The sequence below is a fragment of the Manis javanica genome, chromosome 6 (genome assembly GCF_040802235.1).
Source record: "Manis javanica isolate MJ-LG chromosome 6, MJ_LKY, whole genome shotgun sequence".
In the NCBI taxonomy this organism is placed as follows: Eukaryota; Metazoa; Chordata; class Mammalia; order Pholidota; family Manidae; genus Manis; species Manis javanica.
In genome coordinates, this window is record NC_133161.1 from 108,284,226 (window position 1) to 108,555,297 (window position 271,072).

Sequence of the window (271,072 nt, forward strand, 5' to 3'; positions counted from 1 at the left end):
GTGTAGGAAGGTTCCCCTTCCTCGCATCCTTGCCAGCATTTGTTGTTCCTTGTCTTTTGGATGTTGGCCATCCCAGGTGTCTTTTTTTTTTTTTTTTTTTTTTTTTTTTTGAGAGGGCATCTCTCATATTTATTGATCAAATGGTTGTTAACAACAATAAAATTCAGTATAGGGGGGTCAATGCTCAATGTACAATCATTAATCCATCTCAAGCCTAATTCTCGTCAGTCTCCAATCTTCTGAAGCATAACGAACAAGTTCTTACATGGTGAACGAATTCTTACAGAGTGAATAAATTCTTACATGGTGAACAGTACAAGGGCAGTCATCACAGAAACTTTCGGTTTTGATCATGCAATATGACCTATAAACCATCAGGTCAAATATGAATATTCATTTGATTTTTGTACTTGATTTATATGTTGATCCCACATTTCTCCTATTATTATTATTATTTTTATTTTTAATAAAATGCTGAAGTGGTAGGTAGATGCAAGATAAAGGTAGAAAACATAGTTTAGTGCTGTAAGAAGGCAAATGTAGATGATCAGATGATCAGGTGTGTGCCTATGGACTAAGTATTAATCCAGGCTAGACAAGGGCAGCAAGACATCCACGGATGCAGAAGATTTCTCTCAAAGCAGGGGGGGTGAGGTTCTGAGCCTCACCTCTGTTGATCCCCAAATTCTCACCTGATGGCCCCCCTGCGACTGTGCCTGTCTTAGGTTGTTCCTCCCTTGAGGAATCTTACCCGTCTCTGGCTAACCAGTCATCTTCCGGGGCCATACAGGGAAATGTAAAGTTGGTAAGTGAGAGAGAAGCCATATTGTTTGCAAAGGTTAGCTTTTTACTTCTTTGCAGATTTATGCCCTGTGGCTTCTATGCCCAGCACTTGTCTCGAGGTATCTTTACCACCTGGAGGAATTATGATACTCGGTAAATTCGATATGAGGCACGAATTCTATTTAAAGTTTGTAATTAGGAAGGAAGAAGAAAAGCTATAGATGTAGCATATGAAGGAAACTTGGGAGGATTGATTATTTCTTTGACATATCTTCTTGTATAGTACCTTAAGTATGTATAGGTTTTAAACTACTAACTAATTTGCACACACATATTAACATAATAGGAATACGGTGACATAAACAAAGCAAATCTATAATTACCAGCCATCTCCAGTGAAGCCAAGAAAACCATTTAGGCACCCTAGGCATTTGTGAAAATTTATCTATGATATGATGGATATTTTCCAACTGTACTTGAACCATCAGACAAATTAAAGCAGCCCATTTCTGGGATCTGTTCACATCCCATATGTTCTTTTAACCATAGATAGTCTATAGTCATGAGATTTTGGGGTGCTACAACTTGCACCCCTCCCAACTCCTGGTTGAGTTCCAACAGTACAGATCCAGTCAAATTCGTTGTCTCACTGTATGCACATGCCAGCCTAGACATCTCCCTCCTCCTTCTTATGGCAAGTCCAGGAGATGGTGGGCTGGATGCAGCCACAACCGCAGCATCGTCCGGATCCCTGTGGAGGCTTTTTGATGATCATCCCCCGGCACGAGTCCTCCAGAGAGTGCTGATGCTGGAAGCTCCTCCTCATATCGTATCTTAGTTCATTTTCTGGGTATCCAAGCTAGGCCTTGATCTTCTGCGTAGAAACAAACAGACCCTTTGCCCACACTTTGACATGCCCTCTATACCACTGTGCAGAACTCATTGGAGGTCAGCACACAGTAACTGCTTTTTTTTTTTTTTTTTTAATTAAGAGAAAGGAATATTATCAGAAAAGAGTACCTCCATAGCTGATCATCTGACACCCTTTAAGTGATCAACATTAAGGATATTTAAAGCATGCGTTGATCCTTGATTTACCAATAGTTTTATCCTGTTAAGGAGTAATCCCCCTTTTCTTTCTTTCTTTCTTTTTTTTTTTTTAAATTTTTAATCTACACTTACCTGAAGAATACTATGTTTACTATGCTCTCCCCTATATCAGGTCCCCCCTAACAACCACATTACGGTTACTGTCCATCAGCTTAGCAAAATGTTGTAGAGTCACTACTTGTCCTCTCTGTGTTGTGCAGCCCACCCTCCCCTATCTCCCTCCCCCCAATGCATGCTAATCTTAATACCCCCCTTCTTCTTCCCCCCCCTTATCCCTCCCTGCCCACCCATCCTCCCCAGTTCCTTTCCCTTTGGTACCTGTTAGTCCATTTTTGGGTTCTGTAATTCTGCTGCTGTTTTGTTCCTTCAGTTTTTCCTTTGTTCCTATACTCCTCAGATGAGTGAAATCATTTGGTATTTCTCTTTCTCCGCTTGGCTTATTTCACTGAGCATAATACTCTCCAGCTCCATCCATGTTGCTGCAAATGGTTGGATTTTTCCACTTCTTATGGCTGAGTAGTATTCCATTGTGTATATGTACCACATCTTCTTTATCCATTCATCTACAGATGGACATTTAGGTTGCTTCCAATTCTTGGCTATTGTAAATAGTGCTGCGATAAACATAGGAGTGCATCTGTCTTTCTCAAACTTGATTGCTGCGTTCTTAGGGTAAATTCCTAGGAGTGGAATTCCTGGGTCAAATGGTAGGTCTGTTTTGAGCATTTTGATGCACCTCCATACTGCTTTCCACAATGGTTGAACTAATTTACATTCCCACCAGCAGTGTAGGAGGGTTCCCCTTTCTCCACAGCCTCGCCAACATTTGTTGTTGTTTGTCTTTTGGATGGCAGCTATCCTTACTGGTGTGAGGTGATACCTCATTGTAGTTTTAATTTGCATTTCTCTGATAATTAGCGATGTGGAGCATCTTTTCATGTGTCTCTTGGCCATCTGTATTTCTTTTTTGGAGAACTGTCTGTTCAGTTCCTCTGCCCATTTTTTAATTGGGTTATTTGTTTTTTGTTTGTTGAGGCGTGTGAGCTCTTTATATATTCTGGACGTCAAGCCTTTATCAGATCTGTCATTTTCAAATATATTCTCCCATACTGTAGGGTTCCTTTTTGTTCTATTGATGGTGTCTTTCGCTGTACAGAAGCTTTTCAGCTTAATGTAGTCCCACTTGCTCATTTTTGCTGTTGTTTTCCTTGCCCGGGGAGATATGTTCAAGAAGAGATCACTCATGTTTATGTCTAAGAGGTTTTTGCCTATGTTTTTTTCCAAGAGTTTAATGGTTTCGTGACTTACATTCAGGTCTTTGATCCATTTTGAGTTTACCTTTGTATATGGGGTTAGACAATGGTCCAGTTTCATTCTCCTACATGTAGCTGTCCAGTTTTGCCAGCACCATCTGTTGAAGAGACTGTCATTTTGCCATTGTATGTCCATGGCTCCTTTATCAAATATTAATTGACCATATATGTTTGGGTTAATTTCTGGGGTCTCTAATCTGTTCCACTGGTCTGTGGCTCTGTTCTTGTGCCAGTACCAAATTGTCTTGATTACTATGGCTTTGTAGTAGAGCTTGAAGTTGGGGAGTGAGATCCCCCCTACTTTATTCTTCTTTTTCAGGATTGCTTTGGCTATTCGGGGTCTTTGGTGTTTCCATATGAATTTTTGAATTATTTGTTCCAATTCATTGAAGAATGTTGCTGGTAATTTGAGAGGGATTGCATCAAATTTGTATATTGCTTTCGGCAGGATGGCCATTTTGACGATATTAATTCTTCCTAGCCATGAGCATGGGATGAGTTTCCATTTATTAGTGTCCCCTTTAATTTCTCTTAAGAGTGACTTGTAGTTTTCAGAGTATAAGTCTTTCACTTCCTTGGTTAGGTTTATTCCTAGGTATTTTATTCTTTTTGATGCAATGGTGAATGGAATTGTTTTCCTGATTTCTCTTTCTATTGATTCGTTGTTAGTGTATAGGAAAGCTACAGATTTCTGTGTGTTGATTTTGTATCCTGCAACTTTGCTGTATTCCGATATCAGTTCTAGTAGTTTTGGAGTGGAGTCTTTAGGGTTTTTTATGTACAGTATCATATCATCTGCAAATAGTGACAGTTTAACTTCTTCTTTACCAATCTGGATTCCTTGTATTTCTTTGTTTTGTCTGATTGCCGTGGCTAGGACCTCCAGTACTATGTTAAATAACAGTGGGGAGAGTGGGCATCCCTGTCTGGTTCCCGATCTCAGTGGAAATGCTTTCAGCTTCTCGCTGTTCAGTATAATGCTGGCTGTGGGTTTATCATATATGGCCTTTATTATGTTGAGGTACTTGCCCTCTATTCCCATTTTGCTGAGAGTTTTTATCATGAATGGATGTTGAATTTTGTCAAATGCTTTTTCAGCATCTATGGAGATGATCATGTGGTTTTTGTCTTTCTTTTTGTTGATGTGGTGGATGATGTTGATGGATTTTCGAATGTTGTACCATCCTTGCATCCCTGGGATGAACCCCACTTGGTCATGGTGTATGATCCTTTTGATATACTGTTGAATTCTGTTTGCTAATATTTTATTGAGTATTTTTGCATCTACGTTCATCAGGGATATTGGTCTGTAATTTTCTTTTTTGGTGGGGTCTTTGCCTGGTTTTGGTATTAGGGTGATGTTGGCTTCATAGAATGAGTTTGGGAGTATTCCCTCTTCTTCTATTTTGTGGAACACTTTAAGGAGAATGGGTATTATGTCTTCTCTGTGTGTCTGATAAAATTCCGAGGTAAATCCGTCCGGCCCCGGGGTTTTGTTCTTGGGTAGTTTTTTGATTACTGTTTCAATTTCTTTGCTTGTAATTGGTTTGTTTAACTTTTGTGTTTCTTCCTTGGTCAGTCTTGGGAGGTTGTATTTTTCTAGGAAGTTGTCCATTTCTTCTAGGTTTTCCAGCTTGTTGGCATATAGGTTTTCATAGTAGTCTTTAATAATTCTTTGTATTTCTGTGGAGTCTGTCGTGATTTTTCCATTCTCATTTCTGATTATGTTGATTTGTGTTGACTCTCTTTTTCTCTTAATAAGTTGGGCTAGAGGCTTATCTATTTTGTTTATTTTCTCAAAGAACCAGCTCTTGGTTTCGTTGATTTTTGCTATTGTTTTATTCTTCTCAATTTTGTTTATTTCTTCTCTGATCTTTATTATGTCCCTCCTTCTGCTGACTTTAGGCCTCATTTGTTCTTCTTTTTCCAGTTTTAATAATTGTGATGTTAGACTATTCATTTGGGATTGTTCTTCCTTCTTCAAGTGTGCCTGGATTGCTATATACTTTCCTCTTAAGACTGCTTTCGCTGCATCCCACAGAAGTTGGGGCTTAGTGTTGTTGTTGTCATTTGTTTCTATATATTCCTTGATCTCTATTTTGATTTGTTCATTGATCCATTGATTATTTAGTAGCATGTTGTTAAGCCTCCATGTGTTTGTGAGCCTTTTTGTTTTCTTTGTAGAATTTATTTCTACTTTCATACCTTTGTGGTCTGAAAAATTGGTTGGTAGAATTTCAATATTGTGGAATTTACTGAGGCTCTTTTTGTGAGCTAGTATGTGGTCTATTCTGGAGAATGTTCCATGTGCACTTGAGAAGAATGTATATCCTGTTGCTTTTGGATGTAAAGTTCTATAGATGTCTATTAGGTCCATCTGTTCTAGTGTGTTGTTCAGTGCCTGTGTGTCTTTACTTATTTTCTGCCCGGTGGATCTATCCTTTGGGGTGAGTGGTGTGTTGAAGTCTCCTACAATGAATGCATTGCAGTCTATTTCCCTCTTTAGTTCTGTTAGTATTTGCTTCACATATGCTGGTGCTCCTGTATTGGGTGCATATATATTTAGAATGGTTATATCCTCTTGTTGGACTGAGCCCTTTATCATTATGTAGTGGCCTTCTTTATCTCTTGTTACTTTCTTTGTTTTGAAGTCTATTTTGTCTGATATTAGTACTGCAACCCCTGCTTTCTTCTCACTGTTGTTTGCCTGAAATATGTTTTTCCATCCCTTGACTTTTAGTCTATGCTTATCTTTGGGTTTAAGGTGAGTTTCTTGTAAGCAGCATATAGATGGGTCTTGCTTTTTTATCCATTCTATTACTCTATGTCTTTTGATTGGTGCATTAAGTCCATTTACATTTAGGGTGACTATTGAAAGATATGTACTTATTGCCATTGCAGGCTTTAGATTCGTGGTTAACAAAGGTTCAAGGTTAGCTTCTTTAGTATCTTACTGCCTAACTTAGCTCGCTTATTGAGCTGTTATATACACTGTCTGGAGAGTCTTTTCTTCTCTCCCTTCTTATTCCTCCTCCTCCATTCTTCATATGTTGTGTGTTTTGTTCTGTGCTCTTTTTAGGGGTGCTCCCATCTAGAGCAGTCCCTGTAGGATGCCCTGTAGAGGTGGTTTGTGGGAAGCAAATTCCCTCAGCTTTTGCTTGTCTGGGAATTGTTTGATCCCACCATCATATTTAAATGATAGTCGTGCTGGATACAGTATCCTTGGTTCAAGGCCCTTCTGTTTCATTGCATTAAGTATATCATGCCATTCTCTTCTGGCCTGTAGGGTTTCTGTTGAGAAGTCTGATGTTAGCCTGATTGGTTTTCCTTTATAGGTGACCTTTTTCTCTCTAGCTGCCTTTAAAACTCTTTCCTTGTCCTTGATCCTTGCCATTTTAATTATTATGTGTCTTGGTGTTGTCCTCCTTGGATCCTTTCTGTTGGGGGTTCTGTATAATTCCATGGTCTGTTCGATTATTTCCTCCCCCAGTTTGGGGAAGTTTTCAGCAATTATTTCTTCAAAGACACTTTCTATCCCTTTTCCTCTTTCTTCCTCTTCTGGTATCCCTATAATACGAATGTTTTTCCTTTTGTATTGGTCACATATTTCTCTTAGTGTTGTTTCATTCCTGGAGATCCTTTTATCTCTCTCTATGTCAGCTTCTATACGTTCCTGTTCTCTGGCTTCTATTCCTTCAATGGCCTCTTGCATCTTATCCATTCTGCTTATAAATCCTTCCAGGGATTGTTTCACTTCTGTGATCTCTTTCCTGACATCTGTGATCTCCTTCCGGACTTCATCCCACTGCTCTTGCATTTTTCTCTGCATCTCATCCCACTGCTCTTGCATTTTTCTCTGCATCTCATCCCATTGCTCTTGCATTTTTTTCTGCATCTCTGTCAGCATGTTCATGATTTTTATTTTGAATTCTTTTTCAGGAGGACTAGTTAGGTCTGTCTCCTTCTCAGGTGTTGTCTCTGTGATCTTTGTCTGCCTGTAGTTTTGCCTTTTCATGGTGATAGAGATAGTCTGCAGAGCTGGTACAAGTGACCGCTGGAAGAGCTTCCCTTCTTGTTGGTTTGTAGCCTTTTCCTGGGAGAATAGCGACCTCTAGTGGCTTGTGCTGGGCAGCTGTGCGCAGACAGGGCTTCTGCTTCCTGCCCAGTTGCTTTGGGGTTTATCTCCACTGTTGCTGTGGGCTTGGCCTGGCTGGGGCTGTTCCTCCAAAATGGTGGAGCCCCGTTGGAGGGGGAGCAGCCAGGAGACTATTTATCTCCGTAAGGGGCCTCTGTGCTCCCTGCTGCCCAGGGGGTTAGAGTGCCCAGAGATCCCCAGATTCCCTGCTTCTGGTCTAAGTGACCTGTCCTGCCCCTTTAAGATTTCCAAAAAGCACTCTCCAAACCAAAACAACAACAGCAACAATGAGAGAGGGAACAGAAAGGAAAAAAAAAAGAAAAAACACGCGATTTTTTTTTTTTTTTTCCTCAGGTGCCGGTCCCAGGCACCCGCGCACTGGTCCTGCTGCCCTGTCTCCCTAGCACCAGGGTCCCTGTCCTTTCAAGGCTTCCAAAAAGCACCCACCCACCGGTCCCGCAGGGAAGGAACGCTCAATATTCTTGGTCCTCAGGCACTGGTCCCACGCACCCGCTCACCAGTCCCGCCGCCCTGCCTCCCTAGCACCGGGGTCCCTGTCCCTTCAAGGCTTCCAAAAAGCACTTGGCAAAAAGAGAGAAAAAAAAGGGGGAAAACGCGCGATTTCTTCCGTCCTCAGGTGCTGGTCTCAGGCACCCACCCACCGGTCCCACAGGGAAAAATGCGGGATATTCTTTGTCCTCAGGTGCCGGTCCCAGGCACCCGCTCACCAGTCCCGCCGCCCTGCCTCCCTAGCACCGGGGTCCCTGTCCCTTTTAGGCTTCCAAAAAGCACTCGCAGAAAAGAGAAAAAAAAAGGGGAAAAACGCGCGATTTCCTCTGTCCTCAAGTGCCGGTCTCAGGCACCCGCCCACCGGTCCCGCAGGGAAAAATGGGGGATATTCTTTGTCCTCAGGCGCCGGTCCCAGCCACCCGCTCACCAGTCCCGCCACCGTGCCTCCCTAGCACTGGGGTCCCCGTCCCTTCAAGGCTTCCAAAAAGCGCTTGCCAAAAAGAGAAAAAAAAAAAAGGGGAAAAACGCGCGACCTCCTCCGTCCTCAGGCACCGGTCTCAGGCACCTGCCCCCAGGTCTCGCAGGGAGAAACGCGGGATATTCTTTGTCCTCCGGCGCCGTTCCCAGGCACCTCCTCACCGGTCCCGCCACCCTGCCTCCCCAGCAACGGGGGCCCGTCCCTCTAAGGCTTCCAAAAAGCGCTCGCCAAAAAAAAAAACTGCTCCGGTTTCTCTCCACCCGCCGGGAGCCGGGGGGAGGGGCGCTCGGGTCCCGCCGGGCTGGGGCTTGTATCTTACCCCCTTCACAAGGCGCTGGGTTCTTGCAGGTGTGGATGTGGTCTGGATGTTGTCCTGTGTCCTGTGGTCTCTATTTTAGGAAGATTTTTCTTTGTTATATTTTCATAGCTCTATGTGTTTTTGGGAGGAGATTTCCACTGCTCTACTCACGCCGCCATCTTGGCTCCCGCCCCCCCAGGTGTCTTTTATGAGCAGTGGCTGCTGCTTTGCCCACCTGAATTCCACATAGGTGAAAGAGAGGTGAATGCTTCTCATTGATCCTTGAGGACTCCCCCAGACAGGTTAGGACATATATACACAATAATTTACAAATAGTGCTGGCTCTGCTGCCTCTTCTTTGGGGGAGGGAATTAGGAACTGTACTGCCATCATTTCAAGACCAAGACCTCCACTGTGCAAAGGAGGGGTGGAGTAAGGGAGGGTAAAAACATCACTAATTTCCTACAGTTTTGAAGGTGTCTTTCACTTGGTTGCACATTTGCGTGGTTGCTGATGACCTTTGACTATTTTTCCAGGGCTCCTACCGGGTTGGCTCTGACAGTTCTGCTTGTTTTCTGAATGTTTCTGTGGGGAAATGAGCCTGGAGCTTCCTAGTCCACATTTTGCTGACGTTACTCCCTCTGCAATCTTACGCATCTTGCCTTTTGCCTCACGTTTGATGGTTGACAGCCCAGACATCCCATATATATATATATCTAGAGCGGTGAAAATGGAGGAAGGCTAGAGTATCATGATAGCTCATACAACCCCTTGAATGAGGAAAACAAAAGTCTTCACAGTGGGGAAAGAGGATTCTGGGAAAATGGTAGAGTAGGATGCACTAGGAATCTACATCTTCCTACAGAGACAAAAATTGTACTGGCAGAATCTGATGTAACTTTGGGAATTCTGGAGTCTGTTGAAAGCTTACAGGGAAAGGCATGGAGGGTAAACTGCAGTTAATTTTGGTCAGTTTCAGCTTCAACACAGTAACAGCTCTCATCTCCCACTCTCAGCCAAGTGGCAGGCAGCTGTGCACATGATCCTGGAGCAGCTTGCGTACAACTTTTGTAGCCAGGGTGGGCCAAAAGGACCCTGTCCTCCAAATATTGGAGATCTCTGCTCTGATTGCAGATTGCTGCTTCTGGTCACAGAGGTGCTGACAAAGGGGTAGGCAGCCTCCCTGGACTGTTGCAAGCCCCTCCCCTTCTGGCTGAAGCAACTTCCAGGAGATTTAAATAGCCAGCACCATTTTTACCACCTTCATATTTTGCTTTTTCCCCTTTCTGGAGCCAGGCATTTAAGACTAGGACATTAAAAAATAACTGAAAATAAGATGAAAAGTAAAAAGTGCTGTGCATGCCCAAAGAAAGGCTCTGAAGAGACCTGAGAAGACCTAAAGCTTACACTTCAGGCTGATCCTCAGCATAGAGACAGCCTACCACAATTAAGAAACAAAGAACCGCAAACCCTGGTGAAGAGGGAAGAATCTGATTTCCAGAATTATCACCTTATTAGATTCGAATGTCCAGTGTTCAACAACAAAAAAATCACAAGGCATACAAAGAAACAGGAAAGTGTGGACCACTCGAAAATATAAGTAAAGAAAATCCCTGAACAGATCTAATGGCAGGTGTATTAGACAAAGAATTTAAAACAGCAGTCCAAAGATGCTTGAATAACTAAAAGAAGTTGAGGAGAAAGTCAAGAAAATGATGTCTGAACAAAATGGAAATATAATAGAGATAAAAAACCTAAAAAGGAGCCAAAAGAAAGTTCTGGAGCTGAACAGTACAAGAACTGAAATGAAAAGTTCACTAGTGGGATTCAAAGGCAGATTTGAGTAGGCAGAAGAATGAGTTAGTGAACTTTATGAAAGGACAATGGAAATTATCAAGTCTGTAGGAAGAGAATGAAAAAAGATTTAAGAAAAGAAAATGGAGCCTAAAGGGCCTGAAGAACAGTACCAATCACACCCACATATGCGTCTTGGGAGTCCCAGAAGAAGAGACAGAAATGGCAGAGAGAATATTTAAGAAATAATGGCTGAAAGCTTTCCAAATTTTTTTTTTTCACAATTACTTGGATGAATTTTATTTTATTTTATTTTATTTTTTGAGAGGGCATCTCTCATATTTATTGATCAAATGGTTGTTAACAACAATAAAGTTCTGTATAGGGGGGTCAATGCTCAATGCACAATCATTAATCAATCTCAAGCCTAATTCTCGTCAGTCTCCAATCTTCTGAAGCAACAAACAAGTTCTTACATGGTGAACGAATTCTTACATAGTGAATAAGTTCTTACATGGTGAACAGTACAAGGGCATTCATCACAGAAACCTTCGGTTTTGATCACGCATTATGAATTATAAACAATCAGGTCAAATATGAATATTCGTTTGATTTTTATACTTGATTTATATGTGGACCCCACATTTCTCCCTTTATTATTATTATTATTTTTATTTTTAATAAAATGCTGCAGTGGTAGGCAGATGCAAGATAAAGGTAGAAAACATAGTTTAGTGTTGTAAGAGCGCAAATGTAGATGATCAGGTGTGTGCCTGTAGACTATGTGTTAATCCACGCTAGACAAGGGCCTTAAAACATCCACGGATGCAGAAGATTTCTCTCAAAACGGGGGAGGGTGAGGTTCTAAGCCTCACCACTGTTGATCCCCAATTTCTCACCTGATGGCCCCCCTGTGACTGTGCCTGTCTTAGGTTGTTCCTCCCTTGAGGAATCTTACCCGTCTCTGGCTAACCAGCCATCTTCCGGGGCCATACAGGGAGATGTAAAGTTGGTAAGTGAGAGAGAAGCCATATTGTTTGAAAAGGTTAGCTTTTTACTTCTTTGCAGGTTTATGCCCTGTGGCTTCTATGCCCAGCACTTGTCTCGAGGTATCTTTACCACCTGGAGGAATTATGATACTCGGTAAATCGATATGAGGCATGAATTCTATTTAAGGGTTGTAATTAGGAAGGAAGAAGAAAAGCTATAGAGGTAGCATATGGAAGAAAACATGGGAGGATTGATTATTTCTTTGACATATCTTCTTGTAGAGTACCTCAAGCATGTATAGGTTTTAAACTACTAACTAACTTGCGCACACATATTAACATAATAGGAATACGGTGACATAAACTAAGCAAATCTATAATTACCAGCCATCTCCAGTGAAGCCAAGAAAACCAGTTAGGCACCCTAGGCATTTGTGAGAATTTGTCCATGATATGCTGGAGAAAGCTTTCCAAATTTGATGAAAGACATGAATATAAACATACAAGAAGCTCAGTGAACTCCAAGTAAGATGAACTCAAAGAGTCCCTCACAAGATACATTATAATCAGACTTTCAAAAGACAAAGAATGAAAGTGGTACAAGACAAGCAATTTGTCACGAATGATCCTCAAAAATATCATTAGCAAATTTCTTACCAGAAAACTTGGACTAAAGATAGTGGGCTGACAGGTTTTTTTTCTTTTAGCACTTTGATTATATCAAGAAGAGTCTTACATCTGATAACACTGCCCTTTTGAAGTGAAGGGGAAGTTAAGGCATTCCCAGGTAAACAAGAGCTGGGGGAGTCCGTGAGCACCAGGCCCGCCCTGCAGGGGGGTGAGGGCACCAGTCAGTGACTCACCGTGTGGAGAAACACGGGCCTCAGCAAAGATGAGTACATGGGCAGTTATAGAAGCTCTGTTGCTGTAACGGCAGTTTGCAAATGTACTTTTTGTTTTCTACATGATTTAAGAAACTCACATTTAAAGAAAAAAAACAATTAGTGTAAAAGTATTACTATATCTTGGTTTGTCACTCAAATCTTGTTTTCTACATAACTTAAGGAACTAAAGAATGATTATGCTTAGGGGCTCACAACTATAAAGATGTAATATTTGACATTAACAATTGAAAGGGGTGGAGATGGCTGTAAAGGAGCAGACTGTTGTTGGAATTAAGATGGTAAAAGTTCAAATCACAGTGTTATGGTTTAGGATATTAATAATCCCCTTTGTAATCTCAAAGAAAATAGCTATAGGATATACACAAAAGGAGCTGAGCAGTATGAGTACCATGGCTGGTGCCATCTGGAGGCATCTTCCAAATGAACGTTCTGCACTGGAATCCCCGTCTCAGGGTTGGCTTCTGGGGGAAGACACCCCAGAGAGAGGACAGAGACCCTAAGTGGAGGCTGGAGTCTCAGCACCTGCCAGCCAGGGTGTATGGGGGCAGGGCCTGGAAGGTGCCAGATGGACATCACTGCACACAGGCCCACGGCTGCTGACTCTTCACTCCACCCATGGCTGACTCAGGGCTTAGGGGTCAGCTGGAGCCTGCCCTGGCATCCCCCTCAGCGACCTGGTTTTACGTCTTCCCTGGCATGCATTGGGTGGCTCCCTCTGAGTCAGGCCAGGGTCCATGACACACAAGACTGGGAGACAGCAGGTTCCTTCCTGAAGCTGCATCTGCAGGCGGCCACTCAGTTGTTCCCACAGGCCACCCTTATCAACTGGGCCTTGGCCTGGGGGCCAAGGTCTGGCCATCTTGGTGATAGGAAGAGTCCAAGGGAGGCCTCAGAGATCCGCACTGGAAGGGGGCAGGCAGTGAGTGCCACGCACCTGGGTTCAGGTGGGGCGGGGCTCTCAGTGACACTCTGTCCCTCCAGGGTTGGCAGGAACAGGCCAGGCCCAGGTGAGGGACATGAGTGAAGGGGTGCGGGTGGAGGGGCCAGGAGAGCAGAGGTGGCCTGGTGCTCACCTGGGGTCTCTGTACTGAGTGAACTATCTTCCCCTCCACTGAGGAGATTGGGGTCACTCGACCCCAACACATCCCCTCTGTTACCTGTTATCAGGCTGTTACTATCAATTAACAACAGTTGCTAAGGTTGATAGTACAAGGGTGTGTCCCAGTCAGAGCTGGCCTGGTTCCAAGAGGGGGCAGGGAAGAGTGGGGTCTGAGGCTGGAGTCAGATGGAAGTTGGAGGGCCAGCCCTCTGGCCTTGGCTCAGGTACACGGGTGAAGAGCAGACCCTGGAGCCTATGCTGGGAGTTCATCTGAGAGGGTGGGGCCAAAGGTGGGCGGGAGATCAAGGTGGACCATTAACCAGGCAAGAGCCCCATTGGTCCCCAGCCCGGTCAGGCCAGGCTGTCCTTGGCGGGTGGGGGTGGCTCTCCTGCCGCACGGCCCATTTTCATATATGCGCTACTGAAGCGAGCACTGTGCATCCCCAGCAGCCAGCCCTTGGTTGTCACTAGCTCTCCCCAAGGCCTGGCCCCTCTGCCGCTCTGCCCCCTTCTCAGCGCCAGGATGGTGGAGGCTGGCTTCAGGGGCTGGCTGCTCTGGGTCCTGCTCCTGCACTCGGTGAGTCCTGGGCCTGTGTCCACCCCTGCCACCTCTGACCACCCATCTCCCAGGCCACAGGCTGCCTGACAACAGTGGGGGAGGGCCTGTAATCTGGGGGGCTGATCTCTGGACAGACGGACAATCCCAGGTGCCCGAGAGCAGGGCTGTTGGAGTCCTGGGCTGTCCAGGTCTCCATTGGTAAATGGACACGAGGGTTGGGGAGGGCAACTGGATTGGGTGAGACCAAGTGCCTCCATTTCTGGTCGCTGTTGACATCCTAGCCTGAGGTGGCCGGTGGGGGTTGAGGCAGTCTCCTGTCCTGGGGTGCTGGTGAGAGAGGGGGTAGGATCCCCTAATGGGGATTTAGCCTCTGGGGTGGGAAGGAGGGCCAGGCTCCTGCCTTCGCGTTTCTCTCTGGAAGGGCAGGTGCAGGCTTTCAGCCCCAAGCAGGTGTGGGTAGGTGAGGCTCTGCAGAATCCCTGCCGGGCCAGCCACTGGTTTACCTGCAGCTGGGCGGCACCCCAACCCCATGGCATCACCCCAGACTGGGGGGCACCTTTCCTCAACAGGGTCATGCATGTGCCTTTGGGGACCTCCAGGCCCACCCCATGTTGCTGTCAGCTTGACCTTGCTAAATGCACACCTGTCGGGCTACCTCCCTCTCAGTCCCGTCCTTCAGGTTGAAGGCCTGTCTGCGCTTGGGCCTCCGTCACCCCCGGACACGGTGGGAGGTCTACGTGCTGCTTCAGCACCACCTCCCCACACTGGCCCAGCACCCACCAGCACCCCCCCCCGGCCCTCCCTGCGTGGGTGATCACTGGTGCATGGTGGCATCTCCCCTCTGCAGGCCCAGGGCGAGCTGTACACACCCATCCACCAGCCCAACTACTGCGCTTTCTACGGCGAGTGCGGGAAGAACCCGGAACTGTCGGGCGGCCTTGCCCCCCTGTCCAACGTGTCCTGCCTGTCCAATACGCCCGCTCGCAATGTCACAGGTGACCACCTGGCCCTGCTGCAGCGTGTCTGTCCCCGGCTCTACAGCGGCCCTGACACCACCCGAGCTTGCTGCTCCCCCAAGCAGCTGGTGGCCCTGGAGGCAAGCCTGGCAATCACCAAGGCCCTCCTCACCCGCTGCCCTGCGTGCTCTGACAACTTTGTGAGCCTGCACTGCCATAACACCTGCAGCCCTGACCAGAGCCTCTTCATCAACGTGACCCGGGTGGTGGGACGGGATGGCGGGCAACTGGCCGTAGTGGCCTACGAGGCCTTCTATGAGTGCAACTTTGCCCAGCAGACCTACAACTCCTGCAGCCGTGTGCGCATTCCTGCGGCAGCCTCGCTGGCTGTGGGTGCTATGTGCGGCATCTATGGCTCTGCCCTCTGCAATGCCCAGCGCTGGCTCAATTTCCAGGGGGACACGGGGAATGGCCTGGCACCCCTGGACATCACCTTCCATCTGTGGGAGGCTGGCCAGACCCCAGGGAGAGGGCTTCAGCCGCTGAATGCGAAACTCACACACTGTAATGAGTCCCAGGGGGACAGTGGGGCAGCCTGCTCATGCCAGGACTGTGCTGCCTCCTGCCCTGCCATTGCCCAGCCCCAGGCCCTGGATGCCACCTTCCTCATTGGCCAGATGGCAGGTGGGCTTGTCCTCATCATCATCCTCTGCTTGGTTTTCACTGTGCTCACGGCCTTCCTGGTGTGGCCCCGCCTGGCCTCCTGCCATAGCAAGGGCAAGGTGTCAGGCCCCCCAGCGGGTCCCAGCTTCTCCAGTGGGCTCGGTCGCTCCACGCACACCCTCCTTAGCCGTGGCTTCCAGAGCTGGGGCATGTGGGTGGCCTCATGGCCGTGGATCGTCCTGGTGGTGTCCGTTGCTGTGGTGGTAGCCTTGGCAGGGGGCCTGGCCTTCATGGAGCTGACCACAGACCCTGTGGAGCTGTGGTCAGCCCCCAGCAGCCAGGCCAGGAGTGAGAAGGCCTTCCATGATCAGCATTTTGGCCCTTTCCTAAGAACAAGCCAAGCGATCCTTACAGCTCCCAACCGGTCCAGATACAAGTACGACTCCCTGCTGTTGGGCCCCAAGAACTTCAGTGGAGTGCTGGCCCCCGACCTGCTGCTGGAGCTGCTGGGACTGCAGGAGAGGCTTCGGCACCTGCAGGTGTGGTCCCCGCAGGAGCAGCGCAACATCTCTCTGTCGGACATCTGCTTTGCGCCCCTCAACCCTCACAATGCCAGCCTCTCTGACTGCTGCATCAACAGCCTCCTGCAGTATTTCCAGAACAATCGCACACTCCTGCTGCTCAAGGCCAACCAGACACTGATGGGGCAGACCGCGCAGGTGGACTGGAAGGACCACTTTCTCTACTGTGCCAAGTGAGTGACAGGGTTGGGGGGAGGTTGCTGTGGGAGGCACAGGCCTTGCAGAACCCAGGCCAGGCACATGGCCCTTCCACGGGCTGTGTGGCTCTGGGGCTTTGGTCTTTGGGGCTGCAGGGCACTGTTTCCCATGCTCCTCAGTCCTCCAACCACAGTGGGGCTCCCTCTGGCCATAGTGGCTTGCACGTGGCCATAATAGCCTCCCCAGCACCAATTCCAGGCGGTCTTTCTGCAAAACTGATACCACATGCTCTTGGTTTAGTGTGTAGAGCAATCTGATGGCCCTGCACACGTGTGCTCCTGTGTGGGGCTGCACAGGTCAGCAGGAGCCATGGGTAGTGCACAAGGTGCCCTTGGGCCAGGGAAGAGGCTGGGGCTGCTCTTGGGCTCTACACACCTGGGCTGGCCACAGCCACACACCTGTAGGCAGTCTGGGGCCTGGTCCCCGGCTGTATCTACTCTGCTGCGGTGCGAACAGGATGCCAGGAAGGCTTCAGCAGAAAGTGAAGGCCCATGAGCTGCCATGCCCTGAGAGGCAGGCACATGGGGCAGCTGAGGCCCTCAAAAGTCTGGTCTAAGGGCCCATTCACACCCTGGCAAGACTGGAGACCCCAGAGAGCTCTCGTTTGGGGAGAGATTATATCCATTGACATTTACTGCATGCACAAGTAAAACCGAGAAGTGACAAAATATTTATTAATTCTTTAAAAATAACAGTAATAAGCCCATTGCATGTTGACATAAAAACAAGATATTTTTATGAAACTGAACACAATGTCAGTGATGAGAGTGGCATTGTCTTCCAGTCCTGATGGCGTCTTGCTTAACAGCTGCTGTTGGGCTCTGGCGCCTGGTCTGCATTTGGCCTGTTGGTAGGAGCATAGTGAGAATACGTGACCTCGCACATGTGGCCTGATGCTGCGGGGTGTTGTCAGGGCCTCTCCAGATGTTGCAGGTTTTCTTTGATGCTACACCAAAACTCAAGAGGTCTTTCCCAAATGGCTGCTTGCAGTGCAGCATCTGAAGCTGTATCAGTGAACCATCTGGACTCTGCATGCTTGGGGGCAAAGGAGTGGTAGAGGCAAGGAGCATCTTAGTGTTCATGAGCCCTGGGAAGGATCTCCAGGGCTTGGGGACCACTGTGCCCCTGGGCTGCTCCCTGCGTCTGTGCCCTGTGGCTGGCCCTCACAACCACAGACAGGGAGAGAGCTCCAGGCTCCAGGCCTCATGCCGACTGTTGGATTTGGGCACTCACAGCTCTTGGGTGGTGATCACACTCATTTCAGAAACAGAACCCTGCCACTCAGGGTATGGGGAGCTGCTCAGGGTCACACAACACCCAGCAGCCCAGGGTTGCTGGAGACAGAGGCACTCACTCACAGGGCTGTCCGGGGGCTTGAGGACAGGGCTCAGCTGAAGGGCACACAGACTTGGCCAAAGTCACCAGGCTGGTGAGTTATCCACAGGACAGCAAGAGGGCTGGCTGTGGGAAGGGAAAGAGCACTGGCCGCCTGCTCAGAGAAGTGTCTGCCCACACTGGATTGGGCCACGCTGGGCAGGGTCAGGCAATGTTGCTGGCACTTGGCCTGGGCACTGGGGCCTGGCAGCAGACCAGCAAAGGTCCTCCCTCTGCCCCCAGCGCTCCCCTCACCTTCAAGGATGGCACAGCCCTGGCCCTGAGCTGCATGGCTGACTATGGAGGCCCGGTCTTCCCATTCCTCGCTGTGGGAGGCTACAAAGGTAAGCTGGGTGTCCCTGGGGAGCCAACCAGGGGGATTTTGGGGGCAAGAGGGTGGGAGGTTATTTGTGGGGGGCAGGGCTTTTTTTTGCTTTGGGGCCTGCTCCTCCTGCCTCCCTTGTCAGCTCCCTTCTTTATCTCCTGGATCCTCAGATTCTCTTGTTTTGTGCCTGGGCCCACAGCCTTGCTTTTGGCTGAGAGAGGGAAGTGGAGCATAGGGGTTAAGCAATGACTCAGATATAGAAGGTGGGAGCAGCTGTGGGGTAGAAGGGATGGAACAGGGGTACAGCTGGGATTTGGGTGAGATGCGAATAGGGGTGCAGGCAAGGATTGGGGAAATGGGAGCAGGGGAGCAGCTGGAGTAGGGAGAGCAAGGGTACGGCCAGAGGTTCTGAGTGTTTCTCACCCCAGGGAAGGACTACTCCGAGGCAGAGGCCCTGATAATGACCTTTTCCCTCAACAATTATCTGCCTGGGGACCCCCGACTGGCTCAGGTGAAGCTCTGGGAGGGGGCCTTCGTGGAGGAGATGCAAGCTTTCCAGCGTCAGGTGGCCGGCAAGTTCCAGGTCACATTCATGGCAGAGGTAGGGTCTGGCAGGGTCCCTGACTCTGGGGAGCAACCAGATGGCATTGGGTGGGGCCCCATCTTGCCTCCCCCATGCTGAGTGACCTTGGCCAGGGGCGCCAACTCGGAGGATGAGTGAAGTGGCAGCCTTGCTGGGGCCCCAGGAGTCAGCATGCAGCCCAGCTGGGCTCCTGGTCAGCTGGGCTGCTGGGTGTCCACAGCGGTCCCTGGAGGATGAGATCAACCGCACCACCGCCCAGGACCTGCCCACCTTCGCCATCAGCTACCTGGTCATCTTCCTGTACATCTCCCTAGCCCTGGGCAGCTACTCGGGCTGGCGCCGAGTGCTGGTGAGGGGGCTCAGCAGGGTTCTATAACTTTCCCCATCTGATGCCTCCAAGCAGCAAAGTGGATGTACCCAGCTTGACTCCCCAGGGGCGGGACTTCTTGGAGGCAGTTCATTCCAAAAGGCCGTGCGGGTTTCTATTCTGAATCCTCACAGACCATTCTTGAGGACAGATGATGTTTAAAATGCCCCCAGGTGCTGGAGAAGCCAGGGCTCCCGTGGCCTGCCTGGCCCTCCTTCGGCATGGGTGCTGCGAGGGTGGGCGGAGGCACAGGGCCTGCCCCACAGCCCTGTGCGGGGGCTGACTGGCCCGTTTGCCGCCGCCACAGGTGGACTCCAAGGCCACGTTGGGCCTGGGCGGGGTGGCCGTGGTGCTGGGAGCCGTCATGGCCGCCATGGGCTTCTTCTCCTACCTGGGCGTCCCTTCCTCCCTGGTGGTCCTTCAAGTGGTGCCTTTCCTGGTGCTGGCCGTGGGGGCCGACAATATCTTCATCTTTGTTCTGGAGTACCAGGTGAGAGGCCCGGTGCCCTTCGGCTCACAGACGCGGTGGCACGGCTTTGCAGGGCTTCCTGCCATGCCGACTGTTCCCACGGGGAGCGGAGTGTGCTGTTCTCTCTCCCAATAAGCGCGTCAGTACAAGGCGATCCACCCGAGAGGTGGCGAGCAGCGTCCCAGGAGGACAGCCCGCGTCCGGCCCTGGTGAATGCGCGGGGTTCTAGCCCCATGCTGCAAGGATGCTTACAACTTTCCACTGGTCCAGCGCTTCCCCGCGGGCCCTGCAGCAGCAGCGCAGAGCATAGTGGCTGCTTCTGACCAGGGAGGGCCGGCCAGCCCTGAGGCCCAGCTGCGGCTAGGGGCCACAGCCGTGCGGGCTCCCTGCGGGTAGAACCCGTGGTTGGCTCTGGACCCCGTCCCTGCTGTCCCCACACAGAGGTTGCCACGGAGGCCTGGGGAGCAGCGGGAGGCGCACATTGGCCGAGCCCTGGGCAGGGTGGCGCCCAGCATGCTGCTGTGCAGCCTCTCTGAGGCCACCTGCTTCTTCCTAGGTGAGCCTGGGGCCCAGGGAGTCCTGGAGGTCAGGGCACGGGCAGCCCCTTCCCTCTGTGCAAGCCTGTGCCCTGCTGGCCCTGAGGTTTGTCCCTGCCCCCCAGGGGCCCTGACCCCCATGCCAGCTGTGCGCACCTTCGCCCTGACGTCTGGCTGCGCCCTAATCCTGGACTTTCTGCTGCAGATGTCGGCCTTTGTGGCCCTGCTTTCTCTTGACAGCAGGAGGCAGGAGGTAGGTGGTGAGGCAGAGGGAAGGGCCGTTGAGCCAGGGAGGGGGTGGCTTCACTTTGCAGAGAAGGGGCTGAGAGTGGGTCTGGGTTCCAGGACAGCGTGCCAGCCTGTTTGGGCCAGGAAGTACCCAGTGTCCCATGGACAAGTAATTTCGTTTTCATAATTTTGGGGAATAGGAACAAACCTCGTAAACTATGAGGTGGTGAAGTGAGTGGGAGCCACAGGGAACCAAGGTTTCTGTGAGGTTCATAAGCATTCTGTCAGGGTGGGAATAGGAACAGAGGCTATAGCAGCTGGTGTGTGCTGGGGGCATGGTGCTGCATCAGGCGGCCAGTCCCTGGGGCCCATTTTGGATCATCTCGAGCGGCTGCCCCCACAGGCCTCCCGTCTGGACATCTGCTGCTGCCTCAGCTCCCATGAGCTGCCCCCACCCCGCCAAAGTGAAGGGCTCCTGCTCAGATTCTTCCGCAAGGTCTACGCCCCACTCCTGCTTCACAGGGTCACCCGTGTGGTTGTGGTGAGTGGGGCGGGAGGGTCTGCTCCGTTTGCAGTTGGGTGTTGAGAGCTTGCCCAGGCCCAGGCACTGAAGCTTGGGGCGGGAGTGCTGGGATTTGAATCTGCTCTACTCCAAAATGTTGTCCTCAACCCCTCCGCAGCTGCTGCTGTTCGTGGCCCTGTTCGGAGTGGGTCTCTATTTCATGTGCCAAATCAGTGTGGGACTGGACCAGGAGCTGGCTCTGCCCAAGGTAAGTGTGCCTACCCTCGGTCCCCAGAAGGTCGGGGCACAGGCTTGGTGGGGGTGCATGGACCTGAAGAGAGAAGCCACATGGGTGTCTGGAAATCACAGGAGTTCAGTGCCAGCCCCAGGCCATATGGGAGATGACCACTGTGGGGTTGGCCTTCTGTGCTGCCCTGTGCTGGGCATCCACATCCTCAGGCTGGGCTCCACAGCAGCCACATCCTGTTAGACATCAAGGGTCAAGGGCTTGGGAGCAGGGCAGACACCTAAAGCTCGAGCAGTCTGAGAGGCTCCTGGGTGGAGGAGAGGTGTGAGGGGGTCTGTGCACACAGAGGACTGCAGGGAAAGGCACAGAGGTGGCGACCTTCAGGTGGAAGGCTAGGGAAGATGAGGTGTGTCTGCTGGGTGCAGAGCAGAGTGGGGAGTGTGTGACCTCCAGTCCGGGGCCAGCAAGCTTATGGGGCTGACCGACGCTCATCTGCATGCACAGTCGGAAGAGGTGTGGGCTGGTGGCCAGTGAAGAAAGTCCATGTGCCGGGGCTCAGGTTAGAAGGCATCATAGACAGTCAGATGTCCAAGGCTAGCATGGGGACAGTGATGGAGTCTGGAGGCAGGCAGGAGTCTGAATGAGAGGCTTGGGTAGCCCTCTGCATGTTGTGCTGGCCTGGGAAGTGAGAGGAGGGGGCAGGTGGACAGGCAGGATGCACCTTCGGGCCACTAGGGAGTGAGGTTAGCAGCAAAGCCAGGGAGGCTCAGAGGGACCCTGCCTCCCATGGTGGTCCTGGGGCTGCTCACAGTGCTGCCAGGAAGAGGGGCCCCTGTGCCCTCAGAGTGGTGTCAGAGGCCTGCTGGGCCAAGCAGATGAGCAAGAAGGAAGGAGGTGATGGGCTACAAGACCCCACTGAGGTTTTATGCTTCTGGTTTGTTTCTTAATATTTTCTAAAGATTTATTTCTTTCAATTTATTTTTTCTGGTAATATACCTGTAACAAAATTTACTATTTTAACCATTTTTAAGTGGCATTAAGTACATTCACACTGTTGTACAGCCATCACCATCATCCATCCCCATAGTTCTTTTCATCCTACAAAACTATCCCTTAAACACTCAAGCCCTCTCCCCCAGGCCCGGGCCCCCACCGTTCTGTGTTCTACTCTGGGTGCCTCATATAAGTGAGATCATGCAGTATTGGTCCTTTTGTGGCTGGCTTATTCACTCAGCATACTGTCCTCAAGGGTCATCCATGTTGTAGCAGGTGTCAGCATTCCCTTCCCTTTTAAGGTGGAATAGTAGTCACATATATATGAATGTATATATGTGTGTATATGTGTGTGTATACCCATTTTGTTTATCCACTTTTCTGTTGATGGAAATGTGGGTTGCTTTCATACTTTGGCTATCGTAAATAATGCTGCTGTGAACAGGGGTGCACAAATATTTCTTCAAGGTCCTGCTTTCAATTGTTTTGGGGATGTACCCAGAAGTGGAATTGCTGGATCATATGGTGGATCTAGTTTTTATTTTTTTGAAGAACTACCACGCTGTTTTCCACAGCAGATACACCATACACCATTTTACATTTCTACCAACAGTGCACAACAGTTCCAATTTCTCCACATAATTGCCAGCAATTGTTGTTTTGTTTTATTTTTCTTTTTTGATAGTTGACATCCTAAGGGGTATGAGGTGGTATCTCACTATGGTTTCATTTTCATTTCCCTGATGATTAGTGATGCTAAGTATCATGCATTTACTGGTCATTCATTCATCTTCTTCAAAGAAATGTCTGTTCAAGGCTCTTGCCCATTTTTGAATCAGGTTGGGTGTTTTTGTTGTTGAATTCTGAGAGTTCCCTTGGTACTCTGGATATGAAACCCTTACCAGATACATGAATTGCAAGTTATTTTCTCCATTTCTGTTGGCTGCTTCTTATTCTATTGGTAGTATCCTTTGATGCACAAAAGTTTTTAATTTTCATTAAGTCCAATTTGTCTATTTTTTCTTTTGTTTCTTTCTGTACCTTTGTTGTTGTCCAAAAAGAAATCACCAAATCCACTGTCTTGAAGCTTTTCCCCTATGCTTTCTTCTAAGTTTTATGGTTTTAACTCTTGAATTTAGGCCTTTAAACCATTTACATTCATTTTTTTGTAGATAATTATGTATATTTTTGAAGGTCCAAACTCTTTCATTGCATGTAGATGTCCAGTTTTCTCAACACTTTTTGTTGAAAAGACTCTCCTTACCCCATTAAATGTTCTTGGCTCCTTTGTCAAAAACCATTTTACCATATATGTGACAGTTTATTTCTGAGTTCTGTATTCTGTTCCATCAGTCTATATGTCTACTTTTATGCCAGCATAACACTGTTTTGATTACTGTTTCTTTTTTGGTAAGTTTTTATATCAGGAAACATGAGTCCTCTAAATTTATTCTTCTTTCCCAAGATTATTTTGTCTGTTGGGGTCCTTTGAAATTCCAACATGAATTTTAGGATGGGTTTTGATAGAAATTTTGTTGAATCTCTAGATCACTATTTACATCTTAATATCATCTTTCCACCCACGAACACTGGACGTTTTTCCATGTATTTAAATCTTCTTAAATTTCTTTCAGCAATTTTTTATAGTTTTTAGTGTGTAAGTCTTTTACCTCCATGGTGAAGTTAATTCCTAAGTATTACATTCTTTTTTTTTTTATTAAGGTTTCACATGAAAAACACTGTGGACACCACATTCATGCATATTACTGAGTACCCCCGTACACATGCCATTGCAGTCACTGTCCATCAGTGTAGTAAAATGCCAGAGTCACTACTTGTCTTCTCAGTGCTATTTTGCCTTCCTTGAGCCCCCCTGTACATTATGTGTGCTGATCATAATACCCTTTCATCCCCTTCTCTCTCCCTTCCTGTCCACCCTCCCCTTTCCATTTGGTAACCACTAGTCCCTTCTTGGAGTCTGTGAGTCTGCTGCTGTTTTTTTCCTTCAGCTTTTGCTTTGTAGTTATACTCCACACATGAGTGAAATCATTTGGTACTTGTCTTTCTCCACGTGGCTTAATTCACTCAGTATAATACCCTCCAGCTTCAACCATGTTGTTGCAAATGGCAGGATTTGTTTTCTTCTGATGGCCACTTAGGTTGCTTCCATTTCTTGGCTATTGTAAATAGTGCTGCAATAAACAGGGGTGCATATGTCTTTTTGAATCTAGGATCTTGTTTTCTTTAGTTAAATTCCTAGGAGTGGAATTCCTGGGTCAAATGGTATTTCTATTTTTAGTTTTTTGAGGAACCTCCATATTGCTTTCCACAATGGTTGCACTAATTTACATTCCTACAAGCAGTGTAGGAGGGTTCCCCTTTCTCCACATCCTCTCCGGCATTTGTTTTTCCTTGTCTTTTGGATGTTGCCCATCCTAACTGGTGTGAGGTGATATCTCATTATGGTTTAAAATTGGATTTCCTTGATAATTAGCGATGTGGGGCATCTTTTCATGTGCTTGTTGGCCATCTGAATTTCTTCATTGGAGAAGTGTCTGTTCATATCCTCTGCCCATTTTTAAATAGGGTCATTTGCTTTTTGAGTGTTGAGGCATGTGAGTTCTTTATATATTTTGGATGTTAACCCCTTATTGGATATGTCATTTACGAATATATTCTTCCATACTATAGGACACCCTTTTGTTCTAATGATGGTGTCCTTTGCCGTAAAGAAGCTTTTTAGTTTGATGTAGTCCCATTTGTTCATTTTTGCTTTTGTTTTCCTTGCCTGAGGAGATGAGTTCATAAAGAAGTTGCTCATGTTCATATTGAAGAGAGTTTTGCCTATGTTTTCTTCTAAGAGTTTTATGGTTTCATGACTTACATTCAGGTCCTTAATCCATTTTGACTTTACTTTTCATATGGAGTTAGACAATAATCCAGTTTCATTCTCTTACATGGAGCTGTCCAGTTTTGCTAACACCCATTGTTGAAGAGGCTGTCATTCCCCCATTGTATATCCATGGCTCCTTTATCGTATATTAATTGACCATGTATGCTTGGGTTTATGTCTAGGCTTTCTATTCTGTTCCATTGATCTATGGGTCTGTTCTTGTGCCAGTACCAAATTGTCTTGATTACTGTGGCTTTGTAGTAAAGCTTTAAGTTGGGGAATGTAATCCCCCCAGCTTTATTCTTCCTTCTCAGGATTGCTTTGGCTATTTTGGGGTCTTTTGTGGTTCCATATGAATTTTAGAACTATTTGTTCTAGTTGAAGAACACTGTTGGTATTTTGATTGGGACTGCATTGAATCTAGATTGCTTTAGGCAGGATGGCCATTTTGACAATATAAATTCTTCTTATCCATGAGCACAGGATGTATTTCCATTTATTGGTGTCTTCTTTAATTTCTCTCATGAGTGTCTTGTAGTTTCCAAGGTAAAGGTCTTTCATTTCCTTGCTTAGGTTTATTCCTAGGTTTTTTATTCTTTTTGATGCAATTCTGAATGGAATTGTTTTCCTGACTTCTCTTTCTGCTAGTTCATCATTTTATAAAGGAATGCAACAGATTTGTGCATATTGATTTTGTGTCCTGCAACATTGCTGAATTGTTATTATTCTAGTAGTTTTGGAGTGGATTCTGTAGGGTTTTTTATGTACAATATTGTGTCATCTGCAAACAGTGACAGTTTAACTTCTTCCTTACCAATCTGGATGCCTTTTATTTCTTTGTAGTGTCTGACTGCCATGGCTAGGACCTCCAGAACTATGTTGAATAAAAGTGGGAAGGGTGGGCATCCTTGTCTTGTTCCTGATCTTAAAGGAAAAGCTTTTAACTTTTTGCTGTTAAGGGTGATATTGGCTGTGGTCTGCCATATATTGATAGTTTTTATCATAAATGGATATTGAATCTTGTCAGATGCTTTTTCAGCATTTATGGAGATGATCATGTGATTCTGTCCTTCTTTTGTTGATGTGGTGTATGATGATTATGGATTTTCGTATATTGTACCATCCTTGCATCGCCAGTATAAATCCCACTTTATCATGATGTATGGTCTTTTATATGTATTTTTGAATTTAGTTTGCTAATACTTTGTTGAGTATTTTTGCATCTATGTTCATCAGGGATATTGGTCTGTAATTTTCTTTTTTTGTGGTGTCTTTATCTGGTTTTGGTATTAGAGTGACATTGGCCTCATAGAATGAGTTTGGAAGTATTCCCTCCTTTTCTAGTTTTTGGAAAAATTTAAGGAGTATGGGTATTAGGTCTTCACCAAATGTCTGATAAAATTCAGCAGTGAAGCCGTCTGCGTCAGGGTTTTGTTCTTAGGTAGTTTTTTGATTACCAACTCAATTTCCTTGCTGGTAGTTGGTCTGTTCAGATTTAGTGTTTCTTCCTGGATCAGCCTTGGAAGGTTGTATTTTTCTAGAAAGTTGTCCATTTCTTCTAGGTTATCCAGCTTGTTAGCATATACTTTTTCATAGTATTCTCTAATAATTCTTTGTATTTGTGTGCTGTCTGTAGTGATTTTTCCATTCTCATTTCTGATTCTGTTTAAGTGTGTATACTCTTTTTTTCTTTGTAAGTCTGGCTAGGGGTTTATTTATTTTTGTTAATTTTCTTGAAGAAGCAGCTCCTGCTTTCATTGATTCTTTCTATTGTTTTATTCTTCTTGATTTTATTTATTTCTGCTATAATCTTTATTATGTTCCTTCTTCTACTGACTTTTGGGCCTCATTTATTCTTCTTTTTCTAGTTTCATTAATTGTGAGTTTGACTGTTCATATGGGATTGTTCTTCTTTCCTGAGGTAGGCCTGTATTGCAATATACTTCCCTCTTAGCACAGCCTTTACTGCATTTCACAGATTTTTCAGTGCTGAGTTACTGTTGTCATTTTTCTCCATATATTGCTGGATGTCTGTTCTTATTTGGTCATTGATCCATTGATTATTTAGGAGCATGTTGTTAAGCCTCCATGTGTTTGTGGGCTTTTTTGTTTTCTATGCATAATTTATTTCTAGTTTCATACCTTTGTGTTCTGAGAAGCTGGTTGGTACAATTTCCATCTTTTTGAATTTACTGAGGTTCTTTTTGTGGCCTCATATGTGATCTATTCTTGGAAATGTTCCATGAGTATTTGAGAAGAATGTGTATCCTGCTGCTTTTAGGTAGATTGTTTTGGAGATGTCTGTTAGGTCCATCTGTTCTAATTTGCTGTTCAGTGCCTCTGTCTCATTTTCTGTCTGCTGGATCTGTCCTTGGAGTGAGTGGTGTGTTGAAGTCTCCTACAATGAATGCATTGCATTCTATTTTCCCCTTTAATTCTGCTAGTATTTGTTTCACATATGTTGGTGCTTCTGTGTTCGGTGCATGGGTATTTATAATGGTTATGTCTTGTTGGACTGACTGTTTTATCATCATGTAATGTCCTTTGTCTCCTGTGACTTTCTTTGTTTTGAACCCTATTTTGCCTGATACAAGTTCTGCAACTCCTGCTTTTTTTCCCTATTAGCTGCATGAAATACCATTTTCCATTCCTTCACTTTTAGTCTGTGTATATCTTTGGGTTTGAGGTGAGTGTCTTGTAGGCAGCATATAGGCAGGTCTTGTTTTTTTATGTGTTCAGTGACTCTGTGTCTCTTGATTGGTGCATTCAGACCATTTACATTTAGGGTGATTATCAAAAGATATGTCCTTATTGCCATTGGAGGCTTTAGATTCATGGTTACCAAAGGTTCAAGGTAGCTTCTTTCGTATCTAACAGTCTAACTTAACTCAGTGTGCTATTACAAACATGATCTAAAGGTTTTTTCCCCTCCTTTTTCTTCTTCCTCCATTCTTTATATATCATATTTTATACTCTTTGTGTATCCCTTGACTGACTTTGGGGGTGGTTGATTTGATTTTGCACCTTCTTAGTAATTAATTGGTCTACTTTCTTTACTATGGTTTTATTTCTTCTGGTGATAGCTATTTAGCCTTAGGAACACATCCATCTATAGCAGCTCCTCTAAAATAGACTGTAGAGACAGTTTTGGGGAGGTAAACTCTCTCAGCTTTTGCTTATCTGGAAATTGTTTAATCCCTCCTTCACATTAAAATGATAATATTGCCGGGTAGAGTATTCTTGGATTGAGGCCCTTCTGCTTTGTTGCATTAAATATATCATATCACTCCCTTCTGGACTGTAAGGTTTCTGTTGAGAAGTCTGTTGATAGCCTGATGGGTTTTCCTTTGTATGTAATCTTTTTTCTCTCTCTGGCTGCTTTTAATACTCAGTCTTCATCCTAGATCTTTGCCATTTTAATTATTATATCTTGGTGTTGTCTTCCTTGGGTCCCTTGCGTTGGGAGGGCTGTGCACCTCCATGGCCCAAGAGACTATATCCTTCCCCAGATTGGGGAAGTTTTCAGAAATTACCTCCTCAAAGACACTTTCTATCCCTTTTTCTCTCTCTTCTTCTGGTACCCCTATAATGTGAATATTGTTCCATTTTGATTGTTCACACAGTTCTCTTAATATTCTTTCATTTCTAGAGATCCTTTTTAGTCTCTCTGTCTCAGCTTCTTTGTACTCCTGTTCTCTAATTTCTATTTCATTTTCTGTATCCTCTACTTCATCTAATCTGCTTTTAAATCCCTCCATTGTATGCTTCATTTCAGATACTGTATTCTTGAACATTTGTACATCATTACTGAATTGAGTTCTTGAATATTTTTCTGAAGCTCCATAAAAATGTTTATGGTTTTTATTTTGAAATGTCTTTCAGGAAGATCAATTAGTTAAGTTTCACTAGGCCTCCTTTCTGGTGTTTGTGGGATTTTGGTTTGAACCAGGTTCCTTTGACGTTTCATATTTGTACTTGCCGCCCTCTAGTGCCCAGAAACTCTACTCTGTGGAGTTGCTCAGCCCCTAGAGTGATGGCAGGTGTCACATGCAAGCGGGGCTGTTGTCTGTTGGGAGTAAAGAGGTTTTTCCTGCTTCCATGCTGCAGTGCCTGTATCCACTGCCACAGCCAGTGGGTCAAGCCCACAGGGAGACATGTCTATGCTTTGCACTTGTAGCTGCCATAGGCAGGGCTGCCCTCTGGCTGGCCTGACACAATGGGAGGGGCAGCAGGTTTGCAAACTGGTCCCCAACACGAGGAAGGCTCAGCAGGCTGTATATCATGGTGGGGGGGCCTTGGAGCTGCATAGCCAGGCAGGGGAATGGAGCACCTGAAGCTCCTGAAAGTTCCCAACCTGCTAGGCAGAGTGCATCTGGACAGTTTTGTCCTCCTGTCCTTTCTCTTGAGCAGCAAGCTCTGTGCAATCCTTGCCCATTTACCAGCCCTCTGTTACAAAGTCTCTCAGACTGCCTGCCTTTGTTTTGTCCCAGAGCAGACAGATGTGGATCCCTGTTTTACACAAGTGGCTGGAATCTCAGTCTGTCCAAGTATTCTCCCTGTTTTAGCTTTCCAACCCCACTAAGCTCCAGAGCACCACATAATGTAGGTTCATGCTCACCGAGCAGATCTCCAGGGCTGTGTGTTCAGCAGTCCTAGGCCTCCACCCCCTCACTGCTCTGTTTCTCTTCCTCCTGCCAGTGAGCTGGGATGGGGGTAGGGCTTGGGTCAATCTGGATCACAGCTTTGATACTTTACTCTTTTCTGTGAGGTCTGCTGGTTTCCTCAGGTGTACACAGTCTGTCACAGCCTTTTTTCTTGTTGCTATTTCAGGATTTGATGTATTTGCTATATTGTATTATTTTATTTTTTAAAATTTTTATTAAGGTATGATTGATATACACTCTTATGAAGGTTTCACATTAAAAAACAATGTGGTTACTACATTTACCCATATTATCAAGTCCCCATCCATACCCCAATGTAGTCACTGTCCATCAGTGCAGCAAGATGCCAGAGATCCACTATGTCCCTTCTCTGTGCTACACTGTTCTCCCCGTGATCCCCCCCACCATGTGTACTAAACGTAATACCCCTCAGTCCCCTTCCCCCTCCCTCCCCACCCGCACTCCCACACCCCTCCCCTTTGGTAACCACTAGTTCATTCTTGGAGTCTGCTGCCATTTTGTTTCTTCATTTTTGCTTCATTGTTATACTCCACAAATGAGGGAAATCATTTGGCATTTGTATCTCTCCACTTGGCTTATTTCACTGAGCATAATGTCCTGCAGCTCCATCCATGTTGTTGCAAATAGTAGGATTTGTTTCTTTCTTATGGCTGAATAGTATTCTATTGTATATAATGTACCACATCTTCTTTATCCGTTCATCTACTGATGGACACTTAGGTTGCTTCCATAATTTGGCTATTGTAAAAAGTGCTGTGATAAACGTAGGGGTGCATATGTCCTTTTGAATTTGAGAAGTTGTATTCTTTGGGTTTATTCCAAGGAGTGGGATTCCAGGGTCAAATGGTATTTCTATTTTTAGTTTTTTGAGGAACCTCCATATTGCTTTCCACAATGGTGAAACTAGCTTACACTCCCACCAGCAGTGTAGGAAGGTTCCCCTTTCTCTGCATCCTCACCAACATTTGTTATTCTTAGTCTTTTCAATGCTGGCCATCCTTACTGGTGTGAGGTGATATCTCTTTGTGGTTTTAATTTGCATTTCCCTGATGATTAGTAATGAGGAGCATCTTTTCATGTGTCGGCCATCTGAATATTTCCTCTTTGGAGAACTGTCTCTTCATATCCTCTGCCCATTTGTTAATGGGGTTATTTGCTTTTTGGGTGCTGAGGCATGTAAGTTCTTCATATATTTTGGATGTTAACCCCTTTTTGGATATCACTTACAAATATATTCTCCCATACCGTAGGATGCCTATTTGCTTTGTTGATGATGTTCATTGCCATACAAAAACTTTTTAGTTTGATGTAGTCCCATGAGTTCATTTTTGCTTTTGTTTCCCTTTCTCGATGAGATGGGTTCAGGAAGAAGTTGCTCATGCTTATATTCAGATGTTTGCCTGTGTTGTCTTCTAAGAGTTTTATGGTTTGATGACTTACATTCAAGTCTTTAATCCATTTCGTTTACTTTTGTGTATGGGGTTAAAAAAATAATCCTGTTTCATTCTCTTGCATGTAGCTGTCCAGTTTTGCCAACATCAGCTGTTGAAGAGGCTGTCATTTCCCCACTGTATATCTGTGGCTCCTTTATCATATATTAATTGATCATATATGGTTGGGTTTATATCGGGGCTCTCTAGTCTGTTCCATTGGTCTGTGGGCCTGTTCTTGTGCCAGTAGGCTTTGTAGTAGAGCTTGAAGTTGGGGAGCATAATTCCCCCTGCTTTATTCTTCCTTCTCAGGATTGCTTTGGCTATTCAGGGTCTTTTGTGGTTCCATATGAATTTTAGGATGATTTTCTCTAGTTCGTTGAAGAATGCTGTTGGTATTTTGATAGAAATTGCATTGAATCTATAGATTGCTTTAGGCAGGATGGCCATTTTGACAATATTAATTCTTCCTACCCAAGAGCATGGGATGAATTTCCATTTATTAGTGTCCTTTTTAGTTTCTCTTAAGAGTGTCTTGTAGTTTTCAGGGTATAGGTCTTTCACTTCCTTGGTTAGGTTTATTCCTAGGTATTTTATTCTTTTTGATGCAATTGTGAATAGAATTGTTTTCCTGATTTCTCTTTCTGCTAGTTCATCGTTAGTGTATAGGAATGCAACAGATTTCTGTGTATTAATTTTGTTTCCCACAACTTTGCTGAATTCAGATATTAGATCTAGTAGTTTTGGTGTGGATTCTTCATGGTGTTTTATGTACAATATCATTTCATCTGCAAACAGGGACACTTTAACTTTTTCCTTGCCAATTGGGAAGTCTTTTATTTCTTTGTGTTGTCTAATTGCCATGGCTAGGACCTCCAGTACTATGTTGAATTGAAGTGGGGAGAGTGGGCATCCTTGTCTTGTTCCCGATCTTAAAGGAAATGCTTCCAGCTTCTCACTGTTAAGTATAATGTTGGCTGGGGGTTTGTAATATAAGGCCTTTATTATGTTGAGGTACTTGTCCTCTATACCCATTTTGTTGAGAGTTTTTATCATGAATGGGTGTTGAATTTTGTGGTCTTTGTCCTTCTTTTTGTTGATGTGGTGGATGATGTTGATGGATTTTCAAATTTTGTACCATCTTCACATTCCTGGCATAAATCCTACTTGATCATTATGGATGATCTTTTTGATATATTTTTGAATGTGGTTTGCTAATATTTTGTTGAGTATTTTTGCGTCTATGTTCATCAGGGATACTGGTCTGTAATTTTCCTTTTTTGTGGTGTCTTTGCCTGTTTTTGGCATTAGAGTGATGCTAGCCTCATAGAATGAGTTTGGAAGTATTCTCTCTTCTATTTTGTGGAAAACTTTAAGGAGAATGGGTATTAGGTCTTCACTAAATGTTTGATAAAATTCAGTGGTGAAGCCATCTGGTACAGGGGTTTTGTTCTTAGGTAGGTTTTTTTCTTTTAATTTTGGTGTCATTAATCTACAATTACATGAGGAACATTATGTTTACTAGACTCCCCCCTTCATCAAGTCCCTCCACAAACCCCATTACAGTCACTGTCCATCAGCATAGTAAGGTGCTGTAGAATCACTACTTGTCTTCTCTGTGTTGCACAGCCCTCCCCGTGCCCCCCCACATTATACATGCTACTCTTAAGGGCCCCTTTCTTCCCCCCAACCTTATCCCTCCCTTCCCAGCCATCCTCCCCAGTCCCTTTCCCTTTGGTAACTGTTAGTCTATTCTTGGGTTCTGTGATGCTGCTGCTGTTTTGTTCCTTCAGTTTTTTCTTTGCTCTTATACTCCACATATGAGTGAAATCATTTGATACTTGTCTTTCTCCACCTGGCTTATTTCACTGAGCATAATACCCGCTAGCTCCATCCATGTTGTTGCAAATAGTAGGATTTATTTTCTTCTTAAGGGTGAATAATATTCCATGTGTATATGTACCACATCTTTATCCATTCATCTACTGATGGACACTCAGGTTGCTTCCATTTCTTGGCTATTGTAAATAGTGCTGCAATAAACATAGGGGTGCATCTGTCTTTTTCAAACTGGAGTGCTGCATTCTTAGGGTAAATTCCTAGAAGTGGAATTCCTGGGTCAAATGTTATGTCTATTTTGAGCTTTTTGAGGAACCTCCATACTGCTTTCCACAATGGCTGAACTAATTTACATTCCCACCAGCAGTGTGGGAGGGTTCCCCTTTCTCCACAACCTCGCCAACATTTGTTGTTGTTTGTCTTTTGGATGGTGGTGATCCTTACTGGTGTGAGGTGATATCTCATTGTGGTTTTACTTTGCATTTCTCTGATGACTAGCAATTTGGAGTATCTTTCATGTGTCTGTTGGCCATCTGAATTTCTTCTTTAGAGAACTGTCTGTTCAGCACCTCTACCAATTTTTTAAATTGTATTATTTGCTCTTCATTTGTTGAGGTGCATGAGCTCTTAATATATTTTGGATGTCAAGCCTTTATCAGATCTGTCATTTATGAATATATTCTCCCATACTGTAGGATGCCTTTTTGTTCTATTGATGGTGTCCTTTGCTGTACAGAAGCTTTTCAGCTTGATATAGTCCCACTTGTTCATTTTTGCTTGTTTTCCTTGCCCCAGGAGATATGTTCATGAAGAAGTCACTTATGTTTCTGTCCAAAAGATTTTTGCCTATGTTTTTTTCTAAGAGGTTTATGGTTTCATGACTTACATTCAGGTCTTTGATCCATTTTGAATTTACTTTTGTGTATGGGGTTAGAAAATGATCAAATGATCCAATTTCATTCTCTTACATGTAGCTGTCCAGTTTTGCCAACACCAACTGTTGAAGAGGCTGTCGTTTCCCCATTGTATGTCCATGCCTCCTTTATCCTATATTAATTGACCATATGTATTTGGGTTCATGTCTGGTGTCGGCTTCCTCCCTGTCTCCAACCTACAGATAGAGGAGGCGATGTGATGAGATATTGAAGACCTTATTAGGCCAGCCAGGGGACTCAAGGCATATCAGCTCAAGAGTGGTGCTGAGAGGGCACCTTGCATATTTATTAGTCACACAAATACATCCAAGGACAGTTGGTGATCTCATGCATACAACTGCTGGCTTGTTGTGTTCTCAGTGCACAACTCCCTCTGCAGAGCTTCCCAGCACAGCACAATAGGGGATAACAATGTTGCAGGAACTGGCCTTGGTTAAGACACAACATTCCTTTAAGGAACACATCACATTTCTCAAGGCACACATCACTGATTAGTAGAAAAAAACAGTTGAGTTACAATATTTTGAGCCCACATTTCCCCCTTATTTTTTAAATAAAGAATGAGAATTCTGCTCTTACATTATTTTGTTGACATAGTAGCAGATTAAAAATAGCAGAGGATGCTTCACATAGATGGGGGGGCAAGATTCTTTGCCTGCCTCAGTTGGCTCCCATTTCTACCACTTGCGGGCTCCTTGCGACTGTGCCTGTCTTAGGTTGTTCCTCCCATGAAGAATCTTACCCATCTCTGGCTAACCAGTCATCTTTCAGGGCTACACAAGGAATTGGGTTTAGGAGAGGTTGACATACCTTTCTCTGCTTTGACGCTTATCAACAGCTACAGGAATCATTTAAAGAGTTGAATTCATTATGCGGACTCTAAAAAGGGGGTAAAAGGCAATTCGTTTTTAGACATTACTTCTTGAAAGGTAGCATAAGCATGTATCGGTTTCAACAAGTCAGTAATCAAGCGACGGACCCAAACTACTAGGATAGGGGGACATATACATAAATGAAGCAGGCCTACAAATAAAGGCCATAGCCAGTGAAACCACGAAAACCAATCAGGTAACCTAGGCAGTTGAGAAAAGTTGTCAATGATGTGATGAATATCATCTAGTTGGTTTTGAATAGTTTGAGAGAAATCAGACAGATTAAAAGAGCACATTCCTGGGAATTGCTCACAACCTATATGTTCTTTTAACAACAAATAGTCAATGGTGGCATGATTTTGAAGCACTGCCACTGGAACTTCTCCTAGTTCTTGGTTGAGTTCTGACTATATAGAAGCAGTCAAGTTTGTGGTTTTACTGTATGCACATGCCAGCTTGGATATTTCTTTCTGCATTCCAGCAACAAGTCCAGGAACTGGTAGAACAAACGCAGCTGCAACTGCAACAGCAGTAGGATCCAAAAGTTTCAGGTTGGCATCACAATCAGGCGACAAAGCTCAAGGGATTCTTCTATGTCCATATCTAGGAAAATCTATAAGAGCAGGAAGAATTCATCCTATGACACAAACACCTTGGTAATGTGAAGAGAAAGCTTGATAGATTTTGTTATCACACAAAAATACCCATCCACTTGGGAGCTTATATCCATATGGCCATTTTACATGTATGATGGATTACAATAAGAAGGTATAGAGGTACATTTAATACATATACAATTGGAAACTATGGTAGTGCTAACTGATAGATCTAACTGAGTATCACAAGTAAGAGTTCTGGGAGCTTTAGTAATATTTATTCCTGATATATTAGTAAACATTGGAAGAGGAAGTCTTAGTCCTATCAGACTCTTCTTCAACAATCCACTGATACAAGAGTCTCCCGCTACACAAAAGGAGGACTTGTTTAGCCCTAGGTTCGCTAATTGCAGCCACATATTAGGTGGTGAGAACTTATTTTTAGGAGAGAGTAATATATTTAGGAAAATAAAACTACTCTTGTATAACTTATCAGGAGTTCCTTTCTGTACTTTTTCATAGGAATAATTACCAATATCATTTTGAGTCAAAACTGTCTTATATGTCTTAACAGATATTACTCCTTCTAGACTGATCAGTTGCATTATACCATCTGAATTTTCCTCCATCTTTTTGCCTATAAATTTCTTCTCCATAGTGGATCATCCATCATCCTTTAAAAGATCAAAATTAAGAATATGCAAAGCATGCATTAGCCGTTGTTTTGCAGTTAATTTGATTATGTCAAGTACCACTCCCCCTTTTTGTTTTAGCAAATAATGCTTTAATGTAAGGTGATGGTGTTCCACTAAAGCTTGTCCTGTAGAATTATAGGGAATATCTGTTTTCCTGAAATCTAGTTCTTTACTAGATTAGGAGTAATTAAACAGTGATTATAAATGACAAAAGATTTACAAATGACAATGGTTAAAGATCTGATGAGAACTTACTGTAAGACAGTTGATATATGGAAGTTTGGATATTTCTGTAACATAAAACATTCAGTAATAAAGTTCAGCATTATTCCTTTTGACAGTGCTTTCCAGGTAAATATGTATCAGATAAATAAGCCAAATTAGCTAAATATTTTCTCTGATGAGGAGAAGAAGTTCTTCTGACATGTTCCAGGGGCCCTCTGGAAAATATCAGAGTTAACTAGAGGTAAAAGTACTTTTTAAAATTTGGTCTTGGGAAGCTGTCAAAAGTTTTTAAGGCACTTGCCTAAATAGACTTATAGTTATTAAATAACACTCATTATTTAACCAGAACGATATTAAGAACATTTAAAAGCAAATACAGAGGGTTACATAGTTGTTAACAACACTTAGTTTACAGTTCTTTTACTATTAAGATCTTATTTTCTTAAGCATTCAATAAAACAGCTGTATTTACAAGCAAGTTAGCTTCTTTTACTTTCAATACAACGTATTTCTATCCCTTATACCTTCTTTTATTAAAATATACATTCTTTAACATACAGAAATGTTTCCTTATTATATTAGGTAGTTTTAATTAGAACTGAAAACCACTTGGTACTTTAACCTTCAGTGAACACTGAAAAATAGGCCATTGTAAACTGTTACACCAGCATTCTTCAGACTGATACATTTATGAACATACTTTCAGCACAATTTCTCATTAAGCACAAAATATGTCTATATAACTGAGCAAAACTTTAAGAATTTTGGTTACCACAAAAATTCTCAGGCTGTTTGCAGATATATACACTGTTATACATTAATACAGTATTATTATTAAGATGTTCATCTGCTACACTTGTTTACTTATTTTTAGCAACCATGCTAGATTACTTATAAGACTTTTACCAAACATTAGACAAAGTCAACCTTTTCTTTAAGCATCTGCTTGAAATGTTTAACAGGTAACATCAACTTAAATGACTTGAAGTAAACTTTGGCAGCTGATAACTATAAGGACATGTCCATTTCAATTAAACTTAAATTAGCATTAATGCTTAATATTTTTTATTAGATTTTCGGGAAGTTTTAGAATGCCCAATGTTCACAAGTGCTTGTCTTTAAGTCAACTTTTATTAATACCATCCAGAGGTAGAAAATATTTTGCATTTAAACACTTAGACACACAAACATACAAACTGAGACATAATGACTACAGTTAGCAACACTTTTCATATGAAAACATGTACACAGACTGATACAAAAATCTGAGTTACTAACATTTAATTGTCTTCTTTCTTTTTAGCTTACTTGATTAAAAGTACTTCAGTTTTCAAGAATACTGTCTAGGGGCGAGCAGTCGACATAACTGGGTTAAGGTTTAGATGGCCCCAGACCAAAAGAGCCAATAAAGGCTCTGAACTGATATGGATTGTGTGTGTCCAGGGGGCTGGAAATGAAATGCAAGTACAATTCAAGCACCAGTTATTTAAAGCTAGGCTGTATTGTAAAAGATAAATTTCTTCTATCTCAGAGACTCTAGTTTAAAACTTCCTAATTTTCAAAGATAATGATGAACCTAGTAAGTAGAATAGATTTTCACTAAAATAATTTAGAAAACTAGTTCCATATTGTAGTAGTTCACGGGACTTTTGACTATTTTCTTTTCTTGTGGCAAAATATATTTAGCTGCATAACATTATATTGCATACTTCTCTCAGGAGCCAATCCTCTTTAATCAGAGTGTTTGTATTGAGGCCAGGTTTGTGTGCAGAAGATAAGACAATTCTTGTTTAGAATTTAGGGATCGAATTGCTCTCAGTTTGTTTTTTTAGTTTTTTCTGCCCGAGTTCTAGTCATTCATTCCTTGAGAGGCCCCTGCCTGTCTGATAAGTGCGGGGACTGTGTGACTTTTCACTGCTAGAGTCTTGATCTGAGTCACACAGGCTTGTTCCGCTTCCCTGGGGCTGCAGACAAGGGAATGCTTAGCTTTAGGATTATTAAGATCTGAGGGTCTTTTCAAAGTATTGAAGAGATGTTGCAGTTTATAAGTAGGAATATTTAGTAACAGTCAGATTCAATTGATATCTCCTAATAATTTTTGAAAATCATTTAAAGTTTCAAGATGATCTCTCCTTATCTGAATTTTCTGAGGGATTATTGAATTTTCTTGAATTTTATTCCCTAAATAATTAATTGGATATTGTATTTGTATTTTATCCGGGGCTATTTATAAGCTCCATTGTTTTAATTCAGCTTCAGTCTCATTGAGAATAATAGTAGAGATAGATGTTTATGTGGAACTATGAGAATATCATCCATATTATGAATGATATAAGCTGAGGGCCATTTCCCACCTACAGGCTGAAGAGTTCTATGCACACAATTTTTACCAAATTGTGGGGTTCTTTAGCATTCCTTGAGGAAGCACTTTCCATTGAAATCTTTCTAAAGAAGCCTGTAAGTTTAAAGGGACAGTGAAAGCAAACTTTTTTCTGTCCGCCACAGCTAAAGAATAGTAAAAAAGCAATCTTTAAGATCAATTATGGCCATATTCCAATCTTTAGGAATCATACAGGGAGAAGGAAGACCTTGCTGTAAAGGTCCCATAGGTTTAATAACTGTGTTGATTTGTCTTAAGTCATGTAGAGTCTCCAATTTCCTGACTTGTTTTTTTAACAAATAAAGAGGAATTCCACAGGCTTGTGGAAAATTCTAATCTAGCTGAAGCTGTTCTTAAACTAATGTAAGGCTGCCAGTTTTTCTTTACTAAGGGGCTATTGATCCACTCAAACAGGAACAGGGATAATGTTTCCCTCTCTGTGAACTTTTTAAAAATCTCATAACATTAGCCCAATCAGTTTGTTTGAGAGTACCTTGCGGCGGAAGCCAATAGCAATGCTTTTTTATATATTTATGAAGTTGAGCAAAATCTTTCTTAGAGGTTTTCACTCCTGATGTTTTTAGGAGGGCATGGAGCAATTTTAAGTAATCCTCCAGTTTTGAAGCTTTAGTTTCGTTGTGGCCCATTATAGTGTCCCTGACATCTCTATCCTGTTCCCTACATACGCTTTCCCGGGAATCTTACCGGATCGACGATCTTCGGAGCTTTCCCCGCCCTTGAATTGCAAGTGCCGCTGAGCGGAGGTTCTCTGCCCTGAGTTTCGACCTGAGTCTTTCAGGTCCCTGTTTGGGCGCCACTTGTTGGCCTCCTCCCTGTCTCCGACCCGCAGATAGAGGAGGCGACGTGATGAGATATCGAAGACCTTAGTAGGCCAGCCAGAGGACTCAAGGCATATCAGCTCAAGAGTGGTGCTGAGAGGGCACCTCTCATATTTATTAGTCACACAAATACATCCAAGGACAGTTGGTGATCTCATGCATGCTGGTTCGTTGTGTTCTCACTGCACAACTCCCTCTGCAGCGCTTCACAGCACAGCACAATAGGGGATAACAATGTTGCAGGAACTGGCCTTGGTTAAGACACAACATTCCTTTAAGGAACACATCACATTTCTTAAGGCACACATCACTGATTAGTAGAGAAAAACAGTTGAGTTATGATGTTTTGAGCCCACAGTCTGGAGTCTCTATTTTGTTCCAGTGGTCGGTGGGTCTGTTTTTGTGCCAGTATCAAATTGTCTCGATTACTGTGGCTTTGTAGTAGAGCTTGAAGTTGGGGAGCAAGATCCCCCCCACTTTATTCTTCCTTCTCAGGATTGCGTTGGCTATTCTGGGTCTTTGGTGTTTCCATATGAATTTTTGAACTATTCGTTCCAGTTCATTGAAGAATGCTGTTGGTAATTTGATAGGGATTGCATCAAATCTGTATATTGCTTTGAGCAGGATGGCCATTTTTACGATATTAATTCTTCCTAGCCAAGAGCATGGGATGAGTTTCCATTTGTTAGTGTCCTCTTTAATTTCTCTTAAAAGTGTCTTGTAGTTTTCAGGGTACAGGTCTTTCACTTTGGTTGGGTTTATTCCTAGGTATTTTATTCTTTTTGAGGCAATTGTGAATGGAATTGTCTTCCTGATTTCTCTTTCTGTTAGTTCATTGTTAGTGTATAGGAAAGCCACAGATTTCTGTGTATTAATTTTGTATTATGCAACTTTGCTGAATGCAGATAGTAGTTCTAGTAGTTTTGGAGAGGAGTCTTTAGGATTTTTTATGTACAATATCATGTCATCTGCAAATAGTGACAGTTTGACTTCCTCTTTACCAAACTGGATGCCTTGTATTTCTTTGTTTTGTCTAATTGCCATGCCTAGGACTTCCACTACAATGTTGAATACCAGTGGAGGAGTGGGCATCCCTGTCTTGTTCCTGATGTTAGAAGAAAAGCTTTCAGCTTCTCGCTGTTAAGTACGATGTTGGCTGTGGGTTTATCATATATGGCCTTTATTATGTTGAGGTACTTGCCCTCTGTACCTATTTTGCTGAGATGTTTTATCATGAATGGATGTTGAATTTTGTCGAATGCTTTTTCAGCGTCTATGGAGATGATCATGTTGTTTTTGTCCTTATTTTTGTTTATGTGGTGGATGATGTTAATGGATTTTCAAATGTTGTACCATCCTTGCATCCCTGAGATGAATCCCACTGGGTCATGGTGTATGATCCTCTTGATGTAGTTTTGAATTTGGTTTGGTAATATTTTGTTGAGTATTTTTGCATCTACGTTCATCAGGGATATTGGTCTGTAATTTTCTTTTTTGGTGGGGTCTTTGCCTGGTTTTGGTAATAGAGTGATGCTGGCTTCATAGAATGGGTTTGGGAGTATTCCCTCCTCTTCTATTTTTTGGAAAACTTTAAGGAGAATGGGTATTATGTCTTTTCTGTATGTCTGATAAAATTCCAAGGTAAATCCATCTGGCCCGGGGTTTTGCTCTTGGGTAGTTTTTTGATTACCGCTTCATTTCCGTTGCTAGTAATCGGTCTGTTTAGATTTTGTGTTTCTTCCTTGATCAGTCTAGGAAGATTGTATTTTTCTAGGAAGTTGTCCATTTCTTCTAGGTTTTCCAGCTTGTTAGCATATAGGTTTTCATAGTATTCTCTAAGAATTCTTTGTATTTCTGTGGGGTCTGTCGTGATTTTTCTTTTATTTTCTCAAAAACCAGCTCTTGGTTTCTTTGAATTTTTTCTATTGTTTTATTCTTCTCAATTTTATTTATTTCTTCTCTAATCTTTATTATGTTCCCCCTTCTGCTGACTTTAGGCCTCATTTGTTCTTCTTTTTCCAATTTCAATAATTGTGACTTTAGACTATTCATTTGGGATTGTTCTTCCTTCTTTAAATATCCCTGGATGCTATATACTTTCCTCTTAAGATTGATTTTGCTGAGTTCCACAGAAGTTGGGGCTTTGTGTTGTTGTTATTTGTTTCCATATATTGCTTGATCTCAATTTAAATTGGTCATTGATCCATTGATTATTTAGGTGCATGTTGTTAAGCCTCCATGTGTTTGTGAGCCTTTTTGCTTTCTTTGTACAATTTATTTCTAGTTTTATATCTCTGTGGTCTGAGAGGCTGGTTGGTAGGATTTCAATCTTTTTGAATTTACTGAGGCTCTTTTTGTGGCCTAGTATGTGATCTATTCTGGAAAATGTTCCATGTGCACTTGAGAAGAATGTGTATCCTGCTGCTTTTGGGTGTAGAGCTCTGTAAATGTCTATTAGGTCCATCTGTTCTAGTGTGTTGTTCAGTGCCTCTGTGTCCTTACTTATTTTCTGTCTGGTGGATCTGTCCTTTGGAGTGAGTGGTGTGTTGAAGTCTCCCAAAATGAATGCATTGTATTCTATTTCCTCCTTTAATTCTGTTAGAATTTGTTTCATATATGTTGGTGCTCCTGTATTGGGTACACATATATTTATAATGTTTATATCCTCTTATTGGTTTGACCCCTTTATCATTATGTAATATTCTTCTTTATCTCATTACTTTCTTTGTTTTGAAGTCTATTTTGTCTGATACTAGTATTGCAACACCTGCTTTTTTCTCCCTGTTGTTTGCATGAAGTATCTTTTTCCATCCCTTGACTTTTAGTCTGTGTATGTCTTTGGGTTTGAGGTGCATCTCTTGTAAGCAGCATATAGATGGGTCTTGCTTTTTCATCCATTCTATTACTCTGTGTCTTTTGATTGGTGCATGCAGTCCATTTACCTTTATGGTGATTATTGAAAGATATGTACTTATTGCCATTGCAGGCTTTAGATTCGTGGTTACCAAAGGTTCAAGGTTAGCCTCTTCACTAGCTAACTGTATAACTTAACTTGCTTATGATTCTTTATTTCTCTCCCTTCTTATTCCTCCTCCTCCATTCTTTATATGTTGGGTGTTTTATTCTGTGCTCTTTTGTGTTTCCTTTAACTGCTTTTGTGGGTAGTTGGTTTTATTTTTTGCCTTTAGTTAGTATTTGGTTGGTCTGCTTTCTTTACTGTGATTTTATTTTCTCTGGTGACATCTGTTTAGCCTTAGGAGTGCTTCCATCTAGAGCAGTCCCTCTAAAATACCCTGTAGAGGTGGTTTGTGGGAGGCAAATTCCCTCAACTTTTGCTTGTCTGGGAATTGTTTAATCCCTCCTTCATATTTAAATGATAATAGTACTGGATACCATATTCTTGGTTCAAGGCCCTTCTGTTTCATTGCATTAAATATATCATGCCATTCTCTTCTGGCCTGTAAGGTTTCTGTTGAGAAGTCTGATGATAGCCTGATGGGTTTTCCTTTGTAGGTGACCTTTTTCCTCTCTCTAGCTGCCTTTAAAACTCTGTCCTTGTTCTTGATCTTTGCCATTTTAATTATTATGCATCTTGGTGTTGTCCTCCTTGGGTCCCTTCTATTGGGAGTTTTGTGTACTTTCATGGTCTGATCGATTACTTCCTCCCCTAGTTTGGGGAAGTTTTCAGCAATTATTTCTTCAAATACACTTTCTATCACTTTTTATCTCTCTTCTTCTTCTGGTACCCCTATAATGTGGATATTGTTCCTTTTGGATTGGTCACACAGTTCTCTTAATATTGTTTCATTCTTGGAGATCCTTTTATCTCTGTGTCAGCTTCTCTGTGTTCCTGTTCTCTGATTTCTGTTGCATTAATGGTCTCTTGCACCTCATCCAATCTGCTCTTAAGTCCTTCCAGAGATTGTTTCATTTCTGTAATCTCCTTCTGGACTTCATCCCTTAGCTCTTGCATATTTCTCTGAATATCCATCAGCATGGTTATGACCTTTAGTTTGAATTCTTTTTCAGGAAGATTGGTTAGGTCTATCTCCTTCTCAGGGGTTGACTCTGTGATTTTGGTCTGAATCAAATTCTTCTCCCTTTTCATGGTGATAGAAGTAGTTGTGGGGAGCTGGCGCATGTGTCGGCTGGGAGAACACCCCTTCTTGCTGGTTTGTGGCCTTCCTCTCCTGGGAGAACAGCGACCCTGAGCGGCTTGTGCTGGGCAGCTGCACGCAGACAGGGTGTCTGATTCTTGCCCGGCCACTGTGGAAGAAGCTCTGCCCAGTTGCTGTGGGTGTGGCCGCTGCCGCTATGGCGGAGTCGCACCAGAGGGGGAACAGGTGGGAGGCTGTTTATCACCATGAGGGGCCTCCAGGCTGCGCTGCCTCCCAGGGGGTTAGGGTGCCCGGAGTTCCCTGGGATTCCCAGTTACTGGGCTGATTGCGCCAGGGCGCTTCCTTCCAGCTGTGAGGCCCTGTCCCTTTAAGATTTTCAAAGGGCACTCACTTTTCTTTTGTCCCAGGGATGCCAACTTTGAGGACCTGCTCACAGGTCTTACTGTTCTGTTTCCCTATATCCAGCACATCATACACTGTGTGTCTGCACTCCCAGTGTGGATGGCTAGGGCTGGGTATTTAGCAGTCCTGGGCTCCCTCTCCTTCCCCGCTCTGACTCCTCTCCTCCCGGCGGGAGCTGGGGTGACAGGTGCTCGGGTCCCTCTGGGCTGTGGCTTGTATCTTACCCCCTTCGCGAGGCGCTGGGTTCTTGCAGGTATGGATGTAGTCTGGCTGTTATCCTGTGTCTTCTGGTCTTTTAGGAATAGTTGTATTTGTTGTATTTTCAAAAATAGATATGGTTTTGGGAGGAGATTTCCACTGCTCTACTCTTGCCGCCATCTTGGCTCCACCCATACTGAGGCTCTTTTTGTAGCCTAGTGTATGATCTACTCTTGAAAATGTTCCATGTGCACTTGAGAAGAATGTGTATCCTGCTGCATTTGGCTGTAGAGTTCTGTAGATGTCTATTAGGTCCATCTGTTCTAGTGTGTTGTTCAGTGCCTCTGTGTCCTTATTTATCTTCTTTCTGGTTGATCTGTCCTTCAGAGTGAGTATAGTGTTGAAGTCTCCTAGAATGAATGCATTGCATTCTATTTCCCCCTTTAATTCTGTTAGTATTTGTTTCACATATGTTGGTGATCGTGTGTTGGATGCATAGATATTTATAATAGTCATATCCTCTTGTTGGACTGAGCCCTTTATCATTATGTAATGTCCTTCTTTGTCTCTTGTGACTTTCTTTGTTTTGAAGTCTATTTTGTCAGATACAAGTACTGCAACTCTTGCTTTTTTCTCTCTGTTGTTGCATGGAATATCTTTTTCCATCCCTTCACTTTTAGTCTGTGTATGTCTTTGGATTTAGAGTCTCTTGTAGGCAGCATATAGAAGGGTCTTGTTTTTTTATCCATTCAGTGACTCTATGTCTTTTGATTGGTGCATTCAGTCCATTTGCATTTAGGGTGATGATTGATAGGTATGTACTTATTGCCATTGCAGGCTTTAGATTCGTGGTTACCAAAGGTTCAATGTTAATTTCCTTACTATCTAAGACTCTAACTTAACTCACTTAATATGCTGTTACAAACACAATCTGTAGGTTCTTTTCTTTTTCTTCTTCCTCCATTCTTTATATATTAGGTATCATAGTCTGTATTCTTTGTTTATCCCTTGATTGACTTTGGGGATAGTTAATTTAATTTTGTATTTGGTTAGTAATTAGCTGTTCTTCTTTCTTTACTGTGGTTTTATTTCATCTGTTGACAGCTGTCAAACCTTAGGAACACTTCCATCTATAGAAGTCCCTCCAAAATAGACTGTAGAGATGGTTTGTGGGAGGTAAATTCTCTCAGCTTTTGCTTATCTGGAAATTGTTTAATCCCTCCTTCACATTTAAATGATAATGTTGCCGGATAAAGTAATCTTGATTCCAGGCCCTTCTGCTTCATTGCATTAAATACATCATGCCATTCCCTTCTGGCCTGTAAGGTTTCTTCTGAGAAGTCTGATGTTAGCCTGATGGGCTTTCCTTTGTATGTGATCCTATTTCTCTCTCTGGCTGCTTTTAATAGTCTGTCATTATCCTTGATCTTTGCCAATTTTATTTCTATTGTCTTGGTGTTGTCTTCCTTGGGTCCCTTGTGTTGGGAGATCTGTGCATCTCCATGGCTTGAGAGACTATCTCCTTCCCCAGATTGGGGAAGTTTTCAGCAATTACCTCCTCAAAGACACTTTCTATCCCTTTCTCTCTCTTCTTCTTTTTCTGGTATCCCTATAATGCAAATATTTTTCCATTTGGATTGGTCACACAGTTCTCTCAATATTTTTTCATTCTTAGAGATCTTTTTCTCTCTGTGCCTCAGCTTCTTTGTATTCCTCTTCTCTAGTTTCTATTTCATTTATTGTCTCTTCCACCATATCCAACCTGTTCTTAATACCCTCCATTGTGCTCTTCAACAATTGGATCTCCGACCGGAATTTATTCCTGAGTTCTTGGATATCTTTCTGTACCACATTAGCATATTGATGATTTTTATTTTGAACTCTCCTTCAGGAAGAGTCATAAGGTCCCTGTCATTTAAATCTTTCTCTGGAGTTACATTAATTTTACTCTGGACCAGTTTACTTTGGTGTTTCATATTTGTATATGGCACCCTCTAGTGTCCAGGAGCTCTACTCTCTGGAGCTGCTCAGCCCCTGAAGCAATGTTGGGGGTCGCAGGGGAGCGGTATTGGTGCCTGGGGTTGAGGAAAGAGCTGTTTCCTGCTTCCTGGCTGCTATGCCTGTCTCCACTGCCTGAATCAGTGGGCTGAGCACATAGGTATAAGCTTTTGTCCCAGAGCAGCCGGATATGGATCCCTGCTTTCCACAGTGGCTGGAATCTCAGTTTCTCCAGGAATTCTGCCTGCAGTAGCCTTCCAACCCTGTAGTCACGGAGTATTGTGAAAGCACCATGAAATGTATGTTTGTGCTCCCAGAGCATATCTCCGGAGCTAGGTATTCAGCTGTCCCAGGCTTCCACTCCCTCCCTGCTCAGTTCCTCTTCCTCCTGCCCAGTGAGCTGGGTTGGGGGAAGGGCTCAGGTCCTGCCCAGCCACAGCTCTCATATATTACACTGTTCCGTGAGGTCTGCTCTTTTCTCCAGGTATATGTAATCTGGCGCAGTCCTCTTTCCTGTTGCTCTCTCAGGATTAGTTGTACCAACTATATTTTCTAATTATATACAGTTTTAGGAGAAAGCCTCTGTTTCTCCTCTCACACCACCATCTTTAATCCCCTTCTATGTTTTCTTATTATTTGTGGTTTTGGGGGAGGTTTCTGTCTTACCTCTCATGCCTCCATCTTTAATCCTCTCCTGTATTTATTCTGTCTTGTTAGCTCTTTAAGCATCTCTAAAACAGTTGTTTTAAAGCCTTTGCCTAATTCACCCAACATCTGGTCTTTCTCAGGGACTGTATCTGTTCATTTTTATTCCTTGGTAAGGGCCACACCTTTCTGACTCTATTGTGATTTTGCTGAGAAGTGAACATTTGATTCTTATCATGTAGTGACTGTAGAGACCAGATTCTCCCCCTTCCTCAGTGTTTGCATTTTTAAAAAAATAATTGTTGCTGGTGACCTTGTCCTGGAGATCAGCATTCCGCATGAAGTTAAGAGTCTTAGCAGATCATTTCTGAGCCTGTACCTTTCCCTGGGCATGTGTAGTGACTGGCTAAATTCTCCTGTATTTGTGGTTGCTTTTGAATGTCCTAGCAATGTATAAGATGTACAGCTCCAAAAAGGAGAAAAAATAAATCACATGCTTGCTCTTTAGATCTCTTGGAAGTCACTTTAGCACCAGGTGGCGGAGATTAGTTGGTCTGACTCTGATCCACACTGCTGAGATCAAGAGCAGCAATCAATGATCAGATCACTGATCCCTGCTTTTTAGGGGATGGGGACCTTATAGCCTTCCCGGGTTCTGTATGCTTTGTGCAAACTGCTCCTGGAATATGGGCATGGCTGCCTGCATCAGACCTGGGGGCTAGTCACCACCATGCTTACAGGATTGAAACTAACCACAAATGCTAGCCAGGCCTTTCTCTTCAAGCCCTTAGCAGACCCCAGATTTCCAAATAGTTGCATCAGACAGATTTTGCCTATTGTGTGCAGTTGTGTCCACGTGGGGAGAGGGATTCCTGATGCTCCCTTCTCCATCTTCCCTGATGTCACTCTGAGGTTTTATGTGTTAGAACAGAATAGGCTGTGAAGATGTCTGGCACATGGCCTTGAGGCTGTGCACACAGATGTTTACATGTGCACACACATGTGGACTGTGGTCACAAACCAGCTTGTTAGACTGTGGCTGTGCCAAACTAGGGATGATAGGAAGGGGTAAAAATATGTGTATGTGCATGTTTGTGTGTGTTACAGTGTGTTGATGTAGGGTAGAGTGTGTTACTCTGTGCTTGTACCCACCTGAATGTATTCTGTGCATGTAGTTGTGATTATATCTAGATTTGTGTACCTGGGAGCCAAGACCTTTGTGGATCCACCTCCGACAGTGTACCCCTTCAATGGAGCTATACATGTGTGAGCACATGCCTCTGTGAGCATGCACCTGTGTGAGCGTAAGCCTCCATGAGCCTGTATGTATGTGTACCTGTGTGCATGTGTGTGTGCCTGTGTGTCCCTCTGTGAGAGTGTACATCTCTGAGCATGAGATGGAGTGAGCCCCTTGGTTATATCTGGTCCCGGCCTCACAGATTGTCCTCTGTTCTAGGACTCATACCTGCTGGACTATTTCATCTTTCTGAACCGTTACTTTGAGGTGGGGGCCCCAGTGTACTTTGTCACCACTGGGGGCTACAACTTCTCCAGTGAGGTGGGTATGAATGCCATCTGCTCCAGTGCAGGCTGTGACAGCTTCTCTTTAACCCAGAAGATCCAGTATGCCACCGAGTTCCCCGACCAGTGAGTAGCCTGGCCCACCCCTATCTGTGCCCACTGTCCCCCTCCAGTCTCTGATTCTTGCCTCCCTGTCTCCACCCTGTTGCTCCATATGTGCACTCAAGCCCCTCCTGAGCTGTGCCATGCTGAGCACAGGGCTGCTCCTGGGGATGGGGAAGGTGTGTCTGGGGAGACCCAGTGTGGGGGCTGGGCCATGGGATGGACCCACTGCCGGCTCACTCAGTCCTGCCCCTGACCTCCTCTTGCTGACCCCCAGGTCTTACCTGGCCATTCCTGCCTCCTCGTGGGTGGATGACTTCATTGACTGGCTGACCCCATCCTCCTGCTGCCGCTTATATGCCTTTGGTGCCAATAAAGACCAGTTCTGCCCCTCGACTGTCAGTGAGTATGGGGTCTCTGAGGGCTCACAGCTCAGCATAGCTTGGGGAAACTCAGGCAAGAGAATGGAGAGGACTGTCGAAGCTCCTTTAGCCTTCTCCACCCTCCTGCAGGGTCAGTAGTGCAGACTCCCAGCTGGACCACAGGGTATGCGTGCGCTCATGCACACCCTGCCCGCCCTGCCCGAGGTGTGCTCATGCTGAGCACAATGGCTGCCCCTGGGTGGGTGAGGGAGCACATGGCTGCTCCCATGGGTGGGAACGGGGAGCACATGGCTATTCCAGGGGGTAGGGATGAGGATCACATGGCTGCTCCTGGCAGTGGGGGAATACACACCTGTTCCCAGGGGTTGGGGGGAGCACACGGCTGTTCCTGGGGAGGTGTGAGGGAGCCAGGAGAGAGAGCTGCTGCTGTGAGGGTGAAGCAGGAGGCTGTTTCTTCCCCACAGGCTGCCCTTCCTTACTGCCTACAGGTACAGCACTTAATCTGGGGACAAATCAAATCTCTCTGTGGTGGGGCAGGAGTGATGGGGCTGTGATAAGGATGGTCAGAAGCGGGCAGAGCTGGGCTGCCTGAGGGCTTCTCTGCTTGTAGACTCTGTGGCCTGCCTGAAGAACTGCATGAGCTTCACCTTGGGCCCTGTACGGCCATCAGTGCAGCAGTTCCACAAGTACCTGCCCTGGTTCCTCAACGACCCACCTAACATCAAATGTCCCAAAGGGTAGGCAGGGGGAGCGTCCACTGGGGATCACAGTGTGAGTGCCGATTGGCAGAGCTGGTGTGGGGCCTCTGGCAGCGCAGCCCTCAGCTAAGCCTTGTCTTGGCCTTCCCACAGGGGCCTGGCAGCATACAGCACCTCTGTGAACTTGGGCCCTGACGGCCAGATTTTAGGTAAGCAGAGCCACACCTGGAGGGGTGGATGAGGGCCAGTGCTCCAGGCCTGTGAGCCAAAGAGAGCAACTCTTAGTCTACCATCATCTCTCCTCCCTCCTTCTTGGGGGGACTTCTAACCACCCTGGTCTGTTCCCAGAGGTCTTGCTGCCCTGCCCCACATCTTTAGACTTCATCCTTGACCATCTGCCCCACCACCCTGCCATCAAGGTCAGCATGACATTCATGGAATCTTCCAGGGTCGACACTGCACTTGGGAGCCACACACAGACCTTTCTCTAACACACACAGACCCACGTGGGTGTGGGCGGTGGAAGCTGGCAGAGTGAGAGACTTATCCTCAACCGAACGCCACCCTGGACCTCAGTTCTGTGACAGAACTGTCTCCCTTCTTCTGGTCCTTTCCTGTAGGAATATGCTTGTTGGGAAAGCAATTAATTTTAAACCTCCAGCACATGTTTTGAAAACATACAGAGCAGAGTGTGGGCTCACGCCCTAGAGGTGGGTCCAGGACCTGGGTCTCACACAGGTTGGGACCTGCTGCAGTGTGCAGGGCTGGTGCATGACCAAAACTCAAGGTGCCTTGCTCCAAACTTAGTAAGAATTCCAAAATGGGCGGCGGCAGAGCCCTGGCCCAGCTGGGTGCAATCCCTCGGGGACTGAAGTCCTGGGAATGGGCTCTGACCGTTGCCCTTCCTCTCTGGGCCCTGGCTGGTCCAGCCTCACGGTTCATGGCTTACCACAAGCCCCTGAAGAACTCGCAGGATTACACGGAGGCTCTGCGAGCAGCTCGTGCGCTGGCAGCCAACATCACTGCTCACCTGCGGAAGGTGCCAGGCACTGACCCGGCCTTCAAGGTTTTCCCTTACACGTGAGGCCCTGGGTGGTGGGGCCACAGGGAGGTAGGCTGGGGAGGCCTGTGGGGTGAGGATGGGCTCTGGCCACAGTTGTTCCCGGCAGCTGGTGCCCTGGGCCTTTCTGAGATGGGTGCAGGAGGCTGGCAGTCCCGAGTGGTAATGGCTTTCTGCGACCTGCAGGATCACCAATGTGTTTTACGAGCAGTACCTGACTGTGGCCCCTGAAGGCCTCTTTACGCTCAGCCTCTGCCTGGTGCCCACCTTTGCCGTCTGCTACCTTCTCCTGGGCATGGACCTCCACTCTGGCCTCCTCAACCTGCTCTCCATCATCATGATCCTCGTGGACACAGTGGGCTTCATGGCCCTGGGGGGTATCAGCTACAATGCCGTGTCCCTCATCAACCTGGTCACGGTAACCCACTTACGTGGGGCTCCAGGGCACTGGCCTCATCAGACCCTTCATGTTCCTCCTAGAGTCTGGGTGTCCTTTCCTCTTAGCTGAAGCTCCCCTCTGCCAACAGGCAGTGGGCATTTCTGTGGAGTTTGTGTCTCACATCACCCACTCCTTTGCCATCAGCACCAAGCCCACCCGACTAGAGAGGGCTACAGAGGCCACTGTCTCCATGGGCAGTGCGGTGAGTGGGTGGGCCACTGCATGCAGCCCTGAGCTGGTGCCCTGTGCCGGCCTGATTCACACCTCTGCCCCCCAGGTGTTTGCCGGTGTGGCCATGACGAACCTGCCTGGCATCCTCGTGCTGGGCCTAGCGAAGGCCCAGCTTATCCAGATCTTCTTCTTCCGCCTGAACCTCCTCATCACCGGGCTGGGCCTGCTTCACGGCTTGGTCTTCCTGCCAGTCATCCTCAGCTACCTGGGTGAGTGCCCAGCCCCTCCCACATGGCCAGACCAGGCCTGGTCTGTAAGTGCCTGGTTGCCTCTGGGGTTCATAGCCACAGGCACAGCCCGAGGAGGTGCATGGCCGTCCCAGGTCAGCTCCTGCTCAGACTGAGCACATGCTGCTTCTGGGTTTGGAAGCTGCAGCTTCTCTGTTAACATGTGCAAGCATCTTTCTTTGTCAGGAGATGCATCTCAAACATTCATGCTGCTGAACTCTTAATTGTGATCTTCAAGAAGTATGTCACAGTGAGGTGATGCTTGTGAGCACAGATGGGGACACACAAACATTTCAGAGTAACACTTGTCTCTCTGTCCTTGAGGCACTCTGAAATTTTCTTTTCTATTCCACTATTGATTTTTAAGATGCTGGGGGTAGCCTCAGAATTGACTTCATGAGTTATTAATGGGTGGCGACTTGCTGTTTGGAGTTGTGTGGATTGACCATTACCCTGCAGCCAGCTCCCGGCTGCAGCACACTGCATTATTTCTGACTCTCTGCCTATGCCTCCAGCACTGTGATAACCAGCCTTGTGCCTCTGACCTCATCCTTCAGTATTTCCTGAGACAAAGTCCAGTGGTTAGCGCACTCTGGAAAGTGGTGCCATCAAAGCCTCTCCCAGCAACAGCCCATTGCTGTTTCCTCACTGTTGACACCAAGACCCCAGGATGAGGTGTCGCCTCCTCTCAGGGTGGGCAGGCCGGGAGCAGGTCAATTCTGCTCCCCCCCAATAACAGTGGTGATTGTAGAGAAATGTTCTGGAAGGGTGTTTGTGCCCAGTGCGTGTACCTGCTCCTTTTCACACCCCTAGGGTGGGTGATTTTTCCATCTGCATTTCACAGATGAGGCAACTGAGCCTGTGCCAGGCTGAGCTGGTCTAATGTGTCAGGCTGGAGCCCACGCAGCTCTGGTGTCCCTGCTCATGTCCCCATAGTCTTGTAGGAACTTCCTAACCCTCTTGGAAGAGGGAGTATGTGTGTGTGGTGGTGGGTGGGATGGATGAGGGGATAAGGAGGAGCAGCTCCCCGAGGTTCTGTGTCAGGGAGGGAGAAGGAGCCCACAGGCCTGCCTCCTGTGCACGGCCAGGACCCAGTGCCCTGAGACCCCTCCCTGCCCTCCATTTGTCAACAGACTGAGGAGCCATGTCCTCAGCAAGGAGGGCATGTGCTGGATGTTAGCATGTGGTGCTCTAGGAAGGAAGAGGGTAGGCAGTGGCTGTGGGGCTGCTGGGCTTCCCTGCAAGAGCAGGTGGGGCCTGTTCTGGGAAGCAGATGGGGGAGGATAGCAGCTGAGCCGGCACTGGTGCCTTTGGGCCAGAGAGAACCTGTGCAGAGCAGTGACGAGGCACTGGCAGGGCTTGGTCCTTCTGTCTTTACCTCCCCCCGCTGGCTGCACGCCTTTCTTTCTGCAGGGCCCGATGTCAATGCAGCTCTAGTGCTGGAGCAGAAGTGGGAGGCGGAGGAGGTAGCAGTGGTGGCCAGAAGAGCCTCCTGCCCAAAGCGCCTGGCCCCCATGAGCTCAGCCAACCACTCACATCAATGGCAGTTTTGAGTACCCTGCTGGGAGCCACCATGCTGGCAGGGCTGGCTCCTGGTCTCACAGTGAGCAGGGGATCTAATGAGTCAAAGGCCCTGTCCAGGCTTAATGCCCTGACTCCAGGGGCCACTTGGGTTTCCCTGTGGGGTGACCCATCCTCCCACTGAGTGCCTGGGGTAGTTGCCAGGGAGTGGCCAAAACAGGCCACCCTCTGGCCAGCAGATGGCACTCATAAGGACACAGGACTGTGAAGGATGTGGCCTGCAATTCATAGCTGTAACCTGTTCCTGATCTGTATCTTGAACTTGTCATGTGATCTCACATGAGTTTTTAAACTTTAATTCCATATGTGTGTATGTACACAACATGTGGTGTTATTGCAGTTTAAATGTTTCATAAATACTGTACTTGAAGTACTCTTTGACAATGAGGTTTTTTTCACACCACATGCATCTGAGACTCATTCGTGTTGGTAGAGATCTAGTCCAGCCACATGGTTTCATCCATCCCCCACCAGTGGCAATCAGATTGCTCCCAGTTGTTTTTCTACTACAGGCCTGTAATCACTTATCTGGAACCCCAAAATCCAAAGGCTCTGAAAATCTAATTTATCTTTTTTTCCTTTTTAAGTTTGGGACAAAGCCATTTGGTTGCAAAAACTGACCAAACAGGATGTATCTGTTTTACTCTATAAATATTAACACTCTTCATCCTGCTCAGTGTGAACAGTCATGTTATTTCATGCATTGAGTGTGATTCTGGGTGGCTGTCCCAGGCCCCAATGGGTTCTAATATCTGAAGTAGTTGTAAACATCAAATAACCTTTCTAAAAAAATGTTCTAAATTCTGAAACTCACCCCACTTATGGAATTTTGGGTGCAGAACCTGACCTGCATGAACAAGCACATTTGCTTGTCTCCTTGTGTGTGGGAGAGCTGCCTGGAAGTGGTCCATTGTGGACGTCCTGGGTGCAGATGGTGGCCTCCCTGGAGCAGCTGCCCTCTCCATCCCCACTAGCACTGGATGACCATCTCTACCTGTACAAATGTCAGTACCTGCATTTGGGGACAGGGGATATAATTATGGATGATTATCACTTAAAAAAATTTTTTTAAAAAGAAAACTTCATTGTACTGTAATTTGACTTACAGAAAAATTGCAAAGATAGTACAGAGTTCCTGCATGCCCCACACCCAGTCACCCTGTTAGCTTCTTGCATTAGTATGGCACATTCATCAGCGTGCAGTGGATGAACCCATACTGGTGATTATTGCTAACTAATAACACTTTATTCAGATGTTCTTACTTCCTACCTAGTGGCCTTTTCTGTTCCAGGACCCCATCAGGAGAGTACATACTCAGTTATATCTACTTAGGCTCTTGGCTGCAGTTTGCCAGACTTTCCTTGTTTGATGACTTTGACAGTTTTGAGGACCCTCTAAAGGGGTTTGTCTGGTGTTTTTCTCCTGATTGAACTGGAGTGATGGCCTTTGGGGAGGGACACCAGAGGGAGAACACCATTCTCAGCACATCATACCAAGGGTGCACGCTACAGCCCCAACTCTTCCCTGCTGATAGTTACCCTACCTGCCTAGCCGAGGTCTTGAAGCATTTCCTCTGTAGTTTCTGTTTCCCCCTTTCCATGCTGTGCTCTTTGAAGGAAGTCACTATGCACAACCCACACTTAAAGAGTAGGGAGTTGTCTTCCACCTCCAGTAGGGCGGAGTATTTACATCAATTATTTGGAATTTTTCTGAACAGGAAGGATAGTCTATTCCCTCCACTTATTTATTTATGTGATATATATATGTGTATCAGTATGGGCTCATGGACATTCATTTTGTACCTTGGGTTCTAATATTCTATTACTTTATTGTTTTGCTCAAATTGTCCCAGCTGTGGCCAGTGGGAGCTTTTTGAGTTGGCTCCTGTGTCCCTTTGTCATACTCCCATCATGGAGGATTTTTTCCTTTTCTAGCACTTCCTTACTTTCTGGCTCTACAAGACGGTCTGAGCGCACCTTCTAATGCAGTCATGGGACCTGCCATTGCTCCAAGGAGTCCTGGCCCTTCACTGGAAATGGGATCAGAAACCAGGGTCTGGGGCTTCATGCACATGTTGCTTTGGGGCCTCTCACCTGAGAGACCAGGGGAGTATATGTATGTATACTGACCAAGGTATGCATGCATTTCTATAAGTATCTCTGCACGAACCACCTTACTTATAAGGTTAAAACACAAGTTTGTGCTGATGCCTCGAGCTCTAATCCATTACCACAAGGATCGTTCTAGACTCCTTTGCTTATCTGTAACCTTTATTAATTGTTCGTATGAGTACCTTCAGAAATGATAACCCAAATTGCCAGGTGAAACATTTAGAACAAGGAGTCTGAATGCAGCAACCTTTCACCTTTGGTCTTCCTGACACCATTAGTTCCCAAGTTTCTCAGGTCAGCATCTTTTTCTCCACCCTTCAGTGAGGCTGTCCATAAATTTGTAACAAATTATTTTGAAACATTCAGCATTCCACACTGGTGTTACAAAATAATATGTGTAAAAGATTCAAAGTGCAGGCGACCAACGGATATGTGACAAGTTGACATTGTGTCAGATATTCTATACTGCAACTAACCTTTAAGAACTTCCACCTGTCCAATTTTGGTGTGATTTCAAACAATGCACACGTGTATTTGCAAAGAGGATTAAGGTACTCCTCCCATTCCCGACAGCACCTGTGCACAGCAGCTTTTTCATTGAGAGCACAGTGCAGTGTAGCGGACGGGGCAGGTTGAGTCCTGCTGGCTTTGATGAAGACGGACGTTAAAGATATGCAAATATACAAAACCACTCTTCTCACAAACTTGTTTTGAAGACCATTAGTTCCTTAAAAATGTTAACATGTAATGTGATTTTTACGGTTCATCAGAAGTAAATACTTAAGAGGTTTTTCAGTTTTAATTTCTAACGTGGTAACTATTGATAAGCATGACATAAACAAGCTCCTCAGCGTCTATAAAAACGGGCCCTAAGAACCAAGAGCCCCAGAACCGCCGCGCGGGACGCCCCTGGTTTCACGGCTGTCCCGCGGCTCGCCGTGGGCCACGGGCGCGCAGACGCCGGGCACGCCATGCCCTGGAAAGCACCCCTCGGTCGGCCGCCAGCCGGCTGCGCCCCCAACCTCACGCTTTCTTCCCGTTTGCAGACACCCGGTCCCCCGCGCTCCTCACCAGCGTCCCCAGGCCGCGACCGGGTCTGCGGGGAGTCTTCTCGCGCGCTCGAGGCCTTGACCTTTCCACGATTGCCCTTGGCCTACGCCGAAGCCGCGTGGATGCCCCGTGTACGCATTTGCGCAGTGCGCCGCATCGCAGGGTCGGGGCGCTCCGCTAGGCGTCTGCGTGTGCGCTTACGGCTCTCCTCCACGCCGTCCCCGCGCGTCCCTGCTGGCTGCTGCACACGGGACACCTCCCGCAGGCAGCTCGGGCCTGGAGACCACGTGATGGCGCCGGGCCGTGGGATCTCTCCATAGTTCTCTCGCACTTTTCCGATTTACAAAGGGCTCTCCTGCTGAAGTTGCAGGCTTGTAGGGTATTACTTCCTCTGTGCATGAAGAAAGAAAAGATTAGGTAAATTAGTTCAACCGTGGCCGTGGGCAGACGCGCCCTTTCGCCCGTTTCCAACATGGCCGCCAGGCGTCAGCAGCCTCGCCGCCCTGGGCCTGCTTGCGCCTAGGAGCCACTTCGGGGTTCGCGAGGGCTGCTTAGCGGGGCCGCCCCTGGAAGCCGGCGGGGCGGCACCCGCAACAAGGCCGCCCTAGCTCAGTCTTGCCCAGCCCGGCCGTGGGGCCGAAAGAACGCGGACCAGAAATTTTGCGGTACGCCTGTAGCGGGGCCATTACAGCCGTGCTCCGGAAGTGGCGGCGGACCGGCGTCCGGCCCTCCTGCAGTGAGGAGCCTCCCGCGGCCGGCGACGCCATGGATCCCGGCGCGGCCGAGCTGTATGATCAGGCCCTACTGGGTATCCTGCAGCACGCGGGCAACGTCCAGGACTTCTTGCGTGTGCTCTTCGGCTTCCTCTACCGCAAGACCGACTTCTACCGCCTGCTGCGCCACCCGTCCGACCGCATGGGCTTCCCCCCGGGGGCCGCGCAGGCGCTTGTGCTGCAGGTGACGCGCGGCGGGTGGGGACCGGACCCCGGGCTGGGGGCGGCGGGTCCGGGACCCGCGCGAGTTCTCCTCGGCTCCTGGCCTTGGTGCCCCTCGGCGCGGCCGCGGGTAAGCCGAGACGCCGGCGGTTTTCGAGTTGCCAGAGGAGGTCCACGGTGCCAGGGGCTGCGGGTCAGAGAAGGAGAACTCTGCACGCCCCAAAACCACTCTTCTCACAAACTTGTTTTGAAGACCATTAGTTCCTTAAAAATGTTAACATGTAATGTGCTTTTTACGGCTCAAAAGCTGGATGCGACAGGGAGACTGTGTTGATGGAGGAGAGTGGCCCGTTCTTTTAATTGCAGCGTTTATTGAGTTTATATTTGAGCATATTTTTGCACATCCCAGGTTACACTTACTGAGTACATAAACTTAACGTGTTCATTCAGTGACGTTGCCTGGGTACCTTGGAATGTGCTAAACAAGTCTTTCTGAATGTACTTTCAGCTGCTTCAGGCTTTGGAGATGCACTGGTAATGTGGACGGTTGAATAATGGTCTCTCTCCTCCTGACACTTCCAGTTAGGATGCTAAACGGTTACGGAGAGTTAAGCAAGGCCAGTCATATGACAGCACGTGGGAAGAAAAGGAATAGCTAATGGTGGTCTGGAAATCAAGGTTTTGTGGGGGAGGTGGGACTTCGATGGGATGGAAAGCAGGTTTCAGCCAAGTGTTGGACCTGTTTGTAGGAAGCTGAGGAGGTGGTGGGGCTGGTGATCTCTCCATAGTTCTCTCGCACTTTTCCGATTTACAAAGGGCTCTCCTGCTGAAGTTGCAGGCTTGTAGGGTATTACTTCCTCTGTGCATGAAGAAAGAAAAGATTAGGTAAATTAGTTCAACCGTTGTGGAAAGCAGTATGGAGGTTCCTCAAAATGCTCAAAATAGAAATACCATTTGACCCAGGAATTCCACTTCTAGGAATTTACCCTAAGAATGCAGCACTCCAGTTTGAAAAAGACAAATGCACCCCTATGTTTATCGCTGCACTATTTACAATAGCCAAGATATGGAAGCAACTTAAATGTCCATCAGTAGATGAATGGATAAAGAAGATGTGGTACATATACACAATGGAATATTACTCAGCTATAAGAAAAAAACAGATCCTACCATTTGCAACAACATGGATGGAGCTAGAGGGTATTATGCTCAGTGAAATAAACCAGGCAGAGAAAGACAAGTACCAAATGAAAGGAAAGGAGCAACACACAGCAGCAATTCACTGGAGAATTCCGCTTTATTAGGGAAAGGTGCTGGGTTATATAGGAAGGGGCATGAGGTGATTGTGGTGTTACTTCTACAGGGCTGGTGGCTATTGGCTAGGTGCTGGGATTGGGAGGGGGGAGAGAGGTGATTGGGCTTCAGGTGGCGCCAGCAGGAACCGAGGACTCGGAAGAGAAGCAGGAGGTTCGCCATCATATGGGTGGGGGCCCTTCATTCTCCCCTTTCTCCTCTATGGGGTTGTGGACGTTGCTTTCTCTCTGGCTGCTTCCTGCAGAACGGGGGCGGAGAAGGGAGTGAGGGCTTGAGGACTGGGAGGAAAGGGTTGATAGGACTCCCCAAAGTAAGGACGAGTAGATGTGGACTTCTTCAGGTTGGAAATCAATGAAGGTTACCTGTAACCATAGGTCGAGGACTTGTTGATTCCAATGGTGCCAGGAGGATACAGGTGCCAGAAGCCAGGTGTCTGCGGCCATTGTTTCCAGGAACAGTTTCCAGTGGAGAGATGGGTCCATCTCAGCGTGTGGTGAGGAGGTCACGTGAGGGTGGGGGATCTTCTGTGGCTAAAAGCTGGTAGTTCCTGAGTAAAAGCTGGTTGAAAGTTTGATTAGAGATTTTGACGACTTGGGATTTGATAAACTTTACTGTACAAGGTAAGAAGAGACAGGCGAGAAGAATGATTATTATAGGGCCTGCAATGGGCCACAGCCAGGTGAGGAAGGGGTTTGTTAGTATTGAAGAGAATGGGTTGGAATTGGAAGCAGAGTGGAGGCTGGAGGCAAGATGGGTGAGTTTGGTAATGTCAGTTTCTACAATGCCGGATTTGTTGATGTAATAGCAGCACTCTTCTCGAAGGAAGACGCAGTTGTCGCCCTTTTTGGCTGTAAGCAGATCTAAGGCCCGCCAGTTTTGAAGGGTGACCTTAGCTAGCGAAGTGACCTGTCTTTGGAGAGAGGCCAGGGAATCAGCAGTGGATGTCAGGGCCCCCTCAAGTTTGGTGTTGAGATCTCTAATTGCCCATAGAGAGTGACCCAAGGCTCCCCCTGAAAATCCTGCCCCAATGGCTGAGGTGGCTAGGGAAATACCGACCATAATGGGAAGGAAAGCAGCCCTTCTTGTGCGTAAGGGCAAAGGAGGTTGAAGCTCAAGGAATTCTGCCATGCCGTAAAGTGTAAGCTGTGGGATTAGGGTGACGAGAATGCAGGGTGTGTTGGAGTTGGGAGGCAGTGAGTTAAAAAGACTGCCATTACACCAAAAGAAGTGTCCTGGCTGCATAAAAGTCTTAGAGCCGGAGGTAGGGGGGTGGATAGAGAGACAGTGATGTGCGCTGGACGGGGGAGGGGTTGGGCCTACACAGTGGTGGATGGTGAGATTATCTGTGTATTCTGGTTCCCATAGGGGTATGTCTGCCAGGGGACGGAAGGGTTGTCCTTCTGCATGGAAGGAGTAGTTGGAAATATTAAGGGGCATGGTGGCCAGCAGTGGGTGCTGTAGTGATGCGCACAAGAAACAATTGGCGGTGTTGAGGGTGTGGTTGAGAAAGATGGTGGTGTCTTGAATGAGCTGTAACCAAGAGTAGGAGCGGGGGTAAGAAGATGAAGAGGCGCCGTCAAGAGTTTGGACAATGACCTTTTCGGAATGTCCAATGTCTGATGCAACTTGAGAGATCTGGGAATGAGAGGGAACATACTCTCGAGAGATATGAAGGGTACCATGGGGGGTCAAGGACCCCCCATAGTAAACTGAGGCTGTGACTCCGGTGGCCCATCGAGAGTTCCAGGAATCTGGGATTGATAAGGAGAATGAGCTGTTGGGATATTTTATGAAACGGTTGGAGGAGTAATACTGTGGGTACCGGGAGTTACCCATGTAGTGAATGATGCAAGACCTGTAGGGACATCCCCCGTAGGTGTCTGGCCATTGCCTGCAATAGGTTTGTTTTTGGTCATAGAGGAAGCAGAGGTAGGGAGAATAAATGTAGCTGCTAGTGAAAACTTGGGTGGAGGGAGGAAAGTGGAAGTATAAAGGCTCGGAGCAGCCTTTCAGAGGGCAGTCTGATATGGCAATGAAGGTAGTAACTTTTGTTTGATGCTGTGTGTAAGTCTGTCTGACTTTGAATCGCCATACAAAGGAGGCTGGGGTGGCGGGGAAGACAATAGGAATGAGGGGAAAAAGCAAGAGAGCAGTAAAGAAGGAAAAAGTCATGATTTGGGTATGGATGGCAAAGGGGGTGAATGGGAGATGTGGAGTTTCAAGGGATCAGAGGGATGAGGCGTGGTAGAGTAGACAGCGTCTTGGGCTATATCTGAAGGACTCTGGATTGTGACTGATGGGTCTTGGGTGTCCAGAGAAGGTGGGTCCTGGGTGTTTGGTTTCAACCTGGAGATATGAATCCAAGGGGTGACGGAGTTATCAGGCAGTAAGAGCTTGGTGGCCGAGGGGGTGCAGAGAATAACTGGGTGTGGGCCTTCCCATTTTGGGGTGAGAGAGGGCCGACCCTCTGGTGGCTTATAAAACACTAGTTGGCCGGGCTGTAAGACAGGAGGATTTTGGGAGGCGGATGGATCAGGAAGAAGCCAATCCTGATATTTCCACAATTTGGTGCGGAGGAGAGAGAGTAGCAGAAGGGCCATATTGGGAGGAATCGGTCCTTTGTGGAAAGGGAGACCTGGGGGTAGAATTGGGCGGCCGTACATGATCTCAAAGGGCGACAAGAAGGAAGGTTTCTTTGGGAGGGCTCAAATGCAGAGTAGAGCTAAGGGAAGTAAGCGAACCCAGTTTAGGTGTAGTTCTAGAGATAGTTTGGTCAGGATGTCTTTTAGAGTCCTATTGGCACTTTCTACTTTTCCTGAAGCTTGTGGTCGATAAGGACAATGTAAATGCCAGGGGAGCGAGAGCGACTTGGAGAGGTTCTGGATAATTTGGGCAGTGAACTCAGGGCTGTTATCTGATTGGAGGGAAGTGGGCATCCCGAACCTAGGAAAGATCTGGGTGAGGAGGATAGAGGTAACTGCGGACGCTCATTTGTTAGTGGTGGGGAAAGCCTCGACCCATCCTGAAAATGTATCTACTAACACGAGTGGGTATCTGGTACGCTGTATGGGGGACATGTTAGTGAAGTCTATTTGCCAATCTGTGGTGGGGACATTACCCCTTGCTTGATGAGCCGGGAAGGGTCTGGCCTTGTGGAGGGTATTAGGGTTAGTGCGTTGGCAAATGGTGCACCTGTGGGTGATTTGGTCAAGTAGGGTTTTGTCTTCAGGAGAGAGAGAAAAAAAGGATTGTAAAAAATGGGTTAAGGATTGGGGGCTAGGATGGAACAGATCATGTAAGAGGCGGAAGAGAGACACTCTGATCTGGAAACAGAGGGTGTCTTGTGATAAAGCTAAAACCGCAGGGGCAGACGGATCGCTGTCTGGTGCTTCTTTTGATAGGGCAATCGACCAGGCTATTCTGTCAGCTTTATTGTTACCTCTTGTAATGGGGGAGTCATCCTTTTGATGTGATTTGCAGTGGACTATGCCCAGTCGGTGTGGGAGTTGTGAAGCCTCTAGAAGTTTAGTAATTAAGGCTGAATTAGTGATGGAATTTCCTTTTGTGGTGAGGAGGCCTCGTTCTTTCCATACTGCCACGTGAGACAAGAGAATGTGGAATACGTATTTGAAGTCAGTGTATAGTGTGAGAGACGTGTCCCGGGCCAGAGTGCAAGCTCTGGTGGCTGCAATGAGTTCGGCCTGTTGATTGGTTGTACCAGGGGGTAGGGCTCGTGCCTCAATGATGTCTTCGAGGGAGACTACTGCATATCCTGCATAGTGGGTGGCCTCATGTTTAAAGGAGGACCCATCAGTAAACCAGATGAGGTCAGAGTGTGAGAGGGCTCCTTCGGAGATCATGGAGTGGCATGGAAGGAAGTTGTGAAGGGCTTCCAGGCAATCATGCGAGGGAGTATGAGGAGAGTAGGGTAGAGGAAGAAGAGTGGCCGGATTCAGGGGCGGGCAGGGGAGGAAAGAAATGTCTGGATTTTGGAGGAAAGAGGACAGTAAGGTCAGGAGTCTGGAGGGAGGGAGAGTCTGTAAACTTTTGTAGGTTAAGAGATCTTTTAGGTGATGTGGGGACAGAATGGTAAGGGGCGCCCTGAATGTTAGTTTATGAGCTTCTTTCTGCAAGAGCTGTCCAGCGGATAATGCCCATAGGCAGGGGGCCCATCCCTGAACTGTGGGGTCTAATTGCTTGGAGAGATAAGCTACTGGGGCAAAGGATGGGCCATAATATTGGCCTAGGACTCCTAGAGCTTGACTGGACCTCTCATGAATGTATAATGAGAAGGGCTTTGACAAATCAGGAAGATGGAGAGCTGGGGCTTCCACAAGGGCTTGACGGAGCTTAATGAAGGAGTGTCGGGATGAGGATGATCATGGTTCTTCAGGGGGGCCCTTGCTGAGGTCGTATAGGGTTCTTGCCAACAGAGAGAAGTTAGGGATCCACGCTCTAAAATACCCAGCCAGGCCTAGAAAGGAAAGGATTTCTGTCTTGGTTTTGGGAACGGGCAGGTCAGAGAGGAGTCGTTTTCTGTCTAAGGTAATGGACTTTCTTTGTTGAGACAGAAGGAATCCAACGTAAGTGACAGAAGGGGAAGAGATTTGAGCTTTGACGGGGGATACCCGGTAACCTCTGGAAGCTAGAAGGTTAAGTAGGGAGGCAGTGTCAAGTTGAGACTGTTCCTACGAGGGACTGCAGAGTAGAAGATCGTCTACGTATTGTAATAAGGTGGACTCGGAGTGATCATGATGAAACTGTTTGAGGTCCTCAGCTAGGACCTGTCCAAAAATATGGGGACTATCTTGGAAGCTTGTGGCAAAACTGTCCAAGTGAGTTGTTCAGAATGTCTTGTGTATGGGTCCGTCCAGGTGAAGGCGAAAAAATCTTGGGAGGAGGGGTCCAGAGGGATAGAAAAAAAACGCGTCCTTGAGATCTAGGACTGAGAAGTGGGATGCCGAGGCAGGGATCTGTGATAAAAGGGTGTATGGATTTGGAACCAAGGGATGGATAGGGACAACGGCCATGTTGATAAGGCAAAGGTCTTGGACATGGCGGAAAGACCCGTTGGTTTTTTTAACAGCTAATATGGGGGTATTAAACGGGGAGTGAGTGGGTCTGAGGTAATTTTTGTTTAAGAGATCTTGAATGATGGGTTGGAGGCCTGTGAGGGCTGAAGTGGTTAGGGGGTATTGGGCCTGACAGATATACTGAGAGGTGTCACGTAATTTGATAGAGGCAGGAGGACATAGAGCCACGGAGGGGCTTGTAATGTCCCAAACTTTGGGATTTACAGGGTGTATGAGGGTGGAACTGGAGCTTTCATTGGGTAGAGGGGTGTCATCGGCTATGAGGGCCATCAGAAAGGGAGTACTGGGGGCTGTGGGAGTGGATATAGTTATGGAAACGTGGAGGAGAGAAAGGATGTCCCATCCTAGTAAAGGGATGGGACACTGGGGCATAACCAGGAAGGAGTGGGAGAAAGGTATGGGATTGTCTTGGATTGTGCATAAAAGGGGGGGGGGCGGTTAATGGGAAAATCTGTTTACCTCCTACCCCGACTATACGAGTAATGGCTGGCGTGGTAGGGCCCCTGTATTCTCACAAGACTGAGAAGGTGGCTCCTGTATCTAGGAGGAAGGAGATGGGGTGACCGTCTACTATTAAAGTAACCCTGGGCTCCTGTTTGTTGATGGAAATGGTCGGGTGAGAAGCCCCCGGGCCCCATCAATCTTCAGCCAGCCCCACTATGGCGGGCTTAGGACGGGGGTTGTTCGTCCAGCCTCCCCTTTGTGTGGTTGGGCAATCAGACCCCCAGTGGCCCTTTTTGTGGCATCTGGGGCATGGGGTGATAGGAGATCTCGGGGAGGGGCACGTCCTTGACCAATGTCCTTCTTTTCCGCACTTGAAACAAGCTCCTGGGGGGGGGGGGGCTTGTTTGTAGAGGGCCGCCTAGGTTGTGGTTTTATCAGCTGGGCCAACATTTGGAAATTGGCCTGATCAGCCTTTTGTTTATGGCATTCTTCCTCCTCCTCCCGGTTATGGAAAACTTTAAAGGCCACTGTTAGGATCTCAGTCTGTGGGGTAGTGGGGCCCTGTTCTAACTTTTTGAGTTTAGCTTTAATGTCGGGGTAGCTTTGAGCTAGGAAGTATGTCATAAGGACATATCTTCCATCACGCGCTTCTGGGTCCAGGCTGGTATACTGTAATAGAGCTTGAGTGAGTCTGTCTAAGAACTCGGAGTTCTGTCTAAGTTACTCCCTCCTTTGAATTATGTCTTGGAGCTTTTGAAAATTGACTACTTTACGAGCTGCCTTTTTCAGACCTGCTATTAAGCAGGAGGCGAAAATATCTCGAGAGCGGAGACCCACGGCGGTGCTATAATCCCAGTGTGGGTCTTGTTCGGGGACAGCGGTGGGGCCAGGGGGATAGGTGGGGTCAGTCCTGTGGGTTTCCGTAGCATGCATTTAGGCGAAGTCCCAAACTCGTCTACGCTCTTCAGGGAGGAGGGTACTGGCCAGGAGCATGAAAATGTCATGATATGTGAGGCTGTAAGACTGGAGGGTCCATTGAAACTCCCTGATATATGTCGTGGGATCAGTGGAAAAGGAACCTAGGTGTTTCTCAAGTTGGGCTAAATCTCCTAAGGAGAAAGGGACGTGAACGCGCACGATGCCTTTGGATCCTGATACCTCCCGGAGGAGGGCGATAATTTTGGGAGGCCCTCGGGACCAAGTCTGAGGGGGACTGAAGGGTTCTGGCTCAGTCTGTGGGGGGGGAAACAGGTGATGGGGGCAAAGACGCGATAATTTTGGGAGGTCCTCGGGACCGAGTCTGAGGGGGCAAAGATGGAGGAGGCTCCTGGGACTTGGGGGACTGAAAGGCTGAGGCTCAATCTGCGGGGGGGTGAGGTGGGGGAGGAGATGGTGGTGGAGGAAGGGGGAGGGGTTGTTGTAGGAGAAGAGTGGGAGGCGGCGGCGACGACGAAAGAGGGTGGAGGGGTTGTAGGAGGGGGGCGGCTGAAGGGGGAAGCCTGTATGGCGGAGGTTCGTCGGCTGGGTCAAAGGTAATCGAAGAGGGACTGGGAGTGTGTGGAGGGGAGGGAGACGGCTTGCAGGCTAGGAGAACTTGGGGCGGAGAACAGGTGGTGCAGAGGCTGGGATTTTGAGCTAGGAGGTGAAAAGCTTCGATATAGGGAATCTCCTTCCATTTTTTCAAGCGCTGGCAGTAGTTTAAGAGATTGCGAGTGATGTTAGTATCAAGAGTTCCCTCTGCGGGCCATTGGTTGTGATTGTCTAGGGGGTATGTCGGCCAATCTTGGGAGCAGTATTTTCAGAGAAGTCTTGGTTTTATATCAGGTGTCAGGGAGAGGGTAGTTAAATGCTTGAGCAGGCATTGAAGAGGTGAACTTTCAGGGAGGGATGAGGAGGCTCCCATGGCTAAAGGACAGAGAAGGAGACAAACAGGGGAAGACGAACGGAGATCCTCAGACTGGGAGCAGACCGCAGGGAGACAAAAGGTGTCCCTGATGATCCTTGGTGGTCTGCAGAAACTCATATACGAGTCGGAATTTCTTAGGAAATGTGGGTCGTCACCCAGAGTTCTCTAAGAAGGCAGAGTGCCGGAGTCATGAGGAACCTAGTACTAGGAATTTTCGGCGGAAGGAATTTTCGGCAGAAGGAATGGAAGGAGGAGGTGGGGAAGGGAGCATTCTCATCCAGAAAGGAGTCACCTCGTTTATGGCTGTTGGAGGAGGGGCCTGAGGGTCCGCCGCAGCCATGAAGGCCTAAGGCGGAGAGAGTTCCCTCCTCGTCCCCAAGCATCAGGGCCTTGCCAGACGATCATGGTCAATGGCGCTGCGATAGCTCGGGGACGAGTGGCCCACTCCTGGGGAAAACTTACCCAAAGGCCAGAGAGGAGTGGTGAGTTTGATGAGCCAGCGCCGGAAAAAGAGGACAAGGGCAAGCTGCTGCTGGTGTTGGGGGAAGATGGGGCCCAGTTGGGGTGTCCCGTCTCCCGGGTTTCGGCACCAATGAAAGGAAAGGAGCGACACACAGCAGCAATTCACCGGAGAATTCCACTTTATTAGGGAAAGGTGCTGGGTTATATAGGAAGGGGCATGGGGTGATTGTGGTGTTACTTCTACGGGGCTGGTGGCTATTGGTTAGGTGCTGGGATTGGGAGGGGAGAGAGAGGTGATTGTGCTTCAGGTGGCTCCAGCGGGAACCGAGGACTCGGAAGAGAAGCAGGAGGTTCGCCATCTTATGGGTGGGGGCCCTTCACCAAATGATTTCACTCATATGTGGAGTATAAGAACAAAGGAAAACTGAAGGAACAAAATAGCAGCAGAATCACAGAACCCAAGAATGGAGTAACAGTTACCAAAGGGAAAGGGACTGGGGAGGATGGCTGGGAAGGAATGGATAAGGTGGGGGGGAAGAAAGGGGCCCTTAAGAGGAGCATGTATAATGTGGGGGGTGGGGCACGGGGAGGGCTGTGCAATAGAGAAGACAAGTAGTGATTTTACAGCATCTTACTACGTTGATGGACAGTGACTGTGAAGGGGCATGTGGGTGGGACTTGGTGAAGGGGTAAGCCTAGTAAACATAATGTCCTTCATGTAATTATAGATTAATGATACCAAAATAAAAAAAAGAAAAGATTAGGGCATTTGAATAACTATCATACGTGGTTTGGTCCAATGAGGGTGGGGGTGGTACTCAGTGTCTGTGCCTAAGGCTAGTCCTCATCCTTCCGGTGCCCAGGTGCCATCCCAGTGATCAGAGAGGTGACAGTTGGTTTACAGCAGGCCCTGTGGAAGTTTAATGCTTTCTTGAACATCCCTGTGAAATAGATAAGTCTCTTTAGATACAGGTGCCAGTGTTGGGTCTGTGCAGTCAACTTCCAAATAACCGGGAGATGCGTGGATGCAAAAGCAAGAGCGTTTATTGGGTAGCCAGCATGCTGGGGTCTCACACTCGCAGGTGGAGACCCCAAAGTACAAGTTCATTCTTCTTTTATACAGAGGAATGGGGTCGTGTGCAGAGCGGGCCGTGCACAGAGTGGGCCGTGTGCAGAAAGGGCCTAGATATGACCTGACCTTTACTGCAATTGGTCTCAACTTGTTTACCAACTATTTGGATTGGTTCCTTCTAGGTGGAGTGATACTCTTGACTGCCGGGTGGGTGAGTTGTCTACTTTCTATTGGCTGGGAGCATCTGGCCAGCTTTGGTAACTGTATTGGTTAAATTTTTGTAACTCTTGTAACTTCTTCTTGATATGACCTGTCTCTTACAAAATGAAGTCACTTATAAAATGGAGTAGTTTATGTCAAGACTCTTTAGTCAGGACTTCTCATTCCCCCCTTGAGTTTTGTTCTATTTCAAATCTTTGAAGTAATGGAATAGGGTCTTCCTTACTCAAGGGCCTGTACTGAGATCTAAGGACCATGAGTTGGATGGTGGAGATCCGTTTCTGTACAGATTTGAGGAGCGCATTGATAAGGCAGGGGCCACATGTAAGAGCCAATATCAGAAGTAAGAGGGGACCTGCTACTGCTGATAATAAAGTTGTTAGCCATGGGGACCAACAGAAAAGGCTTTCATACCAATTTTGGGTGGCTGCCCTATTTTTCTGCCTGTAAGTTCTGATGTAAGGCTTCTTGGACCTGAAACAAAGCTTGTAGGGAGGAAAGAAACTTTTTATCATTTTGTTTAGCTAACAGATTAGCTCACAAATTGAGAAGGATCGGGGGAGGCCTGCCAAACAGGACTTCAAACGGGGTCATGCCCAATCTATAGGGAGTGTTCCTGACCCTGAACAGAACAAAGGGGAGGAGAGTCACCCAGTCACCACTAGTTTTTAGGGCTAATTTGGTAAAAGTCTCCTTGATAGTCCGATTCATTCTTTCTACTTGACCTGAGCTCTGGGGATGATATGCACAATGTAACTTCCAGTTAGCCCCCAATATATGACTTAGCCCTTGTGTTACCTGAGAAATGAAAGCTAGTCCATTGTCTGACCCAATAAAAGCAGGAAGGCCATACCTTGGAATAATGTCTTCCAGGAATTTCTTGGCAATTACTACAGCAGTTTCTCTTTTGGTTGGAAAGGCTTCTACCCATCCAGAAAAGATGTCTACAAATACTAGCAAATACTTGTAACCATATTTTCCTGGTTTGACCTCGGTAAAGTCTACTTCCCAATAGGCTCCAGGTCTTGTACCTCTTTCTCAGACCCCCTTTTTGGCTGTTCCTCCCTTCGTGTTGACCAACTGGCAAACTTTACACCAAGAGACTACCTGATTGACTAATAATCGGAGGCCATGGACCCGGAGATAGGAGCTCCAGAGCAGTTCTGTCATTTTATGTTCTCCCAGGTGTGTGGCCTGATGAATGTGTGAGACTAGTTAGACAGCTAGGAGGGAGGGTAGAATATAGTCCCCTCTTGGGTCTCGGTACCATTGTTCATCTTTATGAGCATAATGTGGTCCCCGCTTCTGGATCTCAGACAGGTCTTTCTGAGTGTACTCTGGTACTTCTGGTAAGGTGGGAGTAATAGCAGTTGGTGGGGGGTTTGGCTGCTACCAGGGCCTTGGGTGCCTCTGCTAGGGCAGCTTCCTCTGTGCCAAGTCTGCTCTATTATTTCCTTGGGCCACTTGCCCTATGCCTTTTTGGTGCCTGGGACAATGTGTGATAGCAATCACCTGGAGAAGCCAAATGGCCTGTAGCAAGTCTAGGATCTCTTGCTTGTTTTTGATATTTCTTCCCTCAGCTGTTAGCAGTCCTCTTTCTTTGTAAATGGCCCCCTGTACGTGGGCTGTGGCAAAGGCATACCTGCTGTCAGTATATATGTTTAGCCGCTTACCTTTTGCCAATTGAAGAGCCTTGGTGAGGGCTATCAGTTCTGCTTTCTGAGTTCCTATCAGTTTGCTGTCAGTTCCTGAGGGTAGGGGGATGCCCATACAACTTCCATCTCTGTAGTCACTGCTGCTCCTGCATATCTTACCCCATCTTTGATGAAGCTGCTTCTGTCCGTGAACCAGGTAGTATCAGGATCCAACAAGGGAACATCTCCCAGATTGGGGCGTGTTCCCTGTAGGTGGCTGAGGATCTCCTCGCGCTCGTGTGAGGGCGAATCTAGATTTGGATTTGGATCCGGTAACAGGGTGGCTGGATTCAATGCTTTGCTAGCAGTAAAGCAGATACGAGGCAGATTAAGGAGCAGAGCTTGATAGTGGGTGACACGTGAATTTGACAGCCATCAGTCGGGAGGGCATTTTAAGACTCCCTCGATGGCATGGGGTGTTGTGACCACAAGAGTCTTACCCAGCGTCAACTTATCTGCATCTTTAACAAGATGTGCAGTGGCGGCTATGATGCGGAAGCATGGTGGTCATCTACTGGCCACTGGGTCTAATTTATTTGATAGATAAGCCACTGGTCTCACCCAGGGGCCCAGCTTCTGGGTGAGAACTCCTTTTGCCACTCCCCTCCGTTCGTCACATACAGGAGGAAGGGCTTGGAGACATCTGGGAGGGCTAGGGCTGGGGCCTGCAGGAGAGCCTCTGATTTTTGACAAGCTTCTTCCATCTCAGGCGTCCATGCAAAGGAAGGTTCCTGTCCTTGGGTGGCCTCATATAAGGGCTTAGCTAGTTCGGCGAAACTAGGAATCCAGAGGTGGCAGAATGCCGCTGTCCGCAAGAACTCTCTGATGGCCCGTCTACAGTCTGGCCTTGGTAGCTGGAAAATAGTCTCTTTTCTGGCCTGGGATAGCCATCAGCGTCCCCCCTTGAGTTTGTATCCCACGGAGGTGACTTCTTCTAAACAGAGTTGAGCTTTTTTAGCAGATCCTCGGTACCCTTGTTTTCCCAGTGTCATAAGTAAATCTTTAGTGGCCGCCTGACATTCTGTTTCTGTCCAGGAAGCTATTAATAAATCATCTACATATTGTAGCAGGCTCACCTCTGGGTTGAAACGCTGGTACTCACTCAGATCTTCATGGAGGGCCTCGTGGAAGATGTTTGGTGAGTTCTTGAATCCCTGAGGCAACCTGGTCCATGTTAGTTGACCATTCAATCCGTCTTCTGGATCTCTCCATTCAAAAGCAAACAGCGGTTGACTCAAGGCGGCTAGTGGTAAGCTGAAGAAAGCATCTTTTAGGTCTAGGACGGTGTATCCGACCCTGTCAGGTGGCAGAGAGCTCAGAAGTGTATAAGGGTTGGGGACTGTGGGGTGCTTGTCCTCAACCTGTTTATTAATTTCTCGCAAGTCCTGTACTGGACGGAAGTCATTTGTCCCTGGTTTCTTAACAGGCAGTAGAGGGGTGTTCCAAGGCGACTGGCATGGGACTAGAATTCCCGCCTGTTGCAGGCGTCAGGTATGAAGGGCAATGCTGACCTTTGCTTCTTGGGGTATTGGGTACTGCTGCACATGGACAGGGGTGGCAGTGGCCTTTAGTTGGACCACTATCGGTGCCCATTGCTTTGCCCATCCGATGCCTCCCGTCTCGGCCCATACTTCTGGGATCTCTTTTAGCCACTTATGGAGGAGCTCATAGTTGTCTTTTTTTTTTCTCGGGTTAGTGTAAAGTCTATTGTTCATCATTAAGTGATAAGAATGCTGACCAGGGCTCCGCTCCGGTTGTTTACGGAAACTGAGTCGCCCTCAGAGTGGATGTGGGCTCCCACCTTGGATAGCAAATCTCTCCCCAGAAGTGGGTAGGGGCACTCAGGGATAAGCATGAATGAGTGGGATACCTGTCCCAATTTTAGGTATATGGATCTTCAGGTAGTCCATGAATATCGGTTAGATCCTGTGGCTCCCCGTACCCAGGACTGTTTGGGAGAAAGGGGCCCTATGGGGTTCCTAAGGATTGAATGTTCTCCAGTGTCAACCATAGAAGTCACTGGCTTCCCCCCCACATTCAGGGTTACCCAAGGCTCGGGGAGGGGGGCTGAACCCTGTCCCCCTCAGTCATCTAAGCCTTCCATCTGGAGGACTGTGGGTTGTTCCCTGGCTTCTCTCTTGGAGCATTCATTTTTCCAGTGGCCTCTCTTTTTGCAGTAGGCACACTGGTCTCTCTGCAGCGGGTTCCGGCCCTTGGGGGAGGCTTTGGGATCTCTAGGGCCCCATTGTTCAGTCAGCCTTTTTTATTCTCAGTTCCGGGCAGGACCTTCCAACAAATTAGCCAACAAAATCTTAGCCAACCCATGGGTCTGTTGCTCTTCTGGGGTATCTCGGTTATTGAACACTTTCTCAGCCACTGCCAAAAGTTTGGCTAGCCTTTTTCCCTCAAAATCTTCTAATCTGTGTAACTTCCACCTGATGTCTGGGGCTGATTGATTGACAAAGGCCAAATTTACCGCGGACTGATTTTCAGCATTTCTGTGTCCAGGGGAGTGTAGGTCCTGTAGGCTTCCAGCAGTCTCTCAAGGAAAGCTCCAGGAGGTTCTGTGGGCTCCTGTTTCACCTGACTTACTTTAGACAAATTGGTGGGACGGCGTGCCGCCGCCCAGAGACCCCCCCATCAGAATCTGGTGGTAGACAGTGAGCCTTTCCTTACCTTCGTCCGTATTGAAGTCCCAGTCGGGCCTACTTGAGGGAAATCTGATGTTTATAATATCTAAACCCGTGGTTGGTCTCCCATCGACCCCTGGGACTAGTTTCTGGGCTTCAGTCAGGACTCTCTCTCTCTCTCTTCAGTAGTGAAGAGAACCTGTAAAAGCTGATGGCAGTCATCCCAGGTGGGCTGGTGGATGAAAAGGACTGAATCCAACAAGTCTATAAATTTACTGGGTTTCTCAGAGAAGGGGGAGGGGTTTGCATTTTCCAATTATACAAGTCACTGGTAGAGAAAGGCCAATCAACTAAGAACTTTGGGCCATCGGGGCCCAGTGGGCCCGCCACCTGCAAAGGTAGGGCCACTGTGGGATGTTCTCAGGAGCTCGTTGGTCTCGAGAGCGATTATGGGGAGGACTAGTTAACATGGGTGGGTCCTCCGGGTCAGGTTCCTCTTCCATAGGTAAGGTTCAGGAGGATTGTGGAGAGGAGCAGGTCCATATGGTGGTGGATGGGGAAAGGATGGATCTTCTGAAGAGGGGTCTGAAGGGGGAAGGACAGAATAAAGAGGTGCGGCTGAAGGAACCGAGGGATTGGAATTTGACTTGCAGGGTGCCTTAGAGGAGCTTGGAGCTTTAGAGGAGGCAGTGGCCACGAGGGTCACCTTTAAAGGCGGAAGAAGGGGAGCCAGTCATTTAGGTCGACTTTCCACTAGAGTCTGCCAAGTGGTGATGTAAGGAACCTGGTTGGGGTGCCCAGAGCATCCATATACAAGGTCCTTGACCCTGAAAATGGTGGGGAGGTCAAACGTGCCCTCCTTAGGCTACCCAACTCCGAACTTAGGCCATTTGTTCATGCAAAAGATAGAAAGCTTACCCTTTTTAACAGCAAGACCAAGATTTTTAGCCTGGGTTTGAAAGTCACTGAAGCGAGATACAAAAATAGACAGAGGAGAAGAGGGAATAGATTGCAACTGGCCCATGCCAAAGAGAAACAAGAAGACAAGACAGACAAATATGAGTATACAAACAGAGAACACAATGTCAGGGCACCTTTTTCCAAAAAGAAACCAGACGAAGAGGGACAGCCTCTCCCGTAAAATGGCTCCATCACGCTCTCCAAAAAGAAATAGAAACCAGGTGTGAGAGGATGCCCTCTCCCGTAAAAGGGTTCCATCAGGGAGCGACCTCCCATCTCCCGCCAGACTGAAAAATAAAGTCCAAAAACAGAAGTGAGCGAGGGACGTCTCTGTGCTCACCAAGGTGCGGGGAAAAATAGTGCGTCCACCTAGTCCCTGGACTGCCAGATCAGGTTCCCGCCAATAAACAGCACAAATACAAGGACACATGGCACATAAACAGGCAATCAAACACTGCAGTCACACTCACACTTATCCGTACATTCCACACGGTCTCCGGTTATGGGAGCACGATCCCAGACGAGCCCCCAAATGTTGGGTCTGTGCAATCAACCTCCAAATAACCCGGAGACGCATGGATGCAAAAGCAAGACCATTTATTGGGTAGCCAGCATGCTGGGGTCTCACACTTGCAGGTGGAGACCCCAAAGTACAAGTTCATTCTTTTTTATACATGGAATGGGGTCATGTGCAGAGCGGGCTGTGCGCAGAATGGGCCTAGATATGACCTGACCTTTACTGCAATTGGTTTCAATTTGTTTACCAACTATTTGGATTGGTTCTTTCTAAGTGGAGTGATACTCTTAACTGCCAGGTGGGCGAGTTGTCTACATTCTATTGGCTGGGAGCATCTGGCCAGCTTTGGTAACTGTGTTGGTTAAATTTTTGTAACTCTTGTAACTTCTTGATGTGACCTGTCTCTTACAAAATGAACTCATAAAATGGAATAGCTTATGTCAAGACTCTTTAGTCAGGACTCCTCACCAGGTTAGGTGATTTGAGCAAAATCATAGAGCTGGAACTTAAAACTTCACTTTTCTGATTCCAGATCTTTCTGTTCTGTCAGTTAACCAGTTTCCTGAAAGGTGGGAACTTTGGTTGAAGGCGATTGCGGCTTGCGCAAAAGATGTTGCTGGGAAGGGAGCGTTGACTGGACCCAGTATGTGCTAATTATGTTAGGCCTTGTACATTCTGGGATGTTATTTAGCCCTGACACCTGGAAGGTTGGTCTTTGCCCATTTTACAGAACTGATAGAGGTGATTCATGTATCTGGTTACACGGTATAATGTTCAGACTTTTTTTTTTTTTTTGAGAGAGCATCTCTCATATTTATTGATCAAATGGTTGTTAACAATAAAATTCAGTAAAGGGGAGTCAATGCTCAATGCACAATTATTAATTCACCCCCAGCCTAATTCTCATCAGTCTCCAATCTTCTGAAGCATAACAAACAAGTTCTTACATGGTGAACAAATTCTTACATAGTGAATAAGTTCTTACATGCTGAACAGTACAAAGGCAGTCATCACAAAAACTTTCGGTTTTGATCACTCATTATGAACTATAAAAAATCAGGTCAAATATGAATATTTGTTTGATTTTTATACTTGATTTATATGTGAATCCCACATTTCTCCCTTTATTCTTATTATTATTTTTTTAAATAAAATGCTGAAGTGGTAGGTAGATGCAAGATAAAGGTAGAAAACATAGTTTAGTGTTGTAAGAGAGCAAATGTAGATGATCAGGTGTGTGCCTGTAGACTATGTGTTAATCCAAGCTAGACAAGGGCAATAAAACATCCACAGATGCAGAAGATTTCTCTCAAAACAGGGGGCGGTGAGGTTCTAAGCCTCACCTCTGCTGATTCCCAATTTCTCACCTGATGGCCCCCCTGTGACTGTGCCTGTCTTAGGTTGTTCCTCCCTTGAGAAATCTTACCCGTCTCTGGCTAACCAGTCATCTTCCGGGGCCATACAGGGAAATGTAAAGTTGGTAAGTGAGAGAGAAGCCATATTGTTTGAAAAGGTTAGCTTTTTACTTCTTTGCAGATTTATGCCCTGTGGCTTCTATGCCCAGCATTTGTCTTGAGGTATTTTTACCACTTGGAGGAATTATGATACTCGGTAAATTCGATATGAGGCATGAATTCTATTTAAGGGTTGTAATTAGGAAGGAAGAAGAAAAGCTATAGAGGTAGCATATGAAAGAAAACATGGGAAGATTGATTATTTCTTTGACATATCTTCTTGTAGAGTAACTTAAGCATGTATAGGTTTTAAACTACTAATTAAATTGCACACACACATTAACATAATAGGAATACAGTTACATAACCAAAGCAAATCTATAATTACCAGCCATCTCCAATGAAGCCAAGAAAACCAGTTAGGCACCCTAAGCATTTGTGGAAATTGGTCTATGATATAATGGATATTGTCCAACTGTACTTGAACAGTCTGGGAGAAATCAGACAAATTAAAACAACCCATTCCTGGGAACTATTCACATCCCATATGTTCTTTTAACAGTAGATAGTCTGTAGTTGTAAGATTTTGGAGGACTACAACTTGCACTTCTCCTAATTCTTGGTTGAGTTCCAACAGTATAGATCCAATCAAATTTGTCATTTTACTATATGCACAGGCCAGCTTAGATATCTCCTTCTTCATTCCAATGGCAAGTCCAGGAACCAGTGGGATGAATGCAGCTACAGCTGCAGCATCGCCTGGATCTTTGTTGAGGTTTTTTGATGATCATCTTCTGGTATGTCTCTTCCAGAGAGTGCTGATGTTGGAAGTTCTTCATATCATATCTTAGTTCATTTTCTGGGTAGCCAAATTAGGCTTTGATCCTCTGTATAAACACAAACAGCCCCTTTGCCCACACTTTGATATGCCCTTTATACCATTGTGTAGAACTCATTAGAGGTCACCACACAGGAACTGCTTTTTTTTATTCATTAAGAGAAAGGAATATTATCAGAAAAGTGTACATCCATAGCCGATCATCTGACACCCTTTAAGTGATATAAATTAAGGATATTTAAAGCATGCATTAATCGTTCATTTACAGTTAGTTTTATCCTATCAGGGAGTAATCCCCCTTCTCTTTCTTTTTATTTATTTATTTATTTTTTAATTTTATATTTTTGTTATCTTTAATCTACACTTACATGAAGAATATTATGTTTACTAGGCTCTCCCCTATACCAGGTCCCCCCTATAAACCCCTTTACAGTCACTGTCCATCAGCATAGCAAAATGTTGTAGAATCACTACTTGTCTTCTCTGTCTTGTACAGCCCTCCCCTTTCTCCCACCCCCCCGTATGCATGCTAATATTAATACCCCTCTTCTTCCCCCTCCTTATCCCTCCCTGCCCACTCATCCTCCCCAGTCCCTTTCCCTTTGGTACCTGTTAGTCCATTCTTGGGTTCTGTGATTCCACTGCTGCTTTGTTCCTTCAGTTTTTCCTTTGTTCTTATACTCCACAGATGAGTGAAATCATTTGGTATGTCTCTTTCTCCGCTTGGCTTATTTCACTGAGCATAATACCCTCCAGCTCCATCTATGTTGCTGCAAATGGTAGGATTTTCTCTCTTATGGCTGAGTAGTATTCCATTGTGTATATGTACCACATCTTCTTTATCCATTTATCTACCGATGGACATTTAGGTTGCTTCCAATTCTTGGCTATTGTAAATAGTGCTGCGATAAACATAGGGGTGCATCTGTCTTTCTCAAACTTGATTGCTGCGTTCTTAGGGTAAATTTCTAGGAGTGGAATTCCTGGGTCAAATGGTAAGTCTGTTTTGAGCATTTTGATGAACCTCCATACTGCTTTCCACAATGGTTGAACTAATTTACATTCCCACCAGCAGTGTAGGAGGGTTCCCCTTTCTCCACAGCCTCGCCAACATTTGATGTTGTTTGTCTTTTGGATGGCAGCCATCCTTACATGTGTGAGGTGATACCTCATTGTAGTTTTAATTTGCATTTCTCTGATAATTAGCGATGTGGAGCATCTTTTCATGTGTCTGTTAGCCATTTGCATCTCTTTTTTGGAGAACTGTCTGTTCAGTTCCTCTGCCCACTTTTTAAATGGATTATTTGATTTTTGTTTGTTGAGGTGTGTGAGCTCTTTATATATTTGGGACGTCAAGCCTTTATTGGATCTGTCATTTACAAATATATTCTCCCATACTGTCAGGTTCCTTTTTGTTCTATTGATGGTGTCTTTTGCTGTACAGAAGCTTTTCAGCTTAATATAGTCCCACTTGTTCATTTTTGCTGTTGTTTTCCTTGCCCAGGGAGATATGTTCAAGAAGAGGTCACTCATGTTTATGTCTAAGAGGTTTTTGCCTATGTTTTTTTCCACGAGTTTAATGGTTTCATGACTTACATTCAGGTCTCTGATCCATTTTGAATTTACTTTTGTATATGGGGTTAGACAATGGTCCATTTTCATTCTCCTACATGTAGCTGTCCAGTTTTGCCAGCACCATCTGTTGAAGAGACTGTCATTTTGCCATTGTATGTCCATGGCTCCTTTATCAAATATTAATTGACCATATATGTTTGGGTTAATGTCTGGAGTCTCTAATCTGTTCCACTGGTCTGTGGCTCTGTTCTTGTGCCAGTACCAAATTGTCTTGATTACTATGGCTTTATAATAGAGCTTGAAATTGGGGAGTGAGATCTCCCCTACTTTATTCTTCTTTCTCAGGATTGCTTTGGCTGTTCGGGGTCTTTGGTGGTTCCATATGAACTTTTGAATTATTTGTTCCAGTTCATTGAAGAATGTTGCTGGTAATTTGAGAGGGATTGCATCAAATCTGTATATTGCTTTGGGCAGGATGGCCATTTTGATGATACTGATTCTTCCCAGCCATGAGCATGGGATGAGTTTCCATTTATTAGTAACGTCTTTTATTTCTCTTAAGAGTGTCTTGTAGTTTTCAGCGTATAGGTCTTTCACTTCCTTGGTTAGGTTTATTCCTAGGTATTTTATTCTTTTTGATGCTATTGTGAATAGAATTCTTTTCCTGATTTCTCTTTATATTAGTTCATTGTTAGTGTATAGGAAAGCTACGGATTTCTGTGTGTTAATTTTGTATCCTGCAACTTTGCTGAATTCTGATATTAGTTATAGTAGTTTTGGAGTAGAGTCTTTAGAGTTTTCTATGTACAATATCATGTCATCTACAAATAGTGACAGTTTGACTTCTTCTCTACCAGTCTGGATTCCTTGTATTTCTTTGTTTTGTCTGATTGCCATGGCTAGGACCTCCAGTACTACACTGAATGACAGTGGGGAGAGTGGGCATCCCTGTCTTGTTCCCGATCTCAGAGGAAAAGCTTTCAGCCTCTTACTGTTCAGTATGATGTTAGCTGTGGGTTTATCATATATGGCCTTTATTATGTTGAGGTACTTCCCCTCTATGCCCATTTTGTTGAGAGTTTTTATCATGAATTGATGTTGAATTTTGTCAAATGCTTTTTCAGCATCTATGGAGATGATCATGTGGTTTTTGTCTTTTTTTTTGTTGACATGGTGGATGATGTTGATGGATTTTCGAATGTTGTACCATCCTTGCATCCCTGGGATGAATCCCACTTGGTCATGCTGTACGATCCTTTTGATGTAGTTTTGAATTCAGTTTGCTAATATTTTATTGAGTATTTTTGCATCTACATTCATCAGGGATATTGGTCTGTAATTTTCTTTTTTGGTGGGGTCTTTGCCTGGTTTTGGTATTAGGGTGATGTTGGCTTCATAGAATGAGTTTGGGAGTATTCCCTCCCTTCTATTTTTTGGAAAACTTTAAGGAGAATAGGTATTATGTGTTCTCTGTGTGTCTGATAAAATTCAGAGGTAAATCCGTCCGGCCCGGGTGCTTTGTTCTTGGGTAGTTTTTTGATTACCATTTCAATTTCTTTGCTCGTAAGTGGTTTGTTTAACTTTTGTGTTTCTTCCTTGGTCAATCTTGGAAGGTTGTATTTCTCTAGGAAGTTGTCCATTTCTTCCAGGTTTTCCAGCTTGTTGGCATATAGGTTTTCATAGTAGTCTTTAATAATTCTTTGTATTTCTGTGGAGTCTGTCAAGATTTTTCCATTCTCATTTCTGAATCTGTTGATTTGTGTTGATTCTCTTTTTCTCTTAATAAGTTTAGCTAGAGGCTTATCTATTTTGTTTATTTTCTCAAAGAACCAACTCTTGGTTTCATTGACTTTTTCTATTGTTTTATTCTTCTCAATTTTGTTTATTTCTTCTCTGATCTTTATTATGTCCCCCCTTCTGCTGACTTTAGGCCTCATTTGTTCTTCTTTTTCCAGTTTCGGTAATTGTGACTTTAGACTATTCATTTGGGATTGTTCTTCCTTCTTCACGTGTGCCTGGTTCGCTATATACTTTCCTCTTAAGACTGCTTTCGCTGCATCCCCAGAAGTTGGGGCTTTGTGTTGTTGTTGTCATTTGTTTCCATATATTCCTTGATCTCTATTTTAATTTGTTCATTGATCCATTGATTATTTAGGAGCATGTTGTTAAGCCTCCATGTGTTTGTGAGCCTTTTTGTTTTCTTTGTAGAATTTCTAATTTTATACCTTTGTGGTCTGAAAAGTTGGTTGGTAGAATGTAAAAATTTTGGAATTTACTGAGGCTCTTTTTGTGAGCTACTATGTTGTCTATTCTGGAGAATATTCCATGTGCACTTGAGAAGAATGTGTATCCTGTTGCTTTTGGATGTAGAGTTCTATAGATGTCTATTACATCCATCTGCTCTACTCTGTTGTTCAGTGCTTCTGTGTCCTTACTTATTTTCTGGCTGGTGTATCTATCCTTTGGGGTGGGTGGTATGTTGAAGTCTCCTAAAATGAATGCGTTGCAGTCTGTTTCCCCCTTTAGTTCTGTTAGTATTTGTTTCACAAATGCTTGTGCTCCTCTGTTGGGTGCATATATATTTAGAATGGTTATATCCTCTTGTTGGACTGAGCCCTTTATCCTTATGTAGTGTCCTTCTTTATCTCTTGTTACTTTCTTTGTTTTGAAGTCTATTTTGTCTGATATTAGTACTGCAGCCCCTGCTTTCTTCTCGCTGTTGTTTGCCTGAAATATGTTTTTCCATCCCTTGACTTTTAGTCTGTACATGTCTTTGGGTTTGAGGTGAGTTTCTTATAAGCAGCATATAGATGGGTCTTGCTTTTTTATCCATTCTATTACTCTGTGTCTTTTGATTGATGCATTAAGTCCATTTACATTTAGGGTTACTATTGAAAGATATGTACTTATTGCCATTGCAGGCTTTAAATTCGTGGTTACCAAAGGTTCAAGGTTAGCCTCTTTAGTATCTTTCCGCCTAACTTAGCTTGCTTATTGAGCAGTTATATACACTGTCTGGTGATTCTTTTCTTCTCTCCCTTCTTATTCCTCCTCCTCCATTCTTCATATGTTGGGTGTTTTGTTCTGTGCTCTTTCTAGGAGTGCTCCCATCTAGAGCAGTCCCTGTAAGATGCCCTGTAGAGGTGGTTTGTGGGAAGCAATTCCCTCAGCTTTTGCTTGTCTGGGAATTGTTTAATCCCACCATCATATTTAAATGATAGTCATGCTGGATACAGTATCCTTGGTTCAAGGCCCTTCTGTTTCATTGCATTAAATATATCATGCCATTCTCTTCTGGCCTGTAGGGTTTCTGTCGAGAAGTCTGATGTTAGCCTGATGGGTTTTCCTTTAAAGGTGACCTTTTTCTCTCTAACTGCCTTTAAAACTCTTTCCTTGTCCTTGATCTTTGCCATTTTAATTATTATCTGTGTTGGTGTTGTCCTCCTTGGATCCTTTCTGTTGGGGGTTCTTTGTATTTCCGTGGTCTGTTCGATTATTTCCTCCCCCAGTTTGGGGAAGTTTTCAGCAATTATTTCTTCCAAGGTACTTTCCATCCCTTTTCCTCTCTCCTTCTTCTGGTACCCCTTTAATACGGATATTGTTCCTTTTGGATTGGTCACACAGTTCTCTTAATATTGTTTAATTCCTGGAGATCCTTTTATCTCTCTCTATGTCAGCTTCTATGCGTTCCTGTTCTCTGGTTTCAATTCCATCAATGGCCTCTTGCATCTTATCCATTCTGCTCATAAATCCTTCCAGAGTTTGTTTCATTTCTGTAATCTCCTTTCTGGCATCTGTGATCTCCCTCCAGACTTCATCCCTTAGCTCTTGCATATTTCTCTGCATCTCTGTCAGCATGTTTATGATTTTTATTTTGAATTCTTTGTCAGGAAGACTGGTTCGGTCTGTCTCTTTCTCTGGTGTCTGTGATCTTGGTTTGCCTGTAAGTTTGCCTTTTCATGGTGATAGCAATAGTTTGCAGAGCTGGGACTAGTGACGGCTGGAAGAAGTTCCCTTCTTGTTGGTTTGTGGCCTTCCTCTCCTGGGAGAATAGCGACCTCTAGTGGCTTGTGCTGGGTGGCTGCACACAGACAGGGCTTCTGCTTCCTGCCCGGCTGCTATGGAGTTTATCTCCGCTTTTGCTGTGGGCATGGCCTGGCTCGGGCTGCTGCTCCAAAGTGGTGGAGTTGCGTTGGAGGGGGAGTGGCCGGGAGGCTATTTATCTCCATAAGGGGCCTCCTTGCTCCATGCAGCCCAGGGGATAAGAGTGCCCAGAGATCCCCAGATTCCCTACCTCTGGACTAAGTGTCCCGCCCTGCCCTTTTAAGACTTCCAAAAATCACCCACCAAAACAAAACAATGACCACACACACGAAAAAAAAGCCACTCATTTTTCTTTATTCTCCAGCGCCAGCCTCGGGCCACTCACCAGACTTGCTGCCCAGTTTACCTAGTATTGGGGTCCGTATCCCTTTAAGACTTCCAAAAAGCGCTCGCCAAAACAAAACAACAACAACAGCAAAAAAAATGGCCACTCGCTTTTCTTTTGTTCTCCAGCACTGGCCTCCAATACCTGCTCGCCGGTTTTGCTGCCCTGTTTCCCTAGTATTGGGGTCCCTGTCCCTTTAAGTCTTCCAAAAAGCACTCGCCACAACAACACAACAACAACAACAACAACAACAACAAGATGGCTGCTCGATTTTCTTTTGTCCTCCGGTGCTGGCCTCTGGTACCCGCTCACTGTTCTTGCTCCCCTGTTTCCCTAGTATCCAGGGCCGTGTGCATGCACTGTGTCTGCGCTCTGGTCTGGATGGCTGGGTCTGGGTGTTCAGCAGTCCTGGGCTCCTTATCCCTCCCGCTCTGACTTCTCTCCTCCCGCTGGGAGCTGGGGGGAGGGGCGCTCGGGACCCGCTGGGCCGAGGTTTGTATCTTACCCCCTTTGCAAGGCGCTGGGTTCTCGTAGGTGTTGATGTGGAATGGATGTTGTCCTGTGTCCTCTGGTCTTTATTCTAGGAAGAGTTGTCTTTGTTCTATTTTCATAGATGTATGTGGTTTTGGGAGGAGATTTCCGCTGCTCTACTCATGCCGCCATCCTAATGTTCAGACACTCTTACATGTTAAGAGTAAGAGTGCCTGGCTTAAGAAGGTGGGGTTGGGGAGCAGGGCAGAGGGAAGGGGAAGACACACCAAAGATGACCCAAGATTTCGTACTTGGGTGGCTGCAGCAACAGTAATGCATTAACTGAACTGTCACTTGAGGGGAAAGCTTGGATTTGGATTGCTGATGGAAGCCTGCCCACAGGCAGTTGGAATCATGGCATGGGGTCCTGCCGGAGATGGAGGAAGCAGTGTGGTTTGAGGGAGGGAAAAGCCGAGGGTGGAGGACAGCCCTTTGGAGAATGATCCTAGTGCAAGATTGGTGGGAATTGGGGGCTGTGAGAGTGGTGGGGGTGCAGGCAGTGGGCAGGGCAGTGAGCTTCACAAAAATCCAGCAGGTTACAAGGCGTGCACTGTTTTCTGAAAGTGATTTGCAACCACCAGCATTCCTGCGGAATTTAAATCTTCTGACTTAAAAAATACCAGCATTTCCTGGTATTTCGGTTGGGTATATCAGGGTAGGTCCTAGGGAGCTGTTCTCATACCCCTGAGGCACCTGGCAGGATGCTTGCCCAGGTGCATGTGGTGTGGGGCAGGGGTTTTGTTGGAGGGTGCACTTAGGGCCTGAGTCAGGTGGAGTGCGGTGTGGTCTACTGATCTCACCCCTTCAGGATGGCAGAGACGCACCCTGCAGTGGGCAGCTTGGAGTCTCTTCAGAGCACAGACAGAGAGAGTTGGATAGGAGTGTTGGGAGGCTCTGTTCTGGAATTCAGGTTTTTCACTCTTTGGGGTGTGGAATATTGGTGTAACAGAAAGCTTCTCAGACTCTACCACCCAATTCTAAGGGTCTGCACCACTTGGCCGCACAGTGAAGGCCCGGCCACACAATGAAGACCCCGTCATAGCAAAGGTACGTGAACCTCAAGTTCCCTCCATGAAGCATTAGGATGTCTGCAGGAAAAAGTCGTTTAGAATCTCACTTCACCCGTTTCAGGTTTTCAGGTTTTCAGGTGGCTTTGTTTAACCTGGGGTCTGCTTTGGGAAGCCTGCCTGGGGGTAGTTCCCCCAGGAGAATCAGGAAAGCCGGCTGTGCCTTCCTGCCATCGTTGAGTAGTCTTGGGAGGCTCGCTCTCCTGGGTCAGTTGTGCAGGCTGGTTGGCAGGGGGCGGTTAAAGCTGTCCCAGCTCCAAGAGCCTGGGATTCTGGAATGAGTGCTGAAGCAGCAAATGCCTGGAGTGGGACATGGGTGGCCATTGGGAGGCGGGTGCTGAGGCAGCGAGGCATGGGCGTGGGGCTCCGTGGGTCCCTGGGTAGCAGAGCACCTTGCCGTGGCCATTTTTGTGGAGTTAAGATTAAGGGGTAGGGGACAGGGGGCATCAGGAGGCTCTGACTCTGAGGGCTGGGGTCTGGTGTCTGGGCGTCAGTGTGGAGGAGTGCTTACACGTTCCCAGGTCCCCACGGAAGCAGGAGTGGGTCTGGTCGGATGTCTGGTTCTCAGCCTTAGGGTATTTGTGTGTCCCCTGCCCACACCTCCCATGGGTGTTGGGGCTTCCATGTAAGTGTGCTCTCGGTCACTAGAGGACCGCGGGCTACACACTTCACATCTGAGCTTAGTGCTTCCTCATTGAAAAGTTGTGCTATCTTCCTCACAGCATTTTCACACGGGCTCTGGGAGAATGAAGACATTTGACCGGGTTTGGTATGTCAGTACCATTTCTGTCTGTCTCCTGTTCAGTGCACCATTTCTGTCTGTCTCCTGTTCAGTGCACACGACTGCTTACTATTTATCTACATTCTAGCCCTTTGGAAAGTGATTCCTACCTACTTAAAATTTTTTATTTTATTGAGACTAATTTTTTAGAGCAGTTTTAGGTTTAAAACAAAATTGAGGGGAAGGTGCAGAGGTTTCCCATATACTCCCTGCTCCCCCCAGAGCCTACTCCTTTATCAACACCCCCCACCCCAGAGGGTTGCGTTTGTTACAATTGATGGACCTACACTGGCACATCATAGTCACTCAGACTCTTGTTCCAATTAATGGATCACTGTTAGTGTTGTCAAGATGTTAGTTACTTACTTTTTTTGTGTGTGTGGTATCATTGATATACAATCACATGAGCAACATTGTGGTGACTACATCCCCCCATTATCAAGTCCCCAACACATACCCCATTACAGTCACTGTCCAGCAGCATAATAAGATGCTATAGAATCACTACTTGTCTTCTCTGTGCTATACTTCCTTCCCTTTGTCACCCCTACATTACTTGTGCTAATCATAATGCGCCTTATACCCTTATCCCTCCCTTCCTACCCACCCTCCCCAGTCCCTTTCCCTTTGGTAACTGTTAGTCCATTCTTGGGTTTTGTGAGTCTGCTGCTGTTTTGCCTCTTCAGTTTTGCTTGGTTGTTATATTCCACATTTGATACTTGTCTTTCTCCACCTGGCTTATTTCACTGAGCGTAATACCCTCTAGCTCCATCCATCTTGTTGTAAATGATAGTATTTGTTTTCTTCTTACAGCTGAATAATAGTCCATTGTGTATATACACCACATCTTCTTTATCCATTCATGTACTGATGGACACTTAGGTTGCTTCCATTTCTTGACTACTGTAAATAGTGCTGTGATAAACATAGGGGTGCATATGTCTTTTTAATCTGGGATCCTGTATTCTTAGGGTAAATTCATAGGAGTGAAATGGTATTTCTATTTTGAGTTTTTTGAGGAACCTGCATACTGCTTTCCACAATGGTTGAACTAGTTTACATTTCCACCAACTGTAGGAGGGTTCCCCTTTCTCCACAACCTCGCCAACATTTGTTATTGTTTGTCTTTTGGATGGAGGTGATCTTTAGTGCTGTGAGGTGATACCTCATTGTGGTTTTAATTTGCATTTCTCCGATGACTAGTGATGTGGAGCATCTTTTCATGTGTCTGTTGGCCATTTGCATTTCTTTGGAGAACTGTTCAGCTCCTCTACCCGTTTTTTAATTGGCTTGTTTGCTTTTTGTTTGTTGAGGTGTGTGAACTCTTTATATAATTTGGATGTCAACCCCTTATCAGATATGTCATTTATGAATATATTCTCCCATGCTGTAAGATATCCTTTGCTATACAGAATGGTGTCCTTTGCAGTATGGAGCATTTTAGTTTGATATAGTCCCACTTGTTCATTTTTGCTTTTGTTTCCCTTTCCCAGAGAGATATGTTCATGAAGAAGTTGCTCATGTTTATGTCCAAGAGATTTTTGCCTGTTTTTTCCTAAGAGTTTTATGGTTTAATGACTTACATTCAGGTCTTTGATCCATTTCGAATTTACTTTTGTATATGGGGTTAGACAATGATCCAGTTTCATTCTCTTACATGTAGCTGTCCAGTTTTGCCAACACCAGCTGTTGAAGAGGCTGTCGTTTCCCCATTGTATATCCATGGCTCCTTTATCATATATTAATTGACCATATATGCTTGGGTTAATATGTGGACTCTCTAGTCTGTTCCATTGGTCTCTGGGTCTGTTCTTGTGCCAGTACCAAATTGTCATGATTACTGTAGCTTTGAAGTAGAGCATGAAGTTGGGGAATATAATCCCCCCAGCTTTATTCTTCCTTCTCAGGATTGCTTTGGCTATTCGGGGTCTTTTGTGGTTCCATATGAATTTAGAACTATTTGTTCCAATTCATTGAAGAATGCTGTAGGTATTTTGACAGGGATTGCACTGAATCTGTAGATTGTTTTAGGCAGAATGGCCATTTTGACAATGTTAATTCTTTCTACTCAAGCGCATGGGATGAATTTCCATTTATTAGTGTCCTCTTTAATTTATCTCAACAGTGTCTTGTAGTTTTCAGGGTATAGGTCTTTCACTTCCTTGGTTAGGTTTATTCCTAGGTATTTTATTCTTTTTGATGTAATTGTGAATGGAATTGTTTTCCTGAGTTCTCTTTCTGCTATTTCATCGTTAGTGAATAGGAATGCAATAGATTTCTGTGTATTAATTTTGTATCCTGCAACTTTGCTGCATTCAGCTATTAGATCTAGTAGTTTTGGGGTGGATTCTTTAGGGTTTGTTATGTACAGTATTATGTCATCTGCAAACAGGGACAGTTTAACTTCTTCCTTGCCAATCTGGATGCCTTTTATTTCTTTGTGTTGTCTGATTGCCATGTTTAGGACCTCCAGAACTATGTTGAATAAAAGCAGGAAGAGTGGGCATCCTTGTCTTGTTCCTGATCTTAATGGAAAAGCTTTCAGCTTCTTGCTGTTAAGTCTGATGTTGGCTGTGGGTCATGTATGGCCTTTATTATGTTGAGGTACTTGCTCTCTATACCCATTTTGTTGGGACTTTTTATCATGAAAGGGTGTTGAATTTTGTCAAATGCTTTTTCAGTATCTATGGAGATGATCGTGTGACTTGTCCTTTTTTTATTGATATAGTGGATGATGTTGGTAGATTTTTGAATGTTGTACTGTCCTTGCATCCCTGGGATGAATCCCACTTGATCGTGATGTATGATCCTCTTGGTGTATTTTTGAATTTGGTTTTCTAATACTTTGTTGAGTATTTTTGCATCTGTGTTCATCAGGGATATTGGTCTGTAGTTTTTTTGTTGTGTCTTTGCTTGGTTTTTGTATTAGAGTGATGCTGGCTTTAAGGAATGAGTTTGGAAGTATTTCCTCATATGCTACTTTTTGGAAAACTTTAAGGAGAATGGGTATTATGTCTTCTCTAAATGTCTGATAAAATTCAGCGGTGAATCCATCTGGTTCGGGAGCTTTGTTCTCAGGTAGTTTTTTGATTACCGATTCAATTTCATTGCTGGTAACTGGTCTGTTCAGATTTTCTGTTTCTTCCTTGGTCAGCCTTGGAAGGTTGTATTTTTCTAGAAACTTGTCCATTTCTTCTAGGTTATCCAGCTTGTTAGCACATAATTTTTCAAAGTATTCTCTAATAATTCTTTGTATTTCTGTGGTGTCCATAGTGATTTTTTCTTTCTCATTTCTGATTCTGTTTATGTGTGTAGACTCTCTTTTTTTCTTGGTAAGTCTGGCTAGGGATTTATCATTTTGTTTGCTTTCTCAAAGAACCAGCTCTTGGTTTCATTAATTTTTCTATTGTTTTATTCTTCTCAATTTTATTTATTTCATCTCTGATCTTTATTATGTCCCTCCTTCTACTGACTTTGGGGCTCATTTATTCTTCTTTTTTCTAGTTTCAATAATTGTGAATTTAGACTGTTCATTTGGGTTTGTTCTTCCTTCTTTAAATAGGTCTGGATTGCTGTATACTTTCCTCTTAGAACTGCCTTCGCTGTGTCCCACAGAAGTTGGGGCATTGGGGCATTGTGCTGTCATTGTCATTTGTCTCCAAATATTGCTTGATCTCTGTTTTAATTTGGTTATTGATCCATTGATTATTTAGGAGCATGTTGTTAAGCCTCCATGTGTTTGTGAGCCTTTTTGTTTTCTTTGTACCGTTTATTTCTAGTTTCATATCTTTGTGATCTGAGAATTTCGGTCTTTTTGAATTTGCTGAGATTCTTTTTGTGGCCTAGTATGTGGTCTATTCTGGAAAATATTCCATGTGCACTTGAGAAGAATGTGTATCCTGCTGCTCTTGGGTGGAGTGTTCTATAGATGTCTGTTAGGTCCATGTTGTCTAATGTGTTGTTCAATGCCTCTATGTCCTTACTTATTTTCTGTCTGATTGATGAGTCCTTTGGAGTGACTGGTGTGTTTAGTGTCCTAAAATTAATGCATTGCATTCTATTCCCCCCATTAATTCTGTTAGTATTTGTTTCACATATATAGGTCCTCCTGTGTTGGGTACGTATTTATAATGGTTATATCGTCTTGTTGGACTGATCCCTTTATCATTATGTAATGTCCTTCTTTATCTCATGTTACTTTCTTAGTTTTGAAGTCTATTTTGTCTGATACGAGTACTGCAACACTTGCTTTTTTCTCCTTATTGTTTGCATGAAATGTCTTTTTCCATCCGTTCAGTTTCAGTCTGTGTGTGTCTTTGGGATTGAAGTGAGTCTCCTGTAGGCAGCATAAAGATGTGTCTTACTTTTTTACCCATTCTGTAACTCTGCGCCTTTTGATTTGTGCATTTGGTACATTTACATTTAGAGTGATTATTGACAGATATGTACTTATTGCCATTGCAGGCTTTGGATTTGCGGTTACCAAAGGTTCAAGGGCAGTTTCTTTACTATCTAGCAGTCTACCTTAACTCATTTATTACTCTATTATAAACACAGTGATGATTCTTTTTTCTCTCCCTTCTTTTTCTTCCTCCTCCAATGTTTATATGTTAGGTGTCATAGTCTCTTTGTATATCCCTTGACTGACTTTGTGGGTAGCTTATTTAATTTTGCGTTTGGTTTGTATTTAGTTGGTCTGCTTCCTTTGCTGTGGTTTTATTTTCTCTGGTGACAGCTATTTAGTCTTAGGCACACTTCCAGCTAGAGCAGTCCCTTTAAAATATACTGTAGAGATGGTTGTTGAAGGTAAATTCCCTCAATTTTTTCTTATATGGGAATTGTTTAATCTCTCCTTCACATTTAAATGATAATTTTTCTAGACAGAGTATTGTTGGTTTGAGGCCATTCTGTTACATTGCATTGAACATATCATGCCACTCCCTTCTGGCCTGTAAGCTTTCTGCTGAGAAGTCTGATGATAGCCTAATGGGTTTTCCTTTATAGGTGATCTTTTTTCTCTCTCTGGCTTCTTTTAATACTCTGTTCTTGTCTTTTATCTTTGCCATCTTAATTATTATATGTCTTGGTGTTATCCTCCTTGAGTCCCTTGCGTTGGGAGATCTGTGGACTTCCATGGCCTGAGAGACTATTTCCTTCCCCAGATTGGGGAAGGTTTCACCAATTATTTCTTCACTTTTTCTTTCTCTTCTTCTGGTACTCCTATAGTGCAAATATGTTCTGTTTGGATTGGTCACACAGTTTTCTTAATATTCTCTCATTCCTAGATCCTTTTTTCTCCCTCTGTGTCAGCTTCTCTCTATTCTTGTTAGACTCTGAGATCTAGTCCATTAACTGTCTCCTCCACCTCACCTAATTTGCTTTTAAATCCCTCCATTGTTTGGTTCATTTCAGTTATCTCCTGAATTCATCCCTTAGCTCTTGAATGTTTTTCTGTAGCTCCAATAGCGTGCTTATGACTTTTATTTTGAATTCTTTTTCAGGAAGATTGGTGATTTCAGTCTCACTGAACCCTCTTGCTGGTGTTTGAGGGATTTTGGATTGAACAACTTTCTTCTGCCTTTCCGTAGTCCTGGAGTGATGGGAGTGGTTGCCGGCGAGTGGCGCGGGGGTCAGCTGAGAGAACAAAGTCCTTTCCTCCTTCCCAGTTGCTGTACCTGTCTCCGCTGTCTGTGCTGGTTAACCGCATGCAGGGAGCAGCCTGTGGGTTATTCCCCTAAACTGCCATGGGCAGGTGGCCCTCAGTATGGCCTAGGGCGATAGCGGGGGTCACAGGCGAGTGGCTCGGGATCTTCCATGAGAACAATGCCCCATTCATGCCTCCCAGTCTCAGCGCCTGTGTCTGCTGTCTGTGCCGGTTAATCTTGTGCAGGGAGCAGCCTCTGAGTCTGGGCCAGTTAGCCATGGGCAGGGAGAATCCTCTGCATTAAGCTGTGTAGTTGCCATAGGCAAGGTTGCCCTCCTGCTGGTCTGCAGCAATGGTGGGAACAGCCTGTTTGCGTGCAAGTGCCGGCCAGGGGGATGGAGCGGCAGGCTGCTTATCAAGATGAGGGGCCCTTTGTGGCTACGTTGCCAACCAGGGGGATAGGGCTCCTGAAGCTCCTGAGAGTTCCCAGCCTCCTGGGCTGAGTGTGCCAGGACAATTTTGTCCACCTGTTCCTTTTCCTAAACCTTTGCCCCTTTCAGTCTTTTAAAGCACCTGCTTTTCTTTTGTCCTAGGGCAGCCAGTTGTGGGAACCTGTTCGCAGTCTTAGTCTCAGACTTTGCTTTCAGCTACTCAAATCTTCAGAGCACCATGCAATGTGGGTCTGTGCTCCCGGTGTAGATTTCTAGGACTGGGTATTTATCCGTCCTGTGTTTCCACTAACCACCCCCAATCCCTGATTCTTTTCCTCCTGCTGGTGAGCTGGGGGTGGGGGTAGTGCTTGGGTCCCACCAGGTCACGGCTTTTTACTTTACCATTTTCTGTGAGATGTTGACTTCTCCCAGATATAGACTGGCTGGTGTACTGTTACTTCTGTTTACTCTTTTAGGAATAGTTGTATTTGCTGTATTTTAAAAATATATGTGGTTTGGGGAGGGATTTCCGCCACACTACTCATGTCGCCATCTTTTCTCCATAGTTTTTTTTTGGAGAATGTCAGAGGGTTGAAATCACCAGTCCGGAGCCTCATCAGATTGATTTCTTTCACTTAGTGGTGTCATTAAGGTTTCATAGCTTGAAAGTTTATTTTTTAAAATTTGCTGAGTAATATCCCATCATCTGGATAGGCCACAGTTTATCCATTCTCCCACTGAAGGGCATTTAGGTTGCTTCCATGTTTTTGCAACAATAAATTGAGCTGCTATAAACTTACCTATGCAGGTTTCTGTGTGAACAAGTTTTCAATCTGCTGGGTGAACACCAAGGAGTGTGTAAGAGTCTGCTTCTCCCACCTTCCTACCTCAGCTGCTGGAGGAACTTTGCTGATGCCCCACCTCTTGAGCTGGAACATTCCTTCCTGTGGAACCCAGAGCCCCTTCCTTCTAAGACACTTCCGTAGGTTTCTTCACTGGTGGTGTGCATTTGGCTCCCACTCAGTGACATTGCAGGTGTTACTGAGGCCTCCTGTCAGAGTTGTCACACGTGGTCTGTCGTGGCCATGCCGCATGTAAGGTTACGTGCTTCCTGGAGTGATGCACAAAAAATGCCGTATTTCGTGTGTACCTGTCAGGTGGAGAGCCTCATCACCTTTATGGGTGTGACTGTGTCCCAGAAAAAGATTAAGTGCTGAGTTTTGAGTTCTTAGAGGGTTGGAGGTATCATTTCAGCTTTTTGTGTTCTTGCATGTTGTAGCCACTTTGTGGCTGTTAGTGGAATAAAAATCCCAAATAAGACCCAAACCAGCCCCAGCCGTGCAATGTGGGAAGATGGCAGCATTCCAGTAGTCTGTTCGTATTTGTGGATTGTAATTCACCTGGATTCCCATCCTCCCTTCTGAGCCTCAGCACTGGTACCTCGAGAGCATGAAGGACCAGGACTGTGTTTTTTGCTTGTGAACAGGATTGTCTGGGAGCTGTAAAAACAATGACAGATGAGACCACTGAGTTAGGCATCCTTCATGTTCCAGGGCTGGGCTTAAGGGTACGTAAATGCTATGAGCCTGGCTTGTGAGGTTTCATTTGTGTGAAGTGCATTTCCATTTTGCTGATGGTAGTGTGTGCCAGCCTATTGCTTTTTCATTCTCTGCTGACCAGGTTTTACTTTTTTTCTACAGAATGGGTGTCCTGCACCAGGCAGGTGAACTCATCACTGGATTGCTGTTTGATTTTAGGTATTCAAAACCTTTGATGAGATGGCCCGTCAGGATGATGAGAAGAGGAGAAAGGAACTGGAAGAGAAAGTCCGGAAGAAGGAGGAAAAGGAGGCCACCGCCGCTGCGGCCGAGCTGGAGCCAGTCCCAGCGCCAGTTCAGGAGGTGGAGATCGACTCCACCACAGACTCGGACAGGCCTCGGGGGCCTCTGGGCCCACAGGGCACTGTGCAGGAGGCAGCCCGCAGCTCAGAGGAGGCAGAGCTGCCGGGAGCGCCAGCTGCTGTGCCTGAAGCCCCGAGGGGACCACTGGTTCTTCCTGGGTAAGGATTTCCACTTTGCAGCCTTTTTTCCCTGGGCATCTGCTGGTTGGGTTTGCCCTCAAGTACTGTTCATGTGGTGACGCACCAATTCTCAGCATTTATTTATCTCTTCGTGTCTGTAAACTGCATTGCGGCACTTTGGTTACATAGGATGGGACATCAAGTTGCTTTGGCCTTCTTTCTGCTTTGGAGGTGGAGTATTCATGTGTCTGCAGTCGCAGAGCTAGTTGAGAGCTAGAGCCAGAGCAGCACTGGGCTCCTGGTTATGCTGAGGGACCTACTGATCCTTGGGGGCTTTGCCTCAGGGTCTTGACTCTGTGTCTTTCCCTGTAGGAGCAGTGCTGGGACATCTATCTACAGCCCTTGGTCTGAGGTGCACCTGCAGAGGAGAGGCTGTCTGATCGGGGGCCTGTGGACCCAGAGTCCCCTTAAGACTGCCACTCTGTAAATGTGGCAGTGTGCCTTCCGTGCCTCATCTTCATGAAGGGAGACAGAGATGCTTGCAGGCTGCTTCAGTACTGTGAGCCAGAGGTCCTGCAGCTGAGACAGCCAGGGCTTGGCTCAAGCCGGGTGCTGTCCTGTGCTCGCTTTGTGGGACTCTGTTCCCTTGGGTTTCTCTCTGGGTGAGAAGAACTGCTCATCCCATGTGAGCTGAGACCGAGTCTGAGAGATGGGACAGCTTGATGCCCTGGCCTCTGCTCCAGGAGAACTGGATCTCTCCCTCTGGAAGGACGGCTCCACCTCATCCCTTCTCTGTCTTAACTTCCCTTCTGCTCTTCCTTCTCCATGCACTCTCCCTCCCACCCACTGGGGGCGGCTTTGAATGGAGTTCCTGGTTGAGGAAACAACAGGAAAGTGGAGTAGGGGCAGGCCCTGCTTGTGAGGGCAGGCTTCCCTGAAGGGGAGGTTTATCCCTGGACAGCAACTTGTCCTGTTTCTGGAGACTTCCACATGGGTCCCCTCTGTCACGTAGGCCCATTCTTTGTTGTCAGACTCTTAATAGAACTCTGCTGCTGGTTCCGTTTCTTTGGTTGAACCCTGATGTACACAGGTATTCTCATGATTGAGCGCTGTGAGTAAAGCAGGCTTCAAATGAATAACAAATTTGGAAAACATAAGGTGCATGCAGCAAAAAAGCCTGGCATGAACTAGATTATTGACAGTGGCTTTCACAATGTGGTGGGTACCAAGTGTTTTTATTGTCATCTTTGGCCCTGACTACGTTTTCCTAATATTTCTGCAGTGAGCATACATTTTGTTTTACTAACTTTTTTGTATTTTTGTAATTTCTGAAAGCTTTATTAGAAGAGGGGGTTTGTTTGATTTTGAGGAAGAGACTAGAATAGCTGCCTCATTGTCCCACAGAGACCCCATTATTTACTTCTGAACCAGTGGGTTGTGCTCTGGGTTATAGTTGGTTAGTTTCTGAGTCCACCACAGTGTTAGTGTGGAGAGGAGCCTCGGGCGCATTCTCGATGGCAGAGGCAAGTGGTGCATGACCAGCGCTTCTGAGAACTGGGGGTTTTGTGGCCTTGTGGTGTGACTGGCTTTCCATGAGCAGGACAGGAGGCTCGGTACGGACCGCGTTCTGTGGGGAGTGCTGTGGCTAGTCTGGCGGTAGAGTGTGAAAGCCTGCCTGTCCCCATTGCCCCTTGGGACACTCTTGTTAGTCCCAGGATCACTTATCCTGTAAACTGCAGACCTGGAATTCTTTTAACCAAGTCATTCAAGGAGGCTGCTCTTTAGGTCCTTGGCACCCTATCCAAACCAGGTACCTAGGATCCAGGTCTGCAACACTTCATTTCAAATAACTCCCGTTTGCTGCCGATTTGCTGGTGGTTCTGCCCCCTGTTTGGTAGTGGTGATGGCAGACTCTCTTCTCTGAGTCTACAGAGAGTCACACACATTTGTTTAATTCAAACAAATTCAGCATAGAAATGGAATAATGGAATAAGGTAACAAAAATGTATGTATCTGTATTTTACATGTGTATTTTTAGAATAGGTTGTTTGTTGTATATGGGATGATTTGCCTAACAGGACAGGTCGCTGTTGTGGAGCAGTTCAGTGTTGACAGATGCAGAGCCAAAGGCCATTCCAGTGAGGATGCGGAGGCCCTGCAGCTCCAGTCTGGCTTCCTCTCTGGAGTCATCCCCTGCTCCCCCAGGTCCTGCCCACTGTGGGTCTGCCTACTGCCTAGTGGACCCACATTCACTTACATATAATGATATACAGATTGTGTACTGGTTTTGGGGTGACAGGCATTTGAGGGGATTCTAATTTCCCTGTCACCCTGACTTTGTCCTTGTTCCTGCTCTTCTGTCACTGTCAGGAGCAGAGATGCCCCTATGCCAGTGCTTCAAATGCCCTTGTATCCCTTAGAGGAGAGAGAGAATGTGGGCCCTCTGCCATCTCCTCGCCCTCATGAGGCAGCATTGGGAAGGTGCCTGTGGTCTGTGGAGCGTCAGAGTGAGTGGGTGCAGAGTCAAGGTGAGGCCAGTGTGGGCGCAGCTGCCGAGGGGCTCTGTGTTTACGTGGAGGCGGCCAGGACTGTAGGAGGACAGCGGGGCACAGAACAAACTACCCCCGTCACATCACTGCCCCGGCCACTGTCAGGTGCTTCTCAGAGCTGCCCTCCCTGGGTTCTCTCTAGGGTGCCATCTGGGGTCTGGCTCTGCGTCGCTGCACTGGGTCCTGGAGTTCACCTCCTGATGGGCAGGTTCTGCTGTAGGTGACACCGTGGTGACTGCATTTGCTGGTGCTGGGATGTTCCTGAAAATGTACAAACAGCTGTGCCCCTTGGGCTTTTGTCTTTACAAATCACAAACAGAATTCTTCAGAAAGGAAGCGAGAGAAGAGTAGCACTAAGCTGTTGTCATGCCTAGAAACAATGCCTCTGCCCTAGGGGCCAGGCTGGATGAGAGCTGGCATCCCCGCTGTCCACCTTTAGTGGTGAAACCTGCCTGGGGTCTGCGCAGGCCCCTTCTACCCTGTGCAAGCAGAGCTGTGTAAAATGGGGTGAGGGCAAGCTGCCTGGGGAAGGACAGCATAGTTTGGAAGGGAGATGTTAGGTTCCTCATGGTGCCCTGGTGGATGCTTTGTCTCCCAGATGGTCCTCTGTTCAGCCACCCTGGCACTGTGCGGTTCCAGCGCAGGGCTGGGCCACTGCACCCCAGAGCCTAATGCACCCGGTCCCTCTATGCCCCTCCACAGGTCACTCTGCCTCCTGTGAGAGTGTGTTGTCCTCACCTGGTGGAGGCTGTCTTCCCCATGGTTCAGATCAAGTATGTGCTGAATGTGCTCCTCAGCCTCTTCTCTGGTTCTGCTCACCTGCCTGGTGTCTCTGCCCTGGAGGTTCCTTGGGGGGCTGTCTGGAGAACAGGAAAGAGTGCTCTTGGCTGGGCTTCCCGTCTGTGTGCAGTCACACTGTCCGAGGGCTTGTCATACAGGCAGCTGTGTCTCAGTGGGTCCCAGCTCTCCAGAGCCTGGTGCAGGAGGCCCTTTGAGAGCGGCCTATGGACAGACCAGACACTACCCATACCCACCCTGTGGGCTGGGGCCGGGGATGGCTTGGGCTCATGGAGATACACACGTGCAGCCCCTCGTCAGCACTGCTTCCCCTTCCAAGACGTGAGCAGGCTGCCCGGTTCTCTCATGTACTCCATGTAGGCTGTTTGGGAAATGAAGATATGGGTACAAAGAAACAAGTGTCCAACACTCTGTTAGCTTTCTGGGATACTGTCTGCAGTGTTTTCTGTGCAAGTCCTTGTGTGTGACCACCCACCTGCACCGCACTCTGGACCCTCAGTGTCTGCTGCAGACTACTCCAGGAGATGGCCTAGTCCCTGTTGGCAGCTCAGCCCAGGGTGCTCGGGGACAGAATGCGAACTCCCATGGCATTTCCTAGGTTGCAGGGAAAGTAAATACAAAATATAAAGAATAAAAATTTTGGAAAACATAAACATTTTACAAAGGAAGGTATGGATAGTGGTTGCATTTAGGGAGAACGCACTTCCAATTACCCTTGTAATTTTCAGAAATGTTTGCCTTCAATCCAACTGCCAATTTGCTACATCCAGTAACTGCCAGATTGTGGGAAACTCAGTGTCCAAACAACCTAATTTTTTTTTTTTTAACAAATACACTTTGAGAAAATAAAAGAAATTGAAGGTGAGCTACGAATGATGTGTTATTGGAAATTATAGATTTAAACTTTCACTAGCATATGAGAAAACTGGAAACTTAAATACTGGTTGAAATATTTACAGATGAAATGATGAGGTATTGACTTCAGAGTAACATGGGAGGGGAGACGTGTTGGGGTTGGCAGCGAGGATGTGGAGGTTCACTGCGTTCTTGTCTCCTTTCCTCACCTTTTTATTTAAGTTCTAACTAATAGATTTTTGCAAGTGCATATATTTCCTTTTCAGTGGAAACAAACAAGTGAACATAGAAAGGTATGCTTCTTTGGTGTTAAAGAAAAATCCTGAAGCAGAAGCTGATTGTTCGCTTTGAAAAGTATCTTGCAGATCCTCCTGGTTATAGTTGCTTTCTCCCTAGCACAGCAGTGCAGACATCAGTGTCTAGGCCTCTGAGCCCTGCTTCCCTTCCTGGTGACTGGCCAGCTCTGTCTTGCAACTGCATTGAGGCACAATGCTCAACCACTGTACATGTTGGTTTCTCCATCTGCACAGGGAAGCAGGTTGGGTTCTCACATCTGTGCAGTTGCAGGGGGAAGACTCCCAGGTGACTCACGCCTCTTCCCCCCTCTCACATGCCCTCTGACACCCCTTACGCCCACGGCTAGGATGCCAGGTCACTCTCCGAGATGGCTTCAGAATCTGCCAGACTTAGACGCTGCTGTAAGATAAAATAGGTCAGGCTCTTCTAAAAACAAAGCCTGTCAGCTGTAAATGAATCTCAAAATAAAAACAAAAACACAGTGGTTCTAGAGGGAAAAAGTACCTCTGAGGAATAACCTACATCAGGTCTTCCTGCCTTGTGCTATAAGTCAGATCCTCTGGAGGCCTCTTCTGCCTGTGATCCCTACAGAAGGGGCAGGTTCTGGGTGAGTGACCAGGAGGGTGGCACAGCAGCTGGCCAGGTGATGCTGGGCCTACACCCTGCAGCAGGCCACCTGGCTCAGCTGTGTGGAGAAGCTGGACACATCCTTGGGCCCTGTTTTCCGGTCGCTCTGCTCTGGGTGAGGTGATGGTGAGCCCTTGTCCCCAGTGCGCAGCACTCATCCACACGTGACATAATCCAGAATGGGGAGGATGCAAGAATGTCATATGCCCATACAGCCTCCAGTGGAGTGGGTGCCAGCACATGGTGTAGCGCTGTGAACGTTCTCGGTGCGCAGTGCCGTCCCTGGTGTGTAGTGAGGAGCAGGCCCAGACCCATGTGGAAGGTGAGCAGTGGAGTGGATTTGCCTGGGGAGGGCAGCCTGTGGCTGTCCTTGGCAGTCAACAGGGCTTTCTCCTGCAGATTCCTGGGCCTGCTTCTGGAGATCTGATTGGGCTGGTGGGTGTGGCCACATTGGGGTTTTCAGAAGCTTTCGGGGTGATTGACTGCAGCCTCTCTGTGTCCCACATGTGGGTGCAGCATCATTCATCCCCACTGAGTGTAATTACGTTCCTAATCTGCCGCCATCACAAATGGTGCCATGTGTGTCTCTTGGGAACATGTGTATGTATCTCTTGGATGAGTTCTCAGAACAGGAATTACTGGGTCAAACAGCATGGCATTAGTAATGTTGGTGGATATTGCTAAATTGGCCCCAGAGAGACCATGCCATTTGGTCCCTGCTCTGCCAGGCTATCTGAGGTGGGTGCCTGGCCCATACCAGGTGCCCGCTGGAGCCCTAGCCCAGTTTTGGCTACTCTCACCTTTGCTTTATTTGGTTTTACTTGAAATGATGTTCCCTGTGACAGATATGGCTTTGTGTATGTTCAGGTGTGTTTTTGCTTTTTATTTACTCACAAATATTTAGGGTTTTCTTCCTGGGACCTGTGGGAAGGGCAGGGGCAAGTCTGGGCCTGGCCCTCAATGAGTCCCTGTGCCCCGGGTGGTTCATCTGCCCACCCCCCCACCAGTGTCCCTGTCAGGCAAGCCTCCTGAAAGATTTCTGCCCTGCTGCTGCTGGCACTCCACAGTAATGGAGTGGGTAGGACCAGCTGGACCCTAAAAACACTGGAGCATTTTCCAGGTGTCGCCAGGAAGCTGATAAGTAGGAGGAATGTCATGTCAGATGCTCATGTTCTCCCAGGTCCCCTGTCTTCCTCTTCTGAAGCGGTGTGCTGACCCCATGACCCTGGGGCCTGTGCTTCTGGCAGCAGGAGTGACAGCTGGCTTGTGACCACCCACCCCTTGCCCACTCTACTAGCTCTTAAATAACAGAACAGAGAGAAGACTGTTCTCTATCCCAAGGGAAACAATCCCTAGGCTCTGCAAAGAGAGCAGCAGACCAACTCCCAGAGCCCAGCGGCAGGCCTCAGTTGGGGTGTGGCCATCCCTGCAAGTGGGCAATGCACTTGTGTGGCCATGGAGCTGATCCGTGCTGACAGTGGTGTCAGGGCCAGGCCGATTTGTTTGGTGAGGACACTGGGAGGAGCACTGTTGTGAGGGTAGGGTGGCCATCCTGGCTTATGGGGAAGGGCTGGGGGTACCACCCAGGTCCTGGGTCCTCTTTATGCCTCCTCCAAGCCTGAAACTTCCTTTTTCCTTAAAAACTTTTCTTTTTACCAGTGTTTTGAAAAATGCTGCATGCAGATATTTGAAAAGATGGCAGTAGTAGAAGGGATCCTGGCCACCACAGTGCCACTATTGGGAGAGGCTGTGAGGGCTGCTTCTACATGCCTCCACCTCCCCCTCTATCTGCACTACCTCCATGCCCCACCAGTCCTGAGCCTGCCTTTCCACTGCCAGGAGCTGAGTGTACTGCTCACCCAGTCCTCTCCACAGTGGCTCCCCTGGAGGCGTCCACGTTGGCCTGTGGGTGCGTGTTCTGCTGGGTGCCCTGTACAGGCACTCGGCATCTGCTCCATTGGCCTCATTCTCTGGAGGTCATACGAGAATGGGGATTGAACAGGCAATGGCATTTAAAAGTCCAAAAAACTTTTTCAGGAGGAACACCTAGTCATTGAGGGAAATTAGAAAGTGCAGTTCATATTGGAGACACTGCAGGTATGGGTCCAGACCATTGCAGTACAGCATACACCAGCAAAGCCAGTCAGGTGGTGTTTTGGTCTCCCAGTGCATACAGAAGTAATGTTTACACTATACAGTAGTCTATGGATCATGAGGTTATGTTTAATAAGACAGGCTGCCTACCTTAAAAATACTATATTGCTAAAAAATGCTAAGACCTGAGCTTTCCACCCAGTTGTAATCATTGATCATAAATAAGTACAATATACAATATATAGTATATAATTCCATTGTTATAATAATGAGAAAGTTTGAAATACTGTGAGAATCACCAAAACATGGCAGACACACAAAGTGAGTAAATGCTGTTGGGAAAATGGCGCCAGTAGACTTGGACAGTTTGTAAAAAACTCAGTGTCTGTGAAACATAATAGGAGATGTGTCTGTACACTAAAAACAAACCAAGGGACTGGGAAGGGCCTCAGATGGTGTTAGCAGGCTGGTTTTGTGTGCAGAGATCCATGCCTGGCTGGGCTCACCATGTGAGTCTCTCAGCCTGTCTGCTTTGTGTCTGTGCTCCTTCAAATTCTTCGAGTTGGTTGTCCAGAGTAAACAACACAGGTCACCTCCTGTGGCACTGTGCTCTTTGTATGGGAAGGTTAGTCCAGAGGCAGAAAGCAGGTGTGGGCTGCACCTGTGCCAGGACAGCAGGTGGTCAGAGTTGGGAGAGGCCTGGCGTCGCCAAATGCCAGTGCTAGGGAGTCTTCACAGTCCAAAGCCAAGGAATGGGAGGCTGCCCTCTGTAGACAGTGGTGGTTCATGGGATACCAAGGAATGAAGGGTGGTGCACAGGTGGGGTCCCCAGTCAAGGCGGGTGTTGTGGCCAGTGTCTGAGGTGTCTGCAGATGGTTCTGTGCCTTGTCCTGCCGCCCAGTGACCCTGGAATAGAGGCTGTGGAAGTACTAAATTAATTTCATCCAGAAAACATGTTTTTGAGATTTTCATTTTGTCTACACAAGTAATAAAACACTCATTTGTAAATACAGACCTCGTGATGGCAGCGTGCTTTCGGAGGGAACTGCTCCCCTGGGTTCACCTGAGTTTTGCTTTTGAATTTACAAGTAAATAACGTTTAATTTAAGTGTCATTTTTTATCCTCTTCTAAGGTGGCAGATTCCTTTGAGTGGAGCCCAGCTCTGTCGGCCTCTTTTCCTGCAGGGCTGGGTTGCCCCCTTCTGAAGCTGGCTTTTTTTGGGCTTGGTGGAGCATGGTTGTGTGTCCGCTTTGCACTTGAGGTTTTTTTGAGTTAGCCTGAGCACTATCACCCTCCACCCCAGGATCTGGGGTTTTGGGTGTCCTGGCGCTCTGAGCTCAGCGCCAGGCACAGGTCACAGGGCCCGTGTGTGTTGGAGAGGGGGCAGCAGGCGGACTGCTCTGCACTGCTGCCCTCACCACGCTGGCCCTCCGTGTTCCTGGAGGCCAGACCTTCCTGGCGCCTCCGCCCAGATCTGGGCCGCCGCTGAGAGGCACTCCGCAGCCCACTGCCCTTTACTGTCAGGCCTGCTCCTGCTTGGCCCGTCACAGCGTCTGGCTGCTCTCCGTGCCCGCCCCAACCTCCAGGGCCTCTTCCTCAGCTCCAGACCCCCGAGGCCCTGGGCCACCCTTCTCCAGCACCAGGCACTTTTTCCATCCGACTGGTGCGTGTGCTGCCATGAAGCTTTGGCCTGGGGCAACGGCTCGCCGCCTGCCCTGCCCTTGTCAGCCCGGTTTCTGAGGGAGGGCGAGGACACTCACACAAACGCCCGCGACCCCGGCCCAGGGGCACCCGGCTTCAGCAAGCCGCACCCGCAAACCACTGCCGAGAACGGTGTCCCATGCAAGACGAGACCCGAGCGGCCCTGCGAGCGCCGCGCAGGTGGGCTCCCGCGGTCGGAGGGCTGACCCGCCGCACTGCGCCTGCGCAGGCTAGACTCGTGCTCGGCCAAGGGGCCAGGGGTCCGCCCCGGCACACGCTGCACGGAGTTTGCTGCGTCAGGGCCCGTTGCTGCATTCCTAATGAGAATGCTCTTCTGCCTGTTTTCCTGTTAGGGTTTGTTACTTTCACTTGTTTTCAAGAGCTCTCTATATTGGGGAAAGTAAACCTTAGTCTATAATACAAATATTTTCCCCAATTTATTTGTCTTCTGACTTTGCTCGTCATCGTTTTCCTCCAACAAAAGTGTTTTTAGTGTTTAAAATGTGTGTTACACAGCCTATCAGCTGCCATCGGTGTCTGCGTTTCGGGTGGGTGCCACTGCTGCGCGCCCAGGATGTACCCGGGAGAAGGCTGAGGCCGCCGCGTCGGGGCCCTTCCTAAAAAAAGGCCCTGGGTGGTTTTTCCGCCCGCGAGTTTGACTGCGGGCAGTGGCCGACCATCATTTGTTTAAAACGTGAAAACCGCGTTTCCTCATGAACGGCCTTCCTGACCTGGCCAGACCGTGGTCCGCTTGTACAAGAGAGTTTGGGATGCTGGCCTTCACTTCACGTGAGGGCTGCATCTGTCGTGAGTTTTCACAGGGTGACTGGCTTTTAGTAGTCTAGAATCAAGTTTACACACAGCTGTGTGCCTGGAAAATTACACGTGATGACACCAGGCACAACTCGCTAGCTAGGGTTTCTTCTGCCTAGAGTGGAGCCCGCTTCCAGGCTCAGGTTCTGTAGACAGGCCAGACCGCCTGCCCTCTAGACGCGTGCGTGGCGGGTGTGGGCAGCCGCGAGGACCAGCAGCGGACGCCTGCCCTTCCAGGCCCCAAGCACTAAGCTGTCCCTGGCCAGCTGCCCATCAGGTGGGGCCTTCCTGTTCACGCACACTCGCCAAGGTGTGGAGACACGGACAGACAGGTGCATCTCCTCCCAGGACGACTGAAATGCTTCCTGGAAAGGTATGTGGGCCTGTGATTCAGGCTGGCAGGCCAGCAGCAGCCAAGGGCACGTGCGTGAGCTACGGCACCTTCCTGAGATCTGGGCTTTTGAGGGATTGTTTTGAGATGGGCTGGGCTGGGGCCAGGTTAGTTCTGGGATCTGCTGCCTGGGGCCACCTAGGATATGTGATCGTGGAGGAGAATGACAATGCATTTCAAACAGGCTTTAAGAAAGCAAGAGTTTTTCCAGGAAAGGAAAACTAAAAGCCCTTAAAGCAAATTTGTAAGGAAGTTACAGACTGAGTGGTGGAGTTGTGTTTCATGGGGTGTCTTGTGTTCATGAATTTCAGTGTGAATTGGAATTTGATCCTGCATAAACCACAACTGAAAAAAGTTTCATCATGACTGAAACTTTCAGTCTTTCTTTTCCCCCAAAGTTAAGCATGGGGCCCTTCCCACTGTCATCGCCACGCTGCACTGTGCTTCCCACGTTCTGTGACTTTGTTGGGTCATGTCCTGGGTGAGCCCCAGGCGTCATCAGTGGTGAAAGGATTTGTTTCTTACTGCATTTTTTCGTGGTCAGTCTGGTCCTGGTGGCAGCGAGTGTGACACTTATTGTTGGGTTTTTTTTAATTTTATTATTTTATTTTATCATTTTATTTGTGTGTGTGTGTATGTATGTATGTATCATTAATCTACAATTACATGAGGAACATTATGTTTACTAGACTTCCCCCTTCACCAAGTCCCCCCCACATACCCCATTAGTCACTGTCCATCAGCATAGTAAGATGTTGTGGAATCACTACTTGTCTTCTCTGTGTTACCCAGCCCTCCCTGTGCCCCCCACTACATTATACATGCTAATTGTAATGCCCCCTTTCTTTTTCCCCTCTCTTATCCCTTCCCACCTGTCCTCCCCAGTCCCTTTCCCTTTGGTAACTGTTAGTCCATTCTTGGGTTCTGTGATTCTGCTGCTGTTTTGTTCCTTCAGTTTTTCTTTGTTCTTACACTCCACATATGAGTGAAATCATTTGATACTTGTCCTTTTCCGCCTGGCTTGTTTCACTGAGCATAATACCCTCTAGCTCCATCCATGTTGTTGCAAATGGTAGGATTTGTTTTCTTCTTATGGCTGAATAATATTCCATTGTGTATATGTACCACATCTTCTTTATCCATTCATCTACTGATGGACACTTAGGTTGCTTCCATCTCTTGGCTATTGTAAATAGTGCTGCAATAAACATAGGGGTGCATCTGTCTTTTTCAAACTGGGCTCCTGCATTCTTAGGGTAAACTCCTAGAAGTGGACTTCCTGGGTCAAATGGTATGCCTATTTTGAGCTTTTTGAGGACCCTCCATACTGCTTTCCACAATGATTGAACTAATTTACATTCCCACCAGTAGTGTAGGAGGGTTCCCCTTTCTCCACAACCTCACCAACATTTGTTGTTATTTGTCTTTTGGATGGTAGCAATCCTTACTGGTGTGAGGTGATATCTCATTGTGGTTTTAATTTGCGTTTCTCTGATGCCTAGCGATGTGGAGTATCTTTTCATGTGTCTGTTGGCCATCTGAATTTCTTCTTTGGAGAACTGTCTGTTCAGCTCCTCTGCCCATTTTTTAATTGGATTGTTCACTTTTTGTTTGTTGAGGTGTATGAGCTCTTTATATATTTTGGATGTCAACCCTTTATCGGATCTGTCGTTTATGAATATATTCTCCCATACTGTAGGATACCTTTTTGTTCTATTGATGGTGTTCTTTGCTGTACAGAAGCTTTTCAGCTTGATATAGTCCCACTTCTTCATTTTTGCTTCTGTTTCCCTTGCCCAGGGAGATATGTTCATGAAGAAGTCACTCATGTTTTTGTCCAACAGATTTTTGCCTATGTTTTTTTCTAAGACTTTTATGGTTTCATGGCTTACATTCAGGTCTTTGATACATTTCAAATTTACTTTTGTGTATGGGGTTAGACAATGATCCAGTTCCATTCTCTTACATGTAACTGTCCAGTTTTGCCAGCACCATCTGTTGAAGAGACTGTCATTTCCCCATTGTATGTCCATGGCTCCTTTATCGTATATTAATTGACCATATATGTTTGGGATAATGTTTGGAGTCTCTATTCTGTTCCACTGGTCTGTGGCTCTGTTCTTGTGCCAGTACCAACTTGTCTTGATTACTGTGGCTTTGTAGTAGAGCTTGAAGTTGGGGAGTGAGATCCCCCCCACTTTGTTCTTCCTTCTCAGGTTTGCTTTGGCTGTTCGGGGTCTTTGGTGGTTCCATATGAATTTTTCGACTCATTAAATTTTGTGCGGGGATTTCACCACATTTATCTTGTCTTCAGTGATTTTCCTTATGTTGTTTTAGAAACTTTTTGTGTGTTTCCTTACTTGAGTTTTAGAAAATTTGGCGAGCAAATTATTCAAGAAAATTATTCTTGTTGAATTTTCTTCCAATTAAAAAAATTACATTTGCTATTACTTTATTAGGTCCTTTTAACATCAGGAAATATTTGACCCACATAACAGGTAAATTACAAATACATTATGTAAAAATTAACTTCCTTCTCATTCTGTAGCTAATGTCACATGGAGACTGTCCTTACACACCCTTCCCCACATTCACACAACACAGACACACACAGTTTTAAGAAATTGAGATATAATCCATATATCATAAGATACCCATTATCACATTTCGGTTAAGTATTTTTGTGCAGCCATCTCCATTATATAATTCCTGGACATGTTTGTCATCCTAGAAAGAACTTTGAACCCACCTGCAGCTACCTCACTCCCTCCAGGCCTCCCAGCCCCTGGCAACCACCAGGTGACTTTCTGTCTGTAGAGCTTTGCCAGTTGCGGCCTCTCATATAAATGGAGTCATGTGCTGTGTGAGTCTTGTGCCTGGCTTTGTCTGTGTTGCATCATTTGTGAGGAATTCATTGCTGAACAATGCTTCATTGTGTGGGTGTACCACGTTTTCTGTAGTCATCAGCTGGTGGACATTTGGGTTTTCTGTTATGAACTATGGTGCTATGACCATCAGTGTACAAGTTTCTGTGGACACATGTTCTCATGTCTCTCTCAGTTACATACATGGGAGTGTAATTGCTGGTCACATAGTAGCTGTGTTCCTCATTCTACCAGGCTGTTTCACCACACAGCTGCACCATTGCACTTCAGTACTTCTCCATGTCCTTGTCAGCACTTACTATCTTTTTGATTATAGCCATCCTAGTGGCTTTGATTTGCATTTCTATTGACTAAAAATGTGTATTTTTTTTCCTGTGCTTATAGGCCATTTGTATATATTCTTTGGAGAATGTCTATTCAACTCTTCACTCATTTTTAAATTGGGTTGTTTGTACTACTAGAGAGAAGACTTCCTTAGATAAGGGATTTGCAAGTATTTTCTCCTATTCTGTGGGTTATCTTTCTCTCTTGATGGTGTCTTTTGAAGCACAAAACTGTTTAATTTTGATGAAACCCAGTTTATCTAGTTTTTCCTTGGTTGCATATACTTATGGCATCATATTTAGAAATGACTGCCTGACCAAAGATCGCAAAGAGTTGCTCTTATATTTTTCTCTAAGTTTTAAAATTTTAGCTCTTGCATTCAGGTCTTTGATCCATTTTGAGCTAATTTTTATGGGTGGTGTGAAGTAGGGTTTATATCATTAGGTATTGTGTTGGTTGTAGGTCATACTTAGGAATATTGCTATGGGAACAGTCTTTAAGTCCCCTAATCTGTGAACTTGAGGCCCCCTTCCATTTTACTTAGCTCTTCTTTAATTCTTTTCAACAAAGCTTTGTTGTTTTTGGTGGGTAAACTTTGCATTTTTGTTAAATTTATTTCTAAGCATTTTATTCATTTTGATGCTGTTATAAATGGAATTTAATTCCTTTTTCAGATTGTTCATTGCTACTGTATAGATATACAGTTGGTTTTTGCATATTGATTTTGTGACCTGTAACTTTAAGTCACTTATTAACTAATAATTTTTAGTGGCTTCTTGAGGATTTTATAATGCAAGGTTGATATCTGCAAGTAGAGGTAGTTTTACTACTTCTGTCCAGCGTTTTATTTATTTCTTTTCTTGTGAAATTGCCCTGGTTAGTGCCTCTATACACAACTGAATAAAGTGGTGAGAGCAGATGCCCTTGCCTTGTTCCCTCAAGGGTGATATGAGCCTGGTCCTCACTCTTGCTTTATTCCTGTTCCCGTTGAGAAAAGCCTTTAGTAACTTCCTAGTTTTCCTGGGATTAGGGGCTTCTTGGGATGTGGGACTTTCAGTTTCAGGGACAAATGGCTTTTCCAGGATGTGGGCTCCAGTGAGAACCCCAGTAAACTGGGGCAGCTGGTCACCGTGCCGTGTCCCAATATGTCTGTGTTACCATGTGTGTGCTTGATGGGCCGGCTGTGGAGCGTTTGGGCGGTGTGAGCCCTGTGTTGTCCTGTGGCTGGCATGTCCCTCTGAGGGCGTCAGAGGTCACTGATTCTTGCTTTTGGTGGGAGGCTTACTTCCCCATGTTCCTGTGTCCTGTCTGAGCACCAGGTCCCTGACTGCTGGGGGATGTTTAGCAGAGCATTGCGTTGCATGGGTCACCTGGGTCTGTGCTTGGGTGCGCTGCTGCTTGGAGCCCAAGGCCCTGCCGGGTCGCAGTTCCATGCACCCTCAGCCTGGGTCACACACACATGCTGTGGAAGCAGGAATGAGAGTCAGCAGAGGGACTTCTAACCATGACCCCATGCTTTTTGCTTTGGCCTGGCACCCTGTCTCCAGCATCCCTGAGCTTATCTTTCAGAGGAGCTGCCCTGGAGCTCTGTAGATCTTGCCTGTCTTTGGAGGCATTTCTCAGAGCCACGCTGTGTCCATACCAATGATCAGGTTCTGGGGTTGGACACAGAACGTCTGCACCTTTGAGCGTGTGGTGGTGCTCTGTGCTCTGGGCTGTGTGTGCCTCCGGTTTCCTTTAGTAACTGTCTTGGAGTCTACCCTGTTGTGTGTGAGTGGTTCTTACCGTGTGCTCATCCTTTTGTGTGTTGCTGGACACACAGGCTGTCTCTGTCTCTCGGCTGCTGGGCCATTGTGTGTGACCTCCATGGACAGGCTCACTCATCTCTTGTGGTGGCTGGGTTGTGGTCTGTGGCAGGCACCACAGTTACTTCCAAAGTGCCGTGCACTCCATCCCTACCCTCGGGACCAGCACTCGATGCTGCTGGGTCTTCAGTTTGTGACCTGGCTGTGGCGTGAGTGCCCTGTGCCCTGGTTGGTGTGAACAGCTCTGCTGAGCAGTAGTGTTGAGTAATTAACTTCGTCTTTGGTGAAGTGTCTGCACCAAAATTTTGTCCATTCTTTAAATTGGGTTGTTTGCTTTTCTTATTACTGAGTTTTGAGAATTCTTTGTGTTCAGAATATGAGTACTCCACCAGATACATAATTTGCAAATATTTTCTCCCAGTCTTTAGATTGTCTCTTCATTCTCTGAACATTGTCTTTCAAGAATAGAGGTTCTTGATTCTGATGAGGTCCAATAGATCCATTTTTCTTTTATGGATCATGTTTTTGCAATCATATTTAAGAAGCCTTGTCTACTCTAAGGTCACAGAGATTTTTCTCCTAGGAGCTTTGTAACACTGGGTCTCGCATTCAGGCCTGGGACCCATCTGAGGCTGTTCTGTAGCTGTGTATGGAGTGGCTTGAAGTTCATCTTCGTAGGGAGATGTCCAGTTGCTCCAGCATCATTTGTTGAAAAGACTGCCCTGTAGTCCCTGGCCCTGTGCCCTTCTTCTCCTCCCCCCTCACCCCCCCCCTGCCCTCTGCATGGGAAGCCTCGCCTGCACAACCCCAGGTGCACGCTGCCTCTGTTGTGGTGCAGGCACAGACCTCCCTCCATCCTAGTTCCCCATCCTTATCTTTGCTCTCCAAGCTGTTGCCAGTGCTTCGGGCTCGGTTCTGACTTTTCAGGCCACTGTGGCAGCTGTCCCGGTAGCTCTGCCAACTTGGTTCTGGGATACCCTTGGTCATCGCTGAGCTGGAGCTGGGCCTCTGGGTCAGGGCATGTCCGTGCAGGTACAGAGCAGAGCCAGCCAGCTCTCAGGCAAAATTGCAACATGGTGTTGCTTCTGGGCTCACCTGTGGTCCTGAGAGGACTCGAGGAGGCCAAAGCGGCCTTGGGACCTGCAGTGCTCAAAGGCCCAACATTTTTGTGAAGTAGTTGTGGAAAGAGTGCGTTGCATCTTGGGCGGCCTCTGCAGAGAAGGGGCACCAGCCTCTCTTGGTTGGGGCTGGAGCCATTGCCCTGGGTCTGATGGAAGCTGCTGGACCCTCAGAGGCACTGCTTCTGTTCCTGTGATGTTAGGCACTAGCGCTGAGCTGCACAGACTCCTTCACCTCATCTCTGCCCCCAGGTCTGGCACTGGGATGGGCAGAAGTGTAGTGGGAGCGAGGGGCTCTCACAGGCATGTGGGGCTGGAATCTCTTGCGAGTGGACCAGCAACGGGGCTGTGAGGGGCAGGCCCTGAGTGTGGTCCTGCACTGTGGAAGCTGCACCCCAGCCCCTTCCTGCCAGGCCCGCCACCTTGCGGCCATGTCCTGATTGTTGTCCTCGGGGGAGTGTGGCCTTGATGGCTGACCCGACAGTGGCAGAGTGCCCGGCCCCTATCGACAGCCCTCCCACAAGGTCCTGTGTTGCTGCCCACGGCATGGAGGACAGGCCGTCTGGCTGTCCTGTGCTCTGGGAGGTAAGAGTGTGTCTGTGGAGCTCCTTACATGTGTCACCCTGGGCCTGTCTCTGGGAGCACTGAGTATCTCCTTGTTGAAGGTTTGTTTAAGGCAGAATGTGTTGCTTCTCACCAGCCACCTGACTCAGCTGCAGGTGGGAAGGCTGCCTGTCGGATGCCTATCTGACGTGGTTTCATTTGTGACTCTTCTGTAAGAGGAGAGATCTTTTGTCGGTCACAACACGGAACCCTCAGGTCTGCCTTGCCAGAAACTGGCTGCATTCCTGAGGAATCATGTGAGTCCTTTTTTTTTCCTGATTTTTGGACAGTTCAGGTAATTGTGTTTGACAGAGTGTCTGGCTCTGCTAGTGCGAAGGGTTACAGTAGGGACTTGCCAGTTTATATGTCAGTCCAGAGTGTTCCTCTGAAGCGCTTTTTAGGGAGGCAGTAAAGAAGGTGTTCATGCTGTGAGGGGACAGGCAGTGGAAACAAAGCCGCACGGTCCAGGGGTATCACTGCAGCTTGGGCTCCAGGGTGGCCTTAGGCTGGGGCCTTACCCAGCCCGGCAGGAGGGTCTCAGTCCATTAATGTGCAGATGAGCTGTCAGGGAAGCTGTCAATAGCAGGTGAGCACTGTCAACGGGATCAGCCTGTGGTGGGTGAGAGCAGAAAGTGCTGCCTGCAACCTGGATGTGGCAGGGGTGAGCCCTCCCATGGGTCCCTGGCACTGCTTGTTGCTGGGCTGTCCCTGTCCTCTTGGGCCGCAGTCTTTTTCAAGTTGAGCTTGTCAGGTGGTCTGGAAATAGCCACACTCTGACCAAGACCCCAGCTGTGTGCAGCGGAGTGTGGCTTGGCACACACTCAGGTCTTGTAAGCTGGGCTTAAACATGCAGCCTTGTTTGTGAACTGAGGCTGGGTGCTCCGGATGCTAGCATTGCCCGAAGCTTAGCTTGTCCAGCCCTGGCTGTGTCTTTAGTGAGGGGTGAGGTCCCCCATTGCACTGACGATTCAGGACAGCTCATCCGTGGCTCTACACTAGGTCTTGGCCCAACAGGCATTTTGATTCCAGAGTCCATGTGCTTGAGCACTGAATTACTCCGCCACATCTCTCATCCGGGATCCTGCAGAGACAGTCCTTGGCCTGATGAATTGTCTGCATGCCCCTTTGCCAGGCCTTTCCATTCTCACTCGGAGATTTACTGCCTCTCAGTGTTGAGGCAGTTCAGAGCTGCCGTCCCCCATCCCGATGCCACGTGTGTAGTGTTTGTGTGGTGCTCAGCTGCCCCACTAGGTGTCTAGGATGCAGCTGCCACTATGCATGAGGACGCATATGCACGCAAACACAGCAGCAGTCCTCCTCCCTTCAAAAACCACCAACATCCAGAAACAGTGGAGCATACCTGCAGACAGCAGGGGAGGGCAGGGCAGAGCAGGCAACCAAGTCAGGAGGAATCCTGGGCCAGTGAGTGCTGTGCCCCCAGGGGAAGGAGGAGGGAGGGACTGTCTGTGTAGCTGGGCTGCAGGCCCCTGGTTGTCATGCTGATTAAGTGGGGTCTGTCCTATAGAAAATGGGGCAGCCAGTCAGGCTTATTGGAAGGTAAACAGGCAGCAGACACTGGACAGGTGGGGAGCAGGAAGGGCACCCCCTAATGGCCATGCATCAGAGTGTGTGGATGGTGCAGAATTAGCGCTGTTCCCTGGAGCTTACAGGGTGCAGTGTAGTGTAGAGGAGGGGCTGGCCCACAAGACTGACTCAGCACACAGGGCGTGAGGCAGGGGGGGTAGTGAGGTATAAGGTCAGGAGCAGGGGAGGGGACACAGCTGTGGGGGGCTCTGGGGAGGGAGGGGTGTTACCCTTGGATCGGGACTTGCCTCTGATGCTGTGTCAGGTAGTATCTGCTTGTGGTGGGGCTTTGCTGTGTCAGAATAATTCTTTACGAGAAGTATTTACCCTAAAAGTCCATTAAATATCAAACCCATAGTTCATTGGAGGCTTTTTCTTTGCAGACATAGGTGCATGCCCCAGCAGCTCCAGCTCCTCGGGGGCTTATGTCCCCTAGTGCCCAGACTGGCCAGGGTGAGAAGGCATGGGTTGCAGCTGAGTGCCAGCACACCTGCTTTGACTTTGTTTAGATTTAGGGCCAGGGGTGGTGAGGGTGGGGAGACCAGCTGTTCCATCCTGGGGCTGGAGAGCAGAAAGGGTAGGAATGGCTGCAGCTGCCCCTGCGGTGGCCCAGCCCCTGAGGACACAGCCTGCTATTCCTGGGGGTAGGTTTTCACATTACCAGAACTTCCTGGGTCACACTCAGTGTTCCAGGGAAAACAACACTCAGACGTTAGTAACGTGAAACTTGGTGGAGCACATCGTCTGTGAGATTGGTGTGCACTTCTATGCATGTGCTCTGCACGTTCTGTTCACAGTGCTTTTGTTTAGAGCTTGTCCCCACTGCCTACGAGTGTGTTAGACACTGTGGCATGGTTTGTTCTCCTTCAGGAGGGTTGTGGTTCCATGGGAACCCCAGGACAGCCGTCCATGTGGCCATATGATCAAGCCTGGGATGAGCAGGTGACATGCCCACCCTGTGTGCCCTCTTGTGTTGAGTAAGGGAGGGGTGAGTCACCCCTTGTCAGGCAGAAAGCTCAGGCCAGGAGGCTTGGGAAGCCGGCTGAGAAGAGGGTCCTTCCTGGGGCTCACCTTCACACCATCCCCTCCGCGTCCTGCATCCACATGACAGCCATGGAGCGACCTTTTAAGATAACATCACCCCCTTTTCAGCTCTGCAATGAGTGCCCATCCATTGCTTTCTGATTGTTTTTGAACCCTAGTTCAAAAAGCTTGTCATTGACAGCCCAGACAAGTGGGGGCGCACTTATGCAGAACAGGTAAGTGTCTGCTGACCCACTCTGTCACGACCTCTCTGTTGCATGCTCATTTCACCGTGAGGGGCTCAGAGCTCAAGCCCAGGGTCACGTGGCACACCAGTGGCAGAGCTGGATGGGTGCCCTCTGCCTGCCCCCACCAGATCTCTGCTGGCTCCGTGACCTTTCAGAGGAGCTCTGCTGTCTTTTAGTAGATCTCAGCCTGGAGGCTCTGCAGGGGCCACTGAGTCACGCCTGACTGGTGCCTGTCGTGACCTAGCACCTAGCACGGCGAGCATGGGGCTGCTAGCCAAGCACCTGAGCAGCATGTGGGTTGATGGTGCTGCCAGTTGCCGGTCCCCGCAGAGCTGGGTTAGGGGCCCGAGGAGAGGGCCAGAGCCAGGCAGATAGCAGGCAGCAGGGGCCTGGGGCAGGTGGGATGTGGTGTCCCTTTGAGTGGCCAGTGCTGGGCCTCATTTCCCTCAGGTTGGGTGGCTGTTGGGCTGGAAGTCCCCCCAGGAATTGGTATCTGATCCCTAAGACCTGTCGTAGCCATGCTGTGAGTAAAGCTGGCCAGCACAAGGGTGCCTTCTCTACCAACTTGGGGAAACACGCCTTGATGTTTGTGGGAAGCCCTCTTGTATGTTGCTAACATTTTCACTCCTAAAAACAGCAGAAGCAGTAAATAGCTACCCTCTAAATAGAGCGAATAGGAAATGTTGCCAGAATTCGCTGTCAAATGCTGTGAACAGTGGCAGGCATCAGGGAAGGTCTGCAGAGGAAAAGCTCTTCTATTTGTTCTTCAGAATTGGTGGTGCTGAGAGGTTTGAGCAGGGGAGGGAAAGAAGGAGAAAGAGAAAACCTGGCAATCTTGAAAGGGAAAGGCTGGCCAACCTCTGTGTCCCGACTTTGGTTCAGCACCAAGGGGGGAAACTGTTGGCAGCCCTGTGTCATGAATAAGCTCACCTCCAGCCTAGGTCCTTAAAGGCCTCCGAGGGGGTCCCATGTACCTGTTTCACAGAAGGTTGTGAAGTCTGCCCAGACAACATGGGCAGGCTTAGACCTGCAGCCCATTTGGGGTTTTCCTGGTTTTCCCACCAACTAGTGTCCCCTTTCTGTCCAGAATCCAGTCGAGGACACCACCTTGCCTGTTGTTGTCATGAGTCACCTTCAGTCTGTGGCAGTTTTGGAGTCTTGTTCCTGTGACCCTGATGCCTTTGAAGTGGTCGGACATGTAGAATGCCTCCATTTGGGTTTTCGTGGGGTTTTCTTGTGGTAGGACCAGAATATGGATTCGAGGACTCTGGGGATATGCCATCCTGTTGGTCTGTCGGCCTCCCTGCCTCAACTCTTGCCTGCGTCGTGGGGCTCTGCTGCTGTGTCCTGTACGTTAGAGCACACACACACCCTTACTTTCTGGCCCACAAGAAGCTCTGTCCCAGCCCTAGATGGGCCCCGTGGGCTCCCAATGGCCTGTGGGAGGACACTATGCAGAAAGCAGGCAGTGGAGGTGAGCTTGCTGCAGCAGGGACTGTGTGTGCACCACCACATGGCCTTGGGGCCTCTGTCCAGGCACTTCTCGGTGTCGGGGTGCTCCTATGTGGCTGGAGAACTGATGGCAGAGCCTCCTTCTCCCTCTTAGGCCCTGGCCCGCAGGGTCCTCTGGGGGCCCTGGTCCTGTGGTTGGACCCAGCTCCCTGTGTCTGTCCTCCAACTCAGCTGTCCCCTTCCCAGACCCCTCGGCCTGGCCTGTATGAGGACCACCTGGCTACCAGTGAAGGACACTGCACCAGGTGTTCCCTGATATGGCCGTGAAGTGTGGACAGCAGCAGGGGTGCCCCTGAGCAGTTTGTATCATCGCCTCATGGGACAGTGGACTCTGTGGCCTGTGGCTTGCCCATCAGCCCTGCTGCTGTCACCCCTTCTCTCCTTGGGCCCAGAGAAGACCACTGCCCCTCCCAAGTTTCCTTCTTTCTTTTTCCATTTTTACTCTTAATAAAAGTAGCATGTGATCTCTCTTCTCTGATATGGTCCTTTTTGCTCAAAGACCTTGGTGCCTCTGAAGCAGGGCTCATGGATTTCAGTTATTAGGGCAGTTTTGTAATCTGATGTGAGCGTCAGAAGTAGCATCCCAGATGGATTCAGAGCCGCCCTGCTATGCCCCGTGTGGCCATGCGTGTGCAGTAGTGTGTGTGCATCTGGCATCTAGCAGCCTGCAGGCTGCTGCTCAGCCTGGGGATAAGATCAGCCATTGCTTGCCTCTTGCAGAGAGCTCCACCTCAAGGCTCTGGGCCTGCTGTGGGGAGGGTAAGACCAGAAGGGGTTGAAAACCAGAAGTTTGATATAGGGTGGGTCTTTTAAGTTGAGCATGTGGGCAGAGGTCTTGATGAAGACTGGGTGTGGAGAAACAAGGATTGGTAGAAACTGTAACACTATGATTTTAGGGGGCATTTGGAGGCTAGGTGTAAACTGGGGTTGGTTTTACATCCTCAGAACAGCTGACATCTCTTTGAAGAAGTTGCTGTGGCTAACCAGGGCCAGGTAGGGCCAAGGTGCACTAGGAGAGCAGAGAGGTGTGGCCCAGGTCTGTGAGGTGCATGGGGGTAGTGCCTGGCCCATGCCTGCAGTTGTGGCTTCCCTCATCACTCAGCTGGCCCTTCTGCCCTGGTTAAACTGCCTCCCAGGTAGACGGCCACCTGTGTTGTGGACACATCCCCTGACTATAGGTACTGGAGGCTTGAGCCTTGTTTTCTTTAATCTGATTACCTCTCAGCTGGGCAGCCGGTTGGGATTCGAATAGTAAAACTGCTTATAACTTGTAACTGATTTTGAATGACTAGGAAATTGAATTAAAGGCTAATAAGAGTTTTCTGTTCTTAAATTGTTGTAGTTGTGGAGTAGATGATCTAACTTTTGTTTTAAAATGTATATTTCACATTTATATACTCATTAAAAATTGGAATGCCTCTCCCTTGTTAAAATAATTAACATGATTTAAGAAAAAGTCTCACTAACAAACTTGTATTTGTAGTAACTGAAGGAGTTTGTAGTTTCTGCTGGTTGCCCATCTGAGACAGACTGTCAGAGGTGGTCCTTCCAGAATATTCATGGGCATATTTTGGAGACTTCAGGTACCTTGCCTTATTTACTTTAGGAAAAGTTAGAATCATCTAGTATCTTAAAATGTTAACAACACAAAAATTTTTATTAAATCCAGCCTTCCTGCCAGTCTCCTGGCAGAGGGAACAGGTGCTAAGGAAGGAAGGGCACCAGCATCCTTGGCCTTCCTGGAGGAGGTGGCCACAGGCAGCCCCGTCTCCGGAGGCCCTGCTGTGCTCCTTGGCCAGACTTGGTTGTCCTGTGTGGACCAGCTTCCTGTATGACTGGCTGACCCAGAGAGGAGGCTCCGCAGGGCAGCCCTGGGTGGAGGCTGATTGGAATCAGACATGACACGTCCTCAGTAGAGAACAGGCCTGGTTCCCATGAGACCCGCCTCAGGAAGGCCTGTGAAGACAGCAGCTTGGCTATCGGGAAAGCGGAAGAGCGTGTGTCGCCCATACGCAGATGAGATTGAAGACCACGGGTATCGGGTGTCATTTGAACCAGGGCAGCCCTTGGAAATCCCTCGGTGTTGTCTCCTAAGGTGGGATAACTACCCCACTCACAGTGCACAGCCAGACAAACCCTCAAAATGAAGAGACGAGCTTGTGAACGCCTCTGAGCCCCCACCCTTCACTTCCCTCTGAGGATTCCTGTTTCTTTTCTTTCTCTACCCCCAGACGAGATTTTGTTGGTTTTCACTGGACAAATCCCAGACTCCACAAAGTTTCACCATACCTACTTCAGTAAAACAAGGGCTTAAAATGTAATGGAATTATCAAAGCTTGCAAACGTGGGATTCCTTATCACCATCTAATGCCATCTTGTGCGCATATTTTCCTGATTGTGGCAAATGCTTTTTTACAGTTGGTTTTTTCACGGTGGCATTCCAGCAGGTCCAAACACTGTATTTGGTTTCTCTGCCTTCTGATACTTAATTTGGAGTGATTTCCCTTCTATTTCATGCCATTTATTTCTAAAGGCACGTGGGGCTTGGTTCATTTCCCAGATTCTGGATGATGCTCCCTATGGCCTATGGATGGGGTGGGCTTGAGGCCCAGTGTGGAGCAGGACCACTGCAAAGAGGTCCTCACAGGAGGTGCCTGGCCTTTGTGGGCATTGGGGATGTTCTGGATCCTTCTGTGGGCAGACCCCCTTCAGCCTTCTTTTTCCCAGCATTCAGCGGCCATCAAGGAATGCCTCCCAGACTCGTGTTACAACGCTGTAGTTACAAAAGGGTGATTTTCCCCTTCCACTAGACCGTCTTCATTTATTACCTGGAATCCTAATAGAGGGACTTGGCTTTTCTGAAAGTGTGGTTCCTGCAGAACCATTTTTTAAATTTATTTTCAGACTGGGTGGTTTTGTGAGCTTGTGGACCTTCACAGCACGTCTATCAGTCCACTGTAAACGTCATTCTTTCTGACACTCGAATTATCCCATCTTTGGCAGCAGGAGTCTCCTGGGGGCTTGTGGGTACCTTTCATAGTACCCTCCTGGTCTTGCGTGCCATCCTCGCTCCAGGCGGGATTGGCAGAGGAGGGGAAAGCCGCTGACACAGGCTGACCATGGCCACTGCTTTCCTGGGGCCTGGTTCCTGGTGGGCAGGGATGCCAGTTGGCAATAGGTGATAAATTGGGATACCAGCTGTAGTAAAGCTGCTGACACCAGATTTAGAGAAACTAGGGTAAAAGGTGGGGCACACAGCATGTGTCCCTAGATATCCCAGAGGCCCAACAGTCTCCCCTCATCCGTGACAATTGCCTTTGAGTCTTGTGTCTGTAGCTGGACTTTCTGGTGGGGCATGCATGCAATGAGGGGACAATGACTGAGCTCCAGAGTGCATGGGGGACGGCGACCCCAAGTGTGAGGGGACTGGACTTGCCCTGTTTTGGCCTTCACATGTTTGCTTGTTTCCTGCTTTCAACCACTCTTGGCAATTGTACACCAGTTGCTTGGTTGGTGCCCTGTGGCATGTGGTGGGCCTTGCATGCCTTGGAAACAGGGCTTCTCACTGAGTGTCAGGAGGTGCCTGACTGCCAAGCCAGTGTGTAGGACCTGGTGGTGTTGCCCCCCTGCCTGGGGCCTTGGAAGCGGCAGCCTACAGGAGGGGACAGGCAGGCAGGCCTTCTCCCAGAGGCAGGAGCATTGGCAGGTCTTTATAAACCGTGGGTGAGGTGTGCTGCAGTGTGCTTGGGCACTGGCTCACGGGGCAGGGAGTGGGCCTTGGGCAGTCATGTGGCCTGGGGACACACATACCCCAAAGACAAAGCTCCAAATCTCCAGTGGCCATGGCTGCAGTCTAGTTGCAGATATGGGGCTGGTAAGATGAGAGGAGATAGGTAAGAGGGAGCCAGCCTGAGGCAGGGAGAGCCACATGTGTGCACACCCCACATGCTCACCACATGTGCACATGTATACCCTTGCAGCATGCACACATGGGCACGCACACATGCTCACGCACAAGCCCTAGTCCCTCCCACTGGGGGCCAGGAGTCCACAGAATGTGTGGCCAGAGCCTCCCCACCTTGGCACTGCTGAGGCTGGTTGGGGTGGCGGCCATAAGTCCTGTGGGGCCTGTGTGGGTTTGGGGGCAGGATGTCTGACCCAGAGCAGCTCAGATCTGGCAAGGGTCTGGTGAGGTGAGTCACTGCCAAGCCTGGAAGGGGCCTGAGGGGCACTAAAGCCCCTGACTTAAGGCCCATTCTAGAGCGTGTGCTGACTCCTGCATACAGCCTTTAAGTTGGGGCTGTGACACTGTCTTGCCAATGGGTTTCAACCCCGGGCAAGTTCGCTGTGGATTCAGTGTGACCAAAGAAATTGACAGCAAAACGTTCTTGGGGTGAAAGGGTTATACCTGTTCACTCAGAGTGAGTCTGCATGCAACAAGCCAGTCTCTGCTTCTGGGCCCCTCTGTCCACACAGCCATCCTCTGGGCCTCTCTGCACAGTCGTCCCACACAGCCATCCTCTGGGCCTCTCTGCACAGTCATCCCGTGCAGCTGTCCTCTGGGCCTCTGTCCTCGGCACTGCAACCACTCCAGCCTCTGCTCTGCTCTCCTGCAGCCTTGCAGTCCTGCCACCGTGTCACGCCCAGAGCACTGGGCTGAGCTCTTTTTATAGAGTCAACAGCCATGTATTGCCCACAGGTGTGCAGTGAGCTAGTCAACCAGAGCCAGGTGAGAATCCTGGCCCCAGGAACTCTCATTTTATCCACAGACATCTTTACCCACCACTTCTCGTGATTGTCACTGGCCAGTCCAGACTGGGAAAGGAGGGAGCCGTCTGGTTCCATGCAGGCTGTGCTGGCTTCCCTGTCATTCTTCACTCAGTCAGTACCCTATAGTCACTGGTGGCTGGGCAGACGTGGGCACTGAGGGAGGCCTGGCCTCTGCGTGCCTGCTAACTCACCCCTGCCCCTGGCCCTTCCCCACCCCGCCCTATGAAGCAGCTGGGATGGCAAGATGGAAGGAGGCTGGCGGCCAAGCACCTGCATGTGATGGGCTTGTTTTTACATGCTGTCAGCTGGAAATAGCTAACTTCATTTAAAGAGGTTGTGGATTCAGAGCATTAAAACAAGCCCCCTGCATGGTGCTGTGCTGTGCTAGGAGCAAGCCTCCTGGCGGTGAGCAGTCAGGCCCACTGTGAGCCCCATGCAGTACAGCCCCTTTTGGGGGCAGCCCATCAGGCCCCAGCCTTCAAGGGGGCTCCTGGTATAGGGGCCTGTTCTGGGTGAGGGGCCACATGAATGCCGGTGGGTAAGGGTCACCATGATGCAGTGTGGATAAAAAGAAGGTTCCTGTGGCCAGGGTTCTCACCTGGCCCTGTTTGGCAAGCTCACTACACAGGTGTGGCAATACATCGTTATTGATTCTATATAACTGCCCTGTGCTCTGGGTGACATGGTGGCACAGCTGCAAGTCTGCAGGAGAGCAGAGTGAAGGCTGGAGAGGTGGCAGTGCTGAGGACAGAGGCCCAGAGGACAGCTCTGCGGGCAGAGAGGCCCAGAGGCAGAGACCGGCTTGCTACATGCAGAGTCGCTCTGAGTGGACAAGATTTTAGTGATTGACCTGCCACCATGGAAATACAGTTGGGTTATAACCCTTTCACCCCAAGAACGTTCTACTGTCATTTTTTTGGTCACACTGAATCCATAGTGAACTTGCCTGGGGCTGAAACCCATTGGCAAGACATGGGAAGTAGCTGTCCCCGCTTGGGCTCCTGCTGGTGGGCCGGTGCTAGGCTGTGCTGGCCCTCACTGGGTGGTGTTGCATGCTTTGGGTGTCACACACTGGCCTCCACCCCCACCGTGTCCCTGCCTCAGTGCTCTTCCAGGAGTTCTCTGCACACTTAGTTCGTCTGCTGGGTGGGAGCTTGAAAGTGGAGTGGGTGCCATGGTGCACGGGAGCCACCCTGACTGCTGTGCTGTCTCCTGGCCTTGTTTTGGGGGTCAGGGCGAAGGCAGCCTGGGTGGGGCTACGGGGATTGCTGTCTCCTGTAGACACGATCTTAAAGATAGCTGCTTTCTTTTGGTGATGATGTGTCTGCACATTTGGGGAATTTGGATAATACCTGAAGGTACAAAAAAGAAAGAGTGCTACTCATTTTGCTACCCTGGCTGCCTCCTCTTACCCACGTGTGTTTCTTCCTAGGCTGTGGAGCTCCTGCTGCACACAAAGGCTGTGTGTCCTCTTGCAGTGGCGCAGCAAGCCCCCTCAGTCCATGCACATGCTTGCACCGGTCTCCGCCTCGAGCTTGCTTTGGCGCCCCTTCTCTGGGCTGGGACTCTCCTGTCTCCTTTGCCCCACAGAGGTCTGCCTGAGTGGGGAGTTTGGGTCTGGCTTCTGTTCCAATTTGTCAGAGCCCGGCTGCTGATAGTAAGTGCTGAATTCTGAGTCTCTCCCCTGCCCCAAAATACCACCACCAAGTGCCACAGACTGGCCACAGAGGCCCACAGAAGCCCGTCTTCAAGGCACTGCAGGCATGCGTCCAGTGCTGCGCATCCCTGGGCTGTGCTCCCTTCTTCACCTCCTCCGGCCTCTGGGGTGATCAGAGCTGTGGCTTCCCTGGCCTGTGGCTGTGGCCACGTGGCTACCTTCTCCTAGTGTCTCACCTTATCCCTCTGCCTGCACCTGCGTCCAGAGCTCCCTTTTTAAGAACATGGTCATGTTGGGGCAGAGCCCTAATGTCCTGATTTCAACTGGGTCACCTCTGTGAAGACCCTGTCTCTAAATAAATTCTGGGGTGCTGGAGGTTAGGACTTCACTTAGGACTTTTGGGAGTCTGGCCTGTAACAGCCATCAGTAATCAGGCCAGAGAACCTGAGATGTGATGGAGGCCCAGCCTCACAATGCAGGGTGTGCAAGGCACACCTGCAGAAGGAAAACATGTTCTTGTCCTAAAACTCCACCCAGAAAAAGTGTGTCCTCATTGCCACCTGACCAGAGGTGAAGGACCAGTGGTGTACATTTCTGACCCTTTTCTTCTGTTACCTGCACAGATGTTGACATGCACAGGTTTGTGTCTCTTCCTCAGCAGGCACACCCCCAGGGCTGGAGAAGGTGGCTGAACTACCCTGCTGTTGCCATGTCCATGTTCATAGGTGGGGCCTCCTCCACAGCCAGCTTTCTGTCTTTAATTCAGATCTAAAACTCACCATGATGTACTTGTGAGTGTAGACGTAATCTAGTGTGCATTCTGTCATTAGCACTGTTCAGTTTTATAGCAAGTTATTTCATCGTATTTTACTGTTGGTATCAGCTGCTTGGCCAGCTGATCTGCATCTGTGCTGGGCTGGAGTTCATGTGCGCGGGCTATGACTGATGGAGTTTTGGGCCTTCTCACACACACCACTTGCATCTTAAAACCCACAGTTCAGTGTGTTACCTGAGCTCTGTGCTGTTTACCAGGAAAAGGGGCTGAGGTTGGAGCAGTGCCGACGCTGAGCTGCTGAGTACTCATGTCGTCTTGCTTTCTTTGTTGGAGTGCAAGTGATACATAGTATCATGTTGGTTTCTGCTGTACAGCCCAGTGGGCCAGCAGTTACCCACATTACTAGGTCTTTACCCCCTCCAGTGTGGTTACTGTCTGTTGGCACAGGAAGATGTTACAGAATGGTTTGCTTTTTTTTAAAGACAGGCTCTGCCAGTTTATGAGAGACTAGGTACCCACATGCCCCAGAAGTTTACTAAGAAGGCCCATTGCTTAGTTGACTGGCCTGGTTCTAAGTTCGAGGAGGTGGCACTGGACCAGGCCATAGTGTGTGTGGACTGAGGTTGCGGACCTCCTGATCCATGCTGGCTCTGCATGCGGGGTCCTCTTGGCAGCTCGCCCTGGTTATCCCTGAGATCTCAGGGATGCTTGCGTAGGAGGATGCAGGGAACTCGCCTGCAGGGGGCATGACTTGTCCAGGACTTAGAGGTGCCCTGCCTCCCTACCCTGGTGTGGCCTGGGCTGCTGCTTCACTTCTTGTTCTCTCTCAGGGGACAGGAGCAGTTCCAGAGGAACCCCGACAGCTATAACGGTGCCGTGCGTGAGAACTACACGTGGTCGCAGGACTACACTGACCTGGAACTTAAGGTGCCAGTGCCCCAGCATGTGGTGAAGGGCAGGCAGGTAAGTACGGCAGCTCTGCAGCACCCATCGGGGTCCACGTGTCGGGGCCCAGTGTCAGGGCCATGGGCTGCGCCGTCCTCTCTGCCTTGTCTCTCCTCAGCCACAAATGCCTCCACCTGCCTTGTTAACCATGCTGTCCTGTGTGAGGCCGTGGCTGCCCTAGCCAGGCTGTGCAGCAGTTCCAGCAGTTCCTTACCTGCTGCCTTCAGTGTGACCAGTGTGCACAGAGCACCTGTAACATCGCACCTGTTCTGTCGTCCCATCAGCAGAGCAGAAAACTGCAGGTTCTGTGGTGATGAGTGGGCCTCCCATCCTGAGCTCAGCAGGGCAATTCCATGGAGCGGGGCCACACCAGGCTGGAGCTGTGATGTTACAGCTCATCTCAGTGAGCTTGAGTGAGTAGAAATGTAATCTTTTAGGGAGAGAGATGTCTATTCAGGAGCCTTGCTGGGAAAGACGTTATTGTGGGCTGTTGTAAATAGAACAGTCTGGCTTTAAAGGAAAATTTGTGTGTGACATGTAAAATGGGACACTGTGTTATTATAGTTGTCAATATCAGAAACTGCGGTGTTTGCCAGAAGCTGTACCCTTCATTTACTCTGCATGAGATTTGCCAGCCTGCAAAGTAAGGAATACCTTTCATGTTTTATAGATGAGAGACTGAGGCCGAGAGGAGCTGCCCAGTTGTCCTGGTTTATGTGGAAAACTAGTGCCGGGACAGTGGAGTGCTGTCTGATGTGCATGAACAACCCAGAAGCTGAGTGTGTGACGTGGGAGCCCGTGTGGCGTGTCTGCATCTAGCGCTCCTGTCCCTGTGCTTGCTCTGCAAAGAGGACTGCTGCTGGCTCCTTGCAGAGAAAAGGTCCCGGAGCATGGAAAATGGAGGCTGAGGGGCTTATGCACTCCCAGAAGTGACTGCCGTGTGAGGTGGTGCTGGGCCCTCTGCCTGGGTAGGCATGCGGAGCCACACTGGGTGCTGAGCTGCTCCGGGTGTCCTGTCCCTCATCCTGAGGCCCCGGCCTCTGTTTCTTTCCCAGCTCCCTGGCCTGCCCTGTGTGCAGGAGTCTGGGTAGGGCTGGGCAGCCTCTGGAAGACTGTGACTTCCTACCAGGTGAGCTGAATAGGACTCATTCTATGTGTAGCACAGACGATGGGGCCTGAGGCTTTCTTTAGATGGGGGCCAGCATTGGCCAGAGCAGAGCTGTCCCCTCATTTCTCCTTCCTCCCTCTTCCTGCCCCGTCCCAGGAGATCTCAGCAGGGCTCAGGGACCCCTGGCCAGGTGGACCACAGGGCGGACTGAGCAACCCAGGGTCACCCCCATGGGGTCCCACTTGAGACAGCCATGTGCCTCAGCTGCCATTGGGCCATGCGGGGCAGGCTGGCCTTCCCATTGGAGTGCTCTGCTGGCTGCTGCTAGGGGGGGTTTGGCAGGTCAAGTGCTGATTTTCATTTCCTTGTTCGGTAAGATTGTCTTGTATGCAGGTGGATAAATTATTAGAAGTGGCCATCACACTGCAGTACTTGGCTAAAAAATCACAGCTCCCTGGCACAGGGTCTCCATGAATTTCTGGAGCTTCCTCTGCAAGGACTTGTACCCAATCTAAAACTAATTATTTTCTATTTCTTTGACACAAGAGATGCAGGTTACCTGACATCTCTTGCTGTAATTCTCAAGCCTGTGGGAAGACTTGACATGGATGTGTGTGCTGGTAGCTCACGGTCTGCTCTGCCATAGGCGCTGTGCTCTGGGGGCCCTGCTTCCCTCCCACCCCATGGAGGGGCAGCCCCATGTGTCTCAGGTCAGGCCACACCTCTCTCTAGTGCATTTGCGTGACTTCTGAGATGGTAAGGCCAGCCCTGGGCTTGGCCCTTCCATGCATTAGACATTCCCCGCAGCACATACAGTCCCCAGGACTCGGGCAGGATGGCCACTCGAGCTGACACCCCAGGGCTCAGGCAGGGGCAGCCAGTGGCACACCAGCTCCGCACCTCCCGGGAGTGGCGGCTGGTGTCATGTGGGGCCAGACAGGTGTCTGCTTCACTAGCACCGCGGAGCCTGTTTCCGGGGCCGGTTGCTGCTCCGGCCACCCTCACAGGTGGTTTGGGTGCCCATGGATGAAAGGGTGGACACAACTTCTCCAGACTGTTCAGCCTGGTTTGCCCTGCAGCCAGTACTCCCACCCGGAGGTGTGTGGAGCAGCCTGTCTTTGTGACCATGGGTCGGAAGCTGGTGTCCTAGTGCTGGCATGTGGGGACACCCACTGACCTGGGTTACAGTAGTCTTGTTTCAGCTGCACAGTTGGATGTTTCTTTTCCTCCTTCAAAAGTGTTTTTTTTCCATGCCATTCTTTTTTGGGGGGTATACTTAACACATTATACTAGTCTCAGGAGTATAACATCATGATTCTTACTTGTGCATATTGTGAAATCACCCCCCAGTGAGTCTGGCTACCATCTGGCACCTCAGAGTCACAAATTTTTTTCCTTGTGATGAGAACTTTAGAGGTCTGCTTTCTCAGAACTTTCCAGTTCCATGTCATTCTGCAGCCTTCTTGGAAAACTTTGTGGTCTTTCCATGTCTTATTGATCTAAGCGTTTTAGCCATGCCTCACTTAAAAATTGGGAAAACATTTACTTTGCATCTCTTGGCCTTTGCTGGTCTAAGGGTTTTTGCTCAGAGGCACCACTTTCCAGCTGTGCCCTGAGGAACCTGTCAGCAGGGCTTATTTTGGGTTTTTGTCTGTGGCACCCATGAGACTCACCAGGACTGCAACCATGGAGGCAGTGGTTCAGCTGATGAAGGCACTGTGGGTGGCCCTGGGTCTGTAGGTAGCCCTGCAAGTGTGTGTGAGGCATGGAGTGGGAATGGTGGTCCAGGCCTCTCTCCTGCAGCCATGGCTGATGCTGGTGTTAGGAGAGCCCTGGCGTGCCTTGCTCACATCTTCTCTGCAGAGGAAAATTGGCCTCTCAGGTGCAGCAGGGGACAAACAGGGATGTGTGCAATGCCTGATGTCTAAGCATTCTTGTTGCACTGCAACCTTGTTTAAAAGAATCATTTTGCTGGTGAGCATAAAGAAAAAGTTTTCAAAATGAAGCTGTGGGCTCACGTGCCAGTGAAGTGGGTCAGTTCTTTGCCTCGCCCACTCTGCTCTTCTCAGGGTGGCATGCAGCCGGGAGAAGGGACTCCCCGTCATAATAGGGGTGTGCGTGCGATTGCCAGTGTCAGCAGGGCTGTCGTCAGCCTGACATTTCATTGAATCACAGGATTTTAATGCTGGATAATTGAACTCTGGAGACCATAAGTCTAATCTCTCATTTTGCAGAGGAGAAAGCTCCTGGAGATTTAAACCGCTGAGGCCCTAGATTGTCTAGTGAGATGTGATGGAGCTGAGAACAGTACCTGGCCCTGCCGGGTGTCTGATTGATAGTGATGCTGCACTCTGTCTCTGTCCCCATCGTGGGAGCTTTCCAGAATGCACTGATGTTCTGGGCATGTCTTGCATGGTGATGCCTTGTCCTGGAGCTTAATGGATCTGCTGGAATCTGTGCCGAAAGCTCTGTGACATGGTGTCGTCTCTTTAGTACACATTTAGGAAAAATGTAGCAAGAGTCTTTATCATATGGAACTTCTGCAAATAGAAAAGGCTAATAGGCTGCATTTATCTACTTCAAGTTTTTTGAATGCATAGGACATGTACCTGTACAAAAATTTAAAAATGCACTGTGAAAAGTGTCTTTCCTGCCTCTGTCCTTCTGTCCTGTATCAGCCCTGACTCAAACCTCATCTTACTAGTTTGGGGATATTTGGGCAAATACTTCCTTTACGTATAGAATCAGGCATGAATATGTATGACCACACCCCCACCTGTAGTACAGACGATATGTTCCCGTTCCCACTGTCAGCCCAGCCAGGGCTACTCTGGCCTCCTGTGTTTGCTGCCATGTCTCCAGTGCCTCAGCGGTGCCTGCCAAGCTGTAGGTCCCCAGTGAAGTCTCAGTAGGCCTAGGATTTCCCATGTCTTCTGGCTTGGGCTTCAGAACCCTGAGAGTGCCAGTGCCCTGAGCCCTCCAATCCCACCACTCCTTACACCCAGTGCCCCAGGCTGTGCTCTTGCCCTCTTCAAGCTGATCACTGAGCTAGTCCCCCAGTAATTGGCATTTAGGTTGTTTCCATCTTTTCCTACCAATGCCCTTTAGCAAATTTCATTTTGCATATACGTATCCCGTAGAATAGGTTGCATGAAGTGCAGTAGCTAGATTGAAATACATGTGGTATGAAAAGGTATTTCTACTTTCTGTAGGTTTGCTAAATTGCCCTCTGAAGGGATTTGAACTAACTTACATTCCCATCAATGACCTACAAGAGTCCTCTGTTTTCACAAATTTTTTGACACCAAATTCTTGAGTTTTGTATTTGGATAGGTGACAAGTAGCATCTGGTTATAATACAAATTTATATTTCTCTTCAGAGTAAGTTTGAGTGTCTTGTTACATGTGTCTTTCCTTTGAACTGGTTCTCTCTGCCCAGTTTCTGTTAAATTTTTGCTCTTTATTGATTTGTTTTGACTGGCAGTTGGGTCTTCCTCTCTTTTTTCTTCTGATTTTCTTGAGATGTGATTGACACGAAACACTATTAGTTTCAGGCATACTGCATAACCATAGACCTTTGTACATACTGGGAAATGCCCACCCCAGTAAGTCTCCTTAATATCTGTCCCTTCACAAGGCTCCAATTTGGTTTTTGCAATGAGAACTTTTAATTTCTACTTAGCAACATTCAGATGTGCATAAAGCATTGTTATTTGGTCACATGCTGTGTGTTGCATCCTCCAGACTGACTGTTCTCACATCTGAAGGTTGTATCTCTTGACCTCCTTCACCCTGGTCTCAGTCTATTTTGGTTTTCATCCTCATTTTGTTGTGTTGCTCTCTCAAAATGATATGTAGTAAATACAGGCCTCTTGAATGTCTTAAAATGTAGGTATTTAACCTTTCACTTCCTCCATGATCTGGGTGTGTACAGAATTCTAACTTCAGCAAGTTCTCTCAGAAGGTGGAAGGCACTGGCCGGTGTCTCACCAGGCTACTGACCCTAGAGTAACCCTTCCCTTTATGTTCTTCGTGAATGAAGGTTTTTTCTCCCCCTTTAGCACTTTCAGGACCTTAGCTACAGACTTAGTATTGTGAAATGTCGTGATTCTGTTGGAGTCATCTTTGTTTCTGCTCAGCCCTCAGTGGGTCCTTTCCAGTCTGAAGGCGTGTTTTCCTTAAACTTGGGGAGACTGTCTTGTTGCTGCGGTAGTTCCTGAACACCAGACTGATTGCCCAGATTGAACTTAGTCTCACCCTGACTTCTTTGACTTTGTCTTCCATCCTTTCTATTGAAAATTTAATTTTAGCCAGTTTTTAAAATTTTAAGTGTTTTTTTATGTGTAATTATTCTATTTTCATATTTTATTCTGACTCTATAGACAGAGTATCTTCTCAGATTTCTCTGAGGACATAAATTTGGAATATTGGAAAATTTCCTTTTTTCCTAATTAGCTCTGTTAATCTTTGTGTTTCTTTTTAACCTAAATCTTTCTTTTTATGCTGCTGGTTTTCCTTATAGGATGCTATGCTTATTAGTTCTCTGTTAGTTTTTTTATTTAAAAAGTTTCCCCATTACTTTGAGTACATGTGGTGTTGATGTTCTATGTCATGGACCCGAGGTCTGCTGCTTTCACACCGCGGTGAGCTGGGCCACTGGTCAGCTTGGTTCTGTGCACATGGGACCGGTGTGCACACGTCCCCAGAATGCAGGCCACTTTCCTTGGAGTGCCACTGCGGCTCTGGGCCACATGGTTGGTCTCCTGCCCAATCTGGCAGGGCTTCCAGTGTGCCATGGACTGACCCAGCTGCTCTGCCTGAGCACCTGCTAACTTGTTCCTGCTGTGATCTGCCCATCCTTCATCCCTACAGGGCTGTTGAGAGCTTGTCTGTCCTGGCCCCGCACCTCCTGGGCATAGCTCAGGGTTTCTCTTCGTGCTTTGTCCTGTGCCTCTGTGGGTCACGTCCTAACGCATCTCCTGTCTGGCTCCTCCACGGTGCTGTGGCTCATCACGGAGGAGCATGTGTTCCTTGCAGCTGGCTGGGCGGAGTTGTTTATAGTGTGCTTGGTGCTGGGAGGAGCCCCAGCCCAGTGCCCTACCAGGGAGCCCAGGTGAGGCCAGCAGTAGTAGGGACCCTTGTGGGGCACAGGGCCACTATGTGGCTGCTGCTGTACATCTTTGTGTGCAATGGCTTTGCAAAGCCAGCCAGGTGAGCAGTACACCTCGCTGAGGTGCAGGGGCAGGATGGTCGCCCAGGACCCCTTCCCCACCTGTGGGCATGAGTTCTCCCTTCACCCCAAAGCCTCTTGGTGGTGCTGACTCTGGGACATCACCCCTCCCTCCTGTCCTCTGTTTATGGGAGTTTGAGGCACCAAGTAGGTTACAGTAGCAGGTTCCGCTGGCGGGTATGGACTCTAGTTTGAAAATTCAGTGACTCCGAGGGTGTCTTTCCAAGGACTTCATAAGCATTTAATGAGCCCTTACTCAGGGACATGGGAGGGCCATCCCCAGACATGTGGACCCTGCCCACACCAGAAGGGCCCAGTGCTCCCACCCAGTGTCTGTTCACCCAGTGCTTAATGCCATGCAGATACCACCATGTAAAAGTTTTGTTATGATTTTGATAGTTTTTATTTTGATTTTATAATTTAAAGGAAAGTGAAACAAAACAGAAACAGGAGCTCTGTGTTCGCTCCTCCCCCCAGTGCTGATCTGCTGGGCACCTGCAGTGCGGCCCTGCTACCGCAGCCCTGGTGCAATCGTGTGCGAGCGGGAAGATGTCCCCAGTGCTGGGGGAGGACAGACACTGCCCAGGACAAGTGTCAGAGGACAGGGCAGCGAGCCCAGGCTGCAGGGGCTGGGCTTCTCGGAGAACAGAGGTGAAGTTCAGACCCAGAGGCCCTGGCCCTGCTCACTGCCCTGCTTGCTTTCACTGTGGGGTTTGGTCTTCCCTAATGGGAGAAGGGAGCAGCAGTTTCCACATGGTACCATGTCATGTCATGTGCCGAGACACATCTGCTAGCATGTTCCTGGAGGAGTACCCGTGCATAGGCTGCCTCTGCTGTAAATGTAGTGCCTGGCGACCCCCGGACGTATTCTTGCATGTGTCCTCTCCCATGTTGCAGTGACTATCCTGTGCTCTGCCCCAGGTCTCTGTGGCCCTCAGTAGCAGCTTCATCCGTGTGGCCGTGCTGGAAGCAGGAGGGGAGCACGTCCTCGTGGAGGGGAAACTCACCCACAAGATCAACACCGAGAGTTCCCTCTGGAGCCTTGAGCCTGGGAAGTGCATCTTGGTAAGCATGGCCTCTGCGTGAGTGCCTGGCGGGGAGTCAGCCCACCATGCTGCTTTGCAGGTGGTGTGTGTAGGTCCCCATTTTCTGCGTACAACAGCCTCAGTGGCTGGGGCCCCCCACCAAGCTCTCTGAGATGGGGGCTGTATCAGCAAGAAACTTGGCGTGCTTGGATGAAGGACTTCTCATACAGGCCACATGTGTGATCACAGAGGAGTCCTGGCAGTGGTGTCACCCCTGAGCACAGCTGTGCTCAGCAGGCCATGGCCCCTCAGTGCCAGGGGCCTCCATTCCCCGCTGGTGGGTGCTGTCTGCAGCCAAACCAGATCAGTTAAAGATTAAAGGCAGGTTGAATTTTACGGAGCCAGTCTAGAGGTTGCAGTAGGCAACAGCTTCAGACAGGCTGGGTTCCCTGACAACATGGACCTCAGCTGGTTGGGACCAGCCAGAATCCAAGCAAAAGAGAGCTCATGTATGTCTTTGTAGTATCTTCGGTGGTTCCGTCCTCTGTCATCTGGAAGGCTGCCTGCGACAAAGGGGGCTCACACATGGGGTTCACTCACTTTCCCTGCAGGGCACATGGCCAGGGTCTGGAGAAAGGGCAGAGGTGAAGAGGAAGAGGCACAGTCTATGGACAAAAGCCTTGGGGTTTAGGCAGACACACTGTTCGTGTGCAAGAGGTGAGACAAGAGGAGGGGGCTTGAGTTTCGATTTCATATACAGACATGCCTCCTGTGGGGGTGGGTGCCCAGGCTGTCCTGCCTGGTGGGACACCCGAGCTGGTGAGACAGAGGGGATCCCAGCACGCCTCTGTGTGGCAAGGACACTAGGCGGCAGAGCACGGCAGGGCTCAGCCCCTTTCCGTGACCTTCATGCTCCCTGCCCCCCAGTACACCTGAACCATTAGGCTATAGCCACACCATCTTGTCCCCAGTTCCTATCATTTGCAAAATGCCTTCATGGTCTCTTGGCCTTGTTTACTCTTCAGAGGGTGTGTGAGGTGGAAAGCCAGGGTCATACTACACCGCGGCCTACCAGGGTCATGGCACAGCTGGCGAGAGCCTCCAGGTTGTAGTTGTGACAGCTTGCTTGCCACACAGATGCTGGCCAAGGGAACGAAGTCCCAGTCCTGGGTCACTGCACCCCTGTGAGGGGCTCCTGGGAAGCCTTGACAGTAGTATGTCTTCCGTCCGGTAGCCCGTGTCCCTGCTGGGGGCCAGCTGGTCTCTGACACTGCGTAGCCGCTTAGTCGGGCTCCTCTCACTTTACGTGGCTCCTGCTGCAATGTGGCTGCCACCAGGCAGCTTGTCTAAAAATTTTCATTGACAGAGGTGCCATACTACCTTTCATGGCTTTGTGCGCTTGTGTCTGGCCATGGCCAGAGTATGAACCCCTTGCAGTTAGGGTGCTGTTTGCAGACCCCTGGGCCTCCCTCTGTGCAGAGCCTGGTGATGCTGGGGCCTGCAGGCTCGAAGGTCCAGGGCTGGGAGCATCCCTCAGGCCACTGTCCCTTTCCTTTCTCCTGCTGAAAGGCGCCCTGGACAGGGTAGACATAGGAGGGCTGGTAGCATGTGGGAGGAAGCCTGCTGACCTTGCTGAGGGTCCATGCCTGGGTGTCTGGCTGGCTGTCCAGTCATGTGCCTGGGCCCTATGGATATCATAGGCCCCTTGGGACCCAGCCTCGCCATGCCCTGCCTGCCTTTTAGATTTCTAGCTTGCTTCTACCCAGCACCTGCTGCTCCAGAAGTTAATTGAACAGCAGAGCCCACAGTGGGCATTAGGGCACCTTCACTGCCCCTGAGCATGGCTTCTGGGTTAGCGTCCCCACAAGCCGGCCGAGCCATGCAGAGCCTGTGCAGGGGCTGTGCAGGGTCCTCCCGTGGTCACCTGGAGCAGCTCTGCCCCTCAGTAGAGGGCGTCATGTTGCAGAGACGTGGAAGGGCTTCCAGAGCATCGTGTCCCCTGCATCGAGCACAGCCTGTGTGCCCCTGGCTGCTCCACACAGCCCCCATCTGGGAGGCTGTGCCAGTGTTCTGCAGACACTGCTGTTCCCAAAACCTAGGCATGGTGTGCTCTCTGTGCAGTTGTGGGTGGCCTTTGGAGCCATGGATCTGAGATGATGCCGTAGCTTCATGAGCACATCATTTTGGTGCACAAGGACCCCGTTTGCATTGGCTGCAACGAGCAAGTGCTGCCTCCCTTGGTGAGTGCGGCTCCCGGGCCTGCTCTGTGCCCAGTGCCGTGCACTGGCTGCTGCCTGCTGCCTGGTCAGCCCCCAGGACCACCACCCTGTCTTCAGCCTGGGGTGGCCTCAGCTGGTTGAGCCCTGGACATTGGTTGGGCCAGGCTCTGTGAGGGGCACCGTCATTGCCACCACAGGGAAGTCACCAAAAGCCTGCCTCCCAAGGCTGAGGTGGGCTGGAGAGGGCCCCAGATGTCTCTTCCAAACCCCAGAACCTGTAAACGGGACCTTGTTTGGAGAAAGGTCCTTTGCAGCTGCGACAGGCGAGGATCTTGAGATGGAGAGGCCATTCTGGGTTGTTGGGCCTATCTCCAGTGGCAATGCCTCATGAGGGAAGGGGGCTATAAGGCAGAGTTGACACAGATGTGGGCTGTGGGAGGCAGTTAGCCGTAGCCTGTCCCCAGAGCCTCTGGAGGAAGCCCAGCCCCGCAGCACCAGTGTGTGGGCTCTGGCCTCTAGGCTGAGAGTAGGGTGCCTCGTTTGGTGCCTGGTGTTCTCTGCTTGCTTAGGCTGCACAGGCCTTATGTGACAGGATGGCTATGAGGTCCCTTGGGACAAGAGCATCTCGGGTACCTGTCACCCCACCGGAGTCCCCGGTCTGAGCCTCTAACACCCAATAAGCATGCCTCACTCCCACGCGCCCTCCTCGCTGAGCCTGGGTCAACATCAGACACGCCCGGCAGGCTTTCTGAGCAGGCAGAGGTGGCAGCTAAAAGCGGGTGACAGTTCCTGCCTCCCTCCCTCCCACGCTCCAGAGTTAACTGAGGCTTCTCAACTCTCAGGCAGGCTCCTTTCTTGGTCACAGAGACATGAAGCCAGTGCCTCCCCAGAGTCTGTCCCAGAACTGCATCTGCTGCTGTCCTTGGGGCTGGCAGCCCTCAAGGCCATGGGGATCTGCAGGCAGTGGCCTTGAGGCTGCTGCTCAGATGGCTGTAGGTGAGGCCATGCTGGTGTGTACGGGAACTTGGGCAGAGAGGTTGGCCCAGCAGCTGCCATGCCTGTAGACCTGCCTGCCAGGCCTTTATGCTCACTCAAGTGTCTGCCTCTCCAACTGGAGTGTTTTGTACAAGCCTGCATCCCTACTCCTGGTTTTCTTACTTACTTACTGATTGTTTCCTTAAGTGCAGGTCTGAAAGTGGAGTTCCAGGATGGCTGCGGTCCTTGGCTGCTGTACAGGCCCTAGGTGGCCACTGCGCTCCCATGATAGCCCCTGGCCCCTGGCCCTTGGGCTCCCTGTAGGTTTCTGGGGAGGACATATGTTTCCTGTGAAGCTCTCACTGCCTCTGTGCCCTTGTGTGGCCACTGGCCTCAGTGGCCACCATTATGGATTCGTACCATCATCTTCATGAATGTGGCTTAAACAGCATTAGCATTTTGGCAAAAGCCACAAAATTGGTCCATGGAATGAAATGTGACCCTTTGTCTCCAGTGCTCACATCGGCCAGGACCCTCGGCATTCCTCGGAGTGGTTAGATCCTGGGTGTCCCCCCCAGCCCCTGGTCCCAGTGGGGAGGAGCTGAGGCTTGGGGTGTGGAGGACTAGTGGCCTGAGGCAGCACGCTCCAGCAGCGTTCTGGAGAAGGCGCCCAGGAAAGAGAAGGCACATACCGGGCAGAACCAGCATCCTGTGTGCCCAGCAGCCCGGCCCGTGTGCCATCCCTCCATCCCACCCAGGACCGCTGTTCAGCTATGTCACACTTGGCTTGTGGGGCCTCTGTTGCCCTCATGCACCATGCTGTTCCGTCTGGCCCACACAGTCAGCGCTTTAATTCTCAAGCTTAAAACATGAGTTAGCAACAAAAACCCAAGGAGCTCTCCCTTAACAGGGCTGCCTCAGAGAGTCCTCAGGTCAGTGGTCTGACTTGGTCTGCGGCCCCTGCAGAGGAGTCTGAGGAGAGCAGTCCTGTCATCTGTCCTTGCCCCCATACGCCTCCCACTCTGCTTGCCTATGTCTCCTCAGCCCAGATGCACCCTGTGGGCAGCTGTGGGGAGCCACTGACCTCCCAGGCACGTGGCCTCTCTGTGGGGTGCTGCCACAGGGGCATCACCACATGGACCAGGTGCTGAGGCAAGCTAAATGAGTTCCTAGGAGGACATTTAGGGGAGCTGTTTCACCAGCAGCCTGGGTTTCCCTGGGAAGCTGATGCTGGGTCTGGGACTTGGTTGGTAAAGGAGCCTGGAAGAAGGCCACGGAGATGGGGACATGTTCCTGGGTCATGGCAGCTGCCCTGACCGGCTCAGCTGAGACAGTGACACCAACAAAACTAAGGACAGGAGCAAGACCATTGGGACACTACAGGGGCTGGAAGCAGTATTTCCGCTGTCCTGAGGAAGATGGGGTCAGGGAGGGTGCCCTGGGTGTTCTCCCTGGGAGGTCATGTCCCTGGGTTCAATGAGGAGGACCAGACAAATCCCAAATGAGGAGCAGTCTTTAAAAACAAAACCCCTGAAGACAAGCGGTGGAGTGTTCAGATAGAAGGGGATGAGACCAGTGAGATGCAGTCAGGACCCCGGACTGGGACCCCGAGTGGGAGAGAGGGCGAGCTGAGGGCTTCCTGTCAGAGTCTTCAGGAGGGCCACTCACTCTAATGTTAGGGTTCAGAAAAGTAACCTGTAACTTAGTGTGGCTCCCATGGACCCTGACACACAGCAAGCAGGGGATAAAGCCGAGGGGTGGCCTGTTAACAGTGGGCTAATGTAGGGGAGAGGTGTACAGGTGGACATCTGAGATTCCAGATGAAATGTCCGAAAGTGGATGGCAGGTGAGTGACAGCCACCCGCCCGTAGGGGTGGCTGCTGGGAGTCAGCAGTGCCAGGTGCTAGCAGCGATGTGGGAGGAGCTCCTGGAGCCCTTCATCTGCACGTGGGTGTGAAAACAGCATTCTTAAAGCTAAGCATGCCTTACCAGGCAGGCACCCACCGAAGGGAACGGAGGGTGCAGCTGCACAGAGGCCTGGCACAGGCTCGCAACTACTGCTGTCAACCTGGAAACACCCCACCTCCCTCCTCAGGTGCCCAGCTAGGCATGCCACAGTCCACCATGTCAGGGAGTAACTCCAGGCACACAGGTGGCCAGAGTCAGAACTGCCACACTCAGAAGAGCAGCACATGGGGCTGTGGCCATGTGATTCCGTGAGCTACAGGCAGCAGCCATCCACAGTGGGGCTGAGTGTCAGGCTGCGTGTCTGTCAGAACCAGGACACCCTCAAAGGGATGGGCTTTACTGCCAGCAGAGCCAAGCTTCCACAGACCTGACAGGATGAAACAGAATGTTAAAGACTGAGATCAAGTGTTACACCACCAGACTGCTTGACCTGGTGTCTCCTTTAGACCTGGACACCTGAGTTCCATTCCCACAGCACTTCCTGGGTCCCCTTGGCCTACTGTGGCATGGAGGGGCATGAGGCCATCACTCAGGGTGCCGGATGCTGGGCCTGCGTCATGGGGCCTGCCATATGAAATGCCCAGAACAGGTGCTTTCTGGTTGCCAGAGCTGGGGCTGAGAGGGTGTGCAAAGTGGTGGCTCCCAGCACCAGGCCTCCTTTTGGAGACTGAAAGTGTTCTGCAACCACACAAGGTGAACGTGCTAACTGTACTGAACCATTCACTTTAAAACGGTTATTGTGTATTACATGACTTTCAACACCATCCCCCCGCCCCCCACCCCAAATTGTTTTTTTGAAAAGGTGCCGGGCTCATCTTGACCTTGTTGGTTTTGCACAGTGCCTGTGGACTCACTCCACAGACCCAAGGGGCACATAAAGCAGGCCCATAGGCTCAGCCCTGCCGTGTCCCCCAGCTGTCAGGCCTGGTGCCATGTGCACCCACCCAGGAAACCCTGTGTGTGGTTTGTGCAGAAGGGACCAGTCCAGGAGCGCTGGGTGGCCATTCATGGCTGCTGCCCTCTGCATGGCGCTGGGGGAGGGGGAAAGCTTGGACTTGGAGGTGGCACAGTCAGTGTCTTATGGTCAGTGTGTGTCCCAGAGATCCCAAAAGGTGCCGGCCACAGAAGACCTGGTAAAGTGAGCACGCAGGGCTTCCTCGGCAGGGAAAACTCTTCTCCATGTGGGATGTTGTCTTTGCACCCTGGTAAAGATCTGGAGCTCGGCAGCCTGGCAAGTCCTGGATATTGGGGTCTCTGAGGTCCAGGTCAGTTCACCGCATGTGAACTGGAGTCAAGTTGGCAAGAGCTGACCGGATGGGGCATCTGGGAACTGGAAATTTACCCCAGATGTAAAGCGCAGTGCTGGCAGAGTAGAGAGTCGGCCATCCTATAGGGTGGGCAGGTGGGTAGGGCATGCTCAGGACCCACCAGGACAGCCAGGGGCTCTTGGCGCCTGTCCTCGGCCTGTGCGCCAGCGGGGGCATGTTTCTGCAGTGCACTCATGCTGATGATGTTATGCCATACCTGCACTTATCTGGAGGTTCTTGTGGGACCTGCTGCTGGTCCCTGCATGCCCCTGCTCACTCTGGGGATTGACTAGGCAGGCCCTTCCCAGTGCTCGGGCAGCCTGTGAGCACTGGGGCTGATCTCAGGACCTGTGAGTGACATCTGCTGGAGGCACGTGGTGTCCTCAGGGGCTCCACCTGTGCGCGGGCTAGTTCTGTTTCCCTTGTCACAGTTGCTACTGGCCAGCAGCCCTCCCCGTGGTGCTCCCTTCAGTGGGAACTGCTCTGGCTGTTGGCTCTTCACCTATACATGCCTCCCTCCCATCTAGGTTTGACTGGGGGGGTCTCATCCCAGCAGAGAGCAGGCAGCAGTAGGGAGGGTGGGCACACAGCCTGTCAATTCTTGGAGAGGTTTCCTGATGAGCTTAGTCACTAGCCATGGGGAGGGTGCACTGGGCCCTCCCCACGTGGTCCTGGCCCTGTGCGCTTGGCTCTGACTTCAGGCTCGGCCCTGGTATTGTGTTTCTTTTTCCACATTGTGGGTCCCATCTCTGAGCTCGTGTGCCCCTGGACCCCCACTGGGGCTGCAACATGAGGCTGGGTGGGTGGTGCTTTCCCTGACTGGGAGGAGTCACCAGCAGTGCAAGACTTGGTCCCTGGGTCCCAGGAGCCCTAGGAGATAGGACCAGGCACTGCACTTGCAAGTCAGAAGGGTCACAGGTGGGGGTGAGCCAGTGGTCCAAGTGAGCTGGGGCACTGCCCCCCTGTCCTGTGTGTCCAGGTGAGCCTGAGCAAGGTGGGCGAGTACTGGTGGAGTGCCATCCTGGAGGGTGAAGAGCATATTGACATCAACCAGATCAACAAGGAGCGCTCCATGGCCACAGTGGGGGAAGAGGAGCATGCCGTGCTGGACAGGCTCACCTTCGACTACCGCCAGAAGCTACAGGGCAAGCCTCAGAGCCATGAGCTGGTATGGCCTCAGCAGTGGGTGGGGGCTGGGGGCTGGGGGAAGGCGGTGCAGCTGGCAGCTGGGCCACCTGTCCAGGCAGCCCTTAATGGGGAGAGCCGGGTGCGCCCTTCTGGGGGCCCTGGAGTCTGGCCACAGGGCCATGGAAGAAAGTCCTTCAGAGTCACTGGAATGCCAGAGCCCGAAGTGCATGTGGCTGGTGGCTGTGGGGATAGGAGGAAGCCAGTGTGACCCTGCTGGTGGCAAGAGGAGGACGCTGGTGTCTGTGGACCTCTGTCTGGTTCGGTAATCCCAAGAGAGGCTATTCAGGGAAGAAAGGTTGCTTTTCTTGGGTCATTCTTAGCTTCCTGTGTCCCATGTGAACCGCACAGGGAGTTCACAGCAGTGGCAACAGGAGCAGCGAGTCCAGGCCTGGCTTGGCACCACAGTGGTCCAGTGGCTCGCTTCTTTGTGGGTCAAAGTCAGAATCCCTTGCTGTCCACATTCTCTCTGGGGTCTCCCTTCGGCTCTCTTCTCCTCCCTTTGCGATTTCTGTGAATGTCTTGGGACCCTGGCCATGGAGTGCTCTTGCACATTGATGGTTGGTCCTGCGAGCCTCTAGTAGCCGTGGAAAGGCAGCTAGTGGGCCCCTCCCACAGGGCAGGTTCTGTCGGCTGGGTCGTGGACTTGGCTGGTGCCCCTCGGAGGAGGGTTGAATTTTAAGTCACAGAATGTTCTAGGGCCCCACAGCTGCTCAGGCCCAGGGCTGGGGCTTGAAGCCTGAGCTGGTTCCAGGCCTCTCAGTCACTCCTGCCCCGAGTCTGAGTCTTGGTCTGGCCCCCAGCCCCTTTGGGCTCACAGGGTTTGAGGCTAGGAGTAAGGCTGACCATTGTGTGTCTGGCTTAGTGGCTGAGCCGCTGGGCACAGCCGTAGGAGTGAGGTTGTCCCACCGCAGGTCTGGGAGCACTGTAATTGCCACGCTAATTGCCATGCCATGCTTCTTGTGGCCTCTGGGTCCTGGCCTTGTGGGAGGGAGGTGTAGATGGCCACAAGGGTGCAACGTCCCCACTGGAGTGGGCAGGCAGTGAGCGCAAGGCCGAGTGGCAGAAGGCCCTGGCTGAGGCCCAAGGCCAGGGTGGGGAAGGTTTCAGAGAAGGATCCTGAGGGCCCTGTGGTCTCATGGGAGGACTCTATGGTTCGGGCCCAACGGGTTCCAGAAAGACCTGCCATGTGCTGGCCACAGGGGAAGCAAGGGCTTAGCCGAGTGGCACCCTGAGGAGACCTGCAGTGGACACGTGAGACCCAGGGTTGCCCCCACCAGCTGACCTGGAGGGCTATGAGTTTCCCCTTGTCTTGCCTGGAAACAGTAAAGGCCCAGCGTCTCAGGGCCATGGTAACTCAGGCTGGAGTGTTCGAGGTCCCATCTCAGTGCCAGCACTGAACTCACCTGGGCTTGGGGTCAGCAAAGGCCATGCGTGAACAGCTAGCCCCTTGGGGGAATCCACATGGACCTTCGTCAGCACATGGGCCGTGGGGTAAGCACAGTGCGGGAAACAGATGTGGATCTGAATGGCCTGGGAGCTGAGGGGCCCTGCTGGCAGGGCTGGTTTGGCCTGGTCATGTGGGTGTGGGCGCAGGCATGGTAAACTGTTGGGTGCTGAAGTCTGTGCAGCCACATCGGGTGGAGGGTCAGCAGGACCAGGGTGGCTCACGGAGGGAGGAGGCAGCACTGGTGCCAGGGCCTGTCCTGCGCAATCATGGCGGCGAGGCCGTGCAGAGTGTCACATCACACTGGGGGCTCAGGGTGGGGCCCACGCAGAGCTAACCAGGATTCGGGTGCTTGGATGGGGCCATGGGAGAGCAAGACCCAGGTGAAAGGAGCTCCCTGGGGTGGCAGCAGGTGGGCGCCGGGCAGGTTCTCTTGAGCCTTTCCCGGGGCCCAGGCTAGGAGCAGTGTTGCTCAGCATGCCCTTGATACACTCCTTGCTGCTGCCCCTTGGGAAATGCCAGAAAAGGAGGCCCTGTCAGGAGTCCCAGAGCCCCATCACACTCCAGGGCCTTCCCATCCGCTCGGTCTTGTCAGCCCTGGGACCAGAGGGCAGCAGGGCCTTGCCCCAGGGGAGCTCCGCCCTGTGGTCAGAAGGAAGGGGAGGTGGTCCTCATGGTCCCCAGCCAGCATGTTGGCAGGGCCACAGATTGGCACAATGTCCTGCAGGCTAAGCTGCCTGCTGCTCTTGGAGGCTGGGTGATCCAGACAGGCTGCTTGCTGGGGTGGCTGACCCCATGGCTCTGACCCCACCAGCCAGGGTCGTTGGGGGCCTTCCTACCCTGCAGCCCATTAGCCCCCTGGGGTTTTGGACATATCCTGTGGGAAGGGACAGCAGCTGAACCATGAGGGTGGCCAGTATACGGCTGGTGACAGGCAGAGTGTTGGTGCATGGGAGTATCTGTAGTGACTCTCCGGTGGACCTCCAGTGGAGGATGCACAGCAGGACCTGCCTGGGCATGCCGGTTGGCGGCCCTGCTAACCTGTCTGTTTTCTGTTTGTAGAAAGTCCATGAGATGCTGAAGAAGGGCTGGGACGCTGAAGGCTCTCCCTTCCGAGGCCAGCGCTTTGACCCGGCCATGTTCAACATCTCCCCGGGGGCCGTGCAGTTTTAATGACTGCATGTGTGAGAAGGAGGCCACACCAGCGGGGAGGTGGGGCCTGCTGTCCCTTGGCTCCCTCCTGCCAGGGACTCACTCATCTCTGTACCCTTCCTTCCAAGGTGGACCCAGCCTGCTGGCCCTGTACCCCCAGATAGTCCCTTGTCCCTGGGCAGAGCGGGCAGGCCCCTGCCACCTTCAGCTGCTGCACTGTCTGCTTGCTTGTCTTATGCTGGGGGTGGGTAGTGGGCACTCAGGGCAGTTTGGGAGGCCCCAGCTGAGCTCAGGTGGAGCAGCAGAGACTGGGGGCCTGGCAGCCACTCCTGGGTGCAGGGAGCAGGGCCCGTCTGTCCTCTGACCGGCTGCTCCGCTCCCACCTGATCCCCACGGGATCAAGGCTGTGGCTTATGGACAGCCCCCCAGAGGCATGCAGCAGCCCATCCCACTCTGGCTGAGCCCAGGCCGGGCTGCATGGAGCTTGCAGCTCTGCTCTACAGAACCAAAACCCCTGTCCTTCTGGCCCAGGCCTGTTGCCAGGACCGAGCAGCTGACCTGCCTGTAGTCACCTTGCAGTCTGTACCTGAGAACCAGCGGTTGTGGGCTCTGCTGGCTGGGGGTGGTCCCTGCAGAGACATCACCTTCTCCTGAGTAGGTGGAGGCTGCTTATCACAGTTGTGTGGGGCAGGTTTCTGGCTCACATGGCAGTTGTCAGTCCTGTGAGAAGTACCCCTAGGTCCCTAGGAAGGATTTGGTTACCATGATGCCACTGAGGGAGGTGCAGATGCTGGCAACTGGTGGGAGCCCATGGCGGGCAAAGAGCTTGCTGTCTGTAGTCTTCACGGAGCAGCCAAGCCCTCCTCAGGGCCCCCAGGACTTGCACACCCATTCACGTGTCAGTGGGTCTCGTGGTGCACGTCTGTGAGACCCATCCTGATGTGTCTGACCCATCCCCTGGCCGCCTGTGGGGTTCTCCCTGAGTGATAAGGTGTGGGGTACACTCTGGGTCAGTTGTCTACCCACCAGGGTGGCTGCACCCCAGCTCAGGTCTGACTGTGGACATCACTGTTGGCCTGGGCCCTGGAGCTGGCGCACTCTGCCTGTTTTCTCTCTCCAGACGCAGCAGCAGAATGTCTCTGACCCAGTCACTGAGGCCAAGGACAGCCGGGTGCCAGCTGTAAAGTCACCCGTCTCTGGCATTGGTTTGCAATAAATCTGTATTCGAGCACTCCAGGGTCTGTGTGTGACATTTGCTGATGAGATGGGTCTGTGTGTGGTTGCTACCCAAACTCCAGCTGTGAGGTCCTCGGACTACTGACAGGCAGGTGCCAAAACAGAAGCACTGAGTTGCCAAGCAGCCTGCACGTGGGTAAGACCTCAGTTTTCAGATGCAGAAGCCTCGATTGGGAAGAAGGTACAGCCCTAGGGTCTCTGTCCATCTCCAGCAAGTCCTGACACCAGAGTGAGCACAGGAGTCCACACACTTGAGCCACAGGGCCCTTGGTGCCCCATTCAGCTGGGCTTGCCTGTCTGCCCGCTGTGTGCACAGCAGGAGTCTCTCGGGTCCCTCTCCCTAGGCCCAGGCCCCAGTCCCAGGCAGTGGGCAGCACCCAGCGGGTGCTTCTGAAGCAAGTGAAGAATGCTTTCCTTAAGCACGCCCCTGGAACGCGGGGAGGCCAGTTGGGTCGAGGAGGCACTATATCCACTGTTTGCCCCAGAGGGTATGGACAGGGTGTTCTGTGCAAATGTGTTGGGGGGCAGCAGCTGCTGTACAGACCTGCTCGCAGCCAGCAGACTCACATCCCCCTCATCTGCTCCCAGGTGGGCCAGCTGTAGGGCACAGCCGAGGACAGGGTGGCTCATGTCTGAATAGAGAGTGAGGGTGTGGGTGCAGCACCAGCCAGCCCTGGGCCAGTGAGCTTCCAGAGCAGAGCAGCTGCCCACAGTGGTGTACACCTGGGGCCCGTTCCCTGCTGTCAGGTCATGTGTCTGAGCCTGGCTGCTGCTGGGTGTGCCCTCTGGACAACAGGCCTGTGACACCCGCACAGGACTCAAGGGTAGACGGGCGGAGGCTGCCTAGCAAAGCCCTGAAGGCCCAGACAGTCCAAGAAGGAATCTGACATGTGTGCAACTGCCTGCCTGCCACCTACCCACTGCTGACTCTGGGGAGGATGGGATGCAGCTGGGGTCTTGGGGAAGGCACCCCCCCTGCAGATGGCTGTGAGCTGTCCAGTCATGACCTTCCAGGGATGGGTCAGGACCTTGTGACCTTGGCAGAGCACCCTGGGCTCAGGAGGCTGCAGAGCTGCAGCTGGAAAGGCAGGAGTCCGAGCCTACCTCCCAGTGGCAGGGGTTGGGGTGGTACAGGAGGTGCAGAGGTGCAGAGGTGGGAGGCTGCGTTCTGCCCCAGGGGGTCCTATGTGTCCTTAACATACACAGCCTTGCATCTTGGGAGCTCAGAGCTGCTTTTCACCTCTGGTGACACTGGCCGGCACACCAGGGCTCCCAGGAGAACGTGCTCCAGTGCAACCCACAGGGCCACCTGGCATGGGTCCTGCCCCCACCCCCTATGGCAACCGTGGGAACCATGGCAGACACCCAGGTGCTGGCACGTCTGCCCTCAAGTGAGAGCAGCCAGAAGGCCATGGGGAGCCCCCAGAGTCCCTACCCCTACCTGGGAGGGGCCCGTGGGGTGTCCCTGGACAGCCTCCATGGGGGGTCCTTCTTCATCCAGATGGCTAGGCCCCTTAGAGCCCCGATAACCCCTCCTCCCTCCCCTCCCTCTGCCCTGGCTGGCCCACCGTTGCCCTGTGGGAAGGTGCAGGCAGGCCTCTAGCATGGCAGTTCCCACAAGGCATCTGTGGGTCCTCCAGGGATGCTGTTAACCCGCCACCCCTGCTGTCTCCATACCTGGAGAGGTTGGTACACCTGCAGAGGCCTCCTTACCCAACTGGAGGCCCCAAGAGATGGGGGGTATGTGTGTGCAGAAGGCTGGCCTGCTCCCACCTCAGTTTTTTCAGCTATATAATGACCAGTCTTTTGTGGGAAGGGCCCACATACAGAGAAGCACCGCTTGCCGACCCCTAGCCTCTCAGAACCAGACCTCCTGCCCACCTGAATGGACTTGCACGCCCATTCACGTGTCAGTGGGTCTCGTGGACCTTCATACCCCTCCCTCTGCTGGACCTTCAGGACAGCCACCTGAGATCCCAAGAAATGTCCCTCCCATCCTCAGGGGTGCCTACCCCTGGAAAGCTATGCCTGGGCCTGGTCCCCTCTACTCCCTCCCTTCTTCCCCCACTTCTAGGTAGGAAGGCAACCTGGTGGCAGGGGGCCAGACCCTTTAAATCCTGTGGTTAGATGTGGAGGCCATGCACAGCACAGCTCAGGAGTAATAAGCATGTCACACCATCAGTCATCACAGCTCCAGAGCTTCATTTTCCCAAAGGGAGACCACACCCACTAAAAAGAGTGATTCATGGCTCCTCTGATGAGATTTAGGGTGGTCCCGGTCCCTGGGCTCTCCTGGCAGTGCTGGGCAGAGTCCAGGCCACTGTGGCTATAGCTGTCGGGCAGAGCCCACTACCTTGGTCCTTAACCTCTACTGCCCCACCGCGCCCTGCTTCTCTCTGGGCTGTGAGGAGGGGGTGCCCTTGTGATTCCCCCTCCCCGTCTCCCACTCATGGCAGCCAGCCTGCCGTGGAGCTGAGGACCCAGGGGGCCTCTAGCAGGGCCAGGCAGCCAGTAATGGGGACAGCTCTCAGGGTCCAAGTCCAGGGACGGGTGAGCGGCCAGAGGGAAGGTCTGTGGTGGTGGAGGGCTAGGGTGGCTCTGTGCCTGGTGGAAGGTGGGGCAGGGGCCTCCCAGGGCCAGAGGGAGGGGCTGGCCAGAGGTGGGGCAGGAAGTGCCCCCTCCCCATTCCAGGACACGTGCCAGGGGAAGGAGCTGATGGTTGGGTGGCCACCCAACATGGAAGGGCCGCAGGAGGAGGGGTGCAGGTCTGAATGGCAGGCTGATGCCTCGGCTCTTGCACCTGAGCAGGTGTCCCCTCCCATAAGGGATGTGAGGACCCTGCATAAGGGATGGTGCTGGGAGATCCCAGTGGGCCCCACGTCCCAGGGTCCCCAAGAAAGGGCAGGTGGGTCAGGGTCAGAGGAGCAGGTGGCCACAGAGCAGAGGTTGAAGGTGGAGGTGGGCAGCTCCAAAAGTGGGAAGGGCAGAGAGGAATTTTCCTCTTGGTTCTGACCTCTGATTTCTGGGGCCAGGGGTCATAAGTTGGTAATGTTTTAAGCCACCAAGACTGCAGTGTTGGTTACAGCAGTCAGAGAGACTTCTCTGGGTGGGGCTGTGGCCCCGGGGCACAGGCAGGCTGGGTAGTGCCAGCAGCCTTGATGGGATCACTCCTGCCTGGACTGAGTCTGGCCCAGTCTCAAGCCAGGAGGCCTGGGGTCCAGACCTTGGGCCGCCCTGCCCCACCCTCACTGCATGGCAGTGGGCATGCCCGCTGCTGTCCCAGCTGCCTCTGAGCTCAGCTGGGAGAATCCCACATTTGACATTCCGTCAGATCCTAGTAGAAAAGCCATACTGTGCTCCACTGGGTTCTGAAGGGCCCCAGGAACTCAAGAATTGACTTGATGGAAGTGTGGCAGGCCCCCTGGGGCGGGAGGGATGGGGCATCTTTGGGGACTGTAGTCACATGGACCCCTGAGCAGGAGGGTGGGGTGCCCACTTGCTGACCCCCTGAGCAGGAACCCCCAGTGTCCACACCGGCCAGCCTGGAAGGCACAGAGCAGGGGAAGGGTGGGGAGAGATGTGGGGCACCCACAGTTAGCCCAGGGGCTGTCCTCCCCACTGGGACAGACAACCCCGGACACATTTCTGGGAATAACCTGACTTCTCACTAAGCTAATTACAGACTCGAGGGAAGCTGTGAAGTGCTGTGTGTGCCCCTCGCCAGGCTGTGCCAGTGGCTGCTGCGCATGAAATCAGGTGAACATCGGCATGGCCCATGGCCCGCTCTGAGCCCACTGGTCCGGGGCCCCAAGCCTGCGAGCAGCATGTGGTCTAATGACGTGTGATCCCATGTACCTGCCGTCATGGGCTCTTTGTGGGCTTGCTGCCTTCACCTGCTGCCACAGCCCTGCACCACACCATGCTGTTGAGGGAGTGGGTGTAAACAGAAGTACGTGTCTCAGAGGCCGGTTCTCCCCTCAGTGTGCTTCCGCACCAACAGTGGTAGTGTTTGTTAACAAGAGTCCCCTGGACACCCAAAGACGGGGGTCAGTTCCTGCGTTGAGCTGCTGCAGACACTCACGTGCAGGTTTCTACTGTGAGCACCTTTTCGTGTCTTCAGGGAAAATGGCTGAGCGTGCAATTGTTGGGTCACATGTTAAGAGCATGTGTGACTTTGTAAGAAACTGTCACACTGGTGTCCAGAATGGCTGTACCTTTCACATCCCACCAGCTTCTCTGTGTACCCCCATGTCTGGTGCTGTGACAGACGGAAGAGCAAACCCCGCAGTCCCTGTCCCCAGCCTCCAGACCTGTGAATAGGCCATGCAAAGGGGCAGGGACACAGACAAGAGTGACAGGATTAATTATTGGCCCTAAAATCAGTGTTCTGGGTTACCTGGGGGGACCTGATGGTGATCACAAAGGCCCTTCCAATGTGACAGAGTCAGTGTCCAAGTGGTGCTGGGAGCCTGGCACCTCTGAAGTGGGGAGGTGGGAGGGTGAGGAAGACGTTCTACACAGAGCTGCTGGAGGCCATCCCTGTGACCTGTGGGTGCCTGCTGGTTTCACCCGTGGGCAGTTCACTTCCCCTGGGTCTGACCCCGGAAACAGCTGTACACGTGTATCTTCTTGGGTGGTCAAGTCTCTAGGTCCCAGTGCCAAGGTGGGGCCTTTCCACAGCACGAGCAGGGTGGCCAAAGATTCTTCTTGGTTCTGACACTGCCTGCCTAGGGGAACTGTCAGACACCATAGGTGAGGGCTCAGTCCTGCCAGACTGCCCATCGCTGTGCCAGATACCCAGGTTGCACCTGCACCTCCCTCTGAATAATGCCGGCAGGGTGGAGGTTCCCCGACCCTCCCCTGCCCTGGGTTCCATTGATCTGCTAGAGTGGCTCACGGGATCCAGGGAAGCACTCCCGTTACCAGCTTACTAAGGATGCAGGTCAGCAGCCAGAGGATCCACAGCACGAGGGTGTTTACCATCATGTAATGTCCATCTCTGTCGCAAACTACGTTCTTGCTCTGAAACCTATATTAACTTAATATAGCCACTCCATAAATAGTAGATAATTTAAAATTTTATTTTTTGATAATGTTTACATGATAAATCTTTTCCCACCCTTTTACCTTCAGTCTCCTTTGAGGTGAGTTCCTAATAGACAATACAGCTGGGGCGTGCTTTTCCTCCCTTCTTTTAATTGGTGCACTTAGACTGTATATATTTAAAGTAATTATTGTTGTTAGTCTGCCATTTTCTTATTTGCTTTGTTTCTTTCCTTTACTTCTTATTCCTGTTTATTTTTCCTTCTCTTCCTGTGGATCTCTTGAACCTTTTTCACAATTCCACATTATTTGTAATGTTTTTTAGCGAATTCCCTTGTATAGTTTTTTTAGTGGTTAGGTATTTCCATATATATTTATATATATCTGTGTGTGTGTGTGTGTGTGTATGTATATATATGTATAAAGCATGTCACAGTCTACTGGTGTTCACATCTTGTCATTCTGAGTGTAGAGACCTTACTTCCACTAATGTCCCTGTACCCTCCCAAATTTTAAAATATCATTGTCTTTTAGTATTTCCTCCACATTGAAGAACCACATCAAACCATGTCAGAATTTTTGCTCTAGCCATAAAATATGATTAAAGAAACTTATGAAGAGTGGTGCACATGGTGTATGTGGGTCACGGGGAAGACAGTGTAGCTCAGAGAAGACAAATAGGGACTCTGTGGCATCTTACTACACTGGTGGACAGTGACTGCAATGGGGTATGGGGGGGCACTCAATAAGGGTGAATGTAATAACCACATTGTTTTTCGTGTGAAACCTTCATTACAGTGTATATCAACGATACCTTAATAAATAAAAAAGAGAGACTCATGAAGTGAAGTCTGTTATGCTGCCTTTGTTTTACCCTTTCCATTGTTCTTTCCTCGATGAAGGTTCTGCTCTTCTTTCGGAGAGTCTCCCTTAGCCATTCTTTAAAAATTGGTCTGATAGCACCAAGTTCTGTTAGTGGTCTTCATCTGGGAAATCCCTTATTTCTCCTGCATTCCTGAAGGATGATGTCACTGGGTGTCGGGTTTGCAATTGACCTTTCTTTGCTTTCAGCACTTGAAAGGTACCTTGCCCCTCACTTCTGACCACTGTGGTTTGTCATTCGAATGGCATTCCTTTATGAGTAATGTATCATTTCTATCTGACTATTTTTCATATTTTTTTTCTTCTTTATCTTTAGTTTTCAGAAGTTTAATCATGATGTGTCTTGGTGTGAATCCAGGTTTTTCCTGTTGGGGTTTGCTCAGCTTCTTAAATCTGTAGGTTTATGTATTTCGTTAAAGTTGGGATGTTATTGTTACTGTTACTGTTCCCTAGATCTCTGAGGTTCTGTTAACTTTTCTCTCTTACTCAAAATGAATAAACTTTATTGATTTGTCTTCAAGTTCACTGATTCTGTCTTCTATCATCGCCATTCTACTACTGAGTCCATCCAGCAAGGGTTTTAATTTGGTTAGTGTACTTTTCAGTTGTATAATTTTTACTTTATAGAATATATTTTTAATATAAAAAAAAACATACTTCTTTGCTCAGAATTCCCATTTTTTCATTTGTTTCAAGAGAATTTGTAACAGCTTGGTGAAGCATTTTCATGCTTTGAAACCCTAGTCTGATAATCCCAACCTCTGGTGTGTCTTGGCACTGGCATCAGTTGATTGTCTTTTCTTGTTCTAGTTGTGGTTTTCCTACTTCTGGTTTGGTGAAGAATTTTTTTTTTGTATCCTGGCTGTTATGTTAGAACAGTCTCAGTCCCATTTAAGTCTTCTGTTTTAGCAGGCAGCCCTCCTTTTTAAGTAAACATATGGGTTCTGGCCTCTTTTTGTGGCAGGGAGACCCTGGGGCCCCGTGATGCCACCTCCCTAGTGTCTGGAGAGCAGAGCACCTGCTCCATGGGCCTTCCCTCTCCTGTCCTGTTGGCTGTTTGGGCAACACCTACTGCTGGTTCAGGCTGAGGCCTCTGTGCCCAGCCCAGGGCACACAGGAATAAGGGGAACCCAGGGATGCACAGCATGGTATCCTTGAGTCCTAGACCCTTAGAGATGCCATCTGCCTTCTCTTCCAGTGTTCAGGGATCTTTCATGGGCGTCTGTTGGATTATGTCCAGTAAGGAGAAGCTGGAAAGTGAGTCTGCGCCATCCTGTTCTGGAGCTGGAAGCCCAGATTTGGAAGGTTTTCCCATTACAGTTTTTTCTATAGAACCAGGAGCACTGAGGGACCCTAGATGATGGCAGATGGCAGCCATATGAACTGCACTGGCACTTTAGCTGTGGAACGTTCTGGTCATTGTAGGGGTAGCAAGAGGACAGGCAGTGGTGTGAGGAAGTGGTCCAGAGCCCCCTGTGCACCACCCGGAGGAGGCCTCTGGCCCTGTAGAGCCCTCCATTGGATGGGGCTCTGCGAAATGCAGAGGCTCTGGGCTGTGGGGACAGGTGGGGAGCAGGCCCAGAGCCTCTGCGTCTGGCACCATCCCAGGCATCCTCATGGGCCTGGCGGTTGACTCTGGAGCCTCTCAGGTTTCCCCTCCCCCAGGGCTTGGAGAAAAAGGGGAGGCAGAGACAGGCACGGGGCCAAGAGGAGCGTCTGGCGGGGGCTGGATCTCCAGGTGGTGCTGTGGGGGCCCAATTCTCTCAGCCATTCCAGTCCCAGGATAAAAATACCGGTTTGCAAAATCAGCTGCTAATCTTGTTGCTAGGCAGAGCTCAACTCCAGAATTGCCATTCTGTGCTAAGTTTGGCTGAACAGCTTTTCCTGGGAATCATACTCTCAGCGCAGGCCCAGGTCTCAGAGGTGCACAGGGAGACAGGCTCCTTGTCTTTAGCAGGAACAGATAGACAGACAGGGATACATATCACACCAGAACTCTGGAGGGGCCAGGGACTGGCCAGGTGGGCTGGGGGCTGTGTGTCCCAGCAGAGGTCTTAAGGCCAGAGGATAAGGCAGACAGTAGCCAGGACGCGATCAAGAGAACCTTCTTGCAGAAATAATCCCACTCTCACCTCGTCACTGTGGCCTCTGCATAGGACCTGATCCAGCAAAGGGGACCTACAGGGACTGAGCCCTGAGGGACAGGGGAGGGGCCAGGCAGGGCTCCGAGGTGGAGTTTCCCACCACTCTGCACAGCAGGGCTGGGGCTGCTGATGTGGTCACAGCATCTGAATGCCTAACCCAAGTGCCTGGCAGGTCTGTAGTGGCCAGATGGCTGCTGAGGGGAGGGACAAAGGGCTGGCTGGCTTCTCAGGCCTCTGTGCCCAGCCCTGGTCCTATGCCACCCCACTGACCCGGGGAGGGGATCCCACCAGGCCTCTGCATGACCTCGCAGACCTCCCAGGGGCAGTTTTAGGGCCTCCCTCACCCTTCCTCCAGGCCTCACCCTGCTTGGAGGCTACAAATCCAGAGGGCTCAAGGCCCTCTGGGCATGGAGGGGAGCCAGAGCTTCCCAAGCAGAGGCCCACCAGGCCCCACGCAACAGTGGTGCCAGCCAGACTGGCTCTGGCCCTCTACTCCCAATCCTGGTCACACCAGGGGCAGGCAGGGGTGTCTGTCAGCCACAGTCCTCACTTGGACCCTGCACCTTCTCCTTTCTGGCTCTTGTTGTCAACATCGTCCACCCAGCAAGACCACAGAGGGGGCCTCTCTAGGGCCCCTGCTGACATGCTGCAGGGGTGCCAACACCCTTGCCTGCCCCCCAGGCCTCCAAGTGCAGGAAGGGCTGGGCCCCTGTGGCCTCGCTGTCCAGGAGCTTTGCTGTGCTCTGCACAGAGAAAACGTCCCATCCCCTCTTGCCACCCCTACAAAATACCCACAAAAAGGCCTGTAACTGGCTAGTACAAATCTGGGCTCTGAGAAGCTGTCCACACCAGTGCTAAAACCCCAGTTGGACCCCAAGGTGGGCTGGTCAACAAATGGCCAGCGGGAGCCCTCAGACACCTTGTCGGGGGGCTGGCTGAGTCCCAGCTCCTCCCTCCGGACTCTGCCTTGCCTTCTGGGGCCCGTCTCCCCTCCAGAGCAGTGGGACTGGGGCTGTGCTCTGTGCCGGTGACTGACTTGCCAGGATTAAGAAACTGACAGCTGTGTTTAGGCTTGGGGCCCAAGTGGGAGAACAATTCATGAAAGAAGATCTTTTATTACCTAAAGTGTGACACTGTGGAAGAGAAAAATTCTGGGCCTGGACTGTATTTGATTTATCATGAGACCCTGCATACAGTACAGGAGTCTGGCCAGTGGCCATGGGAGGCCGTGGGAGGGCACCATGTTTGCCCCCCTGGAAGAAGGAGGCGGGCTGCTAAGTCGGTCCTCCTCCTATGAGCCGCCAGCTGTTCTTTCTGTTTACTTGTTTTAATAACAGCTTTATTGAAGTATAATTCACAGCATAAAATACATCCCTTTGAAGTACACAATTCAGTGGTTTTTAGGGTTCGCACAATTATGCAGCCATCTCTGCTAAGTTTAGAATGTCCTCCTCAGCCCCCACAAAATCCTTAGACCATCAGCAATCACCCCACATCCCTGCCTCACATCCCCAGTCACTAATCTATTTTCTGTCTCCAGCAATTTGCCTGTTTCTGAGGATGAAATTGGACCCTACCTCATGCCATACACAAAAATGAACTTAAAATGGGTCAATAACCTAAATAAAAGAGCTAAAAGCATAAAACTGTTAAAACATCAATCTTCACGACTTTGGATTTGATAATGGCTTCTTAGGACACCAAAACACAGGCAAACAGAAGAAAAAAATAGAAAAAGTGAACTTCATTAAAATTAAAATTTTGTGCATCAGAAGACATTATCAAGAAAGTGAAAATACAACATACAGAATGGGAGAAAATAAGTTTGTAACCAGAATACAGAAAGAACTCCCACAACTCAATAGCAACACCACAAACAATCCAACTGAAATAAGGGCAAAGGACATCAGCAGTCATTTCCTCGGGGAGATGCACAGATGGTCAGTAAGCACGTGGAATGATGCTCGAGGCTAGTCAATAGGGATATGCAAAAGCTACCATGGCAGGTTTATTTCACATATACTGGAATGGCTCTTTTTTAAATTAAAGTATCATATTGATATACCATTTTATGTTGGTTTCAAATAGACAACACAATGGTTCAGCAGTTAAATCCTCACCCCCTCCAGTGCAGTCACTGTCTGTCAACATAGTAAGATGTTACAGAATCATTAACTGTATTCTCCGTGCTATACCATCACCATGACCAGCCAATATTGTGATTGTGACTTATTTTGCCCCTTTATCTCTCTCTCCCTCCACCTACCCCAGACCCCCCCCCTTGGTAACCACCAGTCACTTCTCAGTGTCTGTGAGTCTACTGCTATTCTGTTCCTTTTGTTTTGCTTTGTCTTTATATTCCACAAATAAGTTATTTGTCTTTTTCTGCCTGACTTATTTCACTGAGCATAATACCCTCTAGATCCACCCATATTGTTGCAAATGAGAGGATTTCCCTTTTTTATGGCTGAATAATATTCCATTGTATATACATACCACATCGTCTTTATCCATTCATCTACTGATGGACTTCCATATCTTGGCTATTGTAAATAATGCTGCGATAAACATAGGGGGTGTATATGTCTTTTTGAATCAGGGATCTTGTTTTCTTTGGGTAAATTCCCAGGAGTGGAATTACTAGGTCAAGTGGAATTTCTATTTTTAGTTTCTTGAGGAACCTCCATATTGCTTTCTACAATGGTTGCACCAATTTACATTCCACTGACAGTGTAGGAGGGTTCTTATTTCTCCTGATGGCTCTATGTTTTTATAAAATGAAAATAAGTGTTGGAGAGGATGTAGAGAAATGGGAACTCTGATGTTGCTGGTGTGGAAAAGAGTGTGGAGTTTCCTCAAAAAGTTAAACAGGATCACCACCTGGCCCAGAAATTCCACTTCTGGGCACATTCCCAAAGAACTGAAAGCAGGGGCTCAAACAGATGTTTGTATGCCCATGTTTGTGGAAGCATTACCCATAATAATAGCAGAGGTAGAAATAATGGAAATGTCCATCAACTAATGAATGGATAAACAAAATGTGGTATGAATACGAGGCAATGTTCTTCAGCCATAGAAAAGAAAAGAATGAATTTCTAACACATGCAACAACATGTATGAACTTTGAAAAATGCTAAGGGAAATAAGCCAGACACAAAAGGACAAGTTTTATATTATTCCACATATCTGAAATACCTAGAGTAGGCAAATTCATAGAGACAGGAAGTAGACCAGAGGTTACTAGGGTCTGGTGGTGGGGAGGGGAGGGGGAATTATTACTTAATGGCTACAGAGTTTCTCTTTGAGGTGACAAAAAGAGTTTGGAAATAGATAGCGATGATGGTTACACGACATTGTGAATGTACTTACTGCCACTGAATTGTACACTTAAAAATGGTTGAAATGGCAAATTTTATGTTACATGTGTATTTTATCATGATAGAAAAAACAAAATTTTTTTCCCATGTATTTAGGCTCCAGTGGGTGGACAGATTGCCAGGACAAGTTAATTTACCTCTCTAAGCCTTAGTTTCCACATCTGTAAAATGGGAACAGACATATTACCATCTCATGAGATTGATGTAAAAATCTAATAATATAATAACTACTTAACATAGAGTCTGGCACATAATATGGGCACTATAGAAAGGGAAGCTATCATCATTATTTTATTATTTTTCCTCTGTCCAGACACATGTCCAACTTTATGTCATTTATAAAATGATCTTTCCTTGAATTTCCACTTCCACTCTGGTGGGGCACTTGGACAGACCACAGTCTCCCAATAAGAATAATTTGAAAGTCCAGGCAAGGAAAAATGTGTTTAAATCATCAACCAGCTGCAGATGACCAGGAGCTGAGGAGCCAGGTTTCCAAAGAGAGAATTAGAGAGAGGTGAGCTGGTGTTTGCACACCACTTGCCCTCCAGGCCCTCTGGGTTCTGACTTAGGCAGAGAAGCTGAGCCTAGAGCTAGTAGTGCTAAGCGGCCAAGAAGCCAGATTTATTTTCTCTTCACCTTTACTTTTGAAGGATGCTTTTGCCACAGCCTTCTATAGAATTCTAGGTTGGTAATTATTTTTTCCAGGTCTTTAAAAATGTTATTTTATTCCCCTGTGACTATTCATTTGTGTTGAAAAAGTTTGCTATGTCTGGCTGTTCCTCTTTTGAAGCCCTTTTGTAGTTATTTCTTTTTACTCTGGCTCCTTTTAAGACTGTCTTTGTATTTACCCTGTTTGGGGTTCATCTTGATCTGTGGACTGATGGTTTTCATTTGTTTTCAGTATTATCGGCCACCATATCTTCTTGTATTTCTTGTGTCCCCTATCTTTCTCATCGCGGGACTCCTGCCATGCGTGTTTAGAACCTCTCACAGGCCCCAGTCCCTCCTACCTGCAGTCTGTGTGCACCAGCTTTGGCTTCTCCTGTCCCACCTGTGCCACCCCTTCCTCTAATCCTCTTCATGTCCGTTGTGAACCCATTGACTATATCTGGAGGTCAATTATTGTGTTTTCAGCTCTAGAATTTATGTATGTGTGTGTATTTTCTCTAGTGAAAGTCTTCATCTTATCATCTGTTTTTCTTTAAAATATTAGTAGGGTTATTTAAAAGTCTGTCTGATAACTCCAGTACCTGTCATCTGAGGGCTTTTTCCTGGAAGGTCTGGCAATTTTAACTTGAATGTTGATATTGTCCCTGAGAAATTGTAGAGGTTGTGGATGCTATTGCCATTCTCCAGAGAGGGTTCTCACCATTTGGGGGCAGCTGGAGTGCGGGCAGACTATCTTAATCTAGGTACATGAGGCAGGACTGCAGTATGTATATCTTTGGCTCATGCCCATTCCTAGGATGTAGCCCTCCCCAAGCCCCACTCAGACCCTGGGATCCCACTTTTGTTTCTTCTTAAGCGTGAGATTGTTGAAAACTCCACTCAGCTCCTCACTGACTTTCTTATTTGCTTCTCAGCCTCCCACCACATGTATCAACATTCATGTAAATGCTTCAGGGGGATGAGACTTTGGGGCTTCCAGCCTCCTGAGTCCTGGCTGTTTTGCCAGCACTATAGTTACAATTTTCTACTCTTCTCCATGAATTGCTGAAGCTCTGCTGGCTTCTTTGCCTCTTAGCACATCCAGTGGCGATGGAGTTGATCATATGGTTAAGCCGTAAGTTTTAACTCACTTTAAAATATTAAAATTACTCTTATCATATCCTGGTAGTAGAGGGAACTTTCTTATTCCGTTAGAATGTCTACAAAAGTCCTTCTTCATGATGACATACTAAAAACTTTCCCTGGAGATTCAGAGTGAGGCAAGGGTATCTGTAATCACCACTGCTACTCAACATCAACCAGAGAGCTTGGCCAGCACAGAGGCGAGAAGAGCAAGAAGTCAGAAGAAGTAAAATAGTCATTACTCACAGATGACATTATTGTGGACAGAGAATAGCCAAAAGAATTTCAGGCACCTTACTAGAATTAATGTGCGAAATTAACAAAGTTGTTGGCTATAATGCAAATATTTAAAAATTTTTATATATACCAGTAACAACTAAAACATATTTCAAGAATTATCACAGTCATATTTGAAAAACGTCAACTATCTAGGAATAAGTGTAACACAAGGCATGCAAAACCTCTACACAAGAAACTATAAACTTTACTGAGGTAAATTTTTTTTTTTCAGGAAAAAATTTTTTTGATTATTTTCTTAGTATGTACCCTTAATATCATGTGATAAAACTAAACTGGACCTTTATTTCTGTGATCCTTTTCCCATAAACCTACAACCCCAGTCTTAACAGTAGAAAAACATCAGACAAATTCCAACAGAGGAGATTCCTATAATATACCTGGCCAATACTCTTTGAAACTGTCATGGTCATCAAAAACAAGGAAGGCCCATATTTTACTGAGGTAAATTAAAGTACACCTGAATAGATGGAAGACATATACCATATTCATGAATTGGAAGATACAATATTGAAATAATTTCAATCCTCTGCACCCTGAATAAAGTAACCACTCCCCCAAGATGTCAGCATCTGTGTGTGAAATTGACAAGCTGATTCTAAAATCTATCTGAAGTTGCAAAGGAGGAAGAACAGGTATGAATTGCAGGAGAAGAAAGAGCAGAGCTGAAGGGCTTGTGCCCCAGGCATCAGACTCAGAGCAAAGCTGCTGTGATTACCCTGACAGCCCTGGTCCTTGGTCAAGGCCAGACTATAGATCCATGGAACTGAACAGAGTCTAGAAGGAGGCCCACACATGTATGACAAACATAGCGCTTATAAATCAGAAGAAGAGTCTTTTCCAAACTTAACTGCTGGGTGAATTGGGTACCTGCATGGAAAGAAGTCTTAGTGCCTCCTTTACACACCTGATTCCTAAGAATTGTACAACTAGATCTGAGGCATTAACAATAAAGCTGTAGGGAAAAAAAATATCTTTATGACCTTGGGGATAGGTAGCAATTTCTTAGATAGAATATAAAAAGCACAATGCCATTGAAGAAAATAATTGATCAATTTGAAATTAAGAGCTTATATTCGTCAAAGACCATTAATAATGTGCAAGAGAATGAAAAGGTAAGCCACAGAATGGGAAAAGACATTCGCAGTGCAGCTATCTAACAAAGGACTCTGATCTAGGATATATAAAGAACTTCTACAAATGAATAAGGAAAAGACAAACAATGAGTTTAAAAAATGGGGTAAAGATGAACCAAACTTCATGAAAAGGGACATCCAAATGGTCCAAAAATACATGAGAAAGTGTTCCAGTTACCAGGGCAGTGAAAGTTAAGAGCACAGTGTAACGGCCACCTGGATGGCCAAAAATCCTGCAATGCCAGTCCTTATTAGTGGGACTGTGGAGCAGCTGGGATTCAGGTTGTGTTCTTGGGAATGTGACTTGATACAACCACTTTGAGAAATTTGGCAGTGTCCACTAAAGGGAGGCACATTCACCACCAATAGCCCAGAAATTCCAGGCCTGGGTCTTTGCCAGTGTAAATGCACACCTGTGTCCTGAGATGTGAGTAAGGGTGTCCACAGTGCCTGATGGGCGCATGACCGGAAATATCACTACAGTGGATACACTGCTGTTCCCAGACACAGAAGCGTGTTTGAAACACAGACATGATACTGAAGAGAAAACCAAACACACAAGGAAATACTCTACAGTTCCAGCTGTTTGAGCCTCCCATGCTGTGGCTGCTGCGAGGCTGGAGGCCAGGCATGCAGGCCTTGTTCTGTCTCTCCGCCTGGGTGCTGGGTGAGGCAGTGGTGTATTGCATCTGCATGCCTGTGACTTGTGTGCTCTCTGTATATATATTACACTGCAGTCAAAATAATTATTAAAATCAGCCACCTTCTTGGGCCTTTGATCCATTCTCTTGCCCTCTTGTCCTCGTTCTTGCCCAGAAAGCTGTTTATTTTTTTAATGTCTAATTTTGAAATAATCTAAAATTCATGGAAACGTTGAGCTCCACTCTTCCACGAAGTTCCCCAGTTGTTAGCATTTTACTCCATTTGCCTTGTTCTCTGTATTCATGTTTTTTTCTGGCACATTTGATAATAAGCTGTAGGGACAATGCTTCACTATCCCCCATCCATGTGCAATGCCAGGGTCCTCTCATGTAAACACACAGCAAAACTGTCAGAATCAGGAAATAAAACCGGCCCCAGTCACTCTCAGAGGTACACCATGCCTGTTGCCCACAACGTCCTTCGTGAGCTTTGCGTTTACTCCAGGATCCCATGTTGCATTTAGCTGACTCATGTGTGCAGTTTCGTCACACCTGGACATCCTCTGTCTTCTTTGCCTTGTAGGCCTTGTTGGTCTGAAGGGGTCAGGCCAGCCACTTTGTGAATGTCTTGTTTTGCTTCCGTGTTTGCCTGCAAATGAGGCCAAGGTAGCGCTGTGGTAGGGCTAGGATGGGCCTGCCACATGTCACCCCACGGCTCTCCCTTCCTCCCTTTAGATGGGAGTTCCTGTCTGTGCCATTCTTCCTGGCCCCAGGGCACAACCTGTACTATATTGTGGGCCTTCTGTCAGCAAATTCTCACAGTTCTGTTTATATGAACGTCTTTACTTTAACCTTGTTTTTAGGGATGTTTTCAGTGGATGAGAATTTCTGGGTTGACAGCTTTTCCTTTCAGGACTTTGGTTATGTCATTTCACTGTCACTGGGCCTCCATCACTTCTGATGAGAACTCAGTAATAATTCTGGCAATGGTCTGCCCATAAGGAAGGTGTCTTGTTTCTCTGGCTGCTTTCAGTATTTTCTTTGATTTTTCAGAACCATGTGTATCTGGTGTGTTTCTCTTCATACTACTCTGACTGGGGTTTGTGGAGATTATTGGATATGTAAAAATGTTTTTCATCAAATTGGAAAGTTTTTGATCACTGTGTTTTCAAATACTGGAGTCGGCCTCAACTTGACACCATTTCTTCTGAGACTCGTCACCTGTGTGTGGACCATTTGGTATGGCTGCCTTCCCCTCAGCCCTTGTACTCTAATTTTCAGATTGAACCATTTCTCCTGGTCTGTTTGTATATATATTTCTTCCACTTGTGGGCTGAGATTTCCGACTCGTTCACTCATTAAGGCCACATCTCCCTTGATTCTCTGAACTACCTGCGCGAGGGTGGCCGGGTGTCCTGGGTTCAGTCTTATCTCTGCAGACGGCTTTCTCCTTGCCTGGAGGTCACATCTTTCTGTTTCTTTGTACACCTAGTTGTTGTTTTTTTAATTGAATACTGGACATTTTGCTAATATGTCCTAAAACTCAAGATTCTGTTAACTTCCTCTGAAGAAGGTTGACTTCTTTTTGTGGGTAGTTCAGCCATTGGCTGATGGTCTGAACTTGTCTAGGCTTGCTTTTGTGCTGTTACGATACGGCAAATCCTGGAGAATCCTGGGTGTTTCCTAAGGGCCCATGACTTGGCACAACCCAAGACTGCCGTGTGTGCACAGCTCTCCAGCTAAGGGCTCCCAGGCCCACAAGGAGCTCCAGGGCCAGCCCGAGGCTCCCTCTGGTCCCTTGTCCTGCCTGCACACTCCTGCTTCTCCTGTTCCAGCCCTGTCTCTGCTTCGTCAGGTCACTATGACCCCTGTGCCACAGCCAGGAGTTGTTCTGAGGCCAGAACCGCGCAGTCACATGTTGTCTGGCACTGTCTGCCGCCCATGGCCAGAAATGAGTTCCATGCGTTTTATCTAGTTTTGTGTTTACTTATGGTGGAAAGGCTAATCTGATACCAGCTAGTCATTGTCTAGAAGTGGAAGTGACAAGTCAGATTCTTGACAGATAAGGCAGTGCTCTGTCCCCCCAACACCCTCCTTGCACACCGGCCACTGGCCTCCCTCTCAGTGACACTTCTCTGCCTGGAAAAGTCTTGGCATTGGCACCCAGGCTGCTCTTCCCTCCTGGCCTCTCACCCTCTGCCTGCTGCTGCTCACCTCTGACCCTTCCTCTTCAGACTGTCTCCTAGGTAGTGGCTTCCCCTGCAGACCCATAACTGAGCCCTTTCTCCCCTCCTGGTGACATTCACTAGGCGGTGGCTCCTACTCCTCCTTCCCGTGATGGCCCAGTGCTGCTCCTGCAGTTCTCATCTTTGCTCTGACCTGTGGGCCCTCCCCACCCCCCATCTCCAGGGGGGCTCTCCCGTACACCCCTATGGGAACTCAATGCCTTTACCCCCAACATGCCCCTCTCTCTGGCCCTCCCAACCCTACTGTCCACAGCAGGAGTGTGGCCCTCAGCAGTTTCCCTTGGGGGTGTGGGGACTGGGGAAAGGGGAGGTCCAGAGGACTCAGGAGACCCTGGGTCCTGAAGAGGTCAACAACTGCAGGCAGCCCTGGGAGCAGCCGTTCTGATGGGCCCCAGCTGGGTGGAGCTGCTCTGTCCAGCAGGCCCGGCCTGAGGCAATGTGAAGGGCAGCCTGCCTGGATGACCCTCAGGGCTGCCCTGAGGCTGCTTAAGCGGCTGACATCACCTGACTGCTGGTGGGGGCCCAGCTGAGGCCCCGCCCTCCGGCTGCATGGAGGGTCTTAGTAGTCCTCTGCTTCAGGGAGCCCCCAAGCCCAGGTGGCCTGCAGGGAATGGGGACGGGGTTTGGGGCCATGCGTTTTATGCAAAGCTGCTTCTGACCACGGAAAGGCTGACTGCAAGGGGAAGAAGGGTCCTGCTCTACAGGACCCAGGCCTGCTGACCTCCTCCCTCTAACCACCCTCAGGACCCCTGTGTGATGACTGTCAGAGCAGGGGACCCTGAACATGGGGGCACCTCAGAGGAGGGCCAAGGGAGTTTCAGCAGGACAAGGAGCGTGGCCCTCCAGGGGGAGTTTCAAGTGTTACCTCCCCTCCTCCAGTGACCGCGCCTCTATTTCTGTAGAGGAGGCCGTGAACTACTCTGAGGTAGGCGTGTGTCTCTGGTGTGAAGGTCCGTGGTCTGAAGTTTGGATTCCATCTCGGAGGCTTTGCAGGGGCGCTATGCCCCCTGCTTGCTCACCTGCCCCCAGGCCAGGTAAGGCACATGGGGCTATCTCCACCCCCTCACTTCTCCACCCTCCATGCCCCAAGTCCTGCTTGCGCCGGGCATGGGTGACGGTTGGGAGGGCCTCCCTGGTGACTCTGACTCCGGCTGTTCTCCTGCCAGCCAACACTTGTGAGGAGTGCATGCCTCAAGGCCCTATGATTATGGTTGCTGTGTGCAAACTGCCTTATATTTGGTTCCTCCCCATGCATGAGGCTCTTGTCTCCCTGGAGCTCTCCCTCCCCACAGGTCACATGGCTGGCATCTCCATCCCCTCCTCTCTGTATCTGCCAGGCTAGTCCCTGGGGTGGGGTGGGGGTGATCTGGCTTGTTTCTAGTTTTCTCAGTTAGAAACAGCACCACTGTGCGTGTCTTCATTACAAATCCTTCTTTTCTCCAGACCTGAGTAACTGAGCCCCACAGGGCACCCAGGCCCCACCAAATGCACAGAGCCCTTCCCGCATCCTGGCGCCTGCCACCCAGGCACGGTCTCTCGCCATGCAGGGGGATGGAGGGCATGGGGCCAGGTCCTTCCAGGCTCACAGGCCTGAGGAAAACGAAAGAATCAAAGGGGAGTTGCCTCTGTGGCTGGCGCTCTCTGTCCCCAGCTGAGGGCCCGGTGCCCTGGGTCCTGGGGGGCTTGGGGCTCAGGGCCCCACCCAGGGCTGCCGGCCTGTCTGCTTTCCCTTCTTTCCCATGCTCTCATTTTCTGGTAGAAGAAATAATCATAAGCGAGAACAGTCTTGTGCAAAGTTCACTACAGTCTTTCCATTTCTTCTATGGCATTTTACTTTGAGTCAATATAAGTCATTTATATTTTCCTAGAAAAACTATGACTTCAACTATGTTTTTCCATTTTTTTGTAAAAACTTGTGCATAGTGTCATTTATAGTCTTATTTCATGTTTGTCTGCCTTTTTGTACCTATGTTTAGGGATTTTGTTATTGACCAGACCTGCCAAAAGTTTCTCCATTTTACTGCTGAAAATTTTTTTCACAGGTGTAGTTCTTGGTATCACTGATCAGGGGCTGGCTGCCTCTCATTCACCGATTCCCATTTGGTCTCATCCAGCTCAGCACTTTCCATTTCGTGGGGTCCTTGGTTATTTCTCCTGTCTCCATCGTCTTGTTGGGCTGGTTTCCCGCTGGTCGGGCCGCACCTCTGGCTGGTGTGCACAGCGCTCTCTCCTGTGTCCTTTTGTAGGTCTCCTTGCTGAAGTCCCCATAGTTTATAATGTGAATTTCCTGCAAGGTAGATTTATGGCTCCCGTAGTTTATGTCTGATTTCATTGCACTGTTGTCACTAATTTCTGCTCTTGAGATTTGCTTTGTCTCCTGATACTTGCCGATTGCTGGGACTGTCCCGTGTGACTGAGAACATGTGTGCTCCTCAGTTGGTACCAACACCAGAGGAACTGGCATGTAAATTACTTTTACATAAAAATGAACCGATTTTAAGTTTGCTAAGTTTTTGACAAATGTATACACTTGTATAACCACCAAAAAATATAGAACATTTCTACCATCCCAGAAAATTCCCTCGGGCCACTCCAAGTCAGTCCTGGTGCTATGCCAGCTTCTGGGCACAGGCACTTTTCTCACTTCCCTTCCCATGGATTGGCTCTGGAATTTTGCAGAGGAGACCTGCAGTATGTACTCTCTGTGTATGGCATCTTTTGCTGCGTTGTGGCCCTGAGAAGCTCTGCCTGTCGTCGTGAGTGTGGGCCGTCACTCTTTTTCATTCACAGCAATTTGCATACCTGCACTTCTGCATGTGGGCTTGATGCTGCTCCAGTTTCCACTATTATGAACATTCTTGTGCTTGTGTTTCTTTTCGGGGGGCTGCGTGTGACTATCTGAGAGAGGAATTAGCAGTTGTATGGAAGGTATTTGTTTAGCTTTGTAAGAAATGGCAAACAGTTCTCCAAAGTGGCTGTGCTATATTTAAGCATTTTCTCCCTCAGTGTTCCCACCTGCTCGGCAGTAAAGCCTGGCATCCATCACAGTGCAGAGTCTCCTGACCGAGGGCAGAACTGGAGGCTCACAGCCCTGCTGTGTCAGCAGCCCGGGGCTATATAGACAGGGGACCCCTGAGACTGACACCCACAGAGCTGAACTGTGGGTGTCCCACTGAAGAAGAGGTGAGATGTGAATTTGGGATGGGGGTGGCCTCTGATGCTTGGCCTTGCATGTGACTCGCCAGCTCTGTGCAGTCACATGATTAGATTGTGGCCGATGGGTAATTGGGGAGGGTCATGTGGCAAAAAGCTGCCCACTGCCCACTGCCCATCATCTATTTTGCTACTAGTACAGCTACTAGGAATGTGGATGTGGTGGCTGGGTCTCTGTGTTGAAGCACTGGGACAAGGGTCAGCCACCCATAGCAGAACTGGAGACAGCCTGGGTCCTGGGGAGCTGAGCAGCCATGAGCACCAGGGGTGCTACCTCTGGGTGTCTGGGGAGAAGAGAACCAGTCTCTGTTTTGTGTAAGTCCCTGGCTCATGTGCACTGTGTCTGTCTTGGGAACCCCAGGCCTACAGCCAGTCCCACACTTCAGCATGTCCCCTGTGTTTCAGGAGGGAGGGTGGGCACAGAAGGGGCTTGAGTGTAGGATCATGCTGGAAGGCAGTTTCCATGACAACAGGTATTCACGTGAGGGAAGTACCAGCGGGGAGCACTGGCCCCTCCTGGACATTTAGGACACCAGTGTTCTGTCGGCTGCTCCGTTAACCTGAGCAGATGATTAATGGAGACACCTGGTCAAGCTGCTTGGGACAACACCTGGCTTTCTGGGATGCAGGGTCTGAGGCATCTCCAGGAGGGCTGACAACCAAGAGAGATATGGTGGAGCTGGACAGAAGAGGCCACCACCTGAGGGCTGGGGAGGGGGCCCCAGACAGCCAGAGGCTTGGGAAAGGTACTGGGAGCAGGGCTTAGCCCGACCCTCAGCAGGGGTCCCCACAGAGCCGACTGGGAGTAACATCCTCTGCCCAGACAGTTCTTCCCACCTCGTGCTTGGCTGCCTAGTGAGAAAGAAGGCTGGGGGGGTTGTGCCTCACATCCTGGGCTGAGCTCCTGCACAGGCCTGAGATGCGCCCATGTCCAGGGGCTTACTGGTTGTCTTTATTACTTAGCTTGTCTCCTCCGGGTGACTCAGACTCCCTGAGAATTCTCAGCTGTCAAGCAGATGAACAAACAACAGAGTGCGGAGTCTTGCGGACCTTGTCTGCCTTCATTTCAGCCATAGGGCCTTTGCACACACAGCTGCTATTTCCACCCACAATGCTCTTTCCCTCATCCCCTCAAGGCTAGCCCCACTCTGTCAGTCAGATCTCAGCTTAAGTGTCCCTTCCTCAGAGAGGCCTTCCCTGGGCACCCACGCTGAAGTTGCCACTCTGACTCTCTCTAGCAAATCACTTTGTTTTTAAATCTATGTAGAGCAAATATCACTACTAAATGTCTTCTTGGTTGTTTCTTGTTGTTCTTGGCATGAGCCTGGGGAAGGCAGCAACCTTGTCCACCTCACTCTTCGTGTGGCCTGGGTCCTGGGCAGAACTTTGCATAAAGCTGGCACAGTGTACTGCACGAACAAGATCAGTAGTCACACTTGAGCAGTGTGAAGTGGTGAAAGGCACCAGCTATAAAGTCAGGCAGACATGGATGCCAATATTGGTTTTGCCACAGACTAGCTGAGTGACCTGAGCCCAGTTACAGAGTCCTGTTTTCTCATTATAAAGGGAGGCTAACAATCACCCCTATCTTGCAAGATGCTGAAAGGTTTATTTGAAGTAGTGGGTGCTTGACTTTTAGAAGAGTTTCTAATATGTACTGATATACTGTAAATGATAGCTATGGCCTTAATCATCACCATCACCACCTCCACCACCACCACCACCATCACCACCACCGCCGCCATCACCAGTACCACCATTGCCACAACCATCACTGCCACCACCACCACCATAGCCACCACCTCCACCACCATCACCACTGCCACCGCCACCGCCATCACCAACACCAACACCATCACCACCGCCACCACCACTACCACCACCATCACCACCCCCCAACATCACCACTATTACTGTCATTTCCCCATATGTTTGGTACAGTGTCCTGCATGGGCTGCCATGTCAAGAGCCAGATGATTGCTGATTCATGGACTGGGGTCCTCCTGCTCTGGGGAACCTCAGCCTGCTCTTCCAGGCAGATGGCTGGGCCTGGGTGAGTGGAAGTGACATTTCTCCCATGACAGCACCTCTGGAAGTGGGGACAGGGCAGGCCATGGCTTTCCCTGGGAGAATGAGCCCCATGTGCAGAACTCTGGGCTCTGCAGGTGTGATGCTTATTGCCATGGTAACTGTCCTAACAATAGCCTCCCAGAATGATATTTCCCACACCCGCCCAGCTGCCACCTGGGAGGGAGAGCCCTCCAGGCTGATGAGAGCCAGCTAGAGAGGATAAGGGGTGGTAGAGGTGGGGGTGACGTGGGGGCGTGGACAGGGGAGGGCCCTTCCTGGAAGAGGGGCGGGGCTGCCAAAACCAGAGGAAAGGGCTTCTGGGGCTGGGACTCCAGAGCTACACTGGCAGCCCTTCTCCCTTTCATCTTTCCACTGTGTGGGGAGGAACCCTCTGGGCTGAAGGTGGGAAGTAGGTCCTGTGAGGAGGGTTTTGGGTGAGCTGTGTAGCAGGCAGTGTATCGGTCCCTTTGGTAGCTCACCCAGTCCACAGTGTGGCATCCTTGTCACCCTGCCCTCCCACCCTCCTTGGGGTTGCTCTGCTTAGTGCCTTCAATGCTTCAGCCCAGAGGGGGGCTGCCCAGGGGACCACTGGTTCTCAAATCTCACCCTTTGGTGACCCCAACTTCTTATGGAGCCTTGATCCTGGGAAGTCTCCCATGAAATGGAACAAGTGGCTCCCTTTGGAGAAGCTCACAGAGAGGCCCCAGTGCTTAGTAGTAGGACCAGTGAACCTGAGCAGGGGAGGTTCAGGAAAGGTGGGCTAAGGGGACTCAGTGCACACATTGCACAGCACCTGGGTTCCCTCTCAAAAGTGCAGGCAGATGTTCAATAGTGTACTCTTGAGATGTTTTCGCAGGAACTCAGACCTATGAGGCAGGCTACCCACAGTTCACATCGCAGAGGCAGATGGTTGGAGCCAAAGACCGGACTAAGTCCTGAAACCATCCCCCGTCACCTCAGCACTGGCTAGTCGGAAGAGCGTGCACACGCTGCTCACATGCCCTGCAGCCCTCACACATAATTTTGCCTTAAAAGCCCCTGTTTGTAACCCAAAGGGAAGTCTGGGATTCATGTATGTCCCGCTGGGGACTTGCCTTTACCCAAAGTGTTCCCAGTGCAAGTTGGGTTTGCAAAACCACTCTGGCTGTGGACTGATCACCACCTGGTCTAATCTGCCTGACAGCTGTGTACCAAAGTCATCCTGGTAGGGGAGGCCCTGGCTGCCCCCACCCCAGAATCCCTTCATATGATCCTTTATCCAGGAAACATTTACTGTGACTTCTGGGGCCAGGGTGGCCACCAAGGTGAGGGACATGAGCAGGACAGGCCCAGACTGTACCTGGAGAACCCACTGTGCACTGAATGGCTCGTGTTAGGGCAGCTTCTCAGCCCAAATCCAGAGCTGGCTTCTGAAACTTCCTTCCTCAGGCTCTGCCCAGAGGTACCCTGGCCCTTCAGAGAAGTGGGGAGGTGGCAGGAGGCCACTGAGGGATCCTCACTGGGTCTGAAGTCTTGTTCCAGAAGGAGCCTGGGTAGGACCTTGGGAGAAGGCTCTTTGGTGGGATATGGGGTCTGCCCAGACTCTCCTGACCCCTCCTTCCTCTCTCCTCCTCGGCTCCAGGGTCACTTTAAAGATGGACCCTCTTTTCCCAGGCCAGAGCAGGAGGCAGGCAGGTGGTGGAGGCCTGCGGGAGAGAAGACTGTGTCCCCTACCTGGGCGGAGTCTGTGAGGGAAGCCTTTCTCTCCCTGGCTGTGGGCCTGAAGTCCAAACGCAGAATCCTGGGACTCCTGTTCTAAACACCCCAGCATCCATTCCGGGGGGCACTGAGCCCATGCCTGAGCCTGGAGCCCACCCCCAGTGAGTCCCGCAGTGTGCATGCTTCTTTGAGTGACTCCTGTGCAGCTCTGCCAGGGGACTGTACTGTGTAGATGTGCAGAGGTGGAAACAGCAGGATGGGTCCAGCAGAATCTCCTCCCGGGATGTGGGGGTGTGTAAGAAATGAGTCCGGTGGAGAGCGGTGCCCAAGACGAGGGGGGTCATCACGGAGAGAGGTGGTCGGGTTCATTGTGTGTAGTCGCCCGTATGTGCCGGCGGGTCGCCAGCAGGAAGTGGAGAAGCCGGATTAGGCGGTCGGTGCATGGGTGCCGGCGGTGTACGGGCGCAGCGGGGGTGGGGAGCGCGTGCGGGGCGCATGTGCGTGTGCGGGGCGCGTGTGCATGTGCAGGAAGTAGATGTGGGTGCGGGCGCGGGCGCGGGGCGCGTGCAGAGGGCGTCGGACCGCAGACCGGCGGGGCGGCAGTGACAGCGGCGCCCGCGCTCCCCGCGCGTAGGTGTGCGGCGCGCTCCTGGAGAGGACCGAGCGCGCGGATCTCGCGTGCGCTCGCCGCCCGGCGCAGCCCAGCCCGGCCCCCGCCCGGCGCTGCGAGCCAAGGTGTCGCCCGCGCCCGCGCCGGAGTCGCCGCCGTGCCCGCGAGCGGGAGCCGGAGTCGCCGCCGCCGAGCGAAGCAGAGCGCACGCCGACCCGGTCCGTCGCCGCCATGGCCACCACGGTGACCTGCACCCGCTTCACCGACGAGTACCAGCTCTACGAGGATATTGGCAAGTAAGGGCCGCGGCAAGTGCTGGCCGGGCGGGGGCCCGGAGACTAGGACCCTCCGCGCCGCGGGCTCCGGGCGCACTGCGGCCCCGCGCGCCCCCGCTCTTGCCGCCTTGGGGCCTGGAGCGAACGGCCCCGCGCGGCCCTGACCGCAGGTCCCGGGCCCGGCCGCTGGTCTCGGACGCGCCCAGCCCTGCCCGCAGGAGGCCTCGGGGCATAGGGCTAGGCACGGAGGGGGCGGCAGCAGGTGCCCGGGGCGCTGGGCAGACGTGACGCATTTGGCGGCGGGAGGTCAGGCAGTAGCGGCGCGCGGGGGCGGCCGCGGGGCCTAGAGCGCGGGAGATGGGGCGGCCCTGGCCAGGGGGTCGCCCAGCCGCTGCCGCGCTGTCAGCACCCCCACCCGAGAGACGGGCGCGGGGGCGGCGGGACCTGTTCCGCGCCTGCTCCTCCGCGTGGCTCCTTCCGCGCGGGTGTGGTGGGGGCTGCCTGCTGCTCTTTGGGCCGCGTGGGAACAGTCTCTGCCGTGGGTCCCCCAGGTTTCCCTAGATCCTCTGGAAAGAGGAACCCGAAGAGTTAGGGGTCGAGGTCAGGGAGGTTGGACCAGGTTACTAGGCTGGAGGGGATAAGCGGGCGAGGTGGAAAGCTTGAACGGCCCCTGTTCTCAGTGCCCTCGAGGCAGGCGGATTTCGGAGAGTTATTCGATGGAGGCGGGGATGGGGTAAGGGCTTGGGGGTTTGAAGGCTCCTTTCAGCTGGGGAACAGGTGGCTCGTGGGCTCTGCGCGCCACAGGATAGGCGTGGGGCCTCTAGGCCCGGTTCTGTCCCCCGGGTCAGAGACCCCACAGCTCCTCCTTGGCCTGCCGTTTCCTCTGTGGATCTGGGTAGCTGCGCCTGGCATCGCTCTGCCCGGCTCTGGAACTCGCGAATCCCCAGGCTCCAGCCAGAGCCCATCTTCCTCCATCCTCAGCGCTGCCCAGGGAGGTGGTTTCCTCCTACATTCTTGGCAGACCCTTGTTTTCATTTTCTGAAAAAACGTCTGTGGTGATAGCTTGTGTTGGTGATGGCTGCTGATAATTGATCAGCTGGACTGGGAAGAGCGTGGGTGCTTAATCTCCCGTTCTGGCTTCCTCTTTGGAGGGGGTCAGCCCTGGGGGCTTAGGAGCCCTGCCATTGGGGAAGCCTGTGGGGGCACGTGGGGGGCCCAGACCCTTTGCACCTAGAAACTCCTCCTCTGGTGGGAGCTGGTTGGGCACCTTGCCCAAAGGGTGGTGGGGACACCTGGAGAGCTGAGCAGAGGGAAGTGAGGGTCCAGTACACCCACAGTGTGCACTGCTGAGGCCCCACAACAAGGCCTGAAAGGTGCTTCCAGAGGCTGGCTGGGTCCTGGCCGGTGAGGATGGGATGCTGGGCCGGGGTCCTCAGCTGGGGGAGGTGGTTCTCCGAGGCAGTGGGCAGCAGTGGGAGGTAGGTCACCTGGTCTAGGTGCCCTGTTGTTGTTTGTCTGCTTGCCGAGAGCACATGGGCCCTTGTGCCAGGCACCTCTGGGTCCTTTCCTGTACATTTCCTCTGCCCTATGCTCACTCCGCTGACCCTCCTTTACAGTTCTGTGAACCTCCCTAGCTCCAGCGGCCCAAGCCCAGACCTCTGGTTCCAGCAGGGACTGGTTCCCAGGCTGCTGCCACCCACCTGCTGAGGCTTGGAGGTCTCCCACTGCCCTGGGGGGCCAGGCTCCTCCCCCGCCAACAGGAGCCTGAGCAGCTTCTGGAAGATGCTGTTGGGTGCCGGAGCAGCTGAGCCCAGGTCCTTGGCATGAGTGGGTGAGGGAGCCTAGCTGGGGTGGTGGGGGAAAGGGGCCTGGAGAGGAGGGGAATGCTCCCAAGTGTGCTGGGCCCACCCTTTGGGGCCAGCAGGGCTTTGGCTTCTTTGGGGGGCCCCCAGGTGCCAAGCCCACTGAGGGATGCCGGGGAGCCTGTGGTAGGCTGGCCTGGTTAGGGCAGGCTGAGCCAGTGCAGGGGTAAGCTGTAGCGGGGCAGGGGCAGGAGGGAGAATGGCCTGGGCTGGGGCCTGAGGGGCCCTGTGGGCCTGTTGTTGGCAGCGTCTTCCTGAGGCACAGTTGGTGCTCTTGGCCCAGATGGACTTGTCCAAGTTTATTTAAAGCTGCAGCCCCTGGCACCGTCAAGTGCTGAGCTCGCTGCCCAGGAAGGGCCGGCCACAGGCGCACAGCTGCCTGCATGGCTCTGCCCTCCCTTGCCTAGCTGGGCAGGGCTCCCAGACACCACCAAGTCCTGGGTCAAGAGCCATCTTAAGCTGGGGGTCCCCGGACAGGCACAGAGCAGGCCAGTGAAGCCCTTAGCCCAACATGGACTGGCCAGCAATGTGGTTTTAATTTTTTTGATGTTGGGTAGATTTTTAAAATGGAGAAAAATCCTAGGAGTTAAAAAATGAATACTTGTATCTGTTTTACCACGGTTTGAGAACTCTTACTCTTTTGTCATTTTGACTTTTAAGTTCTTTTTTTAAATTACAAGCAATAAATCATTATAAATAAAAGCTAAGTCACTCTGAATAGGTTCTGATGATCTGACATATGTGAGTGTAGTTACCAGCACTGAGCTGTATACTTGAAATTTGCTAAGTAGATCTTAAAAAATTACCACCGCACACACACACACAAGTAACAATGCATTGCCCTGTTTTAACTAACCTTAAGGTGGGAACCACTTCACCCCATAAACAAGTGTATCCAAGCTGGCCTTAGCCTTAAACTGACACAATGTTAACTTGTCAATTATGGCTTCCTAAAGTTGGAAATCAAGGAACCATTCTCCTCAACCTGTCATATATTTGGAATTTTTCCTTCCAGAATTACTGGTTGATTTACCACAGAGATAAGTAACCATAACTAATGTATAGGAGTCTTGGGGTTTTCTTTTTCATAAAAATCTTCAACTTGTATTTTTCCTCCACTTGGCCTTTGGCTGCTTGCATGCGTTGTGCCTGTGCTGTGGGTGCGTCACGCTGTAGCGGTTCTGTCCACGTGGAAGTCTAGGCTCTCTCCCATCCCAAGAAGGGTCCTTAGGGTTTGTTGCTGGGGTGGGTTGCTGGCCAGGGTCTCTGCTTCTTGTGTCTCCTGAGCACTCCTTCCTGGGCTCACTGGCCCCCAGCATTGGCAGATCTTTAATGTTCCACAGTTTGTCGGGCAGGAAGAGGTGTTTGTGTTCAGGTTCCTGAATCTTCCATTTTGGGGATCATCTCCTTTAGAGCGTGGGTGATCTGCCTCCAACAAAGTAGCTCCTGGAAGGTTTTGGATATAATTCAGGGGTCTCTGGACCCCTCCTCTTGGGGCAAGGTGGGTTCCATTGTAATAGTGCCTAAGGCACATATCACTTTGAACATCTGATGTTGTTGATTCAAGTTCACCAGGAAGCCTACCTCACGTCCATGTTACAGACATAGACCGGCAGCTCAGGGAGGGCAGGAACTTGCCCAGCAGCAAGCAGGGGCTCTGCCCCTCCAGCTTCCCCCACCTTGGGAGCTCCAGTGCTGACCTTGGTGTGTCTGCAGCTCCATCCAGTGTCCCTTGGGCAGGGAGCAGACCCTGTCCTGGGGTGTGGCCCTCGGGGCCTCATCCATGTAATGGTGTGTCAGCATACTCACCTAGTGAATAGCCTGCTTGATAACAGGTAAACTTGGGCATTCAGAGCCCAGCGGTGGTCATTGTCCTGAGATCTGCAGTTGTTGCAGGGGAGAGAGGCCTGGGATGGAGGACCACCATGCTTGAGCATGTTCTGCCCCAGGGCCTTTGCTAGTGCTCTCCCCTCTTCCTGACCACAGCTTATTCCTCCAGCTGCTCAGCGAGGCCATCCAGACCTGTGCCCGCTTTCTACCCCACCTTCCCACCTGACCCCCAGCTTCTGTCTTTCCCTGGCTCCTGGTACCATCTGACAGGCTGGCAGCGCTCTGCACGAGGGTGGGGCTCAGGTCCCAGCCCACGGATGTGTCCCTCCAGGGCTTGGCCGAGGTGTGTGCTACTGAGGAGGGGTAAATGAACCAGGCAAGCCTCTGTCTACTGGGCTTGCCCCCCAGATGCAGACTTGATTCCTTAATGTAGGGTATTTAGAAAAGAAGTCTGCCTGCTGAGATTGCTGGGAGATGGGCAGAAGGGACACTAGCTTAGTTACTAGGGAATGGTATTTTTAAACCATAACCTACTTTGCTGAGAGCTAAGAATATATCTCGTGCTCGCTACCTGCACTCTCTCTCCTGGTAACAGTCGCTAGTGGTTAAATGCTGCTTATTACGTTAAAAAACGTGTGGGATCTGTGCAGTAGGCTCTGTAATCAACCCCAGTTTGCCAGGAGGTGGCCTGAGACACTGGACACTCCCTCCAGGCAGAGGCTGCAAGGGTGCAAGGGGCCAGGGTCAAGGCAGCAGACTCTGGAATTCACCCTCTGCTCCTCAAGGAAGCTCATGACCCTACTCTATTCTGTGCTTTAGAAATGCTGTTATTCCACAGTTGGACTTATGGCCTGCTTGTGTTCTACTCTGACCCCAGGCTTTTTGGGGTCTCCCCTTCCTTAGCAGCCACTCACCACACATCTGTGTGCTCTTACAGGTACTGCCCCATGGCTCCTTTTTGTAAAAATGTGCTTTTCTTTTATTGTTTCTCATGACAGCCAACTTTCTGTCCCCATTTGGGACCAGAAAGGCTTGAAATTTTATTCTATTGATTAGACAAATAACAAGGACAATATTGTTTTATAAAGAAAGGTCAACGCTGTTCGGGCAGAAGCTGGGGCCCTTTTACGCCTGCTGCCTTGCTCCCCAGGGAGCCTGGACTGTCTCTTCATGTCCATATAAGGAGCTGTGTATACATGCATGTTACAGTCACCTTGCACGCTGTCCTCTGGTTGTGGGTGGGTTGCTGACATGCATTCACGATGATCTCTCCATGTGGTCTTGTCTTCTGCCACGTGCCCGTTCTTGCAAGGCACAGAGAGCCATGTTTGTGCACAGTGGCCATAGTTTTTAGACCAGAGTGGGGCTGGTCTCTGACAAGCATGACAGAGGGATGCAGGATCCCGTGTTTGCAGTCCAGGTTATCAGAGGGCGTGCTCGCTGTGGATGGAGGAGGGCCTGGGGCTGGACACGAAGGTCTCTTTCAGGAAGAGGCCAGGATGCGTTCCTCTTCTTTTTTTATTTGGGGGACCCTCACACACCTAGGGGACAGAGATTCAATGTTGGCATTTTCTTTATTCTACCCTGAGAGAAATTCTAACAGAGATGCTTCCCTTAGAGGCTTATTGAGTGCCTGGCATTCGACAAGTGGAAAGCCCAGGCGGAGGTGTGTGAGCAGTTCCCGGGACACATCTCATCCGTGCCTCTGTTCCCTGAGGCTACCCCTGGGTTCAGGGCAGGAGCTGTGGCCTTCCTGGAGTTTCAAATATATTTTCAAGAAGGTAATTCCTTCTTTCTCTCCCACAAAAATGGAATCTGATTTGATTATTTTTAAAGCTTCTTTCACAGCTGCAAGCCATTTTTTGAGTACAGAAACATAAAATGCATTATTCATCACCTGGGTTTTCTAAAAATTATATTGGCATATGACATAGAAATGTATATTTTATTCATATAAAAATCTGAATCTATTTGAAATAAAAAAATCATTTATGTTAGCCGCATTACTAGCTGCCAAACTGCTGGGTGGCCTCTGCCTCTTGGGCTCTCTCAACGGCTGCCACTCCTGGTGGACATAGTTCTTTCTGCATTGACATGATGACCCTAAAATAACTAAAGTTATGATTTTTGTTAAGCCAGATACAGGCTTTTGTTGGATTCTGGAACAGGTTGGCATAGCCAGGCAAACATTTAAGAAAATTTCATGGAGGAAACATAACTATGCTGTCCTACAGGGCTCAGATTTTCCCCACTTCATGAGCAACCAGTGAGGGCTCTGTTGGGGGAAGCTGTGGCTCTGATGATGACATGGGAAAGGTGTCTCGTCATCTGTGGTAATGCCTTCCACAGTATCAAGCACATCCAAGTTGGTGGCCGTTTCTAGTGAGGAGCCAAGGACAGCCCCTGCCTCCCCATCACCAGTCCGCACTGAGTTCACTGACTTCGAACCATGCCCAGCACACAGTAGGGGCCCAGTAGAATGGCCCTGCAGGCTGTGGATCCTTCCCAGAATATTGGCACACTCACCCCTTAGGAGATGGAGGCTCTGAAGGCAGTTGGGAGCAGGAGGTGCAGGTGGCCTTGGGGCTCCTCAGATGCTGGCCTGAGTGGCCGCCTGCCTTGTCACCTGGTGACAGGCAGCTGCAGGACTGTATCATTTAGGTGCCTGCCAGGAGCTGAGGCCGGAAGCAGCACGCTGTCTGTTAATAACGCTCTTCATGTGGCTTCTGAGCCTGGATGTTAGTGGGTAGCCTGATTCTCAGAGTCGTTGGCTTGACAGCCTTGTGTCCAGGGCTGTCTGGACGAGGAGCACAGTCTCATCTATGAGAAGCAGGGTGTGTGAGGGCAGCGGCTCTCAGCTCTGCTGCACCGTGACAGTGAGGACTGCACCCAAGCTGGCCGAATCAGGGGTGTCCCTATGGGTGGGGCCCAGAGCTGAGGTTCCCCCAGCCCCCAGCTCTGCGTGAGCCTCTCCTTTGTTCTCCCAAGTTGCCCCTTTCTTGTCTGTGCACCCAACTGCACTCTCCAGGCCTAGACAAGTTGTCTAGAGCAGTGCTGGCCTGCAGAAACAAATTTTGAGCCACAAATGTGAGCCACATGTGTAATTCAGATTTTTCTAGAACTTAAAGTAAAAAGAACCAGGTGAAGGGAGCCATAATAATATATGTATTTACCCTAGTATATCCCAAGTATTCTTTCAACACATAATCCATGCAAAAATCATCATTAAGCTATTTTATGTTATAAAAAATGTTATGTCTTTGAAATCTGTTGTGTATTTTACATTTATGGCACATCTTGGTTTGGACCAGCCACATCTCAGGTTCTTATGGCCCCATGTAGGCAGTGGTCACCATATTGATTATGAAGGTCTAGAGCTTTAAGGTCATTCCTAGTGTTATGATTGTTATTATTTTGCAATTTTTCTGGTTCCTTTTGCTCTTCTGCAGATGCAGCATTTGGCAAGTGCGCTTGCATGCCTGCCATGCCAGGGATTCTCCAGGTGCTCAGAAAACAGTAGTGAGGATAGGCAAGGCTGCAGGCCCTCGGGAGCTGTGGCTGGGAGGGCAAGCAGTACACAGTACTCAACACTTTCCAGGACAGGGTGGAAAGCAGTGATACCTCTGCTCTGGGAATAACTAAGGAGACTAAGGAGTGCCAGGTTTCTGTTGTAAAAAAGGAGGTCAGGTCACAAAAAAGAAGCCACCAAGTGCTAAAATCAGGAAATGACAAGGGGACATTAAGTTGACCCTACAGAAACCAAAGGGCTGTAAGGGGCTCTGTGCACCACTGGGTTACCTACAAGTCAGATGACCCAGATGACATGGACAAATCCCTGTTCACACATAACTGAAAGTGACACAAGAAGAAAAAGAAAATCTGAATGGACCTCTGACTAAACAGACAAAGTAATCAGTAAAAATTTGAAAATGCCCCACAAAGAAAAATCCAGGCATAGATAACTTCACTGGTAAATTCTATCAAACATTTAAAAAAGAATTAATATCAGTTCTTCACAGGCCTGTCCAAAAAAACAGAAGAGGAGAGACTTCTTCCCAACTTGTTCTGTGAAGCCAGTATTACCCTGTCACTAAATCCAGACAAAGACATTTGTAAGAAAGAAAATTACAGGCCACTGTCCCTTTGAATGTAGATGCTACATCCTCAGCAAAATACTAGCAAAATGAATCTAGCAACATATAAAAAGGAACAAGTTAGATTTACCCCAGGACTGAGAAGTTGGTTCAACATAAAATTCCAATCAATGTAATATGCCATCCCAATAGAATAAACAAAGAAATCGTGTGATCATCTCAATAGATGCAGAAAATTTACAAAATCTAATACTCTTTCCTGATTAAAAACACTCAACAAACTATGAATAGAAGGGACCCTCCCCAACATGGCACAGGGTGTCTATGAAAACCACAGGTGACATATTTGATGAAAAAGGCTGAAAGCTTCTCCCTGAGCTCAGGAACAAGGATGCCTGCCCTGTCCACTTCTTTTCAACATGGCTAGGAGGGTCTAGGCAGGACAGTTAGCCAAGAAGAAGAAATCAAAGGCTCCCAGATGGGAAAGGAGTGCATAAAGTTATCTCTCTTAGCAGATAACTCTGTCTTACATATAGCATTAGTAGATATCCTAAGGCCTTGTAGATATCCTAAGGAATCCCCTGAAAGGCTATTAGAACTAAAAAATGAATTCATCAAAGTTGCAAGATATAATATCAAGATATAAAAATCCAATGAACAAAATCCACCCTTGAACAACATTTTGAACTGCATGTGTACACTTATATGTTAATTTTTTCAATAAATATAGTGGAAAATTTTTTTGAGAATTGTGACAATTTGTAAAAACATTTTATCTAGTTTGCTTTATTGTGGTGTACAGTGTATAATACACAGAACATACAAAATAGGTGTTAACCAACTGTTTATGTTATTGGCAAGGCTTCTGGCCAATAGTAGTTAGGTTTTAAGGGAGTCACAGTTATACCCAGGTTTCTGATGGTGTGGGGCATAGGCACCCTGGCCCCAATGTTGTCCAAGGGTTAGCTGTATTTCATTAACTATCAGTGTTCAACTCCAAAATAACATTAGGAAAAGCAATTCCACTCACAATAGTATCTAAAAAAATGCTTAATAATAGATTAGCAAAAGTACTACAAGACTGGAACAATGAAAACTACAAACAACAATTGAAAGAAATTAAAGAAGATCTAAGTAAGTGGAAAGATATCCCACATTTATAGATAAAAAGACCTAATATTGTTAAGAAGGCAGCATGCTCCAAATTGACATGGAATTGTCAAATTGAATGGAATACCTATCAAAATTCCAGCTATCTTAAAAAAGAATTGACAAGCTTGTTCTAAAATTCTTGTGGAAATGCAAGGGATCCAGAAGAGCCAGAATAGTCTTGAAAAAGGACAAAGTTGAAGGATTCACACTTCCCAATTTCAAAACTAGCCACAACTACAGCAGTTGACAGTGTGGGCACTTCAGAAGGATAAACGCAAAAATCACTGGATTTGACTGAGAGTTTTGAGTAAGCCCACATATCTATGGTCATTTGATTTTTGACAAGAATGACAGGATAATTCAAGGGGATCCATTCAACAATGAACCTTGGGTATTCATGTGCAAAGGAATTAGGTTGGACCCTGCCTAACACCAGATGCAAAAATGATCATAGACCTCATTGTAGAAGGTAAGACTGTAAAATTCTTAGAAGAGACTTCAGGTGACCTTGGACTTGTCAATGACTTCTTAGGTGAAGCACTGAAAGCACAAGCAATAAAAGAAAAGTAGATAATTGGACTTAATCAACATGAAAATCTTTTGCACTTCAAAGAACACTATCAGGAAAGTGAAAAGAAAGCCTGCAGAGTAGAAGAGCGTATTTGCAAATCATATATCTGGTAAGGAGCTTGTATTTAGAATATTTAAGAACCTACTACCTAACAGAAAAAAGGCAACCCAATTACAAAATGGTGACGGACCTGAGCAGACGCTTCTCCAGGAGAAGCAGTAGTCGTCAGGGAGCTGCAGCTCTGACCACAATGAGACCCCTTCGCCCTCTGGGGCAGCGGTAATGAGAGGGGCAAGGATGATGTGGGTGCAGATGTGGAGAAAGGGGAGCCCTGGTGCATGGCTCGTGGGAACATGCACAGTGAAGCTGCGTGGAGTACAGTCTCAGAGCATCATGCTCCTGGATGTGTATCCAAGAGATGGGAACCCATGTCCACACAAAAGTGTTCATGGCAGCATTATCCATAGCAGCCAAAAGTAACAGATAGAGAAAATGTCCATGTCCATACAGCAGAATACTGTTTGGACCTAGAGAGAAACAACATCCTAGTAAGTGCTTGGTGGCCACACGGGGATGAGCACATGACCCTGAGTGGACGAACGTGTTCTCAAGTGTGTGAGGCCATGTGAGCCACTATGGGAAGCCTCCTAACAGGCAACAGAGGGTGAAGTTCGGCTCGGTGGGAGAGGCTTCTGGGGTTGCTGGAAAGGCTGTAAACATGAGAATGAATGAATGAATACAGTAAAGCCCGTTGCATCTGCACTTTCGCAGGTGAATCTTCTGGTATGTGAGCTGTATCTCACCAAAGATGGTCAAAGTAAATAATGCTTGTGTAGGCAAAGAAAAACTGGTGCCTGGATCTAAGTGTCCCATGGCTGGGGTGCCCTTGTCCTTACAGAAGGAGCTGCCATTGGACAGCAGTCTGGCTGAGGACATCTGCAGCAACTCACCGCGTGGCCCTCAGCTCCGTCCTGTGCCTCTAAGTGTCTGAGAGCCACCTGGGGCTGGAGGCTGGAGGCTGCCCCAGGGGAGGCCTGCCTCTCACTCCCCAGAGACTGGGGTTTTCAAGGTTGCAGCCTGGCTGGCTTGGGTCCAAAGGGCCTCAAGTGGACAGTGGGCTGATGGGACAAGAGGCTGCGCCCCAACCCAGATGGCTGCCGGGCGGTTCAGGAAGGTGACATGCCCACGCTGGGACGCCTTCTCGCCAGGCTCTGATGGGGCTGAGAGCTGGAGGTGAGGCTTCCTGGTGGCAGGAGGGCAGGTCCTAGTGGGTGTGAGGACAGTCATGGCAGCAGAGGAGGACATGCTTTCAGCAGGATTGGCATGACGTGGGACCTGCAGAGCCCAAGTTCCATCCCTCTGGAACATCAGCCGACTTACCCAGCCCTCTGCTGGGCCCGCCCCCTCCCCTCCCCTCCCTCCTCCCTATTCCCTCTCCTTTCTGACTCAGGTGTTGGTTCTGTGGAGACCCCACCTCTTTCCTCTGAGTCTTGCCAGGAAGCCCCCTGGCAGATGCTCAGGAGTCCAGAGGCCATCACATGGGTGTCTGCATGACTCCAGAGTAAAGCTAAACGGGGATGAAGTCTGATCCAGAACCTCAAACAAAAGCAAACCCCTAGAGCTTTAGTTGCTACATACCTTGCCTTTCAACCTGTACAGGGGAGTGGGGCCAGTGTGTAGAGGGCCTTGTAGAGCTGCGGTTCTCTGGCTGAGGCCCCCGTGGTCCCCAGAACTGCAGGACATCTAGTTGCTGTCCTGTGTTCTGGGCCACTGCACTTGCCCCAGTGAGCTGCATAGCCTCAGTGGAGACTTCAGGTGGCCGGGGCTGCTCCTTCTAGTCCCTGCTGGTGACTGCCTGGCACATGAAGAGCAGGTGGGTGCAGCTTTGAAGAGAGCTGCAATTGAGGCTGTTTGCTTACAGACCCGGGCTGGGAAGACAGTTCTGCTTGGCAGCCTGTGGGGTGCCCTATGCGGCTATGTGTGGCCCTGGGCCCTGCTTCTCCAGATGGGCTCTCAGACTGTCCCTGGTCAAGCTGGTGGAGCCAGATGGCCCACCAGCCTCCCTGCTGTGCAGGGCCCACCCTGGATGTGGGGAAGGAGCCAGGCTCAGGCTTGGTGTTGCCTAAACAGCCTTGAGTGAGCAGGAGGGGATGGGTGCCCCCAGGGTGGGCTGAGAGGCAGGAAGCCCTGCTCCTGCAGGCCCAGGCTTAGGTTCTCCAGGGCTGTCTTGTGAGCACCATGGCCTGGAAGTGACATCAGTGTCCCCAGGCTGGTGGGGGTGGGCTGACCTGGGCTGGGTGAGTTTGAGCGCTCCTCCTGGGCATCTGGAGGGGGCTTAAGGATGGAGCTGTATGGCAGTGAGACTGTCTGTCCTCCCTCAGACCTGGCTTGTGGCCGCTGCTGCAGGAGCTGCTGGTACAGGGGCGACACTGAGGAACCCATGTGTGCGGTGTAAGCCTGTCAGGCAGTCTCGGGTCTTTGGCTAAGGAAACAAACTCCCCAGGCTGAGCCAAATCTGGCTGGCTTCCTGTGGGTAAAATCGTATTATTTCCAGAATAACTCACTTGGCTTTAGTACATTTGCATATCAATAGGCATTCAGAGGTGGAAAGAAGTATGCCTTTAGTGCATTTGCATCATTCCTCAGGGGTGGAGAGAAGTTCATCTCTGTATCAATGGGTAATTACCTGGGCAACAGAGGGCTTGTCTATACCTGCAAGGTGAGGGGGAGGGCTGGTTTTGCTTCTGCTGGAGCAGGAATGAGAGATGGCCCGGGACTGCAGTTTGTGAGCAATAAATGAACTTTAAACTTTATTTCTCCCTTGGACTGATTTCGGTTTTTAGAGGTATTTTGCCCCAGGATTTACTTTCCCCACACTTACATCTGGCACAGTCAGCAGGATTCCTCTGAACCTGAAATCTGCCATAATGGGTGAGACCTTTAGGAGGGCCACCCCTAGAAATAATGGGGAGAAGTGGTGCTCACGCTGAGGAAAGTGTGTTTACACTTGTGTGGTCGTGGAGATGCCACCACTGCTGCTGGTCACACCAATCCTGGCCCGTGGCCTAAGCCTAAGGCTACTGCTGCTGCTTCTGCTGCCGACTGGAGCCTGGTCACAACTATGGAAAGGAGCGGAGGTCTGGTACATCTTGATAGAGAAGCAACTAACTGCTGTGTACCAAACCCTGCTGGCTATGGAGCCCATCTCCAGAACAGCTCCCATCAAGGTAAAAACTACCTATCTCATCACAGGATAGGTAAGAGACTGGACCCAAAGGCCACGGAGTGGTGTGGCACAGACACCTACCATATATCATGTGACTGGCTATTTGCCTTTGGCTTCCCCAAAGAATGATGAAGCAGGTACACTGGCCCAGGTGCCCTGGCTAGAAGGAAAGCCTGCCTCTGATGTGACCCAGTGGCTGCACCAGCATTTGTCACACGCAGGGCAAAACACAATGTGGGCTGTAGCTGGTTGGTGGGGCTTGCCATTGACCTTTGAAGAAGTAAGCCAAGCCTGGAAGGAGTGCCCTTTGTGTTGTGCAGATCAGCAAACTACCAAGAGGGGCCTAGATTGTCTCTGCAGCCTATGGCCGGTTGTCGGTGATTGAGAACAATTAAGGCACCCACTTTATTGGAATTACGTTGCAAGGATGGTGCAGCAATTAAGAATAAAATGGACATGGCCCTGGACATTTTGACACATGGACTGGTGATAGCTGGCTCTTCTGGTACCTTGAGGAAAAGGCCTGGAAGCTTGCCTCCTGTGTATTCCTGGATTAACAGCAAAGTGGCCCCCCAAATCACAGTTATTTGCTTCTACAGTCCTTGTGTTCTGGATGCACCCCCTTGGCTGCAGCTGCCCCATGATGGCTGGAATGGACAAGCTTTGGACTTAATCTGCATGGGACTTTGAACCTAGCTGAATCCTCTGGCTTGAGAATTATCATGATTGTGTTGCTGTTGCCAAGAAAAAAATGCTTGAAGAGAGGCTTGACTTTGTCTAACGTTTGGTAAAAGTTTGTGAGCAATCTAGCATGGTTGTTAGGGATGAGTAAACAAGTATAGAAACATATGTTGTGTTTAGTGAGAGATTGTGCTGTAAAGTACATTTACTTAATCTGCATAGGCTGAATCCTCTGGCTTGAGGATTATCATGATTTTATTGCTGTTGCTATTGTATGTCATTAGTTTTGTCAGAAGAGGGGGAACGAGTAAATTGTAAGGCGAGATTTCTGGAGGGGTGGCCTGTGGGTAAAGTTGTAATATTTCCAGAATAACTTGCCTGGCTTTAGTACATCTGCATATCAATAGGTATTCAGAGGTGGAAAGAAGTATGGCTTTAGTGCATTTGCATCATTCCTCAGGGGTGGAGAAGTTCATCCCCATGTCAATGTGTAAATTACCTGGGCAACTGGAGGGCTTATCTGTACCTGAGAGGTGAGGGGAGGGCTAGTTTTGCTTCTGCTGGAGCAGGAAAGAGAGAGATGGCTTGGGACTGGAGTTTGTGAACAATAAATGGATTTTAACTTTATTTCTCCCTTTGACTGATTTTGGTTTTTAGAGGTATTTTGCCCTAGGATTTCCTTTCTCTGGATTTACATTTCCTCAGGCCTTTCCTGGCCCCTTCTGGGCCCACCTGGCCTGCAGTCTGTGGAGAGCAGCTGACTATGGCAGATGGTGCCCTGTACCTGGGCCTGAGGGCTCTCTGACATGCCCTAGTGCGGTCTTCCTCCTGGGCCTGGGTCCTAGGGGGGACTGTGCCTGGGGGGTGCACAGGCACACTTTCTCAATAGGGCAGTTGTCAGTGGGGTGTGTGAGCCGGCAGCCTGAGTCCCCAGGAGAGCCTCAGGCCCAGGGGAGGCCATGCCACTGAGGCCCACAGCTCTGTGCCCTCATAGTCAGGCGAACTGTACTTCCTTCCCATGATATATTCGTTTTTTTATACAAACTGTTTACAATTATTTGTCTGTGAAATGGCTTGGAGCTCTCTCAGTATCCAGTGAAATGGAGGTCCATGATGTGACACCAGCTTTATCCAGAGCACCCCAAGATGGCCAGAACAGTGGGGTGTAGGTGTCCAGGCACAGCCTGTCTGTGAGTCAGCTCTTCCCCATGGAAAACAGGTGAAGTCTGAAACCCCTGTGGCCTTTGGTCTCTGGATGAGTTCCTTCAGCTTAGTGGCTGTGAATGGTTTGCCCAGCCAGTAAAGGTCCCCCAGCACTGTGCTTCGTGGCCTTGGGACAGTAGGGAGGGTGGCATGCCTGTCCATGCAGGAGGCCTGCTCCAGCCAGGGCATCCTCTCTGTACCTCAAGGCTGGTCTGGGGGCTGGCAGCTGTCTGTTTTCCCCAGGCGCAGTAGGCCTTGCCTTTGGGATGTAAGCAGACCCTGGGGGCCCGGCACCCCCCTTTCTCTGTAGTCTCCCTCCCAGCTTGGCTCTCCCACAGTGAATGTGGATGGCATGTGAGGGGGTGCAGGCCTGGGTAAAGAGGGGTGAGCAGCAGTTCCGGGACAGGCAGGGTGCCTCTGCGCACAGGCTGAGTAGAGAGTTCCTGCAGGTCAGTAAAAGAGCCAAAAACCCAGCTGTATAGATGGAGGATGCAAGCACACAGCTCACAGTAAAGGAACAGAGTTCTTTCAGCAGCACAAACATGAAGCATGCAAATCAGACAGGAGCCAGCACTCCCTCATCCTGAGTGCACCCAGACCCCATGCACATACATGGTGCTTCTAGGTGGCCCATAGGCTGCTGAGGCCACCAAGGCCAGTCCTGGGCTTAGGAATCCTGCAGGAAGTGCAGGGGCCCTGGAGGGGTGCACAGGCCTTAGGTATAGGCAAGAGAGGAAGCCCAGAGATGTGGGAGCTAGCTGCTGTGGCTGAGCCTGCCTGCACCCTTCCTCCTGCTTCCCACCCTGCCCCCCAGCTGTCCCCCTTGGGCCAAGTAGGGGACAGCACCCTTGTTAGCCCCTCACCTGCTCTTCCACTCACCTGTCCTTATAGTCTTTGCTTAACACAAACTGCCCCTTGGTTGTGTCCCTGGCTTCTGAGGGTGTGGCCCAGCTTGGCTGGTGAAGATTCCTGGAGGCGGGAATGAAGAGCAGAGCCCACAGACAGACCAGCACAGGTAGCTGGGAAGGCTTGTGCCATGGGGCTGCACAGGGCAGGCTGGACCTGGGGGACCCAAGGCAGGGGCTCACACTTGCCACAGGATCTCTCCTTAGGAGCAGTGCCTTCACCTCTTCTCCTCCCCAGATAGCCTGGAGCTGGAGGTGGGGGGTCGGGGGTCACCCTCAGGGCATGGTGCCTGGTGCCTGCTTAGCTGCAGGGGTGGGACCCTGCCCTCCAGTGTTTGTCCACCCCTGCTATGGAAATGCCCCATCAAGCCCATGTCAGGCCACAGCACAGCACCTCCAGCTCATGAAGTTCCAGAAATCTGGTCCTCGCTAGCTTGTGAGCCAGACCCCAAAGGGCCCACAACACCCAAGCCCCTCTGCCCCAGGAGCCTACAGCCCCTTCTCTCTTGCCCAAGATGCGTGGCTTGCCTCTGCTAGGCTCAGGGTCAAGATTCAGCTTCCTTTGCTCCGGCTCCTCAACCCTGAATATTCATCTCCCCAGATCCTTTTGAGCCTATGAAGGCACCTGGCCAGTGCATGTGCAGGAAGAGTTGGGGTCTGCTTCAGGCCTGGCCTTTGACTGCCCACAGGGCCCTGATCTCAGCAAGGCATTCAATGCCCCATGAGTGCCACGTTCCCAGGGACCCCGAGAGCCCAGGGAGGAGACACTGCAAACCATACTGCCACAGGTCGGCAGTACCCCTGCTGGCTTCAGGGAGAGCCTGTGACCCCCACAGGCTGCCTCCATGCCTGTGCAGGTCCTCATTTAAGCGTGAGTTTCAGTTTCCGTGGAAGCCTAAAATATCAGTACTTCCTTATGGCTATGCTTTTCTGCAGGTGGCTAACCCCCTGCCCCTGCGCCCACCCCCCAACCATGAAGGTACTCTGTTACTTTGTTTTCTCTTTGTACTTAAAAAAAAATTACGACAAGGGACTTTAATTTTTAGGCAGTTTTATATTTGCAGAGAAGTTGGGTGGAAAGTAGAGTTCTTCTCTGCCTGGCCCATCCCCTCCCTTCCTGTTCACATGCTGTGTTTGAGTGTGTACACTTGTTACCACTGAGGGCCAGTATCACTACATTGTCACCAACCAAAGTCCATTGTTCCCATAGGGCTCTGCTCTCTGTGCTGTGCATTCTACAGGATGGACAAAGGTGTGACATCGTGTGCATCCTTCCAATGTGGCAGATCCCCCAAGCCCCCCTGCTCATCCCGCATCTTCCAGAGCCCCAGACAATCACCCATCTTGTTACATACAGATTCTAACTAAATCATACATAAATCATGTAGGCTTTCAGGTTAGCTCTTTCACTTGGTTGATATGCATTTATGTTTCCTCCATGTCTCTCCATGGCTTGAGAGTTCATTTCTTTTTATTGCTGAGTAATATCCCATAGTCTGCATGGACCAGTTTATTTATCCATCACCTACTGAAGGACATCTTGGTTGCTTCCAAGTTTTGGCAACTATGAATAAAGTTTCTGTAAACATCCATCAGCAGGCTTTTGTGTGGCTTTTGGGTAAATACCAAGGAACAGGATTGTTGGATTGTATGGTAAGAAACTGTTTAGTTTTATGAGAAGCCATCAAACTGTCCTCCAAAGTGGCTGCTCCACATCCTTGTCAGCACGTGGCATTGTCAGTGTTCTGGATTTTGGCCAGTTTAATAGGTAAGTGATATCTCATTGTTTTAATTTGCATTTCCCTGATGACATATGATGTGGGACATCTTTCATATGCTTATTTGCCATCTGTGTATATTCTTTGGTGAAGGGTCTGTTCACATCATTGCCCATTTTTAAATTAGGTTGTTTGTTTTCTTATATTTTAAGAGCGCCTTCTATTTTTTAGTATAAATCCTTCATCAGATGTATGTTCTGCAAAATTTTTCTCCCATCAGGGGCTTGTCTTCTCATTTTTTTACCTGTCTTTTCACAGCAGAAGTTTTTATTCTAATGAGGCCCAGCTGATGAATTTTTCCATGGAAGATGCTTTTGGTGTATCTGAAATTGTCATTGACAAACACCTAGATTTTCTCTTATGATGCCTTCTAGGACTTTTATAGTTTTGTGTTTTACATTTAGGTCTCTAAGTTCTATTTTGAGTTATTTTTTGTGTAAGGTCTGTGTCTAGAGTTCCACCATTGTGTTAGTCTGTCCAGGATGCTATATCCAAAATACCATAAACCAGGTACTTTTTTTTTTTTTTTGAGAGGGCATCTCTCATATTTATTGATCAAATGGTTGTTAACAACAATAAAATTCAGTATAGGGGGGTCAATGCTCAATGTACAATCATTAATCCATCTCAAGCCTAATTCTCGTCAGTCTCCAATCTTCTGAAGCATAACGAACAAGTTCTTACATGGTGAACGAATTCTTACATGGTGAATAAATTCTTACATGGTGAACAGTACAAGGGCATTTATCACAGAAACTTTCGGTTTTGATCACGCATTATGACCTATAAACAATCAGGTCAAATATGAATATTCGTTTGATTTTTGTACTTGATTTATATGTTGATCCCACATTTCTCCCTTTATTATTATTATTATTTTTATTTTTAATAAAATGCTGAAGTGGTAGGTAGATGCAAGATAAAGGTAGAAAACATAGTTTAGTGCTGTAAGAGGGCAAATGTAGATGATCAGATGATCAGGTGTGTGCCTATGGACTAAGTATTAATCCAAGCTAGACAAGGGCAGCAAAACATCCACGGATGCAGAAGGTTTCTCTCAAAGCAGGGGGGGTGAGGTTCTGAGCCTTACCTCTGTTGATCCCCAAATTCTCACCTGATGGCCCCCCTGCGACTGTGCCTGTCTTAGGTTGTTCCTCCCTTGAGGAATCTTACCCGTCTCTGGCTAACCAGTCATCTTCCGGGGCCATACAGGGAAATGTAAAGTTGGTAAGTGAGAGAGAAGCCATATTGTTTGCAAAGGTTAGCTTTTTACTGCTTTGCAGATTTATGCCCTGTGGCTTCTATGCCCAGCACTTGTCTTGAGGTATCTTTACCACCTGGAGGAATTATGATCGGTAAATTCGATATGAGGCACGAATTCTATTTAAGGGTTGTAATTAGGAAGGAAGAAGAAAAGCTATAGAGGTAGCATATGGAAGAAAACATGGGAGGATTGATTATTTCTTTGACATATCTTCTTGTAGAGTACCTTAAGTATGCATAGGTTTTAAACTACTAACTAATTTGCACACACATATTAACATAATAGGAATACGGTGACATAAACAAAGCAAATCTATAATTACCATCCATCTCCAGTGAAGCCAAGAAAACCATTTAGGCACCCTAGGCATTTGTGAAAATTTGTCTATGATATGATGGATATTGTCCAACTGTACTTGAACAGTCTGAGAGAAATCAGACAAATTAAAGCAGCCCATTTCTGGGATCTGTTCACATCCCATATGTTCTTTTAACCGTAGATAGTCTATAGTCATAAGATTTTGGAGTGCTACAACTTGCACCCATCCCAACTCCTAAACCAGGTACTTTTAAACAACAGGTATTTCTCACAGTTCTGAAAGCTGCGAGTGCAAGGTCATGGCTCTGGCAGATTTTGTGTCTGGTGTGGCCCCTCCTCCTGATTAATAGGCTTTTTCCTGTATCCTCATGTGGCAGCGGGGGCAGAGAGAGCTCTCTGGGGTCTCTTTGAAAAGGCCCTAGTCCCATACCTCAGAGCTTTGACCTCATAACCTGACCCCCTCCCAAGGACCCCACCTCTAACACCATCACTTTGTAGGTTAGGGTTTCAATATATGAATTTTGGGGGGACACAAATGTTCAGTCAATAGCAAGCATGTTGTTGAAAGACTATCTTTTCTCCATTGAATTGCCTGTCTTCCTTAGTCAAAAATCTTATTTGACAAAAAACTATATTTGTTTGGTTCTATTTCTGGGGTCTCTATTCTGTTCCACTGATCTGTTCTCTGTTTTTTTCACCAGACAATTGCAGGTGTGTAGGAAAACAGTTGACTTTTGTACAATAATCTTGCATGCTGCAACCTTGCTACAATCAGTTCCAGGAGATTTTTGTTGACTCCTTGGGATTTCTACATAGATAATCATGTCATCTATGAAGAAATACAGTCATACATCTTCTTTCCCAACTTGTGTTCCTTTTATTTCTTTTTCTTTTCTTATTGCATTAGTCAGGAGTTCCAGCATCATGTTGAAAGGGACATCCTTGTCTTGTTCCTGATCTTAGAGGAAAAGCATCTACTTTTTCTCCAAAAGCATGATGTCCATTTTAGCTTTTTTCTAGATGCTTGCTATGGATTGAATTGTTCCCCTTACCACATTTATTGGTTGGTGTCTGGGCCCCCATTTGGTGACAGGATCTTTAGGAGGTAATTAAGGTTAAATGAGGCCATAGGAATGGGGCCCTCATCTGATAGGGTTAGTGTCCTTATAGGAAGAGACACCAGAGAGTTTGCTTGCTCTCTGTCCACGTGCACCCACTGAGGAAAGGTGGTATTAGCACACAGAGGTGGTGGCCACATGCAAATAAGAGAAGAGAACTCATATAAGAAACCAAACCCTGCTGGACCTTGATTTTGAACTACCAGCCTCCAGAACAGTGAGAACACTAATTTCTCTTGTTTAAGCCATTCAGTTTGTGATATTTTATTATGACAGCCTGAACTGACTAATACAATAGTCTTTATCAGGTTTGGAAAGTTCCCTGCTATTCCTGTTTTCCTGAGAGTTTTTACTGTGAATGGATATTAGATTTTGTCAGATGCTTTTTCTGTATCTATGGGTTGGTTTGATGGGTTACATTAATTGGTTTTCAAATGTTGAACCAGTCTTGCATACCTGGGATAAATCCAAATTGAAATAAATTCAATTTGCTAATTAAATCCAATTTTTTTGAAAATTTTTACATCTATGTTAATGAGAGATGTTAGTCTGTAGTTTTCTTGTAATGTCTATGGTTTTAGTCTTAGGGTAATGATGGCTTCATAGAATGAATTAGGCAATATTCTCTCTGCTTCTATTTTATGGAAGAGATTGGAAAGAAATGGTAAAATTTTTTCCTTAAAAGTTTAGTAGAATTAACCACCTGTTGCTTTCTTTTTGGGAAGGTTATAAATTATTAATTCAATTTCTTTAATAGATACAGGCTGATTCAGATGGTCTATTTATTTTATTTATTTATATTAAGGTATTATTGATATACACTCTTATGAAGGTTTCACATGAAAAAGTGTGGTTACTACACTCACACATATTATCGTGTCCCCCCATAACCCACTGTAGTGACTGTCCATCAGTGTAGTAAGATGCCACAGAGTCCCTATTTGTCTTCTCTGAGCTACACTGTCTTCCCCATGTCAGATGGTCTGTTTCTTCTTGTGTGAAGTTTGGCAGATTGTGTGTTTCAAGGAACTGGCCCGTTGCATCTAGATTACCGGATTTGTGGACATAAAGTTGTTCATATTATTTCTTCATTATCCTTTTAATGTTTATGGAATCAGTGGTGATACTCACCTGTTAAATTTCCAATTTTAGTGATTAGTGTCTTCTCTCTTTGTTCTTAGCCTGACTAACCACTTACTGATTTTATTGATCTTTTCAAATAACCAACTTTTGGTTTCGTTGGTTTCTCTGTAGATTTCAATTTCATTGATTTCTGCTGTAATTTTTATTATGTCTTTTCTTCTACTTGCTTTTAATTTAATTTGCCCTGCTTTTTCTAGTTTCCTAAGGCAGCAGTTTATAGATTTAAAATTTCTCTTCTAATATATGCACTCAATGCTATAAATTTCCTTCTAAGCACTGGTTTTATTGCATCCCACAAACTTTGGTAAGTTTTATTTTCATTTTCATTTAGATAAAATATTTAAAATTGTCTGTTGAGATTCCTTCTTTGAAGTGTGTTGTTTAATCTCCGTGTATGTTGAGGTTTTCCAGCAATCATTTCCAGTTTAATTCCATGTGATCTGAGAATGTACTATATGATTTCTGTTCTAACAAACTTCCTAAGGTATGTTTTATGATACAGGATGTGCTCTGTCCTGGTGAGGGTTCATGGGAGCCTGAGACGGATGTGTGCTCTGCTGTAGCTGGGTGAGTCATCAGCGGGTGTTCATCTGTTTGGGTGCAAGGCTGCTGCGTTTGCCTCTACCCTGCTGACTTCGCACGGGCCAGTCCCAGCTGGGAGAGGGCATGCCCTCCGTGCCCCGCAGTGTAGGCAGGTTTGCCTGGTGTAGTTGGACACTCTGTTGTAAGGTGCACAACACCAAGGATTGTCTTGTCTCCTGGAGAGGTGACTCCCTTACTATTATGTGATGTGCTCTTTATCCCAGATGACTTTTGGCAGAAGACAATTCGACCACTGAACCACCAATGCTTCCGTTATCCCAGATGACTTTTCTTGCACAAGTCTGTTCTGTCTGAAATTAAATTTGCCATTTTAGCCATTTTTAAGTGCACAGCTTGCGGCATTAAGCACATTCACAGTGTGACCATCCCCACCTTCATCTCTGGGACTTTCTCATCACCCCAAATAGTAAACAATCCCAGTGTGACCCATGTCTTTCTGACCCCACTGTGCCCTCTGGGCTGGAGCCTCTCCATCAGCCTTGCTGCCTTGAACCTTCAGGGAACATCTCCAGGATGTCTGTGTCCTGGTGGAACTGGGACCCCGAGGGTCTCGGCCATGGTGGAGGTTGGTGGGTCTGGGCAGTACTGTGGGTGGCAGAGTGAGCCATGAGCCTGGAGGTTTACATGAAGCACAGTGTCATGGACATGAGTCCCTCAGACTATTCTCATTGTCTGGATGTGACTATATAAAGTCACACTTGTTTATTGGAGAACAGGTCATTTTGTGGTTATCTACATCTACATCTCAGTGGGGTGACAATGCGCTTTGTCTTGAGCCTAATTGGTTAGCATCCTCAGAAATGAGACATAAGCATCGCTGCATCTGTCTGTTCCTGGCTCCTCGTCTGGACAAGGGAGTGCAGGCCTGGTAGCATCTGGGCGGCAGGACTGTGCAGCTTGGGGGGCTGCAGGAGGGGCTCTGGGGAAGGGACCTTTGTGAGGGCAGAGGGTGCCATGGATGTTTCCTCAGTTGGCACATGGCCACAGGGTTGAATTAGCTGCTGCCCTTCTTGTGCTTGGGTGTTGTCCTCAGGTGGGCAGTAGACACAGCTGGGCTCATGAACCATGCTTCCATCCCGTGCTCACTGTTGACTGCCCTGTGGCTGGGCTTCAAAGTGTCCCAGAGGGCTTCAGAAAGGTATTGGTATGGAGGCCTTGGGCTAGAAGCCTCTGTACCCCTACTACTGGCCCTCTTGAGACTTTCTGAATAAAAATTTCTGTAGTCAAATAGGGTAGGGACAGGCTGTGTCTCATGCTTCTTTAGCTGGAAATGCACAGCACAGATGACCATTTTAAAGACCCTGAGAAGTCCTGTAATAGAAAAAGGAGGGAAGAAAGGGAGGGAGGAACTTCCCAGGTCCCAAACTTATTTGTCCACAGAGCACCCTTTGTGCCTGATATCTGTTAGATCCTCTGGAAGTAATACTGAAGAATGTAATTTGGGAATTGTTTGTCTAAATAAAGTGGCAAGCCCCATAGGCAGAATTGGGAGTCAGCATGTGGATTGACTTGTGTCTTCTCAAAATCTGGATTTTGGAGTCGTGCCCCAAGGACCTCAGAATGTGCCCTTATGTGATGTCATACGGGTGGGCTCTGATGCAATGTGACTCCATCCTTGTAAAAAGGGGACATTTGGACAGAGCCTTGTATGGGGAGAAACCCATGTGAATATGGAGGCAGGGGTGGGCTGAGGCCTCTACAAGCCCAGGAATGCCAAGGGTCACCTGCTGTACCCAGAACTGGAGGGGCTGGAGCAGAGTGTCCCTTGGCCTCAGGGGAAGCACCCCCACCCCCCAGCTCCTGGGTATTGGACTTCGTGCCTCCAGACTGGGAAACAATACATTTCTGTTGCTTAAGCCCCCAGCCTGTGGTGCTTTGTTGTGGCCTCCCCAGGACCCAGCAGTGGGTGGACCAGTTACCAGTTACAGCTTTAGTTTCTTGCCTGACTGAGATCAGTGCTGGGGAGCTGCTGTCTTCCCAAGGAAGGACCTCAGAAAGGCCAGGGTTGGACTCTGGGAAGGTGGCAAGATCAGGCACTTCCATTGTTGGTTTTAAGTTGTAAATCAGCCAGTGGTTGTGCCTTTGGAAGTAAGTTCCATGGAGATAACCGAGATGTTAACAGCCATTTGTGGGAAGGGCAATTGGAAATGTCCCAAAGGAGGCAGTGCTCAGTGTTCCGTGGAAGGAATGTTCTCTCCTGTGAAGATGACAGAACGATCCAGGTCACTATGGGGACTGTGTGTGAAGTGATGTTAAATATAAAACACGAAGCAGGAACTCACATGCTCGGAGGCTGGCAGAGGCCACAGTGATTTGGTTGTTCACGAGCAGAATTAAACATATGGGTCCCCAGTCAAGATACTCTGCATGCCACCCTGTTAGTGGGTGGCAGCCCTCAGCAGCCTGTCCCAGGCATCACTTCTTCACAGTCACAGTGCCCCTGGCCAGCACGCTGTCCTCACCAGCATCTACCCCAGGGAGGCCAGGGAGGGTTACAGGAGCCTACAGAAGCAGCATGTGCTGCCACCCCAGAGTGCTGTAAGAGTGCTCACAGGGTGGCCACAGGCAGGGGGGTGCCAAGGGCCTGGAGGTGGGGGTGGGGTGGGGACACCAGCTCATCCTTTAAACTGTCCTTGATTCCATTTTGTGCTGTGCACATGGATTATGTTTTTTATTACTTGTAAGCACGGGGAGAGGAAATCACAGGGCAAAATACCTCTAAAAACCAAGATCAATCAAAGGGAGAAAGGTTAAAATCTGTTTATTGCTTACAAACTGCAGTCTGGGGCCATTTCTCTTTCCTGCTCCAGCAGAAGCAAAACCAGCCCTCCCCCTCACCTCTCAGGTTCAGACACGTCCTCACCTGCCCAGGTAATTACCCACAGATATGGAGATTAACTCTCCACGCCCCCCCATATGCAAATGCCCTAAAGCCACACCACCTCTGAGGCACTAAAGCCAGGCAAGATATTCTGGAAATATTACAATATTACTCACATTACTATAAGCAGAAAAATACATAAAATAAAATTTAAAAGCCCCACAACAACCGCAGCGCTCTGTTTCATGTAGAAGTTACTGTTTTTCCACCAAACTGCCTAAGTCAAGATTAAGAATATAAAAAGCCTCTTCTTCACTCCCAGAAGCTCATTTCAATCAAAAGTAGTAAACTTCTTCAATTAACAGACAAATAAACGGCAGCTTGAATTAGTTTAAATTAACAAAACCAGTTCCAGGGTGCTGAGTGGGCCCGGGCCCAGGCCGCTCAGCCGAGCCGGCGGGTGGACAGGCTCCCGGCTTCAGTTGGGGCGCCCGTGCTGCTTATGGGGTAAGAAACCGGACCTTCGCGGTTTCTTTCCGGAAAGACCGGCGCCGAGCAGAGAGCCCCACCCGGCGAGCCGGGGCCTCGGCCGTCCCCCTGCTGGGCCCGGCTCTGGCGTTTAGGGCCCCGCGGACACAGCGGCCTCTCCCAGGGTGCGAGCGGCCCGGACACGCCGGTCGCTAGCTGGCGAGAGCCCCTGGCGTCCGGGGCAGGCGAGAGAAGGGCTCCGCGCGGCGTAGTCCCGGCCTCCTCAGTCCGTCCGCGCGGCCGCCGTCTGCGGGAGGCTGAGCGGGGATTGCCTGGGCGGGGCCGGCGCTCCCCGGTTCGTGCCCAGCCGAGCCCCCGCCAGCTCACATGCGCAAGGGAGCCCAGTCCCCGCGCAGGGTCTCGAGCGGGGGGTCAGCTCTTCTTGGCACCAAAACTGGTCCTCAGCGCAAGCGGTGCCCCCAGGGTGTGTGGTGGGGACTCCACAGGGGTCAGGGCTCTGCGGGGTGAGCAGAGGGTCCACACTCTGGCTGGGGAGCCTTGGGGCCTGTGCTCTTTGGACACCTGTGCCCTGTAGCTGGCTGGCTCCGGCCCTGCCCCTCCCTGTGTGTCGTGGTGAGGGAGGGGCCTGGCTGGACAGAAGGCCAGCGGCAGGTGAGCGCCCCCAGAGCTACCCACCCAGCGCCCCTGGAGGGTCCTGGTGAATTCACTCACCCCACCCCCAGGCCAGCATCCCACAGTTAAGGGAGTTGTTTTCCCAGCCTTCAGCCAGCAAGGACTCAAGGACTGTATTTTCCTCTTAAAATTAGCTTTATTTGAATTCGAAAAGCCAGATAACATGCTTGGTGCCCGGGGCTTCTGAACACTGTTCAGATCACTTTAAACGTGAGTTCTGCGGAAGGCGCCCCACACGGAGCACGACTTGGTGACCTGGAGGGTTGGCGGTGTTGCCTTCCCCACCGTCCTTCCTGGCTCTCGCCCACAGGCCCTCTCTGTCCCTGCTTCTGCCCCGCAGGCCGGATGGAGGCCTTGCTCCCGGTGGTCTCTGTGACTCTCCTCCACGGACGACGGCCTGGCCTGGATGACTTCGCGGGACCTGCTGCCCCATCCTGGCCCTTACTGGGACCTCTCCATCCTGGCCTGTTGGTGTGCCGGGGTCTGCCAGCCCAGTCGCATTAGTCCCTCTGCTCTGATCAGGGGCCCCACAGGAGAAAACCTCCACCCACAGGCCTCCATCCCCGGGACCCTTGGGAGGTTGCCCTTCACCTGTGGGCCTGCCATCCCAGCCTCTCCCTGTCTTTCCAGTAGTTGCATCTTCCTGTCCTGCTGGCTGGGACGCATCAGCCAGCACCTCACTCTCCACTCTGAGTGTTTGTGGGCCAGGCAGGCTGGCACTGTGCCTGGTTCCAGTACCCCAACTGCTGGTGGGGGAGCAGTGCAGGGACAGGGATGGACACAAGTAACTATCATAGAGCAGCCAAAGGGCCCAAGGCTGTGCTGGGAACAACGTCCAGGTGTCCAGTAGGAGGTGTTTTGAACTGGATGCATATGAGACTACCTAATACCTCTGGGGACAGGCTGAGGATGCAGCCTGGAGCCCTTGGTCTGTGGCCTTGTCTCTGTAGGTTCTAATTTCTGGTGGAAGGTGCTGAGTTCCGAGGAGCCTGGTGCCAGTGCTGCCTCCCCCTGTGTTCCATGCCCAAGATGCTGGGCCCAGCCTGAGGCCCGCTGGGCACAGCTGTCTTTCTGGGGGCTCCTGTGATAGACTGACATCCATTGCCTGGCAGAGCCCTGGGCAGTGGGGGAGGCAGAGGCAGCTCTGACTCTGAGGCTGCTGGGCAGAGATGGCGGGAGGGGGTGGCATCGGGGAGGAGCTATTTCTGGGCAGCACTTAGGAAGAGGGAGGGAGGAGGGGAGAATGCCTGGGGAGGGGGCATGTAAGTCTGGGGAAAGGAAATCCAGGGGCAAAATACCTCTAAAAACCAAAATAAGTCAAAGGGAGAAATAAAATTTTGAATCTGTTTATTGCTTACAAACTGCAGTATGGGTCCACGTCTCTCTCTCCTGCTCCAGCAGAAGCAAAACTAGCCCGCCACCTCTCCTCTCAGGTACAGATAAGCCCTCTGTTGCCCAGGTAATCACCCACTGATATGGGGATGAACTTCTCTCCACCCCTGAGGAATGATGCAAATGCACTAAAGCCATACTTCTCTCCACCTCTGAAGCCTACTGATGTGCAGATACACTAAAACCAGGCTAGATCCTCTGCAAATACTACAATTGTACCCACAGGGCAGCTGTAGCCAGAGGCTTCAGAGGACTGGTCTGAGCAGGGGAGTCACCTGGGGCTGAGCAAACATCTCTGTGTTGGCCCTGCCTCACCGCACACCTGCCACCTCCTGGGAGTGGGAGTGTTGCCAGGCAGCTGCATCTGGGGAGGTCTCTTCCTGCTCACTACTAGGTGGAGCACAAGGAGAAACGTCAACCTGGACCAGGGAGGGTTTTTGACTGGGTGAGAAAGAATTCTCCAGCAGGTCAGAGGAGTGCAGGTAAGGAAGGAATTCATTAAAGCAAGAGCAGCAGGGAATGGCAGCTGCCTTGCAGGTAGCAGAGAACAGGACAGTGCAGAGGGAAAGAGGGAGAGTTCTCAGCCTGGGGCAGATTCCCATGCCAACTCCTGAAACCAGGGTCACCTGGCATCCTGTGTGTGGTTGGATCTGCACAGCATGGGGACCAGCCCCTACCACCCCAGGATTTGGGGGAGCCACGGAGCACAGGATGGAGTGAGATTATGTTCTGAGAAATTTCAAGAAAGGAGATTTTCAGACAGGCCACTAAGAGCAGCTCACATAGCAGCATCTCCATCCAGGTCACACAGGTGATGGAAACATGCAGGCCCAAATCTGAGCTTTAGCAGCCCCTTACTACTTATCAGGAGTGGAGAAGAGTGGAGACAGTGAAGACTTGGAAGTAAAATGAAATAGCAAAGAGACAAATTGCAGTAATTTGAGCAGCAAGAAAGCTTTATTTAAGGCAAAAGGTGCACCCTCAGAGAAAGGAGAGCGTGGGCTCCCTCAGGAGGTGCACTGAAAGTCTGCGGAGGCTGGGAGGTTGTTGTGTGTAGGCTTGATTTGTGGTCTCAAGGTGCTTCTCTCTGGTGAGACACCATGTCTCCTCTCCTCTGTTATCAGTCCTCCAGCTAATTCTGCTAAATAAACCCAACACAGTGGATTTATTTATACTGTTCTCCAAAATAGTGGTTACCCTCTAGCAGTGGGGACATGTCAGTTAGGACTGTCTTCCCTGCCTTAAGGTAGGCTGTTGGGCTATTGTCTGATTACCAGAGAATATGTTAGGAATCTTACTTCTTCTCTATTTGCTTTTCTTTTTTATTAAGGTATTATTGATATACACTCTTATGAGGGTTTCACATAAAAAACAATATGGTTATTACATTCACCCATACTGTTGAGTCCCCCGCACCATACCCCATTGCAGTCACTGTCCATCAGTGGAGTAGATGCCACAGAGTCCCTATTTGCCTTCTCTGTGCTAGCTACACTGTCTTCCCCGTGACCCCTCACACCATGTGTGCCAATCACAATACCCAACAATCCCCTTCTCCCTCCCTCCCCACCCGCCCTCCCACACCTTCCCCTTTGGTAACCCTCTAGCCCCTTCTTGGAGTCTGTGAGTCTGCTACTGTTTTGTTCCTTCAGTTTTGCTTTGTTTTTATACTCCACAATGAGGGAAATCATTTGGCACTTGTCTTTCTCCGCCTGGCTTATTTCTCTGAGCATAATATCCTCCAGCTCCATCCATGTTGTTGCAAATGGTAGGATTTGTTTTTGTCTTATGGCTGAATAATATTCCATTGTGTATATGTACCACATCTTCTTTATCCATTCATCTACTGATGGACACTTAGGTTGCTTCCATATCTTGGCTATTTTAAATAATGCTGCAATATACATAGGGGTACATATGTGTTTTTGAATTTTAGAACTTGTATTCTTTGGATAAATTCCTATGAGTGGAATTCCTGGTCAACTCTTTGCTTTTTAAAATGGAATCTTAGCCTTAAAATGGAGTCCCTTCTATAAGGGTAAATGCAATGACCACATTGTTTTTCTTGTGAAACCTTCATAAGAGTGTATATAATGATACCTTAATAATAAAAAAAAAGATGGAGTCCCTTCTGTTCTTATTATACTGTTTATATCTCAGCATTTTTCATCATAGGCAGGAAAAGTTAATCATGATGGTTGTCCCATATCCTTGGCCTACCTTAGGAGGGCAGCTCTTTCTAGAACTTTGCATCAGATCAGGCAGCAGGGGTGGGATGAGCCTTATTCCAGACGGGGTTTTCGTACGTGCCCTTCCCCCTTCTGACAGGTGGAGCTCCATAATGACTATAAGGGGGTGTGCCTGCCACCTTTTTCCCTCCAGGCCTTGTCCTACCTCTTCCCCTCATCCACATTCTCCATCCTGATGCCGGCTACCTGTTCACAAAGCCGAAGAATGAGCTCCACAAGCACTCAAGGTAGGAGAGCAAGGTACAGGCTTTTATTTAGAAATAAAGTGAGAGAATAGAGCTCCTGGCTTATGCCAGGAGGGGACAACAGAGCCGTAGTGGTGCATTGTCTAGGGGGTTTTATAGGCAGTTGAGGATTTTTCGAGAACATGAAAAAAACTTAGGGGTGTGGACTTGCATCACCTGCCCTGTCAAGGTGGGCTGGGTCATAGCCTGATTGATAGAGGTGACAGCGGGGTCACGGGTTATGCTGATACCCTTGCAGAACACTCAAACATACCAGGCCAAGTTGCTCCTGGCCTTTTGACCTTTAACTGATCTCACTGAAGATGTCTATATTCTTAGTGTGATCTTGACTTTGCATAATGCTTAACAGTTTAAAATGGGGACTTCTTTGCCCATTGTTACATTGCTCTGACTATAAATATTCTGCCCTGCTTTTCCCAGAGTCCCTCACCCTACTCTGACTACACCCTCAGTCCCTGTCTTACTCCTAGACCCAAAACCTTCTGTGGAAGATGAAGCCGGGTCTGATCAGGGAATGAGCAGCCCCCATGTTGTGGGGCAGTACTTTCTGCCCAGTATTGTCCATCTGGTTGGCGGCTCTTGGTTCATTTGATTTACAGGCACCCTGCTGTCTGCTTGGGAGGGCTCAGCTTTCCTCCTGTACTTCCTGTCACATGCGGCCAGTGGGAGGACCGTGAGAGTCCCCCACCTTCGTGGCCCCAACCTCCGTAACCTTGCCATGCATTCATGGTCTGGCTGCTTGGAGCTCCTGGCTGGGCGTCAGGCCTGCACTGCGAGGTCGGGTTTGGGTGCAGGAAGCCAGACTGCCCCACGGGGCCCTTACACTGCGAGGTCGGGTTTGGGTGCAGGAAGCCAGACTGCCCCACGGGGCCCTGTGGAGCCCCACCTTGGCATCTGTACACCTGGTACACCACCAGAGGCAGCCCTCCTGTGAGGGAAGCAGATGCAGAAATCAGCATGGGTAGGACTGGACAGAATGAGGCCAAAGCTGTCCTGGGCAGATGGCCACAGGGGCCTTGCTTTGTCCTGGGGGGGTGAAATCCTGGGGTAAAATACCTCTAAAAACAAAAGTTTAAAACCTGTTTACTGCTTACAAAACTGCAGTCCAGCCCCTCTCTCTGTACTGCTCCAGCAGCAGCAAGACCTGCCCTCCGCCTCGCCTCACCTCTCAGGTACAATTAAGCCCTCGGTTGCCCAGGTAATCACCCATTGATATGGAGATGAACTTCTCTTCACCCCTGAGGAATGATGCAAATCACTAAAGCCATACATCTCTCCACCCTTGAGCGCCTGTTGATATGGAGATGTACTAAAGCCAGGCGAGATATTCTGGAAATATTACAATTTTACCTACATCTATCTGGTCCTTGGGTGGGGAAACTGAGGTGCAGAAAGAGCAACTCGATGCAGCTAGGATGCAAGAGCAGGATTTGAACCCAGGCCAGCAGAAAGACTGGGGCATCCCCAGCACTACCTCCCAGGCTGATGCCATCACCAAAAGAAATCATCCTTTCCATTTTCTCCTTAAAATGAGTTTCTTGAGACTAACCCATGCACATAAATCAAAGGGAACAGAGGAGAAACAGCATCTCTCCATTTCCCATCTCTGGACATCCCCACACCCCCAGACTTTCCCCCCCACCCCTACCCCACATCTGCCCCCAGGATGGCCCTGTGGATGCCCCCACACCCATCAGTGTCCCAGAAGAAATGCCCCACACCCTGCGGACATACCCTGCCTTCAACACCCCCACACCCTCTGACTGTCCCAACACCCCTGGACACCCTTGGATGCCTTCATGGATGCCCACTTCTCTGGCTCTGAAAAAGCAAAACGTGCGGTTCTCAGCACAGATCATTAAGAAAGTGGTCAATTAGGTTTAGTGTAATATTTTTTTTTCCAAGGAAGTGATTACTACTTTTTAACCAACTTTTATTTAAAAAATGATTATACTAGTACCCCTTATCCTCAGGGGATGCCTTCTGAGACCCTCAGTGGCTGTGTGAGTACAACTGTAGTATTTCCAGAATATCTCTCCTGGCTTTAGTATATCTGCATATCAATAGATGTTCAGAGGTGGAAAGAAGTGTGGCTTTAGTGCATTTGCATCATTCCTCAGGGGTAGTGTCCCGTCCAGCGGGACTTAGTTATTCGTGGGGACGAGGGGGATCCGACCTGAAAGAAAATGGGGGCGAGAGAAGAGCGAAGGCAAGACAGTATTCTGATCAAGCCTTCAAATTTTATTGTAAGACGGGGGTAGATATACACCAGTGTTCAGGGGCAGAGTGGGCCATAGGATACTTGTAGGCAGGGGATTGGCTGCATAGCAGGGGTGGCGCAGCGAGTTACATTCTGATTGGTATATGACAATGGGGAAGGAGGGGGAGAAGAGTATCTCTTGGCGCGCGCGGGCTTCCTTGTTGGCGCGCGCGGGCTCGTAGCTAATCTCCAAGAAGTGAAGCAGGAACCTCATGAACTGTGGCCATCTTGTTGTCTTTGTGTGGCTCCCAACATCTCCTCTCTTTCTATTTATTTTAGAAAGGTGGGCCTTAATCGAGTGAGGGAATAGAGGCCTGGCTCCTCCAGCAGGGTAACATCCTGCAAATGCTCTCGGTATCTTTTAGGGAGGAGAGGCAGAGCTGAAAGCCAAATTGACCTTAATATATCAAGGCTTTATGTACATATGGATACCAACCTCTATGCAAGCCAGGCGTATTCTCAGGGAGGACCAGAGAGGTTCTAGGAAGAACCCTCCCTTGCGGTACTTTGTCTCGCACTCATCTCGATGCCCATACCCTCATAGTTAGGGGTATGTCTGGCTCTGGCTGACCAGCATATGGGCCACATTAAGTACGGTGCCAGAATCGATGGTACCATGGTTGAGACGCCTGTAAAGTTGAAAACCGGAGACCGGGAGCATTGGTTGGCTCGGTGTAAGACTCTTCATCACAGGCCGTAAGTCTGTGATAATGAACAGCAACCGCTGGCTTGACGAGCTGGTCAACTTGCTCTCGAATAAAAACTGTCAGTTTTCTTAAGGCCCAAGGGCCAAGAGACACTAAAAGGAAGAATCCTGCCAAGGGTCCAAGGATGGTGGGGATCAGAGTAGTTAACCAAGGGGTGGCAGAGGTCCAGTTTTTATACCAGGCCTCATCCTTTTCTCTTTGTTTTTGCCTGGCTTCTAGGTTTTTCTTAACTTTATCAATGCTATCTTGCACTAACCCTGTTTTGTCTTTATAGAAGCAACATTCTTCTTTAAGAGCAGCGCAGAGGCCTCCTTCTTTCAGGAAAAGGAGGTCTAACCCTCGGCGATTTTGGAGCACTACCTCAGAGAGAGAGACAACAGATTCTTTCAGGCTGTCTAAACCCTCTTGCAGATTTTGTATGTCTTTATCAATAGCTTGACTAAGAGCATAATATTGTTGTTTAGAAGTAATTATGGAGGCAATGCCTGTTCCAGCCCCAGCTGCTCCTAGTCCTAATAATACAGATAAGGTAATGGCGGTTACTGGCTCACGCTTAGTGCGAGTAGAGCCCGAGTAATATGGAAGGAGGTCTTCAGTGGGATGTATGAAAATCTTGGGCATGAGCATGACTAAAACACAATATTCATTGTTAGATATTAATAAGCGCGGGTTAACAGAGGGCGTTATGCCAAAGGAGCAAGCAAAATAAGTACCGTTGGGCGCGACAAGGAATTCATAGGACAGCGGGGGTGAGAAGGAGCTGTTACAAATGGGTACTAGCTGAGGGGGTAGACGCAAGAGGGGGCTATGTATACAGAGGCCTATTCCCGAAAGCTGCGTCAATGTGAGACCCGGAGAGGTCTCTGAAAAACGGGAGGGGTCTGACCAGCGAGTCTTGCTGGAGTCATTGGTAAGTATGAGGTCTGCTGAGGTGTTTACTAAAACTGCTATCCCTTCGTAAAACGGGGGAACGGGGGAGAAACATAACCAGCACTCGCTATATCCAGTGGAGTTAAGGGATTTTGCAGTCATATTAGCCAGGCCTTTAAGGATTTCGCCTGTGGAGGGTAAAACCGGGGGGAGCAAGGCCTGGAAAACAGTACTAGTAGACAGGGGAGAAGGGTTAGAAGGTCTTGGGTCTCTTGCCTTAGGGGCAATAGGGCCAAGGACAACGTGCTTGTTGGCGTTTGGAATGGATCGAATTAATTTGATTTTAAAAGTGAGCCCAGGGTCTTTTCCTGAAACATAAAGCCTTAGCCCCCATTCATGTCCCCTGAGCCATCCATCAATAGGGGCCCTTTTTCCCTTGTCAGTAAAGGTAATGGAGAGCGGTGTACATCGCCCTCTTGTGGATTGGGTGCTTTGACATTCTGGGGTAACAGTTGAGTTAGGCTTGGGATTCCAAGCCCTACTTACAGTTATATAATCCCAGGTGGAGCTAGGCTTCCAACTAGCATCTCCCGTAGTCTCACACCCCCAGGAGTCACAGAAATAGGAGTCTCTATATCCACATTTATAGTTAAGGGCTCGATCTCTATGAGCTCCCGGGCAGACATAAAATTCTGTTTCTCTGAGGTAGGTTCTCCTAGGGGTGTTGTTACACCCAGGAGAAGTGGTAGATTGTCCCTCAGGGTAGGTCTCAGGGGAGGTGGAAAAAGGAAAGTAAATGTCTGGGGTCCCCCAGGCCGCAGAAGCTCCAGCGGCCAAGTCACAGAGATCAGGGGCAAGAACAGGCCATGGGGGGGTACTTGCTAAGGTGGAAGAACTGAAAACGACGTCTCCTGCTTCATTGGTGACTGTCCAGGTGAAGTTGGAAATCTGATGGGTCCAAACGGGGCGAAAGGTCATGACGAGGGTCAATAGTGTACATATCTTCATTTTTGCCTCCTGAAAATAAACAGAAAGGGAAGGCTTCTCAGGGGTTAATATGCCCTGGACTGGAATTATTATTGTTTTTGCCTCTATTTGTGTCTAGGAGTTTAATGAGCCTATCTGGGAGCCATCGGGCATTTTGTGCCTTAGCATCATATATACAAGCATGTCCTTTCCCCCATATGAGCACAGGGTCAGGCCCGTGCCATGTGTTGGTCATCGGATCTCTCCACATAGCCTGTGCATAATTATCTGCCGTGGAGGGATGCCAAAGGCGATCAGCAGCGGTTTTACCCGCGGAGTCATAAGTAAGGAAATTGAGAACAAACAGTGCATGATTTAGGAGTGTCTTTGCATTACCTGTTCTCGGATAGAGTACTTCTCCCCCCGACTGAAGTTTGAATAACATGTTTTTAAGGGTTAAGTGGGCTCTTTCAACAATGCCTTGGCCTTGGGGATTATAGGGAATTCCTGTTACGTGCTTAATATCTAACTGCGCACAGAACTGTTTAAAGCTAGAGCTGGCGTATCCAGGCCCATTGTCAGTTTTTAAGATTTTAGGTTGTGGTAGATATGCCAGGCATGAGAGAACATGGGTAATAACATTTTTAGTTGCCTCTCCCGTTTGCAAGGATGCACATAGGAAACCACTACATGTGTCAATAGACACATGGATATATTTTAATTTACCAAAGGGAGGGTAATGAGTGACATCCATTTGCCATATCTCTCCTGGGACTAACCCCCGGGGGTTGATTCCGGTATGAGGCTCTGGGAGGAGAGTTAGACATCCTTGACATTGTCGAACTATTTGGCGGGCCTGTTCTCGGGTGATTGAAAATTTGAGTCTAAGAGTGTGAGCATTGAGATGATGTAGTTCATGAGCCCGTTGGGCTGCAGCCAAGGGTGAGTCTGGCGTGACAGAGGCTACTAATTGAGTCGCCAGATCAACCCTGTCATTGCCTTTGGCAAGCGGCCCTGGAAGGCCAGTGTGAGCGCGTATGTGCCCGATGAAAAAAGGGGCATCGCGGCTTAAAATTAATTTTTGCAATTTTGCGAATAGGGGGGAAGCATTTGTAGAGGGACGTATGTAAGGCACTGTCTCTAATAGGGGAACAGAGGTTGCTACATAGGCACTATCAGTGTAAAGGTTAAAGGGGGCATCTATTAAAAGCTCAAAAACCTTGATTATTGCAGTTAGTTCAACAAGCTGTGCAGAAGAGAGGTCTGTCTGTATTCGAGTAACTTGCCCATTAATACTGAAAGCGGCTATGCCGGAGGAGGACCCATCAGAGAACACCATTACGGCCCCAGCAATTGGCGTGGTTTTAGTCCTTTTGGGAAAGACAACCGGGGTCTTTTGAAGGAACTGGACTAATCTGTCTGCAGGGTAATGATTGTCTATTGTCCCCTGGAAGGAGGTGCAGCTAATTGCCCAATCATCATCATGTTGAATAAGCCATTGTAATTGAGATGTATTGTATGGGAGGGTTATAACTTCAGGGTCTCTCCCAAACAACTTGAGAGCTGCCTCTCGGCCTAAACGTAAGAGGGCAGCAACTAATTGAGGATAGGTAGCTAAGACTCTAGGGGGGGAGGCTGGCAAATGAACCCAAAATAGTGGATGGTTTTGCCAAAGGACTCCTGTAGGGGAGAAGGGGGTAGGGAAAATGAGCAGCCACAAACTTAGATGTGGAGAGAAGTAGCTAATGGTCTGTTCAGAAATAGCCCGCTCTACAATGGTTAATGCCCTTTGTGCTTCTGATGAGAGCGAGCGGGGGGAGGAAGGATCAGGGTCTCCACGTAGGACATCAAACAAAGGCTTTAACTCTCCGGTGGTCAGCTTTAAATAAGGCCTGAGCCAGTTGATGTCTCCTAGCAGACGCTGAAAATCATTAAGAGTGTTTAAGGAGCTTCTCTTTAACTGAATTTTTTGAGTGAGGATTTTATTAGAAAATAATTCAAAGCCTAAAAATAGTTGGGGGGGGTGGACCTGGACCTTTTCTGGGGAAATTTGTAGTCCTCGATCTCGGAGGGCAGTGACTAGCTGTTGACTGGCCGCATAGAGCTGTTGCTGGTCAGGACCGGCAAGAAGAATATCGTCCATATAATGGATAATATACAAAGTGGGGAAGAGCAACCTAAAGGGGTCTATAGTCTGGGCTACAAACTTTTGGCAAAGAGTAGGGCTGTTGGCCATTCCTTGTGGGAGAACTCTCCACTGAAACCGGGGAGAAGGCCCTACACAATTGGTAATGGGTATACTAAAGGCAAAACGTTTGCAATCATCAGGATGCAAAGGTATGGAGAAAAAGCAATCTTTTAGATCAATTACTAATTTGACATACCCTTTAGGAATGGCTATTGGAGAGGGAATTCCCGGTTGTAATGCGCCCATAGGGACCATGGTCTTATTGACCGCCCTGAGGTCTTGTAGGAGCCTCCACTTGCCTGATTTCTTTTGAATTACAAAGATTGGGGTGTTCCAAGGGGATGTAGAAGGTTCAATATGTCCAGCAGCCAGCTGTTCCTGCACTAACTCTATGGCTGCATTTAATTTTGTAGTGGTAAGGGGCCATTGATCGATCCAGACAGGAACATCACTTTTCCAAGTAATCTTATCTGCCTGGAGTGCAGGAGGAGCAACGGCCCTTACGAAAAATGTTTTTCAAACCCTAAACCTGAGCGGTCTACCTTAGGCGTGGCCAGTATCGGGTTGGGATCTCCCTGTTTTAGTTTGCCCAACCCCTGACCAGGGAGGTAACCCTGTGAGAGCATCTGCTGTGTTACAACTTCATTAGGGCTACACATGATGACTTTCATTTGAGAAAGGATATCTCTTCCCCAAAGATTTACTGGCAACCCAGGAACTACGAAGGGTTGAATGAATCCGGTATTTCCTTCTTCATCTTCCCAGTTTAGTAACTGTGAGCTCTGTAAGGTGTTTCTTGACTGCCCAATTCCTTGTAGATGGGTCAAGGAAGCGTGTAAGGGCCAGCTGGAGGGCCATGAAGCCTGAGATATGACCGTAGAGTCGGCCCCCGAATCTAAAATTCCTTCAAATACTTTTCCTTGGATCTTAAGCTTAAGAGTGGGGCGTTCTTTAGTAATAGCTTGGATCCAATATAAGTCTGAAGAACCTGGGGTAGAGGAGCCTCGCTTCTTATGAATAGCAGGGTGAGATGTACTTAAAGGGAGGGGGAGTGCCTGCGCAAGGCGCTGACCTTTCATAATGCTGACAGGGCACTGGGGAGCACTAGCAAGAATTTTTATTTCTCCAGTATAGTCATTGTCAACTAAGGAAGGGTGGACAATAAGGCCGTTTATTGTGGTGGAAGCTCGCCCTAAAATTAGAAAATAAGTATCTTTGGGAGGTGGGCCATAAATTCCTGTGGAAATAATTGTAACTCCCTCTTCAGGCGTTAATATTGTTGAGGAGGAGGCACAGAGGTCAAGTCCTGCACTCCCGGGTGTGGCCCGATAGAGGGCGGGAGTGCTACAGCTAGGCTGTTCCCCGAGGCCGGCTGAAATGGAATTGGCTGGGGGGCCCGGGGCTGGCCCCTCAGCCCGTTTCCCTGAAAAGGGGGGGTGAAAGGATTTGTGGTACTATAAAAAGGATTTGTTGGATTGTTACGGCACTCTTTGGCCCAGTGCCGCCCCTTATGGCAGCGAGGGCAAATACCGGGGACTGACCCAACTCTAGGAGGAGGAGCTGAGGTAGGGCATTGGCGAGCGAAATGGCCTGGCTGTCCACATTTAAAGCAGTTACGCATAGGCGGTGCGCCCCTGGGGAAGGAAGGAGGATAAGAAGCCGGGGGAGTTTGAACAGCGGCACCTACAGCTAAAAGGGCTTGGACTTTGGATGTAAAAGGATCGACATCTCTACACATTCTCAGCATTTCATCAAGAGTTTTGTCTCGAGTCTTACCGCGGAGGACGGCTCGACATGCCGAATTGGCGTTTTCATAGGCTAGCTGTTTTACAATCTTATCATTGGCAGCCGCGGAACCAAGGGTCCTTTCGGCGGCCTCTAACAGTCTGCTAACAAATTCGCTATAGTCTTCTTGCGAGCTTTGAGTGATCTTAGTTAGAGGAGTGTTAGCAGTCCCGGAAGCAGGGAGTGATATCCAAGCGCCCAAAGCGGCATCTTTCACTTGAGATAAAAGACCAAGGGGAAGGCGCTGCTGCCTGGTTTCAGAGATATATCTGCCCTGTCCCGTAAGCTTATCAAACGTCCAGGACGCTGTTGGGGAATGAGGGTCTTTTACATTGGCAGCAGCGATGGTCTGACAGCGGTCAGCAAAATCTGCCTTCCAAGTTAGAAACTGACCACGGGTAAGCACAGCCTGGACTATACGCAGCCATTCACCTGGGAGTAAATGTCCTCCTCGAGACAGCGAATCAAGAACAGAAAGGGTAAAAGGGGCATTGGGGCCATAAGCTTTAACGGCCGCGTTCAGCTCTTTTAAGCTTTTGAAATGGATTTTGTGAAATTCTCTAGGGCCATCGGCAGGCTCGGCCGGCTCTGGCTCAGCCTGCTCTTCCCCCTCACTTTCTAATTCCTGAGTAGCAGGGGCGTCTTCACCATCGCTTTCAGGATCGCCTTCTTCTGGGCTACGTGTTGTGGAGGTGGGGCCAGAGCGGGCGGAGGCCCGGGTAAGAACAGGAAAGAGCAGTTTTTTAGGTTTTGTGGCTGTAAGCGGTTTCTTAGAGAGGCTCCTTTGCGAAGATAATGAGGGACGAACTGGTTGGGAGACAACCAATTTTTGGAGATGGCAAGTTATTCTTTGTTCTACTATCTGTGCTATTAGGTCTTCAGTGCTGGTAGGGGGGCTAACAGGACCGGGAGCCGGAGGGGGTAGCGGAGGGGCCGACGGGGGCAAAAAGGCCGGGGCGCAAACATTGGGAGGCCGAATAGGGGGAGTGTAAGAAGGGGGGTTAAGCGACGGGGCGGCAAGGGGCCAATCTGGGTTGTGATACCTGGCCGCCTCGTCTTCTAGTTCGGCCGCGTCTCCCGGATCTAAAGGTTCGCTATTTTGGCTCTTAGTCACGACCGGAAAAACTTTTTGTGTATCGACAAAGTCCGAATCTCGAGGGAGAGGCGGATAAATGCAACATTTGGGAGGGGTATCATGGAGGGCACCGAGCAAAGATGGTGTCAGGCTAGGGGAGGGGGATTTAGCTGATTTTGGAGCAGGGGGATCACTCGAAAGAGACGATTTTGAGGCCGCCCGAGATAGGGGGCGGAGGCAATATTCTGCCACTGACAAGAGTTGACGTTTATCAGGGTCAGTATTTTCAACAATATCTCTGATAAGACTCCAATAGGAAAATACTGAAACAGGAACAGAGTCAGGGCCGTTTTTGATAAGATAATCATTTAAATCTCTACCTACTTTCTGCCATTTTTTAGGATGAATTTCGGGGCCATTAACAATAAACCACGGACAGACTTCATCAACAAAAATAAAAAACTTTACCAAGTCTTTCTTTTTAACTCGAACTCCTCTCTCCCTAAGCGAACTTTTTAGGTCTCTTATGAAGACCGCTTCTTTACTTAATCTAGTTCCCATTTTCTTATAAGGCGGCCGGTACTCACCAGGGACGACGACCTCCGTGAGCGGCGAAAGGCGTCTCCTATTGTTTCATCAAGAAGGGGTCTGGCCAGACGATATCTTACTCGGGGGTCCGCCTGCGAAGGATCCGCGCCTCTGGCCCCACGTTGGGCGCCACTTGTCCCGTCCAGCGGGACTTAGTTATTCGTGGGGACGAGGGGGATCCGACCTGAAAGAAAATGGGGGCGAGAGAAGAGCGAAGGCAAGACAGTATTCTGATCAAGCCTTCAAATTTTATTGTAAGACGGGGGTAGATATACACCAGTGTTCAGGGGCAGAGTGGGCCATAGGATACTTGTAGGCAGGGGATTGGCTGCATAGCAGGGGTGGCGCAGCGAGTTACATTCTGATTGGTATATGACAATGGGGAAGGAGGGGGAGAAGAGTATCTCTTGGCGCGCGCGGGCTTCCTTGTTGGCGCGCGCGGGCTCGTAGCTAATCTCCAAGAAGTGAAGCAGGAACCTCATGAACTGTGGCCATCTTGTTGTCTTTGTGTGGCTCCCAACAGGGTAGAGAGAAGTTCATCTCCATGTCAATGGGTAATTTTCTGGGCAAAAACAGTTTGTACCTGAGAGGTGAGGGGTGGGCCAATTTTGGCTTCTCCTAGAGCAGGAAAGAGAGATGGCCCAGGACTGCAGTTTGTGAGCAAAAACTGGCTTTAAAATTTTATTTCTCCCTTGGACTGATATTGGTTTTAGAGGTATTTTGCCCTGGAATTTCCTCTCCCCGGACTTATATCTGGCGCAGTCGGCAGGATTCCTCCGAAACTGAAATCTGTCATAATGGGTGCAACCTGTGGGAGGGCCAGCTCTAGAAATGATGGGGAGAAGTGGCGCTCACGCCGAGGGACGTGTGTCTACACTTGTGTAGACACCACCATTGCTGCTGGACGCACCAACCCTAGCCCATGGCCTGAGCCTAAGACTACTGCTTCTGCCACTGCTGCTGTTTCTGCTCCCAACTGGAGCCTGGTCACAACTATGGAAAGGTACATCTTGATAGAGAAGCAACTGGCTGCTGCTGAGTACCATGCCTTGCTGGCTATGGAGCCCATTGCTTGAAAAGCTCTGACCAAGGTAATAACCACCTATCCCATCGCGAGGTAGGTGAGAAACTGGATGCAAAGGCCACAGAGTGGTATGGCACAGACACCTACTGTATATCATGTAACTGGCCATTTACCTTTGGCATCCCCAGGGAATACTGAAGCAGACACATTTGCCCAGTGCACTGGCTAAAAGAAAAGCCTGCCTCTAATGTGGCCCAATGGCTACATCAGTGTTTGTTGCATGTGGGGCAAAACACAATGTGGGTTGTAGCTGGTCGGTGGGGCTTGCCATTGACCTTTGAAGAAGTCAGCCGAGCCTGGAAGGAGTGCCCTGCAGGTTGTGCAGATCAACAACTGACCAAGAGGGGCCTAGAGCTTCTCTTGGCAGGCTTTGGCCAGTTGCCAGTGATTGAGAGCGGTCTAGGCACCCACTTTATTGGACATGCGTTGCAAGGATGGGTGCAGCAATTAGAAATAAAATGGATGTGGCCCTGGACATTTTGACACATGGACTGGTGATAGCTGGCTCTTCTGGCACCTTGGGGAAAAGGCCTGGAAGCTGGCCTCCTGTGTATTCCTCGAATAACAGCAAAGTGGCCCCCAAAATCACGGTTATTTGCTTCTACAGTCCTTGTGTCCTGGATATGCCCTCTTGGCTGCAGCTGCCTCATGATGGCTGGAATGGACGAGCTTTGGACTTAATCTGCGTGGGACTTTGAACCTAACTGAATACTCTGGCTTGAGAATTATGACTGTGTTGCTCTTGTCAAGAAAAAAATGCTTAAAGAGAGGCTTGACCTTGTCTAATGTTTGGTCAAAGTTTTGTGAGCAATCTAGCATGGTTGTTAGGGATGAGAAAACAAGTATAGAAACATGTTGTGTTTAGTGAGAGATTGTGCTGTAAAGTACATTTACTTAATCTGCATAGGCTGAATCCTCTGGCTTGAGGATTATCATGATTTTATTGCTGTTGCTATTGTATGTCATTAGTTTTGTCAGGGAAAGAGTAAATTTTAAGGCAAGATTTCTGGAGGGGTGGCCTGTGGGTAAAATGGTAGTATTGCCAGAATAATTTGCCTGGCTTTAGTACATCTGCATATCAATAGGCATTCAGAGGTGGAAAGAAGTATGGCTTTAGTGCATTTGCATCATTCCTCAGGGGTGGAGAAGTTCATCTCCATGTCAATGGGTAATTACCTGGGCAAAGGGGGCTTATCTGTACCTGAGACATGAGGGGAGGGTGGGTTTTGACTTCTGCTGAGAGAGTCGGCCTGGGACTGCAGTTTGTGAGCAATAAACGGATTTGAAACTTTATTGCTCCCTTTGACTAATTTTGGTTTTTAGAGGTATTTTGCCCTGGGATTTCCTCTCCCTTACAGGCTGCCTGAACCCTGGGTAGTACCAGACCCTATATGTATTGTCTTTTCCTTTACATACACATGATAGTTTAATTTGGAAGTTAGGCACAGTGAGAGATTAACAGTATTAACCTTAAAATTAAGCTGTCAGTTATTTTACGAGCAAAATGTGTTATTTCAGTAACAGCAGAGAACTGCAACTCAGTACAAGACACTGAGGCAGAACCACAGACAAATCCAGAAACTGGAGCAGAGATGGCTCTTTTATAGAGAAAGGGGGAATTAGGGGTTGTACTTAGCAGAAAGCCCATTGAAGGAAAGTGGGAGGCCCACACATCACAGCTACTCCTTATCTGGTTGTAACAGTCTCATTGGCTGGGCTGTTGCTGGGGTGGACAGAAACCTCCCCTTCTCTTACTGGGTGGAAAAGTGGCCAAAACAGTAGGCTTGTGAGGTGTTCTTTTCCTTTCTGTGGGGCCTGCCACAGCCCCGGGGGTGGTGCGAGCTCTTCCTGCTGCCTCCTCACCCCACTTCAGGATCTCACAGCATCCATAAGCAATTAGCAGTAAGCTGGAACAGTCCCAGCCGGTGTTGGGGAGGAGCCGTCCTGCTCTCCCCACTGCCCACGTGCCCCTCCTGGCTGGTGAGAACTGAAGGGAAAAGAAGGGACACGAACTCCATAGTCCATGCAGATTTATTGCTAAACCTGAGAGGGACCCCACTGTTATGGGGAGCAGAGCAATGAAAGCGTTCTCTTGCAGGATGATTGGCTTTTTATGGCCAGGTTTCTTGGTGGGCTTTTGAGGGGAGGGGTCAGGGAAAAGGTGGGCTTGGGGCTTGCTAACGTGTCCTTTAGAGAATGCTTGTAGCCTCAGTAAGATTAACCCTAGGTCTCTCTGAGGTGGCGGATGGGCTTATTCAGAGAGGCGGTCCTCCTGTCCAGGCTTTATCAAGGATGCCGGGTGATGGAGCACCTGCACAGTGGCCGATGAGGTGGCAGCAGGTGCAGATCCCATGCCGACCTGCTGCACAGCAGTGTTCCCTGTGTGGACTCTGCTTCAGGAGAAGCAGCATGCTGCTGTCATGCGGCCGGTGGCAGAGTGGGATGCCTGATGGCGGCTCCGCAGCTTGGCCAGGTGGATGGTCCCTGGAGGCTTCCTGTCTGGACTAAGACCCTAACTGAGGCACTTCCTAGTTTGGCTGTGTCTTTCATGTGCTGGTCTAAGGTTCCTAGAAAATTATCTGAAATCAAATTAAACCAATGGTGGTTTAAAGCTGTGGAGCCCCAAGGGGCCCAGGCTCTTCCCGCCTGCACCCCAGGAGTGGTCGGGACCCACACATGACTCACACGGGGCTGCTCCTTAGGGCCAGGGCTTGGTCTGGCCTGGTGTGTTTGGCCAACTCCTGCAAACCCTTCCTCCCCTGGAGGCCAGTGTTTGTGGCTATATGGGCTCAGAGCAGTACCCAACTCTGCCGGGATTCCCACACCTGCCCTCAGAAGCACCATGGTGTAGGTGTGTAAATGCCTCTTTTTCTGGGAACCCGCAGCCTCTGCTGTGATGGGGACTGTGGAGGTGGTAGATCCCGGCTTCTCCTGCTTTGCTACTTAAGGATGTGATGCCTCTTCTTCCATGGGGCCTGTGGTATGCATGCATCTGTGTTGCATCTGTAGCCAGGCTACTGTTTATTCTTTGGGGAGGACTCTCTGGGCCTCATGGGCTCTGGGAAGAGGCCAGGTCTCTGGTCCAGCTGACCCACCAGGACTCTGAGGTCAGACAGAAGCCAGGTGTGCACCGGCTGAGCTCTGCCATCTGCCAGGGGAAGGGCCTCCCTAGCTGGCCCAGGTGGGGCGGGTGTGCCTTCCTCGGACAAGTCTCTGCCTGAGGCCTAGCCAGCATGGCTGGGTGTGGGTCTTCATGGGGAGATTAATTGGCTCTCTCTGTGTGTGTCTGTCTGTCTCTGTTCCCCATTTTCCACCCCAGGGGGGCTTTCTCTGTGGTCCGACGCTGCGTCAAGCTCTGCACCGGCCATGAGTATGCAGCTAAGATCATCAACACCAAGAAGCTGTCGGCCAGAGGTAGGCTTGCACTGGCTGTGCTGGCGTGGGTCCGGTGCAGATGGCACTGGCTTCAAAGCTGGGGGTGGCCTGGCCATGTGTCCCTCATCTGTGGGTTTGCCTCTTCACTCTGTTTGGGTCTCATGGAGCTCAAAGCCGGTTTCCCAGCTCTGCCCTTTGTGGTCTTCCACAAGTGGACAGTCTGCCTGAGTTGGGAGGCTCTTGGGCCTGCAGGGCTGAGTGGGGTGCTGGCCTGGAGCTGGCCCTGGGCACATGGTTTCCTGCTGCCCCTCACTGCTGCTCCTTTGTTGGGTGGTACCATTCTGAGCCCTCATGAAGTCTGACGGGGCTGGCGGGACAGTAAGGGGCAGGATGTGGGAACTTTGGTCATGGGGTGAGGTGCCACCCTGAGAGGTGACCATGGAGCACAGACTCAAAGGTGCTAGGTGCCCGGATCCGAGGAGGGGGTCTGGCGGGATCCCCGAGGTGGGTGTGGAGGGGCTGGGCTGTCTCAGAGTAGGCCAGGCCCCCTGGGACCTCTACCCCAGAGTCGGACAGGAGGGGGCCGGGTGGCCTCTGGGCAGAGAGCACGAGCTAAGCCTCTGCCAGCACTCCCCACCTCCCAGGGCCTGCTGGCAGCCCCACTAGCTTCCAGACCCAAATTGGGAGGCCCCTTCTCTGGCCAAAGATGCCCCAACTGTAGGCAGTCCTGGCCTGAATCCCTCCCTGCCTTGGTGCTAGAAACCACCGCCTGTCTGCAGAGTCTGTAGTCAGGCAGCTGAGCCGACTTGTGCGATTCACTGAGCTGCATGTGGGCACTGTTGGTTGGGCATCTGCTGTGTACCAGGCTTTCAGGACTGAGCGTTTCCAGGGCCTGGCACTACTGCCTTGTGCATCGAGGTCGGGTTTGCCTTGGGGGGGGGGCATGTGGTCCTCAATGCCTCGTGTGAGGTCTGACTGGGTCCAGCAGCACAAGCTCCTTACATCTCTCACCATTCGTGAGTCTGTGGGAGCTGCTCCAGGGACAGTGGAGGGCTCTGCCGGCCTCCCCTGACCCATTTGTGGTGGGCTAGGTGGGCTGTGCTGTGGGTCTCCAGGTGGCTCTCTAAGGCCTGGGCACCACAGAGGCCTGCAGAGCAGCCCCAGGGTACACCAGGACAGGCTGTGCCCCAAAGTCAGTGTTAAAGGTAACATGGTAACAAGCCTCTCTCATCCACAGGCTTGCTTAGCCCCTCCCACATAGTGAGCACACACACTCACATAAGCCAGACAACTCTACATGCTGGGTGAGAGCACCACAGAGAGCACTGGGCAGTTGCATGGGTCCTGAAGGATGCATAGGAGTTGGTGAGGCTCAAGCAGAAAACCACCTGGGTATGTCTGTGCAGAATCATACAGCTTCCCTGAAGTAACCTCCTCCCCTGTTTATACCTCAAAGTATTCTACATATCAGAGGATCTGGGGTAGTGGAAATCTGAAATTCCAGGCAAGAACCATGATTACCACCCAGTCTTTCTCCTGCCCACTTCTTGACCAACAGCCTGCTTCTGCCACTGAATTCCCAAGGTCGGGCCCCTGAGGATTCCTGGGGCTCCTGTTAGCCCTGCGCTCAGCCTCAGTTTCCATGCTGTCTGCAGCCTGGGATGGGTGGTGGGAGTCAGGGCTGCCTGCCAGGGCCCCTGGGGGTCAAAGGGGCCAGCCTTCTCCTGATGGTGCCCCTCTCTGCCCCAGGAAGCTGGGAGTCCCCTGCTTGGCCTCCACACTCAGTCCTCTGTACTGCACAGCCCTGAGGAGGACTTGGCATTTTTTTCTGTTTAACTCTTTATTATGGAAAATGTCAGATGTCCCCCAGTACAGAGAAAAATCTGGAATGAGCCCATTTCCATGGTCAGTAGCTGCCGCTCCATGTGTTCCGTCTGTATAGGCCCCCATCTCTCTGCTACAATGTCCAGTGTGTTTCTCTAACAAAAGCAAACTCCTGCTTCCCCACAAGGCCTGGAGATCTTACACACTCCTAGCCCCTTGGGGCTTTCCTGGCTAAGGGGGCAGTGGGAGAGCTGAGCTGAGATGGTCTCGGGACCCTGACTCTCACCCTGTGCTGAGGGAGCAGCCAACCTAGTGGATTTGGTCTCCTCACCTGCCACACCACTCTCTACCTCAGTTTCCCCAGTCTCAAAATAGGGATAAACTAGTATCTTGTTCAGAGGAGTCTTGAGGGATAGAGGAGGAGTAAGATGAGGTGCTGCCTGAAACCTCCCTCTGTGCTCCCTCACCCCACAACAACGTCCAGACCCCCTCCTCTGTGAAGCCACCCTGGGTCCTCCTACCCAGCATGGAAACCCCAAGCCCTGCAGATTCCTTTTCCCATTGGTCACTTGCCCCTGAGGCCTGGGACTTGTGCAAGCATGCAGAGGGGCCCTGTGAGGGCCTAAAGTGGAAGTGCCCCTGCCTTTTGTGCCACCTGCCCAGCCCTGCCTCTGCCCCGGAGCTTTGCTCAGGTACTTGGCCTCTCCCCTTTTCATGTCCCAGGGCCTCTGCACCTGCCTTCTCTCTGGAAATGGTTTTCGTAGAATGTGCAGCTGCTCCTCTCCTGTTGGTGATGCCTCCTCATAGACCACCCAGGTTTCATTTCCTGGCGGTGTCTCCCACCTGCCCTCTGGGCCATGTGAGCAGGACCTCACTCACCCCTGTCTCCTGCACTGCCCAGGGCCTGAATGAATGCACGAGTGCACCAGATGTATTGTGAGTGAGCAGACATGCAGTCTGTGCTGGAGGCAGGTCCGTCTCCTGGGCGAAGCTTGGTGGCTCAGCATCATGGGCTCATGTGGCATGCTCCTCCAGGGGCTGGGGTGGAGTGGGGTTGTCCTCCAGGCTCTGGTGACAACTTGGGGCTGGGCCACCTCTGGTTTATGTTCGACTTACTTAGCTGTGTCCCTGATGGGGTTTAGTATGTTAATTTGGAATTCAGAAATAACCTCCCTGACTTTGTAGGAAGATAATCACAGTAGGTTGGCAGAGTCAGGAAGCTGGCTTCCCTTCCCACTGCTACATGCCTGTCCTGAGATGGGCCTTCCTGTCTGGGCAGCAACAGCCTCCCAGCCTTCCTGTGGCTTCTCACTCCCCTCTCAGGCCACATGATAGCATCATCGAGTTTTCATTTCAGGGAGATGTTGCCATGGCAGGTGTATCACATGCCCTTATATGTAATGAGTGCTTCCTGTTCATGGAGATGGGGTCAAACTCTTTCTTAAAAGGATCAATAATTTGCCTAATTATAAAAATAACACAGGTGGTTGTCAAAGCTGGAGAAAAAAAATACAGAGACTGCAATGAAATTACCCATAATTCTGCCCCAGAGTGAAGCACTGTCATCCTGCTGATGCTGTTCACAGGTGGGCCTCCCAGCTCGGGAGCCCATGTGGCCCCCATCCTCCTCTGCCTAGTGCAGAAAGGGGTGGCTGGGCCAGCACCTGTCCTTGGTGGTGGGGTTCAGTAATAAGTCCTTGAAGTTGTTTGCATTGCTAACATGGGTTCCCACATGCAATATTCTCATGATTTTTATGTGTGACTGAAATCCGGCAATACACTTTCCCTCCAGGGCTCCTTCTGACCTCAGCCACATGCAGGTGAGCTGCTTTGCTGCCATCCCCACCTAGGGGATCTGCTGTGACATTACTGGGACAGTTGGCAGAGTTGGAAAATGGGCTGTGGGTTAAATTTGAGTGTTGTGTCTGCGTCTGATTTACTGCACTGAGATTATGTAAGAGAATGTCCTTGTTCCTAGGAAATACACATAATGTGTTACTGGGTAAAAGGGCATGAAGCAGGGGTATGGGGGTCGGGGTGGGGGCTTACTCTTAGATACTCAGGAAGCTACATGGGTGCGTGGAAGGACAGAAGCCCTGTCCATGGGGTTTTGGACTATTGCAGCTTTCCTCTAAGTTTGAAAAATGTTCAGAGTAGTAAGTTCTTAGACTATGATTTAAAAACCCACCCTCTGAACCCACCACCCTACCCTGCACCTTAGCCCTCCCCACGCCCCTGCAAGGACCTTGTGCCAGCTGCTGCCCTGTTCTCTTCCTGGGTCTCATGTATACACCACTGAGCTGTTGCCTGTTTTGAGCCTCAGATGGAATAAGAACCCACACTGTGTGTACTGTGGCTATTGCCTTTAATTTATCCTCCTACTGAGGCATCTTTATTCCTCCTAAAGATGCCAGGGCTTGTCTGCTGATGTCTTAGCTCACAGTGGGGTGGGGGCGAGGGGGTGAGAGATGGGCCAGGGTCTGCCCAAAAGCCAGCCCCACCTTGCATTTCCACCAGAGCCTGCCAGTGCCCCCGTGCCTGGTGTGACCGACCGTTGGCAGCCAGGTGGGCAGCACGGGCAGGTGTTGGCATTCCTGGAGCCTTGCCCCTGGAGGAAGGATGGACCGAGGTGTTCCTGGGGAGGTTCCTGTGTGCAAGAGTGACTTTCTTGCAGGGGACAGGTACATGCTTGTTTGCAGGTATGTCTGAGTTCAGGACTGTCACGAGCCTGCACCACCTCCCACAGCCCAGGGAGAGCTGCCCAATGGGTCAGCAGGTTCCCTTCCTGCAGGAGGGCCTTTGGGTGGCTAGGTACCCCGAAGCCCAGGTGTGGACTAGGGCTGGCAGTGGTCTGAGGAGGCCTGCGGAGCAGCCTTACTGCTGAGATGCTCTGTGATGAGCACATTAAGGGTGTCCTGCTGATGGGGGAAGGCCAGGGACTCACTGGTGAAGCAGGGGCCAGGGTGGGGCTCCCAGGCCCCTGGGGCCCTCCCTGTCCTGGGCAGCCGCCACCCTGAACTCAGAGCCCACACCTTCTGCATGGTTCGGCCACACATATGGGCAGTGGTGTGTGGCTTTGTGGGTGAACGAAAACACATCGGGTTCTTCCTCTGTGGCTGGCCTTTTTCACGCAGCCTCATGTTGGGATATAGCGGTGACAGCACACGTTGACGGGTGTGTCCCATTGTATGACAACAGCCACATTTATTTCTGCATTCTCTGGCTGGCGGAAATGTGGATTTTTTCTGTTTTGGTATTGTAATTTCTATCAGATTAAAAAACCCACCTGGTGCCTTGTTTGTTTGAAATGTAAAATTTATGGCTGATGAATTGCTCGGTTCCAGTGTGGTCAGCCTCTGGAATTGAGGTCCTGCACCTTGTGGAGGCGGGGGTGTGGGCGGTTAGGAGGCACAGGCTGGGGCCTTGGGGCAGTGGGGAGGGCGCGCGGGGCTGTGGGCGGGGCCGGCGCCGGGGCGGGGCGGGGCGCGGGCTGTGGGCGGGGCTGTGGGCCGCTTCCTCTCCGCCTCGGGTTTATTCTACAGTCCTGGAGCGAGTTCCCTCTGAGGCCTGTAGGCCTCCTCCTCCAACGTTGCATAAACCTACCATGCCCCTCGAAATTCAGTACGTGTTGGGTAGATTTGTGCTCCGGTGTGGTGGGGGGCTTCAGGTCATGAGCCCTTTCCCTAGGTCTCCAATCAGAGCCTGGGAGGTCCTTCTGAACCCTCGAGCCCATCGGACCCCCATCCGGCAGACAGCTTTGCTCTGCCAGCCCCCTCCACCTGCGAAGAACAAATTAAGCTACAGCAGAAGCTCCAAATAGCGTGGAGTTAGGACACATGAGTGCCAGATTAAGTAGGCGCTGTCGCGCTGTCCGTTCTGCTGCTCACGTGGGCGTTTTCTCTTTCGAGTCACCTAGGAGAGTCCTGGCAGCTCTTAGCACCCTCCCCTCCCAGCCTCCCGGGGACTCCCGCGGAGACTTCTTCCTGGCCCAGGGCGACCCTTCACCCAGGCAGACGCTGTGGCGGGTGTGGGGAGGGTGGGCACGTCCTGGCCATGGCTCTGTCTGACACTGGGTGAGTGGTCTGGGAGTGCCGGGTATGGGGGTCACAGGCTGCTGATGCACAAGGTGACACCATGTCCCTTTCTGTCCCCAGATCACCAGAAGCTGGAGAGAGAGGCTCGCATCTGTCGCCTTCTGAAGCATTCCAACATTGGTGAGAGGCCCTTGGGGTGGGTGTGGGCAGGACTCACCTCTCCTGGGAAACAAGCAGCCTTCCCTTCCAGGGCTCATCAGAGAGACCCTGCAAGGTCTCCTTTCTGTTTCCATTGATGTCGCCCTAAGGCCTCTGGGAAGGTGGCCTGGCCTGGAGGGATTCTTGGGGTATGGGGCAGCCCCTGTGGGAGATGGAGGCCAGGCTTGGTCTGGACAGGCCCCTCCCCACCCTCAGTGCCTCTGAGCTGTTTCTGGTTGAAACCACAGGGGCCTACATGTTCTGTGGCTTCAGAAAAGCCAAGGGACAGCCTGATACAAAGAAGAGTGTTGGGAAAATGAACTGGTCAAAGGCCACACCAGGCCCAGCCTCTGCCCAGGTGTGAGGTCGTATTCTGGAGAGCCTCTGCCTGCAGGGAGGCCGAGCGGCCAAGCTCCATGCCTGCCCGCGGGGTATCCCTTTCCTCTGAGACCCCAGACCAAGCCTGCGTGGGTGACAGGAGCCACCCAGACCCAAGAGGTTGTTGCAGACCTCAGGGCCCCCAACCTGCACCTGCTGACTCAGTGCATGTCCACTCCTGTGCCCGTGGCCCCTGTGCAGCAGCCTGCGTGCTGCCGCCCACCCTCCACCTCTGGTCCCTTCATGGGCTTCTGAAGGGCCTTTTGCTGTGTTGGGAAGCCACCAGGTGTTGGGGGACGGTGGCTCAGAGGCACCCCAGGAAATTGTCAGGGTGGATTCCTGGTCTCCTGCCAAAATTTTGCTTCTTGTGCCAGGGTGGGGCCCAGGACTGTTCGGAAGGAATACCATGCTGTGTGGAGCAGCCAGCCAGGGACATCCATGCCACACCCAGACCAGGGCTTCAGTCCCTGGTGGCCTTCTGTGTGGGTTGCGGGTGGGCCTGGGCCCTGCACTTTCCTGCAGCAGACCCTCAAGGCTGAGTCTGTTGGAATCCCTGGCATGCAGATTCCTGGCCTGCCCCCAGAGAGCCTGACTTGGAGGCTGGGGGCAGGCCAAGAACTGGAATCTTTGCCAGGCAATTCTGATGCAGGTGTCTGTGGGACCCCAGGCCCTTCTTCACGGCCTGGGGACATCAGCAGTCGGTAGGCCTGTGGACCTCTGTAGCTGGCCTGTTGCCCATTCACATAGGACCAGATACCAGGAACCTGTTGACTCTTTTTCCTGGTGCCCCTTGCAGGCACCATCCCCATTCCAGCCCCTCCCCTGCTCCACTGAGCACGAGCAAAGGGTGGGTCCCCATTCTGAGTGATTTTCAGGTCTCCCGTGTGTATGGTAGATGACTCAGGCATTCTTTGGGTAGTGTTTTGGATGGTGTTTCAACAAGATGCCTCCCTGCCCTGCCCAATTACAGATTCTAAGAGCATTCTGGGTCAGTTCTTACTGGGCTGACAGTCCCTTGTAGCAGCTTCATTCCAGGATGCAGGGAAGGGAGCGCCGAGACACAGGGTGCAGACAGGAGGCCCAAGGACTTGGGAGGTAGCGCTGAGATGGGATACTCTGTAGACTCAGGGGAGGCTCTCTGAGGTGTGAGTGGGGGGTTGAGAGGAGCCCCTTGCACCACTCTGGACAGGTTGCTCCAGGCCCCCTGGGTGTGAGTTGGGACCCATTCAGGGAGCAGGAGCTCTGGGGGGCTTCCGTTTCCACTCTGGCCTGCTTAGGATGTGTGAGGAAGGAGCCTCAGTCTCCCCAGGGGCCACCTGGGGGAGCTGGGATGATTGGTGTAGTGAGCAGGGCACCGGCTGGGGTCCACTTCTGGGGTGCCCTGCTGAGTCTGGGTGCAGAGGCCAGATTCGGGCATCCTCACCAACAAGCTTGCAGCTGACTTCTCTGAGACCTGTTCTGATGTGTGCAACGGAGCGTAAGTGCCCTCGAAGGACTTCACCCTTGTATCAGTCATCCATGCTGCGCCATAAATCACCCCAGGCTCAGCCCAGATGCATTGACTTTCTCCATTTCCGTGGATTTGGGGCAGTGCAGCTGGGTGGGCAGGGCTGTTGCATACTTCGTGGGATCCGTGCAAAATGAAAATGTGGGCCCTTGGGTCAAAATTTAAGAATTTCAAGACAGCAACAACACAACAGGGCCCCCCAAGCCTGGGGCCTGGGGCTGCTCAGGGGCTGCTGGTGGTGGACACTGGCCAGGACTCCAGGCTCTGAGGTCAGCCTGGAGCCTTGGTTTGCTGCCCACATGGCTCCCTGACTTGGCTGTGGGCAGGGCCTGTGTCCTGTGTCCCTCCATGGCAGGTGCCTTCTCAGGGTGACTGGGTATCTTCAAGACATGGTAGCAGGCCCTAGAGTGCGTGATAATAGAGACAGAGCAAGACAGAGTGATAGAGACAGACAGCAGAGAGACAGACACAGAGACAGAGACAGAGAGGGAGGCAGAACAGGGAGCACAATGCTTTCTCTCAAGGTGGGGTAGGGCACATGTGTTCTCCAAATTTTAGGTAGAGTACACGCAGTCTCAGTCACTTTGGGTAGGCCACACGCAGTCTCAGTCACCTTAGCGCCTGTAAGTGCACAGCTTGGTGGTGTTAAGGATGCACTGCCATCTCCACCGTCAGTTCCCAAAGCGCTCCCATCGGCCTCCACAGATGCTGTGACCACTGTACAGCATGCCAGCCCCTCTGCCCAGGCCCCAGGAGCCCTGTTCATTCCACTTTTGTGAATTTGGCGCCTCTGGGAGCCTCAGGGATGCGAGCGGCCTGTTGGCCTCTTTGTGATGGGCTGGTCTTGCTCAGCAGTGTCCTCAGGGGTCATCCAAGCTGTAACTTGTATTAGAACTTAACTTCCTTGGAGTCCGTGTGCACATTACAGCTGGCATATTCGTTGCCATCCTCAGACACTGGGCTTCCTTCCACCTGTTGGCCATGTGACCAACACTGCCAGGAAGCTGGGGAGTCTGAGCCCCTGCTTTCCGTCTTTGTGTACATACCCAGCAGTGAACTACAGGGCCCTGTTTCGTGTTTGGTTTTGGAGAAACAGCCTTGCCTTCTCATGGTCTCGTCTGGAGGTGTCATGCAGTCACCCTCCCTTGTTCAGTTTATTTGAAGGCCACACCAGGGCAGGGAGCCAAGCCCCGCCTTAAAGGAGGGGCATCAGAGGACTTGGGTATGTTTCCCCTCCTGTGGTGAGCACAGGGGTGTCACATTGGGTGGGTGGCATGGAAGTGGGCCCCAAGAAGCAGCTGCAGAGACAGCACCCAGGCCTGCCCACCCCCAGCCTCCTCCCAGCTTCACCCCCACAATGTCCCTCCAGCTTCTCCCCAGCCTCCACCCCACCAGCCTCCCCTTTGCACACTGATCCTCTCCCTTGGCCTGGATCAGTGATGGCAGAGCTCCATCTGCTTGTTTTTGAGGCTGGAACCCCTTCCCTTGCTGGGCGGTTTGTCCACAAGCTGGGCAGGTGGGCGCCATGATGGTGGCCCTGGGAGGACCTCCCACTAAAATGAGGAGGGCAGTGCAGGGTGGGGAGGGGAGCTTGCCAGGCTCCAGTGCTCAGGGCTCAGGGTGTTGTCGGTCCCAGCACAAGGCACGGGCCTGCCCCACTGACGGGCAGTGCAGGGGTCCAAGGAGGTCTCTGAGAAGCTGCTTAGGGGGGTGGATGGACCCCTACAAGAGGCCCCACCCTGGGACTCGGGGTGAAAGCCTGGAGGAGCTAAGGCCCCATCAGAGGGATGTGTCCTCGGTCCCGCATACTGTGCACCCCTGGAGCTCCCAGACTGGATCCTCAGAGGTGCTTCCTGTACTTCACAGGCTGCCTCTGCATACCACTGTTTACTTAGTGTTTTATTTCAGTGATTCTGTGACAGCTCACTTGTTAAGCCCTGTCTGTGAACTCACAGGTCTGATGTGCTAAGTAGGTTTTCTCCCCAGCCATAAAAATAATATGAACCTATTTCTTAAATTTTAAAAATACTTTAAGAAGCCAAAAGGAAAAGTGTTCACATGCCGGCTCCTTGGCCCCTGTGGACCCTAGTGTCCTGGGTGAGGAGGCTGGACCTGCCAGCAGGGCCTGGGAGCCCACTCCCTCTCAGGGGTCTGGGGCAGGTGGCCTCCACCTGGAGGACCTGGCTTTGGGGATCCCTGGGGCTCCCCTACATGGGAGGCACGAAGGGCCCCTGGAGTGTCCCTTCCCTCTGCAGGGCCTGCCTGCAGGGCTGGTAGGTAGGGGTAGGTCCAGGGCCTTTCTCTGCTTGGAGCTGGAGTGGAGGCAGCTGGGTGGGAAGGCTGCTCAGAGGGGCTGGCACTGACTCCCACCACAAAGGAGGGGGTGAGGGATTTCACAGGAGCGTCCCAGAGGTGGGTTTGGGAGCAGGGGTCCACTGTGCGTTAGGGAGGCAAGGCCAGCCTGGCAGAGTCATGTTCCAGCTGGGGTGGGGGGTGCTGGGGTTTGGTGCCAGGCTGGTTTGCAGGCAGGAGGGAGGTCAGCAGGGCTTTGCATGGCTGGGGATCTCCAGGATGCCCCTGAGGGAGAGGTGGCCACAGCCCAGGCAGCTGGCAAAGGATGTGGGCCTTGAAAATGTCAATGCGTGAGAGCCTGGCCGGGCTGGGGAGGGCACAGTGGGGATGGCTGACTGCACCCTCAAGCAGAGACAGACACAGACCAGGCAAGGAAGCAGGTGTGGGGACGAGATCCCAGGGCCAGGGGCTGCCCCTCATGGGCAAATGCCCTGACCATAAGGCAGGGCCGCCCTGGGTGCCTGGCTTTGGCCCAGCTGGGTTCCTGGCGTGAAGACTGCATGGGCCTCATGAAGGGATGCTGTCCCCTGAGAGTGGGCAGTAGCAAGGGAGGGCCTGGGCAGAGTGGGTGCCCAACACCACAGGAGAAGCTGGGAGTGGCGCCCCCGGGGTCTCAGCCTGAAGCACACCTCGTGATCCCTTTGAGCCTGGGTGAGCTCAGGATGGCTGGGGCATCGCCCAGCGCTCAGCCCAGACCTGCAGTCAGGGGGCCCCAGTGCAGGGGGCAGTGTCCACACCCTGCTTTCTTCTTTCAGCCCCTGCTGCGGTGGGGGTCTCCACGGGGAGGTTTCCAGTCGGGGTACTCTTACACAGAGTCCACCTCAGAGCTGTGTGTTCTTGCTCACTCACTAACTCACTTGTTCACACACCCACTCTTCAACCCTGGCCACCTGACCAGGTGTTGTTTCAGGCTCAGGGCAGGAAGGGAACAGGGCTGAGCCTTGGCAGTGATTCCTCCCAGGTTGGGGGCGTGGGGAGCGGCTTTCTTCCATCCTGTGTCCCTGCCCCTCAGCCTGTGTTGAGAGGCTGATGGAGACCTGCAGCTCCTCTGCTGAGAAGCCCCCAGCCCAGCACCCCCTGCTGCTCTCTGTGGCATCTGGGGGCAGCAGCTGGGGCTGAGAGGGGCCCTGCCACCACCCCTGGGCCCTCCGGGAGAGCCTAGCCTGGCGCAGAGGTGCAGGGTGGCATGGGTGGATGGGCAGGCAGCCTGGGCAGCAGCCAGCCCTCAGGCCTCTCCTGTCCCCACAGTGCGCCTGCACGACAGCATCCCTGAGGAAGGGTTCCACTACCTGGTCTTCGATCTGTAAGTTCTGGGCCCCGGTCGCTTGCTCTCGCCTGCTCCCAGTCCCTGGTGGGCAGCCCCCCACTCCCAGGTCACCTTGCTCCCAACTTCACCCTTCTTGTTGGCTTTGTCCCACAGGGCCAGGGCCTCCATGCTGGGCCCTCTCTTGGACGGGTGGGGGACGGACCCCCAGAGGGAGAGGTCAGCCTTCCCTCAGTGCCCGCACCACTGGGGTGCTGCTGGCTAGCATGAGCGTGTGCATGTGTGCATGTGTTTGTGAGTGTGTGTGCATTCATTTATGTTGAGCGAGTGTGAGTATGGGTCTGAGTGTGATTGCACAAATGTGTTGTGACAGTGTATCTGTATGCATCTGTACGCAGGTGTGTATGGGTTTCAGCATGTGAAAGGGAGTACATACATGTGTGGGGTATGTGAATATGTGTGTGATCTGTGGAGGTGTGCATGTGCTCATGTGTGTGGCTTGCACACATGTACAGTTGTGAAATTTGGGTATTGTGTGTGCACATTCATGTGTACAAATGTACATGTGATTTGTGTGTGCCCATGTGTGCCCATGTGTGTGTACTGTATGGCTTGTGGAGGTATGTTCACATGTGCACATTCATGTGTGGCTTATGGGTGCACACATGCATTGTGTGTTTGTGTGTGGTTTGTGGGGGTGTCCATGTGTGTTCATATATGCATGTGTAATTTGTGGGGTGCACACATGTGCATGTATGTGTACAGTTAGGTTTGTGGGTTATACATGTGCATGCATGTACATGTGTGTGTGTGGCAGCTGAGGGAAGGCATTGGGTCTTTGCAGCCTGCCCCTTCCCACAGCGTGTAGGAGCAGTGCCTGCATCCATCCCCCAGCAACTCCCTAGGAAGCTCTGTTTATTGTCATGAGTCAGTGCTGCTCCAGCTGCAGGGTGCTCAGGGCTGTTGGCTCTGGGTAACCCTTTGTGGCCTCCAGCAGCCGCGGAGACAAGATGCCTGTGTGGGGCAGCTCTTCCTGCATCAAATGATGCTGCCTGGGCCACAGGGTATGGAGACTTGAGGACCCCTCAGCCCACTTGGGATGAGGCTGGGACTGTCCCTGCAGGGGCTGGGCCACCTCTTGGTATACCGGTGTCCCACAGGACTCCACTTCGAGCCGTGTGGCCAGGGCTGAATAGGACACAGCTGCCTGTGAGGCTGAGGCTGTGCCCCACGTCTGTCCCATGGTGCTGTGGGAGTGGCAGGCTTGCTGTCACCCTGTGTGCCCCTAGGCCCATGCAGCTCCCCAGCCTCTCTCACAGAAGGCAGAGGCCCCTGGGCTGGAGGATGCTCGTGTCCTGGACCCCTGCTGGCTAGCGGGTGGGTGGGTGTAATTCAGAAGCAGACAAGGTGGGGAGAGAATGAGGTGTGTGTGTGCACATATGAGAGTTTTTTGTCTCTCCTGGCACATACAACAGGCAGGAGAGGGAGAGGCTGTTGGGGGCCCAGCAAGAGGAATTTGGCTGGTGTTTCTGGATTGGGTGGGGAAGAGGGAGGGCCTGAGCCCTGCACATCTTCCCCCAAACTTCTGTGGCCCCCCGAGCCTGTAGTGGCCCTGAGCCTGCTAAAGCCCCTGCCCTGGGGCATCCAGGACACCCCAGGCCTGGTAGCTGTTTCCAAGATGGGCTGTGGAGGGAAGTGGGGAGCAGAAGCAGGCCCTGCCCACACTCCCAGCCCCCTGGCCATGCTGCCCACTCTCTCCCGCTCCATGGCACCAGAATTGGGAAACTGTTTCTGGCCCAGATCAACATCACCTTCAGGAGCCCTCAAGGCCCCTTGGTAGTCTGGGGGCTCTGTGGACTCAGGGGTTGGCAGGTTTTTCCACTCTCCACACATTGGGCTGTCAAAGGGCCCTGGGGACCAGGCCTGGGGACAGAGGGAGGGGCACCCCATGGGCTACAGCCTAGAGTAGCTGTGCCATCCAGCCAGCATCTGAGCAAAGGAAGAATGGGAGTAGGTGCTGGCCTCCCGACCAGGCCCTTCCTGGTCAGTGGGATGCCAACCCCCAGCAGCCAACCCTCTGCCCTACAGCTTTGGAGCACATGGCCCCAGGTACTGGTCACCCTAGACTGGAGCCTCCTGTGGACACAGGGGCATGAGAGCCTGTCCCAGGCCTGTGTGAATCCTCCTGGGGGGGTTTCTTGCACCTCCATGATGACCCTGGCCTGGACCTGGTGGCCTTTTTGCCTCTGCTGCTTGCACTTGGGGTCTGCAGAGATGGACCTATGAGCTCTGTATGCAGGGAGAAACAGTGAGTCCTCCTCTCCTAGGCTGGACCTAAAACTACATCCTGCTCCACATACACATGCACAAGGAACACACAGGCACACCTGTGCACAGGCTCAGAGGTACACACATAGGCACAGTTACACACATGCTCTCGAAGGCAGAGAGACACATGCACACACAGGCACAGAGGGGCACATGCAGGGGCACATGTGCACAAAGGCACAATAGGGCACACGTGCATATGCAGGCACACATGTGCATACTTTCACATGAGGTTCTGTTTCTCTTGGGCCATTTCTGCCTACCTGCACTGAGGCTTAGCCTCCTCCAGTGGCAAAGTAAGACCCTGAATGTGTCCAACAGGATCACAGGCAAGCGTCCGGCTAGAGCAGGGACAGGCTACCACCCAGCACATCCTCGTTTTTGTGTTTCTCCAACACTAAGAGCCCACATGTGCCAGGGCCACCTGCTTGGCAGTGTCACCCCTGCGGTTGTCCCTGCCATGGGCCAGCTTGGCTGTGTTGCTGGACACAAAAATCAGGCCACCCAAGCCCCACCTTTGAGAACTGATGGGAACAGAGAGGACAGTGGCTGGTGTAGGGCTGAGGGGGCTCAGAGGGCAGTGCCCCTTGGGGTCCTCACAAGACATGGGCAGGGGGGTTCTGGATGCCTCAGGGTGGGCCGCCCCAGATGGAGTCACTGGCGGGCTCAGAGCCTCGGTGGGTTAGGGCTTGACCAAGGCTGCCCCCCCCCCCCCCCCCACCCGCCCTGTGCCTGCTCCTCACCCCTGCTTGCTTCCCCTTCTCTCCTGGCCCTTGCTTCCCTGTAAGTGCCCATGTGCCCCTCGGTGCCTGTGTGTTCTGGGTCCCCGGAGGCCCTCCAAGTACAGTAGCTCCTGCCCTGGGGGCCCATTCCGACCTGAAGGCCACTCACTGACCAGGGTCTTGGCATGAACCCCTAATGGCCTTGCCCACCAGGGTGGCCAGGTCAGGGCACAGGGCCGGCTTCACTGCTCTGTGCCAGGCCACCACTCCCGGGCATGTGAGGGGAGAGCAGATGTCTAGATAGCGCCTTGGGCCAGGGTCAACAGGGCTGCTTGGCAAGTCCTAGGAGCTTTGCCTGTTTTCTGAGCAGTGCCAAGGCCTTGGAGTAGGCGTGAGGCTCAGTGTAAGGGTGCCACGTGTGCCCCTGGGTGAGCTGTCCCAGGGGACAGTGGCTATGGGGCTGAGGTGGTGGTAGCCTGGGGGTGACACTGGTAATGACATGCAGAAGCTGGCAGAGGGGTTGGGGGTGGGGTCTCCAGAAGCCGTGACCCCTGTCTGCTTTGCCTGCAGGGTGACTGGTGGGGAGCTCTTTGAGGACATTGTGGCCCGAGAGTACTACAGTGAGGCCGATGCCAGGTGGGTGTGCTGCCTGCACCGTCCTGTGCCTCCCCTCTCCCCGTGCCCACCCACGCCTCTGCTCCTGCGCATGTCCTGCTGAATGTGGGGTGGGGGTCTGCCTGCCTGCTGAGTGTGCCCCTATGCTGGGAGCCCTCTGAGCCGGGCAGCTCCGGCGTCACCAGCGCAGGGCTATGGCTGAGTCAGAGTGGCCCAGGCTCTCAGCATCTTGGGGTGGGAGCCCCCACAGGGGTCTGTCCTCAGGGTGATGGGGGTGGGGAGCAGAGTGGGGTTGTGGGCGGCTTCCCCGCCATGGGGCATCTGTCCAGGTGCCACAGAGGACACCACTGGGTGCCATCTTCATGGAGGCGTGAGCTCACAGGGCTTCCAAAGGATGGGATGGAAACCCCTTTCCATGGCCTCTGGCCAAGGCCGCCTCAGAGGGTCCCGCACTGGGAAGATGCCTGGGGCTGTCAGGCAGCCGGGGTCCCAGCGTCGGGAGCTCTGCTCCTCTAGGTGGGGCAGCTCCTCCTGCAGGGGCCATTCTCCCCAGGCATGAGCAGGACTGATGGCTGCTGAGGTGCAGCGTGGCTGCAGGGGAATGGCAGGACGCCTCCCCTGAAGGGCAGGCCACCATGACCTGCCAATGCCCGTGCTTGGGGCCAGATGCCACCATGGTCCTGACAGGATGCCGCTTTTGATGGTGCATCTCACCCCTGCCTGCCCTGCACAAGGAGACATGCCTGAAAGAGGGGGAGGGCTGACAGTGGCCCTCTCCAGGTGGAGTTACAGGTGCTTTTTAATTTTTGTATCTTTATTTTTAAATTTTCTTTAATGAATACATATTACTTTACTAATTAAGAAAATGAACGTTATTTTTTGAAGTAGCTTTTCCAACTTGCTCCTGTGCCCACAGGCAATGTTGCCCTTCGGCTATGGCCTGTGAAGGATGAGCGGGTCCTGGTGGAGCCAGGAACTGCCGCAGGGTTCTGTCCCCCTCCAGCCTGCCCCCTGGCTGCCCTGGCCCTAACCCTGCACTCCCAAGGGCAGGCATCTGGACCCTTCGTGGGAACTCTGTGGCGGAGAGCTCCCCTGGCCTGAGGAGCCCAGTGGGCCTGGCCCAGGGGGGATGGGGCTCTGGGAGTGGGCCTGTCCACATGCCTGGTGTCCTGTCACAAACTCTATCTTGTCATTGCCAGGCTGTGAGGAGGGGTGAGAGGGAATGAGGGGCCTTTTGAGCAGCCCCCACCCCACCCCTGGCTGTCCCAACTGATGAAACCTGTGTCTCAGGCTCTTTTCCGAGGAGACTTGGACCCAGTTGGAGATGTCCTGCACTTGACCTTTGTGCTACTGGTTGGCCTCCACGCCTGGCGTGGATGCCCACGTGGGAACTGTGGTGTGCGCGGGAGGCTCACTCTCATGACCGGAGGATAGTGGCCTTGATTTCATTTGCAGGGAACCTCCACTGAAGGGCGTGTGGTGGGGGCAGGTGCTGCCTGGCTGGGAATCAGTGGTCCTCCCAGGGTCCTGTCCAGGGCCGTGCTGCTCAGAGCTGAGCATGGTTTTCCGATGTGTTGCATCTCCAGAGAAGACGAAGCGAGGCACGACGTGCGTTCTGAGCCCTTTTCACCAGGAGCCTGAGAGGCTCTTAGGGAGCAGACCTTTACTGTAGAGTCTCGGGGGATTGGAGAGATCTTTTTTCAAACCTGGGAAAGCAAAGTTCAAGACATTTTAAAACCCTAAAAAGTGGCGTGGCTCTTGAGAGATAGCTAAAGGGGCCCAGTAAGAATCTGGTTGTCCCAGGAGGGGGGCCACTTCTGAGGTGACCCTCAGACAGAACCAAGACAACATGACCCAGGACCCAGCCAGCATCTGGAGTGGTTGCGTGGGGACAGTTCCTGACAGCAGAAGTGACTTCCAGATTGCTCAGAACATGAAAAAGGCCCCCTGAGGAAGTCTGTACAGTGTGAACAGAGGGCAGACGGCAGGCAGGCCCTAGTGACTGGCCACGTCTCAGATGGCAGTGGCCCTGGAGGGCGGGGTGTCCAATGGGCTGCTTTCTGGCAGGTGGCTGTCCCGTGCTACTGTGGCCACAGCATTGGTCCCCACGTGGTTCTGGAGACAGGCCAGTGCTGCCACACTGGTGGGTGCCTAGTAGCTTTGTCTTGAGGAACATAGTCTGCTTAGCTGGCAGGTCTGCAAGCTCTTGGGGTAAAGTTAGCGGAAGTCAGGCTGGCCGCGAAGCCTGGCTTGCATGGCCTGCCATATGGTGGGTGGGTCTCCCATCAGAGCTGCAGGGCCTGATGTCTGCAGTTTGCAGGGTGGGTGCTGGCTGGCATCCCTGGTGCACTCTGGCACTGATTTGGGCCCTGCAGCCCCAGGAGGGACAGGGATATGGGAGCACATCCCACCCCCCTGAGTGGATCGTTGGTACTGTGGTGATGGATCCATGGGTCCCAATTTGTGGAACATCGTCCTGCAAAGTGGGCCAAGGACACAGTGGACAGGACAGAGCCAGCAGGGCTTCACAGTCCAGTGCAAAGATGGAAGCTGCCCAGGCACCCACACAGAGGCCATGGCTGCTGCATGACGTGGGTGCCTCAGCACTCCCGATGTGGAGAGTGGAGGGCGTCCTTCAGGACCAGAGCTGAGGAGAGGTCACAAGCGAGCAGACAGAAGACAAAGCTGAACCCAAATCTGCAGCGGTGTCAGCAGGTTTGGGGTTGGAGCCAGGCCACTCTGGGGCTTGGGAGCAGCCAGAGGCCCAGCCTGTGGGCTCTGAGGGCTGCTGACATACTGAAGAAAGAGCAGGGCACACGGATGTGCCCCTGGGGCAGAACCAGGGTCTGGCTGCAGCAGGAAGGGCTGGTCTCCTGGAGTTGTGCAGGCTCCTGTGGGTGCTGGGGATTCTGAGCTGAGCACCATTTGCAGCTGGGAGCTTTTCCCCGGGAATGCCAAGTCCCTGGGGCTTCACCTGGCCTCTGCCCCTACCCAGGGCCTTTGCTGATCTGAAAGCTCCCCAGGATAAGGCCCCTAAATGAGCTTGCAGTGGCTGGCCAGCTGGCAGGGGCTGAGCCTGTGGCTGCAGTAACGGGGGGCTGGGGACACAAGGATGGGGATGAGGATCACAAAGGACTGCTCTAGGCAGATGAGGGCACTGTAGGAGGCTCTGGAGTGGGTCAGGCAGGAGGGAGCCAGGGGAGGGGCCGGAAGGCCCCAGGGCATGGGGCGTGGGGTCTGTGGTTCTAACCCTGAGGGCTGTGGAAGGTTGGGGGACCACCCAGCTCCTGACCCCACAGCCCACAAGAAGCCATCCCTATGGGGACTCCTGGTCTAGTCCTGGGCTCTGTGAAGGTGGCTGGGGCTGCTTGGGGGGGGGAAGGCTGGTCCCTCAGCCCTCTGCGTTTGCCCTTACAGAACAAAGTGCATCCTGACAGCACACCTCGCTCACCCCACAGGGTCCAGGCATGGCAGGGGTCCTGAGAGAGTCTGCCTGCTGCCCCCCTGCCCCTGAGGGGCATGATGGAGACCCTGGGCAGTGGGCTCCGGGTGGCCTGTGGCCCAGGGTGGCCTGTGGCCCTCCTGTCTCCAGGGACTGGCAGTGCTACAAGGGTGGTGCAGGACCCCAAGGAGCTGTGCCTGGCTCTGGGGGCAGTTGGAACCTGTATGGGTACCTGGGGCACCCTGAGGCGGGGGGCAGGCTCAGGCCACAGTGTCTTGAGTGCCCCTGGGCTGGGGGCATGTGGGGCTGGTGTGTGGGGAGTCACAGCATGGTGTGCCTGAGGGAGCCAGGAGCACTTCCTCCAGCCAGTCCCATCCAGGGAGGCCCAGGACTTCTCCCCCACCTGGAAGGAGTCCCCTGGCTTGGCCCCGAGTGGTGCCCCTCGCTGGAGAGCTTCCAGGACCGCAGGGCTGCTAGGGACCTGAGCTGTCTGGTGTGGCAGCCACTGCCAGTGTGGACACTGACTTTTATTACAGTGAGGTAACACAATGGCTGCAGCATTAGCCGTGCCTTGAGCAGGTGGACCTCACACTGGGGCACCAGCCCACCCTCTCCCTTGCCCACTCCTGGCCTGGCACCCCTCCAGCCTGCCTTACAGGGCAGGCTCAGCCCTGGCCTTCCTTCCACAGGGCGCCTAGCTCCGGGCCAGGCTTGGTCAGCATGAGCCTGGGCTGGGGTGCCTCTGAGGGCCTGGCCAGGGGGATGGCAGGCAGAGGGGCCTGGCTCTGCCTTGTGTTGACCTACAGCGTAGGATGCCGTCCCAGCCAGCGTCTCTTCTCCCACTTGGCCGGCACCACCTTGATTCCCTCCTGGTGGCCCCCACAGGCAGGGAACCCCACCGATGCCATACACACCCTGCTTTGCAGCCCCCCCACCCTGTGGGGCCACCTGCACTAATGCCCCTGCTGTTTGCCACAGTCACTGCATCCAGCAGATCCTGGAGGCTGTTCTTCATTGCCACCAAATGGGGGTTGTGCACAGGGACCTTAAGGTGAGTCCCACACTCTGCTGTGCCAGGTGGCTGTACCTATACCTGTGTGTAAAAGAGGCCTAGCCAGTCAGTGCGAGTTCCAGGAGACACTGTGTGCGTGGTGGGATGTGTGCATGTGCAAGCATGTGCTTGTGTGGACAGGAGCACACATGTATGGGCACATGTGGGCATGTGTATGTGTGCATGCCTGTGTGTGCACATGTGCTTCCTGTGCATGTTTATGCACATGAAGGTGCACGTGTGTGTGTGTGTGTCTGCGGTGTCCTTCCCAATGCCTCCCATTGAGGGGGCAGTGCATGCCACGCGGGGCTCACTGAGATGCAGACCCAGCAGGGGGCAGGTGATGTGGAGGCAGGTGGGGCTGCTGCCCAGGGGAAGCGGCTGAATGCCAGGCTCCCTGATCTTCACAAACTTCAAGCCCTTTTGCCAAGTCCTGCGACCCTGTGCTCGGCCCGGGGGAGGGCCTCGGGAGGGACAGCAGCCCTCCCTTGCCTCCTCTCTCCCCACCAGCTCCTCTCTACCTCCCCTCCCTCCCGTCCTTTCTCGGACTTCGGTCTTCTCCAAGGCTGAAGGTGGCCACTCCTTCTTGGGGCCACCCAGGGTGTGTGGGACAGTGTCCCTCCAGGAGCAGGCCCAGGACCCTCTTCTATGCCTGTCAGGCCACTGCCTCCCTCTGCATGCCTCTTGTGGCCTCCCTCGTCCTCCTGTCCTGTGTGTCCAGCCCTCTGTCACTGTGTCTTGTCTGAATTGGCCTCACTCAAGGGCCTCTGGGAGGAGGGGCTGCAGAGGAGCACCGTCCCCACCTTGCTCCTTGACCCCACAATTCATAGCTCACTGAGGCCAAGGCATAGAGGCAGGTCGTCTCCACCCAGGTGTGACAGGTGGCCACAGCGTCCTTGCTGAGAAGGAAGCTGCACGGCACCTCCTGCCTGGGGTTGGAGCAGGCTGCCTTCCCTTTTCCGGAGAGGACCCAGCATCTTGCCAAGACAGCCCCCCAAGAGCAGCAGGGGGTTGCTCTCAGCCAAGGTGGGGAGAGCAGAGGGGCTGCTGTGTGGCCCCCGTGGGACTCCAGGCTTCCTGCGCAGGGCAATTTTGCACTCCTGGGGAAGGGGTGCCCGTTCCTTCCCTCTGGGGAGGAGGTGTCTGGCCTGAGGTCCGGTCAGGCCCCCTATTTCAGGACTGTTGATGTGGGTGTGTGGGGAGGCTGTGGCTCCCTGCCCCAGTCACACTGGTAAAACCAAAATGTCAGGGGCCTCCAGTCTGTGCTGGGCATGCAGGGCCGCGTGTCCCTTCATGTGACACTGGGCGGAGTCTTGCCCCCCAGCCCCGTGGGGCCGGGAGAAGCCCCGTTGCTGTGTGCAGACTGGCGTGTGTTCTGGATCTGAGGCCTCCTGGCCCATCCTGACCTGTCGGGTTTGCAAACAGTGTTAATGGGGTCTGTTTGGCAGGGTTGGTCTACCCAGGGGCACTAGAGAGGCAGTGTGGTTTCAGGAGGCTGGCCTGGGGAGGGTGCCAAGGATCCTGGGAGCTACTGGTGATCAAGGGTGAGCAAGTCCCTCAGTGTGAGCACTGGGAGGCACCCAGTGCACAGGGACTCCTGGCCCTTGGGGCAAATGTCCTTCCTGGAAGCAGGGGTCCTGCTCCCTACGGAGGGGGTGTGTCAGGGACCATTCCCTGCTGTGGGCATCGGCACAGGCCCCTTCCCCCGCCCTGGAGCCCACCTGGTGGCTCCTCTTTGCCCACTGGGGGCTGCTGCCCCATAGGGAGGGCCTGGGCTCCCAGCAGGTAACCCCACATCGTGCCTCTGAGCGGCCTGAATTGCAGAGAGCACAGCATACCAGGGCTTGTGGGGTGAGCTTCCTAGCACCCCAAGTTCACTGTTCCTGGGTGTGAGGGATCCGAGCTGGCGCTTTGCAAGCCTGCAGGGCTAGGGCTCCTGTCTGTGTCCCCAGGGCTGTACGGCTATAGGGTGCAGGCCCAGGGGACCATGACTCTGCAGTGCGCCAAAGGTGAGGGGCCCCACAGGGTGTCAGCCGTGCGGGGGTACACCCATGGGGCGAGGTCAGGCCTGGGAACCCATGTCTGCAAACCTCTGTTTTGCCCCGCCACTGTGACATCTCCGGTGTATACCACGTGCTCTCTGGTCGGTCACCGCCCCTGAAGCCTGAGAACCTGCTTTTGGCCAGCAAGTGCAAAGGAGCCGCGGTGAAGCTGGCAGACTTCGGTCTGGCTATTGAGGTGCAGGGGGACCAGCAGGCGTGGTTTGGTGAGTGCCCTGATGGGCAGCAGGGGAGCAGGGCAGGGAGTCACCCGCCTGTGGCGCTTCACGCTGCCCTCTTCCCTCGCCAGGGTTTGCTGGCACACCAGGCTACCTGTCCCCAGAGGTCCTGCGAAAGGAGGCATACGGCAAGCCAGTGGACATCTGGGCATGTGGTGAGGCCGGTGTGCAGGGTGGGGTGGGCCGAGGGGCAGCGTGGAGGGTGCCGTGCCAGCACAGTCCGCTCTGGGACAGATTCACCCGGCACTGCCTCCGGGAGCCAGGAGCCCCTCCCCACCCAGGTTAGAATTGCCAGTGTGCCCCTGCTGCTGAGAAGCCCGACATCTGAGCCCACCCTGAGCTCAGCAGAGGGGTCTGAGCCAGTAGGGCAGCAGGTGCATGGTGGGGTTGTCCCTCGGTGGGGGTCTTCCCCAGAGGGGGCCTTCCTGTGAAGCAGGGTGATGGGGGGCATGCTGGTCTGTCAACGCAAGGGTTTCTGTATGGTGATCGTTGCTGATGCTGGCTTTTGGGGGATGCTCGTGGACCCCAGTGCCCTTACTCGGCTTGCTGGCTTCAGGCAGGGGCCCCCACCTTCACTAAGGAACTGGATTAGGGTCCCAGAGCTGGGCATCTGACTCCCCCCAGGGCTCACACACTGGACACCAGGTGACAGTGTGCAGTGACTGGCATGTGGCTTGTGCTCCTTGGATGCAGGATGGCCGGGGTCTGTGGGACTGGGCTGAGGGGCTGTGGGCAGCAGTGTGAGGCCCTTGCTCTTGCCCCCCCAGGGGTGATCCTGTACATCCTGCTTGTGGGCTACCCCCCCTTCTGGGATGAGGACCAGCACAAGCTGTACCAGCAGATCAAGGCTGGAGCCTACGACGTGAGTACTGGGCACCTGAGCCCCCCAGCCTGGGAGGTGGGCTGGGAGCTGGCCGGGGAAGGCCCCTGGGAGGTCTCTGTCTCCTGCCTGGGGAGGCGGCTTCAGACCCTTTGTGCCCTGTCTTCTAGTTCCCATCCCCCGAGTGGGACACGGTTACTCCTGAAGCTAAAAACCTCATCAACCAGATGTTGACCATCAACCCAGCCAAACGAATCACAGCACATGAGGCACTGAAGCACCCGTGGGTCTGCGTAAGTTGCCGAAGCCTTGGACCTCCCCCAGCGAGTTGACCGTAGGGCTGGGGCCCCTTGTGTAGATGGTCCCTTGTCTCCTGGATGTTGGTAGCCTGTGGCTGGGGATACACTAGTGGGTTTGCAAGGCCTTGGGCCTGGGAGGAAGGGCCTTGGGGTAGGGGGAGTCCTGCAAGTGTGGGGTGTGGGTGGTGGGTGGTCCCTGCTGCCCTGAGGCTATTCCGACCTTCCTCTTTCAAGACTTCTCAGGAACAAAGCTGAGGGCCTTCAGGGTCCCTGCAGTGTGTGACGGCCCCTTTCCCCACAGCAACGCTCCACAGTGGCCTCCATGATGCACAGACAGGAGACTGTGGAGTGTCTGAAGAAGTTCAACGCCCGGAGAAAGCTCAAGGTAGGCTGCTTGCACCTGCACCCACCAGGCCCCTTGGGGAGCAGCTGTGTGTGGGCATTGTCCCAGCCCAGATGGGGCAGGTGGACCAAGTATGCCCACAGCAACACCACCAGGGGCGCCCAGGCAAGGGCCCAGCCTCCAGACGCAGGGCAGTCACCCAGCTGCCTAGCACCCTGCCCCTTGAGGTGTTCCCAGGACTGTGCGCCCAGGCCCCTGGGGCCAAAGGCACCCCCTGACAGCAACATTGTCTCTAGAGAGCACATCTGTGGGTTGGGAGGCTCACGGCCAGGGGAAGGTTTGGGTGGAGGAATAGCCCACCACTGATGTCTGGCAGGTAGGGGAGGCCGGGAGGGAGGCAGGCTGCACAGGGAGGCCCAGCCTGGCCTGCAGGCCCCTCGATGGTCTCCCCACAGCATACCTGTGGTGCAGGCCAGCCTGGGTGCTCCAGGCCGAGAGCACACGTGGATGTGCCTGTCAGGGAGAGGGGGCCATAGGGAGAGGTGAGCCCCGGAGGAGAGGGTGGGCGGGCAGCCCAGGTCCAGGCCCAGGTCCTGCACTGTGTTCATCCAGACGTGGGTGGTTGGTCTTGGCACAGCTGCCGAGCCTGCAGAACCCTCATCTCTTGAAGGCTGTGGCCTGAGTCGGGCCAGGCACTCACCTGCAGAGGTCCGGACAGGGGTCTGCTGGGGGCCAGCAGCCCTGGCCTCAGCTGTGTGTCTCTTCCCAGGGTGCGATCCTCACCACCATGCTGGCCACACGAAATTTCTCAGGTGAGAACAGCCTTCTGCAGGAGGAGCAGGCTCATGAGTGACCCCACCAGCCACCTGCCCCTGTCTCACCACCTGGCCCCTCCCCCATCGCCAGCCCTTGGAGACCCGTAGGTGCCTGGCGGCTGCACCACCACACCCAGGGCCCACCCCGGCCCACCTGGCACACACCCCGGCCCTGTGTTTTGCGTCTGTCCTCGCCGGATGCCCCCTGTCTGAGCTGCCCACTGTCCAGGCTGCAGCTCTGTGTGTCTGTCCAGGCGTGATTGGCACCTCTGTGGCCTCGTTGTCCTGAGTCCTCTGAGCACCGTTTTGTGTGTGGAGGTGAGAGGAGGGTCTGGAGCCTCTTGGTGGAGATCCGGACACGACGGTGGCCGCCTGCTGGCTCACTGAGGGCAGGTGGGCTGGGGGTCTGAGGCCGCGTTGGGAGGCCTGTCGCCGGCACCTCTCGTCCTGTGGCTTGTCTGTGGCCTGCGCCGCAGCGTGGGAGCGTCTGTGCCACGTCCTGTCTGCTTGCGTCCAGCCCCATCTGTACTCTGCTGTGACACTGCTGCCTGGGACGGGCATGCTGTCACACTGCACACACGCCACCCTGGACTCCTCTGGGGTTCTCTAGAGAGAAAGGAGGCAAACGCTCACATGTTGATCCGTGTCCATCTTGTTCTCACTCTCCTGCAAAAGGGGTTCTGGAACCATCCGCCACCTAGACTTTAACTCTAATCTTCTTCTGCTTCCTTTGTCTCTTCTCTTCCCTTCCCTCGCCCACCCCTCGTCTCGGCCGCCCCTCCCCTCATCTCTAACCTGGTGCTAACAGTGGGCAGACAGACCACCGCTCCGGCCACAATGTCCACGGCGGCCTCCGGCACCACCATGGGGCTGGTGGAACAAGGTAGACGTTCTGGACTCATGTCCCGCCTGTCGGCATAGCTGCCCTCACTGCACGTCGCCGCCCCAGAGGCCTGGGAGCCCCTGCTCCCGCCGTGGACACGGCCCACAGGGCAGCGAGTAGCCCCACTGCTCTTAAAGGGGCCCAGTCCAGGTGACCCCTAAGCCACATCTCACCCCACGTTTGACTGAACCGTCTGGTCCTGGCCTCGAGTCTGGGGTCAGGAGACCCTCTGTTCAGAGCCCTCTGCCCTGAGGCTGTCCTCATTTGTCCCCACAAGTCCCCTTCAGAATGACCTTGCTCACCCACAGGAAGCCTTGGGGCTGCTGCTGGAGGTCCATGTTCTTTCTGAGTGGAGGGCCTCAGGGAGAGTGTCATGAGGTAGAGACCCTGCCCCGTGAGAGCCTGCTCGGTGCCCCACCCGCCCCCAGCCTGGTACAGCCCCCAGGGACCATCTACAATCCCTGTCACTCACATGGAGCTGGTGGTCTGGGTCAGGGCCAACGCGAGCATGTCTGCCCTGCGTGCCCCAGGACGCGGGCCTGGCTGGCCCACAAATGACTTCGGAGGCCCCCTCTTGGCTCTTTCTGTGAGATTCCCTCACCACCTCCCAACCTACTCCTCCACTGGTGAGAGTCAGACCTCCCAGGAGGCCCTGTTAGTTCCTGCACACCCAGTGCGACCTGGGCCAGACCCCCAGAGGACTAGCAGCCCCCAAGCATCCCAGTGGGCATGCCCAGCAGGCCCCCAAGGGCTGTCCTGGATCGACGTCGCTTTCTGGAGCAGCAGGGAGGTCAGGGGACGGTGATGTTGGCCTTTTGGCAAAGTCCCTCTGCCCAGAGACAGCAAGCAAGGCAGCCTCTGAGCCACTCTGCTGGGGGCTCCCACTGCGATGCCGCCTGCCTGCAAGTGGACAGTGCATGAGGCCACATGCATGTTGGCTTACCCGGGGCACCAGGGCTGCTGTGTCCTGGGGGGCAGCCAGCGCATGTGGATGGAGCCCCTGCATGGCTGTCTCTGGATGACCAGCTAGGAGATGAGGACAAGGGTGGGCCTCAGGGGCTGAGGGACCTGCCTGTGTGTTGAACAGGGGTCTCAGTTCTGAGGCCATCACTTCTCCATGGATAATGGCCTCCAGCTCCTTGGCCAGCGGAAAACCAGGTGTCTTGAGAGATATTGCAGTTCATCAAAGTGCCCTTGTTGGGTCCTCCTTTCCCTTCACATAGAGGACACTGGGGGGAACAGTGGGATGGCACCAATGGCCTGGCCCTGAGGACCCCTGGTGGGGGTGCACAGAGGCCTCTGCTTGTCTCCTAGGGGCCTGGGGCACCTGCTCAGCTCACCTTGATTCCTGCTGCAGAATAACACATTTGACTTGAGAAAACACAAAGGGGAACCCCTGCGCCTTTGCCTGCCAGTGTAGACAGGAGTCAGCATTCTGGAGTTAGTCCAGGACAGAGACAGGAATTTCCAGGAAGCATGGGGCCAGGAGTGTGTTTGGGACAGGCACCGCCAAGTGTCCACACTGTGCCTGGATGAGCAGGTGCTGGTTGGGGGCTCCTAAGCAGAGCGGGCATCCTGGAGCCTGGGCCACTGGGTGGCCATCTGAGTCCCAGAGGGGCATTTGTTAGGGAGCAGAACCATTACCATCCTGAGAAATGTGGTCTGGAATTTGGGTTTAATAGAATGAGGGGCTTAAACCCAGGAAGGACTGGCCGGAGGCCTCCAACTGCTCCCACACAGGCTGACCCAGGGCAGATGGGCAGAGCTGACTCCATCTCCACTAGCTTGCTGGGCAACCCTGGCTGAGCCTCAGACTAGCACTATTTCCACGTTGGAGTCAGCAGGCCTGCCACCCACCAGGCTGCCCATCTTCGATTGGGGTGGGGTCACCTTGCTTGCCTACGCTGCTGCCTCCAAGACACGCTGGATGCCTCTTTCCTCCTGGCCTCTGGGAGGAGGCTCTCCCCCAGTGTGGCAGAGGAGTGGGGTGCTCCTGTGTGCTGGACACGGGGAGGGGCAGAGCGGCAAGGTCAGCGGGGAGGTGGGGAGCCGCGCTGGCAGGAGAAAGGCCTGAGAGCCCCGCACCTGCAGGCCTGTCCTGGCCCCCCATGGCTTCAGGGAGGCAGACTGTGGCTGCTACCAGGGGAGAGTCTCAGGGTCCCTGCAGTGGGGAATGGGACATGACCCTGAGGTGGCTGCCCAGGTCCTGGGATGCCTCAGGGCTAGGGTGCCCCTGCATCACGCGTGGTCCGGAGTCTGGCTGCACCGGGAGGGGCCATGCCCTGGGAGGATGAAATGCAAAGCGAGCAGGCATGGGGTACAAGGGAAGGGGGACCACAGCCCCTTCACTCATGGATGCTGCAGTGCTCCCAGGGCGAGCCCACTGGACAGGGTGGGACCGAGCCAGACTTCTGGTTGACCTCTGCCTGTGGGAGGGAGATTGATGCCTGGGGCAGAGGAAGGCTGAGAACCAAAACTGCCCCGCAAAGCCCTCTGGCCAGAGCAGCCACACGCATCTCTCTGTAGAGCCAGAGTGGCGATGGGCATCTGGACAGGGAGGAAGGTGTACAGCAGGCGGTGGCCCAGTGGTGGGGGACCCGGCCTGGCCACTGCATCCCCATCAGGGTCCCCTGGGACAGGGGGGCTGTCGAACAGAGGAGCAGCCCACCCTGAGTCTGTCTCAGGAGATAGGTGTGATGTTCTGGCCGGGGGACCGTGCTTTGCATCTCGGGGTCTGTCTGGTGAGCAGCCTCCAGGGATGCTCCCAGGATGGGTCCCAGCCAGGCCCACTGTGCACCACCCTGAGCAAGAGCCGGCCAACCCTACTCAGGTCTGGCATCGGCCTTTGGAGCACTTCCTTCCTGGCCTTGCCACTGGCTGCTTCTCTAACGTGCCTTGGGGCACCGCTTTGCTCTGGAACGTGGGCGGGGCAAGCGGGCAGGACCTGAGACAAGGCCCTGACTTGCTCTCTTCCTGACCAACACCAATCTTGTTTTCTCTTTCTTCTTTCCTCTCCTCACCTTTCCTTTTCTGTGAGGTAAGCTGACTTCTTTCTGTTCTGCAGCCTGTAATTAAAACCAACCCAAGCTGCTGTGGAGGACGCTGGCACTTGGGCCCAGGGACTGGGGGTGTGTGGTAGGCCAGGTGGCGGACAGGCTCATGCAGATGGGGAGGCAGAGCCAGGCCATCCTGGAGGTGGAGGTTACCTGCTGGGTCTGGGGCCCCAGGGCGGCGGGAGCCTGGGTGCTTGTGGCCTCTTTGGTCCCTCCCTACCTGCGTTGCCTGCTGACCACGTCAGAGCCCAGGTGCTTTGGGGGTGGGCAGAGAGGCTTGTGTTGGCCCAACCAGTACTGCCTGAAGGAGACCAGAAATGGCCCCAAGACCATGGTGCAGGCCTGGGAGTGGCCAAGCCCACCCTGTGTGGGTGGCCAACTGCCACATGCCTCTGGAGAACATGGAGAACCACAGAGGATGCCCACCACCCTGACATGGGGCCCCGTGGCCCTTGGCAGAGCCTACATGCCGCCCACAAGCTGAGAGCCCCAGGTGGGAGGCGATGTCTTGTGTCCCCCATGGCCATGGAGTGTGGCCAGGGGAAGGGCCTGTCCTGGGGACCAAGGTCCTCTGGTAGCCCTGCTCGGTCCCCCTAGGCTGGCCCTGCTCAAAACTGGGCACAGACCCTCTCTGTTCCCTACAGGGCACAGAAGCCACCCCTGCCTCGGGTCCTGCTCTTGGGGAAGCCCAGCACCTTGCAGGCCTCCAAAGCCGCCTCATGCAGGGGGTGGGCTGTGGCAGCTGGGCTTGGGCCACTCACTCACAATGCCTGTTTCCTCCTGATGCAGCAGCCAAGAGTTTGCTCAACAAGAAAGCAGATGGAGCCAAGGTGAGGCACTGCCGGAGCCTGCAGCTCTGCCCCACATGAGGCCCTCCTGGAGCCAGGCCCAGGGAGCGGGGTGGCCCCCGTTCTCCCCTAAAACAGTGCCTCTTTCTGTCTCTGCAGCCCCAGACGAATAGCACCAAAAACAGTACAGCTGCCACCAGCCCCAAGGGGACACTTCCTCCGGCCGCCCTGGTACTGAGCCCCATAGCCCCTGCTCCCTGGCTCCTCACCCAGCCATGTGGCAGCCCACTGCTGGGAGGCTGGGTGAAGGTGGGGTCCAGCCTCCAGCCTGTCTTTGAGGATGATGCTTGGCCCCTCCAGGCCCTCTCGGGGCTGGGCTGGGAGCCCCTCTTGGGGGCAGGGATGGGACCTGCCTCCTGCTGTGCTCACTTGTGGGTTGGCAGCCAGAGACCTCCACGGGCCAGTGAGGCCCAGACCCAGTACCCATTGCGCCACCCTCAACTCCACTTGCAGCAGGCTGGCCCAGAGCCCCAGCTGGCTCTGCAAGGGGAGAGGCAGGCCAGGCAGCAGGGCCCCCACTGTGTGAGCTGGGGGCTTTGGCTTCTCCCCAGGAAGATGGGAGGCCTGGTCTTAGCTTCTGAGCCTGCCCAGTGATCTGGAGAGAGACCCAGAGCCCTTGGTGGTCTCCCTGGTGATGGCCTAGCAGCCTGCAGTGGGTGATGGAGAGGCACCTGAATGGCTGTGCGGGCCTGTGGCTTCCCAGAGAGGGGGGATGCAGGAGCTCCCTGCAGCGGAGTGTCAAGCAGACAGGAGTTCAGAGGGTCCTACTGGCTCTGGCCCTTGCCTGGGGGGTCCTATCCAGTGGAACCCCCAGCTGGCAATGCAGGCTGTAGCTGGCGGGTTCTGACCCTCCTCTCTCAGATGCCATGTGCCTATGGTGGCCCATGTAGAACAGCCCATCCCTAGAATTAGGGGCTTGTTGGTTCACTGAACACACTCTTGGTGTCCCAGCAGGACCCAGGCCCTGCTTCTGGGAACCTGCCCCAGATCCCTCATGGGAAGGTTGGGCTGGCCTTGTGGCCATCCAGCTCTTGGGGGTCGGGCTGGCCCAGGAGGGGAGGGTTTCACACGCTGGTCTCACAGCCATCCCCATCTTGGACTCCATCCATCTCATGTGTCCCCCTGGCTCCCACCACAGGCAGGGGCCTGGGCACCAAAGGGTGGTGAGGGCTTCCTGGCGCTGTCCCCTGTGGGTAGGGCCTGCATGCCTGGCAGATAGCTGCCCTGTCCTTGCTCCCCTGCTCTGCTCCTGCTGTCACCTCTGCTCTTGGTGCCTGGCACTGTGGCTGGGCGGGCTGGGTGCCCTCTGCTCACTGCCTCTGTGCATCCTTCTCCTCAGGAGCCTCAGACCACCGTCATTCATAACCCCGTGGATGGAGTCAAGGTACTGGTGTGCCCAGCCACCTCTTGGGAGCTTCTGCTCAGGCAGGACGCAGACCCCAGCCTGGGACATCTGGGACGTTGACGCTGGGAAGCATTAGTGCCAGGTTGGGGGTGGGGCAGGAGTGCAGTAACCCCTCCTCAGAAAGGACAGAGCCCCACCTTTAAGCCTGCGGGCAGCTGCCCTTGGAGGCTCAGTTGTACCAAGGCCACCACAAACTTGGAAGCTGGGCTCCCAATGTCGAGAGCATGTCCACTTCTCTGGACCCTCCTAGCTGCCTTATGTGCTCTCCACCCTTACCTGGCCATGGCCAGGCCCACACGGCAGCTGAGTGTAGGGCCTACGTGGGCTAGGCAGGGGGCACAGGCCCCCAGGACCTGCCTACTGCTCGCCCTGCTGGCACCCACTCCTGTGTGCTCTGGCCTCAGTTCCCGTCCCATTGGCGGCGTACCCTGGGGCAGGGAAGGGGCTGGCTCCCTGGACTGGTGCGCGGATGGCTGGGCAGCTGAGCCATTTCTAGGAGCCCTCACTCCACCCAGGCCTGCAGCCAGACTGCCACTGGGCCTGGGCTCCTAAAAGAATCCCCACAGCCTAGCCACTGGCCACAACTAGGGACCAACCCAGACTTCATTGGCCAGAGGGATCTTGGGGACCTATTAAGATTCCTTCTGAGGAACAAGTAGGCCTCTTTGGAGCTTTGCAGTGGGTTGGAGACACCAGGCGCCTTGGGATTTCAAAAGCCCACTTTCCTCTCTTGTTAGTGTTGTCTGAGCACGTCTTTCCACTGTCCTGTCTTGTGGGGAGAAGGCGAAGTCAGGGCCCTTGCCTCTGGGGATGTGGGTGGCTTGGCCCTTGGGGTGACCCCTGTGGTTTCCAGGGCTGGGGCCTCCCAGGCTCTGCCTTGATGCACTACCCCTTGTGTCCCCAGGAGTCGTCTGATAGCACCCACACCACCATAGAGGATGAAGATACCAAAGGTACGTGCCATTCCTGGTGGCCATGGCAGCAGGCCACCCCTGTGCAGGCCTGTGTCTGGGAGTGGGGATGAAGAGGCTGGCGCCTACCTCGGGGTGTGTCTGGCCACAGTCCCACTGGAGCACTGACAGCCGGTGTCCAAGTGGCTGTTGGGCTGGCTCTGGGAGCCAAGTGCCCAGTCCCCTGTGGGGACTGAGTTCGTGGTTGAATTAGTCTCTTAAAGTTCCTTGAACTTGGGACTCTGCCTGGCAGGTGTCTGACAAGGGGGTGCTCTGTCCACACTGAGTTGCTGGCCTGGCCCTTGCCCCATAGGGCCCCTCCTTGGTTCTCTGCTTTCTCAGCCTTCCCAAGGAGGCCTGGTGCCCCTTCACCCAGCCCCCCATGGGGCTGCCCGAGCTCCTGGCCACACACAGGGGTACACAAGGGCTGGAGTGTTGCCTGGGGGATGCGTGCGTGTCCTGAGCACTCCCACGCCCCAGAGCAGAGGTGAACACAGGGCTTTAGCCCCTGGACACTCCCGTGCCTCCCCTGACACAGGCCAGAGCCACCAGCACGGGGGCCACCCACACCACTCTGAGCCCTGGTGGTGTGGCTCTGCCTGCACTGGGGCTGTGTGGGAGACTGAGATGGCTGAGCCTGCAGGGCCTGTGGGAGAGGACCCGCCTGCCAGCCCAGCCTCACCGAACTCCGACGTCCCCATGGGTGGCTGGGCAAGGGTGGGAGGACATTGCTGGGTCTGGCTGGCGAGGGTGGGAGGACACCTGAGTGGCCTTGTCAGCCAGCCAGGCAGGTGCCTCAAGCACGGTCAGATGCTGAAAGACCCCAGTGGGCACACACTCATGCCTGCTCACACCCAGCCTGCCTAGCCTTGATGTGACCATGCAGCCCTGGGCTTGCACAGAGCTGATGCCAGCCCAGGAGGCCCCAACTCCGTGTGGTCTCAGGGTGGCCTGGAGCTGTCGTCAGCGTGGGGCTCTCCAGCTCAACCCCCTTGTCCTGTCCTGCCCCATCTTCCATTCATGTCTTGTCTGTCCGCCCTAGTCGCCAGGGTCCCTGACATCCTGAGTTCCATGAGGAGGGGTTGGGGGACCCCAGAAGCAGAAGGCCTCCCACCCTACCTGGCTCCGGCTCCTAGTACCCCCCGCCTACCCTGTGTGAGTAGTCGGGCCCCTGCTGCTGCGAGGGTTCCCTCCAAGGCCTGAAGCCTCTTAGGAGTGCTCCACAGCCAAGGGCCAGCTGAGCTTGGGCTCCAGCTGGTGCCCCTCCAGTCCCCCATCCGTGTGGGCCTCTTCACTGGCTTATGGGGGCTGCCCGGCCCACCGTCCTGCTCTGGCTCCTGGCTCAGGCCTCCCTCCAGCCTCAGTCCGGGGGCTTTTTGCTGCAGATACAGGCCCTGAGTGGGAGCCAGGGGCCTTGCAGTGCTCCTCCTGCCCACGTCACTTCATGGGTCTGCCTATGTCTGCCCCGGCCCCCGGAATCTCTGACATCCAGAGCTCCGTGAGGGGCTCAGGGACCCCAGAAGCTGAGGGACCCCCATCCACCCAGTGTAAGTAGTACCCCCAGGCCTGCTGCCTCTGCTGAGCAGGCCCTGGCCTTGCTCCCCATCTCGCTCAGGCATCACACTGACTTCAGGGGGCCCCACACCAAGCAAGTGCCCAGCCAGGGTCTGGGGAGCTTCAGACAAGGAGCTGTTCCAGAGAGCCTGCCCGCCCACCTTGGGCCTCCCTGGTGCGCCTTCCATTCGGTCCTTCAGCCCTGCAAGCGCTTCCAGGCCTCGCCATACTGAGCTGCTTCCCTCCCCTGGGGGCCAGGAGCCATGCAGCTTCCCACCTGGATAGGCAGGGGCAGGTGCCCACCACCTGGGGAACCCAGGTCCCCCACCCCTGACCCTCTGTCCTCCCTGTCCCCCCAGGTACTTCCAACTCACTCTGTGCCCCATGCCCCACAATCTCCCTCTGTCTTCCACATCCCCAAATCCCTCTCTCCTTCTCTGTCCTCCTAGGTACCCCATCCCCTCTGTCCCCCCATCCCCATCCCCCATTCCTCCTGTGCCCCCTACCCTCCATGTCCTCCATCCCCTCTGTTACTCCAACACCCCTCTGTTCTTCATGTCCCTCCATCCCCCATGTCCCCCATCTCCCCAAATCCCTCATGCCTTCTCTGTCCTCCCAACACCCCAGGTCCCATGTCCCCCGGTGTCCCACCTCCTCCACATACTTCTCCAATCCCCATTCCCGCATGACACCCTATGTCCCCTCATGACCCCTTTACCCCTCTGATTGGCTCATCAGCCCATAGGTTCTCTCTCATGCATGACCCCGTGCCTGCCCCCACCTGCCCCCAGCCTGCCTGTGCTCCCCCACCTACCCTGTACCCCCACCTGCCCCCCACCTGTCTCATGTTCACGTCTCGTCTGTTCCGCCCTAGCCCCCAGGATCTCTGACACCCTGAACATGGTGAGGAGGGGTTTGGGGACTCCGGAAGCCCAGGGCCCCTGCCCCTGCCTGTCTCCGGCACCCCCAGGCCCCCTGCCTGCCCCCTGTAAGTAGCACCATGAGGCCCTTCTGGCTGTTCTGGGAGCCCAGGGGGTGTTGAGACCCGACGGCAGTGTGCTGCCCCTTGCTCTGGGAAGGGACCAGCCTGGGGGCCAAAAAAGGCGCTGGGGGACTTGGGTGTGCAGATGCCCAGTGTGAACACATGGGGAGAGAACCAGAGGTGTCCGCAGAGTGGGAGGCTGGTCCTCCCCACCATGAGTTTCTGCTATGGAGGCGACCAGGTGTGGCGGAGGGCGGCAGTGGCGAGGCAGCAGGGTTGAGTCTGGGGTCAAGCCCTGCCCTGGGGTTGAGGGTGCAGGAGCAATTCTCTCACATGGTGGTGCTTGGGGTGGGAGAGCAGAAAAACCTAGTCTGCGGTGGCCTGCACTGGGCAGCGCTGCCTACAGGGCAGGGAACAGCCGGCTGCTCCAGCCCGCCTGCCACCTGCCCTTCAGTATCGCTTACAGGGATGGATGACACCCCAGGGCTGCAGGGTGCGGGGAACACAGGCAGGGGTGGCACTGAGGTGCACTGGAGACGCTGCAGCAGGGCCTGGCATGGCGGGGGAGTGGCTGGGTAAGTTCTTGGGGCGCTGCCTTGTGCCCATCCCTGGCAGCCAGGCCTGGGCCCAGGGTAGGGCAGGGGGTGCAGCCTGCAGGCTCAAGGACCCAGGAGGGCATGGGCAGCTCCTGCCTTAGCCCACGGGTGAGGAAAGTGTGGAGGCCTCTGGGGATGGGAGGACAGTTGCAAGACAGACCAGGGTCCTGCTGGTGAGGGCACAGGTGTACAGTGGGGCTGTGGGTGGCCAGAACCCCGTATGTCTTGACTGAGGGTAGAGGCCTCCGTGTCACCATCTCCTAGACACTCATGGCCCCTGGCTTCACAGATGAAGCTGAGGCTTGTAGACAGGGTGAGTGTTCCCAAGGGGGCCACATGCAATGAGACCGTGAGCTCCTAGAACAGGCCTGTGGTGGGCACTGGGTGCCCAGGCTAACCTTGGGGGCTGCAACACAGGCCCATCCCTTTAGGAGTCTGCCCTGAGCTTGACTGGGGAGGTAGAGACCATGGGTGATAGGATGGCGGAGCGTGCTGGGGCTGAGGGCAAGGGTGCTCCCTGCCTGGCTCCCCTGTAGAGTGGGGTCCTTGTTTCTGCACATGCCCTCCCAAGACCCCAGTCTCCTGGTTCCTTGTGCTGGGGAGTCTGCAGGTGAAGGCCTGGTTGGGTCAACCAGAAGGGAGCTGGCTCAGCAAGCCTCAGGGGCTCTGTGCTTGAGCTGCGTGTCTCCACGCTCCGACTCTGGGACCAGGGTTGCCTCTGCTAGGCTGGAGGGCTAACCAGTGAGCTGCCCTGGGTGGGCGATGGGACCCCTGCTTTCCCAGGAGTGTGCCTGCCAGCTGTCGTAGTGTGTAGATGGGTTGGAGCTCGCTGGCTGGGGCCACGACCCCATAGTCACTCAGCATCACTTCATTAAGTGGAAGTCACTCACCACAGCTAGGGCGACAATGCAGTCAGTCCCTGGAGACAAAACAGAAGGCACTTGTTCCATGGCAAGGCTATCAGCTGAGGGCATGTGGCATAGGGGCAGCCTGTGCCCTCAGTGAAGAAGGTGAGGTGGGGTCAAGACCTGTGGACCCGCTCAGACTGCCCCTTGGCTCCTGGGGCCAGTAGTAAATCCAGGCAGGAGTCGGGGCTTCCAGGGGGCCGCAGGAAGGAGGTGAGGTCCTGGTGAGCTGTGGCCCTGGGGGAGGTGTCGGGAGCTGGGCTGCACTGGGGTTAGTGGAGCCTGAAGCTGGAGGCCACCTCCACAAAGGGAACGGTAAACGGGAGGGTGTGGATGAGGTCCCCAGGGAGAACAGGCACTCAGAGCTGGGAACTACCCAGGCAGAAAACGGAGAGGAGGGTGGGATGAGGGCAGTCCCTGAGAGGAGAGAGCCTGGCCAGGTGGTGCGGGGGGCGGGGGCGGCCCACAGGCAGGGCACTGCCTGGGTCAGGATGGGCTTGGATGCTGCTGAAGCCCCCCAGGTGTGTGTGGGGTGCCTGGGACAAACCCTGAGAGTTCCACAAGACACAGGAACTGGACCAGAGCAGAAGTGCATCTGGGTCTGGAGTGAGGACCTTCTCAGGACAGGGGAAGCCTGCACACGCCTGTGGGCCCACCCTTCCATGTATCACCCACATGCATGCATGCACCCAACCCCTCAGGTGTCTTGAGCCCCTCTGCTGTCACTGTCCAGTCTGTGCGAGGCAACCCAGGCTCCCGGTGTGCAGAGAGCAACGTCCTGCACATGGACTCGGTCCACCTTCCAAGTGGATATCTGGACGGGAGACCCTGGCAGCCAGCAGTGCTTGCAGGAGGGGGTGCTGGCAGGGCTACAGAGGCCGTGGGCATGAGTTTAAAGTACCAGGGGCACCCTTCCTAGACTCAGTAGTCATGCCATGGGAATTCAGTTCAAGGATCAGCTCACGGTGCTCCACTCTCAGCAGCCCTGGCTGCTGTAGTGTGAAGGGCCTGGTTGCCTGTGGCTGTGCAGAGCTGGTCTCAGCGCACTGCTAGGGAGTGGAGACAGCCATGGGGGCCACACACAGGCAGGAGTAGCAGGTATGGCCAGGACCCAGCAAGGATCTGGTGCAGAGCTCCCAGGAGCTGCCTGGTGCACCAAGCCTGGGCTCTGCCACCAGCACGTCACTGCTATAGAAACCACATGTCCTGTGTGTGCATGCACATGTGCATCAGTGTGCACATCTCTGCCCAGAGTGGTTGAAAACCTTGTTGGACGGGACTCTCCAGGGAGCATGAGAAGGAACGTTTCAGGGGAGCATGTGCCAGGGTCATTCAGGTGTCCTTTCTCAAACTGTCTGAAGCTGCTATGAATGTTGTACAGATTTGAATCAGCAATTCTGTTTCTTTCATCTCTTTAAAATACTCTGCATGACAATAAACTACTTAAAGAGACAGTGGGGGTCCCCAGGCAAGCACCCTGGGGGTTGGCCTGTCCACAGCAGAGGCCAAGTGGGCATGGCCTGGAAGAGGCTGGAGGCACGGACTGAAGGGCTGGCATGTAGGTGGGACTGCACCCAGGCAGAGACAGAGACGGCTGGAAGCCATCTGGCAGCCCAGGGCTTCTGGAGAAGAAGGCATGAGCCTACAGGTTCTGCTCTCCACTTGGCCTGGACCCCCGCACCCTGCAGCCCCCGAGGCCCTCCCTGCTTCACACACCAGTCCTTACCAGGTTCCCCTGAAGAGTTGGACACGGGAAGGACCACGAGAGCAACAGCCAGGAAGGCTGGTCACAGGGTCACAGCTGCAGGGCCCAGGGCAGGCTGGGCCTGGCTTTCTGCATCTTGCAGACGTTCTGTACCATGGCTGAGGTATTTTGGTTATTTAGAGATGTTTTATTTCAGACAGACAGGAGGTCACTGGACCTGGAAACATGGCCGCCCTTGGCAGCCTTAGGTTTGGGGCCAGCTCCAGGCTTCAGGGACCCTCCTGGAGAGGAGAGGCAGTAGGGCTGAGGGCTGGGCTGCTTGGGGTGGGCCTCGGGTCACTGGGTGAGCCCTGTCTCCACAGCACGGAAGCAGGAGGTCATCAAGATCACAGAGCAGCTCATTGAGGCGGTCAACAACGGTGATTTCGAGGCCTACGCGTGAGTCGGGCAGCCGAGTGGCTCTTTGCCGCTGCACAGGGAGCAGGGAGATAGGAAGGGTGGGCACAGAGGGCCCTGCTTACCTGTGTCTGCCCCTCAGGAAGATCTGCGACCCAGGTCTGACCTCCTTTGAGCCTGAAGCTCTGGGCAACCTGGTGGAAGGGATGGATTTCCACAGATTCTACTTTGAGAACTGTGAGTGGAGCAGTGGGTCAGGCTGGGGCACCCTGGGAGGAGGTGCTGGGTGGGGGCACAGGGGCAGCACAGTGCCAAGCCCTCTGCCTACTCGCCTGCCTGCAGTGCTGGCCAAGAATAGCAAGCCCATCCACACGACCATCTTGAACCCCCATGTGCACGTCATTGGCGAGGATGCAGCCTGCATTGCCTACATCCGCCTCACACAGTACATGGATGGGCAGGGCCGGCCCCGTACCAGCCAGTCCGAGGAGACCCGTGTGTGGCATCGCCGTGACGGCAAGTGGCAGAACGTGCACTTCCACTGCTCGGGCGCACCCGTGGCCCCACTGCAGTGAAGGTGAGCGCCTGCACCGCGGGAGGGGCCATGTGGGGCCGTGGGGGCTGTGGGGACCCCAGTGGCTCCTGGGCGTAAAGGCTGGCAGCCTTGCAGGCCCGCCATCGGACAACGCACTGGGGCAGCTGACCCGCCTCGCACCGTTTCAGGCTGCGGCCACTCTGCGGGACTGACTTGCGTCTGGAGCCCGGCCGCCCCCCAGTGCACGGCCTGCTGTCGCATGTTTGTGTCTGCCTCGTTCCTCCCCTGGTGCCCGTGTCTGCAGAAAACCAAGACCAGATGTGATTTCTTTTTAAAAACAAGATGACAACAATCCCCAAAAAATTGATGTGGACTGATATGGAAACAAAGGAAAACACTGTAAAAATCACTGGCTTCGGTGGGGCTTCAAACCAACTGGCTACTCCTCATCCAAGCCCCGTGTGTCTGTCTGCCTGGCCTCCGAGGACAGCTGGCCAGGCCATTAACATGTACACAGGAGGCTGTTCCCAGACAGCGTGCATCAGCTGGCACCTGCCCCCAGACACCGCATCCTCCCTGCCTGCCTGGCTTGAGTCAGGAGTGTTAGGCGTCATCTGAGGCGGTGGGCAGGAAGGTGGAGCCTGAGCGTGGCTGTCCTGTTGTCCCCCACTTCCCATTCCTTCTCCTCCTCCCCTGCTCAGGGTCGCACAACCCAGCATGGATGATGGGTGCAGAGGCCAGGCCACCCAGGGGTATGACAAGCCATCCAGGCAGCCCCAAGGACCCAGGGTGCTGGGCTTGGTGGGGATGTGACACAGGAAGGAGCAGGCTGGGGGCAGGGCAGCGTCCCAGGCCCCCAGGCTGAGGCAGGGTCCAGGCAGGTGTTGGAGAGGCCCGTGCTTCTGGAGTCTGGGCCAGGAGCAGGCAGGGCAGAGAGGACCCCACCAGGCCTCTCAGAGGCTACAGTGTGTTACAGGGACCCCAAAGTGGGGAGAAGGCGGGCTGGGCTTACCTTGAGGTCCCCCAGCATGCTGGGGCATGGGAATCCAGCACTGAGAGCCAAGGGCGGTTGGCTGGGGGTGGCCTGCTGCGTTATGGTTTGGGGGTGGTTGGCAGCTGAGATCACAGAGGTACAGGCCCCCCACCCCAACACCTGCCTTCTTCAATTCATGTGTTCAACAAAGATTTATGTTGCTCCACAAATTGAGCCAAGGGAGGGACAGAGTGGGGGGCAGGACACAGGATGCTGACCTCCAACAGGGACTGTCCATTGACATGCTCAGAGTGGGATCCCCTGCCTGTCCTTGGGTGAGCTCAGGACAGCTGCTCTCACCTATGGACACAGGGTGACATCTGTCAATGCCCCCGGCCTTGGGCAGCACAGGGCTGGCCATGGACTTCATGTGGCCTGGCCACATCACCTCCTGGGGCTTCTGCCCTCCCCGTCACCTGTTACCTCCAGGAAGCTGCCTGTTCGGGATAATCTGGGGACTTTTTCTGGGGTGGGGTTCTTTTGCATGACCCCTCATGAGCGTGCCACACTATCCCAGCTCCAGTCCATGGGGTGGTGGTGTCGGCAGGCCTTTCCTCTTCTTTTTGCTGGGTTTCATTGTCTTTACTTTCTGAGCCTTGTAAGTGTACAAAAATTTTGTTCTGTCTCGGGAAACTGCAAATAAAAGAGAAACAGGACAAAACACTTGCAGGGTAGCGGGCGCTTTTGCTGGGTCCCTGCTGCCCTGGCCACGCCACTGGTCCCTCCTCAGAGCTGGCCCTGGCTGCAGAGGCCCCAGGCTAGAACTTCTCGAGCCCATCTGAAGTGGAGGCTCACCAAGGGTCTTCTGTGGCCTCTGCTGGCCCCAAGCCCCAACACCCCCACCTCTCCAGGGCTCTAAATATGAGCTAGGAAGACCATTTTGTGTGGGAAGAGGACTGCCCCGTGGAGTCTTCCTCTGCCCAGCCATTCTACATGCATGTGGTGCTCAGCAGTGCCCAGATGCCCACACGCTAGGACACCAGCTGTGCAGACAACCCAAGGGTCAGCATGCAGCTGACACCAATGTCAGTCTTGGGAGAGTGGATGTACCAGGACCAGGAGATGCTCCCCAAGGAGCTCGCATTGGCGCCCCTGAGGTCTTGGGGATGGGAGGACGCCAGGTCCAGTGACCCCGTGGTGCCTGGGCTGGGGAAAGGGAGGGTGCGAGGGCCCAGGGTTGGCACAGGCAGGTGCCCCTGCCCCCGACAAACAGCAAATCTTTTCTCAGCAACCCCTGCCAAGGTGTTTCCTGTCTTTGGGTTCTGTGTGCACCTGGCCTCTTCCTCCAAAGGAACATGTCACCCAGCTGCCCACTGTACCCCTGCAGCGTGGGACACACCTGCTGGGGCCTCCTCTGGGCACACCCACCTTTGGGCCGTGCCAGCCGAATTAGTGACTGCGGGGCTGCAGTCTGGTGGGGCAAGGTCAGCTGTGGCCCACCTGTGCTCTGCTGGCCTTCCTCCCTCCCAGACAGACCTTGGCAGCCCTGCCAGTTCCCCAGACTCGCTCCACCTGGAGATGGGCAGTCTACCCCCCACACCTGATTCCCCAGGCCCTGCTGCTGCGTGTCAGTACTCATGCCTGTGCTCTTGAAGCCCTAGACACCCCACAGGTCCAAAGGACTTCTGATAGGGACCTCAAGGCCTTGTTGGACCATCTCAGTCCCAACCACTTGGGACAGGGTGGCCTCCCCTCCTGCCTCAGCATCTGGGTGCAGACACCTTCCCATGGGCCAGGAGGCCCTCAGTCAAGCTTCTTGGATCCTTGTGGGCTACACCTGCCAGGTGATCTCAGATGTGACAGGAGGGTGGGTTGTGCCAGGGAGTACCATGGTGGGGCTGAGAGCTGGTGTGGAGAATCTAGGACAGACTGGGAGCAGAGAGTCTGCACAGTATCTAGGGCTCCGCTCCCTATGGGCTGTAATCCAAGGAGCCTTTCCAGGCCAGGCCTCCCTACAGGCATACCTGCCCCACCCCCAATGTGGATCCTGAGGCAACTAGGATGTCGACCCTGTACCCGCACGTGGGGGCAGGATGCAGCAAGCAGCACTGAGCCTGCTGCTGGCTTGGCACTATAGTGGAGGCAAGTCAGAGGAGCCTCTGCTTTTAAACAGTACCTGCTTTGGGTAAAGCTCCCTGGCCCTTGGGCAGCCCTGGGGCCTAGCAGGAAAAGCCAGCATACTTGGTGCAGCCAGAAATACTGTTTGCTTCTGCCCTCAACAGTCCCAAGTCAGGCTGAAAGCAAGGCCCCAGGCCAACAATGAAGCAGGCTGCAAAATCTTTGCAAATCTTCGAATGACCAGCCACCGTGGTCCCTCTCTAAACTAGGACCAGCTTAGGTCCAGGGAAGTAGAGGTGGCACCCCACACCTGCAGAGCCTGGCTCCCAGCTCCTGAGCAGCTTCCACCTGTGCAGCCTGGCCTGTGGCCCTAGGGATGCTTCCCAGGAGTTTCCTGGTTGTAGTGGACCAGGACATGGGATTCACAGCCAGGCTTGTCTACCCCAGAGCTCCCTCACAGTTTGTGCTAAGAATGTCTAAGGAAGATTACAGCTTGGGCCTGGAGGTTAAGGCAGATGCTGCCTTCCCTGGACAGCACTGCCCCAAGATCCTGCATCCTCCTCAACCTGCAGGTGGAAGGGGCCCTGCAGCTCTAACAAAGCACAGGGACCACTATAGAATTTCAAGACAGGTTTATGCAGATAGGGGCCTCTCCACAGAACACAGAAGTTATGCAGTAGTTATTAAAACAGGCTGTTTGCCAAATGACTTAACATCAGACCACACCAGGACCTGGGTTCACCAGTGCCCCCCACCCCCCACCCTTCCTCCAAAGCAGGTGGCAGGCCAGGCAGACAGCAACAGGTTCCTATGGGAGGTGCGGCTGCTCCAGGCCCAGTGTATGGACTGGAGCTGTGCCTTGCAGGGCATCTGTGGCAGTGGAGACTCTCAAGGCAGTAGGTGGCCAAGGTCCTCTGGCCAGCATAGTGCCCAAGGGAAAAGTGCAGCTGGAGGCTAGCCTGCTAGGTGGGTCCTCAAAAGCTACACAGACCGTACTTTCTGGTCCCGGCGAGGAAATTCAGGGCCACTGGCACTTCTATCAAGGCAGGGAGGCCTCCCAGGTAGAGCAGGAGCTGGCATGCTCTGGGAAGGACCCTCATAACGAGGCCACACTGGCTGATGCCATGCCAGCAGGGGCTTATGTGGGAAGCAGGGGCCAAGGGCATCTAGAGTTTGTTTTCAGGAGGAGGCAGTCTGGGACGTGGCAGTGACGCCCAAAGGCCCAGGACCTCCCGGGCATCACTGTGTGCTGATTCCAGACCGGCCTTGAGGCTATAGGGCCTGTAGTGTCCTGCTGGAGGCCTGGCTCGGGGCAGTGGCTCAGACCACAGTGGGGCTGGGAGTCCCTGGGCTGGCTGGCCCCTTCTCTGGTGCTGTTATAGTGGCCAGGGAAAGGCCACTTGCTGAGACAGGCCCCAGGTGCTGCTGAGTTGGTCATGGTGCCTGCAGCCAATGAAAACAGGTTCAAGATCACGGCTGGGATCCAGCTATTCATAGCCAAGCTACGAGTCAACAAGCACCCCCACTCTCTTCAAACACTCCCAGGCACCTCTGTGGGACTTACTAGGATTAAGCCCTGCCCTCAAGCAGGAGGCCAACCTCTGCAAATGCCTTAGAATCTGTGGAGCCCAGTGAGGTGCCCTGCTCAGCCCCTCCACTGTGGCCCAGCAGCAGATTTTCCATCTCCCCTGGGACTGAGCTCAGGCTCACCTGCCCAGCCCTGTAAGCAGGGAGCACCCTGCTCACTGGTATGTTAACAGTCAGTGTACAGATAAAACCCAAAGGCATACAGAGAACCCAGGGCTGGCTCCAAGCCCTAGGGCCTTCCCAGAGGGTTAGAGATGAGCCCTTCAACATCTACATGACTCATGGAGTTTATGTTTTCAATTGGCCCAAAAATACACTTTTGGGAGCCTCAAATTATCTTTTCAAAACTTTCGCTAGACACGTGCATGTGACCGTCCCCACCCCGGGTCCTTCCAGGAGCGGGAGGAGTCTGCTGCTCGGCTCCGGCTCTGCCTCTCCAGGGACTGCAGCACTGCCATGAATAAGGTGGTGGGTCAGCGCAGGGCCTCTGCAGGCTGCCTCACATGATCGCACAGCACGAGTTTTGTTTCCGGGCCTTGAAAGAGACAAAGTGTTTCTGAGGGGGGGCGGCACTGACCACACCCAGCAGGGGGGACGCGGCAGCTCTGCTGGGGGCGCCAGGCCCAGAGCCCTACAACTGGCAGAGGAACTGGAGCCACAACAGAGATAGCCGGCCTGCCCTCGGTGGCCCCAGGAAGCAGAGAAGCAGTTTACCCCCATATTCTCTGCCCACTCACTAGGGTCCTGCCAGGGAGTGAAGCTACTGCTGGCAGAGCACCTACTACCCTACTCTGCCCTATGCCTGCAGGCCTCACAGTGGGGGTCTTCGGGGAACAGAGAGCCCCACGTGGCTTACAGGGCCCCTGCTCCCTGTGCCCAGGCCCAGCCAGGCTCACAAAAGTGCCCGTTGCAGCTGAGGCAAGGGGGTGGTTCCGTCAGAGAGCAGCACACTGCTCCAACAGGGTGGGGACCCAGGCCTGCAGGCGCAAGCGTGGTGTAGCAAGGCCTCCACTTGATTTCGCTTGGACACCCACCGAAGGAACTTGCTACTGCTCGGGCGCTGCAGGACAACCTCAGGGGCCCTGAGCAGTGGCCAGCACTCACCGTCTTATAGAAGGCTTTTGACTGTGTCCCCAGCACTTCCGATTTGGACACAAGGTCGTCCAGCTTCTCACCCCGCTCCAGCAAAGACTCCATGGTGTTGTGCTACAGAAAGGTAGAGTCCAGGTGAGCTGCCTTGCGCCCCTTGGAAAAGTCGGTCTTGGGAACACACTCCTGTGGCACCCCCCACATCCCCCAGCATCGAGACTTGGTGCCCCAGACCTGGGAAAGGAACAGGCCTCAGCGACCTTCAGTGGAACCTGGAAAGTCCTAATGGTGACAGAGAGTACTTCCCAAAAATTTTACCACAGCAGACTAAGATTGGTAGCCCAGGAGAAATCCTAGTCTGTCCCATGGGACAGAAAGACCCTGCTTCCCTGAAGAGGAACTGTCATTACTGCAAGTTTTGCAAGAGCGTCCATGCCCTTGGGGGGGCGACGAGCCACAGAAACCCTTTCTGCCACGGGGAGGGGAAGGCTCCCAGAAGAGCCCACAGCCCCTGCCAGGGACATCAGGAAGTGGGGCTTGCTCCTAGCCCAGGCGGCCATTGCTGGAGCTGCTCCAAGGCCTCCCGAGGGCCCTTGGGGGCTGGTAACAAACCCTAAGTGTGCACACAGGGCAGCAGTGAGGAGCCCCCAGAAACGCCCTGATCTCCATGAAGCAGAGCAGCTCAGGTTTCCACCACAAGTAGACCAAGACACAGGGAAGGAGAAAGGCAGGGCAACTGAATCTGGATTTCACCACTGCAGCCAGACAGCGCTGGGAGTCAACCCATCTGCTCTGCAGTGGAGGCCCGGCTCTGCAGCGCTCAGACTCAGACCCTGGAGCATAATAAGCAGGGCTTAGGAAACGCACAGACACGTGTGATACAGACACCTGAAGGCTCTCCCACCTTTCCTTCCAGAGCCACCCGAACTTGCTGCACACCCACATTTATAGCCCCTGGGGTGCTTTATGGAATGCAGTCCCATGCTCCATCCCAGACCAAACCCAGCCCCAAGATGCTGTTGTGCAAGAAGGCCAAGTGAGCTCTGGCAGGCTTGTATTTGGGACAGGCTTTTCTGGGCTTTCTATTTGCTTCTTAGGGTCTGTTAATTGCTGGTCTCTGGGAAAGCTAGGTATTGCCCTATGAGTAAGGAGGCAAAAGCAAGGACACGGTCCCGATCCTGCGAGCTCACACACACTAATCAGACCATGTGAAGAAGTGGTGACGGTGCAGTGACACTCAGAATATGTGTGGTGTTCTGGTACTTGGAAGTACCTGGGAGAGTTAATCGAGGGGCACTTGTGTGGAAGGCAGGCAGAAAAGGGTATCAGAGGGGATGGGGTCCTGAGACCATATCATGGAGCAGACCTAAGGGCCAGCTAAGCAGGAGAGTGACAGAGAATGGCTCACGCCTGGTGGACAGACTGGAAGCAGGAAGCCAGGGCCATCAGAGGCAGTGCCTACAAGGACCAAACCTGAAGCCATAGTGGATGCTGCTTGAGTGCCTGAGGCAGCTCAGAGCTTGAAAAAATAGAAGAAAATAGTCTGCAGAGCTGTTATGAGTCAGGAGATTTATACAATGCAGGTTTCCTACTCCTCCAAAATGGCCTGACATGTTGGCCTGTGCTCAGTCTGCACCCCGAGGCCAGAGCGTCCAGTGAGGCACCTGCTGGGCTATGGGACAAAGGCAGGCAGCAGGGTGGGAGAGGCAAGGCCACCAAACTCAGGCAGGGAGTGGGCAGGGCACCTGTGTACAGCAGGTGCCGCTGCTCGGTGGGGGCTGTGCGGCGAGCCTGGCTGTGAGCCACTGAAGCAGGAGAGTCGGCAACACTACTTCCAGAGAGTGGCGGTAACAAGCACCGACCACGTGCCTGACGGCTGGCAGCCCCTGCCATCCCGCTCCCACTCACCAGGATGATCTTGGTCTCATCAAGTTCAGCCTGCACCTTACTCATGGGGTCAGCTTCTCGGGGGTTCTACAAAAGAGCCCAGAACAAGAGCAACATCAGGAGTGGAGGGCTCCCTGGAAATAAAATTCAAAACTAAGCGGCAAATCAACAACCACGATGGAAAAGCAAACATCTTCCTAGGAGCATAGGCTCTGGGTCTCAATGTGGGTCCCTGCATTTTCCAAATGGCCATCAACCTCAAGGCTGTCAGGAAACTACCCAGAGCCACAACCATCAGGGCCACTGGCACTGCCACCACCTGTGGTCCTGGGCCACAAAGTCTCCACATGGGGTTTGTTACACCCTACCTGGTACACACTGAGGTGCCCATCCAGGGCTGTGTATTGGATGGTAGCAGGAGATCCAACTGGCCACTCTGTCCTGCTGATCTGCTTAGAGAACTCATCTAGTACCTGCAAGATAAAGGAGCTCAACACCACCCCACTTGCACTTGCCGGTGCCCATGGCTCTCTCTTGACCCAAGAGCCTTGCTGGCAAGAGGCTCTCAAGACCCAGGAAGCAGGGAGGAGGGCAGCTAATGGCAGGGGAAAGCCAGGCCCACTTTTCCCCAACCTACATACTCAGGGAATTAACAACCAAGTAGGCCCGGCCTGAGATGAACCTCATTGTGAATGACCAAAGTTATTAGAATTTGAACTACAGATTTCCATTTTCACATTATGATTTCCAGGAAAAAAGGTACTAGCCCTTTAATTTTCCAAAACAATTCTTCAGAAAGGGTATCAAGGCCTTTGGACTTAAACTCCACCAGATTTCATGTGCTTGTACATGCATTAGTGCTTGGGGGACTAGAGGCCAATGTCTCTGAGCAGCTTATAATTAGCATCATGTAAGAAACTGAAGTGTGTGGCTGTGCTGAGCCCTATCATGGGACAGGACCCACACTGTGGAAGGGACCCCCATCACTGCAGGATGAGAAACTCCCTGAACAGAAGCACAGAGGTGGGGAGGACCCTGTGCATGCAGGGATGACCTGGTGGAGGGGAGGTGGGTCACAGGTCAAAGCATAGAATCTGAGGTGGTTCAGAGGAACTGAAAGCCATGGCTACAGCGGGTAGAGGCGGGACAAGGGCCAACCAGAGGAGCAGCAGGGGTGAGGACACAGCCATGGCTGCTTGGGGGCTGGAAAGGGAAGCCACTGTCTCTTGGCTCAGAGTGAGGAGCAAAGTTGAAAGTGTTGACTTTGGAAACGCTGTTTCATCTCTCATGCCTCAGGCCCCGTCCACACCTGTCTGTCCAAGTCCAAACTGCAAACCCACCTTCTCCAGCAAGGTGAAAGCCACCCGGGACGGGTATTCACTGTCAGCAATGACCACTCCTGCAAGACCGTCATTCCGCACACAGACATGGCACAGGTATTCTAAGGAGAGACAGGCACACAGCTGGCGGTGGGGAACCTTAGACACGTTCACCCCCAAACTGAAGCGCCACACCACAAGTTGGGCCTGCAGGACTTGGAGCACAGCTCCGCATGCTCACAGCACATGTGGGACTACTGCTGGTTTGGCCCCACATCCGCTTCAGGACAAATGCATGCCCAGAGGCCCAGGGCGCAAAGCCTGGGTCTAAAGGAGCCACCACCACTGGGGCAGAGGACAACCCCAGTGCACAGGTGTGGGTGGCTCTTCCTTGGGAGCTGCAACTCTCAGAGGCTCCATTCTGCTCCCAACTGAGGGGGCCCTGGACGAGTCACACAGCCTCCACTTCCTAAAAGCCATGCAAGTGTGGCCCCAAATCAGGAAACCACCTCTTGGAGCCTCTGGCTTCCTCACTAAAGCAACCCTGGCCTGCTTGTTTTGTGGTGGGCCATAGGTAGACTGGGTGGGAAGAAGAGAGGAGAGAAAGCCCATCTAGGAAAAAATTAGCCCCCACTGGCTGTGCAGTGTTATTGTGCTGAAATTATCAAAAGTATAGTCTGTACAAGGGCTTCTGCAAAAAATTCACAATCCACAAGATTGTTTTGTCATTTTGAAAGGATTCAGAGATGAAACATCAACCATATTTCCAAACTAAAAGGAACAAAAGGATTATAGCTGACAAATAAGAACCTTCTTGTCCATAACACTGTCACCTGGAAGATGCTAATGTCAAACAAGGAAAACAAAGAGGAGAGGGAGAGACAGTAAGCCCCTAAAATCAGATCATCACCAACACTCTCCAGACTTGATATTCCCATGTAAGTAAGATTCAAACATGGGGCTACACACTCCACGGAATCTGAGAAGCTGGGATGGTGTGTGAGGATATGTCTTTAAAGTCACAATGTCGGGAAGGCAGATGCAGTCTGAGGAGAACTGAGGATAAATTTTCATGATTCAATTTCACTTCTGGGACATTTACGATACAGGGACCCCACATAGTACATACACCTTTGACATCACCTGCATGTAACTGATGGTTACATGATGGATACAGTATCTCCACATCACATGACCCAAGGCCAGCACAACATGCATTGGCCCTTGTTTCTGCTTGATGAAGTTCACAGACACCTTTCCTAATCTGTATAACATATGCCTCTAAAATAAATGCTTAAAAATTCTTACAGGAAACCTGAATTATGAAGAAGAAAAAATAATGGTCAAGAGGAAAATACTGAGTTTTCAGAATCCTGGTCAAAAATCTAAGGAACACAGGATGCAGCATTACCATAACAGGGCTGGGAATCCTTGGGAGATGTCTAGGACTCTGAGGGAGAAAGAGAAGATACAATATGAAGGCCACTTCTGCTCCAAGAGAGTGGGACCCTAATCTTGAGTGAGTCTAAGCTTTGGGGGTGATTTTAACCAGGCAGCTTAGACACCCATGGCGGGCGGGCAGAGTTTTGTGTAAACAGGAAGAAGAGGGAAGAGAGTACAAGCTGGCAGAGGAGTGGGGTCTCCGCTGAGGCAGCAGCTTGGCCAGTACATTTGCCATTGGTAGGTCCTCTTACCTTGTTCTTTGACAGAAGCTCTGCTGCCCTTCGCCGAGCGCTCCACAATCAGTTGACTTGTGAAGGTCATGAATTCCTGAACACTAAGAAACATAACACATAACATGTTACCTATCCCTGTCATTTGTCCCCAACATAATGGAAAGTGACCTCTAAGCTTATACACGAAGGAGACACTGTATCTCTGTTTCATTCCCTTCCCTCCCAACCCTGGTGACAAACAACGAACATGGAGTGAACACATACACTCATGAGAAAGCATCACAGCCATTTGGACATGTTTGCCACCTAGCTCTCCCCAACAGCCAGCTTCCAGATGTTGATGGGTGATGATTAGTTTAACATTTTGGTCAGAGTATGATTGGGACAGGCCGGCTCCTGTTCCCAAGATCCCACAACTTCCAAGGAACATAACAAAAACTGCACTGGAAAAAACCCAGTGGCAACAACTGTTTGGCAGACACATAACCAGTCACAGCTGCTGCCACACATGCACACCGCAATGCAGTGCGAGCCTACAGGATGCCAGCTCTGGCAGAGCACAGGCCTAAGTCTGTTGGGCTCAGCCATGGTACGAGCTCAAAACACTTTTTAAGGAATGGAGAGGAATTGTCATCCAAGACAAGAAAATGGAAAATGTCTTGTGCCAAGCCTGAGGAGGAAGAGGAGATTCACGGGACCAACAGAGAGATGTGCCCAGAACGGTCAAAGGTGACCGCAGTCCAGCCAGAAGAACAGGGGCCAACACGAGGCCTCCAACTAGGAATGCCATATAAAGGGCCATCAGGGCAGAATCTTGTGAGTCCACAGTTGGGCTCCAGGTTTGTAAACCTCTGAAACTGCAATTATAAGACACGGAAGAGTGAAGACCCTTGACTCGCAAGTGGACTCTCCCAGCTGGGGCCCCTGCTCCACCAGTTATGAGACTATGATCTCAGGCCCTGGGCCTCAACTACATAGCCGAGATATGTGACAGTTAAGTGAGCTAACATATGTGAGGCAGCAGCACAATGCACAACATCACTCGCTATCATCTTGTGAGAGAGATGTGATCACAAAAATTCCTTAAAGAGGCTTCTGAATGAGGGCATCCCTGCAGTAAAGTCAGGAGAGAGAGTTCAGGGCAGGCCTGTAGTATGTGATGAGCCGCATTCACTGTGAGAACCTGCACACAAGGGTCTGAAAGGCCAGGAAACCACTTGTAGGTTCTAAGCTTGAAGCCTGGTAATTGTGAGGCAGGAAGGACAGATGTGAGGAGACCTCATGAGAGAAACAGTGAGTTCAGCTGGAATGCGTGTTGTTTCAGGAGATGCTAGCAGAGATGTTCCTTAGTACTGCGCTGTGTTTCCATTGAGACTGGTATGGACATCTCAAACCTGAGGACCCTCAGTGTATACACGAGCAGAGGGAGCCACATAGACACTGAAAGGCCCATCACAGAAAGGCAACAACACAGAGCAGAGTGACCATGATAAAGAAAGCTAAGTACCAAGAAGGTATTTCAAGAAGGACCCAGAGAAGCAGAACATCTCAGAAGAAACAAGTTGTTTTAGATGCTGCCAGCAGCCCCCCTCAACAAGAACAAACAGGGGCACCGCAGCAGGGAAAACGGTTCAGATGGCAGATCCCCCCAGACTGGGAGCCGGGGTGCCCAGACACTGACTGTGCTGGGTTTTTCTCGTTCTGTGCCTGAGTCACCCCATCTCTTTCACAAACGGGCTGGGAGAACCTGCAGTACTTGTACACCTCGCAATTACAGGGCCCCAGAAATGTTTAAAAGCTTCTAAGCCCCACAGTCAAATGCTTCCTTCAAATCTTCAGTGCAGAAATCTTTTGTACCACTACAGCCTAACAATAAAGCGAATACGACCTGGGCTTGAGTCCTGGCTGGTTCTGGCATAAATGATTTGGGGCCTTGGGGACTTCACCCATGAAAGGGAGAGCACGCCAATCTCTCTCAATGAATGGCTGGAAAGCCCCACGAGACACTACAAACGTGGCTCTCAAGGTATGGCACCTCACTGCCTGGGTCACAATCATGGAATGGGAGGTATTGTTTAAAATACAGATTTCTGGCCCTCAATCTGCTAGTGAGATTATCTGGGCATGAACCTGGGGAGTGTGCACTTCTTCAAAGTCCACTTATACTTTTTATACTACAGAAATTTGAAAAACACTCAATACGTAAGAATTGCTCAAGTCTTTTTACGAGAGAAAACGGATTCGCTGCGGATGGCCGAGCCTCGGGCCTCCGCAGACACCCCCGCCCGACCCAGGCATCCCGCGACTCGGACCGAGGACCTCCCCAACCCAGGCCCCAGGACTCCACAGGCCCTCCCCCGCCCCCGGGGACCTCCCCTCCCGGGCCGCTCACCTGGACCTCTGGAAGAAGCTGAAGGAGGACACGTCGTACGCGGCTTTGAGAAGCACTACCTTGGGCTCGCCTTTGTAGAGGACGCTGAGGCTATACAACTTCATGGTGCCACCGCGGGTCTGCCTCGCAAGAAGCGGCGCGAACACCGCCCCTCCGGACCGCCGCCCGCTGCTGACGGATCGGACCGGCTTCTTCCTCCAGGCTCGGTGTCCACTTCCGGTTCCGGCCGAGGGCCGCAGCCCGAGACCTAGCGAAGAGTTTTCCTGCCCTGGATGCAGAAAGTGCAGCCGGAAATACGCACGCTGGGCATAAGGTGGGGTGCAGCGCATGCGTGTGCGCCATGCCGCGCCCCTCCGGGCAGCCCCACCCCCTCGCCTGCCTGCCTACCTGGCCGCTTTGTCTTCACTGCGCCCTAGACCTAGAGCAGCACCTAGCCAGTCCTTTGGACACGGTACTGGAGGGACCTTGATCTCTGGGCGAACAGCCTTCCTGGAAGGTGTTTTGTAAATCCTCCTGCAGGGATGTGAGCGCGTGTGTAGCTGGGGAGAGGAAATCCCAGGGCAAAATACCTCTAAAACCGAAATCAGTCAAAAGGAGAAATAAAGTTTAAAACCCGTTTATTGCTTACAAACTGCGTTCCGGGGCCATCTTTTTCCTGCTCAGGCAGAAGCAAACTAGACCTCCCCTCAACCTCTCAGGTTCAGATAAGCCCTCAGGCCCCCAGGTAATTACCCATTGATATGGAGATGACCTACTTCTCTACACCTCCTAGGAACGCCTGTTGATATGCAGATGCACTAAAGTCAGACGAGATATTCTGGAAATACTACAATTTTACCCACAGGCCACCCCTCCAGAAATCTCGCCTTACAATCTACTCATTCCCCCTGGGCAAGAAAACTGGAGCACTGTGACCAGACTAATGACTACAATAGCAACAGCAATAAAATCATGATAATCATCAAGCCGGACCATTCACATAGGTTCAAAGTCTTAGGCAGATTAAGTCTATAGCTCGTCCATTCCATAGGCAGGCAGTAGCTGAGGGTCCAGAGCAATTATCACGGAGCAGCTGCAGCCAGGGGGCGCATTCAGGCCACAAGGACTGTAGGAGAAAATAACCTTAAGGGTGATAAGATACATGTTTTAATGACATCAGCATAGGCAAATCCTGTCCATCAGCTAGGATACATGCAAGAGAGTAGTCCTGTGATACAACAGTGTCAGGAATGGGATCTCATTCTGGTCTAGTATACCAGACTTTCACAGCCTCCCTGTGGGAGTTACAGATGGGTCAATATAGGGCTACGGGAGGTACATGCACTTGCCATAAAGATAGAACAAAACTTCCATGTAAGATGCTCTTACCTTCTGTGTGTTTTGGGTACACCACCATGATCTTTGGGGGCCACTCTGCTGTTACTCCAGGAACACACAGGAGGCCACCATCCAGGCCTTTTCTCCCAAGGTGCCAGAAGGTACTGGTCCATGTGTTGAAATGCCCGGGGCCAGGTCCATTTAACAGTGTCTCCAGGGTTTAATGCAGTAGGGGTTGGCAGCAGGATGTTGCTCTGCTGGCCATCCTGGCTTTGATAACTTCTTTGATTTGCACATACAGTTGTATAGGAGTGGCAGCAAGGTGTGTTAGCATATCCACAGGGCTCAAAGCTCCTTTACGTGGTTTCTCATTCAAATGCTGTAGCACTGTCCAAAGGCGAACTGACCAGCCCCATAGACTATTGGTGTCTAACTTCAGGCCAGATTTCAACAAACCATTGTCCCTCTCTATCATGCCTGCCACAGTAAGGCCATATGGTACATGAAACTTCTACTTCATTCCTAATTGCTGTAACCATCCTTTAACGCATGTCCAGTAAAGTGGGTGCCTTGATCGCTCTCAATCACCTACAGCCAAACATAGGCTGCAAAGAGATGCTCTGGGCCCCTCTTGCTGGTTTGCTGATCTGCACAATGTGCAGGAAAAGCAATCAGTAGTCCAGTTGCCATGTCCACACAAGTCATGGCATAATGATATCCTTCTGTTATGGGCAGAGGCCCAATATAGTCTATCTGCCACCTGATAAGCGGTATAGGCCATCTTACTATTGTCCCATGTTGCTGCAAGACTTGGTATAAGTCCTTCTTAGAGCACACAAGGCACTCCTGCCCGGCTCAGCTGATTTCTTCAGCCCCACCAACGGGCTACAGCTCACATTGTCTTTTGCCCCGCATGCAAAAAATGCTGATGTAGCCATTGGGCCACATCAGAGGCAGGCTTTCCTTCAAGCCAACGCACCTGAGCCAATGTGTCAGCTTTATCATTCCCTGGGGATACCAAAGGCAATGGCCAGTCACATGATATACAGTAACATTCAGTCTGACCAGAGGCCCATAGGTCTTGCCACAACTCTTACCCCCAAAGGGGCTGGTGACCAACCATCCATTTGGCCTGGTACCATGTTGGTAGCCAAGGGTCAAGCCCCGATAGATGGCCCAGCTGTCAGCACAGACAACTATGAGGGAAGGCTCCTGGGTGATCACAAGCCATACTGCCTGCAACTCAGCCCATTGACTGCTTTTCCCTTCTCTGTCCTCCATCCATATTGTCTCAGTCTTAGGATGGAAAGCCACAGCCCTCCCCTTCGGGGGCTGACCACAGCTGGAGTCGTCTGTATACCAAGCATCTTCAGGTATAGGGGCTTTTCCCTTATGATAAAGATTCTTGGCTACCAATGGCTCCAAAGCAATTTATTCCTGCTTTCCACTGGTATAGGTCACTGGGTCCAATAAGTGTTAGAGTTATCCACTTAAGGGGCCAGTAGAGAGGGCACGGAATTGCTGTAAATATGTGCCCCATTTGGCCAGTGTAGGTGTCTGTGCCATGCCACTTCTTGGCCTTTGGGTCCAGTCTTGAACCCACCCCACGATGGGATAGGTGGTTATTACCTTGGTCAGAGTTGTTCAGTGATGGGCTCCATAGCCAGCAAGGCGTGGTACACAGCAGCCAGTTGCTTCTCTACCAAGGTGTACTGGACCTCTGCTCCTTTCCATAGTTGTGACCAGAATCCAATGGGTTGGTGTGTCTGTTCAAGCGGCTGCCAAAGACCCCATCCATAACCATCTTCAGTTACATGAACATGTAGTTCACAGGACCTTGATGAGTCCATTACATTCAAGGCCTGTATGGCCTTGACTGCCAGCTTGGCAGCAATAAAAGCTGCTGCACATGTCTCATCCCAGTCCCATCTGATGCCCTTTTATACCAACTGGTTTAAGGGCTTTAGAATTTGTGCCAAGTGTGGGATAAACACTCTCCAGTAGCCCAAAAGACCCCAAAACTCTTTTAAAACTGCCACAGTGGTAGAGGTGGGGAAAGCCTGGACTTTGTCTATGATTGCTTCAGGAACAACTTTAGTTTTACCTGACCAGACAACCCCCAAGAATTTTACAGACAAACCAGGTCCCTGAACCTTCATGCTGTTCACAGCCATCCTTTCTCCTGTAGATGTTGCAACAGTCTAGGAACTGCCCCTTCTAAATCTGAAAGAGAATCAGATGTGAGCATAATATCATCAGTGTAGTGATACAACCACACCATTTGCAGTTTCTTCCATGTGGCCAAGTCCTGGGCTACAAGTCCATGACAGATGGTGGGACTGTGGAGGTATCCCTGTGGAAGGACAGTGAATGTCCACTGCCAGCCTTCCCATGTGAAGGCAAACTGTTCCTGGCTTTCCTGTGCTATATGGATAGAGAAGAGTAGCATTAGCAAAGTCTTACATAATAATACATTCCCACCTCATGGCTGAGGGTGTCCAGAATGTCTGCTAAAGAGGGAACAGGAGCATGCAAAGGGGGTGTGACTTTATTCAATTCCCTGTAGTCTACAGTCATATGCCAGGAGCCATCTGGCTTTCTCACTGGCCACACTGGGGAATTAAAAGGACTATGAATGGGCTTTATGATGACCACCCTCTCCAACTCCTGTAGAGTTTCTCCAATTTCCTTGTGCCCCCCAGGCTTTTATACTGCTTAATATTTGTCACCCACTGAGGTACAGGCAGAGTTACAGGTGGGTGCTTAGCATGTCCCCTCAGAACTGGCTTAACCACACATACCCTCAGTCGGAGCTCACCGGCAGTGGTCTGTAACCACAGGCCCTGCAGGATATCTACCCCAAAATATATTCAGGGATGGGAAAAATGTACATGGTGTACTTCTTCAGGGGTAAGCGCCTTACCCCCAATGGGATTTGGGCTTTCTTCACTCTAATTACCTTACCCCCATAGGCATCTATTACAGCAGGGGGGTCTCAGGAAAACACTCAGGGTTGCCATAAATCAAAGAACATTCAGCTCCTGTGTCCACCAGTGCGAGGACACATTGTACATACACAGGGGACCAATGAATTGCTAATTCTACATGTGGCCTCCGGTCCCCACCATGTCTCCCAAGGTGGGGTCCTTAACCTCCCACTCAGTCGAACTGTGATGCCCTATCATCCCCCTGTGGGGGTGAGGGCTCAGGCAAATCCTGAGTACTGTCTCCTAGGAAGTTTTGCAGGGACACAGGCCGGGCATGAGGCCTTTACTCTGGTTTCCACATCCTGGACCTCAGAGGCCGGAACTGCTGCTCTGACTTTAATTTGTGCTACAGTTCTATTAAGATTCTATTGGGCTGCCCATCACGTTTTTCTTTCACTACCCTGGTCTTTATCAAATCAACCCACAATCTGGGTCCTCGAGACCTTCTCAGGGTCTTTTGCACCTCTCCTTTCAGTCATGGCCTGAACTTCCCCATGTGCCCTTATTGTTTCATCCTCCCCCAGATCTGCTAAAGTACGAGTAGCCTCTCTTATGGGTTGTCCTAGCTGGGGGGCAAGAGTAGTTGAAAGGAAAGGAGCGACACATAGCAGCAATTCACCAGAGAATTCTGCTTTATTAGGGAAAGGTGCTGGGTTATTTAGGAAGGGGCGTGAATTGATTGAGGTGTTCACTTCTACGGGGCTGTTGGCTGTTGGCTAGGTGCTGGGATTGGGAGGGGGGCGAGAGGTGATTGGGCTTCAGGTGGCGCCGGCAGGAACTGAGGACCCCGAAGAGAAGCCGGAAGTCTGCCATCTTACTGGTGGGGGCCCTTCATTCCCCCCTTTCTCCTCTATGGGGTTGTGAACATTGCTTTCTCTCTGGCTGCTTCCTGCTGAATGGGGACGGAGAAGGGAGTGAGGGCTTGAGGACTGGGAGGAAAGGGTTGATAGGACTCCCCACAGTAAGGATGAGTAGATGTGGACTTCTTCAGGTTGGAAATCAATGAAGATTCCCTGTAACCATAGGTCGAGGACCTGTTGATTCCAATGGTGCCAAGAGGATATGGGTGTCAGGGGCCAGGCGTCTGCAGCCATTGTTTCCAGGAACAGTTTCCAGTGGAGAGAGGGGTCCATCTCAGCGTGTGGTGAGGAGGTCACGTGAGGGTGAGGGATCTTCTGTGGCCAGAAGCTGGTAGTTCCTGAGTAAAAGCTGGTTGAAAGCTTAATTAGAGATTTTTCTGATTTGATGAACTTTATTATACAGGGTAAGAAGAGACAGGCGAGGGGAATGATTATTATGGGGCCTGCAATGGGCCAGAGCCAGGTGAGGAGGGGGTTTGTTAGTATTGAAGAGAATGGGTTGGAATTGGAAGCAGAGTGGAGGCTGGAGGCAAGATGGGTAAGTTTGGTAATGTCAGTTTCTACAATGCTGGATTCATTGATGTAATAGCAGCACTCTTCCCAGAGGAAGACGCAGGTGCCGCCCTTCTTGGCTGTAAGCAGATTTAGGGCCCGCCGGTTTTGAAGGGTGACCTTAGCTAGCGAAGTGACCTGTCTTTGGAGAGAGGCTAGGGAATCGGCATTGGATGTCAGGCCTCTCTCAAGTTTGGCGTTGAGATCTTTAATTGCCCATAGAGAGTGACCCAAGGCTCCCCCAGAAAATTCTGCCTCAATGGCTGAGGTGGTCAAAGAGATACTGACCATGATGGGAAGGAAAGCAGCCCTTTTTGTGCACGAGGGCAAGGGAGGTTGGAGCTCAAGGAATTCTGCCATGCTGTAAAGTGTAAGCTGTGGGATTAGGGTGATGAGAATGCAGGGTGTATCGGAGTTGAGAGGCAGTGAGTTGAAAAGACTGCCATTACACCAAAAGAAGTGTCCCGGTTGCGTAAAAGTCTTAGAGCCGGAGGTAGGGGTGTAGATAGAGAGGCAATGAAGTGCGCTGGAGGGGGGTAGAGTTGGGCCTACACAGGTGGTGGATGGTGAGATTATCTGCATATTCTGGTTCCCATAGGGGTATGTCTGCCAGGGGACAGAGGGGTTGTCTTTCTGCACGGAAGGAGTAGTTGGAAATATTAAGGGGCACGGCGGCCAGCAGTGGGCGCTGTAGTGATGCACACAAGAAACAATTGGCTGTGTTAAGGGTGTGGTTGAGAAAGATGGTGGTGTCCTGAATGAGCTGTAATGAAGAGTAGGAGAAATGGGAAGAGGGGCGGGGATAAGAAGATGAAGAGGCGCTGTCAAGAGTTTGGATAATGACTTTTTCGGAATGTCTGCTATCTGATGCAACTTGAGAGATCTGGGAATGAGAGGGAACATACTTTCGAGAGATATGAAGGGTACCGTGGGGGGTTGAGGACCCCCCCATAGTAAACTGAGGCTGTGACTCCGGCGGCCCATCGAGAGTCTCAGGGATCTGGGATTGATAAGGAGAATGAGCCGTTGGGATATTTCATGAAACGGTTGAAGGAGTAATACTGTGGGTACTGGAAGTTACCCATGTAGCGAATGGCGCAAGACCAGTAGGGACATCTGTAGGTGTCTGGCTATCGCCTGGAATAAGCTTGTTTTTGGTCATAGAGTAAGCAGAGGTAGGGAGAATAAGGGTAGCGGCTAGTGAACACTTCAGTGGAGGGAGGAAAGTGGAGGTATAAAGGCTCAGAGCAGCTTTTCAGAGGGCAGTCTGGTGTGGCAATGAGGGCAGTAACTTTTGTTTGATGCTGTGTGTAAGTCTGACTTTGAATCGCCATACAAAGGAGGCTGGGGTGGTGGGGAAGACAATAGGAATGACGGAAAAAAAGCGAGAGCGCAGTAAAGGAGGAAAAAGTCATGATTTGGGTATGGATGGCAAAGGGGGTGAACGGGATTTTGGAGGAAAGAGGACAGTAAGGTCAGGAGTCTTGAGGGAGGGAGAGTCTGTAAACTTTTGTAGGTTAAGAGATCTTTTAGGTGATGTGGGGACAGAATGGTAAGGGGCGCCCTGAATGTCAGTTTATGAGCTGCCTTCTGCAAGAGCTGTCTAGTGGCTAATGCTCATAGGCAGGGGGCACATCCCCGAACTGTGGGGTCTAATTGCTTGGAGAGATAAGCTACTGGGGGAAAGGATGGGCCATAATATTGGCTTAGGACTCTTAGAGCTTGACTGGACCTCTCATGAATGTATAATGAGAAGGGCTTCGACAAATGAGAAGGGAGATGGAGAGCTGGGGCTTCTACAAGGGCTTGACAGAGCTTAACGAAGGAGTGTCTGGGTGAGGAGGATAATGGTTCTTTAGGGGGGCCCTTGCTGAGGTCATATAGGGGTCTTGCCAACAGGGAGAAGTTAGGGATCCACGCTCTAAAATACTCAGCCAGGCCTAGAAAGGAAAGGATTTCTGTCTTGGTTTTGGGAACGGGCAGGTCAGAGAGGAGCCGTTTTCTGTCCAAGGTAATGGACTTTCTTTGTTGAGATAGAAGGAATCTGAGGTAAGTGACAGGAGGGGAAGAGATTTGAGCTTTGACGGGGGATACCTGGTAACCTCTGGAAGCTAGAAGGTTAAGTAGGGAGGCAGTGTCAAGTTGAGACCGTTCCCATGAGGGACTGCAGAGTAGAAGATTGTCCATGTATTGTAATAAAGTGGACTTGGAGCGATCATGATGAAACTGTTTGAGATCCTGAGCTAGGACCTGTCTAAAAATATGGGGACTATCTCGGAAGCTTTGTGGCAAAACTGTCCAAGTGAGTTGTTCAGAATGTCTGGTGCATGGGTCCGTCCAGGTGAAGGCGAAAAAATCTTGGGAGGAGGGGTCTAGAGGGATAGAAAAAAATGCGTCCTTGAGATCTAGGACTGAGAAGTGGGATGCCGAGGCAGGGATCTGCGATAAAAGGCTGTATGGATTTGGAACTAAGGGATGGATAGGGACAACGGCTATGTTGATGAGGCGAAGGTCTTGGACATGGCAGAAAGATCCATTGGTTTTTTTAACAGCTAATATGGGGGTATTAAATGGGGAGTGAGTGGGTCTGAGGTAATTTTTGTTTAAGAGATCTTGAGTGATGGGTTGGAGGTCTATGAGGGCTGAAGTGGTTAGGGGATATTGGGCCTGACAGATATACTGAGAGGGGTCATGTAATTTGATAGAGGCAGGGGGACATAGGGCCACGGAGGGGCTTGTAATGTCCCAACCTTTGGGATTTACAGGGTGTATGAAGGCAGAACTGGAGCTTTCATTGGGTAGAGGGGGTTTGTCAGCTATGAGGGCCATCAGAAAGGGAGTACTGGGGGCTGTGGGAGTGGATATAGTTATGGAAACGTGGAGGAGGGAAAGGATGTCTCGTCCTAGTAAAGGGATGGGACACTGGGGCATAACTAGGAAGGAGTGGGAGAAAGGTATGGGATTTTTTAGGATTGTGCATAAAAGGGGGGTGGGTTTAATGGGAAAATCTGTTTACCTCCTACCCTGACTATAGGAGTAATGGCTGGCATGGTAGGGCCCCGGTATTCTCACAAGACTGAGAAGGTGCCTCCTGTATCTAGGAGGAAGGAGATGGGGCGACCGTCTATTGTTGAAGTGACCCTGGGCTCCTGTTTGGTGATGGAAATGGTTGGGCGAGAAGCCCCCGGGCCCCGTCAATCTTCTGCCAGCCCCACTACGGCGGGCTTAGGATGGGGGTTGTTCATCCAGCCTCCCCTTCAGATGGTTGGGCAATCAGACCCCCAGTGGCCTTTTTTGTGGCATCTGGGGCATGGGGTGGTAGGAGATCTGGGGGAGGGGCACGCCCTTGACCAATGTCCCTCTTTTCCACACCAGAAACAAGCTCTTGGGGGGGTCTTGTTTGTAGAGGGGCGCCCAGGTTATGGTTTTATCATCTGAGCCAACATTTGGAAATTGGCCTGATCAGCCTTTTGTTTACGGCGTTCTTTCTCCTCCTCCCGGTTATGGAAGACTTTAAAGGCCACTGTTAGGATCTCAGTCTGTGGGGTAGCGGGGCCCTGTTCTAACTTTTTGAGTTTAGCTTTAATGTCGGGGTAGCTTTGAGCTAGGAAGTATGTCATAAGGACATGTCTTCCTTCAGGTGTTTCTGGGTCCAGGCTGTTATACTGTAATGGGGCTTGAGTGAGTCTAAGAACTTGGAGGGGGTTTCGTCTCTCTTTTGAATTATGTCTTGGAGCTTTTGAAAATTGACTACTTTACGAACTGCCTTTTTCAGACCTGCTATTATGCAGGATGCAAAAATATCTCGAGAGTAGAGACCCACGGTGGTGTTATAATTCCAGTGTGGGTCTTGTTCGGGGACAGCAGTGGGGCCAGGGGAATAGGTGGGGTCAGTCCTGTG

At 50.8% G+C, this 271,072-nt stretch overlaps 4 protein-coding genes and 1 long non-coding RNA gene across 21 annotated transcripts; 3 read left to right on the top strand and 2 right to left on the bottom strand.

Annotated features, from left to right (window-relative positions):
* Positions 1 to 13,775: 13,775 nt before the first annotated feature.
* Positions 13,776 to 53,212, top strand: NPC1L1 (NPC1 like intracellular cholesterol transporter 1). 3 transcript variants are annotated; one of them, XM_017658606.3, is made up of 19 exons: positions 13,807 to 13,991; positions 14,821 to 16,346; positions 17,989 to 18,089; positions 18,499 to 18,671; positions 18,874 to 19,002; positions 19,328 to 19,510; positions 19,931 to 20,045; positions 20,151 to 20,278; positions 20,657 to 20,794; positions 20,934 to 21,023; positions 48,202 to 48,392; positions 48,646 to 48,770; positions 49,362 to 49,488; positions 49,603 to 49,658; positions 50,379 to 50,529; positions 50,696 to 50,927; positions 51,037 to 51,150; positions 51,226 to 51,388; positions 52,820 to 53,212. In XM_017658606.3, the coding sequence occupies exons 1-19, from the start codon at positions 13,938 to 13,940 to the stop codon at positions 52,957 to 52,959; spliced, it is 3,936 nt and encodes a 1,311-aa protein (XP_017514095.1). In that variant the 5' UTR covers positions 13,807 to 13,937; the 3' UTR covers positions 52,960 to 53,212. The 3 variants fall into 3 exon arrangements, with proteins under 3 accessions (XP_073095296.1, XP_017514096.1, XP_017514095.1); XM_017658607.3 differs by lacking the exon at positions 51,037 to 51,150 and having other exon boundaries at positions 13,788 to 13,991; XM_073239195.1 differs by lacking the exons at positions 50,379 to 50,529; positions 50,696 to 50,927; positions 51,037 to 51,150; positions 51,226 to 51,388; positions 52,820 to 53,212 and adding an exon at positions 49,798 to 50,266 and having other exon boundaries at positions 13,776 to 13,991.
* LOC140849970 (uncharacterized) lies at positions 34,030 to 56,304 on the bottom strand. Its single transcript, XR_012132486.1, has 2 exons — positions 56,171 to 56,304; positions 34,030 to 35,262 (listed from the first exon to the last, which is right to left on the bottom strand). It is a non-coding gene; the product is annotated as an uncharacterized lncRNA (long non-coding RNA).
* Positions 56,305 to 56,633: 329 nt separating this feature from the next.
* On the top strand, positions 56,634 to 140,387 carry NUDCD3 (NudC domain containing 3). 5 transcript variants are annotated; one of them, XM_036990921.2, is made up of 7 exons: positions 56,634 to 57,214; positions 91,903 to 92,204; positions 121,426 to 121,558; positions 128,800 to 128,943; positions 136,352 to 136,540; positions 139,067 to 139,216; positions 140,277 to 140,387. In XM_036990921.2, exons 1-6 carry the CDS (start codon positions 56,915 to 56,917, stop codon positions 139,175 to 139,177), a joined length of 1,179 nt encoding a protein of 392 aa, XP_036846816.1. In that variant the 5' UTR covers positions 56,634 to 56,914; the 3' UTR covers positions 139,178 to 139,216; positions 140,277 to 140,387. The 5 variants fall into 5 exon arrangements, with proteins under 5 accessions (XP_036846816.1, XP_036846815.1, XP_036846817.1 ...); XM_036990920.2 differs by having other exon boundaries at positions 139,067 to 140,387; XM_036990922.2 differs by lacking the exon at positions 139,067 to 139,216.
* Positions 140,388 to 165,447: 25,060 nt separating this feature from the next.
* CAMK2B (calcium/calmodulin dependent protein kinase II beta) lies at positions 165,448 to 250,110 on the top strand. 8 transcript variants are annotated; one of them, XM_073239208.1, is made up of 25 exons: positions 165,451 to 165,839; positions 210,277 to 210,371; positions 216,311 to 216,370; positions 221,874 to 221,928; positions 225,510 to 225,575; positions 229,975 to 230,047; positions 232,211 to 232,313; positions 232,397 to 232,480; positions 233,093 to 233,187; positions 233,316 to 233,438; positions 233,746 to 233,829; positions 234,557 to 234,599; positions 235,411 to 235,485; positions 239,331 to 239,368; positions 239,486 to 239,557; positions 240,726 to 240,770; positions 241,696 to 241,744; positions 242,784 to 242,888; positions 243,202 to 243,286; positions 243,328 to 243,377; positions 244,170 to 244,283; positions 247,846 to 247,921; positions 248,022 to 248,116; positions 248,222 to 248,456; positions 248,603 to 250,110. In XM_073239208.1, the coding sequence occupies exons 1-24, from the start codon at positions 165,775 to 165,777 to the stop codon at positions 248,452 to 248,454; spliced, it is 1,983 nt and encodes a 660-aa protein (XP_073095309.1). In that variant the 5' UTR covers positions 165,451 to 165,774; the 3' UTR covers positions 248,455 to 248,456; positions 248,603 to 250,110. The 8 variants fall into 8 exon arrangements, 7 of the variants coding, with proteins under 7 accessions (XP_036846836.2, XP_036846837.1, XP_073095309.1 ...); XM_036990935.2 differs by lacking the exons at positions 242,784 to 242,888; positions 243,202 to 243,286; positions 243,328 to 243,377; positions 244,170 to 244,283 and having other exon boundaries at positions 165,462 to 165,839; positions 239,328 to 239,368; XM_036990937.2 differs by lacking the exons at positions 242,784 to 242,888; positions 243,202 to 243,286; positions 243,328 to 243,377; positions 244,170 to 244,283 and having other exon boundaries at positions 165,464 to 165,839.
* Positions 249,942 to 261,742, bottom strand: YKT6 (YKT6 v-SNARE homolog). 4 transcript variants are annotated; one of them, XR_012132485.1, is made up of 8 exons: positions 261,456 to 261,734; positions 259,082 to 259,164; positions 257,409 to 257,509; positions 256,437 to 256,541; positions 256,090 to 256,155; positions 254,197 to 254,298; positions 253,474 to 253,627; positions 249,942 to 250,080 (listed from the first exon to the last, which is right to left on the bottom strand). XR_012132485.1 is itself a non-coding variant. In XM_073239209.1 (7 exons), exons 1-7 carry the CDS (start codon positions 261,557 to 261,559, stop codon positions 250,030 to 250,032), a joined length of 612 nt encoding a protein of 203 aa, XP_073095310.1. In that variant the 5' UTR covers positions 261,560 to 261,737; the 3' UTR covers positions 249,946 to 250,029. The 4 variants fall into 4 exon arrangements, 3 of the variants coding, with proteins under 3 accessions (XP_073095310.1, XP_073095311.1, XP_017510776.1); XM_073239209.1 differs by lacking the exon at positions 253,474 to 253,627 and having other exon boundaries at positions 249,946 to 250,080; positions 261,456 to 261,737; XM_017655287.3 differs by lacking the exon at positions 249,942 to 250,080 and having other exon boundaries at positions 253,364 to 253,627.
* Positions 261,743 to 271,072: the final 9,330 nt, after the last annotated feature.

What these genes read in the sequence shown, in the direction of transcription:
- NPC1L1 (XM_017658606.3), top strand. Translation starts at nt 13,938, where the DNA reads ATGGTGGAGGCTGGCTTCAGGGGCTGGCTGCTCTGGGTCCTGCTCCTG. An exon ending in CACTTTCTCTACTGTGCCAA is followed by an intron (nt 16,347 to 17,988) that starts GTGAGTGACAGG and finishes CTCTGCCCCCAG; the next exon opens with CGCTCCCCTCACCTTCAAGG. An exon ending in CGCTGTGGGAGGCTACAAAG is followed by an intron (nt 18,090 to 18,498) that starts GTAAGCTGGGTG and finishes TTCTCACCCCAG; the next exon opens with GGAAGGACTACTCCGAGGCA.
- NUDCD3 (XM_036990920.2), top strand. Translation starts at nt 56,915, where the DNA reads ATGGATCCCGGCGCGGCCGAGCTGTATGATCAGGCCCTACTGGGTATC. An exon ending in ATGTGGTGAAGGGCAGGCAG is followed by an intron (nt 121,559 to 128,799) that starts GTAAGTACGGCA and finishes GCTCTGCCCCAG; the next exon opens with GTCTCTGTGGCCCTCAGTAG. An exon ending in AGCCTGGGAAGTGCATCTTG is followed by an intron (nt 128,944 to 136,351) that starts GTAAGCATGGCC and finishes CTGTGTGTCCAG; the next exon opens with GTGAGCCTGAGCAAGGTGGG.
- CAMK2B (XM_073239208.1), top strand. Translation starts at nt 165,775, where the DNA reads ATGGCCACCACGGTGACCTGCACCCGCTTCACCGACGAGTACCAGCTC. An exon ending in CACTACCTGGTCTTCGATCT is followed by an intron (nt 221,929 to 225,509) that starts GTAAGTTCTGGG and finishes CTTTGCCTGCAG; the next exon opens with GGTGACTGGTGGGGAGCTCT. An exon ending in AGTGGACATCTGGGCATGTG is followed by an intron (nt 232,481 to 233,092) that starts GTGAGGCCGGTG and finishes TTGCCCCCCCAG; the next exon opens with GGGTGATCCTGTACATCCTG.
- YKT6 (XM_073239209.1), bottom strand. Translation starts at nt 261,559, where the DNA reads ATGAAGTTGTATAGCCTCAGCGTCCTCTACAAAGGCGAGCCCAAGGTA. An exon ending in CTTTCACCTTGCTGGAGAAG is followed by an intron (nt 256,542 to 257,408) that starts GTGGGTTTGCAG and finishes TTTATCTTGCAG; the next exon opens with GTACTAGATGAGTTCTCTAA. An exon ending in GGCACCTCAGTGTGTACCAG is followed by an intron (nt 256,156 to 256,436) that starts GTAGGGTGTAAC and finishes GCTCTTTTGTAG; the next exon opens with AACCCCCGAGAAGCTGACCC.